Source organism: Callospermophilus lateralis, unplaced genomic scaffold (genome assembly GCF_048772815.1).
Source record: "Callospermophilus lateralis isolate mCalLat2 unplaced genomic scaffold, mCalLat2.hap1 Scaffold_386, whole genome shotgun sequence".
Lineage (NCBI taxonomy): Eukaryota > Metazoa > Chordata > Mammalia > Rodentia > Sciuridae > Callospermophilus > Callospermophilus lateralis.
Window position 1 is genome coordinate 461,937 of NW_027514285.1, and position 288,358 is coordinate 750,294.

At 42.3% G+C, this 288,358-nt stretch overlaps 2 protein-coding genes and 3 pseudogenes across 2 annotated transcripts; 3 read left to right on the forward strand and 2 right to left on the reverse strand.

The window, feature by feature from the left end:
• Positions 1–29,084: 29,084 nt before the first annotated feature.
• On the reverse strand, positions 29,085–33,775 carry LOC143389266 (formin-like protein 1 pseudogene; annotated as a pseudogene).
• Positions 33,776–58,655: 24,880 nt separating this feature from the next.
• LOC143388542 (fibronectin-like) lies at positions 58,656–139,255 on the forward strand. Its single transcript, XM_077108288.1, is given in 25 exon segments — positions 58,656–58,700; positions 63,271–63,447; positions 63,998–64,163; positions 117,732–117,821; positions 119,000–119,269; positions 120,044–120,160; positions 120,828–120,992; positions 121,631–121,786; positions 122,458–122,551; positions 122,553–122,569; positions 123,386–123,655; positions 124,829–125,019; positions 125,858–125,945; positions 126,834–127,010; positions 127,896–127,985; positions 128,205–128,384; positions 128,551–128,640; positions 129,616–130,070; positions 131,167–131,305; positions 133,296–133,304; positions 133,519–133,674; positions 135,613–135,738; positions 136,238–136,344; positions 138,733–138,846; positions 139,184–139,255. Coding segments are annotated over 25 exon segments (3,561 nt in total).
• A 1,929-nt stretch (positions 139,256–141,184) lies between these two features.
• Positions 141,185–157,094, reverse strand: LOC143388541 (bifunctional purine biosynthesis protein ATIC-like; annotated as a pseudogene).
• Positions 157,095–161,840: 4,746 nt separating this feature from the next.
• Positions 161,841–162,818, forward strand: LOC143388543 (lymphokine-activated killer T-cell-originated protein kinase pseudogene; annotated as a pseudogene).
• Positions 162,819–172,434: 9,616 nt separating this feature from the next.
• On the forward strand, positions 172,435–240,686 carry LOC143387394 (endothelin-converting enzyme 1-like). Its single transcript, XM_077108289.1, is given in 21 exon segments — positions 172,435–172,595; positions 184,274–184,425; positions 185,613–185,722; positions 203,285–203,360; positions 206,658–206,870; positions 215,579–215,599; positions 215,602–215,696; positions 216,719–216,865; positions 217,887–217,961; positions 218,904–219,095; positions 223,471–223,613; positions 225,045–225,159; positions 228,713–228,823; positions 230,793–230,891; positions 231,612–231,689; positions 233,250–233,353; positions 236,574–236,684; positions 237,305–237,372; positions 238,066–238,256; positions 239,622–239,717; positions 240,495–240,686. Coding segments are annotated over 21 exon segments (2,550 nt in total).
• Positions 240,687–288,358: the final 47,672 nt, after the last annotated feature.

Here is a 288,358-nt window from a genome sequence, read left to right on the forward strand (position 1 = left end):
TGGGAACCCTTCCAAACTCATTCTATAAAGCTAGTATCACCCTGATACCAAAAAGACACAGACAAAGACACATCAAGGAAAGAAAATTTCAGACCAACATCCTTCATGAACATAAATGCAATGATTCTTAATAAAATACTGGCAAATCACATACAAAAACTTGTTAAAATGATAGAGTAACATGATCAAGTGGGCTTCATCCCAGGGACACAAGGTTAATTCAACATACTGAAAAAAATAAACATCATTCGTCATATCGATAGACTTCAGAATTCACGATTATCTGAATAGATAAAGAAAAAGGATTTGACAAAATTCTGCATCAATTACTGCTCAAAATGATAGAAAAACTATGGATACTAGGAACTTACCTCAACATTGTAAAAGCTATAGCTTTGATACACTAAACCCAAGACAAGCATCATTCTAAATGGAGAAAAATTGAAAATATTTCTTTTAAAAACTGGAACAAGATAGGGATGCCCTCTTTCACCACTTTTATTCAACATAGTTCTTGAAACCCTAGCCAGAGCAATTAGACAAAAGAAAGAATTAAAGAGATATGAATAGACCTGCAGTTACCACCCAGTTAATCAACTTAAGAGAATTAATGCATTGACTACTTTAAGGCTCTTATAACCCAGTCATTTCACCTGTAAACTTTCTTACATTGTCTCACAATTGAGCTTTGGGTAAATTCTTCATATCTAAACCACAGACAGCATCAACCAACTTCAGCTCGGGAGGCTGAGGCAAGAAGATCACAAGTTCAAAGCTAGCCTCAGCCAAAGCAAGGCACTAAGAAACTCAGTGAGACCCTGTCTTTAAATAAAATGCAAAATAGGGCTGGGGATGTGGCTCAGTGGTTGGGTGCCCCTGAATTCGACCTTGGTACCAAAAAAGAAAGAAAGAAAGAAAAGAAAAAATATACAAAAAATTTATCTGTGTTGAACATGGAACAAAATTTTTATCATTTAGTAACTATTTACATAGCACTTATATTTTATTAGGTATGATAAGAAATCTGGAAATGATTTATATTATACAGAAGGATGCTCATAGGTTCATTGTAAATGCTATAACCTTTTACATTTTGAGTATTCATATTTTTGCCTCCTTCAGGTGTTTGGAAACCCATCATCTATGGATACCAGGGAAGAGTCTCATGGGAAGATATGGTGGGTAAAGGGAGTGCTTTAGCGGTTCCTAGCTGGAGGTGGCTAGGTACCAGAGCCATCATGGGAGTGGTGGGGAATGGTATATCAATGAGAAGGAACAGAATCTGCCAGTGCACAGATACAATCCTTCTGAGAAATTGAAGGAATTTGCTGGAGATGAATCAAATTCGGGACAGGATTGCTGGAAGGGTTCTTGCTCTCTCCTCCTGATTTATCTATTATTTTACTGAATTTTGTATATAGGCGATTTATGCACCACAATACCCCGATGGTATAAAAGAACATAAAATAAAGAATACGACCCTTTTTTCTCCTTGGAGCCCCCAGATGTCTTCTTCTGTTTCTAAGATGTAACCCCAGATGCCAGTTCCCTCCTTCATTCTTTCAGAAATAGTTTATTAATTTACAAGCATATAAATGTTTTGTGTTTCCCCAAAACTGGTAATCTCTATACCGTCATTATTTTTATTACTTAAACATGTATCTTTAATTTTATTACTTAACCACATTACTTCAATTTTTTCCCATTTTTAATAGCCAATTTGAGAGGTTAGAAAAAATAATACCCTGTAATTCTGTTTTTCTTATGATAAGCAAGATGAAGCTTCTTTTGGTATGTTTTCAGAGAATTTTCATTTTGTGTTCGGTGAACAGTTTGCTTATATATTTGGCATTTTTACTATTTACTTCTAGAAATTTTTATACGTGGGATAAATTGGCTCTTTGTGATGTGACCTACAAATATTCCAGCCCCCACCTCTCTACCCCTGCAATTTGACATTTTAAATTTGGTTTTCTATGTTTTTATTTCAATGTTTTGATATGCAGATATTCTTTTTCAACTTTGTGGTAGTCAAGTTTATTAATTATCTTTAATGGTTCTGGGTTGTCAGTAATGTTTTAAGAAAGATTTTATTTCTTTCTTTGGCCCCCCCTTTATTTTTTTGGCTGTATTCTTTCTAAGAAAAAACAGTCTTATGTTGTGTTTGAGTGTTTTTATGGGTTTATTTTATATATTTCATTTTATACTTATTGTAATTTGCTTCTATTATAAAATGTGAGTTAGAGATACAAAATTATTTTTTCCAGAAGGCTATCATTTTCCCAGGTTTTTATTTCTATATCTATAGATCACTGATTATTTATCCTTCTCCCCACTGATTTAAAGTGCTGCTTTTACCATATGCATGGGCTTATTTCTGGACTTTACAGTTGATTCCATTGTCTGTCTGTCCATACTTTTCCTGGCATTCCATGACTTCAATTTCTGTAACATATGCACATATGATATCTGGAAACCCCAGAATCATCTCTTTCAGAAATTTCCCACCTATTCTTGCTCTGTGGGAAACTTTGAGGAGCATGAATAACTAGGCATTGGACGAGTTTTTGCTGCATTCTCAGGTCCTGAGATCTAACTTTTCCCTTTGGCTCTTCGGACCCGTTGGCTGCTCTAAGTCAGGACTGGATTATGAGTAACGAACTGTCATTGAGCACAACATTCTGACCTGCTTTTGATCTGCCTTTTCCAACACCTTCATTGATCTTTCCTGGATTGAGGGAAGAGGAACTGGAGAGCTATAACTAGGAGCTGGGTTTTCCTGGCTCCAGTTTCCCCCTTGTCTACAACAGTGACCACTAGTATTATGACTAATCCTCCCACTGCTTCTATGAAAGTACAACGTTCCTGGCACGGTGCTAAGTATTTTAATAGATGGTTCATTTCATCTTTACACAGCACTCTGAGGAGGAGGTCCGTGTTTCTGTGTCCACACCTAGCTGCTGGTGTTCCCTGCTGTATGCATTGACCCTCAAACACATTCCCCTCGTTGGCCACCTTCCAGCTCCTGATGGGGGAGCAAGGGATACAGACTTCCTAGTGCTACAGCAGACAAATTGCTATAGGAGCGTGTTTTTATTTCCAAAGTTGTAAATGGCACCAAAATAGATTTTATACAGTTTACAACGTGTTGGACAAGAAAACAGTTTGTTGCTGCCAAATCTTGATTTTTTTATTGAAACTCTATTAGAGTCTGGGGGACAATAAATAGACCTACCCATGGGGGCATAAGGCAACAGTAGAGGCATTTGGGAGTGTCTCCTGGGAAGGCCAAAGGGCAAACAGCCTACAGTTTTCTGGATGCCTTTGCTTACTTGGGCTATTTTTGGAAATGTCTCTTACAGCGTCCTTGTTGGGGAGTTGATGTATTCACCCCTACCATTTCAATAGCAGTCAAATAACAAGGCAGTTTTGTTGAACCACAGGGAATGAGTTTGGGTTTGATTCGACATGAACTGGATTTGGTAATCCCTGGATTGCCTATGCCTTTTCTTCTCACGGGTGAGAAGTCTTTATGCACGTAAAGAGAGATATCTGCATCTTGTTGGGGTCTTGACTCAGTGGTGGCTTGTTAGGGAATGAGAATATTTGACATTTTCACAGATTGGATGAAAGAAGCCTTGCTGGGCAGATGTGGCCAGAATCTCTGGCCACTCTGCTAGTGAGTTGGCATCATGCACAGATGGACTTTGCTCCACAGCATATTCAGGTCCATAGGAGCTGAGGCTGCCAGGAATTCCCAGGGGATTGCACATGTTCCTGTGTCTTTAAGGATAAAGCACAGAGTTGTGTGCCTTGGATATTGAGAGGAAAGAGGGACAGTAGTGAACAGGAGACACAGCCTGAGTTGTGAGCCTGGAGAAAATCAGGGTGTGATCGGGGTCCCCAAAGGCTGGTGTGTGCAATACTGGTGGCCTGGAAATGTTCTCCATCTCTTTCACATGTACTTTATCTCATCTGATATTTCAAAAGTCCTGTAATCTGGAAGGAAGGAATAATTCCTTACTGATAAAGAGATGTTGACTTGCTCAGAGCTGTGGCTGACAGGGGAGGTGAGTCTACTGAGCCACTTTCTGATCTTCACCTTCAAATTTAATTCAAAGATAATCTTAAATGAAAAATGAAGAAATGGAGGTTTTTATAAACTTAGGTTTTGCTTTTTTTTTTAATACTAGGAATTGAACCTGGAGCCTTGTGCATGTTAAGTAAATGCTCTACCACTGAGCTATATTACAGCCCTTAGGTTTTGCTTTATAAAAATATCTGTTGCCCCAACCAAATGTCTCCCATGATTCCACAAAAATTTGCTGCTCTGTAGGATCACTAGAAGGGAATATTTGTACCTTTGAAACTATTCTACAATTTGGACAATGACTCGGTTTAACATCCACTAATTGGACTCTGCCAAAGTTTTTGTTGTAGGATAGGATGGCACAAAATGTGACCTATTTTTAAGATGTGCTATGTTGAAGACCTGTGTTAGTCAGTTTTCTGTTGTGACAAAAATACCTGAGAAAATCAACTTAGAGAAGGAAAGGTTTTTGTTTTTTGTTTTTTTTTTTTTTGGCTCATGCTTTTAGAGGGTTCAGTCCTTGGTTACTTGGCTCTGATGGTTCTGGGAGGTAAGGCTGAACATCATGGCAGAGAGGGTTTGGCAGAACAAAACTGCTCACTTTGTGGTAGCCTGGAAGCAGAGAGGAAGGGGCCAAGGACAAGATATGCTCCCTCAGGGCACATCTTCAAGGACCCACTCCTTTAGACTAGGTTTTACCTCCTCAGTTTCCATCACTCCCCAATAAACCCATTTAGCCCTGCATTCATTGGGTTAATCCACTGGTGAGGTTAGAGCTCTCATGACCCAATCACTTTCCCAAATTCTGATTTCTGAGCATTGCTGCATTCAGGTCCAAACCTTCAATATATGAGCCTTTGGAGGACATTCCAGATCTATACCATAACATGACTGTAAGAGTCAGCATAATAAAATATTCAGTAGAGCTGTCTTCCAATATTGTCCACATACTTAAAATGCTTTCCCCGGCAAGAAAACTACCCAAACTGTGAACTTTAGAGCCTGTTGTTTGTTTTTTGTTTTTTTTTTTTTTTTTAATAATCTCAATAACGACAGATTTTAATCTTTTCAGAATGGATTTGACTTTTGAAAGCTGGAAAAATCATTTAGAGATAATTCTGGTAAATAAAGTGGACAATGTGATTTCGTTGTTTTACAAAATGTTCTGATATAGAAGGTAATGGTGTTTTTGTGTATTTTTTGGGTATTTCTGAAGGTGATTCCTAATGTTTTGTCAGTGGGGAAAGATCAGCAAGTAGTGTGAAACTATGAAAATAGTCATTTAGAAAAAGAAGTTCTGGTGAGATTTTATGAAAAAGTCAATATCATTATTGTTACAATCATAGTTATGCTTTGAATTTAAAGACCCTTCTCCCCCAGCCTGTTATAAGGTATCTTCGTGTCACATAATAACAGCAAGTGTTTTCCATTTTCAGTTTTCCTCATGTGAGTAGTCAGCCTACATTTCTCATCATTTTTAGTTTATTACTGTGGATATTGAAAGTGCTGCCCAGAGTCACATAGGTGGTGAATCAACCTCAAGTCCCTGTTAAGCAATCCAAGGTCTTCTCTGAGGAAACTACTAAGTCACAGGATTTCAACTTGTTCTTTCTAATATAAATGTATGGTAAAATATCCAGGAATGGAAAGATACAATCAATGTTCCTTTAAGCTAAGGATAGAAAGAAACAATTCATAAAATTATGAGAATAGTTAAAAACTTTCATTGTAAGCCAATAGCTTACTCTATTCAAAGTGGAGACAAGAGGTGCTAATGGAATGAGGGATGACAAAGCATCCCATCATCATGGTAACCATAGCCTGGCAAACCTTACCCCTTAAGGAGAGTGGAGGAAGGGTTCAGGAGATTATCTTTTATTTGGGAGGCATGAAAAAAAGGTAAGTTATGATCAATCCCAGGAGAGCTGTGGAAGTACACGGTACTTTGATAGTGACAGTTGCATTTCTTTGAATTAGCAAACATTTATAGGGATTGTATCCCAGGTGTATGTATATCTATCTTGTTTCTTGCTACATTAATTGATGACCAAGAATCAACAGAAGAACTGGTTAGCTCTTTATTGGCAACTGCATTTGACATTTCTCTCAAAGAACTGGTCAGCTCTTCATTGGCAACTGCATTTGACATTTCTCCCATTCTTCTCAAACTCCAAAAATGAGGATAAAAAGACAAAGCATACAAGCATTGCACATCATAACAAGATGATGGTTTTGGTGTTTCAAAGTGAGACAGAAAATACTGGTTTGCAGGGGAAAGTGAAGTTTGATTTATTTTTAAAAGATTGTTTTGGCTACTATGTGGACATAGATGACCACATTCTGCTTATCTTTGTTCCAGTCTACATAACTTGCCTCTGTTTGTTTCTAAGATGTTCTCTTTAACCCTGACATTGTGAAAGTGGATGATAATGTGCCTTAGTGTCATTTTCTTCCTAGGCTCGTGCTTGGAGTTTGTTGAGCTGTTGGATCTATGGTTGGTCTATGTGGAAAAAATGATGGTATTTACAAAGAGTTTGACAAAAAAAGGAACCAGCAAAGGATTTTGAGTAATAGGACGAGTCCACCAGGAGAGTTTGGTGTCAGTAAATCCAAGGGAGAAGAATGTTTTGAGACATGGCAACGAAGATGCAGACATAGGAATGAAAAAAAGTGGGCTAAAAATAAGAGAGTATAAAGATGATATCTTGAGGTAAAATCAAGTAATTGTATAAGCATGAAGAAAAATTTACTATATTTACAATGACGGGGAAGGAGAAAACAGGCTGGTGATGTAGATCAAAGGAGATAATTAACATAGGAAGTGAGACAGGACAGAGACACAATCAGGAATATAATAAGAAGTGGGGGAAGTTTGACTTTGAGAAGTGGAAGGGACTTGCCATTCTCTGAATCTGGAGGTAGAATGTGTAGATTTGCTTTATAGATGGGGACAGAACATTGAGATTGGTGGTATAAAATTTCTTGGAGAAGTGGAAGACAAAGTTCTTAAGGTGAAAAGTATCTGTAGAGGTCCTGAGATAAATATAAAAGTTTTTCAGATTAATAATGGAAGTGGGAGACAAAGCTGCCTAAATGTGAATAGATGGTATATTGGATCATGGTGAATGTTTAGTGGAGCTGGGAGACTGGAAATAGCAAAGGTTATATATTTTTATAAAACAATGTTTAACTGCTTCAATTATGGAGGTGAGGAGGCAGATGGTGGGACTGTTGTTGTGTTGTACGGAAGAATAAGGAAACCTCAGGAGCTGTAGATGATGGTGAAAGAATATACTCTTTATATCCAAGTCCTTGTCTCATATTCTGCTTGTAGGGTGGCATAGTGTGGGGGACACCCAAACTACAATAGCCATTATTATTGTTATTATTTTTATCATTATCAATTATTTTTGCTATCTATTCTAGACATTTAAGAATTGATAAAAGAATCTTTCCAGGGCAGGGAAAATAAAAACCCTCTAAATACAGACATCTAAAAGGCTCACAAAGAATCAAGCAAAATTATTGAAGGAGACCAATACTTGGATATCTCCTTGTGAAGACCAAGAAAAAAAAATCCGGAAGTTATTTGGACAGAAAAGTATAGTGACCCCAAAGAACTGAAAATCTAACAACTTTCAGATTTCCTTTCCATGATGCTTAAAGGCAAGAGAAAAAAATTGACAGGGACAGAGTGTTGGGTGGGGAAAGGATTGCCTTCTAAGAAATGAGTATTCAGAAAACTCTCACGATTCTACATGTTCAACCCAGAGCTACCACCTGCCAAATGAAGCCCAGGAGACCTGGCTGAACTGATGGTGAATGAATCAAACTGCAGAGCCCCAGGGAGAAGAGTCATGGTGGTGACCAGCGAGATGAGGACCAATGAGTATGGTATTTATATATGATTATGAAACAAAATGAGAGTGTAAAACTCAACTCTTGGAAGAGGAGCCCATAGTGTAAAACTATGATCTAATTATAATAATTTGAGTCTATTGTATCACACAAAAATAAAAACTAAAAGATCCCAAAATGGTAGAAGAAAGCACGATGTCCTTATTATTCCCAAGGGGAATATTATTTGATTCTTGATAAAGATAACCGGAGAGAGAGCTATTATAGGATGTCATTTTTAAACCTCAAAATAAGATGCATATTTTCCATACAGGATGCTTACTTTCCATAGTACAAACAACAACAACAACAACAACAACAATAAAACAAAGGTAAAGAAAACAAATTTCATGTATCAAACATACTTTATTTAATACATTAAAGTTCTTGGTATCAGAGATTAAACTCAGGGGCACTTAATCACTGAGCCACATTCCCAGCCCTTCTTTATATTTTATTTTGAGACAGGGTCTCACTAAGAGGCTGGCTTTGAACTTGCAATCCTCCTGCCTCTGCCTCCTGAGTTGCTGGGATTACAGGCATGCACCATCACACCTGGTGAGGTTTTTGATCTTTCCTCTTTTAATTTCCAGGTAGTATGGGACTCTTCTCTACCACTTTTTGCATTACCTTTAATATCATTAGTACAGACCACCACATTTCTGACCACAACTTCCTCCTTTTCAATGACAATTCTAAAATAGTTCTTGATCTCATTTTGACTTCTAGCTCCTTTCCATCATCTTTCAGCCCTCTCCATCCTTCAGTTTTCTAACCATTCAGTAATAGATCTCATAATCCATTTGAGCAATACTAATGCCATACCCTACACTTCCTTGTGCCTTTGAGATTTTGTCAGGTCCCATCTAACTGAAATCCATTCTCAGAACAAGGTACTCTATACTTTCTCTCTTCCAAGATTAGAGCAATTGGAGAAAGTTTCAACAGGTAGAATTTATCATCATAAATCCATAATCATCTGTCTTGAATCAGCACAGTAACAACAGGCAATCCTACCAATCTCTCTGGTCAACTCGTATTCTGACATTCTACAATGGCAATTCCAAACCTTCTCCAGCTTCCTCATATGCTCAACTTCTCTGTAACCTCAAAGCAAATGCCTTCATCTCATATTTCACAAAGAAAATAGGCACTATCCCAGAAGAACCTCTCCCTGATTTAGCTGTCGAATCCACTTCCATATTTGAATCTGTGAGGTCTTTCTTCTTGCTTATCCCATAGAGAAGCTGTTTCTCTTCTGGACAGAGTCTGACTTCTTAAGTATGTTTTGGACCCTATCTTCTTTTTTCTTCTAAGGAATCTTATATACAAATTAAAAAAAAAAAATCCCCAAATTCCATCAATTGTTTCAACTTCAGAAACATAAAAGAAAAATATCTATATAATGTAAGAGTTGATCTTAAGATAGAAGGAAATTCTTTCATTTGGGATGCCATTGATGAACCTGGAGGACATTAGGCTGAGTGACATAAGGCAAATACAGAAAGACAAATACCAGATGATCTCACTACATGTGGAGTGCAAAAATGTTGAATTCTGAGAAGCAGAGAGTAGAATGGCGGTTCCCACTGGTTTATGGGTCATAGGGTTGGGGACATGTTGATCAACAAAGAAAAAAATTCAGTTAGTAGGAATAAATTCAAGAATTCTATTGTACCGCATGTTACTCTAGTTAATGAAAATATATCATCTTGAAAATTGCAGAGAGTAGGTTTTAAGTGTCCCATCACAAAAATAAATGTGAAATAATGCACATTACTCAGCTCCATTTAGCCATTTCATCATGCATATATGCTTCAAAAGAACACGTTGTATATAGCCTATGCAATTTTATTTGTCCATTAAAATAAATTAATAAATTAGAGAAGATTTAAGTACATGGAAAGAGATATTCTCTCAAAAATTCCACTCCATGAAAAGCACTATCAGATTCAATTCCCCTTCCCGTCATTAAGGGTTTTCTGAATTTATAAACTTGACTCTCCTCTCGTCCATTTCTCAGCCCTCTCCACCCTGGTCTGGTCCCATTCCTCCACCATGACAGCTCTAGGAAGGTCACTAGTGACTCCCAGAACATGAGAGCTCATGGGCAGTTGTTGATGCCCATTCTACTTCACTTCTTATGATGCATCAAATTCTTTTTTTGAAATGTTTTTTTTTCTCCATTGATTTCTCTGACCCTCTATTCTTTTTCCTTCCTATCTCTGTGTACATCTATTTAAAATTTTTATTTGTTCTTTTTAGATATACATGACAATAGAATGTATTTGGATATATCATGCATACGTGGAGTGTAACTTCCCATTTTTTGTGGGATGCATATCATGCATACATGGAGAATAACTTCCCATTTTGTGTACATGATGTGGAGCTGCACTGGTCGTGTATTTATATATGAACATAGGAAAGTTATGTCCAATTCATTCTACTGACTTTCTTATTCCCCTCCCTTCCCTGCATTCCCCTTTGTCTAATCCAGTGAACATCTATTCTTCCCTCCTTCTGCTTATTGTGAGCTAGCATCTGCATATCAGAGAGAACATTCGACCTTTGGTTTTTGGGGGATTGGCTTATTTCACTTAGCATGCTAGTCTTCAGTTCCATTCATTTACAGGCAAATGCCATAATTTCATTCTTCTTTAAGGCTGAGTAATATTCCATTATATTATATATATGTACCCCATTTTCTTTATCAATTCCTCTGTTGAAGGGCACCTATGTTGGTTTCATAGCTTAGCTATTTTGAATTGAGCTGCTATAAACATTGATGTGGCCATTTCACTGTAGTATGCTGATTTTAAGCCCTTTAGGTATAAATCAAGTAGGAAGACTGGAATCACCTTCCTCAATTTATGACCTAAACTTCTGATCTTTTCTTCTTTCCCTTGAACTTAGTCCACTCTAAGGGACTTAAGAATGACAATATTATACATCCATTTGCACATGCCTGAAACCTAAGAATTATCATCCCTTTCCCTCATCTTTCATATTTGATTCATTGCCAAATTATATTATTTTTCTTTCCTAAATATATCTCAATCTCATCCACCTTCTCTGATATTTACTGCTACCTTCCTAATTCTAATATATTGTCATTTCTTACCTGGACTACTACAATAAAATTTTATCTTAGTCCTGCCAACGATCAGGAAATTTACTTTCCCACCAACTTGTCCATCCTACAGCTGGTATATTTTTTAAGATATAAATTTTGCAAGCCCTCTCTTCAGCCTCCCCATATATAACCTAAATAATGACTTTGGGGCCATGGAAGTGTAACCCTTGCATTTTACTCATATTTGGATAGCTAAAAGAAGTGTGACAGGTGGGATTCAAACTCAAGTCTACCTAACTATAAATACAGAAATAAATTTTGAATACTTGAGGAGGTATCAGTTTCAAATGAGAGGAAACGTTGAATTTTCAGGACACACAAGGGAGGGATTCGGAGGCATGAAAACAATTGTTGGCAACAATTTCTTTCTGTCTCAGAGAAATCATTAAGAGTTTCCCTTACATTTATGCTGTTAATGTTTTGCCATTCTCAGAATGTGTCTATGCCTCCTGCTAATTATAGGCATGAAGTGGGTTAGTGGAGGTTTATGGAGGAGAAAGTTTAACTAATATTTGCTCTACAGTTATGATCTTCCACTTCACTGACCCCAAGTTCTTATTATCTTGGGAGACATCAATAAATGAACAGGCAGGCCATTGTCCTTGTTTTCAAGAAGTAGATTGAGTTTTACTGTTTTATCATTTGCATATCTTTCCCCAAGTCTTTCTACCTCAAGAAACTCTATGATTTTCCTTCTTTCTACTAAAATTTTTGCACAAGGCTCTATAGTCAACTGCTCTAAGTTAAAGGGGGAGAATCCAAGAATTTGTTTGAATCACATTCCAAATAAGGAGAAACCAATGACTTAAAAAAGTCTCAAAGAAATTTTGAGCCCTTTTTTATAAAAAAAACAACAAAGCACACTACAGAAATCAGATGCAATACTTCCTATTTGAAATCTGTCTCCCTGAATGGAAACACCAAAGGTTTATACCCTTGCCAAAAGGTGGGACATAAAAAATGCATAGGGTACACAAAAATAGGAGAACTCAGATCTAAGAAAGTGATCTCAAAATTTATATTTCATCTACCTTCTCCAATATTTACTGCTACCTTCCTAATTGGTAGAATGAGATAAAAGGATTTCATATAGGGTGTTTTTGATAATTCTATAAAAGGTGGCATTGCTATTATTTGGTGAATAGGAGTTTTCCATTTGGAGAACTTTGTCCCCTCGTCTTAAAAGGGGTGGGATTCCTTGTTATCATCTGGCAACAGGAATACTAGCATTCAGAAGCTTGGGTTCATTTCATCTTGCTACTCTCCACTCCCTTCCCAAAAGTTAGTCTTTTAAACTTGACTTCACACATAAAAAGGCTTCTTCAGCTGGGCTCTGGCCAGCTGCTGGTCATCCAGTGTCTGAAGTGAGGGATATGAGGAATTCAGAGCTTTCAGGGTTGGAAGAGTCCTTAGAGAAAACTGGATTTATAGGATTTGGTGTTTTGAAAGCAATAGAACCCTTTCTTCAGCTAAGATCATATATGTCAAAAGATGTATGTCAGGATTGTAAATATATAGATATGGGGAGGCAGAATCCCATCTTCTGGAGCCTTCCATCCCTGGGCTGCAATTGAAACACCACACAGGACTCCTGAGCTCTTTGGAGCACAATTTCACGACTACGGACTTAGTCTTACTCTCTATTTAAAATGAGGGAACAGAGGCTCAGAGACTTGTTCAAATGCCATCACTTGGACAGAGACACAACTGGGATAACCACATCCCATGATATGGTGAGTGGTCAAGTGCGCTCTCCCTGCGCTCTGATTATGATGCCTACTGACCTTCAGTTGGTCAAGAAAGTTCCTTTTGGGGAACAGGAGAGTGTTGAAGCATTTTTTTGGAGGGTAAAGGAAGGATCTACTTCAAATGCCTGATATGAGGGCATCTAGATTTGATACTCAATGATGGCTCTCAAAGAGAGAAGTCGAGGAAGTATGTTGGCTTAAAAATCAAAAGATATACAGGCCAGCATGTTGGGTTTTACAACTGATACTATCCTATAGATACCTCCCAGAAGATACAAGGCCTTTGCCTATTGGAAAGTCCTAGGATTCTGGCTGACGTTGTAAGCATTTCTATGAGACTCTGAGCTAGAGGCAAAGAAATGTCCTGACTTCAAATAACTCAAAGTCCCAGGCACATGCCCCCTTCAGCATCCTCTGGAGTCTTAGACACTCTGGGGTTCAAGCTGTTTCTACCATGTGCCACTTCTTGTTGTCTAGGGACTGAAATAGCCTCCTCCGGCTCTCAGGTAAATGGGCCATGAGCTCCTCAGAGGTGCATATCTCACCTATCCATCTTTGCCTCCCTTGCCCATTCACTCCTACACAGGTACTTGAGAAATGTCACATCCAGAGCTTGTGACATGATTTTGATAGGAAGAGGGGTTTCTCATTAAAACCACCAAGCAGGGTATTTGTCAGAAAACTGACCTGGCTAATCGTATTACTCTATCACTGACTTACAGTCCAATTTGGGGAAGATTATACTTGCTAGGCTTTGGTTTTCTTCGACTGTAAAATGAGGAAGACAGATGAGATCACTTCCAGGGTCTCTTCCAGTCCGACCCCTCATAGGTCACCCTTATTTTTTGTAATAATTATGGTAACTGTTCTATTTATGGAGTGTTCACTGAATATACCCTCTATCTACGTTTAACAACACCCAGCAGGGTCGGAAGAATGATGCCCCCTTGCAGACAAGGAAATGTAGAAGCAAAGAGATTGTAATTTGCACAAGTTCACAGGATAAGTCAAAGACAGAAATGGGAGTCAAAGTTAGATTTGCCGGACCCTGAATCTCCCTTCAGTATTCCATGTTCCCCCAAATGTAAGATGAGAAAGGAAAGGGATGGAGGGAGAGCAACCATGACATAAGGTTCTCATAAGCCATTCTTGTCCACTCTTTTTCCACCCGGCCTGGCTCAGGAGTGTGGATTACAAACCTTCAGCCTCTGCTTTGATCATTACCAGGAGCAGAAATCTCATCCTGCATCCCACGGCCAGTTCTAATTGTTGAAGTGCTCTTCCTCAAACTTCTCTTCTTTTCTCTTCTACTTCTGGGTCTTGGATCAGTTAATTAAAATGGAGAAAAACCATGAAGTCTATCAGACAAAACCAGCTAGGCCTCAGCAGTCACCTAAACATTACTTGCAAACTCTGGGCTGTTTCCTGTAAATGCCGATATACTAAGGAGAAACAGAACTTAAGTTCAACTGATCAGAAACCGCCAATAAACTCAACCTTTTGTAACTACAGACTTTCCAACAAAATAATCCAAAGAGGGTCATTATAGAAATATGACCAAATATTTTTTTGGCTTTACTTCTATGGCCATTCTACAAACGCATTCCCATCATGTTCTCTCAGTGGAGATTCTAAACCACTTCTGGTTCGGAACTGCCTCATCAAGAATCATTACTTCCTCAAATAAAAAAAAAAAAAACTTTAAATTTTGTGCCTCAGTTTAAACAGTCCTGCTCTCCTGGATCTCTTCTATCCCTCTGCCAGTGGAAGGATTTGAGTTTCACAGAAAGTCAGAATGTGAAAGGGCCTACGAGCTATGCCATGCTTTCTAGGCTACTTTTAAACAAGGAGTTTTTGGCATAAACCACATCATTCTGAAAAGGAAAGATTTCTGTCCATCTCTTGAGAGAGGCTACCTGGCACAGGGTGGTCCAACCTTCCTCAGTTTCTGTTTGTCTGCAATTGGCAAGGGAATTGCTGGTAGTGCCAAAGCGTGAAGCTTCTTAGTCTTTATGGAGACCCCTTTGGAATTGAACATCTCTCTGAAAGTGGAAGGTGTGGGGATGTCTGGTGGTGTTTACTTGGCATGATGACTGTAATTACTAAGGGGCACTGAGGTTAGAGTGGGTGCTGGTGAAAGACCGGGGAAGCTCACACCTTCCTGTGTCACGTGCATTTCAAAGTTGGTTTCCCGTTCTAGTTCCTGTGGTTGGCTTTATAAACTTTGTCTTGCCAGGAGAACCACGAGTTCAAAGCTAGCCTCAGAAACTTAGTGAGGTCCTAAAAGCAACTCAGCAAGACCCTTGCCTCTAAGTTAAATATTTTAAAAAAAGGGCTGAGAATATGGCTCACTGATTAAGCACCACTGGGTTCAATCCCTGGAATAAAAAAAAAAAAAGTTGAAAGGTATACATTTACTTGCAAGAGTCTATTGAATTTCTGTTATAATTTAAAAATTGGACCTCTAAAAGAATATAGAAAACAATGAAATTGGACCATTAGGAATCCTTTTGTCTAACTTTTTCAAATCTACATTATGACTTTGTTAACTATGGGTGTTACCCTATGGTGCAATAGAACATCAAAAGTTGTCCCTCCTATCCAATGGTAAGTTCATGTCCATTGTCTAATATCTCCCATTCCCCTGCTCCTCCCTGTCCTCCCCAGTCTCTGGGAACCACTGTTCTGTTCTTGCTTCATGAGGTGATAGATATGCAAATTACCCTGATTGCATCATTGCATAAAGGTTATATGTCTCAAAGTATTGGGTAGCCCAAAATATGTACAATTATTGTGTGCCGATTAAAAGGTTAACTGATTAACTAAAAAAGAAGAGTCAAAGCTATGTACTTTATAATGTTAAAAAAAAATCGATATTCAATTTTGTGAATGTCAGAGTCCAGGAGATTTGACTTCTATTTCTTCCTGTGGCTCTTCCAGTCTATGCCCAGGTTGGCCTACAGGGGTCCCGAGGAGCCCTTTCCCTTCCATCTTTCTTTCTGTCTTTCTTTTCACTGTTATCTCTGTTTTCCACCTTGTCTAATCTTGAATACATTTCAAGGGCATTTCCTCATTTTATCCTGTGTCCTCTGTCCCTCACTCTGACTCACAAGTCAAACAAGCCTCTCTTGCTAGCCCTGACCTCTTCTTGCAGCATAACTGAGATCCTCTGTTATTCTGGGAGCACTGTCCTTGAAGGTTTCAAGGGTGAAGGTGGGTGGGGTGAGGCAGGCAGACTGTCCCCTCTTGCCACACATGCATGGAGTATCCAAGAATAAAGGACAGTAGAAAAAAATCCCAAGGATGAAGGATAGGCCAGAATAAGGAAGTTCAGAGAAAATAAGATTCTGAAGGAAAACCTCAAAGTCAGAGTTCCTGGCTCAGAGACCAGACAGGGAAGAATAGAGGAGAATGCTCCACTGTGCCCACTGCGTACAGGGACTTCGCCTTCCCCAGGCTCCTGGTAGAAGAATCCAGAAGAACGGTATCACATCTGGCTCCCTATGAGAGTTCTGGCCACGGATGAAAACCATCTGTTCACTGTTTTGCTTTAACCAAGTCCATTTTTTCATGGCTCCTTTTGAAACCCCAGTGACCAAGTCTCCAAAGTCACTGTCTTACTTTTCCCTTTAGAGGACTCACTTTTTACTTCATGTAAAGGACAAGACCTTTGGGCTCTTGGTCCTTCAGAGATGTCCGCCTTCACCCAGGTAAATCTCCATTCACTGAAACTGGCTTCTCCTCTTTTTAGGAATCACAGGGATTGATTGCTTTTTCTAAACCTGAGCATGCCATCTGAACCCTCCAGCTAAACCCATTTCCAATCTTTAATTGCCCACTTCTCTCTTTCTAGAAGCTTCACTCTTTCTCTCCCTGGGTTTCCTTTTGTGGACCTTAAAGAAGTTCAGATCTCTTCTGATCTTTCTACCACTTTCTTTGCCATGTTCTATTCTGTCCTCTTCTTCCCCAGCCTTCTTCTCTTTGACCTGCTATAATCCATACCCCGCCTCATTATAGAAGCACCCTCCCACCGCAACCACTACTTTCTTTTAAATAGTCTAGGGCCCCTGCTCTCCCTGGGATTGAACCAGTGGTGCTTAACATCTGAGCCACATCCCCAGCCTTTTTATTTTGAGATAGAGTCTTGCTAAGTTTCTTCGAGCCTTGATAAGGTGCTGAAGTTGGCTTTGAATTTGTAATCCTCCTGCCTCAGCCTCCCAAGCTGCTGGGATAACAGGCATGTGCCACTGTGCCTGGATGTCTCTGTTTATACTTGATAAAGATTTGTGTATGTGTGTGGTTCTGGGGATCAGATGAAGGGCCTCATGTATGCTAAGCATATGCTCTACCACTGATCTATGCTCCCAGTTTAAGGATTTTTTTAATTAGTGAAAATAAAAATCATCCATAATTCCACCATTAGAAATAGCAATGATTAGCACAGAAGGCAGAAGGAAAACATTTTTTTACCTCCAATTCTGTTCTTTTCTATTGTACATGTTTAATTTTTATGGTGTTCATAGAATTTCTTCTCTTAATGTTTTTTTGAAATGTCTCTCTTGGTTGTCGATGAAATCCCACTTAATTTTCTGGCCCTTCTCTGTTCTCATTTTCTAAAATATATAATATGTAAAATATACATTATATAAAATGTGTATTATCATATAAATTACATATTGTATATTATACAAATAATTACATATTATATTTGTATTTGTAAAAATAAATAATAAATGGTTATATGTTATATTTGAAGGCATACATATTAGATCTGAGAGTATTTTTTTGTTAGCTGTGGAATTTTATTTCTCACGTACAGATAAACAGAAATCAAAATCAATTGACAAAAATCAGCAAGTATAAATGCATTTTGATCATTTTTTTCACAGGCTTAAAGCTGCATAAAACAATTTGCTAAATCTTGGTCTATGGTGACCATAGTAGATCTGTTATAATGTCTCCCTGAAAGGTGACCTTCTCAGCATCACATGCAAGGTGATGTCCTGTGACTAGACAAAGTTTTTTTCTCTTTTTTCTCTGATGTTGACTTTGGGTGGGGAGTGCCAGGATGGCAATATTGATTGTGACATAGGGAGGTCTAGGTGTATATCCCTATGAAAGAAAGCAAGTAGCTATAGAAAGAATCCAACAATTGCAACTCTTAATAACTTCCCAGCACATTACACAGAAAAGATTGGATAGAGGTCTTCTTCTCCCCGCCCCCCCTGGGATGAAGCCAGAATTGATTCCTCTGCAGGTTTATGTGAACTTGAACTGTGGATCAGAGAAGAATCTCATTTCCTTATAGGAGACTTTATTAATGCAGACTTACTGCAGATTGCTTATTTGAAGAAAACTGTGCTTCAGGAAATACATAAAAACAAAATTACACCTTACATGCTAAGCAGAAGTTGAGTGTTATAGACAATTCAATCACCTTGAACCTGGGTGTCAGGAGACTTGAATTTTAGCTCTAGCTCTGAACACGATGAGTGACCTTAACCCCATCGGATGGGTTCATATATTGATTTCTAGATTCTTTTCAGTTTAAGTTGGTGTTGGTATTATTATTATTAACTTCTACTTATTGACTCTTGATTATGTGCCAGGAGTCATGCTGGGTGCTCTGCAGAGTCATTTATTTGATTTTCATGTTAACCCTATGAGGAAGGACTGTTTTGTCAGCATTAGTGAGGTATCACTGACAAATAGAAATTGTGTATATTTAAAGGGAATGACATGATCTTTGATATATGTATATACTATGAAATGATTTCCATAATCAAGCTAGTTAACATAGCTATCGTCTTAATAGTTAACATGATGAGAAGACTTGAAATCTACTCTCCTAGCAAATTTCAAATATATAATACAGTACTGTTAAGGACAGTCACCAGGCTACACAGCAGATCTCCGGAAACTCATTTGTTCTGCATAAGTGAAAGTTGGTATGCTTTGACCATCGTCTTCCCCTCCCCCACCTCCAAGACCCTGACAACCACCATTCTACTCTTTGTTTGTACAAGTTTGACTTTTAAGATGCCAGATATAAGTGCAATCATATTGTAATGTCTTTCTGTGTCTGACTTATTTCGCTTAGCACCAGGTTCATCCACATGGCACCACCAAATGGTATTCTTATTATCCCTACTTGAGCAAAAAGGAAGTTTTATCTTAAAAGAAGTAACTTGCTCAGTGTCCCATAGCCCATGAAAATTGACTGCAGGATTCAAATCTAGGTCTCCTTGACTCCAGATCGCATGATCTAGACCCTGAATGGCTGCCACTTGAGTGTTAGTTAGAGGTGGGAAATCATGCTGAAGCCTGGGGCCATGGCAAACAGGAAGCTTGGTGAAAGATGCAGGGAAGAGATGAATCCTGAATAACAGCAGGATTTGAATTATCAAATAGGAGGAAAGCCTCAGAGGTGAGGACATTGCATAAGCAAAAAGAGATTGACATCTGGATTTGGTGTTCAAAAAGCTACTCTTTTGCATCTGACACACACTTGGTACCCCTAGATTACTTGGTGAATAAACAAGCCACATGAAGTGGTAAATAGAAAGGCATTTAAGGGCTGTAATATATTAACCTTGAATCTAGGCAGAAGCAGCCAGCACGTTTGCACAACTCAATCAGGCAATATTCAGTATTCAGATAGAAGTGAAACAGATTTTCACCTCCCAACATGCTGTGAGACTTTGTTCCAGTTATGGTGCCCATTCCAACTTGTCCATCTCAGATAATGCATCAGTTCCAGTGGAGTTTAGACCTGGATTCTCCCTTACCATGAATGCAGCTGTCTCCCTGCAGTATCAAATCCTTCTTTGTGACAATTAAAATGAATGACTGTGTGGGCAGGGGAGCATACCTCCACTCTGAGACAGTCCCTTCTTTCCAAGTAACCAGTTGGTATCCATCCACAGGACAATCCAAGTTCAAGTTGGGGGGGCCTCTGTACTTTTCCTTGGGGCACAGGTGTTTGCCAGACCTTGGCTTGTGATTTTTAGGGTGGAGATAGGGAGCTTTTGAAATGAGCAAAATCTACATCAGGCCTCAGAGAATGAAGGACAAGCTCCTTTCTTCCCAAGGATATCAGTGAAACATGTCCCATGCTCAGTTTCTTCAACACTGTGGTTCTCTCTCTCTCAGGATCACTTGTTACATACGGGTCATGCTAGTCAGCTGGTTTATGCTAGGAGGGTTCCAAGGGGGAAGACCATGAACACAGCATTTTGAGCATCCAGGTCTGAGGGAGTGGAAGCTGCCATTGTGTGGAACTTGGAATGCCATTGACATTGGCAGAGAGCTTCTGTTCTCCCTCTGTGCTATCTACATGAGCCCCCAGCTGAGATGGAACCAGGTGTGGGCCATATGAATGGCAATCACACTGGCCTGGCAGTGCAGTTTCTAAATCTAGATTTTTTTTTTTTTTTACTGATAAAGAACATAGGAGGACATTGGGAAGATTTTCAGGCTGAGACTTGTTATTTTCAGGGCTGCATGTTAAGGGAAGCAGGATTTTTTTTTAATCTATTATAACTTTTTTTTTCCTTCCAAGAATAATTTTAAAAATTCATTGCAGAAATTAAGGAATACATAAGTAAGTCAATGAACTGAAGGTATCTACACCCCCCACTGTAACAGTGGTCCACATTATGCTTTGAATGTAGCCCTTGCGGCTCTGCCCTTGTGACTTATTTTTTTTTTAATTTTTTTTATTAGCTACACATGACATTACAATGATCTTGGAAATTCATACATTTGAATCAATTGGGGTATAATTTGTCATTTTTCTGATCATACAGATTGCAGAATCACACTGGTCATAGAGTCACCTAGATACATACAGCAATCCTAATAATTTTTAAAATGGACAAGTTTCTTTCTCTTCCTCTCTCCCTGCTCCTCCCTAATCTCTCCCCCTCCCTAATCTCAGGGGAAATGGGATTATCTTTCTTCCCCCATCCTAGGCAGAGTTATCTGTCCTTGAGTCCACACCTACTATCAGAAACTTTTGGTAACACTACTACAGAGATATAATAATTTAAGAATATTTCATAACAGTAACATATACGTGTTGCCGAAAGCTTGGTCCTTGTCCCCCAATGCCAATTTAATAACAAGGACACCGTTTTGAGAAAAAGGAAAAAGAAGTTTTATTGCTTTGCTAGCAAAGGAGAAACACGGGGGACTCCTGTCCCAGGGGCTGTGATTTTTTTCTGCCCAGCAGTGGAACAGGGGGCTTTTAAAGAGGGATTCAAAGGCTACATTCCATTGTTCTGTCTGGAGTTGTAATTCACTTGTTAATTTGAGAGACTGTCATTTCTGAGATCTTCTGCTACCATCCTGAAAGTCTGTATTACATCCTTCCTATGTTGGGTATAATCCTATTTCCCCTGAGACTAGGGAAGAGGAGAGATTAAAGAGGAGCCGGGAGAGAGGAAGAGAAAGAAACATGTCCATTTTAAAAATAAGTCACAGTGGCAGAGCAGCAAGGGCTATATTCAAAGCATAACGTGGACCACTGTTACAAAAGAAGATACACACAAATATATACACATGTAAAGTCATATATTTATTCCATTTTTTTCAGCATTGGAACTGTATTGCATGTTTTTTCCATATTATTCTGTGAGCTTTTCCCCATACCATTAAACATTCTTCAGATTCCTAAGGATCAATAATTTTTTTATTATGATGATTATCATCATTATCATCATCATTATCATCATTTGAGGTATTGAGGATGAATTCGGGGATGTCATAACACTGAGCTACATGTCCAGTCCTTTTTTTTATTGATTTTAAAAAAATAAATATCCGTGAAATGCATTACAATTCTTATTACATATATACAGCACAATTTTCATATCTCTGTTTGTATATAAAGTATGTTGACACCCAATTCGTGTCTGCATACATGTACTTTGGATAATAATGTTCATCACATTCCACCATCTCTAATCCCCTGCCCACTCCCTTTCCCTCCCACCCCTCTTCCCTATCTAGAATTCATCTATTCCTCCCATGCTCCCCTCTCCCGACCCCAGTATGAGTCAGCCTCCTTATATCAGAGAAAACATTTGGCATTTGTTTTTTGGGATTGGTTGACTTCACTTAGCATTATCTTCTCCAATGCCATCCATTTACCTGCAAATGCCATGATTTTATTTTCTTTTATTGCTGAGTAAAATTCCATTGTATGTATATGCCACATTGTTTTTTATCCATTCATTCATTGAAGGGCATCTAGGTTGGCTCCACAGTTGAGCTATTGTAAATTGTGCAGCTATAAACATTGATGTGCCAGCCCTTTTTATTTTCTATTTTTAGACAGGGTCTCACGAAATTGCAAAGGCTGGCCTTGAACTGGTGATCTTTCTGTCTCAGCCTCCTGATTGCTGGGACTATAGGCATGTGCTGGATGTAGGATCAATGCTTTTAAATGGCTGTGATAAGTGGTATAAACATTATTATTTAAATGATGTATTAATACTTTACTAATGTATTAATAAGATATTATTTGATCATAAAATTATTTATCCATTTTCATACTGTTGGACATTTGGGATGCCTCTCGTGTTCTTCCATTGTAAATAATGGGGCCATGCTGTCCTGTACATTCATCTTCACACACATACTTTGTTTCCTGAAATATTCTCAGTCCCCAAAATCTTGTAATAGTGGGAAATATTTTCATCAAAGCTTAAGTACAGTTTGGGTCCTGGTTTTATTTTGGGGTCCTCATGCATATGGAGAGGAGATGAGAAAGATGCTTCATGGGTGAAAATAGGAAACTTTTCAGCGCTGGGGTAAAGTCTGGCTTTGGAACTTGTTCTTGAGCTGAATAGTCAGACTGACCTGTGGTTGTTTCTTCTGTCCTATGAGGAAGACAGAGTGCCACTTATCCTGTCCTGCACTTGGGGTCTGTCTCACAGCAACTCAGCGGAACCTCTAGACGAATGAGCTGTTGACGGAAATAATGGACCTGCACACTGTCTTGCCTCTTTCCTTCCTCCAACAGGAACTCTGAGACCACCCCACACCTCTGAGACTTCACCTCCTCTTGTCAAATGGTTGCTTAGGTTAAAAGGGGAGGGGGTTGCAGGTAAATGGATGGCGTTGGAAAAGATAATGCTAAGTGAAGTTAGCCAAGCCCATAAAAACAAATGCAGAATGTTTTCTCTGATATAAGGGGGGTGGCTCACAGTGGGGTAGGGAGGGGGAGCATGGGAAGAATTGATGAATTCTAGATAGGGAAGAGAAGTGGGAGGGGAAGGGAAGGGGAAGGGGATTAACAAGGATGGTAGAATGTGATAGTCATTCTTATACAAAATACATGTATAAATATTTGAATTTGGGGCCAACATAACTTATGTACAAACATAGATATGAAAAATGGTGGTATATATGTGTATTAAGAATTGTAATGCAAAAAAAATAGTACATGTATAATGGCATAAGGTGGCGTGAACATACTGTATGTATAGAGGTAGGAAAAATAGTGCTCTATGTGTGTAATAAGGATTGTAATGAAAATAAAATAAATAAAATTAAAAAATAATAAAAAATAAATAAAAGGGCAGGGGGCAGGGGAGGAAATTTCTGTTGAGACTGTGGCTTAGCTTATGACAGAAAACAAGCAATGTTGTTTTCCCTCTTTGCCAACCAGTGGGAGGCCCGACAATGGGGTCTCCGAGTTGTTCTGATGCAAGGAAAATCTCTAGGATCAAAAGATGGGGAAGGAGTGGCCAGGTGCTTCATTTCTGTGAGGTAGAATCTCACTAATCCAAACAGTCTCACAATCCAAAAATAACCTCCAGGAAGACAAGGCAATTCAACCACAGCATTACAATTCTTAATACACATATATACCACCGTTTTTCATATCATGAGAGCCCTTCCTGTTGGAAGACCCTGATCTCTTTTTCAGCTCTGGGAGATTTTCTTCTAATAGTTCTTTGGTAATATCCCTATTAAATTTTCTATCCTTTTTGTTCTGGGTTTGGAACCTCTTCAGTTAATCATCTTTGTCTCTTTTTCTTTCTTTCTTTCTTTCTTTTAAAAACCTTCTTTCCTTTTATCTCTATATTCTTCATGTCTTCCTCAATAAAGTGGAATTTTAAAATTTCCACTTTTATATTTGTACTGTGTAGGGCTTCTTTTCTGTTCTCTGATTCTTTTATATGTAGAGCATTCTAGTCCTGTTTTAATAATATAGTGTTAGGTGGGGAGGAAGCTTAGTGTTGTGTTGGAACATTTGCACAGCATGCACCAAACCTTGAATTTGAACTCTATCACCACCAAGTAAAGATGAAGAAGGAGGAGGAGGAGGAGGAAGAGGAGGAAGAAGAGGAGGAGGAAGAAGAGGAAGAGGAGGAGGAGGATGAGGAAGAAGAGGAGGAGGAAGAAGACGAAGAGGAGGAGGAGGAGGAGACAACAATGCTACCTCAACTTACCTAAGCAGACTCATTAAAGCATTTAAATTTTTTTTCTTCTATTTTAAAAAAATTATTTTTCCATTAGAGTCAGTTTTCTGTTTGTGCATCTATCATACTGGGGTGGGATTCCTCATTTCCTGGCAGATCTTTCTGTTTCTCTTCTGCCTGAAGAGTTGAGAGTGTGGCAGGCTGACCAGCGTCAATTTCACTAAATTGACCAGGCTTCAATTTAGTGAAAGTAAGCAAGAATCTGAGGTACTGTAAAGCCCAAAAAAGAGGACTCTTTTTTTTGTTGTTGTTCCTGGAAGGCCTCCAGAGGGGCTGGTATTCACTTTGTCCTCATTTCCTCCAGGGATTAACCTAATTTTTAGAAAATAATCTTGAAATAGTTAGCAAGTGCTTGAGTATTTGTTATTCTCCAGGGAAATGAAGAAGATGGTCCATGGGTTCTTGGTGAATGGCCATATGCCAGTCCGTTCCTCACTTGGGCCTTCCCCAGCCCCCTGGGGCTCCACCACCCACTGGGGCTGATGTCCCAGCTGCAGCCCCTCTGCCTGTATTGTGGGCTTCGGAGCTCTGTTTCATCCATTAGTACACCTCCATCTGCTTTGATTTAATTTTAATTTTTTATGATCATGGATGTTTTAAATACATGGAAATTATTAGGACACCCGGGTCCCCTTTGCCCAGATTTAACACATGTTAAACATGTTGCCATCTGAGCTTCAAATTCCATCTACTTTCCTTTGTTTAGGAATTGGTTCACATCTTTCATTTACTGATGAAACTTATTCTGTCTCCTTTTCTGTATGTGCTTGTGATTCAAACAAACGAACAAAACCCTCCATATTAGCAGATTTCAAGAGGGAAGAGAAGCAGATATATATATATATATATATATATATATATATATATATATATATATATATATATATAGTTATTTTGCCATCTTGAACTTGGAGGCTAGCCAGAGTTTTACTGCAATCATCTAAAAGTGATTGTTCTAGGCTGGTACTTGCCAATTCACGGGGTGGAATATAAAGTACAGTTGTCCCCTCTTATCCACAGCTTCCCTTTCTGTGATTGAAGTTATTCACAATCAACCCAGGTGGGAAAATATTGAATGGAAAATTCCAGAAATAAACAATTCAAAAGTTTTAAATTGCATGCTGTCTTGAGTAGAGTGATAAAAATCTTGATCCATCCTGCCTGGGATGTGACTCATTCTTTCGTCCAGTGCCTTCCACTCTGTATACACTATCTGATAGTAATGAATGGTAACTCTAATTCAACTGTCATAATATTGCAGTGCTTGTATTCAAAGAACCCTTCTTTTATTTAGGAATGACTCAAAACACAAGAGTGAGGATGTTGGCAAGTTCTCCACTTACAGAGAGGAAGAAAAAAAAAATCACATACTGACATTGCCAAGATCTATGGTAAGAATGAATATTTTATTTATGAAATTACCAAGAAAGAAAAAAAAATTTTGTTTGTTTTGTAGTCATACCTCCAACTGCAAAGGTAGAGCCCCAGTGTGTAAATATTTAACATATTTTACAATTAAGGGTTTGGTGCGTTACTGCAGAGGATAAGAGGGGATAGGAGTTATCAAGTTCTATAAATATTGAAGTTTTGTCCTTCCTTTAAGTCATTCAATTATATTAAGTCTCTACAATGTGCTTTGTAGCACATTGTAAAAACAATATCTTTGGAAGATACACAAAAGGAGCCAAAAGACAGGGCCTTTGTCAAACAGTTAAGGAAATAAAATTAACAGGCATGTTGATCTTTAAAAATTAGACTTGTAACTTCTGCTTGTATAATGTTTTAAAATTGCTTTCCCAGAGGTTTTTGTTTGATCTCTTAAATAGCTAAGCCAGGGAGACTCAGACCATGTAATTAGTCCCATTTCAGAGGGGAATGAAGCTGGTATTGGGCACAGACATGGGAAAGGCTTTGTCATGAGACAGGACTTAGGCTGGAATTTAATGTGTCTGTCCTGAGGGAGAAGGATAGATGAGTGTTCCTGACTCCTTGTCTTGATCATTGCTTCAAAATGTATATTCTTTATCCGTCTGTGGAAGACTGAAACTAGACCCTTATCTCTCACCCTGTACAAAAATCAATTCAAGATACATCAGAGACCTGAATATAAGACCCCAAACTCTGTAGCTACTAGAAGAAAACAACAGAAAGACTTCAAGACATTGGGACAGCCAATGATTTCCTGGAATGGGATTTAATAGCTCAGGAAACAAAAGCAAGCACAGGCAAATGAGATCCTATCATATTAAAAAGCTTTTGCATAGCAAAGGAAATGATCAACAGAATGAAGAGACAATCCACAGAATGAGAGCAAATATTGACCAACTATGTATCTGGCAGTGAGTTAATATCCAGAATATACAGGGAATTAAAAAAATTAACAATAAAAAACATGTGATACAATTTTTAAAAAATGGGCACATGGGGCTGGGGATGTGGCTTAAGTGATAGCGCACTCCCCGGCATGCGCGGGGCTCTGGGTTCGATCCTCAGCACCATATAAAAATAAAATAAAGATGTTGTGTCCACTGAAAACTAAAAAATAAATATTAAAAAATTCTCTCTCTCTCTCTTAAAAATAACATGATCTGAATAGACACTTTTCAAAAGAACAAATATACATAGCCAACAAATACGTGGGGGAAAAAATGCTCAACTTCATTAACCATCAGGGAAATAGAAATCAAAAATACAATGAGCTACCATCCTCTTGGAATGGCTTCCTTCAAAGTGAAAACGAACAACAATCAGTAATACATCTGATGACAATGTGGGGAAAAAAAGGAACTCTAATACACAGTTGGTAGGAATGAAAATTAGCACAGTCATTGTGGAGAATAGTGTTGCGGTTCCTCAAAAAAACTACCATAGTATCCAGCTTTTCTAGTTCTGGTATATAGCCAAAGAAAAGGAAAATAGTATACCTGCAAGTCCTTGTTTATTACACCATTCACAGTAGCTAAGATAGGGTATCAGCCTGGTGCCCATCATTAGTTGAATGGAAAGGAGATGGAATTCTGTGTTTTGCAGCAAAATGGATAGAAAAGGAGGATATTATGTTGACTGAAATAAAGCAGATGCAGAAAGGCAAGTACTGTGTTTTCTCTCTCATATGTTGAAACTAAATAAAGTTGACCTGAAAGTATAATAGTGATTATTAGAGATTGGGAAGTATGTGTGTGAGTGGGTAGAATAAAGGAGGTTGAGCTTTATCAGAGCATGCTGTGTGCACGTATGGAAATATCACAATGAATGCCATTAATATGCACAATTAATATGTGTTAATAAAAATTTAAAAAGAATGTTCTTTTTAAAAAAATTTTCATTCTAATTCATTGAATATGACAGTAGAATGTATTACAATTCATATTGCACATATACAGCACAATTTTTTCATATCTATGGTTGTATACAAAGTATATTCACACCATTTGTGTCTTCATACATGTACTTAGGGTAATGATGTCCATCTCATTCTACCATCTTTTCTACCCTCATGCCATCCCTTTGCCCTATCTAGAGTTCATCTAATCCTCCCATGCACTCCCCTTCCCAATTCCACTATGAATCAGCCTCCTTATTCCAGAGAAAACATTTGGCATTTGGTTTTGGGGGAATATCTTACTTCATTTAGCATTATATTCTCCAACTCCATCCATTTACCTGCAAATGCCATGATATTATTCTCTTTTATCACCGAGCAATATTCCATTGTGTGTATATACCACAGTTTCTTCATCCATTTATCTACTGAAGGGCATTTAGTTTGGTTCCATAGTTTAGCTAAAATTGTGAAATATGCTGCAATAAGCATTGATTTGGCTGTGACCCTGTAGCATGCTGTTTTTAAGTCCTTTGGGTATAGACTGAGGAGTGGGATAGCTGGGTCAAATGGTGGTTCCATTCCCAGTTTTCTCAGGACTCTCTGTACTGCTTTTCATATTGTCTGCACCATTTTGCAGTCCTAGCAGCAATGTATGAGTGTACCTTTTCCCCACATCCTCGCCAACACTTATTTTTGTTTATATTCTTAATAGCTGCCATTTTGACTTGAGTGAGATGAAATCTTAGAGTAGTTTTGATTTGCATTTCTCTAATTACTAGAGATGTTGAACATTTTTTCATATATTTGTTGATTGAAAAAATGTCATTTTTTTTAACATGGAAAGAGACTAAAATGAATGATTTTTCAAGAGGAAGTGGAATTTTTATAGGGTTCTTAATGGAAAATTATTTGCACTAAAAATAAAATTTTCTTTCTCAATTAAATTTTTATTAAAAATAATAAGTAAAAGTCATATTTTCATGCCCACTGCCCTTCTACCACACATGCTCCAAATTATCACACTGAAAGTTGACTAGATATTTATGGACTAAAAACACTGTATAATAACTAGGAAATGGAATTCTAGAATTTAAGGTGTTTCGTTTTTTCAAATATCTTTATTAATTTTGTATAAAAATAAGGCCCAAAGAGAGTCCTTGGGGCTGGAGGTCCATGGGGGAGGGCAAGGTGCACTTTATAAGTTACGGGCCAGGCTCCTGCTCAGGCTAAGCATGGCTATTTGGTGGTGGTGGTGGGGTGCTGCAAGCAGCATTTGGAGGTGAAACCCAGACTCTGCCCTCTGCTGCAGGAGGAGGCTGATGGGAGGAGGAGGAGCTGCCCAGAGTACCATCTTCCTTGAGTCCCACCCCCTACAGAATCCACCTGTAGAAATAGGCTACAGCGAGAGGTCTGAGATGACCTGCAGCGGGGTGTCCTGGAAGGTGCCAGTGTCTATTTCTGTACGGATGTAGGGCTGGTCCCACAGATCTGTGATCATGTCTACAGTGACCTCATCATGGTCACTCACATAGATGAGTGATTCTTTCCATTGCTTCTGTTTCAGCTCAGAGATGAGGTCTATCTGTTGTTACCAGGCCTTGGGTGGAGACTTGGGTACAGGGACTCCCCCTGCCCAAGGTATCCACATGTCCTGCTGAGCAGCTGCTTCTTTCTTCCATGGTTCCACCTCTTGCTTAGCTTTCTTGTAGGCCTTGATGAAACAGCTAAAGAGGAAAAAGAACATGGCGGGTGGAGGATGTGGTCTTAGGGTTTTCTGGGAAGTACTCCATCACAGACTCACAGACCTCCTGAGCAGTCTTGTTGTCTGCCAGCAACTTGTCCACGGTGGAAGAGTTCGCCCCCAGGAGCAACTTGAGCACCAGCTGGTCATCCTGCCATACAAACTCCTGATGGGTCAACTCCAGGCCTGACTGCAGGAAGCACATATCCTTGTGCCCCCCCACCCCCCAAGCTTTCCAAGGACACTGAGCCTTTCTTATTCAGAAAGTTCAAGTCACTGTGGACGCCTGTGAGCTCTGGATACTTCTCAGCAATGACCTTCACCGGGTAGTTCAGCAGAGTCTGCTTGAGGTCAGTGAACTTCATCTGCAGCAGCACATCCAGACGCTGGAGTCAGACATCGTAAGCTGCCTCATGCTTACTTCAGTTCGTGTAGTTGCCCAAGGCCAGGATGACATCCAGGATCTGGCAGAGTTTTTTGGAGACTTGATGGACATTGAGGCTGCAATGATGGCATTCAATTGTGGCATGAGCAGCTGGGACGCATCCGGGAGGTGACACAGGAAGGTGAGTGTGGCCATGCTCTCTGGTAGGAGAGCATGCGGTTGAAGTGCAGCATGAAGCGGTCTTCTTTTTTTTTTTTTTTTTTTTTTTTTAAAGAGAGAGTGAGAGAGGGAGAGACACAGAGAGAGAATTTTCAATATTTATTCTTCAGCTTTCGGCGGACACAACATCTTTGTTTGTATGTGGTGCTGAGGATCGAACCCGGGCCACACGCATGCCAGGCGAGCGCGCTACCGCTTGAGCCACATCCCCAGCCCCTGAAGCAGTCTTCTTTAGACAACTTCTCCATGGGATGATGCTCTGGCTCAAAGCAGGCAACAAGGCTGTCTGTGCTCATATTCTGTGGGCAGGAAGCAGGTCAAAAGCTCCAAGTCCAGGCTGAGAGCCTGCAGGTCCTAAGTTTCAGTGACCTGGCAGGTGTGGTCCCAGGCTGCCCTTGCACAGAGTGATAGCCAGGTTTTTGGTCCTGTTGGCTTCAATGAGTGTTGCTTTACTGGGTGCTTTGTGGGCTGCCATGCCCTTGAGAGCACTGAGGTCCAGCCTGGGGCCTTGGGACTTGGTCTTGAACTGTCCCCTGAAGTCACTCGTGTTCAGCTCCTGAAACACTTTCTCATGGTTGAGCTCTGTGAATGTGGTGCCTGTAATCTGGCTGGGTTTCAGGGCCACCCAGTTCAAGAATGGCATCTGGAACTTGGTCTGGATGGGTCTCTTGGCCTCCTAGTCTGGTCTTTGGTCTGGGCATTCCAAGGACATCAGAGGATCAGGATATAGTGGGGGTGGGGATGGAGGTGTAGGTCTCCTAGCAATGAGGACATGACCAGGGGCTCTGACTTTGGGAATTTTCGAAATTTCTCTTTTATTAAAGTATCTTTAGTAAATAAGACAGGTCTTTTTTAACTGATTTAAAAAGGATTTTTAAAAGCAATACATTCCTATTGCAAAAGCTACAGATAATATGAAATAGTAAAAAAGGAAGTAATGATCATCTCCCATGAAGGACTTCTATTTCCAGTAATGGTTCATGAAATCATTTGGATCAATTCTCTATCTGTGGACATCTACAAAAGGAAGACAAATGTGGAAACCATTGGAAAACCAACAAGGTAGTGAAAAATTACTGGCCAAGATCCAGGCATAAAACAGAAATCCCAGAGGTAAGATTGTCATGTGGGGCTGTTTCTCTCTTAGGGGGTATTGCTGGTTCTTGGCATTGCTGGGAGATGAGGAGTAAAGAACTTTTAACAGCGTTTCTGGTTAGAGAAACAAAAAATTGGAGTGTAGGGTTTGTTAAGGTAAAAGTATTCATTAATTGGGTTGAGAACACCAATCGCTGCCTTCTAGGAGAAAAGATGAGCCAAAAATAATTCTGTCCTCAGTCTCAAGTCATCTGAATGGCCCAATCATGACAGAAAGGATTTGAAAAGCATGATTAATAAAGATGACCTACTTGACATATATAGGAAATTGCATCTAACAACTGCTGATTGCACATCTATTTTAAGTTCACCTGGAACATTCACAAACTAAAAAGGAAATTTAAAACATAGGAACACATTTTTAAACTTACAGTGTGAACTTTTTTTGATGTCAGTTATGGACTTTGTGGTGTATTTTTTTAAGAAATAAAGGTACAGAATACAGGCAGGGGTAATGTAAAATGAGTCTTCAAGCTGCAGAGAGTCTCTTGCTAGTTAAAAGAAAAAATATTTTGTTGTTTGCGTGGCATAGTGTGAGGACGTTTTAGGTCACTGCATTTGCTAAAGAATTTGATCACTTGCTGTTCATTTCTCGTTCATTTAGCTCTTTTGGCTTATCTCTCCCAGGAGAGAAGAGAGATATCCTCTGGCCTTCTCTAAGAATCTTGAGTCCTATCCTAGCCAGAAGTTGGTTGGGATTGGAGGATGGTAGGAGAAAGGGGCTTGGGTTAAGGACACATCCCTCTTAATTTTGGAATTGTTGACTGAGTTTTGATTGCACCTAAGTATGGAAGGTCCTCAGCTTACATTAATTTGACTTAATTTTTTTAAACTTTATGATGGTGCAAAACTGATACACCTTTAGGATAAACATACTTCAGATTTTGAATTTTGATCTTTTTGGGGGGCTAGAGAAATGCAGAAAAACATTCTCTCACAGTGTTGGCATCTGCAGTGAGCTAAAGATTCCAATCAGCCGTGCAATAACTAGAATAAATGACGGATACCCTACAGTGTACTGTGTTGCTAAGAGAGGAGGGTCAGCTAGGGGGTTAAGATGCATTCTTGACCTATGATATTTTCAACTTACAATAAGTGTATTAGGTTGTGGCCTCACTGTAAGTACAGATGCATTTGTAGTAGGCACAGAGAAGAAGGTAACCATGATTTTTGGAATTAATTATTTAAAATCAATTCCTTTATTGGAGTAATATATGCATGTCATTCAAATATTAAAATGTTTAGAGGGCTTATAAATGAAAAAAAATAATTGTACCCTGTTCCATCTTTTGTGCTATGAAGTTCCTTTTCCTAGAGGCATTAACTTAGAACTTTTAAAGCTTTTTCTATAAATAATATGCTTATATTGAAGTATATAATATATTTTAAAAATGCGGATCTTGTATTTTGATGTTGGGCTATGATGGTGCAGATTCATCTCATCCACATTGTCACCCACATTCTTACCTTTGCTTTCTTATTCCCCTAATTTTAATATCCTCTCTTTTCTCCTCTATTCTTTTTTTTAAATTTTTTTAAGAGAGAGGGAAAGAGAGAGAGAATTTTAATATTTATTTTTTAGTTTTCAGCGAACACAACATCTTTGTTTGTATGTGGTGCTAAGGATCAAACCCGGGCCGCACGCATGCCAGGCGAGCACGCTATCGCTTGAGCCACATCCCCAGGCCTCTCCTCTATTCTTTACACTCATATTTGCATATTTGTTTATTGTTCCACCAATAATAGCATCTTGCAACTCTTCTCTGATTAAGATATTCTTAAGGACATCACTTTGGGACATAATATCCCAACCATTTTATGTTGGAGCATGAATTTATTTACATTTACATTTGATCACTGATTTGTCTTTATTGAAAATCATGTTTCCTTAGAAATTTGAAGATATTTCATAATTATTTTCTGACTTCTCATGGTGTTGATAAGCAATTTACTTTCAATCTGCTTCTCATTCTTGGTAGAGAAACTATTTTCTTTCTTTGAGGATTTTAAATGTTTACTTTAAGTCTTTTAAAATCATAAAGTAGGAAGGCGTGGCTATAAAAGTCCAGGACATTTTTCAGTCTTGAATATCATGCCACTCACCTCTGAAAAATATACTCCCACTATTTCTTTCATAATCTCAGTTCCTCTGCTTTATTTTTCAAAAATCTAATTAACAGGATGTCAAACTTCTTAGATTTATCCAACAGGTCTAATCTTTTGTATTTTTCATCTCTTATTGTTTCAGTCTTAATTTTCTTAATAATTTGTTGGACTTTATTTCAAAATTTTCTTTGGAAGTTTTAATCTTGGTTCTTATTTTTAAAGCTTATTGTTAATAAACCTTTGTTAACATATAAATATCCATATAAAAGAAAGAGTTGAGTGGAATTTATTTTTTTTATTTAATCAATTTATTTATTTGTTCTAATTTGTTATACATGACTGCCAAATGCATTTCAGTTTATAGTAAACAAATGGAGCATAATTTTTCATGTCTCTGATTGTACATAGAGTCACATCATTCTTGTCTTTATACATGTCCTTAGGGTAATGATATCCATTGCATCATTCTTCCTACCTCCATGCCCCCTTCCCTCCCCTCTCTCCCCTTTGCCCTATCCAAAGTTATTCCATTTCTCCCATGCTTCCCCCACCCCACACCTCTATTATGGATCAGAATCCATCTTTCAGAGAAAACATTCAGCCTTTTTTTGGGGGGGGGTGTGGATTGGCTTATTCACTTAGCATTATATTCTCCAACTCCATCCATTTACCTGAAAATGCCATGATTTTATTCTCTTTTAATGTTGAGTAATATTCCATTGTGTATATATACCACAATTTCTTTATCCATTCATCTATGGAAGGACATCTAGGTTGGTTCCACGATTTAGCTATTGTGAATTGTACTGCAATAAACACTGATGTGGCTGTGTCCCTGCAGTATGCTGTTTTTAAGTCCTTTGGGTATAGACCAAGGAGTTGGGCAGCTGGGTCAAATGGTGGTTGCATTCCAAGTTTTCTAATGGATCTCCATTCTGCTTTCCATATTGGTTACACCATTTTGCAGTCCCACCAACAGTATATGAGTGTGCCTTTTTCCCTACATCTTGGCCAACATTTACTGTTGCTTGTATTCTTAATAATTGCCACTCTGACTGGAGTGAGAGGAAATCTTAGAGTAGTTTTGATTTGCATTTCTCTAATTGCTAGAGATGTTGAACATTTTTTAATATATTTGATCAATTGTATATCTTCTCCTGAGAAGTGTTTATTCAGTTCCTTGGCCCTCTTATTGATTGTATTATTTGTTTTCTTGGTGTTAAGATTTTTTGAGTTCTTTATGTATCCTAGAGATTAGTGCTCTGATGTTTTGTGGTAAAAATGTGCTGCCATTCTGTAGGCTTTCTATTCACTTCACTTATTTTTTCTTTTGCTGAGAAGAAGCTTTTAAATTTGAATCCATCCCATTTATTGATTCTTGATTTTAATTCTTGAGATATAGGAGTCTTATTAAGGAAGTCAGAGCCTAATCCAAAATGATGTAGATTTGGGCATACGTATTCTTCAATTAGGTGTAGGGTCTCTGATCTAATTCATAGGCCCTTGATCCACTTTGAGTTGAGTTTTGTGCATGATGAGAGACAGATAATAGTTTCATTGTGCTGCATGTGGATTTCCAGGTTTCCCAGCACCATTTGTTGATGATGCTATCTTTTCTCCAATATACGTTTTTGGCACCTTTGTCTAATATAAGGTAACTGTAATTATGTGAGTTTGTCTCTATGTCCTCTATTCTATATCATTGGTCTCCAAGTCTATTTTAGTGCCAATACCATGCTGGTTTTGTTACTATAGCTCTGCAGTATAGTTTCAGGTCTGGTATAGTGATGCCGCCTGCTTCACTCTTCCTGCTAAGGATTGCTTTAGCTATTCTGTGCCGCAGTCTCTGGTTGGGCACAAATCACGAGTCTCCACACAGCTTGTAGATTCAAACAGCAATTCTTTATTCCCGAACACACACTGGCCGTCTACAAACACGTTCTGGGGAAATCCATGTTCTCTGCCCAAATCCAACACTCTGCCCAAATCCACTACTACTGGGCTTCTGTCTCCCAAAATATACTGTCTGATCCTAAGAACTCAAGAGGAACTCAGCAGCAGGATACGCCCTATTCTAAAGGGGGAACACCCTAATCTCCTATTATGCTAAACTGCCCTATTCTAAAGGGGGAACACCCTAATCTCCTATTATGCTAAACCGCCCTGGTCCTTGAGCAAGGTCACCTTTCAGAAGTCCTTCCACTAGACAGCATGGGAGTAAGCTGGCAAGGAGATTGTCATACCTACTTGGCTGATGGCTCCCAGCAATTCTGGGTCTCTTATTTTTCCAGATGAATTTCGTGACTGTTTTTTTCTATTTCTATGAGGAATGTCATTATGATTTTGATAGGAATTGCATTAAATCTGTATAGTGCTTTTGGTAGTATAATCACTTAGACGATATTAATTCTGCCTATCCAAGAACAAGGAAGATCCTCCCATCTTATAAGGTCTTCTTTAATTTCTTTCTTTAGTATTCTGCAGTTTTCATTGTGCAGGTCTTTCACTTCTTTTGTTGATTCCTTAGTATTTTTTTTTGAGGCTATTGTAAATGGGGTAGTTTCCCTCGTTTCTCTTTCAGAGGATTTGTCACTGATATTCAGAAATGCATTTGATTTATGGGTGTGGAATTTATATCCTGCTACTTTGCTGAATTTATTTATTTGTTCTAGAAGTGGATTTTTTTTTTTTGCGTCTTCTATGTATAGAATCATATCATTGGCAAAGAGTGCTAATTTGAGTTCTTCTTTTCCTATCCATATCCCTTTACTTTCTTTCATCTGATTGTACTTGCTAGTGTTTCAAGAACTATATTGAATAGACGTAGTGAAAGAGGGCATCCCTGTCTTGTTTCAGTTTTTAGAAGGAATGTTTTCAATTTTTCTCCATTTAGAATGATGTTGGCCGGGGCTTAGCATAGGTAGCTTTCACAATGTTGAGATATATTCCTGTTATTCCTAGTTTTTCTAGTGTTTTGAGCATGAAGGGTGCTGTATTTTCTCGAATGCTTTTTCTGCATCTATTGAGATGATTATCTGATTCTTATGTTTAAGTCTATCGATGTGATGAATTACATTTATTGATTTCCATATGTTGAACCAAACTTGCATCCCTGGGATGAATCCCATTTGATTACGGTGCACTATCTTTTTGATATGTTTTTGTATTTGATTTGCCAGAATTTTATTGAGAATTATTGCATCTATGTTCATTAGAGGTATTGGTCTGAAGTTTTCTTTCTTTAATGTGTATTTGCCTGGTTTTGGAATCAGGATGATATTGGCCTCATAGAATGAGTTTGGAAGTGATCCCTCTTCTTCTATTTCATGAAATAATTTGAGGAGTATTGGTATTTTGGATGTGAGGTGTCCAGCATAAGTTTTTATTAATGCCAGAATATTCAGAGGTCAGAGAAGTAGATTATGAGAGTTAAAACCCAATGAATTCATCCTAGTTTGAGTGAACTGACTGGTTAGTAATAGTAGGTGGTGGGACATGTTTGGAGGAGGTGAGTCACTGGGAGTTGGTCCTGGAGGTGTTCCTCCTGTGGCCCTTTCCTGTCTCAGTTTTCTGACCCCCATCTGTTGATACATTTCCTCCACTGGGCCCTCCCCACATGATGTACTGCTGCACTGAGGACCCAGAGCAAGGGAACCAGTTACCTATGACCTCTGAAAATGTAAGGCCCAAATGTACTTTCCCTTCTCTAATTTGTTCTTGTCATATACTTTGGTCACACTGACAGATAAAATGACTAAAGCAAGGGGATAGGTCCTTTGGTTTTCTATCCCCATTTTTCCTTCCACACTAGTGGCTCTCATGTGTTCCTCTGTTGCTACTGCAGCCAAGGTTCTCAGAACCCAGGCTTTTGACAGTTGCACTTCTCAGTTACTGGATTCAGTACCTGAAGGAGTTCTGGTGGCCTGTGTCTGCCTCAGGAGTTGGCAGCATCTCTTTCCCGCAGGAAGTAAATAGAGACAGGTGTGACAGAGTCTACAAGGTACGTGAGTATATGTGAGAGAGAGAAGAGGAGACTGAGAGAGAGAAAGAGAGAGAGGGAGAGAGAGATATCTCAAGGGAAAACTAATGTGTGTTTTCTCTTCCCCAATAACTTGCTGGAGCAACACAGGAAATGCTGGACCAAAGATGCATCAGATGATGTCAGGATGGGCATTTAAATAGTTGTATTCTTTCTTTTTTATTTTTAAATTTTATTTATTGGTTATTCAAAACATTACAAAGATTGCAGAATCACATCGGTTACACATCCACATTTTTACATAATGACATAATAGTAACTTGTATTCTGCTACCTTTCCTATCCTCTACTATCCCCCCTCCCCTCCCCTCCCATCTTCTCTCTCTTCCCCATCTACTGTAATTCATTTCTCTCCTTATTTTTCTCCCATTCCCCTCACAATAGTTGTATTCTTTCTAGAAAATAATTTAATATCAATTATCATGATTTTAAAATATTTGTAATCTTTGATCCAAACTCAATGATCCAAATTATAGTTCTATGTAAAGAAAGGCAAAAATGGGTGGATAAGAGTGTTTACTATCATTAATAAGATCATTGTTAATGGTCTTAATTATCTAAGGTTCATGGATCACCTATGTTGATGATTGTTAACAGGTGATCACCAAAGACAGTTAATGAGAAAGTGTTGAAGGATCACAGAATAGCCATATATGTGTTTCCTGTAGGTTGTGCCACAAAATTTAATAATCTCAGTTTCTTTGATGTGACATCCACATATGTGCACACATGTACAATCCATACATGTATGTAGATAAGAGGAAAAGAAGACTATAAAAGGAATGCATCAAACTCTTTCCCTGAGGATTGTCATTCCCCTTGGATGGTGGGATATGGGTATTTCTTTACATCTTTGACTTTCCTGTATCTTTCAAATGTATACAACTATCTTTTATGGCAGGCAGTTCTTCCCACTGTAGTGATAAGACAAAGCATGAGAGGTATCCAGTGGAGATGCTCAGTGCAGAGGGTCAATATTCAATAAAACAAGTTTTTAAAGAGAAAGAACTGCCTCTTGTGCCCTTGACTGGAGAGTGCAAATACAGGATGCACTTCTGCCTCAGTGGGATAGCTGGGAATGGATAAAGGAAAAGTACATGAGTCTCTTCCCCATATTACTTATTAATATTTTTCTTTTGAAATTTCCAGTGTCCAGGAGACTGGACATTTGAACCCTCGTCCTCCAGCACCAACTGTCCTGCTATGGAGCACAGCATTTCAGAATCCAAATCCAACCAGAGCCTCTCTGTAGTCCCTTTCCCCTCAGAGGACAGGCCTGACTGTGAGGCTGTCATACCCTGTGAAGACTTGACCTCTGAGGATCCTTCCTCCCTCCCTCCTGTCCAAGGGGCATGTGGGACCAGCACTGTAAGGGAACCCATGGGGAGAAGAAATGGAATTCAGGAGAAGCCAGAGGAGCTTGTTGAAGAAGACATGGATGAGCTCTTGAATGCCTACCTGTGCAGCCTCCACGAAGACTCAGTAGCTCAATGGGCTCAAAGTGACATGATGATGACGAGAGTATGAACAATTGGGAACAGGACACAATAACCCAGATTGTATGGGAAATGTATTATTTCTTGAAAACTATTAAGGTATCTCTGGACAGGCCAAAGAATGTCAAAGAAGATGACAACACTGTGCTCCCAGATTCTCCTCAGGAGGAGGATGTAGATGACTCTCTGCTCCCTGGTTCTCCTCAGGAGGAGGAGGATGTCCAGCCGTCCAGCAGTGTCTCTTCCCATGTGGATCAGGTCAGTCCTGAAGAACACAAGGCTTGTCAGGACTTGCCCAAGTGTCAACCAGCAGAAAATGGAGACACCAAGCAGTGTCCTGGGCTGGAGGAGGAAGAAATTGTTGTGGTGAGCACAGAGCTGCCCCCCTGCAGAGGAAGGGACAGGCCCAGTGGGGGTGCCAGTTGGGACAGCATGGAGTCCTTGTACCTGCTGTGAAGCAGAGGAGGACCCCAGTGTCTGGGCAGATGAGCAATGGGAGAAGGTCCTCAGCCAGGAAAGGGGTCAGGGAAGAGGTGCTGGGGAAATGCCAGGGAGCACTGAGAGAGGGAAGGGAGGACAGAGAGAAGCACTGTGCAGACCAGTGTGTGTGCCTGTGTGTGGCTTTAATGTGAGTGAGTCTGACACTTTGCATTGACAGTTGGCTTATTTAGGTAAAAAAGTAAATTGGAAATCCATAAATGAGTAATATTGGCCCCATTGCTGGTGACCCTGAATGTCTCTAAATCCTCCTCTTTGTCTTGGCAGATGGAAAGCCAGGAGCCTGGCACTGCAAAGAGCTCCCCAGTCTCAGCATTGCTGTCAGAGGAGGGGGACCTGCCTTCAGATAAAGAAGGCACTTCCTGCATGAATTTCCGGGGCTTTTTCCATTGGCTCAGGAAGCGATTGGTGTCCTCCCTGCCAGGGAGAAAGCGCCGCCGTGAGAAGGCCAAGAAGGTCTCATCCTGCTGGTGCTAAAGAGAAGACATTTGGTTGGAGGCCACAGACTTCAACCTCAAGGATCCCTCTAGTTAGGAACCCTAAGCACCCAGAATTTTAATTGATTCCCCAGCCCGTGTTGTAGAGTTAGCATGGTTTTGTGTTTTCCTAATAAAGATCTTGTTTTCCATGTCTTCCTCCTCTTCCATCATAACATCTGGGCCCAGGTTGAAAGTAGGTAGGTTGACCAGAAGACTGAGGTTGACCCTGAGGACAGCACAGGGAGTATCCTGCCTCCTAAACAGGTGTTCTTTTCTCTCTCCCTAGGCCCCTTCTTACTGTATCCCCCCTATTTATTTCTTATTTAGTGTATTTCAATATCTTTTATCATTAACTCCTATCTGCAGTGTCAGAGGCAGCAGGACCCTGTGACTCCCATGTGGCAGGATGGTTTGGGGGGAACTTCTGAATCTGGAGTGAGTGGCAGAGGGCAGTGAGTCACTGGGAAGGCCATGTCAGTCAGTAGTGTTAGACAGTCAGAGAGCTGTTCTGATGACCCTGGGGACCAGGTGGTTCTATCATGTTATTCTAAAATGTCCTGGCATGGTGGCTGGTTCTAGCAAATCTATTGGCATAAGGGGCAACATGGAGTGGGGGGAGGGTGGGGGCTGGGAATGCCACTTAACCACACTAAGCCTGGTGTCTTCATTCATAAGTTGAGGGAGATGTTCTTACAGACCTCACAGGGTTGTTCCAGAATAAATGAGATAAAGCAAGCCCTGATAAGTACTGTGGCTGCTGGTGGTGGCCATGTTCCTGAGGATCTTCTCAACACACTTCATTCAAGGGATATCTAAGAGAGCCACTTGGAGTCAACTCTCATGGAGCTATTTCCAGCACTGAAGCTATTTTACCAAATCTTAAAGTGCTCACCAGCTCTTGATTTAAGAAGTCCTCTCAAGCCAGTGCACTGTGCTCTCTGAAATTCCTTTGCAAGTGTCATTAAAATTATTCCTCCAGCTTAACTTCTTTGGGATGGCTGGACTTATCCATACAACTTGCTGACTCTTCCTGTTAACCAATTCACCTCCCAGGACTATTATCATCCTCCTCACTCATCCACAGGTTCTCTCAAAGGCATCTCTCCTCCTTTAACTACCACCCTGTGTGACTTTCATCGTTCACATTTTGAGAAGCCTGTGAGAGTTTAGTCTTAGAGTCTTTCTTTCCTCAGGTTCAACCTCTTTATTTCCCTCCTCCCTTCCACAGACATTGGGCACATAGAAAACTCACTAGCTTAACATACCAAAAAAGGTATCTGGATCTTTGTGGTCAAGGGGCTATTTGTTGAGGACTTTAAGCCAGGAAACATATGGCCATAAAGGCCTGTGGGTGAGAGTAGTCTGTAGCAGTGATACAAAGAGACAGTTGAATGTGGAAGTTTTCATAAAGTATCACAGAACGTCCATTTACATGGTATTTCCTCCTGTTTTTTAATTGTTAAAATACATATAAAGTAATACTAGTTTAACTGCTCTTATGCATACAACTCAGATGTTTTGAGTATATTCTACCTCCATATGTTTTATCCCCCAAATAAAGCAATATATTAATATGAAATAGCATTAAAACATGCATAAGGTAAACATGCAGTTGAGAATAGTGCTCATGAGGGAAGTAGGTGCAAACAGAACAGCCAAGGGGGAGATGAGGGGCCTAAGTCTTATCTATAATGTATTCTTTTGGGGGGATTCAGGAATTGAACTCAGGGACATTCAACCACTGAGTCAGTTCCCCAGCCCTATTTTGTTTTTTATTTAGAGACAGATTCTCATTTAGGTGATTAGCACCTTGCTTTGGGGAGGCTATCTTTGAACTTGTGGTCCTCCTGCCTCAGCCTCTGGAGCTGCTGGGATTATAGGCATGAATCCCCAGCCCAGCTATCATATATTTTTACTAGTAATTAATGAATCAAATATGGTAAAATGTCAAGGCCTGACAAACTTAGTTGTAATATATGGTGGTTGTTTTATCCTTTATCCTACTTTAATGTATTTGTCTTTGACCTTTTCATCTTGGCCTCAGTGCACACTTCCAGACAAGTTGCAAGCATACTGAAGGGCATCCATATGTCCCTTAGCCCACTGCTCCAAGGGTGACATCCTACACAGGTACCACAGTGAGCAGACTGCGGTGGGAACTTTGGTGCAGTACCATTGACTAGCACAGAGAGAGCCCTGGAGCTGCCCTAGTTCTTCCATTAAGGTCCTTATCCTATTCTTTCTTTGTTTGTTTAGGTACTGGGTGTTGAACCCAGAGGCACTTCTCCAGTGAGCAACACCCCCAGCCTTTTTCATGTTTTATTTAGAGACAGTCTCGCTGAGTTGCTTAGAGCCTTGCTAAGATGCCAAGGCTGGCTTAGAAATCATAATCCTCCTGCCTCAGGCTCCCAATCCACTGGGATTCCAGGCTTGCACCACACCATACCTGGCTTAGTGGAACAAATATTAATCTCATCCAGACACATCCTCACAGACACACCCAGGATGATGGTTAACCAAAAAGTATCTGGAAACCTGATAGTCCATCAAGTTGACACATAAAATCAACCATTATATTAGCTTAACTGATTAATGAGAAACTTCCTGTAGGTATTCAGGTTCCAAGACACATTGAACCAAATGGATTTCAGGAAGTGTCCCATCTCTTAATGTCACTCTCAGTACTGACTTTACATCTAAAGCATTGGTGCACAACATATTATCATTTTTTAATACCTGAAGAAGATTTGTTATAATCTTGCTTCATGAGAAGGTAGTTGATGCCATTTTAGAAAATGAAACTGTCATCTAAAAGAGCTAGGCCAGCGAGTCTGATTAAGGCCCTAGAAGGAGAGGAACACTGGAGGTATTGTGAAGGAGGACCCCAAGTCCCCTAATCTGTTAGGAGATGTAAAGATCAGTTTTCACTTGGAAGTGACTGCACTCCTCAGCATGGCCACCAAGGGGAATGTGTGTCATTGCTATTTCTCTGATGCTTTAGAAAAACAATATAAATAAATTAAGAAACATATTAAACTACAAAGAATCAGCATTGTTTTTTTTTCTGGGATAGGAAAGGGTGTGAGTGTCTAGGATATTCACTAGCTGAGCGGCACATTTCAAATGGGGACAAAAGTGTGTGTGCATGTTCTCTTTTGTCAGCACAGAGCAACACAAAAATGCATTTCAGAAAAATGGTAAAAGTAAACAAAAGTGCACATTTTTTTTTAGGTTCTCCCTGTGTTGTTTTTCTATTCTGGGTTTTATTTTCCCCTCTTAAGTAGCGTTACTGACATGCACTTCACATACCAAGGTCTGTACTGTACAGTTAAGTGGTTTCTTATATATTCACATGGTTGTGAAACCATCACCCCTGTGTAACTCTAGAACATTTTCATCACCCTAGAAAGAAACTTTGGACACAATAGAGGGGATCTGCATTTCCCCAGCAGCTCCTCACCCACTTTCTTTCTCTCTGTATTTGCATATTCTGAATGTTTCCTATTACAGGAAGCAGATGGTTTGTGATCTCTTGTGACTGACTTCTTTCACTGAGATCCTGTTTTCCAGGTTCAGAGATGTTGTGTCATGAATCAGTACTCCATTCCTTTTCATGAGTAATGTTTTATTGTGTAGATCTCCTCTACTGATGGACATTTGCGTTGATTCCACTTTGGGGCATTTATGAGTAACACTTCATTTAACATTCATGTCCAGGTTTCTGTGGAAACATAACTCTTCAATTCTCTAGAATGCAGGCTTAGGAGGGGTGTAGCTAGGTCATGCTGTTTGAAGAACTGCCAATCTGTCTTTGCATGTGGGTGCACCAATCTCTGTCCCCACTGGCATGCAACAAGGATTTGGTTTCTACACATCCTTGGGGTTTGAAGAGAATTTGTCAGTATCTCTCCTTCTGTGCAGCTGAAGTGAAGCTGTACATTGTATTGTCACCCATAATATGTAGCAATTTGATCAGAATATAAACACTTGAGAAGGAAAGAAGTTTTCCATCGTAGACCACTAAAATGCGGAGTGATCCTGAAGAGAAGGGAGTTTTAACAGGAGACAACCAAGGGAAGGGAGTGGAGATGGGATCAGGAATGTGGGTGGAACAAATCGGACCTAAGTATCCTATGTTCATATCAGAATCCACCCCTAGTGAAGTCACATCATGTACAACCACAAGAATGAGAACCTGAGGTATATTTCATTTGTATAAAGAGGTCAAAATACACTGTACTGTCATGTATATCTAAAACGAACAAATAAAAATATAAGAGTTAATTTAACAGCTAGTGTTGGGGCTAGTGGTTAATACTTGCTATTATTTATCCATTTCATGAGGCAATCCTAGTGGTTATAAGGTGGGATCTCATTACATCCTTTTCTTAAAAAATTTTATTAGTTATAGATGGACCCAATATCTTTCTTTCTTTATTTTTATGTAGCGCAGAGGATCAAATCCAGTCAGTGCCTCACATGGGCGAGACACGCGTTCTACAACTGACCTAGAGCCCCAGCCCCCTCATTCCATCCTTGATTTGCCTTTGATGGCTAATGATGTGGACCATCGTTTCATGGACTTGATGGCCCTTTGTGTATCTTCTTTGGAGAATTTTCTGTTCTAGATCTTAGCCCATTTTAAACCTGGTTGTCATTTTATTATTGAGTTTTAGGAATACTGATGGTGGTTTTTGCAGCAAAAGTTTTAATTTTGATGAAATCTAATTTATCTAGTTGTTTTGCTTGTGCTTCTGATGCTATATCTCAGAAGGCTTTCCTTAGATCTCCTATATATTGTTCACCCTTTCATCCACTGATGGACATTTGGGTTGATTCCACTTTGGGGCAATTATGAGTAACACTTCATTTAACATTCATGTCCAAGTTTCTGTGGAGACATAACTCTTCAGTTCTCTAGGGTACAGGCATAGGAGGGATTTGCAATTTGAGATTGCAAAGATTTACTTTGATGTTTCCTTCCGAGTGTCCTGGGGCTGTCCTTATTAGGGTCTGTGGGTCACAGAGTTCAATCTTGCTCATGTGTGTGAAGCACTTCACCTTCATCGTTTTGCATGTGGGTGTCCAGCTGCCCAGGTAACAGTTATTAAAAGGATTGTTGTTGTTGTTGTTGTTTAAATTTGCTTTTTTTAGGTATACATGATAGGAGAGTGTATTTGACATATTATCCATACATGGAAGATAACTTAGGGTCTCATTCATGTGGTTGTACATGATGTGAGCTTCACTGGGGTGTATTCCTATATGAACATAAAACCTTATGCCTGACTCATTCTACCTACTTTCCTGTTCCCCTCTCCTTTCTCTTCCCTTGGTTGTCTCCTTTTGAAGGTCCCTTGGCTTCAGGATCACTCTGTACTTCAGTGGTCTAGAGTGGAAATCCTTCTTTCCTTCTCAAGGGTTTATATTCTGGTCCAAAAGCCCCATTTCATGGGTGACAGTACAATGTACAGGTCCACTTCACCTGCACAGAAGGAGAGGTCGTGGTGAATTCTCTTCAAGGACACAGTGCTCTGGAAGGCAGGCTTAAAGTTTTCATCAAAAGCCAAAGCAGAGCATTTCAGATCTCCTTATGTCAAAGAGGAAGCTTAATACTTATTTCACGACTTCCCTTCCACCCTAGTCCATATGTGGACCCCATTGTTCAGGGCCAGCTCTATGGAACGTCTATTCCTATTGCTTGTCCCATGGAGCATCACGTTCTGCACAGGGGAGTTTCTACAGAGGAACAGCCTATGGGTTTGCCTGTGGACTGGGTCAGCTCTCCCTGCAGTCTTCCAGGAGGAAGTGGGTGCTCAGGTCCCTAGAGATGAGGGCATGTGGAGATTAAGGGGTGGGGGCTCTGAAGGCAGATTGCCTCTGAATCATGGTGCCTGGGATTATGACTTGGGAATGTGAGCCAGTTACCTGACTGTGCATGTTGCATGTTCTTCTGTGAAGCAGGCAACCAATGAGACTTAGCTCATAGGTTTCTTTGAGCCTAAAAGGAGCAAACACCCAGAAAGGGGGCATGTGCACATGAGCACAAGACCCTGCATATACTCAGGGAGGCCATGGTCACTCATGGCAGCCTGGGCAGCCTGGGGGCATTTGTCAGGCTGCATCTCTTGGAGAGTAGGTGTTTCTCGCCAACCCCAGCTCTGCCTATTCATTGCATCATGCCATCAAAACTCTGGAAGAGAGAACTTCTAAACTTCGAGAAGAGAAACTAGATATTTAAGTCCAGCTAATAGTAAAAAATGGAAGACAGTTATGGCACACTGTAAATACTACCTTATTGAATGGAAATAGAGACAAATATTTGGGACAGCTCTTATGAAATTGACAGAGCCCAATGAGTTGACGTTCTTTTAGGTCCAATAGCTATTTCTTAGCTTTGATGTACTATTACGTAAAGTGTGTGTGTGTGTGCGTGCGCCACACATGTGTGTTTTCTTCAGGTGTTCTTAAACCCATGTCTCTCTCTCTCTTTTTTTTTTGACAAATACATAAGGGGCCATGAAATTTCCACCAAGAATTCAAAGAAAGACCTGGAGGCCAGGCAAAATGTTGCTGGATCAAAGTCCCTGTAGGTGCCTCTGAGAGACCAATGCTTGAAGTTGTAGGTAAAGTGAAGCTGTGATGGAGACCCCAAATGAGTAGATTGTGAGAACTGAAACCTAATGAATTTATCCTAGTTTGAATGAACTTTGTGGTGAGAAATGGTAGGTGGTAGGACATGCTTGGAGGAGGTGAGCCATAGTGAGTTGGTCCTGAAGGTGTGGCCCTTTCCTGTCTCAGTTTTCTGACCCCCATCTGTTGATACATTTCCTCCACTGGGCCCTCCCCCCATGATGGGCTGGTGCACTAAGGACCCAGAGAAGGGAACCAGTGATCTATGACTTCTGAGAATGTGAGGTTCCAAAATACTTTCCTGACTGTCAATTGTTCTTGTCATATACTTTGGTCACATTGAAAGAAACAAATGACTAAAGCAAGGGGATGTGTCCTCTGGTTTTCTATCCCCATTTTTCCTTCTACACTTGTGACTCTCCTGTGTTCCTCTGTTGCCATGGCAGCCAAGGTTCTCAGAACAAAGGATTCTGACAGTTGCACTTCTCAGTTACTGGATTCAGTACCTGAAGGACTTCAGGTAGCCTGGGTCTGCCTCAGGAGTTTGCAGCATCGTTTTTCCGTAGGAATTCACTAGAGCCAGTTTTGACAGAGTCTACAGGTACGTGAATGTGTGTGTAAGAGAACAGAAGATAGAAATAGAGAGAGACAGAGATAGACAGATAGATAGAGAGAGATATCTCAAGGGAAAGCCAATGTTTGTTTTCTCTTCCCCAATGACTTGCTGAAGCATCACGGGAAATGCTGGACTAAAGATACCATCAGATGATGTCAGGATGGGCATTTAATTAGATGTCTTCTTTCTAGAAATTAATTTGATATCAATTATCATAATTTTATAATATTTGTAATTTTTGAGTCAATGATCCAACCTATAGGACTATGTAAAGAAAGACAAAAATGTGTGGATAAGGGAGTTTAATATCATTAATAAGACCATTGTTAATGGTCTTAATTATCTAAGGTTCATTGATCACCTATGTTGATGGTTGTTAATAGGTAATCACCAAAGAGAGTTAATGAGAAAGTGCTGAAGGATCACAGAATAGCCATATATGTGTTTCCTGTAGGTTGTGCCACAAAATTTAATAATCTCAGTTTTTTTGAAGTGACATCCACATATGTGCACACATGTACAATCCATACATGTATGTAGATAAGAGGGAAAGAAGACTATAAAGGAATCCACCAAACTCTTTCCCTGAGGATTCTCATTCCCCTTGGATGGTGGGATATATGGTATTTATTTACATCTTGGACTTTCCTGTAGCTTTCAAATGTATACAACTATCTTTTATGGCAGGCAGTTCTTCCCACTGTAGTGATAAGACAAAGCATGAGAGGTATCAGGTGGAGATGCTCAGGGCAGAGGGTCATTATTCAATAAAATGAGTTTTTAAAGAGAAAGAACTGCCTCTTGTGCCCTTGACTGGAGAGTGCAAATACAGGATGCACTTCTGCCTGAATGGGATAGCTGGGAATGGATAAAGGAAGGGGCATCATTTGGAAAAGTACATGAGTCCCTTCCCCCTATCATGAATTAATATTTTTTCTTTTGAAATTTCCAGTGTCCAGGGAGCCTGGGCTTTTGAGCCCTTGGCCCCTATGGCCGACTCATCCTCTGGCAGCAGCTGCCCTGACATGGAGCAATGTATTTTGGAATCCAAATCTAACCAGAGCCTCTCTATAGGCCACTTCCCCTCAGAGGACAGGCCTGACTGTGAGGCTGTCATACCCTGTGAAGACTTGACCTCTGAGGGTCCTTCCTCCCTCCCTCCTGTCCAAGGGGCATGTGGAACCAATGATGTAAAGGGACCCATGGGGAATGGAATTCAGGAGAAGCCAGAGGAGCCTGGTGAAGAAGACATGGATGAGCCCATAAATGGCGAGGAGTGCTGCGTCTTCGACTACTCACAAATGAAATGGTCTGAATGGGACGAAGATGATGAGGAGAGTGTGTACAATTGGGAAGAGGAGACAGGATGCCAGAGCGTCTTGGAACTGGTTTATTTATTGAAAGTTATTGCTGTATGTCTAGACAAGGATGAGGAAGATGACGACTCTCTGTTCTCTGATCCTCCTCTGGAGGAGGATGTAGACAACTCTATGCCCCCGGAGTCTCCTCAGGAGGAGGAGTATGTCCAACTGTCCAGCAGCGTCTCTTCCCATATGGATCAGGTCAGTCCTGAAGAACATGAGACTTGTCAGGACTCACCCACGTGTCAACCAGCAGAAAATGGAGACAGCAAGCAGAGCCCAGAAAAGCCTCCTGGGCTTGAGGAGGAAGAAATTGTTGAGGTGAGCACAGAGCTGCCCCCCTGCAGAGGAAGGGACAGGCCCAGTGGGGGTGCCAGGTGGGACAGCATGGAGTCCTTGTACCTGCTGTGAAGCAGAGGAGGACCCCAGTGTCTGGGCAGATGAGCAATGGGAGAAGGTCCTCAGCCAGGAAAGGGGTCAGGGAAGAGGTGTTGGGGAAATGCCAGGGAGCACTGAGAGAGAGACGGGGAGGACAGAGAGAAGCCCTGTGCAGACCAGTGTGTGTGCCTGTGTGTGGCTTTAATGTGAGTGAGTCTGAAACTTTGCATTGACAGTTGGCTTATTTAGGTAAAAAAGTAAATTGGAAATCCATAAATGAGTAATATTGGCCCCATTGCTGGTGACCCTGAATGTCTCTAAGTCCTCCTCTTTGTCTTGGCAGATGAAAAGCCAGGAGCCTGGCACTGCAAAGAGCTCCCCAGGGTCATCAGAGCAGTCAGAGGAGGGGGACCTGCCTTCAGATAAAGAACGCACTTCCTGCATGAATTTCCGGGGCTTATTTCACTGGCTCAGGAAGAGAGCGGTGTGCTCCCTGCCAGGGAGAAAGCGCCGTGAGAGGGCCAGCAAGGTGCCATTCTGCTGCCACTAAAGAGAAGACATTTGGTTGGAGGCCACAGGCTCCAACCTCAAGAATTCCTCTAGTTAGGAATCCTATGCACCCAGTATTTTAATTGATTCCCCAGCCCGTGTTGTAGAGTTAGCATGGTTTTCTGTTTCCCTAATAAAGTTCTTGTTTTCCCTGTCTTCCTCCTCTTCCATCATAACATCTCGGCCCAGGTTGAAAGTTGGTAGGTTGACCAGAAGACTGAGGTTGACTCTGAGGACAGCACAGGGAGTATCCTGCCTCCTAAACAGAAGGCCTTCATTTCTCTCTCCCTAGGCCCCTTCTTACTATATTTCCCCTATTTATTTCTTATTTAATGTATTTCAACATCTTTTATCATTAACTCCTATCTGCAGTGTCAGAGGCAGCAGGACCCCTGTGACTCCCATGTGGCAGGATGGTTTTGGGGGAAACTTCTGGGTCTGGAGTGAGTGGCAGAGGGCTGTGAGTCACTGGGAAGGCCATGTCAGTCAGTAGAGTTAGACAGTCAGAGAGCTGTTCTGATGACCCTGGGGACCAGGTGGTTCTAGCATGTTATTCTAAAATGTCCTGGCATGGTGGCTGGTTCTAGCAAGTCGGCTGGTGTAAGGGGCAACATGGCAGGGGAAGGTGGGGGCTGGGAATGCCACTTAACCACACTAAGCCTGGTGTCTTCATTCATAATTTGAGGGAAATTTTATTGTAGAATACACAATGTTGTTCCAGAATCAATGAGATAAAACAAGCCCTTGGTAGGTACTGTAGCTTCTGGTGATGACCATGTTCCTGAAGATCTTCTCATCACAAGACATCCACAGATGTCTAAGAGAGCCTCTTGGGGGTCAACTCTCATGGAGCTATTTTAACCCTGAAGCTATTTTACCAAAACTTAAAAAGTTTTCAGTAGATCTTAATTTAACCAAATCCTCTCAACCCATGTACTGTGCTCTCTGAATTTCCTCTGCAAGTGCCATTAAAATTGTCCCTACAGTTCTTCCTCTTTGAGGCTGGCTGGACTCATCCTTCTTGCTAACTCTTCCTATGTTTCCAGTTTATTTCCAGGGTCACCATCCTCCTCCTCACTCATCCACAGGTTCAGTCAAACATGTTTCTCCTCCTCCTTTTACTATCACCTTGTGTGACTTCCATTGTCCCCATGTTGAGAATCCTGTGTTTAGTCTTAGAGTCTTCCTTTCCTTAGTTTCAACCTTCTCCTTAGTTTCAACCTCCCTTCTACAGAAATTGAGCACACACACTTCTCACTAGTTTAATATGTCAAAAAGAGATGTTTGGATTTTGGGGGACCCGTGACTTCTCATTCAAGAGTTAAAGACACGTACACCTATGAACATAAAGGGTTGTGGGTGAGGTCATCTGTAGCAAGTTCATGAAGTGTACTAAAGAAAGAATACTGCAGCCTGAGATGGTTGAATGTGAAAGTTTTCATAAAAAGCATAACATAAAATCCATTTAAGTTGGTATTTTTTCCCTGCTTTTATTGTTAAAATATATATAAATTTTATCATTTAACCACTTCTTTTTTCATACAATTCAGATATATTGAGTATATTCCTCAGAGTAAAGCAATATATTAATATGAAAGAGCATTAAAACATGCCTAACAGAAACATCCAGATGAGAATGGTGCTTATGAGGGACGTGGGAGACAAATGGAACCACAAAGGAGGAGGTCAGGGGCCTATGTTTTATCTATAATATATTCATTTTTTGGGGGGTAAGTGGTACTAAGATTTAACCTCAGGAGCACTCAACCACTGAGCCACATGCTCAGCCCTATTTTGTATTTTATTTAGAGATGGGATCTCACCGAGTTGCTTAGTGCCTCACTTTTGCTATGGCTGGCTTTGAACTTGAGATCCTCCTGCCTCAGCCTTCTGAGCTGTTGGGATTACAGGTGTGCACCCTTGGACTGGCTATAATATATTCTTTTTTGTTTTTTTAATTTTTATTCAGTGCTAAGGATCAAACCCAGTACCTCATACAAGCCAGGCAAGCCCTCTTCCCCTGCCCCAGTGCTACAGATTCAGACCTATACATGGTATTATTGATAAAATATTCAAGGAAAGTAATAATAGGTATTGATATCAATTACCTTTTTAAAGAATTTTATTTATTCTAATGTGTTATAAATGACAGCAGAATGCATTTCAATTCATAGTACACATATGGAACACAATTTTTCATGTATCTGATTGTACACAAAATGCAGTCACATTATTTGTTTCTTCATACATGTACTTAGGGTAATGATATCCATCTCATTCCACTATCCTTCCTATCTCCATGCCCACTTTCCTCCCCTCTCTCCCCTTTTCCCTGTCTAATGTTCCTCTATTCCTCCCATGCTCCCCCCAACCCCCATTATATATCAGCATGCACATGTCAGAGAAAATATTTGTCCTTTGGCTTTTTGGGATTGACTTACTTCACTTAGCATAGTATTCTCCAACACTGTCCATTTATCTGCAAATGCCATGATTTTATTCTCTTGTAATGCTGAGTAATATTCCATTGTGTATTTATATACCACAGTTTCTAAAGAAACTTCATCTACTGAAGGGCATCTGGGTTGGTTCCACAATTTAGCTATTGTGAATTTTTCTGCTATAAACATTGATGTGGCTGTGTCCCTGAAGTATGCTATTTTTAAATCCTTTGGTTAGCTAGGTCAAAAGCTAGTTCCATTCCAAGTTTTCCAAGGACTCTCCATACTGCTTTCCATATTGGTCGCACCAATTTGCAGTCCCACCAGCAATGTAAGAGTGTGCCCTTCTCCCCACATCCTGGCCAACACTAATTGTTGTTTGTATTCTTAATAGCTGCCATTCTGACTAGAGTAAGATGAAATCTTAGTTTTGATTTGCATTTCTCTAATTGCTAGAGATGTTGAACATTTTTTTTCATATATTTGTTAATTGATTGTATATCATCTTCTGAGAAGTGTTTGCTCAGTTCCTTGGCCCATTTATTGTTTGGGTTGTTTGTTTTCTTGGTGTTAAGATTTTTGAGTTCTTTATATATTCTAGAGATTAGTGCTCTATCTGATGTGAGTGTGGTAAAAATTTGATCCCATTCTATAGGCATTCTATTCACCTCACCGATTGTTTCTTTTGCTAAGAAGCTTTTGAGTTTGAAACCATCTCATTTGTTGATTCTTGATTTTATTTCTTGTGCTATAGGAGTCTTGTTAAGGTAGTCGGGTAATCCAACATGATGAAGATTTGCACCTACATTTTTTTTTTCTATTAGGCGTAGGGTCTCTGGTTTAATTTCTAGATCCTTGACCCATTTTGAGTTGAGTTTTGTGCATGGTAAGAGATAGGGGATTAATTTCATTTTGCTGCATGTGGATTTCCAGTTTTTCCAGCACCATTTGTTGAAGAGGCTATCTTTTCTCCAATATATGTTTTTGGCACCTTTGTCTACTATAAGATAACTGGTATTATGTGAGTTTGTCCCTGTGTCCTCAATTATGTACCATTGCCAATAAAATGCTGTTTTTGTTACTGTAGCTCTGTATATAGTTCAAGGTCTAGTATAGTGATGTCTCCTACTTCTCTGTTCTTGCTAAGAATTCCTTTGGCCCTTCTGGTCTCTTATTTTTCCAGATGAAATTCATGATGGCTTTTTCTATTTCTATTTTGATTGCGATGGTATTCAATCTGTACAGCGCTTTTGGTAGTATGGTCATTTTGACAATCTTAATTCTGCCTATCCAAGAACAAGTGAGGTCTTCTTTAATTTCTTTCTTTAGCATTCTGTAGTTTTCATCGTATAGGTGTTTCACTTCTTTTGTTAAGTTGATTCCCAAGTATTTTATTCTTTTTTGAGGCTATTGCAAATGAAATAGTTTTCCTTGTTTCCCTTTCAGAGGATTTGTCACTGATATACAGAAATGCCTTTGATTTATGGGTGTTGATTTTGTATCCCAGTACTTTGCTGAATTCACTTATTCATTCTAGAAGTTTTCTGGTGGAATTTTTTGCATCTTCTATGCATAGAATCATATTGTCAGCAAATAGTGCTAATTTGAGTTCTTCTATTCCTATCCATATCCCTTTACTTTCTTTCATCTGTCTAATTGCTCTGGCCACTGTTTCAAGAACTATGTTAAATAGAAGTGGTGAAAGAGAGCATCCCTGTTTTGTTCCAGTTTTCTGAGGTAATGCTTTAAGTTTTTCTCCATTTAGAATGATGTTGGTCTGAGGCTTAGCATAGGTAATTTTTATAATGTTGATATATGTTCCTGTTATCCCTAGTTTTTCTAGTGTTTTCAACATGAAGGGGTATGTATTTTGTGTAATGTTTTTTTTTTCTCTGCATCTATTGAGATGATCATCTGATTCTTATGTTTAAGTCTATCAATGTGATGAATTACATGTATTAATTTCCATATGTTGAACCAACCTTGCATCCCTTGGATGAGACCCACATGATCGTGGTGCACTATCTTTTTGATATTTTTTTTATTTGTTTTGCAAGAATTTTAGCATCTATGTTCATTGGTGATACTGGTCTGAAGTTTTCTTTCTTTCATGTGTCTTTGTCTGGTTTTGGAATCAGGGTGATATTGGCTTCATAGAATGAGTTTGGAATTGTTTCTTCTTTTTCTATTTCATGGAATAATTTGAGGAGTGGTATTAGTTCTTCTTGGAAGGTCTTGTCGAACTCAGCTATGTATCCATCTGGTCCTGGGCTTTTCTTGCTTGGTAGGCTTCTGATGGTGTATTCTATTTCTTTGGTTGAAATTAATCTGTTTAATTTGTGTACATCATCTTGATTCCATTTAGGCAAATCATATGACTCTAGAAATTTGTTGATGACTTCAATATTTTGGATTTTGTTGAAGTACAAATTTTCAAAATAATTTCTAATTATCTTCTCTATTTCTGTAATGTCTGTCCTGATATTTACTTTTTCATCATGGATGTTAGTAATTTGAGTTTTCTCTCTCTCCCTCTTTTTGTTAGCATGGCTAAGGATTTATAAACCTTATTTATTTTTTTAAAGGACCAACTTTTTGTCTTGTCAATTTTTAAAAATATTTCTTTTGTTTCAATTTCATTGATTTCAGTTCTGATTTTAATTATTTCCTGTCTTCTACTGCTATTGGTATTGATTTTTTTGTTCTTTTTCTAGGGCTTTGAGGTGTGGTGTTAGGTAATTTATTTGTTGACTTTTTCTTCTTTTAAGGAATGAACTCCATGAAAGGAAATTTCCTCTTAGTACCACCTTCATAATGTCCCAGAGATTTTGATATGTTGTATCAGTGTTCTCATTTACCTCTAAGAATTTTTAATCTCCTCTTTAATGTCTTCTGTAATCCATTGTCCATTCAATAGCATAAAATTTAGTCTCCAGGTGTAGGAGTGGATTCTATTTCTTATTTTATCATTGATTTCTATTTCATTCCATTATGATCTGATAGGATGCAGGGTAGTATCTCTACTTTTTTATATTTGCTAAGAGTTGTTTCGTGGCATAGTATATGGTCTATTTTAGAGAAGGATCCATGTGCTGCTGAGAAGAAAATGTATTCTCTCATTAAAGGAATAAAATATTCTATATATGTCAGTTAAGTCTAAGTTACTGATTGTATTATTGAGTTCTATAGTTTCTTTGTTCAGCTTTTGTTTGGAAGATCTATCTAGTGGCGAAAGTCATCCAGTATTAGTGTGTTGTGGTCTCTTTGACTCTTGAACTTGAAAAGAGTTTGTTTGATGAATACAGATGCTCCATTTTGGGGGCCATACATATTTATAACTGTTATATCTTGTTGATATATGTCTTCCTTAAGTGGTATGAAATATCATTCTTTATCCATTTTCATTAACTTTGACTTGAGGTCTACTTTATTTGATATAAGGATGAAAATCCCTGATTGTTTCCATAGTCCATGTGAGTGGTATGTTTTTACCCAACCTTTTACCTTCGGTCTGTGGATGTCTCTTCCTATGAGATGAGTCTCTTGAAGGGAGCATATTGTTGAGTCTTTTTTTAATCCAATCTAACAGTCTATGTCTTTTGATTAATGATTTTAGGCCATTAACATTCAGGGTTATTATTGAGACATGATTTCTATTCCCCATCATTTTTGTTTTTTAACTTGACTTTGTTTTTTTTTTTTTTTTTTGCTTTCTAGTTGTAAATTATTTTAAGTTTTGTTTATCATGGAAGGATTTTATTTTTTCATTAAATCTAAAGCTTAATTTTGCTGGATATTAGATTCTTGGATGGCATCTATTTTCTTTCAGAACTTGGTATATGTTGTTCCAGGATCTTCTAGCTTTGAGGGTCTGGGCTGAGAAATCTGCAGAGATCCTCATTGGTTTCCCCCTTTATGTGATCTGATTCCTTTCTCTTGTGGCTTTTAATAACCTCTTATTATTCTGTATGTCAGGCTTTTTCATTATAATATGTTTTGGTGTGGATCTGTTATGATTTTGTACATTTGGCATCCTGTAAGCTTCTGATATTTGATTTTCCAATGCATTATTCATGTTTGAAAATTTTTCTGATATTATTTCATTAAATAGATTGTTCATTCATTTGGTTTATAACTATATGCCTTCCTCTATCCCAATAATTCTTAAATTTTGTTTTTTCATGTTACTCCATAATTCATGAATGTTCTGCTCATGTTTTCTTAGCATCTTCACTATGTGGTCAACTTTATTTTCGAGATTATATATTTTGTCTTCACTGTCTGAGGTTCTGTCTTCCAAGTGGTCCAGTCTGTTGGTTATACTTTCTATTGCATTTTTTATTTGGTTTATTGTTTCCTCCATTTCAAAGTTTTCTGTTTTTTTCTTTTTCTTTTCAGAATCTCAAATCTCCTATTGAAGTAATCCTTTGCTTCTTTTATTTTCTTACATAGCTCTTTATCAAAATGATTTTTTTGGTGCCTTATTTGTTCTCTTGTATCATCCTTTAATTCACAGACCATTTTAATCATGTACATCCTGAACTCCTTCTCTGATATTTTTCCTGCTGTGCTGGCCATGAATTCTAATAATGTAGTATCTTGATTTGTTTGGGGCACTTTGTTCCCTTGTTTTTTCATGTTGTTTGTGTGTCTTCCTGTCTAGCATTACAGATCTGAGGCATTACAAATTTTACCCTATAGGCTTATCTTGTCTCTGTGGGGTTTCAATACCTCTCCTTTAAGGAGGAGAGCAATATTAACACATCCCAATACAAACAATATACAGCCATCAACCAAATAGGTCCTATTAAGATGTTTATGGTTTTGTTGAAATATACAGAAATGGTGAGTTCACTTATATCTGTAATATAAACAGTAGGTTTGCAAAAGGGTCTATAGTATCTGACGGTAGACAAAGAGAAAACTTGGGGGTGGGTTCTTTCTTGGATTAGATATTAGGAATTGTGAAAGAAGTATCAAAAGAAGTTGGTGAGTAATAGGAGAAAAGAGAGAGAGTGATTTTGGGGAGACAAGTGGGAAGACTGTAGAGTACAACAAAGAAACAAACAGATATAAAAACTTAACAAAATAAAAAATGTAAAAATAGGAGATAAAAGAATGTTCAACACAACTGTAATATGCTATTCAGATATTCCATTCCACAGTAGCCTAATCCATGAAAAGTACTTGGTTTCACAAGTATTGGGGATGTGAGGGCAGGAGAAGAGATACAAAGAAAAGAAAAATGAAAAAAATCTCAAGGGAAAATTAAAGAGCTGTTTCTGTTGGAGTTCAGTACCTTTCCTGCTGCCCTTCTCATAAGATAGGTGGGGTTGTCTGTTGTTTGCTGGTATCTTCACCCTCAGAATGGTGCAAGTTATTAAGGTGGGAGGGTTAGTTTTGGGGGCAGAACTCCTGGAGGTGGGGTATAGCACTTGCTGGTCCCCATTGTGAGACTTCACCCCAAGGATCTTCTTTGAGGCCTGCTCATGTGATGTGGGTGCCTGATCTTATCTCCTTATCCTGCCTGTAGACTTCACAATTCCTGGCCTCTACTTTAGCCTCTAAACGCTATCTCACTAACCCCTTCCCTTTCTACTTCCCGATCAGGAACCATTCTCTCCTCTCCCTGAAGGTCTTGTGGGCTGCACTCTGGCACCTGATGTTTTGTTTCAGGCAGGTCAGGATCAGTCTTTGTGAGCTACAGCCTGGCCACATAGCTGCAAGCACTGTGCCAGGTTAGTTAAGGGTAGAGGGGGAAGGAGGGGGAAGTTGGGGGACTATAGGTATCTTGATATTGCTTCTAGGCCCCAGCTGGTGTCCTAAGCTGGGAGTTGCTCCAGCTAAAGATGAAAACAAATGTGTCCCAAATGGAGGCAGCTGCTTGCAGAGATGGGGTGTCAGGTTGGGCCGGCCAATGTGTTCAGAGATGCAGCTCTGAGGTGAGCAGTCGTGGCTGGTGGCTGTCTGCAGACCCTGTCCAATATCCCCAGGTGTAGGTGACTATGTAGATAGAGGTGACCCTGGGGAGCCCCACACTGGTAGATGGGGGCCTACACAGAAGCGGTGGCTGGGGGTCTTACCTGGATGCCAGGTAAGGCACAGCAACCGGATTATTGCTTGATAACTGCTTCCCAGTGTCCTCCAATAACTCACAGAGAAACAGTATTCCCACTGCTTGAATCCCAGGTCACAGAGCAACAAGGAATGCAGCCTCCTCTAGCCCGACATCTTGGATCTCCAGCTGAGTGGTATTTAAACCTTGTTAAGAAAACTCTCAGTCTCTTTCCCTCTTTTCCCTAATTTTTCCTCCACCAGTACTTTAAACAATTTTCTTTAAATTATATGCTCACATTCCTTCCTTCTCTTCCTCTTCTGACTCTTTTTCTTCTTCTTCCTCTTCTTCTGTTTTATTTTTAAGTTTTAGCCATTATTATAGACTCCTCCCCGCTTTTTTTCTAACAATAGACATTTTACTGTAGAAGATAAGGTTTTTAGCTCTTTTTCTTGCCTCTACCTCTACCTTCCTCGTCTCATCTCTCCTACATGACTTATCTCTGTTCACTCAATACTACATAATGACAGCCACAGCACCCCAATGGCGTAAATTATAAATCCTGATTTCTCTCTCAATTTCAGGTTTTTGATGAACTTGGTCAAGTGGCTCTACAGATCTAGACTAAGCTCCCCTGGTGTGTGGGAAGTGACCTGCCCTGGGTGATCTAGGCTGGATGCTGCTAAGCTGCAACAGAGTGACCTGGCTGTGCTCCACATGTCCCTCATCCCCCAACAGGCTACCTGTGGTCTGTTCTCATGGAGATGGTAGAGGAACCAGAGACAAAGCCCATTTAAAGCCTCTGCTAACCTCCTGATGGCCAAAGCCAGTCACATGATTGAGCCCAAGATCGAGAAGCAAGTAAGGGTACTCTTAACTATGACGTCACAGGGCAAAGGACATGGGTACAGAGAGGGTGAAGAATGGGGTCATCACTGCCAGTCCTTCTCTCTGAACATACCTACTTAAAACTTGTGTCTGAATTTTTGTGAATTTAACATTCTCTGTCTCTCTCTGTTTGGGAGTTAATCAATGTGTTTCTCTAGCTTTTTAAAAATATTTCAACTTTGCTCCTCAGATGTTGGATCAAAAATTTCAACAATTTTATCTTCCTGAACATACCTGGGGTGCTCCTGTCTGGATTGGTGGCCTTTATTCTGATAATGGTTGCCATCTTCAGCTTGATCTTCTCCACTCTCCTGGAAATTCCTTCTTTCCCGAGTGTAATCCTCTGCTTCCTAGATCTGTAACTTCTTTTGTCTTAGGTTAACCCTTTGTTTTAGAGGAACATGTCCTCTAATAGCTTCCTGAAGAGGAGTATATGGGAGACATATTTTTCTAGAACTGATATCTTTGAAAGGGCTTTATTTTACCTTCTAACTTTATAGAGTTTAGAGAGATAAACCCTCCTAAAACTTCCTGAGACCAGCATTTCCCAACATATATTACTGTGTTCTGGAAATGTTAATATGTGTTACCCTAAGACTATTTTGATGATAGGGCAGTTTGATAAGTGTTACATCAAAAACTGGTTTCTCTCCTAAGCGCTTCTCAGAGATTTTAATGAAACTTCAAATGTGCTCTGTGACTCCCTGTGAAGTGGGATGTATCATGTGTTCTTTTCAACCTTTGCATGATCATGGAACCTCTTATTTGTGTTGCATCATAAGGGAATAATATTCTTCAGAGCAAACATTTGGAAATGGTGTAGAAGAATTTTGAACTTGGGTACACTTGTGTAGGTACTACTACGAAGAGACTGATTCTACTCACCCCAACACCCTGTTCTTTAGCTCCTCCCCGGAAGCCTTTAAAAGGCTTTAAAATCCTTTTACTTTCTCCTGGTAGTGAGTTTCAGAATGAAGATATGTTCACTTAGGAAGGTAATAGCAAACTAAAGAGAGGGATATGAGGGGGAGAGAGAAAGAGAAAGAAAAAGCAGAATGGAAGAATATAGCATTTAAAAAATGTGTAAAGTGAACTATCTTAAATTGTCATAACCATAGTTCTTTCTGTAGTTTCTGGTATGGGATTCATTCCCCCATCAGTCTTCCTCTTTATCTTGAGATGGGATGATGGCACATTTAAAAATAAACCTGTCAAAATCCTTTTGGGGAAACATCCTTTCCCATTCTCAATTCCAGTGGTCCTGGGAAGACTCCCCTCATCCTCTGTCTCTGAAATGGTCATGGGACCTAGTTCTGTCTCATGAGATTCAGCTATGGGGTTTGGGCGAGAACTTTTGAGAAGGGTCAGATCAGTTTTTTGCTTAGATTAGTAGATGTTTGGATGATGCTAGGCTAGGGCTGCCTGTGGTCTTTGCATCCACTGTTTTCAGAGACTTTATCTGAAAATGGATCTAAATCAACACAGAGGGAAGCAGGATCAAGTCATCAAAGTCATCAAAAATTTCTAGAGTTTTCCTTCAGAAACCCACATCAGCCTTGCCTTGTTTATCAATTTTCTTTGGACTTTTCGGTTTCTAAAGAAATACATTTATTTATTTTTTTTTAGGTTTCAGTTCCTTTAAGTTGGATTTGTATCATTTTCAATGAAAAGAATCCAGATTAATAGAGTGTCTTTGCCTCCCTTAGCAGCACAGCCTCTAAGATGAAGTGCGAATGAAGATAGAGGTGTCTACTGCCCAGTTAGAACTCATCAACTGCAAGTTTCCATTCCCACATAGTTCTTTTCTTTTTCCTCAGAAGAGAGTATCCTAAAACATCACCATTCAATGAGACCAACTAAAGAGAACGGAAGAAATCCAGGTAACCCACATTCCACGACTCGGCATCTTAGACACCCAGATAAGAACTTAACACTGAAAAAAAAAATAGCCAAGCTGAGTGTCAGGGTGTCAAATGTGGGAGCTGAGCTCTAAATAGCATAATGATGTCTGTTCTAGAGACTTGTTGCAGAGAAAAAATTTTCCATGTACAAATTCTGGAAAATTCTCTGAGATGTCGCCAGCAAAAGGGAGCAGAAACCTTATAGAGGAAGAAGGCAGGCGGTTCTTTGGTGCTGCATATTGGCTATGTGTCTGTGCTTCTGTGTTCTTGACCTGTTATGAGCTCACCCATCTTTCTTTCTTCACTGGGGAGAAAGAAACTTAACCAGTGGGTTTTATGTGGAAGCTCCATTGACTCTTGTAGTATGTTACAAAGTCAAAGAACCTTCACTGGGGATCTGGGGTCTGGTTTGCCAGAGACATTCTCATAGACGTTGGCATTTCTTTGCCTTGGTTAACAGTTCCAATGAGAACCAACGTGTTTGTTTATTTTTGAAGATTAAAGATTAGGGGAAAAAAATGGATTAGGTTGTAGATTAGACAACAAAACAGCTACTACCAGAGTGCTTTCCTTACTACTTCCTCCACACATGTGGACATAAAATCACATGTGGACATGAATGAGCACTCATGTACTCATGCACACACACGTATGCACACATAGTCACTTGTGCATCCACATGTGTACTTACGTATGGATGCTCCCTCAAGACCAGGGCAAGAGCTTCCAAGTTTCACATATATTAATAGACTGTCTAACAATGCAGCCTGTAGTTCCTGCCTTGGTGGAAAGAGGTGGAGAGCAGGGAGTTGAAGTGGTTTATCCAGGTCTTCTCTGCAATCTCCCTCATTGTATGAAAACAATGGGCTTAGTGACTGGGGACCCAGCAGTAGAGCTTTGGTTTTGTCTCAGGAAGACGCCTGCCTCTCCCTGGGGTGTTGTCTGCTGTGTTTGCTTCTGGTTCATTTACTGGAAAGGAATTGTTTACACCAAGACATCAAAAGGGAGGACAATGGGAGAGGAGGAGAGTGCGTATTTGTATGTATAGTGGAGTGAGTTCAAGTTTGCCTGGACTCTGGAAGAATTTTCAGGGTCAGCATTTGACATTCATGAAGCAGCTGAGGCTGGTAGGAATGTCCTGAGTTCCTGGTCTCCTGGGTACACCTCCCATGGGAGCAATGTACTTCAGTATTCCCTGTTCTTTGTGGAGCTCTGAGTTCCAACTCTGTATGGCCTCCCTGAGTGCATGCATCCAGGATGTAAAACATCCCTGGATTCAACTGGATTCAACTCTTACTACCAAAAGAATGAGAGAGAGGGAGAGGGAGAGGGAGAGGAAGAGGGAGAGGGAGAGAGAGAGAGAGAGAGAGAGAGAGAGAGAGAGAGAGAGAACGTTTTATTATGGGTGAGATGGTTCTCTGTGTGTCTACTTGCTGAGGCTATGATGCCCAGCTGTTTGGTCAAACACCAGTGCAGATGCAGCTGTGAAGATATTATCTAGATGTGATTTGCATTTATACCAGTGCACCTTGAGTGAAGCAGAGTGCTCTTCACAATGTGTGTGTGTGTGTGTGTGTGTGTGTATGTATGTGTGGGCTGGGGGCTCATCCAGTCAGATGAGACCTTGAAAGTAATCGATTGAGGTTTCTAAAGAGAAAGGAGGGGTTTTCCTATTCACTGCAATGTAAAATCCTGTCTGAATTTTCAGTCTGCACTCTGAAATTCGAACCCCAAACCAACACCAACTTTAGGTGAATTTCCAGCCTGTTGGCCTTTGCTGGTACACACTCTCTCTCTCTCTCTCTTGATTTTGTTTCTCTAAAGAACTCTCACTACTACCCAGGGTCATAGTCATAATAATACACATTCTCAATACTGTATATTGTGTGATTTTATTTAAACTTCACTAAAACCCTGTAAAATAGGCATTGTTTATTATTATTCCTACTTACCTTACAATGTGAAAAGCAAGGTCCAAAGAGGTCAAGCAATTTAGCCAATATCACACAGCTGGCCAGTCATGGAGCCTGTACCCCAAACTGAGTGTGTCTGATGCTGGAGCATCACACAAAAATTTGAGCATCACTAAAATTGGGACCTGAATTAGAAATGGTTCTTGTCTGAGGGGCTCGGGAGGTATGACTAGAAATATTTGTTATTTATAGGGTAGAGGTTGATAAGACATAATATAAATCTTATGGAATTTCAGAGGTGAGAAAGACTAATTCTGGCTCCCGTGGGTCATGTGAAGCTTAGCGGATAATCAATTCAATCTGAGCTTTGCAGAGTGAAAGGGACTTGGACACATGGAGCCAGGAGAACAGTCATTCTAGATCAGCATTCTCAAGTAGAAATATATGAGCTATGTCTAAGAGCCACATACGGGATTTTAAAATATCTACTGTGGAATTAAGGAAATTCCTTGAAAGAAAAGAGGTAAAATTAAATTTGATAATATGCTTTATTCTGCCCAATACATCAGAAACATTATCATTTTCACATGTAAGCCACATAAAATTATTGTACTATATCTTCAGAATCTTATATTACATTGCAATTCAGCCTGCAATCAATATAAAAATTAGATATGAGATATTTCATATTCTCTTTGAGATCAGTTATGTATTTTTTCCCCCTAACAGCTCATCTCAGTTCAGCATAGTCACCTTTCAAGTGCTGGTCCCATTAGTTCCATGGAATGTGTGAGGCATGGTGGAGACACAGAGGCAGGAAGTACTGAGTATGTCTGGGGAATTGAGAAGAGAGGTCAGCTGGAGTGGACTGTGTCTTGGGAGAGTCGTGAGCAACATGGCAGAAAGGTAGGTGGGGCTGGATTACACACAGCAAGCGTTTAGATTGTAGTAACAGGAACCACCATGGGTCATCAGAGGAGGGAAGAATGCTCCATCTAAGTAGTGTCACCCTACAGGGTGAAGGGGTCATGGGATGGTTAACGGGAGGAAGAACAGCTAGAAAGCAATGGTGGTAGTTCCAAGCAGGGGTAATGAAATTAACTAAGGCTGGGATGTTGGGAATGGAGAGGGCAGAACATCTTCCTGGATATGGGTGGGCAGGCACTGGTGAAGTATGGGAGAAGCCTTGGGGGGTGGTGAGTGTTAAGAGGGAACTCCAAGCTTTCTATCCCAGGTGACTGGGCCACAGTGTGCAACGGGAAGCTGGAGAGCACTTCTACCAGTAGATTACAAGATATTCACTTTTTTTTCTTCACTTTGGGGATTCAGAATCAATTTCCCAGAACCTCTTTCCTCCTCCTCATTGGGGTAAAATACCTTGTTTGTTGGCATCTCTCCAGCAGAAAGGAGGATGGGCATACTGTCTAACTCTTAAGACCATCTCCGTGTTGTTCAGAGTTGGATCTATCCTTCATCCTGTCTGAGCCACATGACCCTGAGCATCCCATTGAACGTCTCTGGTTCTTGGAACTCCCAGAAGCATAGCTCCCCCACCCCAGAGGCATGGTTAGATAGCAACGGGACCCTGCTGTCTGATACGTCTAATGAACTGTTATTATATGGTCAGTGTGTCTCTAACTGCTCTAATGAGCTGGAAGTCTGGAGGAGGGATGGCAAGGATTTACAGCTTTTGCTTGGGAAACCTATGTCATGTCAAGGGAGGGCTTAGCTGGACCAGGCATGACTCTCCGCTCAGTGGCTGCTGATAACAAGCATCACGGACCATGAGAGCCTTTGTTGATTAGCACTGTGTGCTATGGTGGGGGCCTTCCTCACCATTGTTTATATTAGATTGTGGTCATCCAGGGAGCCTGCTTGGTGTGTGTCAGACATACTTAATAGAGAGATAACTTAGGAATTAGAATGTGCACGATGGTTATGGGGAGTGGAGTCATTCCCATGTTTGCTGGCTGCATATTTTGTTATCTAGGGAAAAGCTTCTGGAGACTTCTTGGAGATACCTCAACTTCAGGAACTCCCCCTCCCTTAAATCTTTCTGCAGTTTCTTCTTTAGTTCTGTTCTGAGTTTCTCCTCTCCAGGTCTCAGTATTGCCCCTTCGATGATGATTCATCTTAAACTTCCAGTTTTGATCTTTTTCTTCCCCAAGGTACTTCTTATCCCCCCACCTCACCCCCCACCCCACCCCGCCCTGCCAGCCCCTTTGTTCTCTCAACTCTTGTTCAGTTTCTTTCCTGTTTGGAATTTTTATTTGCTGTTCACATCTGTCTGCTGAGTCTCTTCATGTGAAATCTCCACCATTTTTATTTGCCTCACATTGATCCTTGTATTTTTTTCTTACATTTTTCTCCTGGCTCCATTCTTGTAAACTTTACAATATCTCCCCTCTCCCATTTTCCTTTTTCATTGTCCTTTGATAAGAAGAAGAAGAAGAAGAAGAAGAAGAAGAAGAAGAAGAAGAAGAAGAAGAAGAAGAAGAAGAAGAAGAGCAGGAGGAGGAGGAGAAAGTAAAAAGCACAGAAGAATTTTTGTAGTCCAGGAAAATTTCTACTAGATCATTACAAAAAAACAAACAAACAAACAAACAACAACAACAAAAAAACTGTCTTTTTAGAAGGCGAAGACCTTTAATAGGATTCAAACCATAAGACTCCAGGAGTTACTTAGCATACTCACTGGAAAACATGACACACTGAACCAATATATTTTGTATTTGTCTTTTTTTTTTTTAAATTAGATAGTTAGAAACAAATCAAGTCCAAAAGCCATAAGCCTCAAAATTAAGAATGCAAGAAAAGAAGGCCTATTATTTGGATTATATTGTTGACATTGGCCCTGTCATAATGGCAAAAACTTTTAATCATTCTCTAGGGGACTGTCTATCAAAGCCACAAAAGTTGTCCGCACAAGAGTATTGAAAACTCTGCCCTTGATTGGCTCATCTTAAGCCATCTGAGGATTAGTCTCTGAAGTTCCTTCTCTCAAAATCATCCCCAAACACAAGGGGGAAAAACTCTAATAGCCAAGCTTCCTTCTTAATAATCCAATTTGGATCAATTGACCATATCATCATTCAAAACCTTCTTTAACCTATTAATACACAACTCACACAGGCTCCTGGGATAATGAGTTCCATATGACACGAGGTGATTGAGTCCACCTTGATATTTTTAGAGGAATTCAGATGTATGCTACTCTAGCTGGGCAGGTGTCTTTCAGCCCCCAAGTGCCCTCCAGGGGTAATTGCCTAGGTGCCCTTTGTACAGTGTTCTTCCTCCAAAATCCCTTATCACCAGGAGATCTGTCCCAGACATGCAAGAAGGAGCATTTGTCTCCTAGGCCACTATAAAACTGAGCATTGTCCCAAAGCTGAGGTTGCTTCCACAGGGCTCTGCACCCCGACTGCATCCATCTGTTTTTAAAGGGAGCAGCACAAAACAGCACCAGATGTGCATTAAGTCCTCTTGTCACCAGTGTCTGCTCTGCTCTTTGCTGGCCCCAGAGCCTTAAGCAAATCACCTAAATCTTCTCAGCCTCCAGTTTCTCATCTGTAAAATGGATACTTTGGTACCCACCCAAATTACTTCTCGGAATATTTTGGAGGAGTGTATCAGATAGGGGGGAGTGTTTTGAATAAGGAAGTGAGCTGCAAACCCAAGTTGTTATCATCATCCTTTGATGGAGGTGGCTAGATCCTCCTTCGCAGGAGGGAATGTGAAGTGTTGAAAGATAGTCGTTCATTTTGGTGCCTGTCTGGGCCCTGGGCCCTGGGCATTTGGCCTCTCTTGCTTCTCTCTTCTTGGCTATTCAGTGGCCTCCTGTCTGCCTCTCCAACTTTGGAGAACTCTTTTTCTTAGTGTGGGCTGGAGTCGTCCAGTAGGCTGTGATACACGGCAGAGTGGAGATGGTCCCCATCCTGCACTGGACACATTTGAGCAATGGAAGTTGGGCTGAAACTGTGAAGGTAGATCCTGCAGATAACAGGGACTTAACCCAGAAGAAGGGTGGGGCTCATTTCCAGGGGAAGATTTTCAGAGGAGTCTAGAAATAAGGGCTGAAAGAGATGTCTTGGTGGGATCACAGAGTGCGAGAGAAAACTGGGATCCTGGTACCTTTCCTGGCTGTTGAATTCTTGATACGTGTTTCTTTCTTTTTTTCTTTAATGAAATGCCTTCTTTTTAGTTATGCCTTTTTAAATATTTCATATACTTTATGCACGTTAGCTCTTAGTCCTGTGAACAACCTTGCAAGCTTGGTGTTGATATGTTTCCCATTTTACAGATGAGGAAACTGAGGTTCAGAGAGATAAGCTGGGATTCCAACATGTCTTTGTCAATCTCCACTCTCTGCAGTTAACCAAAGGGAAGGGGAAAATCAGCCATGGAATTTCAAGTTTTTGATAGTGATCATAGCACATGCTCCTAATCTCTCTCATGGTTTTCTTAATTTACAAGAGAAATGACCAGGAAATATCACAAATAGAGAAAAGCCATACTCATGCTGGAAACTAAAGAACCTCTACAGATTCAGTCAAATTCATTATTTCTAGCAATTTCTCCCACCAATCGCCACCTTCCTGGCACTTGGTACCTTCTGAACCTTTCTGTAACTTGGTTGCGTCAATCACTCTTTTTATTTTTTAATTTTTTTTTATTTTCCCCCAAATCAACATGTTCCTCCAAAGGCAACAGAATAAAGTATTCACTGCTCTTTTAAATCAATTAAGATTTAAGATTTAAATCAGTTAAGATTTAAGATTTAAATCCCTCTGATTTCTATTTTCTATCTTCTAAGACCTATAGATTTTTTTTCTCATGTTGCCTTTCTTTCCAGCTTACTTTGTTCTGATGGGGTTGTACCTTTGTTTTGTTTTTTTTTTTTTTTTTAAAAAAAAAAAAAAAAAAAACAACCTCTTCTTCCATTAAACTGGGTTTCCAGAGGGAGTGGGGCTACACATATGAGTTCAATCCACATGTTGAGCCGCAGCCACTGTAGACCTATGCGGAGAACCCTGGGACCATGAAAGCCAGGAATGTGTTAGGAGAGGCTGACCTGCAGGTGGTTGCTTAGAGGTGTGAGTGAGGGAGGTGACTACAGCTAGGAGGCTGGCCAGGAAGTGTCTGCAGAATTTTGATGAGAGCCGATAAGTGAAACGTGTATGAATTTGGTTAGGTGTACATTGTTTCTGCAAGAAAACACATGCATCTGATTTGAAAAGGAAAACAGTGTCCCACTTGGAAGATGGATTCTACATTCAATTCTCTTTGCCTACATCTTTTCAGTATGCATTCTGTTGGCATATTTTGCCCATCATTTCTTCCTTTATTTTGCTGGAGGTCTAGGGTTAGTGTTTGTTTTTATTCAGCTGTCTTTTTGACCTATGGTTTTTTTTTTCCATATGCATAAGAATCACTTATGATTCTGACTTAGAGGGCTGAGCTGGGAACCTGAGATTCTGCATTTCTAACGGACTCCCAGGGAATGTAGATGTGATGGATCCATTGGGTTCTAGAAGGATGACAGAAGTCTTGGAAAGGCCATCCAGAGGTACCTTCCAGCCCTAACTCTGTTCCTTTCACTCTTATGCTTTTTTCCAGGCTTCTGCTGACTCAGGTTCAGCATGATTTCCTGCATTGCATCCTCCTGCTAAGCACAGCCTAACAAGAGAGTGGCTCCTTCAAGCCTTATCTCTGCCCTAGGACCATGCACAGCTTGTGGTAGATTCTGCAGCACCTACAGCATCTTTCTTCCCTGCTTCATGCTTTCTCACTTTTTTAGATAGTCCTGCTGCAGCCCCATTTCCAGCACAGAGTGAATTGGGCACATGGGTGGCAAGCGAGGGCTGGCTTTTGACTCTCAATGTTATTGCAGTTTACAATTTCAACATCCACAACTTAGGTGCATTTTCTGTAGGTTTCTATTGAGCCAGTAAACTAACAGCATTTAACCAGAAAACAGAGGAAACAAAAGAAGGATTTCCTTTGCTTTATTTACATAAAGAGAGGGAGAATCTAGCCAGAGTGACCTAATGTGAATTTTCAGAATTAGCATTCGCTGTTTTCATTTGCCTAATGTAATTCCGCTTCTGCTTATTCAATGGGGATTTCATTTGTCTGATGTGGTTTTCTAAGAAGCACTAGTGGTTGAAGGAGCAAAAGGAAAAATGAACTCGATCTTCATATCTTTTAAAAAATTTATTATGAAGATGATTAGTTTTTTTTTTTGAAGTATGATTTTTTTTTTAATTTCTCAAAAGCCTGAGATGACTTGTGACAATCTGGACATTATCTAGCCTGGATCAGTTTCCAGTAGATTTCTTTCTGGATGGTACAGTCAGGCTATATGTAGCTTCCCGTTCCTGGGGACAGATGCCTGTAGCATCCTGGATCCTTGCTTTGGAGTTATCTACGGGGTCACTACCTGAAACTTTGAGGATGATGTCTTATCAGGACGAGTGAATCACAGTAATGAGGTCTCAGTTTGGTTTGATATCATGCCCAACTTCCTGCCCAAACTCAAATAGGATATATAATCTCATCAGAAAAAAAAAAAACCAGCATGTGTATATTTTGAAGACTTCACCCTGGGGAATCCAAGTGAATCTCCCGATTATGTGATTCTCTCTAATTACTTATTCCATAGAGGTTAGGGCAAAGAGACCCGGAATGAAGAAACGGATGTATGATAATTGGCTTGCAGGTTTGCTTACTGTTATTTGGTACCATATTAACATCCCTTTATGTTTCTTGAGCATTTGCCTCACTGTTTTCTCAGCAGGGTAGATGGAAAGGCTGATGGGATCTTGCAGTGCCTGGCTGGACTTGGGGGTTAGAAGCAGTTATATATGGGGACATTTGCTTGGCTCACTGGCTAATGAGTGAAGGATCGCCAAGAGTAATAAGGGTGCAGTGGAATTTCCTTAATGATTGGCACAGTTCATTAAGAGAAGAAACAAAACTGTAGAGATACTGTTGGGGAGAGGCTGGGGATGGGAAGGCTCGATCATGTAAATAGGGGCTGTGGCTGCAAGGAATGTAGCTTTCACACAATTAGGTGTTTGAAGGAAGACAGAACCAGGACACAGTTGAATAATTTTGGCTAATTGAGATTTGCATGGGTCAAAGACCAGAGGTCTTGCTGCTGTTAAAACAGGATGGCATCCGTTATGGGATCCCTGGATGAACAGTGGCCCCTGTGTGCCCCACGATAATGGAAAGTGATTCCTTCCTGACAAAGAACAGTTTTCATGGATGATGCGCCTCCACCCCAGTCCCAGCTGCTTGTTCTCAGTGGTGAATCTGATGGCCTCAAATTTGTCTAGGTAGATTCGCATCCAATCTGTCTCCCTTACCTACCTTTTTCTAGGGGTGAGGACTAATGATGCATCTATAGCTCTTCTATCAGGGATACTGCTTTGGTAAGATGGGCCTCTCAGAGAGGCTGCTGTGGCAACCTTCACCATTCCATGCTTTGGATATGAGAAAGGCTGACCACTTTATTTTTTATTTTATTTTATTTTTTTGCTTTGGTACTGAGGATTGAACCTAGGGGTGCTCAATCACTGAGCCACATCCCCAGCACTATTTTGTATTTTATTTAGAGACAGGGTCTCACTGAGTTGCTTAGTGCCTCGCTGTTGCTGAGGCTGCCTTTGAACTTGTGATCCTCCTCTCTGCCTCCCGAGCCGCTGGGATTACAGGCATGCACCACCACACCTGGCAGGCTGATCACTTTAAATGTTTGGTAGAGAGCGGATAAATTTATGCTTCCAGATGGTATACAATAGGCATTCTGTTTCTTTTTTTCTCTTTAAAGAACCTCTGTCTGGGAGACCATCATCATGCTCTAGTGATATGAAATTCATCCACAGTCATCAGAAATGCTCTGCCAGACATGGGAGCAAGGCCACAGATGGGCAAGTACCTTCGAGGCCACGGTCAGTCCATATAGCACATGCGTGTATAGTGAAAAAGGGTGGCCTTTCTACTTTGTAGCTGCACATCTATGTCATGGTTCTGGTGAGTGCAGGCTGGATTTCAGTTATTGCTTGCCCCTGTGACCAGGCCTCCCCCCCCCACTCTGTACAGGGCTTGGTCCACACAGCTACCAGACCTGAAGTGGCATGAGACTATAGGCAGACCCCTGTTACAGACCCCTGTACCACCCAGGTGTTCCTTCTTAACCTTGGCTGCTTCCCCACCAGACTCAGGTCCAAGATTACACTTCTTCCCCTCCAGGGGCAAACTCAAATAACCGTTTCTCCTGTCTTGCTATAATCAATGGCATTCTCCTTCCCAGCTACTCAGGAGGTTTAGACAGGAGGATCACAAGTTTGAGGCCAACCTGGGCAATTTAGCAAGTCCCTGTCTCAAAATAATAATAATAATAATAATAATAATAATAATAATAATAATAATAATAATAAAATACTGAGGAAAATTAGTGGTAGAGTGCTTGTCTAGCATGCACGAGGTTCTGGGTACAATCCCCAGTAAAATATCACACACACACACACACACACACACACACACACCTGGTACTCTCCTTTCTCCCCACTTCCTGGGTGCTTAACGTATTCCCATCAGCAAGTTTAGCCCTTATAAAATGCAATAAGAACCGCAGTTCTAGATTTTCCACCTTCCCCAAATCCCCAAGGCAAGAAAAGACAATGTTCACTACCAACTAGAACTGGAAAGGCAGAAATACAGAGAAAGCAAACGATGGTTATGTAATAGTCTGAAGAACAATTCGAGGCTCTTGCAATAATTGGACAAGAACTGGTTCCCATTGGGTGGTGCAGACAGAGGGAGGAAGGTGGAGCTGCCCTTGAGTGACTGTGTGACCTTGGGAAGACTTCCTTGTAGAAGGCAGGAGGGGCCAGAATGGAATGATTTCTTAGTACATTTCACCATTGCTGTCTGTAAAAAAATGTTGTGAGCTAAACAAAAAGATTGGGAGAAGCAGAAGAATAAGGCAAGGGAAACATTTTCTCTACCTTTTTATTTCTTCCTTTTTTCCTCTTTATTCCTCTATCACCTCAGTTCATTCTATTTATCTTACTTTTTTGTTCTCACTCTTTCTTTCTTCCCTTTGGCTTTGTTCTTACTATTTTTGTTTCTCCTTCTTCTGTATTTATTTTTATTTATATTTACTGAAGAAAGTTTTGTAAGCTTGGACCTTAAATTTAGCCACATTGAATGTTTTATGTATCTATCTAAACTCAAGAAGAACACTGAAATCAGAATTTGAAATTGTAGCCAGATGCAGTGGCTCATGCCTGTAATCTCAGCAGCACAGGAGGCTGAGGCAGGAGGATCATGAGTTCAAAGCCAGCCTCAGCAAAAGCAAGGTGCTAAGCAATTCAGTGAAACCCTGTCTCTAAATAAAATACAAAATAGGGCTGGGGATGTGGCTCTGTGGCCAAGTGCCCCTGAGTTCAGTCCCCGGTATCCCTCCCCACCAAAAACAAAATTTGAAATTGATTTAACATGGGCGTGTAATCATCAAATTTGTTTTTTTCAGAGAACTTCATGAACAAAAATATATCTCCTCTTTTCACTAAAACTAGCTGATCTGAGAAATGATGTTGCCACATTGTTAACCTTGGAAATGGATGTTAATCAGGAGGTATTAGGCTGACAGAAGACAAGAATACTCTGTGGGAGATACCTCATTGCCTTCATCCTGAAGTGAGCTGCAATAAAGTGAATATGTGACGAAAATAATACTGGGTGGAACTGTCATAGTGATTACACATATGTTCGAGGGGAGATTAGAGTCAGCTCATGGTCATTATAACATTAGGCTGCTCTGGAAAATTAACTCTCAGAATTTCAGATCCAGCAGGTTAGTTCTCCGTAGGTCAATGCAAATGCTCAGATTGGCATGGAGCTTCCTTGACTCTTATGCTGGGGCTGTGACTTTGACAGTCAGTGAAAAACGCACGTCTGGAATAAAACCAGACTTTGCCCTTTTCAAACTTCTGCTCCTTGGTATTTAATGTTTATGACTTGAATGTGACTCAGGCTAAAGGCTTTATTTTTGGCAAAGATAAGAATTGCTCTAGATGCGTAAATCAGGAATGCTATTTAGCTTGTAAATTAGAGCATGTGACTAAATTTTATTTCTCAAATCTTGAATGAATATAACTGACACTTAGGAAAAACACATTTAGATATGTTAAGCAATGAATGCTCAAAGAGAAATATTGCAGACTCTTTTTCTTCAAGTTGCTAGGGTAGTCCTGTGATATTTTGGTAAGAGTGCTATTATTTTGCCTTGGGTTCAACTTGGAATTGTAGATTATAGGAATTATAGGGGACTGTAGCCATCATTCAATTCAATATTCATTAGGACAGAGGAGGAGGTGGTGGTCCACAGGGCTGAATTTGTGGGCTCAAATCACTCACTGAGGATTTTCAAAACTGGTCCTAGAAACTTCAAAGTTCTCCTGACACCATCTCCTTTCTACTACCAGCATCTCGTGAATATGGGATTTGTACAATTGCTGGTTCCTTCAATTATTTTAGATGGTGTGTGATTAGGTATTAAATAATGGAACCACATAAGGAGACATCCCTTTCAATTCTCATTCTTTCCTCTTGTTTACCTAAAGGAAAACAAACCTGTGTTTGAGATTAGTCCTTCACCCTAATACTTGCCAATTTACCCCCTTTAACCAATAGATAGCAGATCTTAGGCTCTGAGCCTTCACCCAGGGACTCATGTACAAGTAGAATTTAATAACATTGGATTTTTTCATTTTCTACTTATAGAAAGTATATTAATCATTTGTGAATATATAACAAAAATATCCCAAAACTTAGTGACCGAATGTTAACAGTATACACTTGTTGTCTGAGGTAGTTTCTGTCAGTCAGGAATTTACGAGTGTTTTAGATGGACATTTCTGACCTAGGTCTCATGAGCTTGTACTCATGAGGTCAGAGAGGGCTGAACTGATCTGACAACGTGGCTGGAGAGGATGATCTACTTCCAAAATGGCACACTTACATGGCTTTTCCTCCATATGTGAACCTTTTCACAGGAGAGCTTGACTGTCCTTAGGTCATATCAGCTGTTTTTTTTTTCCTAGAAGGAGCAATCTAAGAGAAAGAAAAATAGAGGTGACAATTTTTTTTTTGTACCAGTGATTGAACTTGGGGGCACTTGACCACTGAGCCAGATCCCCAGCCCTATTTTGTATTTTATTTAGAGACAGGGGCTCACTGAGTTGCTTAGCTCCTCACTTTTGCTGAGGCTGGCTTTGAACTCATGATCCTCCTGCCTCAACTTCCCAAGCTGCTGGCATTACAGGCATGTGCCACCATGCCTGGCAGAGGTGACAATTTTTTGATGACTAAATCTTAGAAGTCACCCTCTGCTTTTTCTAGAACATCCTCTTGGGTACACATGTCATTCCTCTTCAGCGTAGGAAGAGACAACACAGAAGCGTAAATACCACAGGACAGGAATTTGTGGGGGGCGGGGGCGGCTATTTTGGAGACCAGCTCCCACAGAACATGCTTAGTTTTCTCTTGATGAAAATGACATGAATTTACCTTTTAGATACTTGTATTTAAGTATGTAGATTTTATATGATTATCATAAATGTTCTAATAAAAATTTTAATACAGGAAATCCCCAGGTATCACAAAGATTGTGTAGGTGACATGCATATGACTTTCATTAGGAAACACCTTATCCCTCTGTAGCTCTCCAAACCGAGAGGTACAGAGGAAATAGCTAGTTTGCCAGTGTTGGTGAACAAGTGATCATGTGACTACTCAAAAGACTATGGTCACTGCAGTAGAGAGAGGTACACCTTGTTACACGTGGAGGAGAGCCATGCTAACAGCAATGGTCCCTTGACCCCTCCTCTGAAGGCATCTTCTTGTTTCTGATACACTTTGTGCGTCTACCTTGTGCATCAGAGGTGAGACTTAGATTTATGGCCTTCATTTCTCATTCTTGACTTTTCCTTGTTTACTGCCCCAGCCTCCCCGCTGTAGTGAGCCATCTATCCAAAACCAGATTCAACTTTACCATAGTGAGGTTTCTCAGAGCACAAAGTCCAAAAGATCTTCTAGACTTGTCCCCATGTTTGAAATAGCTTCAATGTATGGATTTTCTTGACCAAGCATCTTTGATGGTTACTTTATTGAACTAAACATTTTTTGTACCCCATAAATTTCTCCAGGCTTGAAAGAACAAACAAGGCTCGTCTTTGGAGAAAATGCCCATTTTTTGAGGAACAGCTCTGCATATTTATAAAGCCAGGGGTGGTTTCACAGTTATGACAGTTTAACAGTTGGCATGGGGTGCTTTCTGATTGGTGGGTAAGGATCATGTGAGCCATCAGGGCTCACCTTTGGATGGCTCTTCTCTTTGGAGCCGGGCCACTCCCAACAAGGCTGAGAAATAAGAATCCTTTTCTAGATATTATGTGCCCATGTTCAGGCCAAGCAGATAATACAGGCAGGCTCTACATTTCTGTTGCTGGTATTCATCTGCTCACTCATAAGCCTGTGCATTACTTGCCTGGTTTATTGGTGTTCATTGCTCATTTCCCTCATGCCTTCCAAAGGCTTCTTAGTAATTTTCTACCAAGTCAATTACCTCAGGAATTTATCTGCTCCAGTTTTTTTCCCCCCTCTTAGGTATGGTTCTCAATTTTTATTGTTCTTCTCTATCTGAATTGCTAGCTCTGACCTTGAGACTTCTCTCTACTGCAATTATTGGAGTTCATTTGTCTTTCTTCTGAGTTGAATTCCTTCCTGTTTGGATGCTGTTTTTGTTTGCTTATTCTTAGAGAAAGCATGTCCTCCAGGAATTATCCAAGTTGAGCCAATTACAGCAGAGCACGTGGCAATGACAGTCTTCAACACGCCCTTCTCTCAAGCTAGCCTCACGTGGACCAGTTACCACCTCGGTGTGATATGTGTGGATGTTACATGGGACCCTCCTTCCACACCATTCTGGAAATTTTGGTACCAGGGATTGAACCCGGGGGTGCTTAACATCCCCCATCCCTATTTTATTTTTTATTTTGAGACAGGGTCTCACTAAGTTGCTTATGGCCTCAATAAATTGCTGAGGCTGGCTTTGAATTCACAATCCTCCTGCCTCAGCCTCCTAAGCCTCTGGGATTACAGGCAGGTGCCATCGCAGCCAGCAGTACAAATCTAATTTTAACCCTGATCCTTTGAATGTGATCAACCCTTTTCTCTCTGGAAGCTTGTAATATCTTTCCTTTGTCATTTATATTCTGAAATTTCACCATGAGTTTCCTAGGGGAAAATCTAATTCTTCAAATGTATTTTTTCCATATGTACACATATTTTTCAGTTCATTTTATAGGATCCTATTAATACTATTGTTACTGACTTTGCTTTTATACTTCTCTTTTCTCTGCTATGTCTGAAACTCTAATTGTTTGGATGTTGAACTCCCTGGAACACTCTGCTAATCTGATCTTTCCTTTACTGTTTTCCTTTTCTTTGTTTCTTTTTAGGGAGATGACTACAACTTTCTCTTCCAAACTCTCTACTGAGTTTCTAATTTCTAACACCATGTTTCCTGAGACATATCTTTTGTTTTTCTTCCCTTTTTTTTGCAAATGTAGGATCCTGTTCCTAATGAGCAATACTTTTTTAAAGATCCTTAATTTATTTTTGTTTCAATTAAAGTCAGCATACTATAGAGGTACATGCATATCCATGTTTATTATAGCACAATTCACAGTAGCCAAGTTATGGACTTATCCTAGGTGTACATCAACAGATAAATGGATAAAAATGTGCCCCCCCTCACACAATGGAATAGTATTTAGCCACAAAGAAAAATGAAATCATGTCATTTGTAGGAAAAGTAATGGAAATTGAGGTGGTTGTGTTAAGTGAAATAAGCCAGACTCAGAAAAACAAGTTTTCTTCCCTGTGTGGAGTCTAGAGGGGAGAAAAGATAGAAGTAGAAGGGAGACTGTTAGAGAAAATGAATGTGTCAAGGGGAAGGGGGACAAGAAGAGAAGTGGGGAAAACAAGGAGCTGGGAAGGATCCACATATGCTAAATATAGGTGTGAATGCACCACAATGAAACCCATTATTCTGTATAATTAATATGCACTAATCAAATCACAGATAAATAAAATAAACCTAAAAATACTTCAAATAAATGGGAAGGCATTATTCAATGTGGTCATTACTGTGACCAAGGAGATCACAGAGTGTGACAGGGAGAACATGGATGGATATCTGACATAGGAAGAGGGGGACTTGTCTTCATGACTTGGAGTAGGAATTAGTCAAACTGGGGTGGAAAGAGCATTCCAGGTGCAGGGAACAGCACTCACTTATCTGCTCACTAAGTATATTTGTGTAGCAGGTGTTGCACGAGGGCTTTAATGATATGACTGACCGATATAGTTCCTACTTTCTTATCTTCAAAAGAGGAACACAAACAACAGAGCCATTAAAACATAAATTAAGCCAGCATGGTGGCAGATGCCTGTAATCCCAGCAGCTCAGGAGGCGGAGGCAGGAGGGTCGAAAGTTCAAAACCAGCTTCAGCAATTTAGTGAGACCCTATCTTAAAAATAAATAAATAAATCAATAACATTGCTGAGGATGTGGCTCCATGGTCAAGCACCCCTGAGTTTAACCCCCAATACTAAAAACAAAACAAAACAAACGACCTGTGTTACATTCTTGGAATTAGAAGTTTGCATGTGGGCTGGGGATGTTGCTCAGTGCACAATGGCCCTGGGTGGTTCAATCCCAGGTACCACAAAAAAAGAAAAAAAGAAGAAGAAGCTTGACTGCAGTCTCCCTTAAAAGATCCTATCAGAGAGGTAAGTAGCATTTCAGGCATCTTGTGAAATACGATTTTATGGACTAGCCTGAGAAAGGTCCCTACCACTTATCATTGCAATTTTCAAAGAAATATACTAATTTTCAAATACCCAGTCTGTACTAAATGCTCTGTAGGTATTAAAACTTCACTTAAAACTGCACTTTTTTTTGGAGCATAGCACTTTAAAGTTTTGGCACCACCTACACTTTTATGAATGGCAAAAGGCAGAGTTAAATTAGTACCAGATTTTTCTCTTGTTGCGGATGGTCTCTCCCTCAAAAGTCTTTGATCCTTCCAGCAATGAGGCTGACTGAGTTCAATATGTTTTTAGCACCGTGGCTTCGTATGTGTGTGTATTTGTATACATGTCTCTCTCTCTCTCTCTCTCTCTCTCTCTCTCTCTCTCTCTCTCTTAATGTGTAAAAAGAGGGGAATGGTTCTTTCCTGCTCATCTGGAATAGCAATGTACCTGCCCATCTGAAATATGATCAGAAACACCTTACTTATACTCACTGCTATAGAACCCCAAAGGGCGGTGAATGATTGCAGGAGACAAATTAATGAAGTAAGAGTTGAGAAATGGTTTTTCATTCTAGCTTTGTCAGCAATTAGGTGGGTGCCCCTTTCACTTTCTCTGCTGGTGGTTTTTCTTATTTGTAAAGGGGGTCAATAATCCATGACCTGCTCACTTCCCCCTTCACGGAGCAGATCAAAGGAGGCAATAGGTGAAGAGTTGAAAGGTGAGCTCGGATTCGAGACATTTGCAGGCGACGACCACATCGTGCAAGTGGAGATTATGCAGCCATGAGGGCTACAGAATTGTCCACCCCTCACCCCTATTCTGTGTTAGGACAGCAGAAAGAGATTGCTAAAGCAGGTTCAAACTCAAGGGCTGTCAGAGAATGTTCTTGAGCCCTGCCCTTACATCCTGTTTTGGCCTAGCTGGTGAAGGTCCCCAGTATCATCAGATAGATCCCAGGCTGTCTGTTTGGCCATTCTCCTGCCCCTCGTGGGGCTGATTGCTAATAGCTTGCTGCAGAGAACCTAGAGATTCTCAAGGTCCTCATTCACCTGCATCAGCAACACCTGGTGCCTTAGTCTGATACTGGTGCTGTAACACAATACCTAAGACTGGGTAATTTATATACAGAAGAAATATATTTCTTATAATTTTTTAGACTGGGAAGTCAAAGATCAAGGAGCCAGCAGGCTCAGTGTCTAGAAAGGGCCTGTTTCTCACAGTTGATGCCTTCTTCCTCCTCCTGAATCAGAAGGGCTTTCTCAACCCTCTTTATTAAGGCAATCATCCACTCATGAACATGGAATCATCATGACATAACTTTCTTCCAAAGTGCCCCTGCTCTTACTACCACCACCTTGGCAAATTAAGATTCAGCGTATGAATTCTTGGGTGGACACAGAAATTCAGACCATAATACCTGGTAACTTGTTGAAAATGCATAGTCTCAGACCTCACCACAGTCTCACTCCATCAGAAGCTTCAGGGTGGGGGAGAACAGCACTCCATATTGAACCTATGATCCAGGGGATTCTGAATCACACCCATGTGAGGATCAAGGCCACAGAGTCATTTTTCAAATTTAAATGTCCATTCAGGGGTTTTATTAAATATCAGAATCTGAGTCTAGAGTGAAGCTTAGAAAAAAAAATTCTGCATATCTTGCTGTTCCCAGGTGGTGCCAATGTCTCTAGACCTCAACTAAGCTTCGAGGAGCAATGTCACGGAGAAAACTGATTGGAGACAGCCAACCTGGTACTAGGGCTGGGCTAGCCAATAACTTCACAGTAACATGCAAGAGCTCTAAATGAGATCCGACCTTTCCTCTAAGTCCTCCCATCTCCAATACTGATCACATTTAGGCTGGGTTAAAATTAGCTATGATGTTTGGTAGGCTAGGTGTATTAAATACATTTTCCATTTCCATTTTCAGGTTATGGTGGGTGGGTTTATTGGGATGTAACCCCACTGTAAGCCAAGGAGCACCTGAAATTATTCTCAACTCTGAGGGCACCCATAATCTGGCTTCCTTTTCAGCCTCATCCCCAGTAGATCTGACCCCCACATGAACTGCCTTCTCAGCCAGAGGGGACAATATCTGTCTCTGTCTGTCTGTCTGTCCCTGTCTGTCTCTGAGCCTTTGCTTATGCCATTTCTCTTGGTGAAACAGGTATTTCGAAGGCCAACATCCCTAAAGTTGTTTCCCTGTGGTTTCCTTAGATTTAGAAGAGATGAGACACTTTAGTTGAGTGTCCAGTCCTGGTTTTCATTCCTCCCTTCCTGGTAAGCTTTAGAGAAATTATTTCCTGCTATTTTATGAATGCTTCAAATATCCAGCATTGTATTGCTTCTTTTCCATTTTTTCCCCTTGTCTTTCTTTTCCAATGACATTGCTGGCTGGGAAGCAGCCCCTGACTTCTTTAAATCACTGATTTCCTTTATGAGTAAGTGTTACATAGCACAGATAATGACAGTTTCCCTTATCCACACGTAAACAACCTTGCTGTTTGGCTCCTGAAAAAGCTAAACACAGAATCATCATGTGATCCAGCAATTCCGCTCCTGTGTACATAACACAAGGAAATGGAAGCAGGAATTCAAACAGACATTTATATACCCATGATCACAGCAGCACTATTCACAGTAGCCAAAAAGTGGAAACAATCCAAATGTCCATTGACTCATGAGCGCATACACTAAATTCAGTATCTCCATACAATGAAATAGTATTTGGCCATCTAAAGGAGCCAAGTACTGATACATGCTACAGTGAGGATGTACCTTGAAAATACACTTATATATATATAAAAAAGGACACAAAAGTCATGTGTTCTATAGTTATATAAAGCATTCAGAAGAATACCTCCATGGATGTAGAAAGTAAATTAGTGATTTTCAGGGGTTGGCAGAGGGAAGAGGAAGGGGAGGAGAAGGGATTGTTTAATGAATGTGGGGTTTCCTTTTGGGGTGACGAAAATATTTTGAAGTTAGATAGAGGTGACAGTTGGCAACATTGCACTAAAGGCCACTGACTTTTCACTTGAAATGGTTGATTTTATGTTAGGCAGGTTTCATCTCAGTATAAACAGAAAAGAACGGAACTATAGCTTGTTGCCATAGGAAGGAAAGATGGCAGTGGGTTTAGCATTAGGGACACTTGGGACTTGTTTTGGTGTCATCATGCACATGGGTCTTCTCAGTGTGTCATGTGAAGTGTTGGGAGAGAGGCCAGAGTAGGCAAATTTGGGGCTCATTGTTAAATGTTAGATTAACTGCACCAGCAGCCTAATTTTTGCTCCTCAAATGCATTTCATTGTAAATTTGGGAATGCTCTTTCAATGCTAAAAAATTAAAATAAAAAATCCATTTCCCATTTTCAGGTTTCTACAGTTTGAACATCATCTAAGTTTGTCCCACAAGAGTTCAAGGTTAGGAACTTGTTCCCCAGTGTGGTGATGTGAAGAGGTGGTGGGACCTTTAAAAGGTGGAGCCTCGTGGACATTTGTTAGGTGATGGTGGGTGCTGCCCTCAAAAGGGATTAGCATCATTCTTGTGGGACCTCAATCTCTTTTTCTGGTTTTCTGTCTCACTGTGTGACTCTCTCCCTCTTGCCAGTTCTCCTACCATTCTGCTGCCATCTGCCATGAGATCCTCACCAGGGGCCACCAGAAGCCTGCACATGTCTTTGAGCCTATAGAACTATGAGGTAAATAAACCTCTTTTCTTATAAAGAACCCAGGATCATATAAAGGTAAAGTGTGACTTTTTTTACTTGCTATGTGTAGACTTGTTTTCTGGCCAATTGCCTGGGGGGCCACATTCTGGCACTTGCTACAGAAAAACCTAACTACCAACCTTTCTGCCATGGTCTGATTCTGAAGTTTTGTTGTGTTCTTTCGTTTACCTTGAACCCTAGCTCCCTGCAACCCACTTCCCCCTCACATCAGCTATTGGTTTAACAGGCATTAACCTTGAAATGATTAATCAAACTACAAGAAGAAGGAGCTCCTGAGAGTCTGGGAAAACAAGCTTTCTGCTTTTTTGAAATTCAAATATGCAAGCTACAGACTCCTTTGTTAAGAAATTTGGAAGGGGGTTTCTCAGAAGGTCCGTTCCCTACACTTTTCTGCTTTCTTTCCTGGCTGAGTGTAGGATTCAAGGCAGTGTAGCTTGGTCAATTTTTAAAAGTCTAAACTAAAGATGTAATAAATTAAGTGAATATAAAACTTGGGATCCCTTTATGGAGCAGCAGAAGGGAGAATAAAGGTGGAGTGTGTGTTTTGCTCGATTCAAATTTTTTACTTCTAAAAATTTCCCTAAGATTATTCAAGAAACTTTTAGTGAGACCTACTGTGTGCCAGCTACTGTGATACATGATAAACATTTTATGATGGATAGATAAGATGCTTTTTCTGCTCTCAAAGAACTTAGATTTCTTTTTTTCTTCTTTTTTTTTTTTTGAATTCCAAAAAGATATTTTCAGTTCTGACAACTTGGAAGTCAAAGATTAAAGTGATTTTATTTTTCTCTCCAATGATAAAGAGACTCCCTCTCCCTCATTCTTCATTTTTAAATATAAACATTTATTTTCTTTCATGTGATTATCAATCCTTAGCAACTGAACTAGTTGTGGGGAGAAGGCAGGTTAATGGAAAAACTAGTGTTCCATCAATGAATTTGTTAGGCACCAAGTGTGGCCCACACCTTCAAAGTTGTTCTTTCTTTTTGTTTCAGCTAAAACTCTTTGAAGAGACAAACTAAAGTCACCAAGCCACTCTGCCATTCTTTAGGCAACCTGGAGTAAGCTTGGCATATTGCAATAGTGAACTGAGCATGCCCATAAACATTCATGTCGGCCATCTTTCTTTCTATTTTTTTTTTTTTTTTGGTACTAGGGATTGAATCCAGGGATGCTTTACCACTGAGCTACATCCCCAGTCCTTTTTATTTATAATTTTGAGACAGGGTCTCACTATATTCCAGAGGGCCTCCCTATTTTCTGAGGCTGAACTTGAACTTGAAATCTTCCTGCCTCAGCCTTCTGAGCCACAGAAATTATAAGCATCGACCACCACACCACCCCAATACCATGCCTCAGCTCTCCATCTTTCCTTTTTGAGCATGTACTCTATGACCTTAAACTGATCATGCTCAAAAATATGCATTCCCCTCCTTGTGTCTGTGTGAATAGGCATAGGGTCCCTGAATGAAATCCCCATGCTTCCTTTGAACATTGCTTTACAAACAACCCCAGTGCTCTTTTTATCTGCTGCAGGTAATAAATTTTTCTGTGCTCTTGTATCTCCTGGTTATACATTGTTTTTGGCTTCACACTCACCAAGGTGTGACTTTATTGCATTTGGTTAAACACTGGCCTTTCTAGCTTCAAAATCCTTGAAAGACCAATGTATGGACAGGCAATGGTGCTCCAGGTAACTGTACAGCTTAGCTTTACAATAGGCAGCCTCAGGATTCTTGGATTCTACCAGGGCTCACCATGTGTGAAGCTGAATGGCTCTGACCACAAGGGCTTTTTCTGATGTCTGCTGTGGAACAAAGCTCTGGTCCTTGAAAGGGAGTCCCCCTGAAGTTGGAACCAAGAACTGTTGTGCATATGCATGGCTTTGAAAATCTTCCAAGACCACAGTCTGTGTGTTTGCACAGCATGCTACTGCCATAGTCAATTTCAGAACAACCAGAACTCAGGCAAAGCTGCTCCTCCATCCTGGAAATGGCTCTTCTAAGACCTCAGAGAGACCTGAGATGAAGAAGAGCAACAAGTCAGCTAAATTACCCCTCTAGGGGGGTACCTTGATGTTATGTTATGGATATAGAATGTTCTCCAAAAGCTCATGTGTTGAAAGCTTGTTCCCTAAAACAGCAATATCCAAAGATAAGGCTTTTGGGAAGGGATCAGATATTAGGGATATGATTTATTAGTGAATTAATCCACAGACACCTAAGTGAATCACCAGGTGGTGAACTGTATGCAGGTGGAGCATGATTGAAGGAATTAGTTCACTGGGGATGTGCTCTTGGGGACTATATCTGTCCCTGGCCCCTTCCTCTCTCTTTCTCTGCTTCCTAATTGCCATGAACTGAACATCTTTCCTCAAAGCCAAATCAGATTGAGAGAACAAATTAAGAATTGTGTTGTGTGTGTGCGTGCTACATAATAGTTGTTGAGTGTCTTGATCTACTATTTGAAGTGTATAATAAAACACTCTTACCCTCTCATTTTCTATGAAGGCTCCACTCTGGGGGACTTACTGCATCTCCCTGTGGCTTTAGTTTAGCATTTCTCATAATGAATGCCCAGTGCAAGGAAATAGAGAACCTCTTTTCCTCATACCTCAGAGTTCCAGATGGAGGCTCACTTCTCTGAATTGTTCTGATTTAAACCTCTCCCAAGGGTCAGATGATTTGAAATGTGCTGGCTAGTTTAGTCTAGGTCCAGGGGTGGAAAACTATGTTATTTTTTGCAAATAAGGTTTTATTCAAACATAGGAAGCCATGCTCATTTGTTTGCATGTAGTCTATCGTTGTTTTGTGCTACAGTGGAAAATGTTAAGTGGTTGTGTCACAATTGTGTGACCTGCAAAGCCTGAAATGTCTACTATTTGGCAAAACTATTTGAGCAGACACTTTATAAAAAGGGAATATCCAAATGACAAGCAGAGCAAAGCTTGTCAACTGATTCTGGACTAGGGCATGTACTTTAATCTTGGAGAACAGGTTGAAGTCAACTTCTCCCAGAGCACATTGGCTGAGAGTGGTCAATGTTCTCCCAAAGGTTCCACCAAAGACCAATGGCCACCCAACAAGGAGATTAGATGACATGCTGGGCACTTGATGGAGAAGTGTCATGCTGGTATATATCAGAGGCAGGGATTTTGTGTGTGTGGTTGGCTAGAATTTTGTTGGGTTCCCTCTCTCTCTCTCTTTTAATTGGTTCATTATAATTATACATAATAATGAGATTCATTATCCCATTCACATATGCACATAATTGGATCAATCTCTTTCTCCAGTACCTTCCCTTTCCCTCTTCTCCCACTTCCTAATCTATTATTATTTTACGTGGTATATTATGATTATATATAAAAGTCATCATCATTCATAGTTGTAGCTTAATTAGGTAGATTTTTTCTTAGTACTTCCCTATGCCCTTTCTCCCTTGTCCCTCCCTCTCAATTCCCTTCCACTTACTCTGTTGGCCTGCCTTCTGCATATATATATATATATATATATATATATATATATATATATATATATTTTTTTTTTTTTTTTAAATTTATTTGTGGTTGTTGTTCTCCCTCTCTCTCTAGCTGTCTCACAGAAGAGAAAATATTTGACCCTGACTTTCTGAGACTGGATTATTTCACTTGGCATGACATTCTACATTTCCATCTGTCAGCAGATGACATCATTTTATTCTTTTTCATGGATGAATAAAACTCTACTGTGTGTATGTACCACATTTTCTCGGTCCATTTGTCTGACGATAAACTTCTAGGCTGGTTTTGTAACTTGGCTATTGTGAATTATGCTGCTGAAAACACTGGTACACGTGTATCACTATACTCTAGACTATGATTGGTGCAGTTTAAGTTTCCTTGGGAAATTTGCTTTCTGGATTGTGAGAATGATGTGTTATTCTGCTGGGCATTGTTTTGAATTTTAGGCTCTGATTTTGTGGAAGTATATTGGAGAACTAAAGGAGGTCTAAAAACAGATGACCACAGAGGTGGCATGAAAAACAGATCAAGAAGGAAACATGGCTGAATGATACACAGGTGATTCACAAATCCATCAGTGCTTACCTAAATGACATTCCTTAGTGGCTCAGCACAGGGAGACTGTCCAAGACCTGGTCTTCAACTTCTTCATTATTGCAAGTATTTTGGGTGAAAAAAGAAGATGCATGCTTATTTAAACCTGTCTAATCCAAGAAATGTATGGGAACATAACATGAAATTCTATAAATTTCTTAACCAGGGGAAATAATAGGTTGAAAAGAATAAGAGGAAATTTTGGGTGATGATGTCTATCCCATTCCACCATCCTTGCTAATTCCCTGCCCCCTCCCTTTCCCTCCCACCCCTCTGCCCTATCTAAAATTTATCTATTCCTCCCATACTCTCCCTCCCTACGCCACTATGAGTCAGCTTCCTTATAACAAAGAAAACATTTGGCATTTGTTTTTTGGGATTGGCTAACTTCACTTAGCATTATCTTCTCCAATGCCATCCATTTACCTACAAAAGCCATGATTTTATTCTCTTTTATTGCTGAGCAAAATTCCATTATATATATATGCCACATTTTTTTTAATCCATCCATCCACTGAAGGGCATCTAGGTTGGTTTCACAGTTTAGCTGTTGTGAATTGTGCTGCTATAAACATTGATGTGGCTGTGTCATCATACAAAGTACATGTATGAAGACACGAATTGGTGTCAACATACTTTATATACAACCAGAGATATGAAAAATTGTGCTGTATACATGTAATAAGGATTGTAATGCATTCCACTGTCATGTATTTTTTAAAAAAATATATATACCATAAAAAAATAACAAGAGCAAATTTATCAGAAATAAATGATGAGACCCATGTTTAGGTAAATCAAACAAACAAACAAATAAGCATGAATATAAAACGCATGCAGAGCATGTAGGATGGAAAGACCTGGTTGAACAGAGTCCATGTGAAAAGCATCTGTACTATATGGTTGGCCACAAATTCAGTGTGAGTCAGCAGAATGAAAATTAAAAAGAATAGTGAGGAAAGGGTGGTCTTTCAAAATATGGTGCTGAATCAATTGGGTAGCCATATGGAAGAAGAAAACTATCTTGACCCCTCACTCACACCATACACAAAATCAGTTCCAGATGGGTTGCAGATTTAAATGTGAAAGGTAAATCAATAAAGCTTTTAGGAAGCAGCAACTCAGGGGAACACTTTCATGACCTCAGAGTGGAGTGGTTTTCTTTCTTTTTATATTCCAGAATACAAAAGTGCTAACTGTAAAGGGAAAAAAATGGGTATTTTAAAAATTAAGAAAAATTTTAAAAATAGATGAATTAAGAACTTTTAAAGAAGAGATGATAAAAAAATGGTAGAAAGATAGCCAATAGAATGAGAGAAAATTCTTCATCTCTGCCCACCTGCCCCCTTCCTATCCACACCACAAAAGACTTAGCCAGAAAAAGAAAAGAAAACTCTCCAAATTATCAAGGGCAGAAAACCCAATAGAAAAATGGGCAAAGCTATTTGAGCAGACACTTTATAAAAAGGAAATATCCAAATGGTCACTAATTACCTGGAAAGGTGATCAACTTCATTCCTCAAAAGGGAAATGCAAATTAGCCATGATTGCACCCCCGTCCCCTCGCCCTCCAATCCTGCTAAAGTTAGAAGCTCTGGCCATTGGAGTATGCCTTCGAATGTGAGGTGGCACTGTTAATTGGGATGTAATTTGATCTGATACACCGCTTTGTGAAATGTTTCATGGAATCAACTGAAAGTTAACCACATGAGTACTAAGTGTGGCAGGACATGCCACTCCAAAATATCCTACTTTGGCATGAGGATTATATTGAACTAAATAAACTTGAGAAGCAGCAGGTGCCACAGAGGTGCCTTGACCTCCCCTTTTCTTCCTGAGTGCAAGAGATGAAAATCCCCCTTGTGAAAGAGGCCCTCCCTCCACCAAGAGGAAACCGACATTCTATCACCAGACCCTAGGGACTCGAGGCTGAGAATTCTGTACAAAAACAACTTGTTAAAATAACGCTTATCTTCCTTTGGTTTCCTTATATATTTCAGTTATGTTTCCACAATGACCTCTCTTTGTTCAACTCACCGTATAAGCACTCAGGTGTTTCCACTTCTGTGGATCTTCCTTTTCCATGTAAAAATTTGGAATGCTTTTCTCCTGTTAATCTGTTTTCTGTCAATAAAATTCTTAGGCCCAGATGGAGATGCTAAGAGGGTACAGTTTTGCTTCCCTTATACTCTATGACTAAGTGATTTTATTCCTAGGAATATACACAATAGGAATGCATGAATAGGTCCCCCAAAATATAAATTCTAGATTGTCCATAGTAACAGTGTTCATGATAATGAAAATCTGGAAAACTCCATGCCTATCTAGAATGGAGTGGATGCAGCAATTGAGGAATGTTTGCACGGTCAGAGACCATAGAGAAATAGGATCAGACACTCTGCAATTATGAGTGTGGACAAATATCTCAAACACATGTTTGTGAAGACACCAATCCTGCATGATCCTATTTATACAAAGTGCAATACAGGCAAAACTGACCTTGGTAAGAAAAAAAGTCATGATAGAGGCTTTCCTTTGTGGATAAGGGGGAGCCTCACAGGGAGGGTTCTCCAGGGGGGACACTGGAGTTGGGATAACTTCTGCTTTGTGATCTGGGTGCTGATTACGGGGTGTGGTCAGTTTGTGAAAACCAATGGAAGCACATTTATGTGACCAATCTGTGTGTGTCCATCAGTAAGAAGCTATGATTAATGAGCAAATAAATGTACCATGTAACAAAAAAGCTAATTCTACATAGTATATTATGAAATGGATAGTACTATATGTAGAATTAGCTTTGTTCCTATCATTTGTTGAGATAGGCTAGGACTTCCCATCCAAGCCCCACCACAATCCATCCCCAGGCCTGGCTGTGTTTCTTCTTCATTATTCGTAAAGAGCAAAAGTTGCCAACTGTCAACCCATGCATTCAACATTTTGTTTATACTTAGAGTTGCCCTTGCTCGGTGCTTTAATTTTTAAAAATAGGTCGCCATGTGATTTTTTCATAAAAATCAGATTTCTGTTTTTGATTGAAATATTGGAAGACCAAGCAATGACGGTCCTTTTCATCCTAACAGTGAGTTGCTGGAGATGAGAAGAGGCTGCGTCTTGGCTTAATGTTTGCTCTTCAGTTCTCCCTGGCTCTGTCACTCCCACCTCCTGCATCTCAGATTGCTTCATTCATTTGTGTTCCCTGCCTGACCCCTGCAGGCTCACTACCCCTGCTTTGGAGCTGCCCAAGTTGCTTTCAGAAAATTCTCTAGTTCTCCACCTTTGTGAACCAAATCCCTGATTTATGCTGTGTTTTGACTTCCCATCTCTTCCAATGCCAGGCCTTCAGCTGCTTTTCATTACTATAGCTCATTCGATGGGTACTGCTCCCCTCTATGCCAGCTATGTTCCTACATCAGCAACTTAATATTTGTAAATGCATTATTCATTAGTATATGCCAAAACAGAGTGTGAGTTGGGTTGGCAAGGGGCTATTAGTTTCATGTGTCCATGCATTGGACAGGTCTGTGTTTAAAACAATCATCCAACTGCCTGTTTTCTCTGTGCTCTGTAAAAGGCTTGATTCTTCTCCCAGTACTGTTGTATTCACAAATTCAACAAGTATTGGTTGAATGGAAGGTACTGTTGCAAGCAAAGAGATGTAGTAGTGAACAATTCAATGTCCTCGCCCATTCGGAATTTCAGCCTAGTGAAGGCGGGCAGGAAATACATGCACACACACACACACACACACACACACACACACACACATATACACATGCATACTGTCATGCGGTGAGCAGTGGCTATGAAGAAAATTAGGGTGTGAAGCAGTGTGAGAGAGGCAGATGGGTGGAGTGCATGACGTGGTACTTAGTCTGAAGGAAGGAAGTCCTGTAGGTAGTTGTGGAGCAAGAGATGGTATGGTGGAGTACATGGGGAAGAACAGGGTCTCATCTTGTAGTGACCTTGTTACTGCAGAACAGAGGCTCTGGAAGTTTTGCAAAGTATATTGGCATCCACTGGGGGATTCAAGATGGGAAATTATGTTCAGTTTTCTGTTTCTCATACTTTGCCCTCTCTTATTCTCCTCCTCCCTGTTTTTACTAGGATCAGCAAGGAATTATTGGGCTCCATTCAGAGCTCTCAAAAGATTACTGATTCCTTGAAGTTTTCACAGTTGAAAATGACAATCCCAAGGTCCATTGCAACTCAACAGACATCATTTGCAAAAGAGCAGTAATAACTGGGGACATTCACTCAACAGCTGAGAGCTTATTTTGTCATTTGTGCTATTGATTGAGGTAGGAAGAACCAACTTTGTGTTCTTTCAAATGAAGTGATGGCTGAGAAGACTTCTTTTTTTTTTTCCTTGAGCCATCCCAGGAGGCTGGAAAGGGGAGGTCCTTGGAGAGAGCATCCTGTCAGAATTTTCCAGATGCAGCTCCACCCGCCACACCCATTGATAGAGACTCTGCCTCAGAGGCTGTTGCTTGTCAATTTTGTCTTCTAATACTCTACGGTTTCCTGCTTTTCCCATTCCAAAAGGTATTTTAATCGGAATCTGGAAGCAATTTTAGACTAGAAGGCAGAAGTTTATTTCGAAAGAAATTTGTCCGTGGAATGTTAACTGAAGAGGTCCCATTAAGATCCAAGAATGCAATTTGTAGTTAAAGCGTGTAGGAATGAAGCCGCTGAGAGGAAGATGTCAGTTTAAGCCAGGGAGAAAAAAGACCATGAGATCAGACTAAGAACTAGGATGGAAAAAGGTTGATTTTTAACAGTAACGGGATATCTGTAGGCTAGTTAAGGAGATGCAACTGTAGCTAGGTTAATGAGAAATCAGAACATTAGCCACACATAATTTTATAATGGTTTTGATTGGTGTATCATAATTATAGATAAAAGTGGAACCATTGTGACATATTCATAAATGCAGATAATGTAATTGTATCAGTCTTAATCCCAAAACCCTCCCCTTTTGGGTTGCCAGAGGAGCATGGTGGGAAAAGTGACTTCACCATTGAACTGTGGGTAGAGAGCTTTGAGATTTGAGTGATGGTTCCAAATGGAAGGAGTGTGTGCTGCTGAGTAAGGAAATCACTGTATGTCAAAGGAGCAGTGAGTTTCAGAGATAAATGAATTCTCTGGATTGTATCTGTCACTGGGAGGGGGACGCAGGCAGGGGTCCCCAGCCTCGGAGTCTGAAGGATCCTGATTAGCCACCAGAGATTCTAAACACAAACCAATCCTCAAGTAATAGAAGTAAACCAAGTGCCTATGCGGTGACTAGATAACAGTTTTGTTGTAACGGTGAGAAACTCTCCCTCTTTAAATCTCTTTGATAAATATTTATGGAGTGTCTTTTAGTTTTGATAACGCTGGGCTGGGGTGTGTAAACTGATAATTAAAATAATTTTAGACTAATCTGATTACAATAGAGCTGTAAACAGAATACCTTGGAAGTGTTTACCTATAGAAGGATTTAATAATGACTTACGTTGACCCCTTATTTACACTTAGTTTCTTGTGAGCATACATGTAAAAGGTCATCTTTTTGTAAAACATCGAATCTATTTTCTTCAGTTCTATTGGTGCCTCTGTTTCAAATAAGATGGAAGGGGTTAGTGTGGTTAGTGAAAGTACTCCAGATGCCTAGCTCCTGCTGGCATCCAGAGTAATGAGGCAGGGGAGTGATATAGGATTTTTTTGGCCAGCAGTTTTATAAAAGCATGACCTTTTTATAGCAATGAAACAATTGACGCTGGCCATTGTGTGCTGGTGAGAGATGTGGCATTCCAACTACCTCCAGGATGGTTTTTATTTAATATATTTATTTATTTATGGATTGCAAGGGGAGGTAATGACTTTATAGAAAAATTTTCACATGTCTTGTTCATAAATTCTGGGTGGTGCTTTCTTTTATTTTTTCCTCCATGCTAATGCGTAGTACTACATTGTGTCTAAAATGCAGCTCAGAAATTGGGCAATAGGCCTCCATAGACATTTCTCAAAAGAAGATATACTGATGGCCAACAGGTAAATGAAAAAAAAAATGCTCACCGGCACTAATCCTCAGGGAAATGTCAATCAAAATCACAATGAGCTATCACCTCATCCTTGTAAGAATGGCTAATATCAAAAGGACTAAGGAAAATAAGTGTTTATGAGGGAGAAAAGGGAACCATTGCACACTGTGGGTGGGAATGTAAATTAGTATGGGCATTATGGAAAACAGTATGGAACTTCCTCAAACAAATTTAAAATAGAGCAACCATATGATCCAGTAATCCCACTCTTGGGTATATATCCAAAGGAAATGAAATTGGTATGTTGAAGAGACATATGCACTTCCATGATTACTGCAGCACTATTTGCAATAGTTAAGAAATGGAAGCAACTGAAGTGGCCATCAGCTGATAAATGGTTCAAGAAATTGTGGCACATACACACCATGGCATACTATTCATCTGTAAAGAAGAGTGCCATCCTGTCATTTTCAACAGCATGGATGGAACTGGAGATCTTTTCAAAAAAAAAGGAAAAATATCAGGCACAGAAAGATAAGTACCACATGATTTCACTCAAAAGTGGAATCTAAAAAAAGATGACCACATAGCAGTTGAAAGTAGAATGGTAGTTATCAGAGACTGGAGAATTAGGTTATGATGTTTGCATCAAATAATTCCAGAAAAGATTTTGGGAAAGAAAAGTGGCAATGTGTTTTACAAGTAGTTCATGGACACATTCTCCTTTTAAAAGATGAAAAAAAAAAAGTAAGCATTCAAGTCAAACAGCAAATTAGCTCGCTGTGATTGTCACGCAGGCCTGCATATGTTACTTGTATTGTTCTAGTTCATCAACATATTTCTTGTCTATTCTTATACATTTTCTCTTCCTCAGGAACTTTTAGAATGAGTTTGTTATACTCCATAAAATTCCATAGTGATTTAGATAAGGATTATTTGAATTTGTGTTAATTTGTTTAGAGTTTAAATCTTTATAACATGAAGTTTTCTTGTCCAATAAATGGTATATCTGTCCATTTATTTCATTCTTTTATGTCTTTTGGTACTACCTTATAGTTTTATGCATATGGGTCTTGTGCATCCATCCATTTAGATATTTTATGTTTCCTGTATTTTTTAGTCAATGGGATGTTGTTCTTTAAAACATTTTCTAGCAAATTAATGCTGGTATACAAAAAAATTGTTGCCTATTCATATTGTATTCATTTACTTTTCTGCAAACTTTTATTGGTCTAACAGTTTTTGTCTGATTCTCTTAAATTTGCCCAATAGATATTACCACTTACAAATGTTAAGAGTGTTTGTTCCCCCCTTCCTCAATATTTAGATTTTTGTTTTGACTTTTCTTAAACCATTGACTTGGCTGTGCACGGAGTTCATATAGTCTTGGATGATAGTGAGAAGTGGCATTCTAATTTTATTCTGATTTTTACGGATAAAGAAATTGAATTTGTTGTAGATTTCTGATGGTGACCCTTTATTAGATCAGGATGTTTTTGTTATGGTGCTAGGCTGATACATTTAACAGTCGGCCGCCATTCATCTTGAAAGTGACTACCAGGCAGTAACAACTATAAGCTGCTTAATAGATGAAAGTAGGTAGTGTTAGGCACTTTTAAAGTTTTAAATAATGATGTAATACTGGTAATTGAGATCTTTCCAAAATTATTATTGTTGAATATTCATGTAGAGATTAAATCTACTGAACAATTACCAAGATTCTAGTCGGAAAAACATCTGTCAATTTTCTAAAAGTTTCTCATTGCAGACATGTAACTGGAGGATATCTTCTCATGAAGCGACTATTAAATGTAACAGCCCAGCACCATAGGTTTACTTATTTATTTTCTACATTATTTTATTGGTGCATTATGGTTGTACGTAAAGATGGGATTTGTTGCATATTTGCACAACATGACAATATAATATGGCCAATATCAATCCTCAGCACTTCCCTCTCTCGTCCCCTTTTTTCCTATGGATCTCCCTTTGATTTTTATGAGCTCCCTGCCTCCCTACCTTTCTTTTTCCTTTTTCTTCTCTAGCTTCCACATATGAGAGAGAACATACAACTCTTGACCTTCTGCATTTGGTTTATTTCACATAACATAATTGTTCTCAGGTTCCATCCATTTTCCTGCAAACGACATAATTTCATTTTTTCTTTATGGCTGAATAAAACTCCATTGTGTATATAACACATTTTATTTATCCATTCCTTTGCTGATGGATGCCTAGGCTGCCACAGCTTGGCTGTTGTGAATTGTGCTGCTATAAACATGGGCATGCATGTATCACTGTAGTATGACGACGTTCATTCTACAGGGTAAATCCCAAGGAGTGGTAGAACTGATAAATCTCTTCTAATCATCTTGCGTCAAATGGTAAAGTTCTTGCCCCTGGAACTCGCAATTGTTCATATTTTGTTCAATTTTTTTTTTCTCCCTGACACTTATCACCTTTTAACATGTTGTACCTTTTACTTAATTGTTATATATATATATATATATATATATATATATATATATATATATATATATATATATATATATATACACACACACACACACACACACACACATATACATACACTGCTGGAATTAGGATATCCAGAATCTTTGAGTACTTTATTCACTCATGTCTCCCCAATCTCTTAAACAGTGTCTGAAACATAGTAGCCACTTAATAAATATTTCTCAAATCCACGAGTAAAATCTATCTTTCAATCTGTTAAGATAATGAATCATATTATCATAGAAGATTTTTCTTTCTGGAATAAACCCTGACAAACCACAAAGCATTGTTTTTCTCATTGTGGATTTGATACCAAGGTTTTCCCTGAGATATTCACATCTAGGTTTGTAAATTACCTTGGTCCATTGCCTTTTTGTCTTTGACTTTTTGATGCTTAATTTTGATGTCAGAGCAATGCTAATTTTGTAGAATTCAGTTGGGAAAATTTGCTTTTTGTATGTGCTATGAAATTCATATGGCTTAAGAATGGAAATATGCTAAAACCTGACAATACAATTATTTGAGTTCGGAGGCTTATCTAGGAGTATGTCTTTGAAATTTCCAATTTCATAAATGGCATTGGTCTATTATTTGATTGGTTTCCTTTGCCAATTTCTGGACATGAATATTCCTCCCCAAATCAGTAATTTTTGTTTTGAATTTCTAATCTTCTTTTGCCTAGAGCTGCATGGTACTCTTTCTTTCATACCTACCACTACCTCATCTTGCTGTGCCTCTTCTCAACATTCAGAACATCTGCTTTGGCTGTAAAAGAATTTGATGCCAATCTGATCCTCTTTCTTGTCAGGAACATTCCCCACTGTCCTTTTTGGAAGCATTTTTCCCTTTTTATTTTTTGTGTTCTAAAATTTTACTATGATAGGTGGGCATTTTTCATTTTTTTTCCTCAGCATTTGATTCATCCTATTTATCCTTAAAATCTGAAGTATTTTTCTTACGTATTTTCAACTATTAAAAAAGAAGAAAGAATATTTCCAGGCATGGTGGCGCATGCCTGTAATCCCAGTGATTGGGAGGCCGAGGCAGGAGGATCACAAGTTCAAGGCCAACCTCAGCAACTTAACAAGACCCTCAGCAACTTATTGAGGCCCTGTCTCAAAATAATAAAAATAAAAGGGCTGGGGATGCGGCTCAGTGGTTAAGTGCCTCTGGGTTCAATTCCTGGTACCAAAACAAACAAATAACACCACCCCCCCCCACCAAAAAAAAAAAACCAAAAACAACCAACCAACTAATAAAAAGTTAAACCAAGTATATGTGCAAACTTAATATTTCTCTAATACTTCCATTTTTAAAAAACTTTCATTCTTAGGCAATTCCTTGATCTTTCTGTTTTTATTTCAGCTGAAACTTTTCTGCTGTTTATCCCATTTGTGATGATCACAAAGTTTTTGATGAGTCAAATCCTCAACAACTGCTACTGATTATTATAGTTGCAATAGCATCTTGACTCCAAATCCATGAGCAACATTTGAAATATTCTAAGTACTTTAAAGTCTTCCATTTCCTTGCTTAATTCTGTTTTCTCAGATGATAGTCCCTGGGCTGAGTTTGTGCCCCTCTTGCACTTGTTTTCTAGGAGTGTTTGGGGGGCTTCTTTGTGTGCTCCTGGGTGTCTTCAAGTGGGGTTGACCTAAGACTGATGGTTCTGCTTACAGAGGTGACTTCCGCTGAGCCGGAGGAGTGGACGTATTTCTAGGATGGGTACTGATGGTTTGTCTTCAGGGTACAGGAATTCCCTGAGTCTGCTGGGGCCACTGCATTTTGGGGCTTTTTGCTGTTTTTTCTGTCCCTGACAACCTTCCCAGGACTACCTGTCTTGGTTGGCATGGAGAAGGGTTGAGGAAACCACTCCAGTATAGCTGTGGAAGCAGACACCCTGCTAAGCAGTGAAGGTTCTGTTCTCTTTTCTTATGAATGTTGGCTCTGGCCTCACAAACTTCAGAGTGGATTCTTTCCAACTGTCTTGATTTCTGTTCCTTCTTGTGCTATAAAGAGAGAGAGAGAGAGAGAGAGAGAGAGAGAGAGAGAGAGAGAGAGAGAGAGACTTCTCAAGGGCTGGGGATTGTTAACCTCTTCCTCTTTTTGTGTTGTTCATAAATCTGCCAGTTGAAGTGGCCCAAGACTGAAACCGGTTGAAATAACTCTCTGCTCCGTTATGTACAACCCTAATGCACCATAATGTAAAAATGTGGAAAAGAGAAAAGAAATTGAAAACAGCCATTACTCATGATAGCCCCAAACTGGAAATATCTCTGATGCTTATCAGCAATAGAATAAACTGTGAAGCAGCTCCAATGGACTACTCAGTGCAATGGAAAAGAATGAACGACTGTTTGATGCTGTAACATCCCCAGTATGTTGAATAAAAAAGCCAGACACAGAAAAATAAAATGAAACAAATAAATAAACAAACCCAAATGGCTTTTGCCATAGAAATTTTTATTTATTTATTGTTTTTTTTTTTTTTTTTTGGTTTGGGAAATTTGTTTACATGCATAAAAATACAGAAGCTGGGTCAATTTTATCTTCTACTACCAAGGATGCTAGGTCTCTCTAAATCTGCTTTCACCCCTGGATTTATTGTTGAATTTTGTTAAAGCTGGTTGATGGTCATGTATGTTATTACTTTCTTGTCTCTGCTTTTGTATGGGCTTACACTTTTCAAAGGAAAATGAAAATAACTTAGTGAGGAAGTCCCTTTGTCTCTCTTCTTATCCTCATTGTTTAAAAAGACAGGCTGCCTTTGCAGACTTTTCCTATTATTCACCTTGTATTTGAATCTCATTGCTGTGCTTAACATGAGAAGAGCCCTCCACACCCATCCTTCTGTGGTTGGATCCAAATTTCATGTATCTGAAAAAGTTTGCATATGGATCTGTGGTACTTCTTGTAACTTAAAGCATGCAATATTAGTTATTGGCACGTACACATTAATAAAAATTTCTGCTTACTGTTTTGGGCTTCTGGGTACAACTGGATTTGGGCAATTGTAGCAACAAGATAGATTTTCTCCTAAGTATTAAGGTACCAATGCCAGAGGAGAGAAATCTTGCCTTATGCCCCAGTGGTATTTCCTGAATCAGAGACATCAGTCCACATAATATGGTGACAGGGCCAGATGGTGGAATTTCTTGATCTTCAACTTATTAAATGCTCTTTTCACTTTGTGGAGTAATTAGAGTGCTAACTCTGCAGTATTTGCCAACGAAGTACTACAGAGAGTTAATAATTCCCTCCAACTTGTTTTCTAGTAATCCCACATGCTCTTAAACGATTCTCTCCCTTAACCATGATTCCTCTCTGGCCTGTTGCCATTTGTTAAAGAACCAATGCGTCAGAATAGGCTTCTGCTCTGATGAGTGAACGGTTGGTATTTCAGAACAGGAATATCCTTGCATAACAGGAGGACTCGATGAAGCTCAGATGATCCCATGCTCTGCAGTTCCCTGGGGCAGTTTTCTTCTTTGATACCTTAATTCCCATAGACTGTGTCCATCCCGAAAGCTAGCGTAAATAGTTTTGGGATTTCCCGAGGAAAGCTTAGAGAGTCCGTGAGCAATCTTGACTATCCGCCTCTGCCAGATGACCTCTTCATCTCTTTCTGGTCATCTCATGACTAGTGTCTTTTGGTAGTTTCCCCTTCCCAGTTGTGACAGCTTCCCTCCTCTGATTCCTCAGGACATAGCTAAAACCATTCGTCACATTAAATACAAATTCATCAAAGATTGTGGGCGTAGTCATAAACTCCTTGTTTTTTTTTCCCCAAATATCCATTCTTTCCTTTTGACTTTAACACTCCAACCACACGTTTTTAACTTGACACATGCTCAAGAGTTAGACTCTGTTTCCTAAGGCTCGCTTGCAGCTACATTCTGGTCAGAGGAATTAAAACAGAAGGGATGAAGTAGTGCATACAACATCAAGGCTGAATCCTCAGAAGATGTGCGATTTCTCTTCCTTCTTGACCCTTGGCTGCAACGGGGATCGTTGGCTGGTTCTGGAGCAGCCATGTTGGAAAACAAGATGGAAGCCATCCAGGAAAAGATGGCAGAACAGAAGGACTGAAGTTCTCCAAAATCCTGCAGTCATCATACAAGCAGGATTTTGGAGAACTTCAGTCCTACTTGAAAATGAGTGGACTGAGAGAGAAATAAACATCTGTTAGATTCAAGCTGCTGAGTTCTGGGCCTTTTTACAAAAGAGGAGTCTTAAACTCTGAGAACATGTAGGGAACTAACAGAAGGACATTTCAAGTTGGTTAATAACTTCCTGATAAGACAGAAAAGCATGGGGAAAAAAACGTGAGGTTTTGGATGAATGATCTTGAAAACTGAAGAGTAAAAGATTCAGGTACCAGGAATTCTAAGTCAAAAGGACACACTTCTGGATATCCTTCTATAACTTTGCCTTCATTAGGTTGGCGTGCAAACTGTAATGAGAGGTCATAAAACTGGTTATTTTTAAGCAAACATTCTAGAGTTTAAGCATTCAGATTGCTGAAGTATTGGCATTAACAGAAAGAACACTTTTGGAACGGCCTTAAAACCATATGTATAAGCCATAAAATAAAATCCACCTTACTAATTAAAAGTCACACCTCATTTTGACATATATATTAGATCACCCAACTTGATCCCCTTCCTAAATCATTGGGTTTTGCCCCAAATGAATTTTCGTTATTTCTAAAAAAAAAAAAAAATCAAATACCCCTGGATAGAGTTGTAAAGCTATTTGTATGATTGAGTCACAGATCTGAAAATAGTATCAAAGAGATTTTTAGAAGTTGTAAAGTGGCAACTTTGCCAAAAGGAAGTATTTCTCTTTCTCAAGGCAAGACAAGAAGGGACTCTGGGGTATTAAGACACAGGGATATTGAAGTACTTAATTCTCCTTTGTTTACCATCCTGATATCAGTGCTAAAACTCAGTGATACAATTGATCTCAAGTCTGTGTGTCCTTGGAAAGTTAGGTTCCAGCAGAAACTGCCAATGGACAGAGACATTTCACACCAAAACCTGAATCTGGCTATAACTCTGCCTTAGAAAGCAACTTGCCTATAAATATTTCACTCAGCGTCAGAGACAAGCGGCATGGATGTGAGGCCACTTCAGACAAAAAGCAGATAAATTCCTGCATAACGTGTACCTGATGCTTTATGATTTCTGCTCAAGTTCAGATGATTTCCTGGATCAAATGTTCCCAAGACCTGAGAGGTCAGGTGGTTTCAGAGACATAAGCTCAGCTTGGTGTCTATTACAGAGAAGCCATCTCATCCAGGTGCGACCACTCTGAAGGTAAGTGTTAATCCCAATATGATTTCATGTGTGTGCAACAACTGTTGGGAACATTAGCACTGCCATCTGTATCCAATGGAATGATTTCCTACCACTCGGCCTCATATGGCCCAAAAGTTAATTTAGTGCATATTGGGAAATTCCTGAAACAACATGAGACTTAACACCATTTTCCCATCAAATCCTTGGCGTTTTTGTTGATGTTTAGAGAGCCCTTTAGAGGTGTGAAACTGCAGGGCTGTGGAATGGAATGGTTTACTCATAAAATCTGGGACCCTTATTGGGGTTCCTTCTCCAGGGAAGATTCACATGATTTTCTGAGAATAAATCGAATGCCATACTTGGAATAAAACCGTCCCTGACATTAGGACTAAAATCTTGTGTTCGGATCCATGGTTGTCTTCTGGATGAAGGTGGTGACCCAGAATACCCAGCAGACATTTGCAGACTAATGATTTGCATATGGAAATCTGAAGGACAGATTTATAGTCAATGCTTTTGCTCATGGAAAGTAAACAATTCATGGAAATCTTGAATTAGAATTAGTGTTCTCTGACTTCTCCTAGAGCAGAGCCCATCTTCTCCTAAATTCTTTCCTTTGTTTCCCTAGATTCTTCATCTAATTCCTTTAATATAAAGAAAATATCTGTTGAGGGACTGGGGTTGCAGCTCAGTGGCAGAGCACTTGGCCAGGATGTGTAAGGTTCTGTAAGGTTCTGAACGGGGGGGGGGGGAGGGGGGAGGGAGGGAGGGAGGAGGGAGGGAGAGGAAGAGGAAAAAACAGAGAGATAGAAAGAAAGAAAGAAAAGAAAGAAAGAAAGAAAGAAAGGAAGGAAGGAAGGAAGGAAGAAAAGAAAGAGAAGAAATAAGAAAAATATCTGCCCAAATTGACTTATTCTCAAGTGTGAGTAAAGGGGAGCCAATCTAAGCAATAAGCCAAACTCAATATGGATTTGCATTTTAAAAGTGATGTTAGGTACTTAATCTGAACTTATCCAACCTGACTTGATCCTGCACTTCAAGTAGCAACTGAAATATTCATTCTTTGCAAAGGCTTTTCTAGGTGATTAGTACAGGATAGAACTGGTGACTTCTAAGATTTCCATGATCCTTCTTAATCTAGTTGTATCCATTTGAAATAGAACTGCTATTTGAGAAATAATCTTTTTAAAGATGCAAGCGATAATGTAGTCTATTCATGCATGATTCAGTTACATTTACAGCCCTTTGAGGAAATACAAAAAATCAAAATGCTATCAAGCACAGTGGGGCATATAGTCCTAGTCACTTGGGAGGCTGAGGCAGGAGGATCATAAAATTCGAGGTCAGCCTCAAGGACAATTTAACAAGACTCTCAGCAGCTTAGTGAAACCCTGTTTCAAAATAAAAAAATAAAAATAAAAAGGACTGAAGATGTAGCTCAGTGGTAGAGCACCCGTGGGCTCAATTCCCAGTGTTGCAATAAGTAAGTAAATAATAAAATGAAAAAATAAAAGTCAAAATATTTATTTGATCACCTACTACGTGATGAACAGGTTCGTGCCTGTACTTGTCTCATTTGTTGTGCAACTTTTCTGTAGAACTATGTGATATTAAATATCTACCCCAAATAGGATGTAGATGACGGAAAACCACTAACCTGTGTCTCCTATCTTTTACTCATTTCTCATTCTCATGAGCTCTACTTGGCCAGATCCTCCTCTTCTCATGGATATACAATATTTGTAGCTTCCTGATTGCTTTTCTGACTTCCGATCAGGGAATTCTGATTCAAGTTTGGGTTTTGGGCCCCTTTTTCTGAAAAATGCCCCCCCAATGCCATGATTTATACATGGATTAACATGAAACTTTCAAAACAGATGCAACCACAGAAAGCCCAAGAGGTAAGGATTGTGTCTTGTTTATCTCTGCATCCTTGGAGTCCAGCACAGTGCCTGGCATAGGCAGCCAATGAACATTCTGGGTCAACATATTTGTTTCCTTCTCACTGCAGTATTCATAAGCAAAGGGAACCCACAAACAGGGAAGCTCATTGGTATGACCTGCCAAAGTTAGCATATCAGGAAACCATGTGTCCAGTGGAACAATGTAGTACTAGGATTAGTTTCTCAGCAGAAGAATTTTTCCTACCTAAAGATAACTCAGAGCAAGACTAGATATGAAACATCAAAAAATGAAGACATCCTTTCTTTCTTAAGTTTTTTTGTGCCTCAGATATCTGCAGAAAGAAGGGATGCAGTGGAAAGGAACTGTCTTTTGTGCACAGAATAAGGACATAAAATCGAAATTCAAAGGCCTATCATTGTAGTGAAAACTTCTCACATTCTAGAATCTGTAGTATTATTTAAATACAAAGCCTCTTGCTTCAGAGTCTGTAAGGGAAAAACTGTCCATTCATTCATGCATTCACTCATATATTCAAGTATAATTATGGAATGGCCAGCATGAAACAGACACTGCATCTTTGGAATCTTTGAATTTGAACAACAGATGTATGTGCTTTTCTGGGATTCTGGTAAACATGAGTATGGTTGATGTCGTGTATCTATCACCATCTAATTAATAAAATACAAGATAGTGTGGCATAGGGCTATGGGCAGAGGCTCAGAAGTGGGAGCCTGTTTCTGTACTTTCCTTGACCCCTCTGCAGTCTCCTCACATACTAACTAGAATATTGGAACTCACCTTGAATGGTCGTTGTGAGAATTAATTTAGTAAACACATGTTATGTGCATAACAGTGCTTAACACAGGAAGTGCCGCCATTACGACAGAATTTAATATTAAAACAGTTCCTGCACTATGACCTTGAATAAATTGCCTAAATTCTCCAAGATTCAATTTCCTTATCTATAAAATGAGGTCAAAAACCTACCTACTTCATGGGAAATGTGATTCAAATGAGAATATATGTAGGAGCACATAAACCAGAGGGTCTTATATTCTTTCGAATTATTTTTATCATGTTAATCCCCTAAAAGAATTAAAACACAATCTATTTGTTCAACTCCCCAAGTTATACATTCTCATTAAAAACAGAGAAAGGAAAAGCAAAATCAAGAAATTCTTGATTATAATTCTTCTAAACTATCCGGTGGAGGAAAAGTGATTCGAAGAGATACTGATTGGTGATAGAAAGAAGCAATGATTTCTAGGCCACCAAAACACAAGGTCTTTATGATGAATGATGAGTGGTAGCCTGTGATCCAAGCAAGGCCAAGTGGATGCTCCTTAATTCTGGAGCAGGACAGAACAAGGACATTAACGTTGCTGGCATTCCATTCCTCTCAACACAGCTTCTGGCTACTCTGTCCTCTGCATGTAGATTCTGTAGTCTATGACATGTGGTCTTCGGAACTACTTTCTTCTTTACCATTTCCTAACTTGGTCTTTTGGCCTTTCATCGATTCTGTGCGCTTCTGACTTTTTCCAATAAATTACCATGGAATTTAATTTCTGTTGCTTGCACCAAAGGTGTCCTAATGCCTGCTTTAACCTATCCTATAGGTGTAGGTTTGGGAATCCTACACTGATGTTCCTTGAATGACAATGGGATTACATCCAGTAAGCCCATCATAAGGAGAAAATGTCGTAAGTTGTAAAGATGTGAATACACCAGACGTACTGTGTATCGTAGATTAGCACCGCAGCCTGCTGTATGGCACGTCAGTCATTCCCCTTCATGATCACGTGCCTAACAAAGCTGTGGCTTACCTCTGCCTCCTGGTATCACAAGAGAGTACTATATCACTAGCCCGGGAAAAGATCCAAATTCAAAACTGAAATATCATTTCTACTGAAAGCTTATTGCTTTTGTTTCATGGCAAAGTGAAAAAACATCATAGATCAAATCATCCTAACTTAGGGACTGTTCATATCTTCCTGTAGCTTCTTTCACGCACTGTGCTTTCTGCATCCTGTGGTATGTATGTGCTACTGGTGCACCAAAGACAGTTTTTTGTTGTTGTTGTTTGTTTGTTTTAAATCGCAGCAGTACTCTTAAAAAGTAATCACTCATCTGTTCATTTGACCAATATTGATTGGGTGTCCAGGAATGATTTCAGGTGCTGGGGGAATGCATCAGTAAACAAAATGAGCAAAATTCCATGTTCTCGTGAGTTTGTGTTTTAGTTGGGGAAGAAACAGTAAGCAAAATAAATAATTCTACAGGCAATTATTTGTTTTTACACACACACACACACACACACACACACACCATTTGCATACATATGTATACATGTATATGTAGTTATACGAGATTAGGTGGGGAAATGCCTCCTGAGAAAGAAAATGAATAGAGCCCAGGATGAGGGGGCAGTTTCAGTATCCAACTGAGCCATCAGGGGAAGATCATGGACAAGGGGGCATTCAATAGGGGGAGTGGTTAGATGAGCATTTCTGAAAGAGATGACAGAAAATGCAGAAGCACTGAGATGAGGATTTGCCTCCTAGGAACAAGAGGGCGGGTACAGCTAAAGTGGAAGAAGTGACTGGCAGGTCTTGGGCTCAGTGATATATTGGGGTGGGGGAGCTTGCATTGGGCCATTGTCAGGATTTTGGCTTTCACTCTGAGTTAAGAAGCCTTTGGATTGGGCTGGGGATGTGGCTCAAGCAGTAGCGCACTCACCTGGCATGCGTGAGGCCCGGGTTCAATCCTCAGCACCACATACAAACAAAGATGTTGTGTCCGCCGAAAACTAAAAAAAAAAAAAAAAAATTAAAAAAAATTCTCATTCTCTCTCTCTCTCTCTCTCTCTCTCTCTCTCTCTCTCTCTCTCTTAAAAAAGCCTTTGGAGGGCATTCATAAGCAAAATATGGCTCTCTCTATATATATAATATAGGTTGAAGGAGGCCATCATGGAAAAGTCATTGGAGTACATGAGGAGGCCAAAGGAAGACAAGAGTAATTTTAAGGTGTGAGTCTTGCTTTCTAGGATCTGGCTTCAAAGCTTTGGTTTTCTTCAGTCCAATTGGTCCCTTCCCTCTGACCTGAATGTTTCTTACATTTTACTTTTCCACTCCCCGATCCAAACCCCAGCAGCCACCAAGGGCCATTTCAGATCTCATCTCTTTCCTGAAGTTTTCTTCCTTTAGCCACAGCAATCTTGCCCCACTTCGGAAGCTCTAATGGACGTGCCTCTGTATTCCCCACTGAGATTTAGCGCACACCCTCTTGCATCCTGTTGGATATTTTCACGTATGCCTGCCTTGTCTACCTGAAAACTTTTCAGAACAAAAGCACCATGTCTTACCCTTTTTTTTCACCTGATGAAAAGAAGTTTCAGGTTACTTGAAACAATCTCCTGGGCTCTCCGCACATCTGGGTTGTGTTTCAAAGTTTACAATGGCCCCTTCTTTCCTGGGGGGGGGGGTGTCTTTGCAAAGTTACAAATGAATGTGTAACTACATGGTTTGGTCCAGTAACACCACAGAGGTACGGTGTAAGACCAATAATCACACTCCATTAAATCAGGGCCGGTCAGGGAAAGTGAAGCTTCAGACCTTGGTCGAGCAATCAAGGGACCCGAGGCTATGTGAGCCAGGTCCGGGGACCTTGTCCTGGCCCTGAGAACAAGATGCAATTGTCCCCTGTGACTTGGTAGACATGTGGCGAGGCATGGAAATGCGTTCTTTAGTTCTGCCGCTGAACGGCACACAGGGCCCTCTGGTCCCAGATCCCGTACAAGGTTAACTAGGCTTCTATAAACATTAACACCCATGGGAACAGCATGCCATAATTATGGAGGGATATACCCTGGCCCCTAAGTACTTGTCAGTTTACAGAACTCATTCTGGAGACCTGAGTGCAAATGCAATTTACGTGGCAATGTTTATAGCAGGCACAGTTCTGTAAACAGTCTGCCTGGGCTGAGGTCTCTGGGTTTCTGTATTTAATGGAAATGCACCTGTGGCAATGGGGTGGAGGAGTTCCCAGACCAACTCCTGGCCCCAGGAAACCTCCAGATCTTTTTTTTTTATTTATTACCTTCCCTCTATTACTCACATGAATTTGTGGCGTGCAAATGAACATGTCTGTGTTTTAGTGAAGAAAAAAAAAATCATGTTGCCTATCTCCATTTCTTAGGGCATTCCTCTAAAGTCTGTAACAGAATATATGCTGACTTACCCAATTCCTATCTTAATAGTTATGTGAGGCCAAGAACCCTGGGATTAGTTTCCTCTATGCCATTCAATAGTGGACCGTGCTAAACTTTTGGCATCTGAATGAAAGCAGAGGTTGGATGAGATCTTCCACGTCCCTTTCTGTTTTAACATACTATGACTGTTTCTTTGAGCTCCCAGGGACATGCCTGTCATATAAGTGAAGAGATGGAGTTTTTTGCTATGGTCTCTGGAGTGATAAAAGTACTTTCAAGATATTATAGTCATTTTTCCTTAGTGTCAAAGTAAGACACTGATACCTAGAGTCCGTGAATCATGTCACAAGACACACAGCTACTCAGAGGGCAAATTTTCAAGCCCTGGTAGGTCCATTGGCCTTCCATCCAAAGCCTTTCTGTTACACCTGGGTTTATCTCAAAGATTGGAGCAGATGCTCCACAAGAGAAGCCCTAAATGATCAATGAGAACATCATAAGGATCCTCAACATTATTAGACATCAGGGAACTGTAACTTAGCAACAACACAATGTACAATGTAAGCACAATAGGTCTATGGAAAAAAAAAACAAACCTAACAATACTAAGTATTGATAAGTATGTGGAGCAATCAGAATATTCTGCATTGCTTTTGAGAATGCAAAATGGTACAGCCACTCTGGACAACAATACCCATCAATTTCACTCTAGGTATTTTGAAACATAAAATTATAAACAAGAATGTCCATGACATCTTCATTCTATAACAGCCCCAAACTGAAGACAATCCAAACAACTACCAATGAGTAAAATGTCTAGCATTTCCATACCATGAAAAATTTCCATACCAAATCACCAGCAATGGGTAAAAATTCTGGCATATCCATAATTATAAAAAAGGAACCTAGCATTTAGATGAACAAGGATGAGCTCAAAAACTCAGACATGAGAGAGTATATAAATTATCTGATGCTATTTGCACAAAGGTTTAGCAAAGGCTGGAGCTAGAGTTGAGGTAATCCCCAAACGGGAAATTCCAGGGATCATGGGAGCATTTACAACTTGATTATGGTAGTGTTCACCCAGATGTATATTTGTTGAAACTCATCCAACTTAAAATGGGTATATTTCATTGTGTGTAAATTCAATCTAAATCAAGTTGGTAATATAAAATAAGGATTTGGCCCCAAATCCCTGCAGGTAACACGCAAGTACAGAATATATGATTTTTAGGTTTCCATCCAGAAAAGGGTCTCAGTTTGCTGATGCAGGGTTGCAGAGTGGGTGGGAATGGCAGGGCCTGATCCCTCCGGTGCCCTAGATGGCAAACACATCCTTCCAGACATGGCTCTGGCCAGACAGTCTGCATGTCTATGGGGGCAGAGTTGGTGCCAAGCCAGGGCTGATATGGAAAAGCCACTTTTGCCATTTTCATCTCGGATGTAAAGTCCTTGCTTGGCTCAACAGAGATGTGTTTATAAATCTGTGTTGGGGCATGGTTTCGATTTGTAACTGGGAAGGGGATGTGACTCCTTTTAAAGAAAACAGGCTCTTTATCCTGAAGACATCCCCAGAGGAGCTGTGAGCACTCTGTAGGTCTCTTCCAGGAGAGAACCCACTATATGTGAATGCAGGGCAGGGATCAGAAAGGAGGAAGAGACCCAGGATCCAGGTATGAAAATCCCTTAGAGGGGATGTGGGGAGGTGAAGGTGGGTGAAGACATTAACTGTAGGTCTTGGTGCCTCTAATACTACTTTGACCTTGAATTTCCTTTGGTTGCTGACTGTGAAAGAAAGAGCCTTTTTTTAATAAAAATGTAACTGATATGCTCCTAGGATCCAAATTTGTGAGTCAATGTGCCAGATGCTTGGGGATGCAAGATGAGTAAAAAAGGTTTATTTGAAGAAGTGTTCAGTCTAGTCCAAAGAAAGGTGTATATATATATATATATATATATATATATATATATATATATATATATATATATATATATATATATAATGATTTGGCCCTTCCCCGCGTGTTGTACGTCAAACTGGACCCCTGTGGAGCTCCATATGGCCAAGGTTTTAATGACAGGCACTCCTGCCTGCCGTAGTAACTTCTCACTCAGAATATCTTTGTACTGGCCAAGTTTGGCCAGTATCTTCTCACCCACAGTGAGCCTTGCACAATTCACCTGAGTTTTGAGTGAGCTGACCCTGTTTAATGGATGCTTGAGATATGCTTCAGGGATCCTCATCCACACAATGCATTTCTCCCAGATACTGACTTGGACCTTCCCCAGTCCCAAGGACACCTGATCAGACAAGTCGACCTCAGGCTTTGCTTTCTTCTTGCAGACAAGAGGAGTCGATGGTTGATAGGCAGGGGTTAGATAGCTCCAGTTTCCCAGTTGGAACTCTGGGAACACTGATGTAATGAAAGGGGTCCATTTTTAAACGTGGTCTCGGATTCATCATAGGTGCTCAATATGACCAAGAGATGAAAATTGGGTCAAGGAAACCCAAGACATACCTGAAATTGACATTAGCATCACATCCGTCACAACGGACTAAGTGCTTATATCCCAACAAAATTTATATGTTGAAATCCTAATCTTCCAGGTGAATCTCAGAAGGTGGATTTGGGGAGGGTGATTACATCATGAGAATGGCGTCCTGATAACTGGGATTCATATCTTTATAAAAAGAAGTCCAGAGAGCTAGTCCCTTCCACCATGTGAGGACCCGGTATGAACCAGGAAGACAGCCTTCACCAGACACTGAATCAGCTGCCAACCTGGCCCAAATATATCATACCCTCACCCACATGCAGGGAGAGTTGCTGAACTTGCCCCAAACTAATGCAGCTCTTCTTGCCTGGAAAGCTAATATAATTAGCCTTTGTGTTGGTAATTTGGTCTTTGGCTCCTCTGGTTTTAAAAATTCTCTAACACCTAACTTCACCCAAATGACCTGATAAACCAGTATTGTCCTATATGTTCCCTTTGTTGCTTTTGGCAAATGATAGGATGATAGCCTTTTGCTTAACTCTTTCTTGGCATTCCTTGTGGCCTAGCCTCCTCTGTATGCTGGAGACCCTGTGGGTACAAAGGTGGGGAGAGAGAAGCCCTGACTTCAAGGAGCTCATGGCAATCAGGAGAGAGATGTGAAAAGACAAAAACATCACGCCGTATCATGGCCATCAGGAAGGTACACAAGAAACCCTGAGTGCCTATGTCTTCCTGGCTCACTGTGACTCCCATGACTTGGTGCCCAGGGAGGTGCCCTCAAGTCTATTCACTGTTTCAAGGTCCAGTTCTTCTCCTCCATGGTGACATCTAGATCTTGCCTATCCCACTGTTGCTATAACAAAATACCTGAGACTGAGTACTTTATAAAGAAAAAAAATATTTCCTTAGTTCACAGTTTTGGAGCCTGAAAGTCCAAGATTGGAGAGGCCTATTGGTTCAGCCTCTGGTGAGGGACCCTGGACTGTCACAACATGGTGAAAAAGTGGTAAGGGAAATGCCTGCATGCAAAAGGGGACAAGCATGTAAAATAACCTCTCTTTATAACAATTCACTTTCTTAAGAACTAATTCCTACAAGAGCTATATTAATTCCTTCCAAGGGCAGTGCCCACCCCCTCCCCCGGACCTAATCACCTTACATGAGGCTCTAACTCTTAAAGGTTCCACTGTCTCTTAAGACCACCACTAAGGGGACCAAGTTTTCAATGCCTGAAGATTTAGGGGACACATTCAAGCTACATTCCAATCACAGCAAGGCTCTCTCCCTTTTCTAATTTGCTAATAAGGTTGAATGCTTAATTCTGACCTTCTTGTTTGTATTTTTGGCTTTTTCTCTGTATTGCTAGGGTTTGGGGGTCAAGCTTTATGTTTGTCCTCATCACTGTTCCCTACCTCTCTTTTCACCCCAAGCAGAGTGCTCATAAATACCTTTGGTTGATCCCCCGATGTCCTTTTAGTGTACACAGCATTCGTACCACTTTATGGAGATTCCCCAACATCTGCTCCCCAGTTTTAATCATTGCTCAGTGAGTCAAACTCTGGGAATGATGGTATTCAATGACAGTTAATTTGTTTCTCCTCACTGTGTTAAGATTCTTTTTCCAATGTGTGTGAGGAGCTTCCCATTTCTGGCAGGAAGAATGCAGGGACCACATTTTAAAGGGTGTTTTACGGCGAAACCGGTGTTGGCGCTACTTGATTCTTCTTCTGCCTTGGGTTTCCATAAATGTTATCACTGTGAAAATCCACTGTTTTGAAAAAGTCCATAGCTTGTTGCAAGTTCTGATTGTATCTCAGCATATCCTAGAAGTAGCTCATTAGCAAAATATCCATTGGACCCTGGGGTATACCAGTGGGAAGTCATATTCCCAAGAAGGGAAGGACACAGGACACATTAAAAGAACTTAGACCAATGGCTTATACTCGGGAGGTCAGAGATTGGATACAGATTGGCTATTTGAGAAACTGTAATCATCCTGGAACATTTAAATGAAAGGAGTGCTTCTAGAGCATTTACGTATACAATGTCTACTTCCGATACTTAGAATTCAATGTTTATCAGTTAATATGGTAATAACTGAATTATTTTAATAACTTTGATTTCTGATTTATTTAGAAAAGTGTCAAATAGGTGGAGGTAGGAAAAGTCCAAGTCAAGTTGATGGAACCTTTCATTTTCCAGGTTGTTGTGTTGTGTTGTTCTTCCTGTCTATGTACTGTCTTATCAAAGTTCACAGGCTCCGTGGGGACAGGGCTTTTGTCTTCCCATCTCTGAATTTACTGAGACCTTTAATAGACAGCCGGACCAAAGCAACCCAGTCACCAGTTGTTAGGAGAAAAGGCTAAGATGATTCCCTCTTATCTTTCTGGACATTGCCATTAATTAAGAGGGGCTTTTGTTAAGTCAAATTTATCCCATGTCCCCCATGGCATTGATCACACTGGTTCAATAAGACAAATAATTATTTGTTGCTTAATTAATCATAAAATAACTTCCTGCGCATGTATAATTCGATTCTTTATCTGCTAAAGACAAAAGCAAAATCATGCAGAAAACTTTTACCAGACTCTGTTGATTACGGTGTTATTTGTTTATATAAGCAAAAAATTAGGAAGGACCTTCATGTTCCAACAAAAAATAATCAGTTATGGACTGTCGGATAGAAAAATATTAGACACTATGGTATTGAAGGATGTCCAGAAATGATGGAATGCCAACAGATCCATGAAGGAAGGAAACAAATAATAAAATCCATATTTAATAGAATTCCAATTTTGAAAAAAATATATATACAACCAATATGAGTGATTATTGGCAACACTTTTAAAGAGTGTTTTATGGTGAAACCATTGACTACTTTTATTTTTCTTTTCCTGATTCTTAGTGTTTTTAGCATGCTATTTTATTTGATGCTATTATTTCCATATCAATTTTCCTTTTCTTTTGTATTCTTTTTCTTTTTTTTCCTGTTTTGTTGGTGATGGTGGTGGAGTTTGATGTCATTGCTTATTTGTTTGCTTGTTTTATTTCAACTTGTCTGGTATATTCTCCCATTCTTTTGTTTTAGTACTTCAGCTACCCTTTTTTTAAAAAAATAGGGGTGAGATGTTTATTGTAAACAGCATAAGACACATTTTTTATAGGGTCTCTGACTATACCATGTGAGCATTAAATCCACTCACACTTATTTGAATGATTTATATTTTTGTTTTGCATTTGCAATTAACATGCTTTGATTTGCTTTTGACAGTCTTTGCCTTCTGTCGAATTCAGAAAGCTTTTCAGTATTCCCCTTTTAAACTGTCTACTGACTTTAAAATCACACATTGCATTTATATGCTGTTAGCCTTCACTCTAACATTTCTAACATATTTACTGAACTTTCTTTTGCTAACAAAAATCTAAACTTGGTATCTCTCTCTTTCCTCTAGGCATGTTGAAAAAAGGCATGCTTTTGTTTTTCCCAACTCTTATCCTCTCCTCTTTCATAATTTTTTAATGCAATGTTTTACTTCTGCCTTTTTTTTCATATCAAAATTGATTAACAGCAGCACTTGACTTTTTTTTCATTACTGTCCATGGTTAGTAAAATTTTCATCATGATTCTATTTTTTCTGACCCCTGTGTCCTCTTGTATTTCACCCCTTCAAAAAAAAACTTAAAAAAAATTCATTGTGATGTATTAGCCAAGGTTTCTAGAAGGTTATAAGCTCCCTTAATATTTGAAGACCTGAAAATGTCTTTGTTGTCTTATTCTCTGAAATTATTTTGAATTATTATAAGTTAAAGATACAGAAAATCCTAAACAATAATATAAACTGAGTTTGAGTTAACATTTTTGCCATTTTGGTTCATACATTTAAGAAAATTAGGCATACATTGCACTAAAATCCCACTTCTCTCTCTCCAAACTCCTATACAAAATTGTATAATTTTGTATAATTTGTATAATTTTATGTAATATTAGTCTTTTTTGTATAATTTGTGTAATATTAATTTTACTTTTGTATAATATTAGACTTTTGTTAGTAAAAGGAAGTTCAGTAAATATGTTAGAAATGTTAGGGTGAAGGCTAAAAGCCTATAAATGCAATGTGCGATTTTAAAGTCAGTAGACAGTTCAAAAGGGGGATACTGAAAAGCTTTCTGAATTCGACAGAAGGCAAAGACTGTCAAAAGCAAATCAAAGCATGTTAATTGCAAATGCAAAACAAAAATAGCATTGTTTTGTATCATAATATACCTATCCTAGTTGCATTTATTTGTCACTTGGGCCGTGTTTTTGAAACTTATCCCCGTTGCCACATGCAGATCTAGTTGATTAATTTTATTTTTATATAATATCACATTGTCAATCAACCACAAAGTAAGTGTCCGCTCCCTCACCAAAGGGCAGTTGTTCTGTTGGCATATCTCAGCACTGCAGACAATATGGCAATGTATTTTATTGTCAATGTTTGTTACCTTGGACACACATGTGAGACCTTCTCTAAGGTAGATACTGGAAATAAATTGGTTGTGTCATAGGTTGCAGTCTTTAGCTAGATGTCAAAATTAATTGGTCCAAATTAGACTCCTTCTTGCACTGTATAAAAGTTGCTGTTTCCCCACACTTGATATTATCAATCTGATGGGTGAGTTGTGAAATCTAATTGCTGTTTTCAATTGAGTTTTCTTGATTGCCAGTAGTCCCAACATCTTTTAACATATTAATTAACCCTTTGGATCTTTTCAGGGAGTTGGCTGCGAATGGTTTTTGTTCCTTTTGTTCTTATTTACCTTTTATTATCTTTAGGAGTTCTTATATTGTAAGCACCAGAAACTTACCTGATACCATCTGTTTAAGTCAGCTTTTTCACTGCTGTGACTACAAGACCTGACAAGCACAATTAGAGGAGGAAAAGTTTATTTGGGGGCTCATAGTTTAGAGATCTCAGTCCATAGAGTGCTCCATTCCTCCGGGCTCAAGGTGAGGCAGAACATCTTGGTGGAAGAGTGACAGAGGGAAGTTGCTCAGACTTGGCATCAGGAAGCAGAGAGACTCCACTCACCAGATACAAAATAGGTACCTCAAGGACCCGCCTCCTCCAGCCCCAGCGTACCTGCCTGCAGTTACCTCTCAGTTATCCCCTATCAGGTGATCAATTCCCTGGTTGGGTTAAGGGTCTCATAACTCATCATTTCACCTCGGAATGTTCTTGCATTGTCTCACACATGAGCTTTCATGGGACAACTCAGATCCAAACCCTGCAAATACTGCCTCTGCCACATTCTTCCCATTTGTTCATCTGAAATTTCTATTAAATGAATGCTAGAATGTTTCCTTCTCTTACTTTCTTCTTTCTCCCTCTCTCCCTTCTTTCTTTCTTTTCCTTCTCCCTCCATCCCTTCCTCTATGTGTGTGTTTTATTTAGTTCTAGCTTCCCATTTACTTTCTTCTGCCATCTTTTTAGCCCATTTGTCTATTTATTCATTTTTCATGAAAATATTGGTTGCATATTATGTTCCGATAGTATTCTAAGTTCTGGGGCTTAAACAGTAAACAAAGAAGACAACAAACAAGTAAACAAAAAACCCCCAAACTCAAATTCAATCCAGGAATAAAATCTCCTGCCTCTGTTGACATTATATTCAATTAGGTAAAATTCGGTTCCGCTTTAAATTACATTGTCTCTATTTTTATTTGCAAGGTTTTTACTTGGTTCATTTAAAACTATTTTACTTTCTTTTTTCCTTTTTGGTCCTGGGGATTGAATAACAGGGGCATTTTACCACTGTGCTCCATCCTTAATCTTTTAAAAATTTTTCTGTTTGTGGCAGGGTCTCACTAAGTTGCTTTGGGTCTCACTGAACTGCTGAAGCTGGTCTTAAACTTGTGATCCTCCTGCCTCAGCTTCCCCACTCCCTGAAATTACAGGCCTGTTCCACTCCACTGGGCTTAAAACTATTTTTCATGTAATCAATTCTTATTACTTTATAGAAAATCCACTTCTTTATCTCTATTTCTTATATTTATTTTAACATGTTGACTTAATAGTCTGGATTTTTCCTAGATCCTTGGGTTTTTTGATTTCTCCTCAGCCAATTGTCCTTTAGAACAGTTCTAAAGAAGAACAGTTTTCTTTTCAATATTGTATGTCTTTCTTTCTTTTCTTTTTTTTTTTTTTTTGTACTGGGCATTGAACAGGGGTGCTTAACAACTGAGCCACATCCCCAGTCCCTTTTTATATTTTATTTAAAGACAAGGTCTCTCTGAGTTACTTTGGATCTTGCTAAATTGCTGAGGCTGGCTTTGAACTCATAATCCTAGTGCCTCAGCCTCCTGAGCCATTGAGATTACAGGCATGCACCATCGTATCCAGCAGTTTTATAAGTTTTGACTGTGAGTTCATCTTAGCAGAATTCCAGTCTGTGAACTAGATTACAAAGACATTCTGGGTTGGTGTGGTATAAAGTTTGTAAAGTTGTTTGTGATCCACTTTGTTTCAGTCATTGGATCCACAACTGTTTTTAAGTTATTTTTCCATATTGGGAAAGGTGCATAAAAGGCCTCCAGATCCTAATCTAGACATAGAAGAGCTCAGAGTTCCTGTTTGTTTCTTCTTCTGTTTCTCTGGTACTGGGGATTAAAGGGGTTCTTAACCATTGAACTATATCCCCAGACCTTTTTATATTTATTTATTTTTATTTTGAGATAGGGTCTTACTAAGTTTCTTAGGGCCTCACTAAGTTACTGAGGCTGGCTTTGAACTTGAGATCCTCCTGCCTCAGCCTTCCAAGTCACTGGGATTACAGGAGAGGGCCTCAGCCTTCCAAGTCACTGGGATTACAGGAGAGGGCTGCTACATCTGGTGAGTTTCCATTTCTCACAGTTTACTCTGCGTGAGGCATTGCTCAGTTTCAAATCCAGACTCTGTGTCAGTGGGTAGACATTTATCTCTTCTGCTTCTTGGGAGGAGGAATTTCTATTATATTTCTGCTAAGCACTATTGCTTTGGAGGCTGAGTATGTCTCCTCTTTGGTTTTAGATCCAAGAATTTCCATTTAAAATGTAAATATGTGTTCTGTTTTTTTGAGGGTGGGTAGTGGGGGATTGAACTCAGGTGCACGCAACTACTGAGCCACATCCCCAGCCCTATTTTGTATTTTATTTAGAGATAGGGTCTCACCGAGTTGCTTAGCACGTCACCCTTGCTGAGGCTGACTTTGAACCCAGGATCCTCTTACCTCAGCCTCCTGAGCCGCTGGTATCACAGTTGTGTTCCACCATGCCTGACAAAATATGTCTATTTTGATTAACATATTTTCAGTGAATGCATACATTTTGAATGGTGGAGTTGAATGAGGAGAAAGCTGAGCTTGCTCAGTCTTGCATCTTATCTGGAAGTGCAAAATTTTTTCTGCAATAAATGCAAGGTATTTTTATGATTCAGAAAATAATTATAAAAGTTCTGTGACGTCGTTGTGGAAAACTATGAGTTTGGGGGAGAAGGTAATTTAATAATGAGCCAAAGATTGGTTGACTGAAAAGAAAATCGTACAAGCAAGAGAAAGAGTGACCTCTCCAAAGTGACAAGTGGCCAGCTACATCACAAGTTTCAACTCTCAGGCTCTTTCCCCATACACAACAATACTAGGGTTTATGTGTGAGGGTTATGGGCTCACAAGGTTTATGGAGTCTGGGACCCTGAATGAGTCTTGGAGGAAAGCCATTCAATCAGTTACCTCTCATTGACTATGAATACAAAATACATTTTGTGGTGTAAATTCACTGAAAGATTAGGGATTATTTGTTTTAGCAGCTAATGTATCCTTAACTAATATTTTCATAAATCATAGAATGTCTTTGTAAAAATACTTTCTAAATTGCTTAGAGCAGTGCAGGAGGCTTCTGGTGAACTGACCTCTGCCTCTTTGTGATGCTGAATTTCTGATCCCTGGTCCTTCTTTCTAATGCTCATGCCAGCTGCCTGCAGGTAACCCCAAGCATGCCTCCACTGTCTGGACCCCACGCCTTTGCTCTATGGCTTTTTCTGGCTGGAATACACTTTCCTTCTTCTCCTTTTTATTTTCCCCCCAATGTAGGATTCAGTTTCCCATGTCTCTGCTCTTACTGACCAGAGTGGAAGACTTCAAGTAATGCTCACATTGTACAATTAATTTAATTTTCCCTCTGCTCATATTGTACAATTAATTTAATTTTCCCCCTTATTTAGTTCTCCGTTTAGCATATCAATAATTCATGGGTACTGTATCTTCTTGTTTAATATGAAATTTGAATAAAGAGATTTTCAAAATTTCTTTTTTGACCTGCTTCAATATCCTCTCACTACTATCAGCTAGGTAAAGGACTTTCCTATCATTTGCATTCATATAGGAACACAGGTAGAGATACATGATTTTGCTTCATGGTTTCTTTCTTAGGGAGCCAGAATGATTCCTTATAAGTTTTCCTACTATGTGCTTTTTTACCTTTTTTCAATATTTCTTAGATCTACTTCTGAATGCAAAGATATGGGCATACTTTATTTTTTAATAACTGTTGCAAAATATTTAATAGTGTATGAAATATTTACTGACTGATAAATATTTATATTTTCCCATTTTCCTTATAATGAATATTACTGAAATAAAAATCTTTATAGGACCTCTGCATGCACCTGAAGCTTTTTGAGATTAATATTTATAATTAGATTTCATAGTCACTACCAAAAGTCTAACAAAAACAAATCACCAAAATATACCTTGCACTTGGGATTTTATTAATTTGTTTATGTTTTCTCAATCTTATTATTAATAATATTGGTATTTTTTAACTGGCAAAAACTAGGATATTTTTTTATTTCTACTTCTATTTCTTGACAAATATTTATTTATTAATTTTTTATTTATCTTTTTAAAAATTTGTTCTTTGACTAATATTTATTGGTCATTTAACTCCCTGCTGGGGGTGCCCCTCTCCCTCACTCCCTCTTCCTCTCTCTCCCTCTCTTTCTCTCTGTCTCTCTCTCTCTTTTTCTCACTTGCTCGCTCGCTCTCTCCCCTCTTCCTCTTTATATAGATGAAACAACTGAGGTCCCCAGTTGTTAAGTTACATTGCCTCTGGCAACTAGGAAGGAAGATGTGAAGTTCCAGCATCTAACCCTCCCTTCTGGTCCTTTTCCAAACCTTGCAGGACCCTCTGCAGAAAGACTGAAGAGTCAACAGTATATAGGGGAATGAGGGTATAGTGAGCAAAAGTTCAAAGGTTGGAAAGCTTCCTCTGTACCCTTTGGCTATATCAAAATGGGAGAAAGGGTTACTCATGGATGTAGGCTAAACTTTTAAAATATATTTATATGGCTCAATTGATTGCTATCCCTTTATCATGTTACCTTTTTCCAATAAAGTTTCATTATTAAGACCATTGGTCCTGACCTGGGTCAATCGCTGAATGATCCTGGGCAAGTCATTTAAAAATGATCATTTCTGTTTGCCTCAGCTTTCTTCTTTGTAAAGTGGGGGGCGGTTGTCACCAACCAAACGTCCAGAGGTACTGGTTATATTTTTTTATGTTAAATGTAGTGAAGGTTCCGTAAGTTAAATATATGTCAAAACTTGTCAAACTACATATATTAATATTTGCAGTATATTGTGTCATTATAAAACTGCTTTAGAAAATAGTGAACCACCATGTAGAGTCTTGGGGAGGGCTCAGTGATCACCCATGATACCATAGCAGTTGTCTCCTGTGCTCCCAGTGGTCACACTGTCAGGTGCAGATAGAACTAAGTCATACAGAGGAAGAACTTAGGACAGGGTTTGGAGAGGACTCAGGGCAAGGTGACCCTTCATCATCACCTGCTTACAGACCGTCTCCAGGTATCCATGTTTACATAGTTGTAAGTAGTTTGCAGGACTGAAAGCTTGTATATGGTATAGGTTGAAATAGTCCCAGGAGTACTTTGGTTTTTCCTACCTTCAAGCACAAGTGTAAAATGAGTCTCACTTGCCTCTTCAGACCTCTTGCCTGGGACTGAATATTTAGTCAGTGTTTCCAGTGTCTATGAACACCACGAGAGCATACCTCTTAAAGGAAGACAGAAAACACGTGAGTCTTGGAGCAACATGCTTATCAAGTAGCTCTTGCCTACCGATTTTAAAAAACAAAATGAAACACTACTTCTAAATATACACCTTGTCTTTTGTGGTGATTATGGTGTGGGCAGCCTTGTCATTACTTTTTCTTCAGTGGTCTTAAAAATTAAAAGACATCTCACTCAACAATTAGTAATTTATAATTAGCAATTCAGTCAGTGACATTCTACTCCTGCTTCCACAGTGGACTGAAATTAGTTCAGAAACTTTGTTGTCTATGCTTTAAAAAAACAGAAAAACAAAAACAAAACAACAAAATAAAACTCCCAAGAAGAATATCTCATAAACTCTATTATTTTAGAGTTGCTGGACATTTCTTTTCATTATACAGTATGTTCTTTCTTAAATATGAATGCTTTTAATTGTTTTCCCTTAAAAAAGCCTATTTTAGTGTGTTTAGTCCAAAAAGGATTTCCCAAAAGGAAGTTGATATATCACAATTTTGTTTGAGTATATTATTAAATAGAATTAGTGAATATTTCAACTCAAATAAAAATTTGCTGGAAGTCCCAGAAGGGTTAAATAATTTGAATCTGGGTTAAATAAAATGAACACTGAATTCTTATTAATTTTCAAAAGTTCTCAATTCATAAAGGATTACCTGCATTGGATCTGTCCAGGATAATGTCTTCAGTTTTAGAAAATTTATGTCCAGCTTCATCACCACTAACTCTGTTGACAAATTAGTCTCTTCTTGGGCACAGAAAGCTTCTTCGGTATCTTCTTTAACTTGACAGTGGGCAGATCTTGTCTTACTTTGAGAGATACAGGATGGAACTGGACTATTTGAACATTGAAACACTTGAAAATATTACTTCCCACAGTATTTTAAACACTGGTCTTCAAATGTGATACAGAGACTACTGTAATGATGTGTATACATCACAGGGATTGCTTAGAAAAAGAAAAATGCATGAATTGGCTATTTTGAACTGCGAATATATGATTTTGAAATTCATCTGTGGCTTTGAATCAGTGCCTCATAACCTAAGATTCAGGGCACTTCACTACATTGATGAGAAATGATAAAAAGTTGGGTGGATGTAACTCCCTCCCACCTTCCTCACATGTTAAGCTCATGGTATCTTGTCTTTTTTCTTCCCCTCTTCCTTTCATGGGTGGAAAATATAGGTCTTGATTCCCCATCTGGCATTGACTTTTCTGACATCACTCCCAACTCTTTCACTGTCCACTGGATTGCTCCTCGAGCTGCCATCACTGGCTACTGGATTCGCCATCATCCTGAGCATAGTGCTGGGAGATCCCGAGAAGATAGAGTGCCCTCCTCTCGGAATTCCATCACCCTCACCAACCTCAATCCAGGCACAGAATATGTGGTCAGCATTGTTGCTCTTTATGGCAGAGAGGAGAGTTCCCCCTTGATTGGCCAACAGTCAACAGGTAACTTGTAGTCTGTTCTTCAGAGCAACCCAGGCTTTCCCATACAGTTGGTACAGTCTATGAAATAACTTAGCTTTATGTAGGCAGAGTCATCTTCTCCCCCCAAAATAGATCATGGTTAAAGACACAGAGAGGCCAGTGAGAGAATGTGTGGAGGAAAATCTTCCTCTTAGAATATAGTGAAGAAAATAATTTCTTTATCCCAAGAAATTTCTCACCTGATTTAGATATTTATATGTTTATAATTACTAAAGTTTTATTTAAAATACAGAAAACCATTTCAAAGTTCTCTTAAAAATATAATTTTAGTATAATAGTGTCATTATTCTTGGAAGATAGATGCTGAAGCACTTAGGGGAGAAGTGTCATCTTGATGTCTCTATCTTAGTCTGAAATGATGTTAATCATTTTAGGTTATTAATGTTAAGAGAAAAGCAAATGTTGCAAATGTTTCCAAACAGTAGACACTTAAGAGGAGGACAGGTGGCTATTCATTGTTATTATTTTTGTGACTTTTCTATGGTCTTACTAAAATAAAAAGTGGAAGGAACAAAATCCTTCAATAAACTTGAAACAATCATTTTATCACAATTTGAATAGTCTCTTAACCACTTTCCTTGAATTGTTCATAACTTTTAGTTCTACTAATTTCATACAGTATTTACATTTTTGTATGAAAGAAACCTAAAAATGATGACCTGGAAAATGAGCAACGAGAATCCAATTATCATTTGAAAGTTATGGATGTGAAGATTTGTCCCTCGTATTTTCTAGTTTCTGATGTCCCAAGGGACCTGGAAGTCATTGCCTCCACCCCCACCAGCGTACTGATCAGCTGGGAAGCCCCTGCTGTTACAGTGAGATATTATAGGATCACCTATGGAGAAACAGGTATGTTGGCTACTTGATGCTTCACATTCTTAAGCAGACCAAAATCTGCTGTGAAGAACCCAAAAGCTCAAAATGGACATAAAATTAAAGTAATTTTGGCAGCGCACTTGCAGACACTTGTCTATTCCATGAATACCTGGACTCTGCATATGATATAGTTGGTTATAAAATCAAGAGAAAAAGTTGATACAATACAACTAGAAGAGGAATAGCAGAACTGAGGAAAAAAAGATTGTCAGTTCACAAATATATTATCACTGGTCAAATATGATTATTAACTTTTTCTTCATTTTAATTTTCTGTATTCTCTAATTTTTAGCATAAAAACATTCCATGAAAAGACTTTAAAAGGATGAAGGACATGCAATCCTAGTTTGAGTGAGGGCTTACCTCTCCTCCCTTTTAATATTAATCTACAGCTTAGTAACATTTCAAAGTTAGAATGTTAAAATAACATTAATTGCAATTTTCTCCCTATTTTATATACTTATCAAGGTTTAGTATGTGTATAAATACACCTTCCTGTCCAGGATTTATTAATAACACTCTTTAAAGGGGAATAAGTAATAAAATGTGATTTACATACTGCTTTCAATATGTTAATTAATCAGTAATGCCCAAGTAACTCTAAGCCCCTCACATTATGGACTAATCCCTTTTCATACAGGAGGAACGAGCCCTGTTCAGGAGTTCACTGTCCCTGGGAGCAAGTCCACAGCTACCATCAGTGACCTTAAACCTGGAGTAGATTACACCATCACAGTGTATGCTGTCACTGGCCGTGGGGACAGCCCAGCCAGCAGCAAGCCAATTTCCATTGACTATCGAACAGGTACAAAGTTCTTTTCTGGAACAACACAGGATTATTTATTCAGAAAACTTTTACAATGTTTTCCCAATATATTTTCCTCACTGTGAACTTGATTTCCTTTCTTTCTTCTTTTTTTTTCCTATTCTTTTTTGCTGGGGATCAAAGTCAGTACCTTGTACATGCTAAAAAAGCACCCTACTACTGAGCTATAACCCCCAGTCCCGGTCTTTCTTTTTAATAAGACAAAATCATTAGTTAACATTATAAGGCAAATATACAAGGAACGACTTCAAGAGCACAGATTTTTTAAAATGTGTTGTTAATTGATATATCTCCTGTGCCTCCTGCAAGAAATAGGCAGAAAGATAATTATTCAATAAATATTTGTTGAGAAAGAAATGAATGTATTGATAAGTATAGGAAGACAAACACCTACCTGGGGTGTAGCTTCTTTGTGAATGAAGCCATCATCTTGAAAACATTTGTAATGAACACCCCACCCCTAAAAGCTATCTCTTTATTCTTGCAAAAGAAACACCTGGGAAAGGTTAATAGGAATAAGAGATCTTTGAATATGTACCAGAACCAAAGATAAGGACTCTTCTAGTCTTGTCCCCCAGGACTGGGCCTGCACTGGTTTCTTTTACTTTTATTTGTATAAATTGACAAGCCATCCCAGATGCAAGTGACTGATGTTAAGGACAACAGCATTAGTGTCAGGTGGCTGCCTTCAAGTTCTCCAATTACTGGTTACAGAGTGACCACCATTCCCAAAATGGGCAAAGGACCATCACAAACTAGAACTGCAGGTCCAGGTAAGAATAACCCTCTTGTCACATACAGCAGGATGAACAGAGTAGGACAACATAATTTTCCTTCTTTACTAGATGGCCACCTTGTCATGGGGACCACACATTTCATGCTACATGTCATGGTTGCCCATTCATGAGCTCAGGACTCAAGATCATTTCCAACTTACTTCACAGTAGCAGTTTTAGGATACACACATTTCTGGTTTTACATGCATGGTTCTGTTTAGTGACATGGGCCTCTTAAATTACCAGATCCATCTTTGTGGTTTTGTTGGTATGCACACCAAGAAGAATAACTGACTTTTTCAGATTCTTGTAGATCTGTTGTTTTTATTTTTATATAAAATATTTGTGAAAATAGGATCTCAAAGCAACCTCAAAATCAAGTTAATTTTCTTTCTTCCTTTTTCCAAGAGCACCATCATTCATTGTTGAGGGCATCGTATTAAGTTTTTGACCTTCTCCTTGAATGTGATTTTATTCCAACATGGGAAATTGTATTAGCAATAAACAGGTGTGTCCAAGAGGAAATTGATATCTAACTCCTTGATATTTTCATGACAATTCTGCAACTAAAAATTTGAGACCACACATGCTTATTGTCAAACTCCAGAAGTCACTTGGATGACTTTATAGTGCATAGATGCTACATTTGCTTTTCACTCCCCTTGTAGATCAAACAGAAATGACCATTGAAGGCTTGCAGCCCACAGTGGAGTATGTGGTTAGTGTTTATGCTCAGAATGGAAAAAGAGAAAGTCAGCCCGTTTCAAACTGCAGTAACCAGTACGTAACAAATGTGTGGTTTCCTTTTCTAAACTCAAATTTTATTCTTGGGTCTGAATGCCCTCTGCATGTCTTTTGCATTTTATACAGAGGTAGAACCAGCTTATTGTTTAGTTTGTATCTTGAGCTGAGTCCTTGGCAAACATTTTTCTTTCTTCCTGCCAAGTAGTGAACTTACAGGAAAGAAGTTGTGGAACTACCATAGTGAATTGCTGTGCTTTGAATTTCTTTTGCTCCAGTGGCCTCAGCAAAATCTTATTTGCCTATAGCAAATCTACAAAATATTTTGCTAGGACCTTCTTTTCTATGACTGGATGGGAAAGTTGAATAAAGTATACATTATGAAGTTACCATTTTTGGAGGACTGTGGCTGGAAAAACATTTCATATGAATACTTAATAAGAAAAAAAGAAAGAGTTTAAGAAAGCTTATAGCGATATGAATGTAACATTGAAAATCAACGTTACCACTTCCAAGGCATAGAAAATCCAGGTCTATGAGACTAACATCACATTGCAAAACAAATCTTAGTGGAACATCTTTAAATCAATGCAAGTATATCCCCAACGTGGGGACATTTGCAGAGTGCCTAGGCATCTCATGTACACCTATTTTGATAAGTTATGCAACATCAAATATTTTCTAAACCAAAACAATTTTAGGCAAGTGTCAAGTAATTTTCCATTGACTAGTGGGTTAATTGCAGTGTAATTCATCAAAGAAAATGGTATCTGCAAAACTGCTTTGCATGTTATAAAAATGCTTATTTCACAACTTGCTTTTCACATGACCTCTTACCATTAATTTGCCTAACAGACATTGATCGCCCTAAAGGACTGGCATTCACTGATGTGGATGTTGATTCCATCAAAATTGCTTGGGAAAGCCCACAGGGGCAAGTTTCCAGGTACAGGGTAACCTACTCGAGCCCTGAGGATGGAATCCATGAGTTATTCCCTGCACCTTATGGTGAAGAAGACACTGCAGAGCTGCAAGGCCTCAGGCCGGGTTCTGAGTACACAGTCAGTGTGGTTGCCTTGCACGATGATATGGAGAGCCAGCCCCTGATTGGAAACCAGTCCACAGGTATCTTGGTAATCGCACCACCAGGGTGCTCATGGGAGCAGTGGCTTTAAGCCTTGCTGAAAGTCTACTTTATGGGGCTATTCATTCCCATGTAAGGGGTAAATAAATAAATAAAATAAACAACCCTCTTTAGAAAAGACCCTCTTTAAAGAGGAAAGAGGAAAAACAATCAATTTTAGGTGGTATTAGGTAAATAAATCTGATGAAAAGAAATATTGGAGTAGCTTGGCTTATACATAAGGCCATGAAACCAGACATCTAAAGATGATACTAAAATTGTGGATATTTCCTATGCTATGACTCCCTGTGGTTACTCTCACACTATGTACAAAGGAAAGCAGTTTGGCATCCTAGAGTTTCCTCTAAAAAAAGATCCCAACTAGGACATTTTATAGCAGCATGATTCTGAGAGCACATGGGTAAGACCTTTCTCCCCTGGCAAGATAGCTTATGCTTGTGTATAATTTGCTTAAAGGATTCTGATTCAGACACACAGGAAACAGTCATTAAGGCAAATTCTTTCCATGATTCTTTATCCTCTTGTGCTTTATTGCTGAATCAGAGTGGAATGCTAAAAATTTGTCCTGGTGATGGTATAAACCTTAGCAGTGACAATCTGATTATTGCTCCTTGCTTCTCTTTTCTGCTTCTATTGTGATCTAATTTTCTTCTTATGTTGCACCACAGAAATACTTCAAATTTAGCAGTTTCATCTGCCTTGGGGTCTAAATAAAAAGAGACAATAAAAACATAATTCTATCTTTTTTTGGATGGCATACTCTGAATGCCATAAGAACATAATTTATATAGAAAAAGGGCCATTGTTATTTTCATACAAATACAAATGGAAAATCAATTGTAATGACCAATAAGCCAATATGATTCTTTTGTTTTTTTAAGGAAAAACAAATAACTTTGAAAACCCAAAGTTTCCTAGAGCTCAAGTATTTAAATTGTTTTCAGGATTTGAGAATTGGCAGATATAGAACACACATTTCAGAAAACTTTCTTCCTTTTGTATCCCTTCTTGTTATGCTCTCCTACTGAATCTTTTCTGGACCAGGGAATCCTCTAATCCAACAAGAGCTATCCCTTCTACTTCCTGGAATTCATTCTATGTTCCCTTCTCCCCACTTCCTGTAAGATAACCTTTGCCAATGACCATCCCAACAGCCATCCCTGCCCCAACCAACCTGAGGTTTACTCAGATTACACAGGGCTTTAGTGCCCAGTGGACACCACCCAATGTCCAGCTCACTGGATACCGAGTACAAGTGACCCCCAAAGACAAGAAGACCGGACCAATGAAAGAAATCAACCTTGCTCCTGACAGCACCTCTGTGGTTGTATCAGGACTGACTTCTGTCATTGGAATAAAGTAGAGCCTCTCTTACATAGTTTATTAGGTGGTAGAAACATAATCTCATGCTCAATCCAACTGATCTTTTCCTCTCCTGTCAAATAATTTTATTGTGATTTTTTGTATCAAGAGAATTGCTTTTTGTTGACCTAAGCTTTTCCAGATGACTATTGGAACAGAATTTTATAAATAGCTTTAGATTTTGTGCGGCTCTTTTGGAAGTATTCTATATATGTGGGGGCAATTTGCATATCAGTAGACTGAGTACATAAATTCATTTAGTTATACATTTTTTGAGTGATGTCATCTTGGCAAGAAATGTTCTCCAGATTGTACCAACCAACTTGACCCTACCCTCATTAAAAAATTTTTAAATCATTCTAGACTTATATATGGAAAACTAGCTAGAGTACCAGAGAATTAATATATATCTTAAGACCAGTTACAGGGAAACTACAGAAAAGGGTTTCAGAGACAGAAAAGAAAATTATCTTTGTCTGTGACCATAAAAATTCATGATTTACACCTGTCATATCATAAAAGAAAAAAAAACAGGCTATTACCCACTTTTCTTATTTTTTCATCACCAGTTTTACATGAAAATGTGAGTTATAGCTTACTTTGGCATAAGCCCATAAGAGCATTTTAAAATTCATTTAATTTCAGTCTGTTGCTGGTCATCTGTAGTGTAGAGATGAAATTAATCTAGGAATTGACAGTGTTGTGAGATTTGTTAGTTTATTTCTTTTTTACTAATAACCACTGAATTATCTAAGCCATGGTGAAACTCCCGGGGCTTCTTGCAATGACACTGCTAAAGCTCACCAAGCCCTTATTTCTAGGTGGCTACCAAATATGAAGTGAGTGTCTATGCTCTTAAGGACACACTGACCAGCAGACCAGCTCAGGGGATCATCACCACTCTCGAGAGTAAGTAATCCAATTTTCTAGTCTCAAAATTTTCTGTATAAACAAAGAATGATAAATGATCTCTCTGGTCACTAAGTTAAAAGTGGAATGAGTCCCAATGTGGAAATTGGTGGGATTCCCTATCTTTTTGACTGTTACCTTTTTTGCCCCTTCAGAAAGTATTCCACTAATACCTAAAATGAAATCCTTTCATAATGGTATAACATTGGTGTTAAAGATTAGGACTAACAGCTACTTTATGCTCCGCTTGTTAGAATTTGTTTTACTGGAGTTAGGTCTGGGGAGGACATGTTGACTTCTACTGTATTTTAACAGCACCATAAGTATGGGATCAAATTTGGCCCAGATTTTAGTTTCTGCTCCATCAATAACTTGCTGTGCGCTCTTTCAGCTGTCACATAAAGTGTCAAAAGTTCCATCATCAATAAAATAGAGATAAAATAGGAATCTTTTCTGTTGAGAGAAAAGATATGAAGCCCTATAAAAACGACAAAATACTAGCAATAATACTGGCTATATATACATATAATTGCTAGCTGGCCATGCTATTATAATTCCTACCACACACTTTTACAGTACAGTAAATTAATCATTTTAATACTTACTGAAGATTTGTAGGTACTATAAAGTCAGACCTGGGAACCACTGGTAGTATTTATAAAGCTTTTCAGTTCTTCAAAGAAAAAGGCACCCAATGTAACTATTTCCATATTTCCTAATTACTGTTGAACATTCTTTGAATGCCAAGGGAGATAATCTACAAATTATTTAATCAACGTATTTTCTGAAGAGGATGTATTTTTAAAACATAAAGAAATGTTTTAAAAGATCGAAATCTCACCTATATGAGCCAGGCAGGCACTAATCTCTAGCTATAATCCCATGCAGATGTCAGCCCTCCCAGAAGGGCTCGTGTAACAGATGCTACTGAGACCACCATCACCATTAACTGGCGAACCAAGACCGAGACGATCACTGGTTTCAAAGTTGATGCCGTCCCAGCCAATGGCCAGACCCCAGTTCAGAGAACCATCAGCCCAGATGTCAGAAGCTATACCATCACAGGTGAGGGGACCCACCACCTTCACCACAAGTGACAGTCAATCAACATTCACAATGTAAACCAGCTTCTTAGTTATTCTATGTCTTATATGATTCAACTTATTTCCAATTTTTTATGATAACACAGCTTGAAACAGTTATTCTCATACCATAATCAAAAATAGTTTTGTCCTTTGAATCTCTTATTTTGGTCTACTGTGTGGTCTCAGAGAAATGGCTTTTTATCAGATTTGTTCTTTCATCCCTATGCCCTTCCTTATTAAAAAAAAAAGTAAAATAATGTAAAACCAAAAGAAAGAGGGTCTGAGGATGTGGTTCAATGGTAAAGCACTTGGTGAAGCTCTGGCTTCCATCCCCAGAAGCACAAAAAAAATAAAAATAGAAAAGAAAAAAATGAAATGGTGGTGTATAGTTCTTAGCATTAATATAGATTTTTAAAAAGACTTAATTAATAAAGACAAACAACATTACTTAATAAAGGTCAAAGTTCAGAGGGAATTTGATAAAATAGATCAATTTAGGTCTTTTTGTGCTGTACAATTCTGATTCCAGGTACCAAATAATGACCACCTAATTACCCTATAGAGAAAGTACACTCAGTGGGCCACCCCTCATTCTCCAAGAGGACTGCTTCTAAAGTAGCATTTTTGCATTTAAAAATTTATTTTAGTTGGAGGTCCTTCTCTGCATTAGTGATTTGCTTTTAAGTATGCTCCACAATAACAGTTAATATCCACATCATGTTCTACTTTATTGTTCAAAGGTAGACCACTTCCATGATCTGTATAAACATGGGTGGGTAGATGAGCCAAGAAAATTGCAGGTGTGGGCTTGAAAACTTTCCTAGTAAAGAAGAACACATAAAAACCATCTCCTCTCACATCCCAGGTTTGCAACCCGGCACGGACTACAAGATCTACCTGTATACCCTGAACGACAATGCCCACAGCTCCCCCGTGGTCATTGATGCCTCCACTGGTAACTGCTTTGTGCTGAGGGACACCACTGGCTTGTAGTATAATCAGACACATGAACTTAAGAAACAAATGAAGGGTCTTTGTAATATGACTCCCTGTGAACCATGGGAAGAGCTTACAGAATTTCACTCTCTTAAGTCTGATTAAAAGGGCTGGGGGGGGAATATGGGAGCATTTTCTTGGCTTTTATTTTCTGAGACTTAGTTTTGCTTTCTTTTAGCCATTGATTCACCATCCAACCTGTGCTTCCTGACTACCACCCCCAACTCCTTGCTGGTAGCATGGCAACCGCCCCGTGCCAAGATCACTGGCTACATCATCAATTATGAGAAGCCTGGGTCCCCTCCCAGAGAAGTGGTCCCTCGGCCCCAACCTGGTGTCACAGAGGCCACTATTACTGGTATTGTGCTCCCTCCCTTTCCTCTTTACTCCCTCTGACAGTCTAAGTCTTGAAACTCCATCTGTATCTTTGATGCTATATCATGAGAAAGGGAAGCCCTGCACTTCAAAAGACATTCTCCACACAGTACCCTCCATATGACATGACGTTCTATTCTGCCCATCAGCCCTAGAACCTGGAACCGAGTACACAATCTACATCATTGCCCTGAAGAACAACCAGAAGAATGAGCCCCTGATTGGGAGGAAAAAGACAGGTAAAAAGCACTTTCCAGGTAATAAGAGGAACGTTAAGACTAAACTAATGAATGATGGATTTTGCATTGTGAAAAGGGTCTCTCCATGTTTTGATGCGTATCTCATGGATGCTTTTTCTAATGGCCCAGTGTATATTTTGTACTATCTGACAGGAGGAATAACTGAACATCCTCTGTAGAGTTCCATTTTATTTATTTATTTATTAAAAGGCCAGTCAATATAAAACCTTGTTATTACCTTTCAAAAATTCAAATCCGATATGAAATATAAAACCAAGTTGTTATTGCTATTCTTCTATACTTTGTGTTGACTATATTTTTTTAAAAAAGGAGGGATAGAAACCCCTCCCATTGTCTTATTATTTGATTTCTGAAACTTGGAACTAAATAATGTTTTACTTTGTCATTCGGTCTTAGTTCAATTTGGAGAAAATGCTGTACATATGGCAATAGGAAAGCTTTCAAAACAAATATGTGTTCTTACCTCTTTTTACCATTTCCAACCATGAAAACAATTGATTTAAACCTCTATAATGCTCATACTTCTGATTTAAACCTCTGTAATTCTCATACTTCTGATACTGACATGATCGCTGTGGATTCTAGTTCCTATGATTTGTTTCTCAGGTTTAAAGAGAGAAGAGAATGGGCTGGGGAGGCTCTACACATTGCAGTTTCATTAGGCTTAATTTGAACAGAGGCAGCTTCTGTGGTGCTCAATGGTTCAAAGCTTTGTGTCTCTAATAAATTCATGCTAACACTTTTTTTCTTTCTAAACTATAAAGAAACCTTTGAGAAAAATCATAAAGTTTTCTTTTTGGTAAAAAGTGGGGTTTTTTGTAATCTGAGAACTGCTGATTTTCCAGGGGCTTTGATCAGGTTGATAAACAATCTTCATTGCCTGAATTGATAATGGTTGCTACTTGCTGAAACTTAACGCGCTTTGCTTTTTTTGCTCTAACCTCTCTTGGCTAGATGAGCTTCCCCAACTGGTAACCCTTCCTCACCACAATCTTCAAGGACCAGAGATCTTGGATGTTCCCTCCACAGTTCCAAAGACCCCATTCATCACCAGCCCTGGGGTTGACAATGGAAACAGTATTCAGCTTCCTGGCACAAGCCATCGGCAGCCCAGTTTGGGGCAACAAATGGTCATTGAGAAACATGGTTTTAGGAGGACCACACCACCCACAGCGGTCACCCCCGTAAGGCATAGGCCAAGACCATACTCGCCAACTATAGATGAGATTCATGTCCCCAGGGGAGAAGTAGACTACCACCTCTATCCTCACATTATGGAGCTCAATCCAAATGCCTCTACAGGACAAGAAGTTCTCTCTCAGACAACTATCTCTTGGACTCCATTCCAGGACAGTTCTGCGTATATCATTTCATGTCAGCCCATTGGCATGACAGAAGAACCCTTACAGGTAATCAGCTCCCTCCCTGCCTGTGGCTGGGAAGCTCAGAAAGGAATAAATTAGAGGAAAGAAGTGACAAAGTTTTCCTTCTGGGAAAGTGTTTTGTAATCTGAGAATTGCTGATTTCCCCAGGGGCTTTGATCAGGTTGATAAATAGTCTTCATTGCCTGAATTGATAATGGTTATTAATTGGTAATGGTTATCAATTCCCATGGGCTTCTTACTAGTAGGATTAAGAGGCTCTGATGTAAAATGGCTACTTCTAGAACTTTTAGAGAGATGGCACATTTAAGCACTGATCATTTATTAAAAGTCCATATGGCTCTACTTGGGAGGATGTACCAGAGAGCGTCATTAGCTTTTATTCAGTAGAGAATGAAATCATTTTTATTATCTTCACACATTGGAGGCTCCATAGTAAGATGAACAAAGAGATGATCTTAGAAAAGAAGAAAGATATTCCACTGAATTTACATTTGTGCACCATTCTTAGTTTGTCCTTGAAGAATCCCATTATCTGTAGTATATACAAGGAAAAAGAATGTAAGAGGAGCTGTGCATGTCAGCTGTTAGAAGTAACGGATTCTCTTACTAAAACCCCATCCTTTAATTTGTCCCACTGGCACAGTTTTTTAAAATGACTATGTTGTGGGAGATTCCTGAGCTTAGAAACCTGAGTTTGAGGATGTGCCATTGTTTTAAGGACTCTGTATTGTGTTGTGGTCTACTGCCCACTGTGCATGGCCTGCCTGTCTCCACAGAGAGCAGTGTCTGTGCTTGATGTGAAAGGATCATGCAGGGCTTCCATGGGCTTCTACAGAGCCACATCTAGTAGGATTAAGAGGCGGCTAGTGTCGTTGAGGGCTCCTGCTAACTATGGAGCACATAGGCAGACTTTGGGTAGGAAAATCTGAGAGAAGTGACCATTCCATGCTCATTCCATTTCTCTCCTTGGCCAGTTGGGACTCCTATATACCCCTGGTCTTTATTAGTTTCCCTTTGATTTGTTTAAACAGTGAGGGTTAATGATAAGGGACCAGGGGAGCCCGCATCTGTTCTTTACTATAATGCTCTCTCCCCATTTTGGCTGTACCAATAATTGCAGTTCCGAGTTCCTGGAACTTCCACCAGTGCCACTCTGACAGGCCTTACCCGAGGGGCCACCGACACCATCCTAGTGGAGGCAATGAAAAACCTGAAGAGGCACAAGGTTCTGGAGGAGGTTGTGACTGTGGGCAACCCTGGTATGTAAATTCACATGTGGTTTAGGCACATGCTCCTTGTTGGACTGCACCAGAGAAGGCTTTTCCTAGTGACTGTTCCTTTGTTGCTTGTTTCCTTGCAACTGTGGGAAGTATGCGTACCATCAATATGAAGTACATGAGCCACCTTAAGTTCACTTAACTTTAAGTGTCCTCACCAACACACATGCAGTGTTAGGATGACAGGCCAGTTTTTTAGCCCAAAAGTATTGAATCTTTCCCAGTGTCTTGAGTTGATATGAGGCACTGGTTTCCTGGTATACTTTCCCGTACCCCTTCCTTCTCACCATGCTGTGGTCCCCTAGAGTGATTCTTAGTACCAATACTAATGGGAAGTTCTCCTCTGTAACCCATTTTTATCCAAAGAGCTTCCTAATTCTAAAGTTATTTCACTTTTTTTCTCCTGATGATATAGGTGTAAAACCATCATAAAGGTTAAATGACCATTGACTTTATTGTGGGGTGGGGAATGGGTATTGGGGATTGAACCCAGGGATGTGTAACTACTGAGTTACATCCCCTGCCTTTTTTTTTTATTTTGAGATAGGAGCTTGCTAAGTTGCTTAGGGCCTTGCTAAATTGCTGAAGCTGGCCTACCTTAGCCTCCTAAGTAGCTTGAGTTTCCTGGCATGTGCCACTGTGCCTGGCAACCACTCACTCTTCTTTGTAGCACTTTGCAAGTCCTTTCAAGCCAGTAGCATGCCACCTGGCTTTTACTTTGCAGCAGCTGATGTTATTCACCGAGGAACATGAGATAGGAAAAAATCAAAATCGTGAATCCTGAATCTTCCCATTGGAAGGGTCTCTCTCCACACCAAAAAGGAGTGGTAACTCCTGTCTATGCCATGTGACAGAATTCCATCCTAGGGTCCAGTTATATAATTTCAGCCTTATTCTTTATCTGACAAAAGACTACTATTTTATATGTGTAAACTTTGGTGAATTATAGCAGCTAATTGCTGGCAGGCTGGGGGGAGGTTCTTTTGTGTTTGTTATTAGGTATTGCATTTTGTCGCTTTAATGGCAAAATTGTTGTGTGAAAGGAATTTTTGAGAGCATAAAGGTTTTTGTGCTTTTCCACATCTTTTTATTTTCTTTAAATATTCCATCTCCATAACATTAGTTACGATAGAATTTTAACTCCTGAATATTTTTGGAATAATGAATCCCCATTTAACAGTCTTAAGTTCTTTCTGTTTTTCTTTCCTACTCCTTATTCCTGGCAGTGGTGTTCTTCATGATAGCCAGGGTCTCTTGACTTTGGCTATTGGTATCAGGGGCTGAACTCAGGGGCATTCAACCACTGAGCCACATCCCCAGTCCTTTTTAAAAGTTTTTATTTTGAGACAGGGCCTTGTTATTTTTCTGAGGCTGGCCATAAACTTTCAATCCTTCTACCTCAGCCTCTTGAGTCGCTGGGATTCCAGGTGTGTACCCAGCATGCCTGGCTTACACAAATTATTTTAAAACAAGTTTTTCTAAAACATAAAGAGACAAGATCTTCGGTCACATGATGAGACTGTTACTTAGTCCTAACTCATGTACTTCACATTTGATTTCTCCTATTTGAAACAGTTGGTTTTATTAATAAAATCAGTTTTACTATCATAATAACTATTTTGCAAAATCTAGGATTTCCAAACTATTATGCAAAAAAATGCAATAATAAAAGTGAAGACTGCATTATAACAGTATATAAAAATGCTAAGACCTTTGCATCATAAGCAGAAGGTAGCCTCTGATAATATTTCTTAGTTTAGTGAGAACTTTCTACAGGTTGGCAAAAGGACAATACATTGGCTTCTTGGCCTCATGAGAGAGATGTTAAATAATTAACTCAAGGTCACTCAGGTCCTGATGGAGAGGCATTGCTACCCTTGTTCTTACCTGGCTTAAATTGCCTCAAGGTCGATTCCATGTTCTATAAAGTAGATTTACCAGATTTGATCATTCTTACAATTGAAGACAAAAGTGAAAGATGGTCTCCTTTTCAGATGCTGGTGGCAAGTGTCCATTGGCTACACCTTTACATCATTTATGAGAATGGCTGATACATCCATGGAGCAGATGGAATTTTAGAGCTACCAGAATTTTTCTGTTAGATTAAGTCATTGTATATAATGTTCTGGTTTCTTCTTCTTCTTCCAAACCACCAATAATAGGTCTCTTTTGCTTTTTCTTCCTTTTGCTCATAGGCCCAAACCAACCTATTGATGACACCTGCTTTGACCCCTACTCGGCTTCCCATTATGACATTGGAGACGAATGGGAGCGAATATCTGAAACTGGTTTTAAAATCACGTGCCAGTGCTTGGGCTTTGGCAGTGGGCATTTCAGATGCGATTCATCTAGTGAGTAGCTTGCTCTGACCATCCACTCTTCCTCCATCTCCTCCAGTTCCATACATTCGCATTAACGTACCAAGGAGTCATTTGAGAAAACTGTTGGACTCCAAGTAACATTTTGCATCATTGAAAAATGATGGGAAATTTTACTTGTTGAATATTGCTTCATTTCAAGTCGTATGCTAATACAACTACTGATTAAAGCAAGTTGTTGGTGATGCTTTTGAAATTTTCTGTTAAGTCAAACTCAGTGGAGTCAGTTCTCATTGAGAATACCAGTCAGAGAAACCCCAATTCTCTTTTAATCTTTAGTGTTGAATGTGGTTCAAGGTGATGATTCATATTCATACTCATTTAGCACAAATCAAACATACACATGTACACACACACTCTCACATTATACACACACATCACAAATACACACATTGAATATGTGCACACACACACACACACACACACACACACACACACACACACACCAGCCACATAGTTTGAATATTGCTAGTAATGTAAAGGAAAATGTACAGATATACTACTTGTCCATAATTTAAAAGCCACTTCACCAAAATATATTTGATTTTCAAATTATAGAGATTTTAATGTTTCAAATTACAGTGATCCTAGGATTATCTATTGTGCTTTGAGAGTTACTATTAGAATTTATAACCTTTCACTTATCCTTCGATTTTAGGAGATATAATCATTATTGACCATTGGTTCATTTTTACAGGTGTTAACCATTATACCATATAAACAAGCCTTTTATCAACGTTTACACAAATCATATTCATGGAAGTAAAACAGAACAGATTTTTAATGATTTCTTAAAAGTATATTAGTTGACTTGTATACATGAAATGGCTTAATCCAGATTGAAATTCAAAAGCCAACTGATTTTTACAGTGTAGACTTCTGAGCTTGGCCACCTGAAAATGGTATATAAAATTGGGAGGCTGAGCAGAAGTATGGGCATGCACTGCGGTAGAGTTGGGTGTGCTAACATGTGGCAGCAATGAGGTGGTTGGTTTTAACTTCTGAAAATGAACTACTTTCTAAAAGTCTGCCTGTTTTTTTGCCTGCGTAAGTATTAGGTGCAATTGTGGGAGCAGAAGTTTAAGGTTGTTTATGAGTGTCTTTAGATCAACTTACATATTCTTTGCTTGAATGTCATAATTGTTTAATGCCTTTTCTTCCAATTTGAGAAGACTGAATTGTTGATTTTATAAATTAGAAGAAAAAATGCATTCTGATGTAAACTTCCTAAGTGTGTTCTATTTAGTATAAATCTCAGAGACTAAAAGTCATCTTTTACATATGGTAAAGGCATAGGACTTGTGGATCCTCTTCAGCACCAGGTCTCTGTTTGTAGGGATGATAGCCAGGGTTTATCATTGTTTTGTCATCTATGTTTATTCTTTCTTTCAACTTACATGCAAGAGGTCATGGCAGAAAGAAAATGCTGATCTGTTTCATTGCACTTCTTTGTATCTAAGGTCTCTGCAAATCCAAAACTGACTTTAAAATATATATATATATTTATATATATAAATATATAAATATTTATATATATAATATATATATATATATATATATATATATATATATATATATATATATATATATATATATATATTCCTAAAAGACTACTCTGATCCTGCTTTCATTCACCACAATTTTAAACCTTAATGAAAATCTAAATGGAAATCATTGACCAAGTGCTATGACATGATTACTGCGGAGTGCCTTAAAATGGCCTAGAAAATAATAAATAGCAGAAACTATATTTTTAAGTCCAACTGAAGAATCAGTTCACAGTAGGGATTGTGACCTTTAACTTGTCATTCTTTCCAGATATGTGGATTTTAAAATCCTATATCCCAGTGTGCTTTTCTCTTGAGAGTCAGAACACAAATAACTCTGCCTGTGATTTTCCCACCCACACAGAATGGTGCTACGACAATGGTGTGAACTACAAGATTGGGGAGAAGTGGACTCGCAGGGCAGACAACGGCGAGATGCTGAGCTGCACGTGTCTGGGCAATGGGAAAGGAGAATTCAAGTGCAATCCCGGTACATCATTGAGAATGGTTTCCGGAGCTCTATTGGCACACCCACTTCCATTAGGGGCTGTAACGCCCATTCACAGGATGGACTGGAGACCTTAGGTCCCCTTGAGGTTTGAAGAGAGGCTTTGTTCATCTTTTGATTTGGAAAAGTGGAGGTGAGCCTCAAAAAGGAGACATGATGGAATGTTATTACAGGCCACTTTAGCACTTTTCTGAGTATTTTGATCATTATCTGCAGTGAAAATGGTGGAAGAAGTCTCTATTGGTCTGTCAATTCAACTTTAAAAATATGATTTCCATTGAACCTATTAGATCTAGTTTGTGGAAATGCTGCCTTAAGATCTGAGGAGTAGTACCTCTCTTATGATGATTCATATAAATTTGAGTAATTTGGACTTTGATGATACAAATTTAGGATAAAATGCAACCCACCCTTGTACCAAGCTGAGTCTGCATTGCTGTTCTTGGTCTTACATGTGCTTCTGATTTGTGCCTACATGTAGATGGGACAACATGCTACGATGATGGGAAGGTTTACCAGGTGGGAGAATGGTGGCACAAGGAAATTTTAGGTGCCATTTGTTCCTGCACATGCTTTGGAGGCCAGCAGGTAAGATGGGATGTGCCAGGTTCCCTGCAATTTAGATATGACACAGGGGAGGCTCCTGTATTTACATGCTGTGTGCAAGGTGCCTCCATGCCTCTTATGAAGAGTTGATAAGACTCTGGAGCATCCTCCCTGAGAATGGCAGACAGCCCCTCCCCATGCCTGCTCTTCTCAGGCTGTTCTGTTCTTCAGCACTGGAAGTGTTACCTGCTATGGAGCACTGAGTAGCCAGCTCTATGCTGATGGACAATTTCCCTGTGGCCTTGTTGTGAAATATTTCAAATAATACTTTGGGTCTAAGAAAATTCCACTTTGTGCCCTCTCTTAGTCCAAATATATATCCTTGTACTAGCTCTACTAATATGCTAAGTAAATGGGACAAACAGGAAATGAGAAGTGGTCATGGCTCTTAGTTAATGATATAGTCAGAAATTAAATTAGTATGTATTTAAAATCAAGCTAATTAAGGAAGGTTTTTGAGTTGAGTCTGACAAATACAGTTCTGACTAGACTGGAGTCAGCAAGAAAGGGTTTATGGAAAAGAGAAGAATAAACTGGCTGGACTTGGGATGTCTCAGATTTGGTTGAGGGAGCAGAAAGACAGTAAACACACCCCCAGGGACAGGGTGAACTGGCCCAGGTAGGCTCCATGAACCAAACCTCTGCCTAAGTGTCTTGTTGTCAGAAATTAGATGGCAAAAAAATCCACTATTTAAGCCAGTACTCCTCAGCTATTTCTAATATATGCCCTCCTTCATTGTAACAACAGAATGCTGTGCCTTTCCCAAATAAGTAAAATTTCAAAGGGAAATGACTCTTGTAATGGAAAGTAATGGAAGGTCATCGTCCTTCGTTTTCAATGGAGACATGCCTTTCCTAACAACACTCCAAATTCTGATCCATGGGAAGGAAACATGCTTCCACCCCAGGCAAGGTCCACAGTATGATATATTTGGCATTAACCAGTTACAGATGCACAAGAAGAAAATGAGCGTGATGGAAAATGTACTTTGGGGAGATTCATCTGGCATCAGGGAAGCTTCTTCAGGGTTCTCTCTGCATCACCTTACCAAGGGACACAGTCCAAGGAAACTGATCTGATTCCATCCCTAGTGTGTGAAGTTGGTCTCTTTCTTTCAAACCCCCCCCTCTTTCTCTCATAAAGACCGATCATAGAACTCAGTCATCTTGGTATAAAAATGTGTAAAGGAGAATTTATTGGGAAGTAGACATTGGTCACACTTCAGTCTCTTTGTTACTTAATGAACGTGAAACCTTTCCCCTGTGACCCCTTTTCTGTTCCAAAGTGCTCAATGAACCACTTATGACAGGAGTAGGAACATTCCTGATTCTGTAGGTAGGCATTGACCTGTATTATGTTAGGTGTTATGGGAAGTAGGCTACAAAGTGGAAAATGTCTAGAATATATAAAAGATATGAAAGAATGTATAAAATATATTTTAAAAAAAAGAAAGAATATATTAGTGTTCTTTGGGTTGCAAGAGGAAAGTCCTGTTCAAGTTAAGTGGAAAAAATGGCTCCCATAACTGAGAAGTTCTGTATCTACCAGCTTGAGGGGCAGCTCCCACCATGGCATATGGAGTCTGTTGCTCTTGGGCTACCATTTCTTTTCTAGTAGATTCCCTGCTTATGGTAACATCCAAGATCAGCTTCAAATTTACCGTCTCCCAATTTAGGAACAGAGAAAGAGAACTCTCATTTCCTCACACTTCAGGCAAAAATCTGAGAGAGTTTTACTGGTGTAGTGTGGTCTGTTCCTATGCTCCACTCCATTGCTGGCCAGAGACAAGACTTCCATGTTACTGGCCAGGGTGGTTTAGGAAGGGAGTAGCCATACAATGCTGGAAAGACCATGGCTAGTGTCAACCCAAATCCATGTTGGCAGCCCCAAACCATGGCCCATTGTGTGACTTCCCTCTCCCTCCCAGCAAGCCACTCCTCTCCCCTGGATCTCTATTTCCTTTGCTGTATAATGAAGGTATGTGTCTATGTGGTCTCAAGTCTCTTTTAAAAGCTCTAAGATTCTTTGAAACAATCTTTTCCATCATCTAGTATTAAAAAAAAAACATTGCTGAGGATGTTGGGACTGCAATCAAACTTAGCAGACTGAGTGGGATTTAGATAGGAAGAGAAGAGAGGAAATTCCAGGAGAAAGACAAAGTGTATGCAGAGGCCAGTGTGAGCTTTGGTGATAAACCAAAATGTATTCCAAGAGTTGCAAATGCATGAGATTCTCATCAGTGCTTCTTTAGTGATTTACTGCTTATATTTGACCAATGCACAAGAGCTGAAATTCTTAACTCAAGCACTAATTATGATGCCCTTGGGATGTCTGTCCTAAGCTCCATTTGTTTCATCTCTCTCCTCCAGGGTTGGCTCTGTGACAACTGTTACAGACCAGGTGGTTCAACTGTTCCTGAAGGCCCCTCCTCTGGTCACTCCCCCAACCAGTATACACCGAGATATCATCAGACAACAAACACTGTAAGTCCATTTGCCCCTGCAGACTCTCCCTAAATGCAATTGGGTGCATGACAGGGAATCTCTTTCTGCAGATTCCTTTCTTCTGAATGAACCAAATATTTGTTGTTGTTGTTGTTGTTGTTGTTTTGAAGATCTCTTAAGTGACTTGTGTGGAATACTGTATTTTAAAGCATCATTGAATTTTTGAATATCTCTCATTGCTCAGTATATGGCTGGGCTCTTCAAACTAGAAAGTTTCTTTTCTATGAACAGTTGTCACAAGTCTTCCCTTCCAACCCACACCCCCATATACTTTATAGAGTATTTGCTACTGATTCTCTTCTTCTTCCATTAACAGAATGTTGATTGCCCAATCGAATGCTTCATGCCTTTAGATGTGCAGGCTGACAAAGAAGATTCCAGAGAGTAATATTTGCAACCCAACGGAACAAGCATCTGTGTCTGCTATGGTCTATCCGAAGTCGAGTGATGTTAGCAGATCCCATCTTTGAATGTTTGTTTCTTTCTTAGCCTTTTGCTCTGGAGACTCCAGCTTCAGCTAAACTCACGGCTTCTCCAAGCATCACACTGGGAAGTGTTTTGAGACTTTTCTCATAAATGAGGGCAGTATGTTGCCCATTCTGCTTCAGAATAGTCAGTACTGCTCAGTATTTTAAATGAAATGATTCTTGGTGTGATTTGGTTTGCATAATGTATTGAATTATGTTACCAAAATTTTAAATAGGAAAGTTGCCCAAACACTTCTGCTTTCATTTAATTGTCTGGCCCACAATACTATAGGAATGGCGTGTCCTTGCTACTGTGATATTTAAAATATCCACAGTATTCACTTCTCCAAATGATTCTAACAGTTGCTTAGAAGTGTCTTTCTCTTACCTGTTATTTATCAATTTTTCTCAGTATTTTTATACAGAAAAAAATTGTATTGAAGACACTTGGTATGCGGTTGACAAGAGAAATTTGGTATAATTATGGTTGGTAATTATTTTTTATACTGTATGTGCCAAAGCTTTACTACTGTGGAAAGACAACTGTTTTAATAAAATATTTACATTCCACAACTTGGAGGGCACTTCTTTTTATATCAGATATTTGGGGAGGAAATAATAATCACCATGAATGTTCTTTTTCTTTTCAATTCATCAAACATTTAGATAGCTCTGACATGCAAGGCTCTTTAATTCTTGGGTTACTTCTGTACAAGGCTTTCTGCTTTTTGCTGCAAAAACAGCTTCACTTTTGTCATTTCTCCACTCTTCAAGAGCAGAGAGATTTATGTTTTTTCCCTTAACAGATTTAAGTAGCCTCTCATCTTTATGAAACATGCCAGCTAGCACTTCAGAAGCATAATTGAAACAATCTTTAGTTGCTTTTTTCTAGGCATTATTATTCTTCCCTCCCTCCCTCCCTCCACCTCCTTTCCTTCCTTCATTGAATAAACATCTTTTCAAATAGATTACTTGTGAGGAAAATAAAAGGATAGCTGAGCTGTTAGTACTTCCCTGTACTATACTATTCAAGTAGCTTTGTCTTAGGGAATCCCCATGGTATAATAACCTCATCCAATCTGTCTTAATTCATGTCGACTGACACTTTAGCATGACTTGATAAACTACCATCTCAACAGTTGCCTTACTCATGGTCTGCAAAGATCATTTCCTTTTCAATTTCACCTTGGGGAAGCAACAAAACTCTGAGATTAAATATGACATTCAGGGGTGGGGGTATAGCTCAGCGGCAGAATGCTTGCCTAGATTGCATGAGTCCCTGAGTTTGATGCTTAGTACCATGAAAAAAAAAAGAAAGAAAAGAAAAGAAGCTGGGCATGCCTCCAATACCAGTGGCTTCAGAATCTGAGGCACAAAGATCAAGTTCAAGTCCAGCTTCAGAAATTTAGTGAGATTCTCTCTCAAAACAAAAGTGCTAGGTACTAGGGATGTAAAGTTTCATGGTAAAGCACCTCTGGGTTAAATCTCCAGGAGAGAGAGAGAGCGAGAGAGAGAGAGAGAGAGCAAGAGAGAGAGAGGGAAGGAAGGAGGGAGGGAGGAAGGGAGGAAGGGAGGGAGGGAGGGAGAAACCCTTTAAAAATCAATCTCACTTTCAGAATAGTAAATCATGGCATAGGAAATAGTTGATTAATAATTAATAAAAATTCAGGAAGCATGTTTTTATATACACATTTGAATTGATTTAGTTTATAAAATGCTTTGACATTTAGTATCTCATTTGGGGGAGATTTTATAGAGACTACAGGTCAGATGAGTTTTCCTTAGCAATATACAGACCCAGACTCCAGATATCTATTTAATATCACTAATCTTTCAGCTTCACCAGTCTATCAGTTACAGCCTAGCTGTTCCATGTCTATTAAAACAACACAAAAAACACAGATCAAAGTGATATTAAATGACTCTCAGACATAAGTGAGTCACCCCTGCTCATGGAAGAGAAGACTAGGACCTAGGACCAACCTACACAGTATAACAGTAGGTAATTCTATCAAAGACGCCTGCCCAAGAGAAAGCAAACCCTCATAGGTGAGGGACCAAGCAGCACCTCAGCTTAAGCTTAAAAGGTATTTATATCTGAAAACAAAGTCTACTGGATCTTCTCTGACATAACTTTCCTATGTTCACATTTAAATACACCATCAGTGAAACTCCACATCACGTACAACCACAAGAATGGGATCCTAATTAAAACAAGTAATACTCCATGTATGTATAATATGTCAAAATACACTCTACTGTCATGTATCTAAAAAGAATAAACAAATATAAATTATTTTAAAAACAATCTACTGGATTTTCAAAAGCAGTATAGTAAACTTATGAATTAAACTCAGAACAAATCAAGTAAATATAAATGCTCTGTTCTGTCTGGGAATTACAATGCAAGACATGTATAATAGTCTTTTTTTATTAACCATTTCTCGGCAAAATCATTCAAAATAAAAACTAAGTATTTCCAAAGATCTATTACAGTTTTTAATTGACTCATGTGACTGTTCCCACTGAGAATTCTCTAAGCAAGGCAGATCAAAAAGACGTAATTAAAAGACCGATCTGGATTTAGGCAACAAATGGGAAGAAAAACCAGGTGAAAGTAAAAGTAATAAATATTATCAGGCTTTAGAAAGAAAAATAAAGGTTTTTAAGTTTTACGGTGCCTTACTGTGCTTGATTTGTACTAAAATTTGTTGTGTATTAATATTGTTTTCAGATCTAATGACCTAAAAGAATTATGCAAATTACCTATGATAATATCACTGTGTATGTAAGGCACACTTTCTGGGGAGGTGAATAGAGAAATAATCAGGTGGATACTACAAGTTTAGGAAATGACTTTTTCTATTTAATTATATTTCCATTGAAAATTCTATTCCATTTCTAGTTGTATGAAACTCATTAACGTGATTAAGAAACATCACATCAGCACATTTAAGTGTTGAAATTGCTTCCTATTCAGTAAGTTCCCATTACTGTGGTAGGGAAAGTGGCAGGCTACAATTTTAAAAGTCTCATTTTCAGGGAATACAATGCTTTTTTTTAAAAAGTTTCCTGTTGGGACTCCTCATGTTTGGGGATATTTTAAGATCGTCACCAGGACGGCAAAGCAGAAGCACATACAGATGACCTTAGACTAAGAAAGTTCTTTTCAAGAGTGATGGCACTTAGGTTTGCAATGCGAATTGTTTTCATGATCATGTTGTCCCATTCCATAATCTCATCAAAATAAGATTCAATTTGAATTGCAAACAAAAATCTATATAAATTACAAATAAGGAGAAGAAAATGTCGTGTGTAATAAAAAAGGAAGAGAAATGGTGCTTCAGAAGCTAAAAGCCCCAAATGGAAAATTCCTTTTTTAACATTCCTCAGTAGAGCCGGATGTAGATATTAAAGTGTGTTTTACATTACCTTGAATTCTTTTTTTACTTACTCTTTAGAGACATAGGATTTTAAAAATTCTAGAAGCTAAGTTTATCTCTAAAACAGTTTTTATGTGGAGTCTCCCAAAGACTTTGAAATTAGCATTGGTTGGGGATGGCAGGAAGTCACAGGAAGCACTCTGCACTCCAGGGTTGGAGTCACCCGTCCTGTGTGCTGTGCACCACAGTGTGCTCCCTTAGGTCAAACAAATTGAAGATCAGGAATTCTTCCAAGGAGCTCATTGTATGACAGTACTTTGGAAATTGCCATTTCCTTCCAGAAAGGAGGCACTACCTTTGCCAGGTGACCACTAGTCAGGACTTTAAATGTAAACTGCCAGTCTCTGTCTCAGCGTTGGTTGCAAAATGCTCAACAACCAAATACTGTGTTATGGCTTGGCTAGGCGGTGTCCACCAAGAGCTTCTGTAGGGATCTTCAGATAAAACGATTATAGACTGTGAGAGCTGAAACCTAATCAGTGGATTAATCCATTTGGTGGATTAGTAATTTGAAAGGAATACTGTCCTGGGTGGTAACTGTGGGCAGGTGGGACATGGCTGGAGAAGTGGATCTCTATGGTGTGCCATTGAAGAGTTAATCTTCTCTGTGGCCCCTTGCCCCTTCTCCCTCTGCGTCCTGGCTGCCATGAACCAAGCAGGGCTTTTCTACCGTACCCTTCCACCATGACATTCTGCCTCACCTTGGGCCCAGAGAAATGGAGTCAGCCCTGGATGGACTGAATTCTTTGAAACCATGAACCAAAATAAACTTTTCCTCCCCTATCTGTTTAGGATAAAATATTGCTTTTTCTCCCCCCCAAAATAAAAAATCCTATTAGTCTCACCTCTTGCTATTGCATATGCAGTTGATATGGGTGTAAGGGTTTTATACATGTCATAGACCATGCAGACTTTGGCCTCATCTTCACTGAGTGGAATTCCAACCACAGCTCCTATAGCAAAAACCACAAAATAATCAATAAACTTAAAGCCTCAAGTTGCTAGTAGTCAACTGCTAAATCAAGACTCTTTTAAACGTCTAGTCTATGCAGCACATTTTTTACCACCTGTGCCAAATAAAATCCTACTTATCCACAAAATTGAACACCAAAAATAGAGTTGCTGAGGGAACCAAGGCAGCAGGAGGGTAGGGTTGGGACTTTAATCTCCTCTCTAGCTTCTGCAAACAGAGTCACTGAAACTTGATAGCACCCAGTGTGTAGGAAGCTGGGCTATTTCCTTATTGACTCTTTCTGTTTTGCTTGGTAACACACACCAATTATTTCTTCCCTGCTCCTATTGCTTTAACAAGTAATAAATACTGCGAAATAATTATATGTTGCACTGTCAACAAAGCTGGTGATATGTGTGTGTATCCATATGTATATTCTTAATTCTATAACATATGTGTGTGTGTGTGTGTGTGTGTGTGTGTGTGTGTGTGTATATATGAATTAGGGTTTAAATTCAGAAGCAAAAGGGTATCTCATACATGGCTATAAAAAGTTGTAGTAGTGCAGGCCTGTAATCCCAGCAATTTGTGAGACTAAGGCAGGAGGACTGCAAGTTCCAGGACAGCCTTAGCATCTTAGTGAGACTCTGTCTCAAAATAACATTTAAGTATAAGGGTTGGGGATGTAGCCCAGTGGTAGAGTGCCCCTGGGTTCAATCCCCAGTATTGGGGCAGGGGGGCGGGGGGAGCAACAGATGAAGTGTCATAAGAACAACTTCTTCATCTTTTATTAAGATTCATTTTTAAACATAGAAAAACATTTGACTGATAAAATCATGCTTACACAGCAAAAAAGGCCTGCTTTTCCTATCTCATAATACAGTCAAATAATTATATGTGTTATCGTATTTTATGATATTATTATATTGATACTATTATCACTAGACTCACTGAAACCTTCACAGAACACCTAGATTCACATTACAGCGTGTCAAGTATACAAAGGCATATTAAAGGATTTTAAAGGAAACACATGGTGAGCAGCTCCAGAGCATTCAGGAACACAGTGCTTTACCTGCTGGGCTAACGTGTTTGAAAGAGGCCGCAGCTGGAATGTCTAAAGCTTCTCTGAGTTCCTTCCCCAGCTGCCATGCAGTCAAAGCATCACACAGGTTTATGAATCCAGACGCTCTGTTGAGCACTGTATACAAACACACACACACACACACTTTACAGTCCTTAAAAAATAAAACTTATCAAGTCTACACAAATGTTTCAAGTAAAGTACAATTAAGAGCAAGGAGACACTAACATATAGGAACTTGACAAAGAAAAACAAAGCAGCTGAGCATGAACTCATACACAGGTGCTAGGCACACACACTGCTGGAGGACCAGATCCAGCCAGACTAGACATCAATCAACAATAGAGTTTCAGGTACAGGAGGAATTGGGACAAGACTGGAAATCAGTCAGAGATCCATGTAAATTCAGAATTGAGATAATTGTTGTAATTATAGATAAAGAGTACATATTGACAATTTTACAATTTGTCAATTGAAAAAATTATACTACAAGCTAAAGCAAGAGGTGCGGGTGGGAGGAAAGGAGAATTAGGAAGAGCCTGCAACTTCAGAGTCTAGCATTAACTATATTCCTATTTTTGGCATGAGCTAGTATCTCTCGTGAATAAACATAAGATGTGCATATAAGCAAACAGTGAGCCAGCACTAACTAAAAACAAATCTGCATGATTTCATTTCCCACATGTTATCTTGAATAGTAAAGACTTTTTGAAAAAAGTAAAAACCTTGCACAAAATGTTTGCTAACTGCCTACCACATTAGTGGCTGCTCAGGCACTTGGGATACATCAGTGAATAAAGGACCCCTTCTTACCTCTCCCCCATATCATTGTCTTCAGTAAGCTAATGAGGGAGGCAAAAAAACTAAGCAATGAAAGGAAACAGGCTATTAAGCCATGAAAAGACATGGATGAACTTAAATGCCCATGGCTGAGGGTGGTATTGGGGTTTAAAGTCAAGGGTCCTCCACCACTGAGTTACATCCTCAGCACTTTGAATTTTTGTTGATATCCTCCTGCCTCAGCCTCCTGAGTAGCTGACATTACAGGTGTGTACCACCTGTGTTTTATCTCAAGTACTTCTTCCCTGTAATTTATAGTCCTCATTTAGTTTCTGAGGCAAAAAATATCTCCATGTACTTTCAGTTCTAGTACTTTCCATTATCAAAAGCATTTTCACTAGTACGATATAAAAGTCTTGATTTATTGTTTCCTTATTTTAGTGTGTGGGGGTATGCATGTTTTTTTTTTTTCTTATGTTTTCTGGTAAATATGGCAGAGGTGGCTCTGGGCAAATAAACAATGATTTACTGTAAGAGACTCATTGAATTTCTCCCAAATATATGCTTATTTTCACAACAGAGGGGGCATCTTGCTTTATCATATGGTTTGAATGTTTTTGACAGTGATTTAATTACAAGGTAAATGCTTGTTTGTGTGTCTGGAAACAAAACTGAAGCAAGAGTAAAGATGCAATTGTGTGTATGATTGTAATGACTAGATTCTTACGACTAGAAATGAGACGATTTCTATTTATTTAGCTATTTACTAGATTCAGAACTTCTCTGCAGAACTTTCTGGCTGACCAATTATTAGTGTCTTTAAATATCTTGAAGGGTAACTGGTACTCAACTCTTGAGATGTTTCAAAAACCAATCATTCTCTCACTCGCGACACAGCTACTTTGTCTATGAAGCAAGGGAGATGAGGAGCTATACACAGGGTGCCTCACTTTATTATGAATTATTGTATGTCTTGTGAAATATTTTACTTTTACAATTCATTATTGTCTAATTTGTTTCTTCTGTCACTCACCTAAGTTCAAAGAGTACTATATATATATATATAAATGTATACTGTTATATATATATTTTTTTTTAAGAGAGAGAGAGAGAGAGAGAGAGAGAGAGAGAGAATTTTTAATATTTATTTTTTGGCGGACACAACATCTTTGTTTGTATGTTGTGTTGAAGATCGAGCCCAGGCTGCACGTATGCCAGGCGAGCACGCTACCACTTGAGCCACATCCCCAGCCCCTATATATATTAATATATGTAAACATACAAATACATATATATGTAGAATAAATATACATAAATATATAAATATGTATTAATTTATTATATATTTGTAATATATAAAATACATATTTATATACATATATTTACTATATATACTTATTGTATATGTAAGTATATATACACATATCTTTTAGGGAAGGAGGCTGAGGAGACTTTTAAGTATTTTTTAGGGAGCGGGGTGAGGGTGCTGCAGAGGAAATAGATCTGGGCAGGTGCTTGAAGAGGAAAGGCTGAAAGGGGTTTCAAGCAGGTGTGACATCATCTGCTGCACATTTTTAAGATTCTCTGTTGTTGAAACAAGAAGGCCAAGAAAGAAAGCAGAGATTAGTTAAGACAGTCGTGTCTGTTATGGAGTTAATGGGGACATGAGTATTGTTAGACACAAAATGTACCTGAGGTAGAATAAAAACAGATAGTGAAAGAATGTGAAGGGGAAGGAGAAGAGCATTTTAAGTTAACAGACATCTTATCCTGCTCCCCTTCACCTCTCCCCAAGCTGTTGAGGCCAACAAAGAAAGCTGACAGGAAGGCCTGCTTCTTCCCACCAGCAAAGATGCCAGCCTGTGGGCTCTGGGCGTGCCCTTGTATTGTGAACAAGGCTGCTCTTGCTCTATCAGTGCTTGGTCTCCAAAGCTGCCACACTTATAATTCTCTCTTCCTATTCTCCACTCTCCCTAACCAAGGACTTGTTCCAACAGTCCACATCAAGAACAAACACTGAAAACCCTCTTTTCACTCTAGAAACCAATGGAAATCCTAATTTGTTTGAAGAATTATGTATCATTATTTCCGAACCTCAAATTTGTGTTCTGGCCCACTTCAAATGGATTCTAAAGCTATCATTCCAAGGAAACTGCTCCTTGAATCACTCCCCAAAAGTCCTTCCTCTATTCTAAAGCATTCCACCTCATCGAAATGTGTAGGTTTTCCTCCACTGGTCCCTCCACTGCTTTGCTACCAAGTGGAGAAGCACCCCAAGGCTTGGTCTTGATCCTCCCCTGTGAAACCCAGGCATCCCATCCTATCCCACATCTTTACAAATATCCATCCACATACGAAGGACATTCTAATCTGTATCTCCAACTTGACCTCTTTGCCACCGCAGATTTCTTCAACATTTCACAAGTCCAACTGGTATCCCAATTTTGGATAGTTGCAAGAGGTATTATATAATTTATCTTATTTTCTAAATGTGACTCATATCAGTACAATGCAGAGAAAGTCACACAAGTATCCATACACAGCAAAGTCACACAACACTAGGCTTTACCTGTGATGGGAAGCCGGGGCTTCAGTGTGTAGAGCTGGGCAGGAGTCTGATGAGGGTTCATTCCATACCTCAAGGGCATCTGAGACACTCCTTTACTGTACTGCTTCCTGAAGTAATCTGAAATTGCTTCATCATATTGTGCTGTGTGAGTAAATGCCTACAAAAGGTGTAAGCTTTGTGAGACACTAGCAGCAGGGATAAGAGAGTTTTAGGCACACAGCAAACTGCATACCTGGTTCCTGTGCATGAGACAAACATGACACAAACAACAAATAACTCTACAAATGATCCCTTCCTGTTGTCTTTCATTCTTTTTGGTAGATTCTATTTTTAACAAAAGGATAGCAGTTCCAAACAAAGCCTTGTTAGGTGATATATCTAAGCAAGAACTGAATACATTTGGTTGGCAAACACTGCACTCGATAAACATCACTTTTTTTGGAGTATCAGAGATTGAACCAAGGGGTCTTAACCACTAAGTCATATCCTTAGCCCTGTTTATTTTCCATTTTGAGACAGGGTCTCACTAAGTTGCTTAGGGCCTCATTAAATTATTGAGGCTACCCTGGAACTTGCCATCAATCCTCCTGACTTAGCCTCCCAAGTCACTGGGATCACAGGCTTGCACCACCATGCCTGGCTCAGATGTAACTTTAGTGCATCCCCCACCTTCAAGGCCAACTTGCATCTCGTCTCCAAAGAGGTGTCCTTACTATCGGAGCTCTGCATCTCTGTGGACACTGTCACATAGTCCTCTGGTTCACACACAACTGTCACTCGAGCATGATTTTTGGCTGCGGCCCTCAGTAAGGTCACTCCACCTTTCAAGAACAACAACAAAAAAATATCTTTATAGTCACTGTACACAAAGTTCTCTTTAATTCTTGACTTAAAAAGGAAAACAAATAAGGAAAAAAAATACCTAAATAAAACTCCATACCACAAATAGAAAATAAAACAGAAAAGTTATAATTATCCCAGAAGATAATCTTGGAGAAGTAACTATCTTTGTTTCACTAATAATGGAAAGAAAATCTCATTAGAATTCAAATAATCCCCTACTCAGTCAGTCCACAAAATGGTTTCTCTAACTTACCAATATCAATTTGCTCAACAGCCTCCTCAACAGTTACATCTGGAGAAGCCACTGTCTTCACAAAGGGGTACAGATTACAGGCAACAACTCTAGAAAGGAGAGAAGCGAGCGTCACCGAAGAATCAGCTTATGTGGTTTACAGCTTATCTAGGAAGAGGTCAGTACTAGAAACGTGATCAAAGCCAAAAATATCCAAATTACAAACTGTGAGCCTGACATTCAGAGTTCTAAAAAGTTCTAAAAAGTTGTGCTAAAAGGTCTACTTGTCCAGCTGGTCACACAGTGGTCCCTCCAAGGAACCACTTGGGTAACCTCATCAGGCCAACAGAAACTTAAAACACTTCAACAGAAATGGAAAACACCAAACTACAAATAATACCCTCATTTTAGACTGTGATCACTTTTATCTAGGATGTTCAAATTTAGATTTACTTACCAATGGACTGTGCACGATGATGAAAAACAGTAGAACATTCTAAAGGTGAAATACTTGTTTTGCCTTCAGAGTGGTCACAAAAATGATGTTAACAGGAAGGCCAAAAGAATAACTTAAAATGCAGAAATAATTTTAAAATGACTAATGAAGTAGACTTCCACTCTCTGGACTTCAAATTCCTGTGGGCAGGCTCCTGAGTCAAACATGTTTAAGTAGTGAAAGTGATCAAAAACTCTGGGAAAATAGGAGATTGAATCCCCCAGTTCATTTTATTAAGTCTATTTCCTGATACCAAACCAGATAAACGTGTCCCAAGAAAACTACAGACCACTACCTCTTATGTATGTTGACACAAAAAAATCCTAACAAACTGAATCCACAAAAATAGAAAAAAATTATACATCATGGCAAGTTGAGTTTATCCCAATAATGTGGAGTTGGGGTAAGTATCAAAAAAAAAAAAAAGAGTTAAGGGCTGGCGCTGTAGCTCAGTGGTAGAGCACTTGCCTTACACTGTGAGGTACTGGGTTTGATCTTCAGCATCACATAAAAATAAATAAAGATATTGTGTCCAGCTACAACTAAAAAATATTCTTAAAACAGAAAAAAACAGTTAATATAATGCTAACAGAATTAAGAACAAAAAAAATCTGATCATCTCAATAGATGCACAAAAAAGCACCTGACAAGCCAGAAGCAGTGCGCATACCTGTAATCCCAGAAGCTCAGGAGGATGAGGCAGGAGAATTTAGAGTTCAAAGCCAATCTCAACAACTTAGCCAGAACTGTCTCAAAAAAAAATGACAAGGGGATGTGGCTCATTGGTTAAGTGCTCCTGAGCTCGAGCCCCAATACTTAAAAAGAAAAGCCTTTCTTATCACTAATATTCAACATTGTGCTAGAGGTTTCCATCAGGAAAACTCACCAAAAAATAAAAGGCATCCTCAGGATTAGAAAAAAAAAAAGTGAAGTTATCCCCACACACAGATGCCATGATGTTTTATATATACAGAAAATCCCAAGAAACTCACAAGAAAACCTACTAGCACCAATAAAAAAAATGCATGGAGGTTGCAGGATATATGATTAATAGACAAAAAGCAACTTTATACATTAGCAAGGACCAATCAGAAACTGAAATTCAAAAAACAAACCTACTTACAATAGCATCAAAAAGAATAAAAATATTTAAGAATAAATTTAACATATAAAACTTGTATACTGAAAGGTACAAAATAATGATGGAACAAAGTGAAGAAAAACTGAAATGAATGAAAAGACATCCCATGTTTATGGGTTGGAAGACTTAATACTCCTGAAATGGCAACATTTCCCAAATCACCTATTGATTGATTGAACACAATCCCACTACAACTACCTTTTTTTTTGTAGAAATGGACAAGTGTTCCTAAAAAGTATGTGGAAATGCAAGTGTCCCTGAATGGGCAATCATTTTTTTCTTTCTAGAACTGGGGATTGAACCTGCAAGTGCTCTAAACTGTATCTCTAGCCTGGTTTTATTTATTTATTTATTTATTTGAGACAGGAACTGGCTGAATTGCCCAAGGCTGGAGTGGAACTTGCAATCCTCTTCCCTTAGCATCTTGAGTCTCTGGGATTACAAGTGTGGGCCACTACACCGAGCCCAAAATAATCTTGAGAAAAAAAAACAAAGTTGGAAAACTCAGCTGCTGATTTCAAAACATAAGACAGAGCTACAGTAGTGAAGTAGTGTTGGCATAATGGAACATAGAAACACAGCAGATCAAGCCCACCCAATGACGATTTAAAAAAATCTATTAAACAAATAATGCAGGACAACTGGACAGTCACATGCAAAAAAGTAAAGCTGAACCACTACCTCACACCTATATATAAAAATTAATTTAAAATGAATCAATGACCTAAGTTTATACCTAAACTAAAAACCCTGTAAAGAAAATATACAGGGGCTGAAATGTGAAAAGTCAAAGGTTGAGTGAAGGGTTGTTTTCTCTCATATGTGAAAGGTTAAGAGGAAAAAGAAAAAGAAAGGTGAGGGGATCTCAGGAAAACTGAAGAGGTATTAGTAGAGGAAAGGAACCGGGGGAAGAGAGGAGGTGAGAGAAAGATGGACTCTGCAAGGGCTTACAGTGAAGGAAAAATAGAGTGAAGAACATCAGGTTTGGCATATTCTTTGTCTTTGTTTCTTGATGTGTTAAAAGTTCAACTTCAGATTTTTACCTTATAAGATTAAAATCAAGTCTGGCCATGTCAGCATTATCTTCTGGGATATTACGAGCCAGGATTCCTAATTTAAAAAAGTTAAAGAAAGATTAAGTTCAGAAAACAAGAAGGTACTTAATTTAATGAAGTCCCATCAATCAAGTTAAATCCTCTAATGCTCTTAATTATATAAATACAAAATGCAGTTTAAGAGTTATTGAGCAAAAAATAATAGTGAGTATATTTAAAAATCTCTTGGATCAGTACCTAATATACCATTCTTGAGTAACAAATGTAAAAATTGCAAAACAAATTTTATACCAATAGTGTCAAATCCATCACAGTCCAGGTGTTCCCTAAGTCAACGGCTTTTCTGATGATCATTAGCCTTCCAGTTTTTGTTTGCCCAATTTTACTGCAACTGACAAGGTAGCAATATACTATTTATTACCATTTTTGTTTATTTGCAATTAACTGTGTCAGGCAAATGAATAAAGCACTCCAAGAAATATCCTTTAAAAATCAGGTATTTTGGGGGCTGGGGTTTTAGCTCAGTGGTACAGCATTTGCCTAGCATGTGTGAAGCACTGGGTTCTATCCTCAACACCCGATAAGAATAAATAAATAAAATAAAGATCCATCTACAACTAAAAAAATATTTTTTTAAAAAAATCAGGTATCTTCTGATTTTAAAAGTCTATACTTTATACTATAAAAACTAAATATTTTCAGTAACTCCAATAGGAAATACAACACTCTAAATTAGTAGTTACTAAGACAAGAGTAAGAGCAAGCAAAAGTAAACAATCTGAATTAATCATGTAATAAGGTAAGGCAGATTTTAAACAGGTTCTAATGCAGTATGAAATTTGACAGTTGATGTGACAAAACCAATATAACCTAACAAGCAGTAATTTTTTTTTCAGCTTATGACTTGCTTTCTTTCTCCTTTGTTCTATAAAGTTTTAAAATATTCTTGTAAACCATTGATTGTTTTAAACTGAAAATATCACTTACCTGCATGGACTGCAGGATGCAAGGTTTTCACACGACCCCCCTAACATTTCAGGAAATCCAGTTATCTCAGAGACATCTCTGAAACACATAAACAGAATATTAGGACTATTTCTGAACTGTCAATAATCCAAACAGCTCCCATCAAGTCTACTGTTCTCATTTCAAGAGATTTTTTTTCACAGCCTGAATTGAACAAAAAAAATTATTCCAGTGTCCTAAGTTTCTCACAATATTCGACTTCTTATTTTTTGGTACCAAAGATTGATTCCAGAGGTGCTTAACCACTGAGCTATATTCCTAGTTCTCCCCAAACTTTTTAAAATTTTTAGACAGGGTCTCACTAATCTACTTAGGGTTTTGCTAAATTGCTGAGGCTGGCTTTGAACCTCTGATTCTCCTGCCTCAACCTCTGGAGTCACTGGGATTCCAGGAGTGCACCACCTTGGCCAGGTACATTTCATTTCTTACATAAAATTCTATTAACTTTCCAAATAAATGTTATTCTATTTTCTAACTGAAGTATGTTTGGGGAAAACCAGTATACTAAAGCACTAATTTTACATTTTTTTCAGGAATCCAGAAATTGAATCATAAACCATACTAATTAAATATTAAGAAATAGATTCAACCTGAGAAGCAATTTGGCAGTATCTAATAAGAAGCATTAAAAATATTCTTATCTCAGAAATTAACCAAGTAGAAATAAGAATTGAGTTTTATGATTAAAAAAGCATAAAAGTGGCATATCAAACAAGTGGAAAAAGAAACCTGTTCTGAAAAGTGAGGTAAGGCCTGACGTGGCAAGACATGCCCAAAATCCCAGCTACTCTGGAAACTGACACAAGAGGATCGCAAAGTCAAGGCCAGCCTCAGCAACTTATAGAGTTTTTCAGCAACTTAGTGAGACCCTATCTCAAAAAAAAAATTAAAATATGATAGGACTGGAATGAAGCTCAGGAATAGTGTACCTCTGGGTTCAACTCCTCATACCATAAAAAAGGGGAAAAAGAAGCAATGTGGGTGTTATACAAAACGTCATTAAATACTATGTAAATGTTAAAACTACATAGAAAAATGATAACAGAGATCACAAAATATAAAGGGCAATTTTAAAATATTAACCCACATAAGTCAAGCTGACCTCCAGAAAGCTACACACATAAACATTCTCTGGCAAAATTATAAGTTGTAATGATGTGGGAAAAGGCCCATAATATATATGAGCAAGGGGAAAAAAAAGCAAGAAGCAAAACTGTATCTTCTGTGTAAGCTATGAAGTAAAGTAAATGCTTATAAAAACACTGGAAGAAAGACATTAACATGTTGAGAATTATAAGCCCTTTTACTATCTTCTTTATAGATTTCCACACTTTAAAAAATTTTCTGCAATCAGCATATATGGCATTTGTAGGAAGAAAATAATAAAATTTTAGAACAGCAAATTCTGAAAATAGGATACAGATTTCCTGAGTACACTACACAGGAATAAATTTAGTAAATAAAATTCAGTTCTTCCAACTAAAGATTATCACTTAAAACAGAGATAGCAGATTTATTCCTAGAAATAAACATGTGGGGTTAAAAAGCTTGTTATTCCTTTGTACTCAAGAATTTGTCTGTAACACATGTAGTCTTCTCTATTTACTATTGTATACTCTGAAACCTCACCAGTTGACCACACAAGACAATAGTTACCTTTTTGGGAAAGATCCTGGCCTCTTTGCGTGCTACATAAACACTCTACCACTGACTTACATACCCAACCCCGTACAGATTTCTGTGTAACTCAGTTTTCTTAATTGCCTAATAGCGACAATATTACCCATAGAAAAAATGTTACTGGGAGGACTATATGAGTTAATATACATAAAACACCCCTCAGGTAGGGCATGGTGGGACATTCCTGTAATCCCAGTGGCTTGGAGGCAGAGGAAGGAGGACTACAAATTCAAAGCCAGCCTCAGCAATTTAGAGAGTCCCTAAGCAACTAAGTGAGACTCTAGAGCCCAAAATAAAAAAATAAAAAGGGTTGTGGATATGGCTGGGTAGCTAAGCACCCCTGGGTTCAATTCCTGGTACCAAAAAAAACAAACAACAAAACATACCCCTCTCACTTGTCTTACTCCATTCAGTGAAGTTTATTGTGCTGGGCTCTATGAAAACCATTCATGGAGAACATTCTCACCCTTTAACAGGATAGAAACATATCGATCTTCTCAATTTAAAAAAAAAGAAAAGCTATCATCATAATGGGGGTAAGTGAGGAGTAGGTAGAGACAGAAATAACAATAACACTGGAAAGTTGATGACTATTTAAACTCGATAGCACACACATAAGAGGTTATTATTATTTTACACATTATATTCATTATGCCTAGAATGTTTCCAAAACACAAGGTTTGAAGGAGAAAAAGGTGGGGGCAGATGAGAACTGACCCCAACTCAGCCCAATGGAAAGAAGATATATGGACTCCATAGTCTCATCCTGCTGCTCTTCAGAAAAATAGACCTGCCAGCTTTCTGTGATTCTCACATACCTCACATAAGAGAGGAAATGCTTATAAAAACACTGGAAGGAATACATCAACATGTTGAGAATCAGAAGCCACTTTTACTACCTCAGTGTTAAGATGTAAAAAGGATTTGAGAAGCTCCAGGGTGCAGAAGTACACATCTGTAACCCCAGTTACTTGGGAAGCTGAGGCAGGATGATTCCAAATTTGAGGCCAGCCTGGGAAACTTAGTGAGACTCTGTCTCAAAATTTCTTTTGTAAAAAGTGTGTGTGGTGGGGTAGGAGGTAGTAGGGAGCTGGGAAAGTAGCTCAGTGGTAGAACACCCTTGATTCAATTCCCAGTACTGGAAAAGGACAAAAAAAAATTTAGAGAAAGCATTTATTTAATAAAGCTTTCTCTTGGCATCTGAACTTGTACATCTAGGGAGGCTCTGCTCATGCACCACAGAATTACATGAAGAAAAATGTGGATAATCCACATCGACATGGTCTGGAGGGCCAGAAGTGAACTTTTCACACAGCAACAAAGGCAGTTTCATCCCTTTTCTAAAATCTCTCTGAGATTGATATGGCCTTCCTCTGAACTCTCACTACAGTTTATTATATCTGTCCTTTATCATTTTCCGCCTTTCAGTGGCCTTCCCTCCTCTCCAGCCATAATGCAAGTTTCTTGAGGTCTGGAATGGCCTTCTGCTTTATCTTCTGGACATCTCCTTCCACTGCCTAGTAAGGTAATAAATGAGCCAATGAATGACTTGTTCTTTCTTTCATTCTGTTAGGGGAGGTGCCAAGGGGAAGTAAATGTGATTCTTCAAAATGTAAACAGCTTTATTAAACAGTTAATCACGTGAACAGACGGAATTATAACTTTTGAGTTCATCGTGCATAATAGATGACCCACCTAAATTAATCTGGGGTTCTGAAACTACCTGGGTTCCAATCATACACCTTACTTGACTCTAGATCTATTAAGTTACTAAACTTTTGAGGCTCATTTTCCTCTTTCATGAAGTGGGTGAGGACTGCTCCAACCTTGTAGCGTTACTCAGTATAAGGAGTTTTATTCAGGGTTCCTGGATTACATTCTTTTCTGGATGGATCACTTTCTGCCTGGACTTACCTTAAAAACTAAATTGTGCCTTACCTGACTGCCAGGCCAGCATCTCTGAGAGCTTTTGCAGTTCCTCCGGAAGCAACCAGATTCAAACCAAGAGACGTTAGGTTTCTGGCAAATTCCACAAGGCCAGTTTTGTCAGAGACACTGAACAAGGCTGAAAGAGAAGGCATTTTTTGCTCACTATTTGCAGTATGTTACATTGCTTCTCCAAGGCCTGAGGGAGGAAACTCATGCGTGACAAGGCCAGCGTCTGGGCCTACAACAGGCAGGCCCTGCCCCGAAGCCACCTGGGTCGCAAGCTGGCGAGCCCGGAGAAGGAGACGCTGGGCGGGGACAAGCGGGCTCTGGGCACTGATCGCAGCCCACAGAGGGGTCCGCAGCCCAGCCCAGCCCGGCCGGCGGTGGCTGCCCGGCCACAGTCATGGTGGGACACCGAGCTGCAAAGCAAGCTCGCAGATAGCGCGGCTCGCGAGGGCCTCACCGAGCTGGCCAGGAGCCATGGCTGCAGCACCTAGTCCGGGAGAGCGCGGCGGCTGCGGGGACACCACGTTGGAAGGAGGAGGCTCCGCTGGGACTGTCCGGTGCAGGAAGCGGGAGGGCGGGAGGGACACAGTCCTGTCACATGACATAAGCCCCGCCCGGGTCCCGCCCAACCTCGGAAGTGCAATTGGAGCCTCGGGCTGAGACCCGAGCAGGGTGGGGCTCCGGATGGCGCTTCAAGATCCGGAATTTGAACTGGAAGGGTTCCCGCCTCGGATTCCAAAATAACCGGCCTGCGACAGGATCTGCCAGTGTCCCGGAGAATGCGGCCACTCCACAGCCTCTGGAGCAAACTCCTGGTGCCCAGGGTAGCCTGTCTCCGGAGGCTGGAACGTGGATTGAAGTGACAACGCATGATGCTGAACACAAGTAAAGGAACCTCAAGGGACAGTTCTTAAGAGTGGAAAAGTTCGAAAGGATTTTGGCAATCATCTAGCAACGCTCCTGTTTCAATAGGTTTGAAAAATGAAATCGAGGTCTACTTATTAAGTGACTGACTGGAGAGTGCCCAGATCAGAGCCCAGAAGAAGTGAAACGGACATCCATTTGAGTTGGCTTATTTCACTTATAAAAATTGCCCGAAATCTGCATAAATAAAGATGCTATGTTTCTTGCAAATCTGTAAGTGTTGTTTTGCCCCAAGCCTAGAGGAGAGGAATGATACTGGTTAAATGGGGAGGGAAAAGACCTTAATTCATTTAAAACAGGAAAAGCAAAATTGAACACATTTCGGTTTCTGTTTTTTGTTTTCTTTTTGAAATAACACATTTGCTTAAAATAAATACACAAGATAGGCTGTCCACACAAGCCTATTTTAGTATTCTTTAGAATTGTATTAAAAATAGTAACATGCCCTTTTGGGGAGTGGGGAAAAGTGTACTGGCGATTGAATCCAGGGAGATTTACCTCTGAGCAACATACCCAGCCCCCACTCTTTTTTCTTTTCTGTCCAGGTTAGCCTGGAATTTGCCATCCTGATTCTTCAAAATATAAACTATAATTTATTATATCTGTCCTTTTCACTTTCTGCCTTTCCTCCTACCTCCACCTCCCCAATCATTGGGATTACAAATGCATGACACTTCACCTGCAGCCTTTTATTCTTAGCCCTGAGGCTCACATTAGATGGAAAGGAGTCTATTTCTTTCCATTATTTCTCTTCCTCTAATGCTTCTGGCTGCTGCTTTGAATTCCCAAAATAAATACTTATTAGCTAGAATAAAGGTTTATTTATTTATTTAGCACTGGGGATTGAACTCAGGGACTTTTTACCACTGACCCATATCCCCTTCCCCAGTCCTTTATTTCATTTTTTAAATTTCTGAGGCTGGCCATGAATTTGTGATCCTCTTGCCTGAGCTTCCTAAGTCCCTGGGATTACATGCCTGCCTCACCATACCCAGCAAGAATTCTATTTTCGACCTCTAAATTTGTTTGACTCCTTATTCTGGATTTTCCAAACATTTCAAAGAGAAATGCAGTACCTTCAGAGTGTCTCAGAGTGTGGTATTTTTCCCCTTTCTTTTTGGTTTTTGTGTGCCAACTTTGAAATTTAAAAGTTGAGATTTGTCACCAAGGAATAGAACTATAGACAAATATTCCTGATGAACTGAGATGCAAAAATACTTAATAAAATATTAGCAGACAGATCGTGTTTGGCAACATATTAAGAAGATTATACACCATGAGCAAATTGGTTTATTCCAGAGGTGCAAGGATTGTTTAATATATGCAAATCAATAAATATAATCCATTAAATAAATAAAATTAAGAACAAAAATCACTTAGTTATCTCAATAGATCAGAGAAGGTCTTTGACAAAATACAGTACCCATTTATTATAAATAACACTGAAAAAACTAGGGATAGAAGGAACCTATCTCAACATCATAAAAGCTATAAATAAAAATCCAAAACCAAACTCAGGGTAAATGAGGAAAAACTGAAAGCATTTTCTTTAAAATCTGGGACAAAAAAAGGACAGCCACTCTCACCACTCCTGTTTAATAATATAGTACTAGAAATACTAGCCAGTGCAATTAGGTAAGAGAAGGAAATAAAAGGGATAGAAATAGGAAGGAAAGAAGTCAAATTATCATTGTTTACAGATGATATGATCCTATACCTAGAAGATCCAAAGAACTCCACTGAAAGACTACTAGAGCTAATATACAAATTTGGCAAAATAGCAGGTTACAAAATCAACATAAAAAATTAATAACTTCCCTATATACCAACAATGAATCTGCTGAGAAAAATATCATGAAAACAATTCCATTCCATTCACAGTAGCCTGGGGGAGGCAGGGGAACAACTAGAAATAAATCTAACCGAGGAGTTGAGAGACCTCTACAATGAAAAATATAGAACAAGAAGAAAGAAATTGAAGAAGCCCTCAGAAGATGGAAAGATCTCCCATGTTCATGGATAAGTAGAATTAATATTGCTAAAATGGCCACACTACCAAAAGCAATACACAGACTAAATACAATTCCCATCAAAATACCCATGACTCTCTTCACAGAACAAGAAAAAAAGAGTCCTAAATTCATTTGGAAGAATAAAAGGCCCATAATAGCCAAAGCAATTCTATGCCAAAAAAGCAATGCTGGACATCACAGTAGCTGACTTTAAATTATACTACAGAGTTACAGTAACAAAAATTGCATGGTAGTGGCATAAAAACAAGATACATATACCAGTGGTACAGGGTAGAAGACACAGATACAAACCCACACAGATATAGTCACTGATCCTTGACAAAAGTGCCAAAAGCATACACTGGAGAAAAAACAGCCATTTAATAAATGGTGCTGGGACAACTGGTTATCCATATGTAGAAGAATGAAACTAGACCTTTAGCTCTCACCTTGCACAAAAATCAACTCAAAATCGATCAGACATAGGAATTAGATCAGAAACTATACAACTCCTAGAAGAAAATATAGGGTCAACATTCTAGCATATAGGCACAGGAAATGACTTTCTCAATAGAACTCCTAAAGCTTGGGAAATAATGCCAAGAGTAGTAAATGGGATGACATCAAATTAAAAAGCTTATGCATAGCAAAGGAAACAAGAATGTGAAGGGAAACCAACAGAATGGAAGAAAATCTTTGTTAGCCTATTCTACTGACAGAGGATTAAGTTACAGAATATATAAAGAACTCAAAAAACTTTACACCAAAAAAAAAAAAAATCAAATAACCCAATTAATAAGTGGGCAAATGAATTAAATAGACACTTCTCAAAAGAAGAAATACAAATGGCCAACAAAGATATTCAAAAATGTTCAACATCATTAGCAATTAGGGAAATCCAAACCAAAACTATACTGAGATTTCATCTCACACCAGTCAGAATGGCAGTCATCAACAATACAAATAATAAAAATGCTGGAGAGGATGTGGAGAAAAAGGAACACTTTTACACTCTTGGTGGCATGTTAGATTGTACAACCAATATGAAAGAGAAGATGGGAGGGGAGGGGAGGGGGGATAGTAGAGGATAGGAAAGGTAGCAGAATACAACAGTTACTATTATGGTATTATGTAAAAATGTGGATGTATAACCGATGTGATTCTGAAATCTTTGTAATGTTTTGAATAAAAAAATTAATTAATTAATTAATTAATTAATTAAAAAAAAAAAGAAAATCAGTATGGAGTTTCCTTAAAAAGTTAGGCATGGAACCACCATATCACCCAGCTGTACCACTCCTCAGTATTTATCCTGAAGAACTGACGTCATCATGCTACAGTGATGTATGCATAACCAAGTTAATAGCAGCACAATTCACAATAGTCAATATAAATTACTAATATCAGAATTAAAGGGAAATAAAACTATATAGGTCCTACAGACACAAAAGAGAATAGAGAGATATTTTAAACAATTTTATACAGATAAATTTGACAAACTATGCAAAATAATTTTTAATAAAACCCAAGTTATCTAATTGATCAAAGGAAAATCATAAAATCGGAATCACTGTTGAACATATTAAATCTATAATTTATCCCCAAAGAAAATTTCAAGTCTGATGTCTTTCAGAAAGGTAATTTCATCAAAATATTTAAGAAATAAATAATTATCAGTCCTACCCAATTTCTTTTAAGGAATAAAGAGAACAATTTTTTTTCCTAGCTCATTTTGAAGCTATCATAACCCTGACACAAAAATATGACAAAGACATTCCAAGAAGAGAAAATTATAAGGCTTATGAACATATGTACAAAAATTAAAACAAAGTATTAGATAGTTAAATCCACAGAATAAATACAAAGAATAATATATTATGACCAAATTTGGCTTTTTTTCAGAAGTAAAAATTGGTTTAAACTTTGAAAGTTAATCAGTATTATTCATCTTATCAACATAATAAAGGTGAAAACCATAGGACCATCTCAACAAATACAAAAAGACCTCCAATTAAGTTAGCCACTAGTTCATAAGAAAACTCAGCAAATTGGGGATAGGAGAAAACTTTTTTATTTTTATTTTTTTTTAATTTTTTAGTAGATGGACACAATTTCCTTTATTTGATTTACTTATTTTTATGTGGTGCTGAGGATGGAACCCAGTGCTTCATGCATGCGAGGCTTTTCTTTTGTAGCTTCACCACTGAGTTAAGACTCCAGCCCCAGAAGAGGACTTCTTTAAGATGATAAAGGTTATATATAAAAATTCTAGGGCCGAAGGTGAGCAATGCTGGTGCGGATTGGAGAGCTACCTGACCTAGAGTGGTTGTTTCAATGGAAGGAACTGATAATTTCAAGACACCAAGCAAATTATCTGAAAAAAGGAAATCTGTGTTATGTTCAACTCCATATACAACTATCCTTGCCTCTCCATTTATGCAGAAGCTTGACTTTGGGACTGGGGTAAATGTTTACCTAATGAAAAGATTTCCAAGAGGTTTGTCTCATTCTCTTTGGGCTGTGAAAAAGATTAATCCCATCTGCAGTGATGATTATCGGAGTATATACCAAAAGAGACTGATTGATGAAGCTAAGATTTTGAAAAGCCTTCATCATCCAAACATTGTAGGTTATCATGCTTTTACTGAAGCCAGTGATGGCAGTCTGTGCCTTGCTATGGAGTATGGAGGTGAAAAGTCTCTAAATGATTTAACAGAGGAACAAAATAAAGACAGCCAGGATGCCTTTCCAGCAGCTGTAATTTTGAAAGTTGCTTTGAACATGGCAAGAGGGCTAAAGAATTTGCACCAAGAAAAGAAACTGCTTCATGGAGATATAAAGTCCTCAAATGTTGTAATTAAAGGTGATTTTTAAACAATTAAAATCTGTGATGTAGGAGTCTCTCTACCATTGGATGAAAATATGACTGTGACTGATCCTGAGGCCTGTTACATTGGTACTGAGCCATGAAAGCCCAAGGAAGCTTTGGAGGAAAATGGTATTATTACTGATAAGGCAGACATATTTGCATATGGCCTTACTCTGTGGGAAATGATGACTTTATCTATTCCACACTTTAATTTTTATGATGATGATGATGATGATGATGAAGATTAAGCTTTTGATGAAGGTGACTTCAATGATGAGGCATATTATACAGCTTTGGGAACCAGGCTACCTATTAATATGGAAGAACTGGATGAATCCTTCCAGAAAGTAATTGAACTATTCTCTGTATGCACTAATGAAGATCCTAAAGATCGTTCCTCTGCTGCACACATTGTTGAAGCTTTAGAACTAGATGGCCAGTGACCATGTTCATGACCACCTCACCATGTGTGGTTTGTGTCTATAACTGTTCTGTTTATTTGGATACATTTATATAGTCACTATGATGATCTACACAGTTACTAGTCTCTGAAAGAGGCCTATTGTAGGACCATAGTACTGTTAACATTTGAATTACTTCTTAAGGCTATTTTTTATATTTGCATGATAAGCACTCAGTATTATACTGGATTTTCTGTGAAGTTTAAAAAACTAGCTCTGCAGTTCCTTAAATGTTGCTTATATAGAGCTAAAACACTAGCAATAAATGTTGTAAACTGTCTAATATTAATTTGAATTGGATGACCATAACTTTTACTAATGATCCTTGTTACATATTTTCTTTTTATGAATCTATTAAAATTAGCACTTTATACAGTGCAAAAGCCTGCATTTGCTTCTAGTTTTTTGGCTGATGTACTTATTAAGTGGTCACTAGAACTTGAAGAAAAAAAATGACTCAATAGAAAACTCCTTGGGTAGTTTGATTCTTTGGCCTGTCTTGCTGTCTTGGATCTCCCCAGTCTTAGTTGTTTACTTTAATTTACTTAATGTATTTTCTGTACTGATCCCTTTTTTAGTTTTTATTTATTAATCAAGATTGTATAAAAATAATAGAACTCAAGTAGGGCAATACAAAATAAAGGATAGTTTTCATACTGAAAAAAAAATAAAAATAAAAATTCTACTGTTACATATCTAATGATTAAATGTCAAGTGCTTTCTCTGAGTTCAGAAATAATTCAAGTATATTTAATTACACTATTAATTATTGCCTCTGTAGGTTCTTGTGAGTGTAAGAAGGCAATAACAACAACAAAAATTGTAAGGTATAAGTAATGGAAAGAAGGATCTAAAGCTGTCATTCTGGATGACATGCTTTAAACATAAAAAAACTCAAAATAATATATACACAATTAGCATTAGTAAATTCACTTAGATCACTGAATATAAAACCTAAGGTATATATGTATTTGCAAAAAGAATTAATAAATAAAATAATATTTAAGCAATTAATTTCATTGGAAAACATCATGTTTCTAGAAAAAATCTGAGGAAAGACATGCAAGATCACAAAACTGAAAACTACAGAATATTTCAGGGAAAATTAAAGATCTAAATAGAAGACTAGATATACCATGCTCATGGATTTGCAGATTCAATATTGTAAAAATGCCAATTCTCTCTAAATTAACTTATTAATTCCATGCAATCTCAGCCAAGATCTCATTGTGTTTTTCTGTGGAAATTTATTAGGGGCATCTAAAATTTATAAGGGGATGCAAATGGCCTATAATAGTCAAGAAATCAAGAAAAAGACATTGCTGGAGAATTTACTACCATCATATAATAACATTTAACATAAAGTGATATTGGCCAAATTATATTGTGTGGATGAACTAATACGTAACAACAAATTCCACCATTATGTACAATTATAATGCACCAATAAAAAATGTGCTGGGAGAGCTAGATGTAGTGTCACATGCCTGTAATCCCAGGGTCTTGGGAAGCTGAGACAGGAGAATCGTGAGTTCAAATCCAGGCTCAGCAAATAGTGAGGTGATTATCAACTCAGTAAGACCCTGTCTCTAAATAAAATAGGGCTGGAGATGTGGCTCAGTGGTTGATTGCTCCTGAGTTCAATCTCTGATACCAAAAAAAAAAAATGTGGAGGAAAAAAATTTTAATTTGATTTTTAAAAATTCTTACTATAAAGCTACACTATTTAAGACAGAGGGGTATTTATGTGATAATATATAAATAGACCAGTAGAAGAGAAGGGCCTAGAAATAGGCCACACATATATAGTAACCTGATGCATAACAAAGATGCCATTGCAATTTTGTGGTGATAAGATTTCTTTTTTTTCTCAATAAATTGTGCTGAGGAGCAATTGGAAATTCATATGACAGAAACAGACTTTAACTCTACTGTCTTGATCCATCTTTTACTGCTATAACAGAATGCCAAATATTGGGTAATTAATAAAGAAAATAAATTTATTTCATTCACAGTTCTGGAGGCTTGGAAGTCCAAAATCAAGGGGATGCATCTGGTAAGGCTCTTCTTGATGCATTATAACAGCGCAGAAAGACCCACATAGTGGGAGAGTGTGCACAGGAGAGAGAGAGAGAGAGAGAGAGAGAGAGAGAGAGAGAGAGAGAGAGAGAGAGAGAGAGAGAAACTTTCTTTTACCAGAAACCCTCTCGCAAATGATGGCACTATTCCATTCATGGGAGCAAAGCCTATTTCACACCATTTACAAAAGTTAATTCCAATAGGATTGTAGGCCTAAATGTTAAAAAAATAACAGTAATATTCTACAAGAGGGGTTGTAGATAGTAAACATTTTCAGCTTTGTGGGCCCTAGGGTCTCCAACTGCAACTACTTGGCTCTGCTCTTAGTAAAAAGACCCCTAAGAATATGAATCATAAAAGAAAATATTAATAACGTTCTGAAGTTTTGTTTATCAAAAGACATTATTAAGAGAATGGAACAGCAAGACAAAATCTAGTAAAAGATTTGCTATATGTATCAGTAGGGATATGTACACATATAATATATGTTGCATATCTGTGATACCTAAAGAACGCTTAAAAATCAATAAGGAAAAGGCAAGTAAATCAACAAACAAAATGAGCAAAAAATTTGAGTTGGCATTTTACAAAAGAGAATATCAATATCGACATATGTCATGAAAAGATGTTCCACGTGATTATTTATCAGTAAACTACAAATAAGAATAAACCATAAAGAGGTATCAATATAAGCCCAACATAATGGCTAGCTAAAATGAAAAACACTAACAATATGAAGTGTGGAAAGGCCATGGAGCAGCTAGAATAGGAAGTTTTATATAATACAAATGAGAGTGTAAATTTGTACAACCAGTTTGAACTGCTGAGGTCTACTAAAACTTCCACTATGATCTAGAAATTCTAATACTAGGTATATAAGAGAGGGGTATAGATATGTAAAGCAAAAGGAATGTGTAGGACCATTCACAGCAGTTTTCTTTATGATAGCCATAAACTGGAAATAACTCAGATGTCTATCAACAGCAGAATTGATAAACTGCGGTACACTCATACAATAAAATACCATACAGCAATAAGAATTTTTTAACACTGATGAGTATACAAGACATGATACCAGAGAAAAGACAAGACATGAAATTGGAAAAAGCAGTATGGGTTCATCTCTACAAAATTCATGGTCAGAAATAATAATCTATGGTGATTAAAGTAAAAATAGTGATTACTTATGGTGTAGGCACAATGAAGCATTCTGGGTAGCAGAAATATTTTGTATCTTGGTGGTTACATGAGTAATACATATGTAAAACTTATTATAATTTGATAATTTATCATTTGTGCATGTTTTGTCTATCTTAATTTGCAACCAAAATTTTAAAAGTCAAAAACTTTACACAAACATATTTTCATTGAAAGATTCAAATAATACCAAAATACTGACAGTAAGACATTAATCTTGCCATTATTTCCTACTCTTTCTCACTTTTCTCCCTAGAGACTACAATTGTGAGCATAAGTCCTAATTATCTATGTGAATTTGTAATATAAGAAATTCATTTTTGCAAGCTGGGATTTTGGCTCAGTGGCAGAGCACTGGCCCGCAAGTATGAGGCACTGGGTTCGATCCTCAGCATCACATGAAAATAAATAAATAAAATAAAGATATTGTGTTCATCTACAACTAAAAAATTATTAAAAACATTTTTTTGCTTATAATTTAGTCTTACTTTTCAAAATACGTCTCTCAGCTCTTTGTATGTTTAGTGCACATCATCCTCATTTTTAAAAAGCTGCATAATGTTCCAAACTATAAAAGTCATATAATTTAATCATCTTGTTACTAATTGAAACTTCAATTATTTCTAATTTTTCACTATTTGAAACAATACTTCAAGAAGCATATGTCAATATTCTGAGAGCACACTACAATATATTGATTTGCACTATGCACAATTAATTTCTGTAGGCTAAAATTGTGGAAATAATATTGTTAACTGAAGGAAAATTATAGTGCAAAAATTTAGGTACATTTTGCCAAATTGTCTTGAAGTAGGTCTTACAGGTTATATTCTAATCAACTGTCCATAAAAATATCTAATTTCTCACATGTTTATAACTGAATGTATCAATCTTTTAAAATTTTGCCAGTAAGGGCAAAACAAACAAAAAACCCCTGAAACTCATTGTTATTTTAAGTTATATTTCTATGCATCATTTACATTTCTTGTGAAAGTGACTATATTTTTTGCCCCATGTTTTTACTAGTCTTCCTATTTTAATTGATTATTTTGGACTTTATTATGAATAATAAATATATTTTAATAAATATTGAAAATATTTTCTCTTAGTTTGCCACTTGTGAATTTTCTTTTTTTTTTTCACATGGCGTTATCTAGGTCTCTCACAATAATATTGAACAAGCTTTAGTGGGAAAACTTTTATTCATCATTAGATGTGAGGCTGGTATATGCATATAACACTCATTAAGATAAGAAAATTTCTCTGTAATTCTGTTGAACTAAAATGGTTTGCTTTCTTCTTAAAAATGCTAGTGTCACCACAGGTGGTGGTAAGTGCCTTTAATCCCAGGAACTCTGCAGGCTGAGGCAAGAAGATCACAAGTTTGAGGCCAGCCTGGGCAACTTAGCAAGTCACGCCTCAAGTTTTTAAAAAATAAAAATAAAAAGGGCTGTTGTTTACTGGTACAGTACCCCTGGATTTTCCCCAGTGCTGTAAAAATAAAATAAAACTAATATTATATAACATAAAAATACGAGTGTCCAGTTGCATCAAATATTTTTTGCTCTCCTTAAGATAATTATACTTTCTTTAATTTGAATATAATGATTTACATTAATATATGCTGAATTTCAAATCAGCCTTGGATACCTGAGATAAATCCTACTTATATTTTAAGAATGTATTCTGAGAAGTCAAAAGTCTAATGTTTTCTCTAATATGCAGAAGTTATGGCAAAACAAGAGAAATTAGAAAAGGGGGGACACCAGAAAATGGAAGGGACATCATTGTAATAGAGAAGAGACGTTGAGGGGGAAGTGGAGAGAGATGGGAAAGGGGAAGAACAGAAGAATGAGGTTGACCAAATTATGCTGTATGCATGTGTGAATGTACCACAGTGAATTCACCTTTGTCTATACCTATAAAATACCAATTTTTAAAAACAGCAAACAGAAGGGTGAAAGGCAAATGGAGTAGAGGAGGGGGAATCTGGGTGAGAGGGCAGGGGAGAAAGGAAGGGAAAGAAGAGGTACTGGGGACTGATAGGAAACAAATTATATTCCATGCATGTGTGATCATGTAAATATGAACCCTATTATTATGTATAACTACAATGTACTAATAAAAAAAATTTAAATAAAGTTAAAAAAAATCTGTGTTCATTTTGCTAATACTTAGAATTTCTATATCTGTGTTCATGAATGAATGTGTTTTCCTTATATAATTTTAATAGCCAGGCCATGTCAGCACCCACATAAGTGAATCAGCAAGCTTTCTATTTTTGCATATTTTGTGTTAATTAATATAGCCTAGGAATTACTTGTTCCCTACTTTTAGAACCATTTGTGTTTGATGACTGGCTATAGTCTGAATGTTTGTGTCTCCCCTGAACCCTCAACACAGTTGAAACTGAATCCCCAGTGCAATGCTATTATGAAGTGGGGCTTTCAGGGAGGTGGTTAAGCCATGAGGGCAAAGCACTCATTAATGTGATAAGTGCTCTTACAAAAGAGGCCTGAGGGTACTTATTTGTCTCTTCCACCACAGGAGGACACAACTAGAAGGAGGCATTAATGAAGCACAGAAACCTCTGGATTTCCCAGGCTCCAGAACTGTGAGCAATAACACTTTTGTTGTTTGTATGTTACACAGTCTACGACATTTTGTTATGGCAACCTGAATGGACTAAGACAGGGCCCTTTTATAGATTGATTTTTGATAACCTTTTCAAAATATTCCATGTGTTTTACATCATTGTTTGTTATTTTAAAGTGGATATTTCCTGTTGGATCTATTTTCTCAATTTTAATGATTTATATTTTATAAAAAATATTTTAATATATTTTTAAAAATTTACTAGCTTAAACTTCATATTCACCTTGGAGAAGTGGTGCACACCTGGAATCCCAGTAACTCCAGAGGCTGAGGCAGGAGAATTGCAAGTTCAAGGCCAGTCTCAGTAACTTAGTGAGACCCTGTCTCGAAACAAATTTAAAAAACAAGCTGAGGATGTAGCTCAGAGGTGGAGAGTACCCCTGGGTTAAATCCTTATAACCATTAAAAAAAAAAAAAGAAAACTACTCCATACTGTAATTTCTAATGCTGATATTCTTTCTCCCCACCCCCATTACATTCCAGACTTTTAACATTTTGGTTCTTTTCAAAGAGTAAACTTTTCAGCTTTTTTTCTGCAACCCACCCCTCCCCCATTTATTTCTGGGTTTTTCTTTAGTAATACACTTCCTTTCTTTTCCCTTATATTTTTTTGCGTTCCTGGTTAGCCATTTCTTCTGAGTATTGTGGATTTTAATTTGTGTTGTTTTCACCGTCATTCTTGTTGTAGTGGTTCAGTGTACTGGCTCTGGATCACACTATCTAGGTATAAATACCAACTCTGTTATTTATGGACTGTGTGCCCTGGGGCAGCTTATTTAACAAAGCTTTGTTTCAATCTCATCTGTGAAATGAGATGATAATGGAATTAAACTCTCAAGATTATTGTGAAAATAAAAAGACAATTTATGTAGATCACTTAGCATAATTCTGGTTTGCATAGTCATGTCCAACACTTTTTAGGAATTTTCATTTCTAAATAAGAGCATGTCAAATTTCTTTTTAATAAAGTTATTTAAAGAAGTGGCTTCTATCTCTAAGGTTATAATTTTTTACTAATTTGTTTATTGATTTCAAAATTTATTACAGTATGATCAAACATGATTTCTTATCTGGGAATTCATTAACAATTTATTTGTGTTTTTAGCAACTAGTTAATGTTTCATGTGTGTTTGAAGAAATTGTGCATTCACTCTTTATTGTGTACAAAGTCCTTTATTCTATCATTTCATTATTGTGTTATTCAAAGTCTCTCTACCCTTAATTTTTTTCTCCCTAATCTGTTACTTTCTGAGATATGTATTAAAGTCTTCCAAAATGGCTGTGCATTTTTCTTTTCTACTTACATTTTTACCAGTTTTTACTTAGAAGTTATATTTGTGACTTTTGATGTTATAATGTGAGATTTATGAAGGTTCATTATTAGCAAAGCTTCTTATGGAATGGTATTATTCCCAAATAGAAATTATCTTGTTGAATCCTTTCACATCAAATTCTTTCTTGTCCAGCATGGTTATCATGTTTCTTTTTAGTAGTAGTTGCCTGATTTATTTTTGCATGTTCTTTTATTTTCAACTTCCTTCTTAGATGTGCTTCTAAATAATTTATAATAGATGTTGTTTCACCAAATTTTGGGTTCTTTTTATTGAAGAAATTTCATCCATTTGTTGTATAATTACTGATGATTTGAATTTTTTCTTGCAAACTGATTGTGTATGTGAGTGTGTATCATGGTTTTAGAACTTCCCTCCTATCTGTTCAACATGGCTTATCCCTGTCATTTTTACGTTGCAATTATTAGAACAGGAGTTGTCCTCCTGCTCCTTCTTTTAGCAAATAAAATTTTATTAAAACACAGGCATGCCATTCATTTACATCTTGTCTATGGCTGCTTTCACACAACAGCAGCGGAGTTGAAGTTGTAACAAAAGACTGTACGGGCTACAAAACCAAAGTTATTAACTATCTGTCCCTTTACAGAAAAACTTTACCAATAACTGATCTAGATTTTAATTTTATGTTAATAATTTTAAACATATGCCATATCCAGACAACAAGTTAAATACTTTCTCCACTGATTCTTGAACTTCATATCTAAATACTTTTTTAAAAAATGTTTTTTAGTTGTTGATAGACCTTTGCTTATTTACAAGTGGTGCTGAGAACTGAACTCAGTGCCTCACACATGCTAGGCAAGTGCTCTACCCCTGAGCTACAACTCCAGCCCCTCTTCATACATCTTGAATTTATTATTTATTTTGTCGAAGTTCATCTGACAGTCATCCTTTCAAAGAGAATCTATTGCTGATACATACCTTCTCAATTTTTCATATCAAAAATCAAATTTTTTGGGGGGCTGGGGTTGTGGCTCAGTGGTAGAGTGCTTGCCTAGCACATGCAAAGCCCTGGATTCCATCGTCAGCACCACATAAAAATAAATATAATAAAGGTATTCTGTCCAACTACAATTAAAAAATAATAATTTTTAAAAATCAAGTTTTTAAGTTTTAATATCACTTTTGATTATTTTCATGGATATAGTATCTGAACTTCTCTGAGGCTAATTACTACATTGGTTATCCAAGAATGTATTTTTACATTCTTGCGGGGATATTGACCAATTTCACTTTAGTTGATTTGAAGATATCAAAAAAAAAAAAAAAAAAAGAATCCACGCTAAATATTATTCAATTTGGTTTCTCCTCCTCACGCAAGTTCTTTCTCTTGCCAGCACCTCCCCCAAGTTTTCCTGCTCCCCTCCACCGCTACGGCGCCCGGCGGTGCGGTCCCCAGGCCCACCGGCCCGCGCCCACCCTCCGCAGCCGCGTGCTCCGCGCCCGAGTGCCCCCCTCCCGGACCCCTGCCCCAAGCACCGCACACACTAGTCCACACCCCGCCCCCCAGCCCAGCGGTAGGTGTAGTGCAGTCTGCGCTGGGCCGCAGTGCGGCTGCGCGCACTGGGCTGCTCCGGAGCTGGCCGGGCAGCGGCGGGGGCGGGGCCTGGAGCGAGCGGCGGCGGCGGTGGCGTGGGGCCTGGCGTGGAGCGGAGCCTGGGGCTGCAGCAGCGTGGGGACCTCGGAGAAGAAAGCCCCGGGGACAAGGAAGGAAGGCCGGGCCACCAAGTCTCCGAGCGGCCGTTCTCCTCGGATCTGGCGGGAGCCTGCCCCAACACCTCGTCTTCAGACGTCCCCCTCCTCACCCCCCAGCCCCGGCCGCTGACGGGAGGAGGCGGCGGGGGGGCTGAGGGGCGCCGCCATGCCTCTGCCGCGGTGAAGCCCCCGGCTGTGAGGAGCCGGTTGGTCTCCCCGGTGATGTCCCCCAGGCCGCAGGCAAAACCGACTTACTGGAGCCCTGGGGTATAGGCCTAGCTTATCCAGCTTCCTTCCTCCTCCTCCTCCTCCACCCCTCCCCCCCTTTCGTCCTCCACTCCCCGTCTCTTCCCTCCCCCCTCCCCCTCCCCCTGTCCCCCTCCCCCTGTCCCCCTCCCCCTGTCCCCCTCCCCCCTGCCCCCTCCCCCCTGCCCCCTCCCCCTCCCCCTCCCCCTCCACCCTCCACCCCCGCCACCCCTACACCCCTCCCCCCTCCACCCCTCCCCCCTCCACCCCTCCCCCCTCCACCCCTCCCCCCTCCACCCCTCCCCGTCTCTTCCCTCACCCCTCCCGGCGCCGCCATCTTCCCTCCTTTCCTCTCCCCCACCCCTGCAGCAGCGATGGCAGAGGAACAACAACAGCCGCCGCCACAGCAGCCTGATGCCCATCAGCAGCTTCCCCCCAGCGCCCCCAACTCGGGGGTGGCTCTGCCAGCCCTTGTGCCCGGGCTGCCAGGGACAGAGGCCAACGCGCTGCAACACAAGGTCAAGAACTCCATCTGGTAAGAGGATCCTCCATCGCTGGGGTGAAAAAGCCCAGGCACATATAAATAAATATAGGTCTATCAATAACTGAAAAATATTAAAAAAGAAAAATCTTTCATGTCCCTTTCCAGCCAGTTCCTACCCATCCCAAGCAACCACTGATTTGATGGTTTTGCTATCTAAATCATATTTAGATTGGTTTTGCCACTTCTACAATGTTATAAAAGTAGAATGATACAGGATATCTTTTGTGTCTGGTTTCTTTTATCGAAAAGACCCACTAAGTTGTGTTTGTTAGTAGTTTTTCTTTTTGTAGCTAAATGGTAGTATTGCATTGTGCTGATAAACCATTTATTTATCCATTTAGGTATTTCTAGGCATTAAGATTATTTCATGGATTTGACTATTTTGAACAAAGCTCTATAAATAGTTCTGTGTAATTCTGTTTGTGTTCATTTCCTCTGGGTAAATACTGTGAGTAGAATTTCTAGGTCATATTATAGAAGTATGTTTAACTTCCTGAAAAAGTGCCAAAGAATTTTCCAAATATATGAGAGTTCTAGTTGCTCTACAGTCTAACATTTTGTACTCATTGGTGTGTTATATTTAGTTCCATCATAGTAATATTTTGGTACCTCTGTTCTTTTTGATTAATCAAATAGTTTTTGTATTCAGTTTTAATCCTTCTAATGGATTTTTAGTTATACTTGCTTTATTTTCAGGGATTTTGATAGGGATTATAATATATACTCTTATCACAGTGTACTCGGTGTTTATATTATGTCATTATTATAAAATTAAGAATCTAAACAGGTATTGTTCCATTAACTCTTTTATGTTCTTTGTCCTAAAAATACCATAAAGGTTTCAAAAGGATTTTATGATTTTCAATTTAAACAATCACATGCATTTTAAAGATGAAAGGAAATAGTCTTTTATCCTTACTCACATATTTGCTGTTCATATTTTTCTTTTCTTTGTGTGAATCCAAATTTCATCTCATATCATTTTCCTTCAGTCTAAAATCTTCAGTTGGTATATGTTGCAGTTTACATTTATGGTCTGTGATTCTGAGATGACTTTTGTTTTTCCTCCTCTCCCTTTAAGGGTGTCTGTCATCCTATTACCTTCTAGCCTTCGGTATTTCTGATGAGAAGTAGTGTTTCTTGGTATCATTTTCCCCTTACTGTAAATTGTCTTTTTTCTTTCTGATGAAATTTAGGATTTCTTTCTTTACACAAGTAGTTTAGCATTTTGACAATTGTGCAAATTGGTGAGATTTGCTTTATGGTTCCGCATAGAGATTGTTCAGCAAATTAGATCTGAAAGTTGATGTTTTTCACTGATTTTGGAGAAAGTTTTGACAGTTTATTCACTCCCATCTACTTCTGATACTCCATGTTTTGGACCTTTTAGCTGATGGTCTATTCATGTTTTGCAGTATTTTCTTCTTTCCTACTGAAAACTTTTTATTGAGATGTGTTCAGTTTCACTTATCATATTTTCTGTTCTAGTCCATTGTTAAGCTTACTCAGTGAAATTTTCAAGTATTGTATTTTTTGATTCTAGAATCCCATTTTTAAATAGTTTGCTGTACAGTGAGTTTCTGTTCATTTATTTTGTAACCATATTTTGCTTATAGTGTTTGAATATTTATAACTCTTTTAAAATTCTTTTCTTCTTATGTCAACATTGGTGTCATCTCTGTATGTTTGTATGGCATGCTTTATTCCTAATGGTTATATTTTTATTTCTCCATGTATCTAGTAATTTTTAATTTCATGTTGTAAATGTAGAAAATCTGTTGTAAAGTTTTGCTTTCTGTTAATTTCTGCAGAGTTTAGTTTCTGCTTTGATTAATAGTTTGGTAAATTTATTATTGAGGCTTTATTTACATAGATAATGGCCAAATTTTCCAACTAATTTTAACTTATTCTAAAATAAAATGAATTTTGGGATAGCTTATTGATAAAATTATTGACTTCTAAAGTGTGGACATTCTTAAAATACTTTACTTTTTTTAAGGTTTAGACTAAGTTCAAAATTTAGAAATCTGTTCACAGCAGCAATTTTTGCTTACAAGTTACAATAATACATATGCATGAGTGCTTTAATTTATTCCATAGAGCACTGTGCTAATGTCAGGGGTTCAGCTGAGTGCCTTTTGGTTTGTTTATTTTTGTTCTGATTCTTGGTCATCAGTTGTTTCCTTTATAAAGGCTGCCTTGCAAAATCAAGCTGTTTATCACGACTGGAATGAATGTAAGTAGGTTAAGTAAAAGTTTAAATCTGCTACTAGGAAACAAGTTTTTATATTGAGTAGCAGTGTCATTGTGTACATAAAAACTTTTTTATTGCTGCTTTTATGCGTTCAGTATTATAGGTGATAACAGTTTAAGAGCTGAAAGTGTGGTCTTTATTCTTAATTTGAGGCGACATATTATTTGGTGTTGATTCAAGAAACAATGTAACTTCCATTCCGTATGACACAGATTTATAAATATGATACTAGTATTAAGGTGAAGTTAGTAAGGTTAGGGAAGCTGAGCAAGTTGTACAAAAAATATGGAATTGAAGGTGAGCATTGTATTAGTGAGATTTGATTAAATGGACAAAAGGTAGAAACACTAAAGAACCATAAAATATTTATGACTGAAACCATGTAGGAGTATTAATCTGCCTTGTGATTACAGTTGGATGTAACCAAGAGTGTTTGAATGGTAAGGCACCAGAGTTCACTCCTTGAATGCAAGGTCTGTGATTCTTGTGCATCTCTGACCCTAGTGCCTATAATCCTCGCTAGATGATGACACTAACATGTGCCATTGTAAGAAAATTAATATATTTTTTTTTAGGGTTAGAAACACTGTTTACAATAAACACTTGTGGAACAGATTAGAATAAACATTCCTTTTCAGATTGAAGAATTTGAGATTCTGTTGACAGTGAAGTACTGAAAATGCTCATTTACCTCTTAAATCTGGGAGTAATGGGTTTTTGGAGAAGTATTTTAGGAAGATTACATTATAAGCAGGTGATGTATTATGAAATTGTGTTTTAGGATGATTAAGAGTGACTCTTGCTCAGGAGTTAAATAGATATGTCACAAAAGCCCAATGTAAAAAGTAACTCAGGAGATATAAGAAAAAAAATAATTATAAGGATGGTGGAGAAAGAAGCAAAGGGGAATCAAAGATGCTGCTAGTTTACAAATCTGGTTGACTTGGATGATTATAGTACTACTTGTGGTGTTAGAAATATTAATAAGGATTGATATTGTCCATAGGCATAGGAGGAATAAATGAAAGTTATTTGATGAATTTGGCTTTAGATATTGTGTATTTTAAGTGATGGCAAATTACTAAAAATAAATGCTTTCAGTAGAAATTTGGAGGCTCAGGATCCAAAATGCAGAATTGAATTTAAAACTGGGAATGTGCATTTGGAAATTTATTATCCATAGAGGACAAAATCACAAAACTAAACGAGCCATTCAGGGGTTACAACATAAAATCAGAGCACATAATGAAAGGCAGGTGCTTTCAGTTTTTAGGTTTTTTTTGGAAACAGAAGTGAAAGTATATAAAAGAGAGACCCAAAGTTTAAATCTGAGGGAGGCCAAGTGGTTCATAAGGTTTGATGCCTTAGTGCAGGGATGGGGGAAATATAGCCCATGGTTCATTGTCTATTTTCATAAATAAAACTTATTGAACACTGCCACTCCTACTTGTTTACATATTGTCTATGGTTGCTTTTGTGGTATAGTAGTAGAATTGAGGAGTTGGTATGGAGAGCAATTGAATTCTGATTGCCTAAAATATTTGCTGTGTGGTCCTTTACAGCAAAAGTTTGCTGACCTCTGCTATAGAAACGTAAGAAATGAAGAACAAGAGCATAGCCTTTATTTATATATATATATATATATATATATATATATATATATATATATATATATATATATAATGCTTTTGGTAACCGGAAATATTTATCCTGTGGACAAATATCCACTGAGAATGTGCTTTGTGTCTGACACTGGGTTTTGCTGGTATAATCTAGGAAGAGGCTGGGTAGCAGGAAATTAATTAACCAGTATGTAAATGGTCAAAAATGGAAATGGTGAATGTAGAATTTTATTTTATGAATCCAGAAATAAATGATTAGTAATTCAAAGTGTATATAAGGAAGAAATTTTTTTAAATGTAGGAAAAATATGAAAGGAATATTTTTACAGAGTTTCTCTGGAGAGGCAGAGTGTGTTGCCATTATAGGAATTAATGGTCTAAGACTTGAACACAGGGAGTACATGGGCCTCATTACAGGAAATGAATAGAATTGTTTGTGGAATTAAGTTAAGAATAGTGATTGCTTACACAGCTGTTTTTAAATAGCAAATTGTGTTAGGTAATCAGCAAAAATTCACTAAAATGTACTTGATAGTTATACAGAAACTGCTTTATTGGTACTGACTTATGGTCGTAATGGGTATTATAAAAACAAACAAAGAAACAAAAACCCTTTGTATGCAGTTTTCACACTGGTATAGCATTGTATCTTTTTTGTTTAATGTTTAAGTGCAATTGTAATATTTTCATCTTTTTTTCTAACCACCAAACCCAAATATAATTGCCTTGTTCAAGAAGAACAGCAGCAAGAACTTTATGAGCTCACAGAGCAATGAGGTGTACTCTTACTGAAAAGAGGAATATGTTTGATTGCTTTTCTGTCTTCCTTCTAGATAAAAATGGAATATTTTATTTGTGTGACTGGATTTAGGTCTTTCTAATTTATTTGTTTTTTGTTTGTTTCATGTAAGTGTATTTTGTTTGACTATATTTCCATCCTTTTTCTGACATTTGGATTTTCTTTGGACTCCATTTTAGGTTTTTTACTGACTTTTTAACAATGCCTCTGTCTTTTGTTTTGGTTAGCTTCTTTAGATTTTAAAATACATCATTAACTTTTCACAGACTATTGAGAGTTAATATTGTACAACTTCACATAAAATGCAGAAATCTTTTGACCTACGTGTCTGTTTACCTTATGGGTCCAGTTGCTCATCTCTATGCTGTTATTGCCTTGTGTATTATATTTAAAAGCATTGTGACTCCTATGAGATAATGTTATTTTCCCTTTAAACAGCTGTGTTTTAAAGACATTAAAAGGAGAAAGTCTTTTTACTTATTGATGCTTTTTTTTTCCTTACTCAAGATCCAGGTTTCCCTCCAATAACATTTTCTGTCAGCCTGAAGAACTTCTTTTAGTGTTTTTTGTACTGAAGTTAGTTGGGAATGAATTCTTAAGTATTCTTTTACTTGAAATTGTCATTATTTCACCTTTATTCTTGAAGGATACTTTTGCTCTCCCTGTTCTTCTGTCCATGCCCAACCCGATCTCCAAGCACTTTAAGGATGGTTTTGCCATATCTGTTAGCATCCACAGTTTCTGAAGACAAGTCTACAGTAATTTGAATTGTTCCTCTCTATGAAATATATCCCTTCCTAGTAATTTTTGAGTTTTCTCTTTAATTTTGGTTGTCAGCAATTTGATTATGATATGCCTGTGTTTGGTTTTCTTTGTATTTGACCTGTATGAGGTGGACTGAGTAGAGTCTTTAATGGGCAACTTTGTCACATTTGTAAATTTTCTGGGGGGTCATTATGAAAATATTTTTCCTACTCTGTTTTCTCTGTTCTGTCATTATTATCTTTGGCTAGCCTTTTAATATCTTCCCCTTAGGTCTCTGAAGCCCTGGTTATTTTAATCTTTTCTTCAGTTGAATAATTTCTGTTCATCTGTCATCAAATTCACTTATTCTTTTCCCTGTTGTGTCTCTTCTAGGAAATTTTATTTTAGATATTTAATTTGCTGTTTAAAAAATGTTTTTGTTTTCTTTTAGATTACTGTTCTTTTCATTCATTACCTTCCTGTGTCCTTTCCTCATTGAACACATTTATAGTATCTGTTTTTATGTCCTTGTTTAAAAATCTTAACCTATCATTTTGAACTTACCCTCTGTTGACTATCTTTTCCCTTGAGATTGAATCACATTTTTTACCAAGGAATTTTAAATATTATCAATGTTATTTGTGGAAATTTTGGTTTCTTTCAAAGGTTGTTTTCAAGGGTTTTTTTTTTATTTCTTTGTTTTAGTGAGCCTTTAATTTTGTTAAACTCAAATTCTAACTTGGCTGAGGATAGCACCTGCTCAGATCTCTGTCTATTTGTCTGTCCTCAGCTGCAAACTGGCTTGGGCCTGTCCTTTAATGTGGGCTTAAAGACTGGGGAAAATATATGCCAGAAATTTGGCTTTTTTTGGTGGGGGGTCTCTTTTTCCTTTTGGAATTCTGTCCTGACTTTTTGGTGATTGTGGCTGTCCTGGCTGGGTCCTCTTTTTCTTCAGGCCAGGAAGATAATGGATTTCCTGTTGTAATTGTAATAGCTTGGGGTTATGGATGCTTGCCTGCTGGACAAAGCTTTTGGAATGGGAAACTCACCTGTTCTGGTCTCTTAAGACCTATTAAAAAAAGGATTAACTGTGTTCCTCTCTTTCTCCCTCCTTCCCTCCTTCCCTCCCTCTCCCCCCTCCCTGCCCTCCAGGATTTATTGAAGCTATTTTTAGGAGCTTTCTGTACCATATTGAAAGCAGAGTTCTTCTCCTCACTTTTAGGATTTCCCCTACATCTTTGTAGTCTGTCCTTAAAGATAATACTCCTTTTAAAAATAATAATAATTATTTCACTCATTCTTGAAAATTTACTTAGATTGCTTGACATCATTGTTTTATTTTAGATATTTTGGGGGATGGGTAACAGGGATTGAATTTAGGGGCACCACTGAGCCACATCCCCTGACCGATTTTGTATTTTATTTAAAGACAGGATCTCACTAAGTTGCTTAGCGCCTTTCTGTTGCTGAGGCTGGCTTTGAACTCCCAATCCTTTTGTCTTCACTGCCCCAGCCTTTGGGATTACAGGTGTGCGCCACTGTGCCTGGCTGATTTCTTTTTTTTAAGCTTCCTTTTTTGTTTCTAAATTTTTATGACAGATTGTCATGTGAATGCACATCTGGCATTAGGTTGAAGCCCTGTCAGGAGACTTTCCTATTTTATTTTTTCATGTGTTTTTGGGCAAGTTTGGGGGAGGTTGCAAAATTTTAAATGAGAATTCCCCAAAGTCTGTGAACAACCAGTGGTTTTATGAGATATATTAAATAGTCTTGAACATAGTGTAAGAGAGATTTTCCTTTTAAATTCTCTTTAAAAAATGCAAATTTTTGTCCTCCTGAAATAATTACAGAACCACGGGAATTTGCAAAAAGATTTTGGGGAGAAGAATCGCGTACAGCCTTCACTCTCCCCCTTTAGCACTGACATTTTGCACAACTGTGGTACAATAACACAATTGAGACATTGGCGTTGGTACAAGCCATGGAGCATGATCTGACTTCATCAGCTGTGCGTGTGCCGGTGTGCCTGAGTGCAGTCCTGTGCAGGTTTGTGGAAAGACCACTGTCCCACCAAAGCACCCTTGTGCTGCTGCTTGGTAGCCGCATGTCCCTCACCCTGTTCCTAACTCCTGCAACCACTTATCTGTTTTCTTCTCTATAATTTTTTTGTTCTTAGACAATTAGATATATGGAATAATAAGTATGTAACTTTTGAAATAGCCTTTTTTTTAACATTCAACATAATTCTCTTTTATGCCTTCTGAATTGGAAAAATGGGTTTAGTCTGTAATCAGTATGGTGTTTGAGTTAGCTGAGGCCTTTTTAAAATTTGTTGAAGTGTAACATGTATACAGAAGATTATAGAAATCATATGGAATCGTCATAGAAATGAATTGTCGTAGACTCCACTTGCACACTGTGTGAATGAGCCATTAAACTATGGCTTAGAAGGAGGAGGAACCAGCAATACCTCTAGGGTCTCCCGCTGCCCCAGCTTGGCACTCCCCAGCTTCTCCTCAGAGATCCCCACAATTAGAGATGACCTGCCTGGGTGAACTTGGCAGTTTTCATCATATACTCTTGAACCAGACTCCTTTTGCTCAGCTTTGTGTTTTGGAGATTCGCCCTACTGTGGCGCATTGATTTACAGTATTCTCTTGCAAGACTGAGCTTGTCATTCATTTTCATATTGATGGACATTGGGGTTGTTTTCAGTGTCGGGCTATTACACGTGGTGCAGTCATGGTCATTCTTGTGCCCGCCTTCAGGTGCATGTGTGAATGCATTCAGTGGAATTGCTGGGTCCTAGGGTGTGAGTATTACCTTAAGTTAGTATTGCTAGAAATTTTTTTCTGATTGATTAGACCAGTTAACACTCCTACCAGCAGTGAATGAGAATCCAGTTGCTTCTTTTCTTTAGAGGCCCACCTTTGGCATTATCAGTTTTTAAGATTTTATTTGTACTGAGAGCTGTGTACTAGAGCTGTGTACTGCTATGCCACAGTGGTCTTAATTGGCATTTTCTTGATGACTTGCCATCAGGCTGACTTCTTTTGTGACTACTCATCCAAGTCTTTTGCTCATTTACTCATTTATAGGAGGGTTTTCTGTTTATTTGCTTTCCCTAAAAATGCTGCAGATATGAGTTCCTTGTTGGATATGTGCATTGCAAGTATCTTCTCCCACTCCTCGGCTTACCTTATCACTCCAGCAATGGCGTCTTTTAAATAAAAGATGTTCTTAAATTTAAAATGTGAATTTTAAATTTAAAAAATCATAAAGGTTTTATGATTAGTGCTTTTTTCTTTATTTAAGTATTTCTTGCCTCCCCCAACATCTTGAGGACTTTTCCTAAGTCACCTTCTGGTGATAAAATTTCCTTTTACATTCCTGTGTTTCCATTAACATTAAACAAAGACCAGCTCAGAGATTTCCCAACACCCTGAGAGGCCTATGCCATGCTGGAGTCAGTGGTGTCTGTCGAGCAGGAGCCACTCAAAGGACGTCCCACGCACCAGGAAGCTGCCTCCGTGCACCTCATTTGTCAAAGGGAATGTCAAGTTCAGAAAGGGGAAGGAAGGCATTCCATAAATCACAGCTCTTCCACTTATAGGCAACAATGGAAGCAAAAAGTTCAGGAGGGCTGGGAATTATAACTAGGCGCCTGTCCCTTGCCCCTAGAAATTCCCAGCTCCATTTCCAGCAGGCAGCCACCGCAGGCCACAAGGACAAGGACCCTGAGGTCCCCTCTGCCAATTTGGTGACAATTGTCTTAGCTCCAGTGCGCTTTTCCTGGTGTGACCCAACAACAACAAGCAATTAGCATTTGTAGTATAGTTTGGAGTTTTCAAGTCAAACAGGAGGCATAAGGCTATATGGGATCCGCGTTGCACTTGATTTTCAGGTTCTAACTCAGACACTTAGTAGCTGCTAAGCTCAGTTTAGTCTCCCTGAGTTTCCATTTGTTCCTGTGGGGAATGGAATGATATGCCCATGTCTTATGGTAATTATGAAGATTTATTCTTATGAATTAGTGAAGAAACTTCCAGAGGGCCTGGAGGTTGTTTGCACATTCCTAATGGCCTCCAAATCACTACCCTTTCAGCTATTTCTTATGACTCAACCTTCATATAACAGCTTTCCCTCCAACCTGTGTATACCCTAGCAGAGTTGGGATATTGGGAGTGGAGTGTTGGGACTGGTGCCCCTGATTCAGGACTCACATGCCATGTTCTGACTGTGCCCTGTAGCTTATGGGTCACAAAGACCTCTTTGGTATTAAAGATGATGCACACACGCAGTTGGCTCAAGGGCTGATGTACCCATGGGGTGATTTAGGTGGTAGTAGGGACCACTGCAAAGTGTCTGCAGTGCAGAGGGTGCTAGCAAGGGACAGACCTAATGAAGCATGGGGTGAACAGGGTGGGGTGAGGCAGGGGCCCATCTTCACCTCCCAAGGAACAGAGCCCAGGGCTGGGAGACAGCAGGCACCCTACTCAATAGAGGTGTTGGGAGACAGCCCCGCTTGCTTTAAGAGAAAGTATGTTCATCCTTGATGACTGTCACTCTCCTTTCTCCAAATTGTGACACATCTCAGATCTTAAATAATATATTCCTGAAATGTTTGTTCACACCTTTCTGCTCACCCACATGCTTCTCAGGATTAGAGCCTTTTTCTTCCTAGAAGCAATGGAAACGTAATTTGATGGTAAAATACATGACTTCTTCTTTTTCTAGATGGTGGGGGAGCTTGCCTGAGGAAGTGGATGGCACTGCTGGCCCAGATCCGCTGGGGAGCCGGGTCCTGGTGCCAGGGAAGGGGCTCTCCCTCAGCCTGGCTGGGAGCTTAGCAGAACACTGACGAGGGCTGAATTGCTGTGAATGAGACTCCCATTTATTTCAAGCATTCTTTAAGCACAACAATTCTCTCATGGCTTGACATAATAATAGAAATATGTTATAGTTCATCCAAGATTTGTCTTTTGCTTTCTGCTTATAGATGTTTAAATTGCCTTGAAACCCCTTTTTTCCTCCTTCATTCTGCTTGATCATTAATGCACCTGTCTTCCTCCACTTTGTGTCCTGAAGGTTGAAGGAAAGGCCTCCTTGTTGAAAGGCAGTGTTGTGATTGGCATGTCCTTGGCCAAGGACAGATGTTTCTTTGAGAATTTAAACTAAAGGAATTCTAAGTTCTTGTTCCAATTCTGTGTTGTGTTTGGAGTTCTTTGGCTGGCAGGGTCCTCACTTCTTGCTGTCCCCAGGGTTTATCTTCTTGTCCCTGGCACGTTATCCCAGCACACTATCTCAGGAAGGTCTATGCTTATGATGGGAGGGTCATTTTCCGAGTACTCATATGTTTAAAATGCCCTTAATTGTCTTGATTGTGGACTGGTAGTTTGTTGGTAATGGAGTCCAGATTCCAATTCATTTGTTTTCAAGCCTTCGATGCAGGAACTGCCAACGAGGAGTCTTGTTGGTTTGATGACTGCACTTTGTCCTCTCCAGGAGTCACAGGAGGACCAGCTGGGGATGCCGTTGGTCTCCCCTGTCCTCCTGGATTTCTGGTTCTGAGACATGGAGGTGTCCTTGGAGCCATTCATCCTTGCTGTGGATTTGGCGAGGCTGCTCTTGCTCCAGAGAAGCAGGCTTTGCAGCTGTGCTGTTAGCAGCTGTTACCCACTGTGTCTGGGGCCTGGGGTCCAGAGTGCAGCCCATCTTTGGCTTTGCTGTGTCTGGGCCTGAGGCAAGGCAGGGCATCTGGGTGGGAGGGTGTGTGGAGGAGGCTTTCCTCCTGGCTGCTTGGAAGAAAAGAGGGAGGAAGAATCAGGGGTCAGACATAATCCCCAAGGACATGCCTCCAAGGACCCACTTCCTTCCACCAGCTCTCACCTGAAGTTTGTGCCCCTCCTGGTAGTGCATATCAGCCTCTGGTGGTTCTGGGTACTTGCTGCATGGTCATCCCTTATTGCACAGCCTCTCTCTGGCTCACTGCATGGCTCCCATTTGCTGTGTGGCCCCATCCCGTGGCCCCTTCACTTCCTATATGCCTCTCTCCAGGCACATTGCAGGACCCCCGTTCACGTGTTGCCCCACTCACATCTCCCCCATTCCATCCCCCCTTGCTGCAGGATACTTTCAGAGAACCTCTTTAGAGCACCAGTGCTCACCGGAAGCTTCCCTGTCTTCTTGCAGTGCCCAGTAGGTGGACAGCCACACCTCACCTGCGAGCTCCTGCTCCTCATCATGGCAGGACCCTGTCCCTCTGCCTCCCACGCACAGTGCAGATGGCAAATGAACAGTTCCTGGTCCAGGATGCCTCCTCCCAGTGGGTGTCAGCAGGGCCAGGGAGCCGAGTGGCATCATGTGTCAGCCGGAGCTCTGAGGCCAGCAGGCTTGTCTCTGGTGAGCAGCCTCAGCTCTCAGGGCCTTGGTTTCCTTTTCTGAGAACTCAAGGAAGGCCTGGTGGTGTCTTGGGTCCTGGCCGGCAAGTGCCTACAGAAGGCCTGCTGGCTGTCCGCTTGCCAGTCCTGCAGCCCCCTGGGACCAGCAGGCTTTTCCCTGAGGGGAGTCATCCGGGATGTTCAGGTGCCCCACATCTCCTGGGGGCCCTGGGATCCTGGGACACCTTCTCAGTGGTGACCCACTTGACTATTTGCATTTACCCTATTACGTTTGGAGCTGTCTAACTTCTGGTAGGGATGGGTTGGTTCACTCCTACTTGGGAGTTTTGTGGGCTTCGCCAAGTCAGGTGCTAAGGTGGAGGTGCCACTGGAGACTTGGATTCCAGCACAGTGGCAGGTCTGCAGGTGAGCACACCAGGTGCAAGCAGTTGTGTGTGTCACAACTGGGCAGGAAGTGCCCTGGGATCTCAGGGCAGTCCAGGGGATGTGGGGCATCTGTATATCCAGGAGGAGTCCCATTGGAAAAGACCTGCTGGTCTCAGGGGGCTGGAGAGCCTGGCAAGATGACGGCCACCCAGTGCTCTATAGGTAAGAATGACAGCTCCAATGGGGGAGGCCTGTGGCTCAGCCCCGGCTGCTGTTAGTACTCCCATGTGTAGGGATGATGGGCTGAATTTGGAATCCTCAGGGTCTGCCTAAGCACTGGCGTTTTATTCCAGGGGCAAAGTGAACTAGTAGCTGTTTTCAAAGTTGTCAGAACAGACAACAATAGAGTCTTTCTATTTTAGCGTCCTCTTCATTAGCATGCACAATGCGGAGGCCAGAGTTACTGAAGCAAAATCAACAACTTCTGATTAATTTGCAGAGCTCAACCATGGGATCCTTCTGAAATTGTTACCCAGTGCTGCTGCCTGACTGAGTCACCTTGTGGAAGGGCCCTTAATTGGGAACAGGCTCACACAGCAGCAGGGACAGCTACAGAGAAGGAATACCAGGGCCGAAGCACCAGAAAGCAGGTGGCAGCAAGAGACGAGAGCACTGACAGTCACGGTGACCCTATCTGTCTAGAAACACGTGTGCCAGAGGCCAGGGCTCAGAGGGAAAGGAAAAGCACATGACCACCTTTAGAAAACCAGGAAGGTTTCTTGCAGCAGCTGGCCTTGTTTATAATGCGCCTTGCTCTTCCAGGTTGCCCGCCTCTTGGTCTGGAGACCCTAAAGATCACAGACTTCCAGCTCCATGCCTCCACGGTGAAGCGCTACGGCCTGGGAGCGCATCGAGGGAGACTCAACATCCAGGTACCAGCCCTTCTGGTGCATTCTGCTTGCAACTCCGATGGCTCCAGTCACAGATGCGGCCAGGGTTCACTGAGCTCGGGTTGGATGCCATGCATGGCATTTAAAATCTGTTGGTCCGGGCTCTCACGACAAATGTGGCATCGCTGCGTAAATCTCACTGTGCAGAGAGCATGCTGAGATGCCGAGAGGGCGTGTCTTCTTCAAAGATGGCCTTTGGTAGAAGTAAGGTCCCTGGCACCTAGACCAGGTGGGTCTGCCTCCCTCTTGAGCTTGTCCCTCCACAGGCCCTCTGTCTGGGAGGAGCTGGAGCAAAGCGAAACAGGCCTAGGGACCTGCTTGTGGCTGAGGCGTGGGACAGAGAGGTGGTGGCACTGCTCCTCCTTGGCTCCCTGCCAATCTTATTCTCTTCTCATCTCCACTGTGCCCACCTCCTCCAGGCTGTTCAGTGACCTCAAAGGTCCCTCGAGGTCGAATCCTTAGTGCTTTCTGGGGCTGGGTGCATCCCGCCTTTCTTTCTTCCCTGAGGCTCCGGGGCCACTGTGACCTTGGCCCTCCATACTGTCAAGTGTCCCTCTCAAGTGATGGCCCCACACACTCTACACACCACATGGTTCTTGACTCCACACCTTTCCTCAGGTGGGTTTCTCTGCGTGGAACCTCTTTGCCTCTCACAGTAGAAATCCCCGCTGATCCCTGCTGTCCCTGCTCCAACAACTCTTGTGGCCTCTTAAGTCAGCCCACATGTATTCCCTCACAGTGTGGCAGTTGGAGGTCTCACTGGGTGAGGTCAAGGTGTGGGTGGGCTGGTTCCTTCTGGAGGCTCCGGAGCATGTGTTTCCTTCCCTGTCCCAGCACCCCGAGGCCGACCTGCTCCTGATTTGCGGCCTTTCTTTCTTGGGAGTCTGCAGGGCGGGCCGAGTCCTTGGGAGCAGCTGTCTCTCTGCTTCTCTCTTCTATTCACTTTTGAGGACCTTGTCGATTATGCTGGGCCTGTCCAGATGCTCCAGGACCCTCTCCCTCCCCTTCTGCAACCCAGATCCTATCTGTAGTCTCCATTCCTCCTTGCCATGTAGCCTGACATGTGCACGGGACATGGGTCTCTTGGGGGACACGATTTTGCCCACCTCTCTCGGGTGCCGTTCCCCGACCCTGGCTCCGGCTGGTCAGTTCTTCTCAATGAAACGTCTGATCTGTCCTGCCCTGTGTTGCTCTCTCCTGTTCCACATTTCATTTCTTTTTCCCCATCCGCTCTGTAAAGCGGATGCAGGTTCCAAAGCCTTATGCACAAGTGCCATCTTGCTCAGGTCCTTCCAACCGTGCTACACTCAGGCTAGTGACTTCTAAGTGGCAGTGTGGACCCCTGCGGTCATTGTAAGTGTGCTGTGCCAGAGGCCCCTTCCCAGGGAGTGCAGGGGCTCAGGGTTTTCTAAGACTTGAGCCCATCCAGATTGGTTTAGAAATACTCCTTTAAAAAAAACTGTGAAGAAACATTTGGTTTTATACAACTGGAAACTACAGAAAAAAAATGAATAAAATAAAAATAAAAACAACAACAACAAAAAACTCCTGTATTTTACACAGGAACTCTGAAAGGAGTTTGACCAGAAGTTCCCGCTGTCAATCCCTGAGTGCCCCAGGCACCTGGGGGCCTCCAAAGGGGAACCAGAGTCAGACCCAAGGGGTTAGATCCACATGGGAGCGTGGGGCTGTTTTGTGCATCGACAAGGGGGGCTCATCTGATGCCTTCGATGCTTTCTCTACAAATGAAGTTATCCTTTAAATAAAGGAGCCTATATTTATTCATGCTGTCTGCCATCAATGGCAAGGCCCTGTTGACCCTAAACTTGTAGGGCCTGGAGTGAGAAGGTGGGGTGCTGACCTGGAAGGACTGTCCACCAGCAGGCTAGATGGGCAGAGCATAGCAGCAAGAGTGCCAGGGTCAGACATGCTATGTTTGAGCTTGTCTTGGAATGATCACCTCATGTCTCTGAGCCTCAGTTGCCTCATCAGAAAAATGAGCCTCCTGAGCGTCCACAGGGTTGATTGAGCAGGGACAACAATTCTGAAGCATTTGCTGGGTTACCTCGTTCCTCTGCTGAACACGCCTGGTGGCTCCCAGCTGTTCTTTGAACAAACCCCCAGTTAGTCCCTGGGTGCCCGAGCCCTCTCGGTCTCTGTGTGTGTACCTGTCTCTGAATGTTTCTTTATGGTGTTATCTGAGCCATCCTCCATGAGAGGGGCCTGGTCTTCAGCTCCTCTCTCCCCGGATGCCCCAAAATAGTCCCTGAAGCACACAGAGAATGTGGCCAGAGAACTGGCTGACGTGGACAGAGTGCTCATGGCCTGCCTCACTGGGCTGTGCAGCAGGCCCCTGGTGGATGTGTCTTGTGCTCACTTCCTGGCCATCTTACCTCCTCCTTTGTCCTTTACTCATGAGAGACAGAGTGCAGGGAGCAACCAGGCTCCCCACCATGAGTGAGTCAGCAGAGCCCACTCCCCTGCCCTCCGTCAGGGTGGATGGAAGTCACATTTGTCTTTATGGGGATTTTTCTCTTCAGTGGTAGATTCTTTGCCCTGATGTCCCCTCACAAGAACATCTTGAGACCTGCTCTTAGAGTGTGAATGTGCTGCTTTAATGGCCAGGGCGAGGCCACCCATCCCTCAGCCTCTGGACACCACCTGTGCTACCTGGTGTTGGCCCCAGAGTGTGGAGATGGGCCAGCAGCAGGCTCGATTCCAACCCCCACAGCAAGTAGACTAGGTCGGGCCCCCGCTGGGGTTTGTACCTCCCCGTCAGCTCCATAAGCTTCGTGATTCCGCTGCCGCAGGTGCACAATTAAAGTCAATCCAAAAATACTTCTCCCCACACATCACGGTTTCAAATGCAACTTAAAAATAACTACATCTTGTCTCACATATGAGTATTTTGTAGGCGTGTCAAGCTAATGGGATTTTAAGTGCGAGAAACAGCAAGGTGTCAGAATTAGAAGTCGTATTTTAAATACATATTCTGTAGCGCTCGTGGGACGTGAGCATGTTGAGTGAAGCCCTGCATGGGCTCAGGGCTCTCTGGGCACACAGTGGCCACAGTCCAGGCTGGAGCACACAGAGGCACAGGCTGGGAGGCTCCAGTTAGCTGAGTGGCTTTAGTGAGATGCCCACCTCCTTGGAGACTCAGTGTCACCATCAGGAAAGCACGGGTCCCACCTCTGACTCTGTCCTGGTAGTGTGAGGACAAAGAGGAGTAAAGAAGGAGATTTGTCCCTCCGAGGCCTTGTTCATACTCTCAGGGGACCTTGCAGAGTGCCTCCTCTGGCCAGGCACAGAAAGCTCCTGCTGACTGCCCACCTTCCAGAGGCTTTGATTGTGACAGGGAGACCCTGAGAGGTGTCCACACTGTGCTCAGTACCTTGCATATGTGGCTTCATTTATTTCTCAACAGGAGGGACAGGGTGCTCAAGTGACTCAGCTAGGATTTCCCAGGAGGGGTAGATTATGAATCCCAGCAGCTTGAAACCTCCATTTGTTGCCCAGCCAGTGCCATAAAGCTGCTTCCCACGGTGGCAGCTGGGGTGTTCCAGCTACAACATCTGGAATGATGGCTTGTCTGTGTTCCTCTCTTTTCTGACAGGGAGCACATGTAGATGTACTCATCTGTCCCCTGGCCAGGTGATGAGCCCCTTGCCAATCATGTGCATCCTGCTTTCTTGGGTCCTCCTGCACAGTGTCCATGCAGTGTCTGCACACGTGCTTCACACGGGCTTTGGGACAGTTGCTGCCATGCATATGGGTTCCATAGCGACAGTGGAGCTGTCCTGAAGGAGGGTCAGCTGTCATTGACACACTTTCTTCTATGTGATTGGCAGACGCAGGAATGATGTCATCATGACACACACAAGTAGCATTGGTTCATGTGTGATTTTTGCTACTATAGCCATCGTTTGATGTTGTGGGGGTTTGGTTCCAGCCCCCCACTCTTTGGATTCCAAAATCCATAGCTACTCAAGTCCCTTAAATAACGGCTGTGTTTGCATGCAACCCACCATATCCTCCCATATATTTTAAATCCTCTCTAGATGACTTGCAATACCCAATACAGTGTAAATGCAGGCTCCATGGTTGTTATTCTGCATTGTTTAAGGAGTAATGATAAGAAACATGTATGTGTTCAGCACAAACACAAATCCTGATTCGGAAGGGTTTTGATTCATGGTTGGTGGAATCGGCCGGAAGGCCCAGTGTGCAGTAATGTTGGTGGGACCAAGTCCCAGCCCCTGAGCATGGAGTGCACTAGCCTGGGCGAGTGCAGAGTCTGCAGAGAACAAGGTCCTGCAGGATCCTCTCACCTCTTGTTCCTCTGACCCAGAGTGGCCATGTGCTGCCTTGTGTTCTGATCCTTTGTAAGCATTGTCCTTGTCCCTGCAGCTCAGCAGCTCCACTCTGCCTTCTGCCCCTTCCCTCACCTGCCTGTGCTGTTTGTTTGCTTCTCTAAAGCCGAATCCTATCATGATTGCTGCATTCTACCTGTCTAAACTGTGCTAATATTGTTAGAATTGATTGTTTTTGAGTCTTCTGATTATGGAGCTGCGTGGATTTTTGGAAGGTCTGGCTATTACCTGGTTTTCTCCATGTACTTGGTTTTTGTGGTGCAAGATATTGCAGACTGTGACCTTTTACTGGAAAGCATCTGCCAAGGTGTAGCAGAAGCACCTCCCTCTTCTGCCCTCATTTTAAGCAGAGGACTTTGAAAGAATCCTCCTAGCTCAGCTTACAGCTTCCTTTTTTTCCAAGTAGACTTTTACTTGTGTTAATTTAATAATATAAGCTCAGAGAGGACACCAGGACAAGATAGATTTTCCAGGAATTTCAGGAGAGAGTCAGGCAGGCGGAAAGTGAAGGCTGTCCTCTCCCTATGATTACTCTTCCAGTGTGCACAGGACCGTCTATACTCAGTCCTGAGAGGAGGCTTGATCTCATGTAGAAAGCATCAGTGGGCTCTCCTGCTCTGGAAGCCGCAGATTGGAAATTGACATTCCGAGTCTCCAGGAGAGCACGTTGACAATTGCCTCTGAATTGCTTCCAGTCACTGTGCAGAGGTAGCCCGGTAGTTAGATGGGTTGTCTAATGGCAGCTCTTCACCTGTTCCCTTCCCAGAGCATCCTCTGAGGACCCACTTTCCATGCTTGTACTCTAAGGCAGGGGGTTCATAGGTAGCGCCCCCTGCTCAGTGAGGTGTCTCACAACTGCCAGGGTGCTGGGGCTTCCTTAGCTGGAGATTTCTGAGCTTCCTGCCTTGGCTGTTTTGAAGGGCTGGTTTCTATCTCCCTTGTAAGTCTTCAAGGTTATGGTTGGGAGAACCCAACCCAGGAGCAAAGGAACTCTGAACAAGTGCCCGGGGCAGGTATCCCTAGGTTCCTGCCTACAGCTGAGACTGTAAGAAAGCTGGTGCTCGGACCAGAGCTGGGAGGGAGGGGCCAGTGCTTAGAGTCCCGAGACGGAAGGTGGCACCACATTCACACCTCCCGCTGTCTCTGTGATGGTCTGGCTGCCATGTCGGACACTTGGTGGCCCCCATCTTGAGTTTTAGAGAACGCTCAGTTTGGCCTCACGTTGTTCCTTTTTCCTGAACTGTCTGGATATAATAGAACCTCTCTCTCCCTCCACCCTGGTATCAGCATGGCTTCTCTCTGGTCCTTTAAGGGACATCTCCAGAACACCTGGATGCTGGTGTTGGGACCCAATTCCAGCACTCTGATCTCTTTTCACCTGAAATGAAGGGTAAGCCTTGAATGTACCCCATGCCTGTGGCTTCCTGGGTGCCTTCTGTTCCTGACGACAGGAACTCAGCTTTAGAATAGGGAACCAACAGAGTTTTATCCTGCGGTTGGAGTTCATGTGCCTGGGCACAGCCCACACTTGGCCCGGCTGTACCTGGGGCCCCCTGGCCAAGGTGGCGACTATGCCTCATCTGGTGGGAAGAACCTGGAGTCATTTTCTCAGCTTTGCCCCTGCAGGTCCTGTGCCTGCCGACGCTGGACCCTCCACCAAGTCCTGGACCCTAAAGCCTGCCCGGACCTTCGACCTTCCTCACTCTCTAAGCTCAGCCTCCTTTTGGTTTCTGCCTGCACAGACCTCGCTGTGACTCAGCAAGTCCTTCTGAGGGGCTAGTAGGGGCAGGGCTGCGGAGGCAAAGCGGCGGCTGTCGTTTTTGAGTCTGGGAATGTTGCATCTTTTCTGATAAAGGGCCTTTGTTCTACATCTGGCTTCAAGCAACAGTCTAGGAGACAGTTTGGGTGCCAAAACCCTGGAATTTTTGATATTTGGATTTTTATGAAAATAGCAGCACCAAATGCTTAAAATTGGACTGCCCCAGAAAACTAAAAATGTGTGTTTACCGAAATGATGACAGTGTGCTGCTCTTGTTTCTTACAGTGGAGGTCCAAGGGCCCAGAGCCCGGAGCCTTGACCTGTGGTCATGGACTGTGAAGGAACCACAGGTACCTGGCCCAGGCGTAGCCCCTATTCTGCTTACCACGGGAGTTTTTCTTTAGTATGTCACTGAATGTCTTGAAATTAGTACTTCGTATAGCCTTCAATATCCCCAGAGGGAAAGCCCTGCTTTAGAGATGCGGAAGCCCAAGTCAGAGGCTGAGGAGCCGCCCTCTTCCACAGCCACTAAGCACAGAGCTGAGACTCAACACCAAGACCCCTGGGATGGAATGCAGTCCCTCTAGCTTCACATATTTATAACCAACTGATTTTTGAAAGAGCAAGAACGTATGTATTGAAGGAAAGCCTCTTTAGTAAGTGGTGCTGGGAAAGCGGGATATGCATATACAGAAGAAAGAAAGTAGACCTCTATCTTTTACCATATACAAAAATCAACCCAAAAGGCTCAAGAGCTTAAATGTGAGGCCTGGCACCGTGAAACCACTAGAAGGAAGGGGAAATATTTAAGGACACTAGTCTGGGCAGAGATGTTTTGGGCTATGACCCCCAATAGCATAGGCAACAAAAGCAAAAATTGACAAATGGGTTTATATCAAACTAAAAATCTTCTGTACAGGGATCCATCAAGAGGGAAGAGTTCATCTGCAGAATGGGAGAAAACAATTGCAAACTATTCATCCCAAACAGGATTGATTTCCAGAATATATAAGGATCTCAAGTAACTCAATAGCAAAACAAAAACAACAAACAACAAACAACCCCCACAAAAAAACAAATAACCCAATTAAAAATGGAGTGAATGGCCTCAATAGCTATTTCTCCAAAGAAGAGACATAAATGACCAGCACCATACATGAAACATGCTCAGTCAGCATCACTAATCAACAGGGAAATGCAAGTCAAAACTGCAAAGAGATACTATCTCACCTCAGTTAGAGGGGCTGTTATTCAAAAAGGTGAGCATTAACAGATGCTGGTGAGCTTGCAGAGAAGGGGAGTTCTCATCGCTGTTGGCAGGAATGTAAATTGGTGCAGGTGTTAAGGAAAATAGCATGGAGATTCCTCCAAAAACAACCACATGACCTAGCGGTCTTACTGCTGTATGTGCATGCCGAAGGCACCGAAGTCAGCACGTCTAAGAGATATTTGCGCTCTCCTGCTTATTGTGGCACTGTTTATCACAGCCAAGGAGATGGAATCAACCTGAGTGACCATCTACAGGTGAATGGATAAAGAAGTGTGGTATATACTCAGTGGAATATTATTCAGCCATAAAAGGATGTTGTTTCCAGAAACATGGATAGAACTGGAGGATGTGTGTTAAGTGAAATGAATCAGGCATTCATTTCAAATAGACAAATACTGAAGGAAAGCCTCTTTAATAAGTGGTGCTGGGAAAGTGGGATATGCATATACAGAAGACAGTAAGTAGACCTTTATCTTTTACCATGTACAAAAATCAACTGAAAAGGCTCAAAAGCTTAAATGTAAGGCCTGGCACTGTGAAACCACTCGAAGAAAATTCCACAGACACATACTGCATGGTCTTGGAAGCTAAAAAGTTGAGGTTGAAGAAGTAGAGAGTAGAATAGTGGTTACCAGAGGCTGGCAAGGGAGTGGGGAAGAGAGAGATGGAGCGAGGATGGTGAACGGGTGCAGGTGTGCTGTCGAATGGGAGAATCACTTCTGATGATCTGTAGCACTGAAAGATGCCTGTGGTTTTCAACAGTTAATTGATTATTTCAAAATAGCTTCTTGAGAGGATTTTAACGCTCCTGTTACAAAGAAATGGTATGTGAAGTTTTAGATTTGCCAATTACCATGATCTGATCCTTGTACATTGTATATAGATACTAACATGTCACTCTGGACCCCATAAATAGATGTATAATTACTACATTATACATATATCATAATTAAATTAAAAACCAGTCAATTAAAATTAAAAAGTATATAAAATGAATGTAAGAATAATGTAATAAATGAGGTGAGATGATGAAGGGGGTAAAGGAAGAGGCTACAGGAAGTAGAAATCACGATTTCACTGTCTGTAGTAAGAAGTTAAAAGAAAGTTTCTAAAAAAAATACAGAAATAACTATGCTACATAAAAGGCATGGCTACTAAATCAACCACTAAAAGATTAAACCTTTAAAATTTCCAGAGGCAATTTGCACATCGAGCAAAGAAAACATGTCAATTGCTAAAATAAAATAAAAGCTAAAATATCTATATATTATTTATACATAATATATAATATAATTATATGTATTTTAAAAAAACAAAAGCTAAAAGCAACAATAAAAATAGACAAGAAAAATTGATGACTTAGTGAATATCTGTCAGTGGACTAAATTCACCTAGTAATAGAAGGAAACTGATTTGTCATCAAATGAATGTGACCCCAGGCCACAGTAGAAGTGGACCTCAGAAAAGATGAATCGTGCCTGTACCCACAAGGGCTTCTATTTCTTGGGTGCTTATTCGTGCCAGGACTGTGAGAAGTTTTTACCTGTGATTGGTGTCTCCAGCCCAACGGTTCTATCATGTAGATTCCATTGCTGACCCTAGTTTAGGGACAGGTAAATGCAATGGGAGACACTCAGACGTGAACTGTTGAACCAGGACTTGAACTGGGACAGCATGGACGGCAAGGGGCATTCCATGTGGAGCCGCCTCCCTGGAGTGCAGGGAGCCTGGCCTTTCTTTCCATGAATTGCTGGGAAGTGAACCATTGATGGTTTGTTCTGAGAATTCAACTTATCCCACAGTTATCCAATCTTAATGGCCAAAGTGTTTCTCTGATTTTAGTTGAATTGAGTTAGAATGTTGATGTAAAAATATTCTTTAGTTTTTTTTTCAATTAGTATATTTCTGTCCTTATGTTTCCTTTTATAAAACAATTAACAAATGGTTTATGGTGTATTTAATAGATTTCGTTTTTCAGCATTTTTAATTTCCAGCTCTGGATCTATACTGGTTTTCTGGGCCAATGCAAGGAAATAATTAATATAATTGTTTTGAGGTTTAAAAAACATCTATAAAACCTGTAAGTATTTCTTTTTATCTGACTTGACTGATGATTGAGGTCTGAATTGGGACGAGGTGTTTTGCTAATTTGCAGAAGGATCAACTGATTTGTACCTGGTCAGTTTTATAGGTTTATCACAGAGATTTATGGAAGGCAGACAATTCAGATGGCATTATGGCCATTTGATGGCAGATTAGTTACTCAACTGTACTAATCAGATGTCACATCTAACTTTTTTAAGTAACCCTACCACCACCCCCCAAAGTGGTAGCTTGTCAGTAACCTGTAAAGTTTCAGCCATTGCTTCTAATTTTTTTTCTCAAAAATATTTTAAAATAAGCATCATTTTATTTTCTGTCTGGATAGCCCTGGGCTACATCTGCAGAGGAGCAGCTGTAAGTCAATTATCTTAGAACTGCTAAATAGTTACATTCACTTGGATATGACTTTTTAATTTGCTTCCAGATGTTTTTGCATTGCTTCTCATGAAAATGAGACAGGAACAGTGCAGACCAATGGCTTCACTGAAGCAGAGGATTTGGGAATGTACCATTTTCTGTACAGACAATACAGCAAAACACCTTGAGTAATGCCTAGCACACAGTAGGTTCTCTGTAGACACCTGGAACATCAAAGAAAAACAAAAGCCTTCCTGCCTGCCACTCTGGATAGCTACATATCCCTTCGTTTTGCTTTTTGAAGTTAAAAAGTATGTTTAACAGTTTTGTTAGAAAGTAGAAAATCCAAGTGTTGAAATGATTATAACAAAAAACTGGGTTCCTGTCCAATGCACTCCCCATTCCATACCACCAGTGACAGTCCTTAAGCTCTGTGGATGGGACAACTTCTTTAAACTTTTTATTTCTTTGGGAAATTTAATCTTTATTTTGAAATAATATGAGCAGAGTGACATGTAATCATTTGTGAATTTTTGACTATGTCTTTTGGATTCTTACCATGCAGAATGAGGCTGTCAGTTCATTTTTTAATCATTCTCTTGCCCCTCTTTAATGCTGCCAATCAAATTCTATCTTAGTATTTGAGTTGATCCACATTCAAGGTATTTATTATTATAACAGTATAAATATGACTTTTTTAACTTAATCAAGAAGTATCATACTTTTGAGCCTAGAAAAAGTCATTTCGTATTTCTAGACATTTTGTTTTCCTAGGACTACCTCAATTTTTTTAAAAAAAAATCTCTCCATACCTTTATAATGACTGGGTCCTGTAAACACCTGGCAATATAATTTTCTACAAGGTCAAAACTGTTGAATAATTTTTAGTTCTGCTTTTATTTTTTATGTTTCTGTAGACATCCCCCAAGGAGCCCTTGCCTGCTGCATTCTGAGCAGATTCCTCTTGGGTCTTCTGCATAGATAGCTACTGCCTTGGAACTTCCTTCACCATCATTCTGAGAACTCTCCTATGTTGAAGCTCTTGATTTCTGGATCCCATTGATTCCTCTTTCTTGTTTTCTGCCTTATTTTTGTGGAGTGCATCCTTGAGTAGCTTCATGGAAGTGGTGCATGAATCTATTTTACTATCACAACTGATTGGTTTTGCTGAACATAAAATTCTAGGGTGAAAAATCTTTTTGAGAATTCAGAATTTTGAAGGCCTGGTCTCTCTAATCTTGCAGCTTCAGATGCTGCTGTTGGGAATTCTGGTACCATCTTTATTCCTCTTTAGTTTTATATGCATTTGCTTTGCTACTTATTTCTTCTTTGGTAGCTTTTAAAATCTCCTCTTTATTTCTGATATTTTGAAGTTTCATAATGACATGCTGTGTTCTTTTGTTAGCATTTTGGAGATTTAAATCTTTCAGATATGGGAAATGATCTTATAGTTTTTTATTTGGCACATCCCCCCCCCCCCCAAGATTCTTCTTGATTTTTTTTCTCACTGCTTTTCTTTCTTTCCTATTGTCTATTTCTGTGCTTATGTTTTTGTGAGATTTTTCCAATTTTCTCTTTATGGCTTTTACAAATTTTAACCTTTCCAATCCTAATTTCCAAGACCCCTTCTTGTTCATTGCTTTTTCTTTCTCTGTTCTTGTTTTAGGCAGGCAAGATGTTCTTTCTGGAGACGTGAAGAACAGTTTATCTGACGTTTTCTTCTATCCTCTGTCATAGTTTTGTTTGTTTGTTTATTTTTGTTATAAGCATGACTGCATAGTTTTCTAGCTGAGTTGAGAGAGGGAGCTGGTGCATTTTACTCTCATTTTGCTGATAACCCCTGAGACCTTCACAGATTCCCTGCCTTCCCCTGTGCCTAGTACACCCAAATCCAGAGGCTCTTTGGTTTGCTTTTTATTAGAAAGATTAAAAAAGAATTTAAATTCTTTGTGGAGTGAGGGTAAGGATGTAGGGCTCTAATTGTTTTCTGACATGCATTAGAAAGCAATCCCCTGTTTCAGTCCCAGGTCACCTTCGAAAGACACCTTGAAATGTAAGTTCTGAGCTTTTCTAAAGTTTAGGTGGCTTGCTTCTCCATGTGCTGCTTAGAGGTTTGCATTCCTTCTCCTCTGGAGTCATCCAGGATTCTTCCATTTGATCTCAGATATTCATGTAGTGTAATTTAGGGATTATAAATGCCTTCTATTTTTTGCCAGAGTTTGAGGTTCTATTTCTATATCTTTTTTTCTTTGCGAGGAAAATCGAGAAAAGAACACGGAAAAAAAATAAGATATTTCCTCCATCCTCTCGAAGCGGAGAAATTCTATTTGGTTGATCTTAAATAGATAATGTCAGTTTTTCTCTTTGTTATAGTCTTAGTGACTGCCACATTTATCTTTCATAAAACTTACTCTGTTAGGTGCATTAATTCTTTAAGGTAAAGAAATGATGCACATAACTTCATCACCTTGAGAAAATTACATTAATCCTCAGTTAATTTGCTGCTATAGTAGAATGAATCTTACAGTGTTAAATCATACATTTAAGAATCAAACTTTTTATTTCAACAACTCTTAATTAAAATTTCTCCTAAATTTTTCAAGTATTTCCCTGTATTATTAACCAGAAAGGGACAAATGTGCTGTCTTCCTGGTTCCTCACAGGCATCTTATAAATATTGCATGTTGCAGTGTGGCACAATTTGGTGACATCTCTGAGGCTGGTACCTCCTCTTTCATTAATTCTATCAGGTGCTTGTCCTTTAAGTTCAGTAATTGATTTTAAGGAGGTGGCTGTCACCTTGCAATGAGTCATCTTCAGGCAGGGCTCTCCATTCCCCTGACACTGAACTGCATTTAATTGACTGGTGTCTTCAGAAAGAACTGAGATTGGCAGCGGAGGCAAAATCTCCTAGCTAACAAACCAGGAACCTTAAATTTAATTGCAAATTCTGTTCAGTAGATGTTGATTTAATAGCTGAGGATAGCTCTTCCATCCAGGCTTCTGGGATTCCATATTGTAAACATCTCAAGCCACAGGGCGGCTCTGTGCTAGTTGACTTTGCCTTAGGCCAGGATTATACAACCTTGGCCTCCTGGACATTTAGGCCAGGCTGTTTAGCATGGTGGCAGTTTTCCTGTGCACTGTAGGATGTGACTGTGGAATGTCCAACAAGCATCCCTGGCTTCTACCCAGTGGAGGCAGGGACACCCCCACTCCCAGTAGGGACAGTCAAAAATGATTCCAGACATTTCCAAACACCCCAGAGGGGCAGCATTGGACTCCTGTGAAGGACTTTAATGTTATGGGTCTCCTTTTTCTTCAAGTTCTGTATAATTCTGTTCTGGGTGTTTGAAGTTGTAGAAAATATGACAGAAGTTAACTGGAATTAGTTGCAGAATTCCCTGGAATTTTGTGAAACTTGAGAAAATTCATAAACCATCCACATTTCCACATTTTGCCAGGGCTAACTGAATTACACTGCTTTAAATATTTTGATAAGTAATGTTTATGGAGTACAAACTCTGAGCTCACCCTATGTGCCAGACCCAGTTGTAAACACAACCAACATCCTCAGGGAAAAATGATCATTGCTTCCATACCGACAGAGGGAGAAACCAAGGCTCAAGTTGGGGCCTACTGCATTTAAGTGGCCAAGTTAGGATTCCTGGCCGGCCAGGTAGGGGGACCTCAGAGCCAGAGCTCTGTGTGATGGCTAATTTGAAGATGGCAGTATGAGTAGACTAATTCATCTGCCAACCAGAGGACAGGGCTTCACACATTGTTCACTTTTATGTCCCTGTTCCCTGGACCAATATTTGACGTATGGCAGAGGCATAGTGAAGGTTTGCTTTGCTAAATGAATGGGACCATTCTAAACTGCAGTCTCGCCTGTGGTTGATGAGGAAAGGGGAGTCACAACAAACAGTAAGTGCATGTTAGGGCTTCATGAGAGGAGCTGAGTTGTGATATTGTAGGTCATTAATGTGTTGCAAATATCTGTCATTAGCAGGGTAATTACCTTCCAGTGCAGAAAGGAAGCAGGGGAATAATTACAGCCCTCCGGCTGGATTCTGGGCCTCCTTGCTGGATGGCGGGCTGGGAGCTGAGATGCTGTGCTGAGTAGAGGCCCCACCACTTCCTAAGAATTAGCATGTCACCAGTACATGGGAGCATTTGTGACACACACGTGATAAGAGCAGACTTTCTCTGACGGTTCTCAAAGGCAGAACCTGCAGCCCCTCGGGGTCCTCACAGACATCTCCAAGGCCATCTGGTTATGAAGAGTGTGGGTTTCTGTTGACAAGCAGCTTCTGACGCTGGCCCTCATGTGAGGCGTCAGTGCTGTGTTTGTACTCCAGCATTTGCCCTCAGAGTTCACGGAGGTGGGTGTCAGGGTGGCCTGGGACTGCGCAGGCCGCAGGGTGGTCCTGATACAAAGCCTCTGTTGGTTCATAGGAACCCTTGGCCGTGATGTCACTGTACGGTGAACTGCACCTTCCTGATGCCCATTAAAAGTCAGGCCCTGTGCAGAATTGGAGTCGAGGCAGGGAGCGTGAGCTGACCTGCCATTCTCTTTCCAGACATCTCATTCATTAGGTCCTTGAGAAACAGCCATGGAGAAGCAGAGTCATATAGCAGTGTTTTGTAACAATGGCACCAAGCGAGGGAAGGCCTTTCGCTCCAAGACGGAAGCCATGTCTCCATCAAGCACCGGGTGTCATCCGGACACAGGCCAGATCCAACTGAAGATGAGATCACAAGATTGCTCTCATTTACTGTGGTCATTGAGGTAGTGAACAATGGGCCAAAGAATTAACAGTTAATTATTTAATAGAAAAACATGTGCATCTGCTGTGAGAATTGAGCCTTTAAGCTGCATGAGTATACTGCCTTGTAAAGGGAGATCTGCTTGCTAGAGTTGATTGCTAGACGGGGTGACCACCCATCCCAATATCCTGGGACACAGGAAGTTTTCAATTTATCAACCAGGACAGCCCCAAGCAAACCAGCACATGGTGGCCTCTCTCTGGTTAGACCACATCTCAGTCAGCAGAATCAGGGGAACAGAGCATTTGGGGAGTTTGGTAAGGGGAGTCTGTTGGGAAGACAGCTTTAGGTACCAAGGTCTGGAGTTTGTCCCTGTAACTAGGGTGTCTCTGAAGAATCAGCTGTTTTTCAGCATATGGGATGTGCCCCGAAGGAGACAGGAGCCAAAGCTCCGTCTGAGACAGTCGGGCTTGTAGACTGAGGCAGCTGGGGCTTCAGATGGGAGCACGCTGTTCCAACTAGCTTAAGAGAAAAAAGTGGGCTGATGTCAAATCTTAGGAGCGGGTCTGATTTTGGCTTCAGGTTAGGGTAGGTCTACTGTCTCAGGGCCTTCTAGGTCAGGGCTCACTTGGTCTCTTGCAGACAGGCAGGTGGCCACTGATGACCAAAGTCATCCTCTCTTCAGAGAGATTCCAGTAGGAGAGACTCCTCAGCTCTGGGCTAAGAGACTTCTGGTGGCCCCGTGTGGATCCTGGGATCACTGGGCCCAGTGACTGTGGCCAGAACAAGTGTGTTAACTGGCTGGCCTGAGTCACATGGCAGGGCAGCTCCCTCAGAACTCACAGGGAAAGGGATTCTTTTGCCCACAGAGGGAATTTGGGGATGGACAACTGGGATGCCAATTGCTCTGTGTGCACTCATTACTTCAGTGCGTGGCTCCTAGTAGAGCCTCAATTAAAACCTTGGCCAGTCAGAAGAAATGGACAGGAAAGAAGAATTTTTTTCAGGATAGGGAGACTGAAAGTTGTGCAAACTCGCCGTGGCTTTGAGACAGTTCTGGAACTTGTACCTGAACCTTTCAGCAAACTGATTAGTCTTAAGGAAGGAAGAATATCCCAGACACAAAGTTCTTTTGTACTGGAGGCTCTCAGTTTTTCTTCACTCCTTTTCACAACCTTGAAGGCAGAACTTGTGTTGGAAAACAAAGGGGGCTTTCAAGTCCTTTGGAAAGAGGCCCCAGAGACTGGGGCAGGGTGTGGAATAGCTCTCAGCACACAGCTCTGGTTAGGTTCACTGTAGATGACTGGGTAGGTTTGGTGGAAATTAATGCAAAAAATACATGCTTCTCGTTTGCTTTGAAATCTTTGAAATCTACAGGTTTGGAATTCAAAGGGAAGGCAGAAGGACTTCTTGGAACCAGAAGGACCGGCATGTTCTCAACTGTGTGACCTGGACAGGCCACGTCACTTCCCAGAGCCTTCGTCTTCTCTACTTTAAATGGGTAAGCAGTGCCCGATTTGGAGATGGCTCTGAGGATGTACCTGGTGCCTGAGAGGACTTCCTCAGCTCAGTTCTGGGCACTGCTGTTGTTAGGACGTGGGACGGTTAGACAGGCTGCCACTGCCTGCTGTCCTCAGTCCCAACAGACTAGCAACAAAGGCTTCTGTTTACTGTACACCACCCGTGGGCCAAACGCCGGTCATTTAAGGCTGTCGCCTCCTGTCCTCCTCAGAGCACCCCTGCAAGGCGTGGTTGCTTTGGGTCCTTTTCCATAGGAGGAAATGGGCATAGACCAAGTAACTTGGCCAAGCTTACGCAGCCAGTGGGGGTCGAGTGGCAGGTTGAGTGGAGAAGTTTGCACAGGCTGCGGGTTCCTGAGGGCTCTGAGGCCCAGGCCCTGCCCACCTGCTTTGTAATCAGGATGCACTCCGGAGCACACCAGGACCCCAGAGGAGCTCAGCTCTGTGACTCAAGGCCTTCGCACCGCTCTGTAAGTGGGTGTGTCTGTTCCATCCCACATGGTGATGCCATGGGGCCTCTCAGGTCCTGCGGTCAGGGGTCCGAGGCTGGATCTCATGTCCAGCTGTGTAGATCCAGTCAGTGCCTCATTGCTCAGCCCTTATGCAACCCAATAGGGTAGATTCAGGTTATAACCAAAGCCAGGGTCCCACTCTCCTGTACCCCCACATCCTGCTTTCTGCTGGTCCACCTGGTGAGCAGCCCCAGGGGTTCCATCCACCAACTTGGTCACTCACTCCACCAGAGAGCTCATGGCTGTGTTGAGCCTTTGCCACTGTGAAGTTGCTGACCTGTGAGGGTTGCCATGTTGGGCTGGGGTGGGGAGGGCCCTTGGGGGCCTGAGGAGAGGGCAGAGACTTCATCTGAGTCACCCCTGCATCCCTCTTGTATGAGACCCATATCATTCATTCATTCCATAAACATGACGGGTGCTTAATCTGTGTACAGGCACTGAGCTAAGGACCTGTGTAATACTTAAGAAATAATCACTTGATTATTTAACTCTTTAATGGTTTATGGGCTTTTTACCAAATGTGCTTGGCCCAGCAGGTGCTTAATGCCTATTTGATTCATTAATTACTAATCTCCAGACTTTTAACCATATGTGCCTGGCATCGTGCCTGCATATCTTAACTGTGCAAGCAGTAAATTGAATAGACAAAATTTTCTTAGAGATCCTGCACCTAATCTCCATCATGTTGGCCTAGGAACTGGAAGTTGGAGTGAACCACAGAGTAGGAGGATTAAGCTGGGGACAGCGTTTCTCTGCCGAGTGTGCGTGTGTACCTGACTGTGCAGGTGTGAGTTGCGAGTGTGTGCATGCACCTCTCTGTCAACAGGGCACAAGCAGATCTTCCTCACCCTGAAGCTGCCACCTTACCTTGTCCTCACCGAAGTCAGTCCAGAACAACTGGCAAGTCAGTGTGGAGCTGGCCAGCCCCGTTGCTCAGCTCAAGGCCCAGGACACGGGGAGTGGGCAGATTCAGCAGCCAGTGTTGCCTTTGACCATCCCTAGGAGTTCCTGCCCAGGAAGTTTCTTCACTGGGAACCAAAAGGGAACCCCCAGGGTCAGCTCCTAGCAATCAAACCCAAAACACTTCTGCCAAGTGGGGCCCACGCGGAAGTATCCTGCTTCGGCCTTGAGTTCCTGGCTCTCAGGGCCTCAGATTTTCCCTGGCCTGGACCCGGGAGAGGAAAGAGCCTGGCAGAAGATCAGTGACCCTGGGCCACCTGAAAAAGCAGTGGCCACCTCGGATGTTGACAGTAACCTCGTTACACAGCAGTAGGTGCTGACATTGGCCACGAATGCGCAAACATCAGGCCAGTCAAGGCAGATCCTCTGGTGATTCTACAAGACCCGCCAGTGAGTGATGTCTGGCCAGTGAAGTGCATTCCCGTCCACCCTCCTGCTATGCCCTCCCTCCCAGAAACTTTCAGATGCTTTGCAAACAGCAGCCGCCAAACAAACAATAAGTTCTCCCAGGAAATATTTCAAAGCATCTTTGATGGCACTATCCAGATGAATGCTTTCAACGTGGGTCTGGTTCCTGCTTCTCAGCTGACCACACATCCTAAAGGGAAGAAATATGAGCCCTGCTGCAGGTGGCGACAGGCGCTGGGCAAGGCACTTTCATTCAGTCACTTGTTCGTTCCACAGACTTGTATTGAAGAGCTGCCGGATGCCAAGCACAGTGACAAGAAGAGGACATAGAGGAGCAGGGGAGATAGCAGACCCACCCTGAACCTCATATTCTAGTGCAGGAGGTGGACAGGGAGATACGGTCGTGACCCAGTGCAGCCCACGCTGAGATGGCAAACACCCAGGCAGCAAGGGACCCAGAGGGGAAGAGAGTCTGGAAAGGTTTCCCTAAGGAACGGAAGCCTTGGATGAGCAGGGTGGGAAACCATTAATTAACTAACCAAATTTACATTAAGCACCTGCTTGGCCAAGACTATTTGTTTAAAGATCGTCAACCCTAGAATAGTTAGATAACCCAACAGTCACTCCCCGGACCCAGCCAGGAACCCAGGGCAGTGTCTGCAGAGGAGGCACCCGCTGAAGATGCCACCTGCAGGACCGACTCTAGGTGCTGGTTTCTGCTTTTGTCTTCAACCCTGAGCCCCTCAGCACTCTGCCTTCTGGGTCTTTCCACCAGCCAGGATCATACCAAGCTTTACTTCCTGTAGTTTGGTTGTAACAACAATAGGTATTCTTTTTCTTTCCCAAATATGAAGTTTTATCATAATAGTGAATAGGCCTTGTCAAGGCACACACAAGTTCTCCTCCGCCTTCCCCCATAAAGAGTCCTGTCGTCGCTGTGGCTGGGGACGGGGACATGCAACTCTGAAACTCATGAGGAGCTCATCCGGAAATATTGAAAATGGCAGCTTCAGTCCTGCCGTAGAAGAGATGCTCTGGGTTCACGCACAGTAGCTCTGTCATTTTAAATTACTGCCTAATCTCAAAATTAAGTCACCCTGATTTTCTTGCTGTTGTGTGACTCCTCTGAGCCCTTCATCTACCTGAAGGACTTGGTGTTTGTGAGCTGAGGGGGATAAGACCCTGGGGGACCTGTTCAAGACCCCCAGCCCTGCTGGTATTGTTTCTGAGTGAGCTGAAGGCTGTGTCTTTCCTCCTCTCTAGAGATTAGTCTGGAATCTCAGACCTGTCTAATGTACCCTGTGTGATGGGATCATGGGAGGTCTTCCTGTCGTCACAGTGAAATGGACCCTGGAAAAACTGAGGCTCGGAGGTTTTGTTTTTGGTTTTCTTTGGCAGTGCTGGGGGTTGAACCCAGGGCCTTCGGTGGCAGAGTGCATACTGCCAAGCTGCGCCCCCAATCCAGGCTCTTAAAGGAGGTCTCTGCACCAGACCACACAGGCAGAAGCGGAAAGTTGAGATTTGAACCCAGATCTACCAGTCTCCAAATCTACCCAGCCTCACTGCCTCCCTGTGTGGTGAAGGAAACAATCCTGCCCGTCAGGCCACTCCAGCCCCTGCTGTGGCCACCAAAGAGGAGACGGACAGCAGGAAAACACGACCTTGGGGCTGCTGGGCCAGGACAGGGCAGCGTTGGCTCTCAGCTCTCCCGTGTGGCTGGATGAACTTGATCTGGTCGCTCTCTCAGAGCCTCAATTTCCTCAGGGATATTCCACCCATATCTGACGCTGGAGCGAGGGTTGGAAGACCGTGAACGTGGGTGGTGGTCCTGGTGCCCAGTCTGTTCAGGAAGCAGTCCCCCCTGTGGCCTGGGTGGCTCCTGTGGGAAGGCCATGAGGTGGGCAGGTTCATTCATCCTGTGGCCTCAAGGAGCCTCTGGGGACCTGCCAGGTTGGTCCCTTGCGAGAGCTCATCAGACAGCTTTGAGGCAGGGTCCGGCCTTTGCTCACGCCTTTGGCAAACCAGCCTCTCAGGTTGTTTCTGTTTATTTATTTATTGTTTTGGTTTAGGGTTGTTCAGCCACTGCCCCCCACCCTCAATTGGGACAACCAGCTCTCCTGCCTGGTGAGGGAATGGCTTCTCCCAGTCCTTTCCCTGTCCCTGAGTCCTGGTACCATATGTCCACATCACCCAGTTGACTCCTAGTCAAGGTTCAGTTTAGTTTTGTAAATAAGTGGCAGTTTCTCCTGGTGTTTTGACTTTGCTTATGTAACACGTGTGTCCCCAGCAGAAGGGTCGGCTCCTGAAGTGAAGGACAGCCTCCTGTCTCCCCGCCTCACACACACTCTGAACTCCGCAGAGGGCCCCAGTACTGATTCTGTGGAGTAGATGAGTGCGTGAGTGGATAAGTGTGTTGAGCATAGGGGAATAATAAGAAGTCAGAGAATCTTTGTGGAGGGAAGGGTTGATTAAGAGAAAACCACCCCTGGGTGTGCTGGTGCCCGCCTGTAATCCCAGATTACGTCGGAGGCTGAGGTAAAAGGATAGGACATTTGAAGTCACCCTCAGTTTAGCAAAACTGTCTCAAAGTAAAAAAGGCTGGGGATGTAGCCCCGGGGTGATGAGTTCCTGGATTCAATCCCTAGAAGGAGAAAAAAGCACCTGGGCTCCAGGTACTTTTAAGCCACAGAAGGGACTTTAGGCAACGGGCAGAAGTCTTATTTTACAAACAGAAGATCATGAAGCTACTAGAACCCTTTCTTGTTTGGGGTCTAGTGACCATCCAGTTCCAAATCTGTTCGGTCAGGGCAAGGGTGGAGCTCGTGCTGCACTGCCCTCCCCAACCCTCTTCCCTGCCCATCACTGACTTTTTTCCCTTACCCCTCCAGGAACACCCCCAGTGTGCCTGAGCGAGGCCTGCGTCTCGGTGACCAGCTCCATCTTGAACTCCATGGACCCCACGGTGGACCCCTGCCAGGACTTCTTCAGCTATGCCTGTGGGGGCTGGATCAAGGCCAACCCTGTGCCTGATGGCCACTCACGCTGGGGGACCTTCAGCAACCTCTGGGAACACAATCAAGCCATCATCAAGTACCTGCTGGGTAAGCACCAATGGGGACACTAAGGAATGGGCTGCAGGGGGCGCCACCTACTGCACCTGCCAGCTAGGCCTGGTCAGAGGAGGGGCATTGCCCTGTCACTTGCTGTGGGGCCCTGCTGTGTGAGTTATTCATCTCTAGTCTCAGTTTCTTTGTGAAACAGCATTAATAACATCCAAACCGTAGAGGTGCTGGGAATCAAACTCAGGGCCTTGCATATGTTAGGCAGGTGCTTTGTCAAAGTTTTGAAACAGGGTACTTGCAACATTGGCCAGGGTGGCTTCAAATTTGCAATCCTCCTGCCTCAGCCTCCAAAGGAGCTGAGATTACAATCAGGCACCATTGCGCTGAGCCCAAACTGCAGAGCTTTGAGCACTACAGAACACACTGTGATGCGTCAGCCCGTGTGTGACTTATACCAGGTACACAGGAGCTGGTAGCTGTGGTCAGTTTATGTTGTGGCTTCAGGATGCAGCATCATCCTTGGCTAGCATTGACTGAGTTTTGAAAGCTGTGAGCAAATGGAGACAAGGCAGGACATACCACATCAGACTTTAAGGCTACGGCCCAACGAAAGTTGTAACAGCTTATCGGAGAGTTAAGTTGTCCACGTAGGCAGGGGTCTTCCGTGACCTCACAGACTCTCCAAAGTACTTTTGACTTTGGGTTTGATGGTTTCATCCTCAGATTCCAATCCCCCGCCTGCCTTGTGTGCAGCTATATTTCTGGTTCATGTTTGTTGAATTCCCATCAGCCCCACGGAACCCAGAGGGAATTCCAGCGCCAGGCTGCACCCCAGTCCTGACTCAAACCCCTTGGCAGTAGGGACCTTTTCCTGCTGCCCCCTGCTGTCCCCTGTCCTGGGACCCTAAATGCTGGGAAGGGCCAGATTATGAAAAAAACAATCCATGCAACCATGCTGGACAGACCTTGGGTTTGACAATACTCATTAACTTTTTGAAAACCACTCAAGACACCCAATATAGGTAAAATGGAAGAAGCTACCTGAGAGGGGACAAATCTTCTCAAAAGGACAGTCATCTCCTTACGAGACAGGAAATGATTCTAATTTGACAATTATGAAATCAAGGCAGCTGGGGCTCTTGGTGAAGGTGGTGAAGGAGTCCTTGACTCGCTCGTTCCTCATGCTGGGGCACAGCTGCCACCAGGTAAACCTACCTGTCCTTTCTCCTTGACCCGGGCAGTTCCTGGGTGGGATGTCCCTCAGCACCCAGTGCAGTGACAGCCTCCTGCTGGTCCCCCAGGGATGGAGCAGGTGGTACGCGAACTGAGAGTAAAGGAATTCTGCAGGCCAAAACGGCCAAGCCCCAGCCTAAGAGGGCCCCCGGCCATCTGAGGCCACCAAAGGTGTCTTCCAAAGGGGGTGCTGCCTTTTGTTTCAGATCTGGAAGCTCAAGTAGCAAATATGTCTGTGGTTTCAAGGCTACAACTCAGGACAGTCCCTTCCCTAGAGCCCAGTGACACAGCCGGGGCCTTGGCAGGACCATAACGAAGCTGCGGGTGTCCAGACATGTAGCAAGGTGGGCTGGCCCCCTGCGGTAGCCGCAGGAGCTGGGTTCAGTGCCGACTCTCACTGAGGGGTCTGGGCCAGTCCTGGAGCCTGGTTGTTCATTGACACACTGGCAACTGCGCTCCTCCAAGTTGTAAAATTCAATGGGAAAATATATATAAAGAGCTCTTCTCAGTCTGCACATGATGGTTGCTCTTTGCAGTGGTAGTACTCTCATTTCTCACATTAATCCCCGCACAGGACTGTATGGTTCACAGAACGCTTTTGAACTGTCATCCCATTTTATCCTGTAGGGTGGGAGCTGGGGAGGTATCGTTCACCTCATTTGGTAGATGAAAAAACTGAGGTTCAGAGAGGTCCTCAAGATAGGCTCATAGTTGGCCTGATTCCTGGTCATGTGCCCTTTCCCCTGTCCCATGCCCTCTCCTCAGGTATGAGGGACAGACATAACTCCCTTGTCACTGCGTTGAAGGGAGCACAGAACACTGAGGGCTGGAGGAGAGTGGGAAGGACACTGGCATCTTTTGAGTGTCTATTATGTTTTATGCTGTTTATATCTACTGCCTCTTTAATTCTCATTAGCATCCTGGGACTTAGGGATTATCGTTCCCATTTTATAGATGAGGAAACTGAGGCTCAGAAATGTGAGATAATGGAGGGGGGCTCGTGCTCTGGGGGGCAGAGAGCATCGAGGGGGGGAGGAAGAAAGATGGACAATTAGGCCCAGAACCAGTCCTTTTGCTTTGTGGTCAAGGGGGCTGGCCTCCCACTGGCCTGGAGCTGATTCTTACTGGGAGGACCTTAGACCTGTGCCAAGACTGGATCCATCCTGTCCTGTTCCCTGTACGTTGGCAGGGCTCATGAGGAGTGGCCTCCAGGCCTGGGCTATAGCCTTACATCACCATGTCCCTGAGAGTCCCATTGGACATGGAAAGCTGCTCTGAGCCGGGCACAGAACAGCCGGCACCAGGCGATCAAACCCTTGACCCCAGGGCCAGGGGCTGATGGTATCAGGAGGCAGACCAGAGAGCTGCGAAGTCTGGTGGCCTTGGCATAAGCTTGGCCGCTGCCAAGTGACCTGCTTCTCTCCACCGGAGCTCCAGTCTCTGTGAAATGGAGGAGCCAGTGCCACCGAGAGTGAGGCTGCTGTGACACTGACTGGCACGTGTGGTTCAGAGGGCCACGCACAGGGCCTGGCACCCACCGAGGGCTCAGCAGGGCATAGGCGCCCTTCTTGGTGGGGTGGGTTCCACCCCACCTTCATCCTGACTTCATCCTGACAAGCTGTGTGACTGCAGAGAGCCACCAGCCTCTCAGGCCTCAGCTCTCCACCTGTAAAGTGGCGTCTAACTCACATGGTTAATAAGGATACTCTAAGGGAAAGGATCACTGCTTATTTTATTTCTCAGGGAAGCACTGACGCGGACCTGGTTCCAGAGCAGGCAGTACAGGCACTTCCGCGCCACCGAGGCTCTTGGGTTACTTCATTTTATTCCTGTGGTGCGTTCAAGTAGGCACCAGTATATTCCCATTTTACAGATGAGACTCACAAAGACAAAAGAAATGTATTTCCCAGGAAAAGGTGGAGCTGGGATCAGCTATGGGGCCTCAAAACTTCTGTCCTTTGTTTCCTGGCTCTCCTTGACAGGCCCCGAGTGTCGCTGCTCAAGAGATTGGCTAGGCAGCGCCTCTGGCCTCACGGCTCCCATCTGCAGTGGCTGCTTGGTCTAGCTTTGCAGGCCAGCCAAGCCCTGGCCTAGGCCTGACTCAGTACTGGGGTCACCTTCGCATCACACTGACCAGAGGCTTGGAAGGCACATCCTGGGGTCCCATCCCCATCAGGGTTACTCCTGGGGATTAGTCTACAACAGCCCCTCACCTGTGGGCCTCGATACCTGGGTGGACACTGGAACGAGAGAGTGCTCAGGTTCCTCTGAGGTCACCCAGAGCAGACTTCTTTCTAGATGGACAGAGGAAAAGGATATTTGCAGTGCCGGCAAGGACGGCGTCCACTGGTCCAGAGGACAGCAATTACCATCCATGTGCCAAGTGAGCTTGGGCAAGCTGTGCATTTCTTTCATGGGTGAATTCATCCCAGGCCCTCAGGAAATCCAGAGACCTGGAACAGGTGGGCTGAACTAGGATTGTGGGTGTCCTCCTTGCAGCCTGCTGGCTGGAGGGAGCGACCTCAGCTGTTCAGAACACAGGCGCCTCACTGCACTCTGCCACTCCCCCAAGAGACATACAAGCACTACCTTGTGGACTTAAGGGAGACAAGAGTGTGGCCTCACCAGGTACAGGGGCGCAGGCCTGTAATCCCAGCCACTTGGGAAACCAAAGCAGGAGGTTCACAAGTTCAAGGACAGCCTCAGCACCTTAGCGAGGCCCTAAGCGACTTAGTGAGACCTTGTCTCGAAATGAAAAAGAAAACGGGCTGTGGATGAGGCTCAGTGGTTAAGCGACCCTGGGTTCAGTCCCAGGTACCAAAAAAAAAAAAAAAGTGTGGCCTCACATCATCGGGGAAGCCAAGAGACAGGCCCCTCACTCCTTAGCCTGGCCCTTGCCTGAGGCTTTCCCACTGTGCTTGGATCAGATATTCCAGCCTCTAGAGTGCCCCCACCCAGCCCTTCAAGACCCCATCGACCCACTGCCTCTATTGTGTTTTCCAAGGGCTTCTTAGGGCTTGAGCTACACGTGCATCATGGTGCTGCCAGGTTTACTCTACAATATCATATATATATATATATATATATATATATATATATATATATATATATATATATATATATATATATATCATAAATCATAACAAAAAAAAACGTAATGCAAGCTTGTAACAATTCAAGCATTACCAGGACCATAAGGAAAAGTTTACAGCCTCCTTCCTTCTATCTCAAACACAATATACACATGCACGCTACTCCAGCAGCATGAGATGTGTCCATGTCACTGATCTGGCAATGAATCAGGTCACCCTATGTCATCGCTCATGGTTTTGTTTTTTTTATGTTTCCCACATTTGCTGTTTCATCTTCCTGCCCTCTGTGGACAGGCTGTGCCTCTGAAATGCTGGCTCTGTGCGGGGCACATTCTGAGGATGGGGTCACTCTGGGGTCCCAAGGGCATAGAAATTGTTTGGCAACCTGAGACCAGACCACAGAGTTTCCAACTGCCTGGATACTTCCTTCTTGGGGCCCTGAGTTCCAGAAACTTCCCCAGTCACTTCCCCAAAGTCCCGGAGAGGAAAGACAGCATCCCATTTAATCGGGCCACTTCTTCCTCTGGGAGTTTTTATTGGAACGCCCTTTCCCACATCACTCCTCAGGAGCCTGCGCGAGCCCAGGCAGGCAGAGCGGTGACCCAGGGGGGCAGGGCGGTGACCCGGGGGGTTGTGGGACAGGGAGGGGGGGAGCTGGGAATTCCATGGTCTCCCTGGCTGCAGCAGGACTGCCTGGTCAGGGACGTGTGGGGCCCCCACTTGGCCATCAGGGCAGGACCTGTGTTTGTTTTAGATAAAAACCACAGACTCACTTCCAACAGTCACAGGCCTCCGGAGCCCCATCCTGCTGGGGAAAGGGGGAGCTGATAAAGAAGGCGACTTGTTCTGCAGGAGAAAAAAAAAAATAAGGATACCATGTGTCATTGCCATTCCTGGTGCCTACTGCAGGCCAGGCCCTGCACCGAGATCTCATGGACACCCCATGGGGATTCAGCATCATCCTCGCATTTCAGAGACTGGGAGAAGGTTAGGCCCAGGGAGGGGAGGGGAGGCACCTGCCTCGGAGGGCAGAGCCCACAGCGGCTTGGGCTTGCTGGAATTTGGACTCAGGCCGTTTAGGCCTCTCTGGGGACTGGCAACCCCTGTGTGGGTGTGGCCATGTGTGTACATCCCATCCTAACAGTTCCCACTGCGGCTCTTACTAGTACCATACCCAATTTATAGGTGAGAGGTTGGGTAACTTACTGGAGGTCGCACGAGTCAGTGGAGTCAGTGGCTGAGGCCCAGGGCAGAGGTCCACTCGGGGGTCTGGTAGAGATCCCCAAGTGTCTGAACCTGAACTTCAGACCAACGCTCTTCACTTGCCACTGGTTCCCTGGGCTCCATATCCTGGTAAAGGCAGCTTCTTGCCCAGGCTGAGGAAGCCTGGCACCATTCCTGACACTCTCACCCCTCCTCTGCTGGCCCATGCCCCCATCTTGGCCCATCTGATCTACTCCAGTGGCCTCCACCTGGCCATCTTGCTTCAGCACTTGTCCCTGGAGCCCTTGAGTGAGGAAGGAGAGGAGGTGGGAGAATCCCGGGGGCTCCAGGAAGCAGAGGTGGGAAGAGGCACTTGAACTTCCACCAGGGCTCCTGCCCCAGCCAGAGCTGGAAGCAGGGTCCAGGTGTGGTACCCCTGGAGGGGGTGTAGCACAGCACACACCTGCATTTCCTCTCCATGCAAATCCTGGGTGGCACCAGCCCCTCACCCTCCTCCCCTGAGGTGACATCCTGCCTTGTTAAACACGGACACTGAGCTCTCTTCTTTGAGCACATGTTGCTGAAGGCCTACTTTGTGCCTGTTCAGGTTCTGGGGACACAGGGATGACTAAGACACAATGTGGGGCGAGGCAGCCCACGCAGCCCCACTCCTGCTCCACGTCAGCCTCCTCCTGCCCAAGCAGGGCTTCCTCTGGCCGCCTTCCCAGGCCTCTCCCACCATCCTCTCATGGCTTCCGGCACCTTCTCTTCACACTCCCCTGTGTGGAATCAGACACTCTTGTGACTTTAGTTGCCATCTGTTCACCACTGGGCTTCCAGCTTCCGCGGACGGGTCCATGCATCTCCATACCCAGCCTGGCAGCCACCAAACGCCAAAAACACACAGCTGTGGGAAAGTCAGTGAGCAGGACCCCAGGTTGCTTGAGGAACTTTGAGCTTGGTTGGGGAGCCTCTCAACAAAGGAGAGAGGGAGGCCATGCTTGAAGGTGGTGTCCTTGACCTCCAGGTGCTAGGGAAGGAAGGGCCAGGCAGCCTCAAGCTGGAACTCAGAATATGCTGTGATAGCACAGCCAGGCTGTTCCTGGTGAGCCTTCCACGGGCCTCTTATCTGGGTGGCCTTGGGCTCTGGAGGAGGGAGATGCCAGGCCCTCTAGCTGTGCACAGAGCACCTTCCCTAACAGTGGCCCTGGCATTCAGGGACATGACTGGAGCCAGATGTGGATGGTGAGGCGCAGCTTCTGGGCCTGGCAAATGATGACAGTTCTCCTGCTTGTCCTTCCAAGAGCCTAGCTGCTGGGAAGGGAGAAGTATTACCATAGAGCTGAGGCCCCTGGGGTGAGGGATTCCCCCCTGCCCCCCCATGCTCTGCTTCCTGAGTCTGGGGTGTGGCAGCAACCCTAGCTCCGCCCCCTTTCCCTCCTTTGTCCCCAGGAAGCCTCACACAGGTGTCTCCAGAGTCCAGCGGCAGCCCTTGGTCTCCAGGGCAGGGTTTGCCCCTCCCTGTTCAAGCCCCCAACCTCCGTCTCTCGCTCAGGGCCTTCTGGCTCTGATCTGCCTTCAGTCCAGCCCCTCGCATGCCCATCCCCTTTCCAGGGCTACCTTCCAGACCTCAGATAGAATGGGCTTGATGCCCTCTGACCAATGATAACCATGGTGCTATTTATGCCAGAATGGAGGGACGGGGAGCCTTCTGGGGTGAGGACTGGAGAAGCTTATTAGAGACTGGCCAGGAAGTGACTCGTGCCCTTGGCACCCAGCAAATGCCACACTCTTTCCTTTTCTTCCAGCAGCAAGCCCTTCCTGCTTCCTTCCTTGGCCCCACGCTGTCCACTCCCTCCACCCAGTGCCCTTTCCCCTTGTTTCTACCTGGAGACCGCCTTTGTTTCTCTTTGAGACCCAGCTCCAATAGAACCTCCTCTGGAGGCCCCCCCACCCCCAGGCAGAGCGGGGTGCTTCTATGTGTTCCAGAGCCTCTGCAGTGTTAAAGCACTTTTGTGTACTGTATTCCTTCCTTCGCACATCTATGTCCCCGTTAGACCGTAAGCTCTTTGGGGATAGAGAGCAGGTCTTAATTTTGTGCCCAGAGTGCTGAGAATGTTCTGGAAGGAGTATCATAGGAGAGGCTCTGGGTAAAAAAAAAAATAGTCTGAGAAAGGATGGAAGCAAGTGGGGTTTTAGCTGGGTCCCATGCCGAAGCCTCCTGGGGTTGAAGACATTGTTGTCTGGTCCCAGAGTACCCACAGTACCTGGCACAGAGCAGCCCTTTGATCTGATGGATGGATGGATGGGTTGATAGAGCCCCACGAGAAAGGTGCCTGTGGAGGAGGTGGGTTTGGAGAGATCTTGGGAGAAAGCAAAGGAAGAGGTTTAAGGTCAGAGAACAACTAATTTGAGAGAAGGACAAGTGGCCAGATGGATGCAGGGGCCAAGAATCTGGCATGGTCTGGAGTGGAGCTCTGAGACAGACATGCAGGCCCAGAAACCCCAGCACATAGTAGGTCCTGGGGACCTGAGTACTCAAACTCACCAGGTACAGATGGGGACCTTCTGTGCTGTGCTCACACAGGAGGGTGCCCTTCAGCAGGCGGCTCTGGACCAGGGACTAAGGAAAGGGAGGATGGGAAGGGAGTCTCTGGGTGGGTGGGTGGGTGGGGGTCTGAGAACCAAAGAGGATGAGGTGCTGCTTGCCTGAGCTGGGGAGGGACGGGGAAAAGAGCCCTTGGAGTCATCTGCAGGTCTGTTGACTGCACCTGGCCCCCCGAGGAGGAAGCGGAAAGTCAATTCACAGTGAATGAGGCATTTCAGGCTTCACTCAACCCCAGTGTTTCTCACAAGGAAGGTCAGCTGGGATCTGAAAGCCAAGACATGGCTCTGTCCCAGCACCAGGCAGGGGAATTCCTGCCCCGTGTTGGCTGGCAGGGATGCCAACTGTCCTGCTGGGTGGGCCTGGGCTGCCATGCCAGGGACAGGTCCTCAGGCCCAATCAGCAGATGGGCAGAGACAGGGCATGCCCTCCTGATCTGCACCCTGCTAGGATGGGGGCACTCATACCCACTGGGGCTGGCTGCTCCTGCCTGACAGCAGCTGCCCTGACGGCTTCACAGTGGGGAGCACTGAGGCTCCAAAAGAAACTTGCCTGGGGATCCCCAGCAGGTAAATGGGGGCTTATTCAATATCTGCTATCTCTTATCCTTCTAGAAAATTCCACAGCCAGCTCAAGTGAGAGAGGAAGGCCCAAGTATACTACCGCGCATGTATGAATGAAACCAGGATCGAGGAGCTCAGGGCCAAGCCCCTGATGGAGCTGATTGAGAAGGTGAGTCCCTGGGACACACTCTCGCCTCCTCCTCCTGCCGTGCCTCCTGCCAGCCCCTCTGGCTGCAGCTCTCAGGCCCACTGGTGCTCAGCCACCCCCACACCTCCAGCCTCCACACCCAGCTGGAACATGCAGCCTGTCTGTCTGCCACTGCGTGTACATGCACGTCTGTGTGTGGGGGGACTGTCTGTTGTAATGTGTGGGGTTGTGTGTCAGCATCTGTTGAGGACATCTAAGTGTCTCAGTGCATCTGCGTGGGTCTTGGGGACGGTATTCACTGGGAATCTCTTCCTCTGGATTGCCACTTCATTTTCTTCAGGAGGTGGGTGTGAGTGTGCAAGAGGTGTGTGTTGTTCCAGAGAAACCCACAGGGAGTCTTAGGCCAGCAACAGAGCCAGACCTGCTGGCTGGAGGCCTCACCTTGCTCCTGAGCCCAGGAGAAATCTTCCCTCCGGGCCAGGCTGCCTGGCACAGACGGAGATGGCTGTGGCTTTTCTGGCCACCCCTTGCTTGCTCAAGGGCTTGCCATCCTATCTCAGTTCGGGGAAGGTATTGCTGCAGGCATGGGGACTCTCCCAGTCCCTCCTCTCTGGCACAGGCCCCATGTGCCAGTGTGTGCCAATCCTGGAGGACCAAAGAGATTTTTTTTTAAATTCCAACTTGGAGAGAGACCAAGGTAGACCATAGCTTATCAGCCTTTTTAAAAATACAGAGCCTTATTTCCCGTAGTCACAATTGGATTTATGTCTTAATAGTAATCATGTTTGTGTGATTGATTGTCCAACAAATGAACAGCACATGGGGCAAAGTCTCTGGGATTCACAGCTCAGTTGTCAAGGATGAGTCTTTGCTCCCTCCGTGGGTCTCCAGGTCACAGGTCAGAAGCCCTTTAATTTGCCCTGGACGCTCCCAGAGGTCAGATGACTGCTCCAGGGTCACAGAGCAAGTCAGCTGCGGGACCAGAATTTGCATACAGTCTCCTTACCACCTTCCCCTCCCTATTCTGCTCTGCCTTCTCCCAGCTTGGAGGCTGGAATATCACAAGTCCCTGGGCCAAGGACAACTTCCAGGACACCCTGCAGGTGGTCACTGCCCACTACCGAACCTCACCCTTCTTCTCTGTCTACGTCAGTGCAGACTCTAAGAACTCCAACAGCAATGTGATCCAGGTGAGCAGGCCTGGGCCAAGGAAAGGGTGTGGCCTCCTGGGGTGGAGGGAGACCTGCCCTGGGCCGAGGCAGCAGGCTCTGGTTTCTAAGCCGGGCTTATTTCTTGCAGCCCCAAACAGTGAGATTTTTACAGGCAAGAGACTATGAGAGGGCAGACTACCCATCTTGGTGGGCAGCTCATCGTGGGCCTCAGAAGTGACGAGTGATATCAACTTCTGTGCACAGCTGTAGCCACCTCTTTGTCCCCTCCCTTAGCCTCTGGCTCTGTGGTGCTGCTTGGAATGCTTTTGGTCCATCTCTCCCACCAGAGCCTGCCCAAGGCTGAGGAACAGCACACCCAGCAGAGCCCCCAGATTAGGGGTCATAAAGGCTTAGTTCTCAGCCCCCAACTGTGCCACACACTCACTGTGTGACCTTAGCAAGAGGCTCAACCTCACTGAGCTACACTTCCCTTTTCACCCTAATGAACTATATAATAGCAGCTACCCAAGGTGCGTCAAGGTATAGCCAGAAGGTTCCAATGGTAGCCATCAGGAATTGACCCTCCTCTGCCTGCCCCACTCTCAGGAAACCCTGTACTGACACCGTCCTCTTGAATCCTCATTCCAGCTCCGAAGGTTAGGTATTATCTCCCTAACTTTCTGGGCAAGGAACCTGGGGATCAGAAAGGTTAAGTAACTTGGGTTAAGGTTAAGTCACCTGTGTTGGCTCCTCGCCACTTGGGAAGGGTTTACAGAAGTAGGGTGCATTGCTGAAGCCCAGGGTTGTTTAAAGAGGAAGGAGGCTCTGTCCAGCCCTCAGAAGGGCCCAGGTCCCTGCAGCTGACCCCACAGGTGGGCAGGAACGTGTCTGTCTTATCACCGAGTGATCCCATCTGTGACTTCGGCTACCAGCTTGTGCTCCTGCTGGAACGTGAGCTGGTCCTCGGTGCCTGGTGTGAGAAGTCCTGGGGCAGGCAGAGGCCGCAGGAGACACACAAGCCTGCAGCAGGGCCTTCCTCTCACTCTGCCTCCCTCTTTAGGTGGACCAGTCTGGCCTGGGCCTGCCCTCCAGAGATTACTGCCTGAACAAGACTGAAAACGGAGAAGGTGAGTGCGTCTTTGCGGTGGTTCTCCCACCGTGTCCTCCACAGCATACCTGGGCAGGTCTTAGAAGCTGGGGGAACACAGGGGTATCACTTTCCTGATGGGCAACAGGCAGCCCAGGCAGGGGAGGGATGCCCCCAGGCTCGCTAGTTCATATGCAGGCAGGGTGGGCACAAAGGGCAGGGGTTAGGTGTCATTTGTCCCCATTGTAGAGAGCTGGCAGTAGCAGCCCCCACCATTTGAGGGTCTCAGACCTTTTATATACCTCACCTCTAACCCTCCCAGTCACCCCAAAGTCACTCAGCTTCTCTGAACATCATTTTCTTCATCTGTCAAATGGATATTCATTTTACCTTGCCCTATACAGAGGAAGAAATAAGTCTCAGACACAGAAGTGACCTCTTCAAGGTCACACAGCCAGTAAGTGGGGAGATCCAGAGCCACAACCAGATCACCTCCAACCGCTCACAGCTCTCCCTTCCCCTGCCCGGCCCACTGAGGCTCACTCACCTGTCCACGGGGCTTGAGGTCCAGTAGGAGAGGGAGACATTACTTAACGGACCACCCAACTAGATGCCAACTGTATACATTGTGATCAGGGCAGAGGGAGCCGAGAAAGGACTTGATTCAGCTCTAGGGACGTGGTGGCAGAGGGTGGTTCAGAAAAGGTGCATTTCCAGAACAGGAAGATGGCTGAGGACGAGCCCTGAAGGCAGGGCCAGAGCAGCAGGGGCCAGCCTCAGGGAGCTGTGTGTGTGCAGAGGCGGTGGGCTTTACCAGGAGCGCCACGGACACCAGTGAAGACACACAGTGCCAGAATCCTCCCCAGAGCTATTTTCCAGCATGTTTCCTGGGCCCCATGCACAGGGCCGCAGCTGGGCCGGCCTCACCTGGCCCACTGGGTGGCAGGTGACAGCCACTGACAGACAGTTTGGGGGTGCTGGGCCCTACAGGTGCTGACTGGATACCTGAACTACATGGTCCAGCTGGGGAAGCTGCTGGGCGGCGGGGATGAGGACGCCATCCGGCCCCAGATGCAGCAGATCCTGGACTTTGAGACGGCGCTGGCCAATATCACCATTCCCCAGGAGAAGCGTCGGGACGAGGAGCTCATTTACCACAAAGTGACGGCCGCCAAGCTGCAGGTACCCTGTGCACCGGCTACTGCAGGTGCAGGGCCACTGGAGTCGGACAGGGCTCTTGGGGGGAGGGGTCATACCAACTTCATCATGACCATAAAGCCACCCTTGGGAGGAGGTGTTTATGCCCAGGTTACAGATAAACTGGGGCTCAGACAAGTAAGATTACCTGCTAGTGACCACAGAGTGCAAAGGGACTCCAGAGCCAGGCTTCTTCCCTCGCCGGGCTGCTTCGTGTGACAGCGTTTCCCTAGCAGCTCCATGGTTGTGGCGTAAGGCTCACACGGACAGGGGCATTCCCAGTCAGCCAGCAAGGAGCACTAAGTAAAGGTGGGGTGTGGATTCCTACGTTGCTTCTCCCTTTGCTGAACAGGAGATGGAGAGACATGGTCAGGCCCCGGAGGCTCCTGAGGGCAGGGGTGCTGGCCCTTGGACTCAGGCTTGGCTCAGCTCTTGACCATGTACCTAGGCAATATCCAGAAGCGTAACGGGGAGTCAGACCTGCACTTTCTGTGAAACTGTGTCACTCACCAGAGACCTGCTGTCCCCTCTGAAGGTCAGCCTTGCCGAGGCTGCCCCCTGGTGGCTGCTTAGGCCTCCAGGGCCTGGGGTGGATTTTCTACTGCTTCCTTCTTTCTGGTCCGTGTGCTGTTGCTGACCCGCTTGTCCTGGGCCCTGGTGGTCTCCGAGGAATGAGCAGAGTGGTCCCACGTATCTCCCAGTTCCTTGCCCTCAGTCAGGAGCACCTGGTGGCCCTTGCTGTTCTGCTGGGGCGGACCCTGCGCCTGCAGTGGGTTCCACTGGCCGGTCTTCTCCCCGCTCCTCACCCATCCATTCCTTCTTCCTTCGAGGAGGAAGTTCCTGCCCTTTTTTCCTCCTCCATCTGACAGATGTATCAGGAGCCACCTTGGGCCCCACTTTCCTGTGCTTCTGGTCTAGTGGGGACACTAAGAAACAATCCCAGTCTCCCTGCCTAGTGCTGTGGGCGAGAGAAGCAGGGCGCTGAGGCCCAGTGGAGAGGGGCTGGGGAAGCTGAGTGTACACCTGCCCCGCGGGGACCTTGGTGTGTGCAGGGCCTCGTAGGCTTCATTCCAGAAGTCATGCTTCCACTGGGTTTCCTGGGTGAAGTGTGTGTCCCTCTGGCCCCAGACAAAGGACTACAACCAGCCCTGCTCCACCCTGGCCTAGTGGACAGCAGTTTGGGAGTGTTGAGTCCCAGGGCTGACCGGATACCTGAACTACATGGTCCAGCGGGGAGGCTGCTGGGCCCCGGGGGTGAGGGCGCCACCTGGCCCCAGATGCAGCAGATCCTGGGCTTTCCCCACCTGATGCTTCACCCTGTGCCAGGATCCGCCACCTCAGTTCATGAAGCTCTCGTGAGCCCTGTAACTGGTGACATTCAGGAAACTAACCCACTTTCCCAGGTCTTTGCCCCAGGCCATGCAGTCAGGTGACCCTGATTGTTGACCCAGTTTGAAGGTCTCATCACACACCTCTGAATTCTGTGGCCACAGAAATGTAGAGATTGGCCTGAGAGTCTCCTGCTAGGGACAGGGGAGGCTCTGGGCCACAGCGGAGGCCAGGCAGAGAGGCCTACGGCAGTCAGCTCTGGGGGCAGGGTCGCTGACCCCATCTTAGGGAAAGGATAGACAGTGCCCAGAGCTGGTTCCTGCTGGGGACTCTGATCTAGGCCTCCTAATGCCCAGCTCATGTCACCAGCTCATGTCACAGCTGGGCGACAGGGCTGTGCTGGCGCTTGCTGGCTCAGGGCCCACTGTGCGCTTCTCTTCCCAGCCCTGTGGGGGTTTGCCATCAGTGTTGGTGGGAACATTCACCCAGGGATGACGCCAATCAGCCCCCTACTGAGACCTGGTCGATGACTTGTACCAGCACAATACCGCCTTTGGGAGCTGCCCCCGCTCCATCCCCAGCCTCATTTGTCCTTTGAGATCTTTGTTCCCCAATAGATAAGATGTCCACTTAAACCCAGGAGCAGGGGCTGGGGTTGTGGCTCAGTGGTGGAGCGCTTGCCTTGCACGTGTGAGGCACTGGGTTCAAGTCTCAGCACCACATATAAATAGATGAAGGTATTATGTCCATCTACAACCAAAAAAAATTAAAAAATAAAAATAAATAAACCTTGTCATGTATGTAAGAAATAATAATAAATAAAAATAAATGAATAAATAAACAAACAAACCCAGGAACAATGGCCTTGGGGTGGAGCCCAGTGGTAAAGCCTGTGCTTACCTGCTCAAGGCCCTGAGTTCAATCCCCAGCACCCCGCCAAATACACCCACAGTAAAGCCATATAACCTCAGGAAAGTCACCTTCCCTGATCAGCAAACTCAGCCTCTGTGAATTGGGGGTCTTGTGGCTGACTGCCTGTCCCAGCAGGCGGGGTGGATCTTAGGTGGCTTTATGGGTACGGTTTTCCTGTATGAAGGGAATGCATTTCTCACTTCCTGTTTTTGTCTTACATTTCACCCTTTCAAGAGAATAGAGAATGGGGTTTGAAATCTGCCAGGCCCAGGGTCACTTTTGGAGGGTCTTAAGTGATGATCGTAATTTCTGGGATTGCTAGCTAAGTCAGGTGCCCATCCAAGTGACTGACATATAGAGGCGTCTTTGCTAAAAGACGAGATATGCAGCCCAAAGCCTCATGTTCTGTAAAACTGCATACTAAAAATAACTGAGCGTGTGGGGAATACAGGGCCAGAGCAGACACATTGTGCAGCTCTGCTTGAGGAGGTGACACCAAGGGACACACGCCAGCATTGAAGCCCGAATCCTATGTGTTTGCACTTAAGTTGGGCCGCTTGGGCCGGCGTCAGACTCACAGAGACAGGTGGGGGTAGGAAGTGGAAAGCACAGAGTTCAAGTCTTGCAAAAGTCATCTGCAGCTGGGTGAGCCACATCCCCAGGCCTTTTTATTTTTCATTTTGAGACAGGGTCCCACTAGGTTGCTGAGGCTGGCCTTGAATTCGAGATCCTCCTGCCTCAGCCTCCTGGGTTTCTGGGATTATAAATGTGCAAGATATTTTACCACAATTTATTTTTAAAATGTTGTAGGACTTTATAACAAAAAGCTGCAACCTCAAGAGGGATAGCTCGCATGGCTGGAGGCTGCTGCTGCAGGAGATGCCGGCCGTGACGTGGAGGTGTTGGGGGAGACACCTCTGCGCAGGGCACCTTGGGGTGCCAAAGGGAAAGCGAGATCTGTTGGGAGCTGACAGTTATGAAAAGCCAAGTCTCTCTTTGGAAAGCCCTTGGGTACAGGGTTTTTTTTGGGTCACCTTAAAACAGAGCTGCTGGGGCTGAGGTTGTGGTTCAGTGGTGGAGCGCTCTCCTAACGTGGGTGAGGCACTGGGTTCAATCCTCAGCACCACATAAAGATACATAAATAAAAACAAAGGCATCCTGTCCACCCACAACTCAAAAAATACTTAAAAAAAAAAAAAAAAACAGAGCCGGCGCATGCTAGTGCATGCCTATAATCCCAGAAGCTTAGGAGGCTGAGGCAGGAGGATCAAGAGTTCAAGGCCAGCCTCAGCAACTTAGTGAGGCCCCAAGCAACTTAGCTGCCTCAAAATAAAAAGGGCTGGGGGTGTGGCTCAGTGGTAAAGTGGCCCTGAGTTCAGACCCCAATAACTCCCCAAAACAAACAAGTGCAAATAGCCGGGGGCCTGGTGTGTGCAGGGCTGAGCTGCAGGACTCTCCCTTCTTGTTGCAGTCATCACCAACTTTGCTGTCCCAGCTCCCCACTTGGCAGCCTCACTTGTGGACCACAATTTACCCCCGCAACGCTGGCCTTCCTGAATGTTGGATCCTCTGCAGCAGACTGCTGCTGCTGATACTCTTGTTGAGTGGGACAGTGCTGGCTTCTGTGTGTGACCCTCCCAGTTACCAGATACACGGGACTCATTATCATGATGATCCCTGTTTTTCATATGAGGTGCTGAGGCACAGAGGGGCACATTAACTTATTAAAGGTTGCACAGCTTATAAGCAAGGAAGCTAGACCAGGAGCCCAGTCCAGCTCCTGATTCTTAACTGTTAGGGGTCTGAGGCTCCATTCTTCCTCTGTAAATGGGGATAATTGTGGCCACTGCTTGGTCAGTTGGGCAGTGGCATATGCCACATGGGAAGGGCGTGGTGACGGTGGCGGCTGCTGTGCCTGCTACTGCTGCAGCCTCTCCTCCCACCCTGGTTCCGCTTCAGATGAGGTTTGCCTCTGGCTCCTGGGGACGCTGCCTCTGCCTGGAGCTCCATCAGCACCATGGTCCCAGGGAGAGGCACAATGACACCTTCTGAGGGACACCCAAAGACGGGGCTGAGGATAAGCCACCCTCCAGCCTCACGCTGTCCCCTTCCCTCGCAGACCTTGGCACCGGCCATCAACTGGCTGCCCTTCCTCAACGCCATCTTCCACCCCGTGGAGATCAACGCGTCCGAGCCCATCGTGGTCTATGACAAGGACTACCTGGAGCAGGTCTCCGCCCTCATCAACGCCACGGACAGATGGTGAGGCCGGCAGCCCTGTTGGGCAGGAGGGGCAGGAGGCGGCAGGGCGGCCGGACGCAGGGTGCTGCACCCTGGTGGGCTTCCCTGAGAGGCAGCAGAGGGTGCTGGTCCCCTGGGCAGCTTCAAATCCTGCTGCCTTCAGCCAGCTGTGTAGCTGTGGCATGTCCCTTGTCCTTTGTCGGGGTCATACTGTCACCCATAAGATGGGGATCAGATAGCACCTACCAAGCAGGGGATTCGTGAGAGTCACACAAAATGATTCATGTTTTAACACCGTGCCTGTCATGGAACAGGACTCCGCCAATACCACCCATAATTTTTGGTTAATACTTACGGGTTTTTTATTTTATTTTATTTTTTTATTTCAAAGGCTTATAAAAATGTTTAAAATTACAGAAAAATAGGAAAAATGTAAAATTATTCAAAATATTACTCTTGGTCATTTTGGGGGGTGTTTTTGTGTGTGTGCATATCAGAGAGAGAAGGTGTGAGGGAAGGGAGGTTTCCAATCCATAGCTCTTCTTTCTCCTTAATGTGACTAGATGGATAATCTACTTTTCCCTTGACTTTTCATTTTTATTTTAGTAGTAGGAGTACTGATGATTGAACCCAGGGGCACTTAACCACCGAGCCATATCCCCAAACTTTTTGTATTTTATTTAGAGACAGGGTCTCACTGAGTTGCTTAGGGCCTTGCTGTTGTTGAGGCTGGCTTTGAACTCACTGTCCTCCTGCCTTAGCCTCCTGAGCTACTGGGATTACAGGCATGTGCCATCGCTCCAAGCCTTGCCTTTACTTTCATTATGAATATTTCCCAGTGCCATCCCAAACCGTCTGTGAGGATCATTTTTATAGTTGCATAGTATTCCGTCAACTGTTCATACAATATTTGCCACACTCTCCCCATAGTCAGGCTTTTAGGGTGATTCCGGTTGAGGTTAGATGTTCAATATAGTGAACATCTTTGTACTAAGGTAACATCTTTGCAAACATGACTCAGCCACAGATAGGTTCCTGTGCCCTGTGGGTGGGGGACTTGGGAACGGTCATTCATGGAAACCTGGTGGCCAGAGCTTCCTTTCCTGCCCCTGATGCTCTAAGGCCTCTACTTCCTGTCTGGCCTTCAGCAGGGAATGGCAGCCTCCTCCCCACTGTAGCATACACCACCAGGCAAGTCTCTAGGCAGCAGCTTCACAGGTTCAGACACAAAGCAGCTAAGCAGCAGCATGTGTTGAGCACTGCTGGTATGCAAGTGATTGCACTGGACACTGGGGGGTTCTAGGTGGAGCGCCAGGCATTCCTCGGAGAGTTACATTCCATCTGCTTGGAAGGCAGCCGCCATCCGAGCACCCAGGTAGGCTAGGAAGGAGGCTGGGGTGAGGCTGTTCGGGAGCCCCGGGCATTTCTGAGCCAGCGGTCCTCTCGCCCCAGCCTGCTGAACAACTACATGATCTGGAACCTGGTGCGGAAAACAAGCTCCTTCCTCGACCAGCGCTTTTAGGACGCCGATGAGAAGTTCATGGAAGTCATGTACGGGACCAAGAAGGTGAGCTGTGACAGTGATTCCCAGGTTCATGCTGAGCACCTACTGTGTGCTCTGCCCTGGGCTGGGGGCTGGAAAGACCACTGTACCCTCAGGGCTGTGGCACTTACGAGGGCTGAGTCTAGGAGGAGAATGAAGAGGCCACTGAAGGGTCCATTTGGGGTCATGGGAACACTGATGGGGACTTAGGTGGCTTAGAGGCTTCTGGAAGGAGGTGGTTAAGCCAAGCACAAAGAGGAGTCTTAGCAACTCAGCTGGTTTGCAGAGAAGGTAGTCTCTGTTCTGACACTCCAGCTGTGGAGATGTCAGCACTCTCCTTATGTAACTGTGACTCTAAAGGTGGGGACTTCTTCCTCAGAAGCATCAAACACATCAAACACCTGCTCACGAGGGTTCCCTGATTCTTATCCTCCCTGTTTGTAGTCGGGGGAACCCCAGTCCAGATCCAGGCCTCGGGTTCTCTTCGGGGCAGGAGTCCCAGGCCCCAGACCCAGTAGGCTCCACCCATCTTGAGTGCCCCCAAACCTCTGCGGGTCCCTCTGTAGGAGGCCCCAGGCCTCCCTCCCTCCCGCCGGGGAAGCTTGCCTCCCATAGGAATTCTGATGCCAAGAATGAGGCTGTCACCTCTCATTTATGCATCCAGCAAACAGTTACTCCTGCACTGTCACATGGGCCAGGCCCCAAGCCCAGTGTGGGAATACCAAGATGGGTGGGGTGGGTCTGTGCCCAGGAGCCCTGCCTGCCTGGGAGGTGCCAGGGCTGACCTCCCTCATGTACCAAAGGCTCAGAGAATGGCTGGGAGTGCCCTGGCTGCAGAGCAGGGGAGGCTGGGCAGAGATTTGAATGGGAGGTTCTGCTTCTTACCACACAGCCTTGGGCGGGTCACTTAAATGGGGCAGGGACTCGGTCTTCCCATCTGTGAAAAGGGGTGACTGATCCCTGGGCTCCTTTTCCTCAGGCCGTAAAGTCAGTTCCAAAGGCGGAAGCTTCTGCTGGGCGCCTGGCCGGCTGTCCTCGTGCTACCTGCCTACAGTCTGCAGTTCTTGTTGGGAGGAGGGACCCCTCTCCACTCCCTGCTGGTGCTCCTCCGGTTACAGTGAAGAAGTTACAAGTCGCACAGCCTCTTCAGGGGCCTCTTGGCCCCTCCTTTTCTGCCTGGAGGTGGCCCCCACGTCAGATGAATGCTGCCTGACACTTTCTTCTTTCAAAGAGTTTTCTCCTCATTCCAAAACCTTTGTCGTAGCCAGTCAGAGTGGCCTTTTTGCGGGAAGTCACTGGAGCCAGACTCTCTGGGCTCAAGCCCACCACAGCCACTTGCTCCCTGAGTGCTCCTTTTGGGCTAGTGACTTAACCTCTCTGTGCTTCATTTCTCTTCCTTAGTCTCCCTGGAGCATTCTAGGCGTGGGGCCTGCACACCCTGGGCACTCAGGCGCTCAGTGCTGTCACGGCTGTTGACATCATTACTGCGCCTCTGTCTCCTGCTGGATGTTCTGGGCATTTCCACAGAGTCCTCAAGGGCAGGCCTGCGGTTGATTCAGCTCTAATTCCTGAGACCTGGCACAGTCCCTGAACAGGGGAGTCACTCAGGGGACAAATGCGTGTGTGTAAAGTGAATGGGCTTCTCCAGAGATACGGGCAGAAGATGAGTAAGAATCTGCCCGTGATCCAGCCGTCAGAGCCTCTGCCCATCCTCAAAGTTGGAGGCTCCCTAGCTGTGACCCACTATGTGCTCGGCCTCAGCATATCCAGGCCAAGTCTGTGTCCAGCTGTGGGCTGCCCAGTGACTGGCAGGGCAGCGGGCAGGAGGGAGAGGGGAGCAGAAAGCAGCCATTGGAAACGGACACAGGTTGGGACAGCTAAGCAGAATCCAGGGGCTACACTTAGACTAGAATGGCCTTCCCTTCCTTCTTGACTAGAAAAAAAAAATTAAGTCATAATTTACATACAATAGAGTATTCAATATACCTGGCCATGGTGGCACACTCTGTAATTCCAGGGAGACCCTGTCTCAAAATAAAAATTTGAAATATAGACCAGTTTAGTGTGATGCTAGGGTGGCCCTGGGTTCCATCCATAGCACCCCATTAAGAAAACAAGAAAGAAAGCCCGCCTAGCATGTGTGAAGCCCTGGGTTCAACCCCCAGCGCTTAAAAACAATATGCACACACATATGCATAGAGTGTGGGTGAAGGATACAGTTGGTTGATTTGTGACAATGAAGTCGTGTGTGTGACCACCAGCCCAGTCAGGACAGAGAAGGTTTCCATGGCCCAGTTACCCGGCATGCCCTCGGGCCCCTCCCTGCGTCTCCCCGAGGTGCTGCAGATGGGCAGCCGAGTCCTACGCTGCCTGCCTGGCCGCCTGGCTCAGTGAGTCTGTGGAATTCGTCATGTTGTGGCATCTCTGAGTAGCTGGTTCCTCCGTGCTGCCAAGTGGTATGTCGCTGTAGAAAAACACCACATTTTGTTTATCCATCTGTCTGCCGATGGGCATTTGGGTTGTTCGCAGTAGGGCTGGTGTAAAGCAGGCTGCCCCAAGCTGGTTGTCACGCCTGTTCCTCAGGGTTAAGAGGACCCTGAAGCTGGACCAGTTTCCATAAGCAGGGTCATCACACCTGGTCATTCACACTCTCCATGGGGGGATGGCCAGGCAGGGGGCCAGTATGCTGAAACCCTCCCAGTGCTCTTTATCAGCTCTTTATCTGGGGAGCTGCAGCCCAAGACCATTTCTGGTTCATACTGAGGCATCCTGTGGGCTAGCACTGCTTGTGGGTGAGACTGAGGAAGAACCAATTTAAGCCCCGTGCAGTGACACACCTGTGGTCCAAGCTGCTGGGGAGGCTGAGGCAGGAGGATTGCAAATTCAAGGCCAGTCTGGGCAGTGAGCATTGAGAGACCCTGTCTCAAAATAAAATATAAGGAAAGAGCTGGGGTTGGGGTGGGCGTGCGGCTCAGTGGTGAGGCACTGCCTGGCATCCTTAGCACATTAAAAAAAAAAAAGCCGACACTGAAGTTTTGCGATGTCACTGTGGCCTTCTGTCTCTAGGAGGCTATAAATGGGGCTGGGCCCCTGGCCTTCTAGGAAGGTTCCCATTGCTCAGGTGGATGGGCAGCTTCCCGAGGTTCTGTGCCTCCAAGATTCCTTGTGTCCTCCAGGAAGCAGGACCAGGTGGAGTTGGCGGGAGCTCTGGATGGAGGGCCAGGCATGTCAGAGTTCCCATCCCTGTGGCACCCCTGTCACCTACTGTCACCTGCTGGACCAGTGACTGCCCTTACTAAATTTCTGCTTCCCGTCTATCCAGTGGCTCATCCCTGCCCGCTAGGGGTGCTCAGTGGCAGACCTTCATGAAGTGCCAATCATGGAGACTGGCACTCAGGAGACAGTAGGTGGTGACCATGAGGGGTGTCTGTGGCCTAAAGTAACTTCTGCGGTCAGAAGAGGTCTGTCTCCCTGGAGTTCTGGGGGGAAGCACAGGCCCCCGATGGCGCCACCTCCCAGGCAGGCCTTGGGAGAAGGAGGACTGGGCTCAGTGACCCTCTGCGCTCGTGTTTTCCAGACCTGCCTTCCTCACTGGAAGTTTTGCGTGAGTGACTCGGAAAACAACCTGGGCTTTGCCCTGGGCCCCATGTTTGTCAAAGCGACCTTCACCGAGGACAGCAAGAACATAGTAAGTACCTCCCCTGTGGACAGAGTGGGCATCGCATCTACTGGGCGCCCCCCACCCCAGCCTGACAGCCCACACTCTGCTCTGCCCTGGTCCTTTCCTGCTCCAGGCCACAGGATCCCGGGGCCTTCTTTAACTCACAGGCCATTTCCTCAGGCTGCAGGGCGTGACTTGCTAAATGACTTCCGTGGTTGAGGCCAGGCCAGTTGTTTGTGTTATTTAATTTGATCTTCCCAGCGACCCCATGAGGCTACCACAGCCATCTCCACCTCCTGGGGCTGCGAAGGACCCCACCAGGTAATGTTGACCTGGAAGTGACATTTTTCTTACTCTGAGGGTGACAGAATTATTCAAGCAGGTAGAGGATCATCATGGCTGAGTGCTAGGGAGACAGCCAGCCCCCAGCTCAGATTCTGGCTCTGTCACTTGGCTGGGTGACTTGAGCGGTGTTCTCCCCTCACCTGGGACATGAAAGTGGGGCTGTCCCTTCTGCAGAGGGGTGTTAAGGTGAGACAGCAATAAACCACCAAGTCGATCTTAAAGCAAGAGACGGAACCTTTATTCACCAGTTGATGTCTGGATCCACCAGCTGGCGGGCCAAGGGCCAGGCTGCTAGTCCACACCCTTCGACCCCTCCCAGGGTTCGAGCACACCTTTTGTAGTCCAAAACCATATTAACACATAAGTGGCTGTTGCTATGATTCAGATCCATAAGCAAACATCATAAGATCTAAAATCATAAGCAGTAAAGAGGGTGGGCCAAAACGTCCCTAGTTGAGAACAAGTTAAAGAATGGCTACTAACATCTACACCTCTGACAGGGTAGATTGTCCAAGAAAAATGGGAACTGAAGAGGGGACACTTTTACGTTGTATAAGAATTGCCATCTGTGTCGCCTAACATGCCGTGCTAGGCAACCGCTCACTGATGGGTGCAGAGACGGGGCTTTCCCACGGGAGAAGCTTTTCTTACATGATGTGGGGTCTCAGGGCAAAATGGAGTCTGTGTGGTCATTGCCCACACAGCCTGGCCATAACAAAATGAGATGCTACACATAAAGAACACCTGGCCCAAAATAAGCTACAGTCAATGGCAGCGATAGTTTATCACTAATGGTATTGTTTGCGTAATTAGTGTCTATAGTCAAGGGGCAGCACTGCACTTCCAGTCTGCTGAGGCAGGGGCTGGGGTGGTGGCTCAGCGGTAGAGCCCTCGCCTAGCACATGCAAGGCCCTGGGTTCAATCCTCAGCACCACATAAAAATAAGTAAAATAAAAGTATTGTGTCCAACTACAACTTATATATAATATATATATATATATATATATATATATATATATATATTTTTTTTTTTGTTTGTTTGTTTGTTTGTTTGTTTGTTTGTTTTGTTTTGTTTTTTTAATCTGTTGAGGCAGAATCTGAGTCCAGGTCTGTCTGGCCCCAGCCCCACGGCTCTTGCCTTCCCCTTCCCTAGAATCTTCCATCTTCTATCTTTGGCCCCCGGGTCTGCCCTGCATCGTCACCCTCAACAGCTGCCATTTGTGCCCTGAGACCTTTCTGAGTGCCTCTCAGATCAAGTTCTCTGGGTGTTAAAGCTCTATTCCATCAAAAAGGATCCCATCAGCCTGGGAGAGGCCATATCTTCTGGACGGCTCCAAAAGAGCACTCCACCACTGTAAAGGCTCCGAAAAGTCCTGCTGCGGACCTTTCCGCTTCCCCAAGGCACGTCCAAGCTCATTCGGCCACAGAGACCAGTGCATGGAAGGCCCGTCTCGTCTCGAGGGATGTCTGTCCATGTTAGGAACATGGTCTGGAAGCACAGCCATGGCCACCCTCTTAGCCCGCTCTGCAGAACCCGAGGCCTTGAGCCAACCTCAGTTTGACCTCGGGTCCAGTGTCATCCTGCCTGGGGCACTGGTTGCATCCAGGGGGCCAGTGCCCAGAGCTCAGGGTGCAACATCTGTCTCCTCAGGCCAGCAAGATAATCCTGGAGATCAAGAAGGCCTTTGAGGAGAGCCTGAGCATGCTGAAGTGGATGGATGAGGACACCCGGAAATCAGCCAAGGAGAAGGTGAGGCCGCCCGGGAGCTCGGGCCACCCAGGCTTCCTGCACCGGGCAAGAGCAGCAGAGAGAGAGCAGGGCTAGGAGAGGCCAGCCTGTCCCCTGGGCACGCATGGATGCTGTCCTGCCTTGTGACCAGTCTAGCAGGCTGGGGGGACAGCCTGAAGCCCAGTGTCACACATCTCTTGGCTGAAGGTGGACAGGCAGGAGAGCACGCACAAGAGAGGTGGACCAAGCTACTGTGGTGCTTGCTCCCTCCACAGCTCCCAGTCCCCCAGCAGTAGGGGACAGAGCCTCAGAATCTCAGAAGCTCATCACTTCCCAAAGGTTCCAACACTTGAACTTTGGGGACACATTTGGACCATAGCAGCTTCCCTTGGGGAAGCAACATTTAATCAGAAACCCAAAAGATTAACTGGGGGCTGGGGTGGTGGCTCAGCCGTAGAGCGTTCGCCTAGCCTATGTGAGGCACTGGGTTTGATCCTCAGCACCACATAAAAGTAAAAAAAAAAAAAAAAGATATTGTGTCCACCTATAACTAAAAAATAAATATTAAAAAAAAAGATAAGTTAGGCAAGGGGGGAATGTTTCCAAAAAGATGTGAAAGCCCTAAGTGGGGAGGAGCCTGATCCCCCGCCCCTTGACGTGACCCTGAGCCCAGAGCCCACAAAGCTGGGGCCAGCTGGTCAGCATCGCGGGTGCTCAGTCCTCTGTGTCCCTCCCATCCAGGTGGACGCCATCTACAACATGATAGGCTACCCCAACTTCATTATGGACCCCAAGGAACTGGACAAATTGTTCAACGATGTGAGTGGCTTACACCCTGCTATCCCAAGTGCCCACTTGGGGAGGGTCCAAGGTGGGCAGGGCGCCCAGGGCTTCTGGAGGCAGGGAGGCTGACCTGGCATCATGACAGCCATCAGGGGATTAGCTCAGCGGGAGAGCACTGGCCTCACATCATGACTCCAACTGGGTTCAACCCAAGCACTGCATAAAATGGGGGGGGAGAGGTAGCGGGGCTGAGGTTGGCTCAGTGGCAAAGCGCTTGCCTCACACACATGAGGCCCTGGGTTCAATCCTCAGAACCACATTAAATAAATAAAAAAAATAAAGATATTGTGTCCATCTACAACTAAGAAATTAAAAAAAAATAAAAGACTTGGGGAAGCAGATCCTAAAAGGTGCAGCACCTGACCCTGAGCCCAGAGCCCACAGGGCTGGGGTCAGCTGGCCAGCATCGCAGCCCTAAAACACCATGGTGGTGGGGGGAGAAAGTGAAGCCCCTCACACCCCCACTCCTGCCCCAGAACGGCCACCTGTCTTCAGGGTCGTACCCCAACCTCCTCAGAGAAAACTTGGACCTCAAATTTTGACCTTGAGATGGGGATGGGAAAGAGGAGGCAGCCATCCCAAATGCACAGTGAAGCTCCACTGAGGTGGAGGGGGATTACTGCCTCCCTGCTGCCAGAACCTTCGGCACATCACCCCTTTAAGTGGGTTGTGATTTTGCCCCAAATGATAGTTTGCTATCTTCTCATGAGTGAAATTCAGGCATTTTTGAAATCATAATAACCTCTCATCATGGTTCTATTTAAAACCTAAGACTATTAAAATTACTTCTGAGAATAGGAGACTCATTCCGCAGCCATGTTTCTTGAGAATACTTTCAGACACCCCAGGGTCATCCTGATGCGAGACCCAGAGTCTCCTGGAGACGGCTCAGGCAGGGCCCACAGACAGGGGTCTGCCCCTGAGGGCCCAGTGTTTTACCACAGCCCTTGGGTACGCCATAAAGATCTGGAGTTGACCTGAGGGAGGGCTTTGCACCTGGTAGGAGCTGAGAGGCCCGGCCCAGGTGTGGGGGGTGTGATAACGCCTGTCCCCTGACATTTCAGAGCCAGATTCCAGTGTGGTTCATTAAATCTGTGCTGTCCAATTTGTTAGCTACCAGCCATGGGGGGCTATTTAATTAATCAAAACTTAAGTTAATTAAAATTTAATTACACTATCACATTTGAGATGCTCAGTAGCCACCTGTCACCAGAGTCTACCATATTGGCCAGTGTAGGTGGAGATCACACGGAGAACACACCCATCATCACAGTCCTGTAGGACAGTGATGGAGATACTTCTTGCCCAAGGGAACCACTGATGGGGCATCCTGCAGCACTGTGACACTGTCAGGTGCCTGAAGGAGACAGTTGTTGCTGGGCCCAGCAGGTTAGAAGCCTCAGAGGGGTGGAGCCTGCAGCTCCGAGCCCACACTCTGGCCCTAGGCCTGCCTACCCATCCCTTCACCTCGTGGGGTCTGAGTTTCTGACTTTCCTCTAGGGTTGCTCCCATCTGTGTCTCTGCTTCTTTCCTCAGTACACGGCAGTTCCAGACCTCTACTTCGAGAACGCCATGCGATTTTTCAACTTCTCATGGAGGGTCACCGCTGACCAGCTCAGGAAAACCCCCAACAGAGACCAGTGAGTCCCCCAGGCCCGGCCAGGAAGGCCTTGGTTCCCCACCATAGGGATGCACACCACTGAGCTTGCCTTCCTCACCCACTGTCAGGTGCCAGGTGTGACTGTCACAGAGGCCCTCTTTTCAAATTAAGAAACCAAAAGCCGCTGGGTGTGGTGGCACATGCCTGTAATCCCAGCAGCTCAAGAGGCTGAGGCAAGGGGATTGCAAGGTCAAAGACAGCCTCAGCAAAGGCGAGACACTAAGCAACTCAGTGAGACCCTGTTTCTAAATAAAATACAAAAGAGGATTGGGGATGTGGCCCAGTGGTCCAGTGCCTCTGAGTTCAATCCCCAGAATCCTCTGCAAAAAAAGCCAAAGTAGAGCCCATCCTGGCCCCAGTCTGGGTGCCGCAGTGCCCAGCCTGTTGGCAGAGTGAACCTGGCCTCTGAGGCCGAGGGGGCCTGGCACCACATCCCAGCTTCATGGCCTCAGCATTCAGAGCCTTCATTTCATTATCTTCGAAGTAGCAGGGAAGGGAACTGGTTCTTGGGTCATTGAAGCAATCCAGTGTGGGAACTGGGGAGAGCCAGGCCCTGACAGGAGGCCCTCCGCATGGGTGAGTGTCCCATAACTCCTCACAAACAGGAGCAGTGGTTTCTCCCACTGTCCCACTGGGGCTGGGAAAGGTTCTAGATGGGCGCTGATGACCCAGCACTTTAACACACTGCAAATCCCACTGTGCATCAGTGTCCCCCGGAGAGCTGTTTCAAAAATAGTCTCCAAGGATGAGGGTGTAGCTCCGCGGTAGAGTACATGCCTAGTACTTGAGACCCTGGGTTCCCTCCCCAGCACTGCCAAAAATGTGAGGGGGGGGTGTGTGGGGGTTGCCTCCTGACGTTTTTTTGTTGTAGTTTTTGGTTGTGGGGGCTTTTGCAGCAGGGGGTAGGGAGTTCCTGGGGATTGAACCCAGGAGTGCTTTATCACTGGGCTAAATTCCCAGCCCTTTTTAATTTTTTATCTTGAGACAGGGTTTGACTAAGTTGCTGAGAGCCTCACTAGGTTGCTGAAGCTGGCCTTGAACATGTGATCCTCCTGCCTCTACCTCCCAAATTTGCTGGGATTACAGTTGTGCACCACTGCACCTAGCCATAGCCTAACTTCTACCCCAGATCTTAAGTCAGAATAATCTGGAGAAAGACCCTTCTTTTTAAAATGGTCTCCCCAGGAAAGTTAGGTGTAGTCAGCCCGGTACTAGTCCCTCCACTCCTGAAACAGGATAAATCTTACCAAGTCAGAACGAATCCTCTTTGCCTCTGGCGCCCTCTTGTGGGCAATGGAGGTTCAAACATCTTTTTCCTCCAAGTTTTCCATTGTCAACGAGGGTCCCCCTAACAAACAAGAAGGTAGGTGGACCTTCACCTTCAGAATATGGCACAGACACTACTGCCAATTTACCTGGCTTCTTAAGTTTTAGATTAAAAGTTTTCACTTAAACTTGTCTTCTAGCCAGACACAGCAGTATTCATCTGCAACCCAAGCTACCCAGGTGGCTGAGGCAGAAGGAGCCAAAGTTCAAGGCCAGCCTCCGCAATTTAGCAAAGTAAAAAATAAGGGCAAGGGATGAAGCCCAGTGATAAAGCACCCCTGGGTTCAGTCCCCAAGGAAGGAAAGATTAATGCATTTTGGAAAATCTTAACCAGTCGTGGTGGTGCACACCTCTAATCCCAGTAGCTCAGGAGGCATGGGCAGAAGTTCAAAGCCAGCCTCAGCAAAAGTGAGGTACTAAGCAACTCAGTGAGACCCTGTCTCTAAATACATACAATATAGGGCTGGGGCTGGGGCTTAGTAGTCAAGTGCCCCTGAGTTCAATCCCCATTAACCTCCTTGCCCTCCCCCCAAAAAATATAATATGAAAAATCTGAAAACTTATTCATGAACTTTTCATACCCTGTACACTAAAATCATTGATCTGTCTTGCACTTTTTGGATTTTTTACATAATTTTTTACATAATGGCTCATGCATTGGTCCTTTGGAAAATAGTGTTTTGCCAGGCATGGTAGCACATGCCTGCAATCGCAGCAGCTGAGGAGGCTGAGGCAGGAGGATCATGAGTTCAAAGCCAGCCTCAGCAATTTAGCAAGACCCTAAGCAACTCAGCAAGACCCTGTCACTAAATACTATATAAAAAAGGGCTGGGGATGGGGCTCAGTGGTTACACACCCCTGGGTTCAGTCCCCAGTACAAAAAAAAAAAAGACAGAAAAGAAAAAAAATTGTGGTTCCACTAAGATTTACAGATTTTCCGCTCTCATATACTGCAGCCAAAAAAAAAAAAATCCACATTAGTTAACATCATAGTTGGCCTCCTGAGAAAAATCTTAAAGTACTGGGAAGCTATCAAATTCATGATGGTCAATACAAGTTTTCCAAAATTTTAATATTTCTTTGAAACTTCATTTTTCTTGAAACCTCAGATTTTTATCATTGGTAATAAATGACAAAATGTGAATTAGTTCCCCTGAGGTGCTAAGCTTCCTTTTTCATTTTCAAGAACATGTCTGCCTTGTTGCCCAAGTCCAAAATTCCATGGCTGGTCGGTCATCCGAAGAGGATGAGAGAGACCTGAAGCACCACGTGGGTATTCCCCATTGGTCAAACAGGATATTGAAAAGACTGGTACTTGGGGGTCGAGATTTAATGGAATTAATGATTAGGCTACTTTTTCCTGGGTGTTGTCAATGAAAATGACCCGCTGGCTTGTTTTGGTTGGAGCACCTGCTAGGAAAGGAGCAGGTGGCCACTAGGACTTGCCCGGCCCCCTGCCCAGGCGGCAGCAGTGTCATTCAAGGTTGCTTTTGTACCATGATACAGATCTCAACATGTGGCAGAGACAGAGTGTCTCAATGTTATAATGAAAATAGTTTTGACATCATAAACCAGAGGATCTTGGGGACTGTCACTTTAGACCACACCTTAGAACGGCTGCTAGACACATTTCAAGCCTCAAAAATAACCTCAGTTCAATATCTGATGGTCCCTCTTGCTGTCTGTGAGCGCCTCGGTGTGGCACCCTCTGAGGTGACATCACTGATTTATAGGTATTCAGGTGTTTTCTAGCTTCCCCCTCAGAAACAGTGCTGCCCGATGTCCTTGTGCTGACCTGGTCCTGGGGTCAAGGAGTACCCACTGGAGTTCCGTTCCGCCCACCGCCTGGGCTCTCACGCACCTGTTGCTTGCAGGTGGAGCATGACCCCGCCCATGGTGAACGCTTACTACTCGCCCACCAAGAACGAGATCGTGTTTCCAGCTGGGATCCTGCAGGCGCCCTTCTACACCCGCTCCTCGCCCAAGTAGGCCATCTCTGGTGCTGGTGCCCCGACGGGTCCCCTGTCCCTCAGCTAGCCCTGTGTCTGCAGCTGACCCTGACAGCCATCTCACTGAGCCATCTGTGCCCGGGTGGCCCAGGTGGCCTAGGATTGCAGCGTCGTGGGTACAGAGCGCAGCAGCCCCTGTCCCCTGCCTTCCCTCCAAGGGTCTCTGGGGCCGAAAGCTCCTGCAATCGAGAAACGTGGCACAGTCGTGCAGTCAAGAGCCCCATGTGGGAAATACTGCTGTGACGGTGGCTTAGAGCAGTTGCAGCCAGGGAGTTGGCGTGGTGAGGGCGCTGTCCTAGAAGCTGGACTCCCAGGATGACTGTGTGGAGCTTGGGAAGAGCCACTGGCCCATTCCCAGGCTTCGTTTGCTTTAAAGATCAACTGCTAGTCTGTGGGAGGGGACAGTGATCCTCTAGAGTGTCCAGCACGTGCATGTCACCCACAGGGCACAGCTGGCTCCCTTAGACTGCCCAGCCTCCCACTGTCTCCAGGGCTGTGTCCCACAGAGCCCCTGCTACATCTCAGGCCCAACAAGTGAGGGCCACATGGCAGGGCAGGAGCCAGAGGCCTTGCTCTCACTTTGTGACTCCCTCCAGGGTCTTAAACTTTGGTGGCATTGGTGTCGTCGTGGGCCATGAGCTGACTCACGCTTTTGATGATCAAGGTACAGGTTCCTTGGGGTCCCTCCAGACATAGCCCATCAGCTTCTTAGCCCCACTGCCTCTGCTCCCTGGGACTTAGCTTTGGAGAGAAGGACCAGAGTCTAAACCCTGGCTCGGCCGCTTGCCAAATGCTCTCACCTCGGCAAGTCACATCATTCTCCAAGCCTCCGTCTCCTTATCTGCAAAATGGGTGCAACAGGTCCAGGTGGGGGTGGGGAGGATTGTGTGAAGGCTATAGTGAGCACTTTCTGCAGGGTGCTGGGTGCTCGGTGCTCAGTAGGAGTCAGGAGTCAGAGACGTGGAAGTCACACCCTCCTCAGCAGCTAGTGTCCAGGGTCTTCCTCAACTGCCCCCTGCTCGGGGACAAGAAGAAAGTGGCAGAGACCCTAGAAACCAGGCCTGTCATGTGCTCCTGATTCTGCCAACTCCACTGGCCCCTTGCTGGACTCCATTCCTTGGGATCCGAGGCCCTTGGCCAGTGGAGATCCACCCTGCACCTCAAACCTTTGTACAGCCACATGGCCGCCTGCCTGGCCACTTTTCCCCACCCTCTCCCACTCGGTCTGGCCCGTCCTCTGGCCCTCTGATGGGCATCCTGTCCCTGTACAGGCTGGAGGGTGGGGTCAGACAGGGGAACCCACTTCCCACTGGGAGGGAAGAAGAGCGATAGTGCCACTCCTGCGCTCTGACCACAGGGCGGGAGTATGACAAGGATGGGAACCTCCGGCCCTGGTGAAAGAACTCCTCAGTGGAGGCCTTCAAACAGCAGACGGAGTGCATGGTGGAGCAGTACAGCAGCTACAGCGTGAACGGGGAGCCCGTGAACGGCCGCCACACCCTCGGGGAGAACATCGCAGACAACGGGGGCCTCAAGGTGGCCTATCGGGTGGGTCTGCTCCTCCTGTGCACCTGTCCAGGTCCACATCTGTCCAGATGCCTCATCAGTAGGTCAGCATAGAAACGCCTGGCAAGCTGCAGGAGTGCTGTGCCTCGGCTTCCTCGTCTTTCGGTGGGGGTGGGGAGGACGTGAGCACTGACTGTGGACGCAGCACCTTCTGCTTGGAGACCACCTGCTTGAGAGTCCCAGGAGAGAGCCAGGGCAGGGTCCACCTGCAGAGCCGGCCCCTTCTTGCCTTTGCGGGGGAACCCACTGCCAGGTAGGGCAGCAGGGCCCAGGAGGACACTGAGCACAGAGCCAGTTCTGGGTTCCAATCCTAGTCTGGAGTAAGTCGCTACCATCTGAGCCCATTGGCTTGTCTCTGAGCCCCTGACCTGCACCCTCAGGTGGCCGGAGGTGAATCCAAGTGACTCAGACACAGGTCCCGGCCTGAGAGGCAGCCTGGCGACTCACCAAGGGAAAAGGGCCAGAGGCAGGGGGTAGTGGAAGGAGTCAGGAGCAAGGGCCTCTGTCACTGAGAAAGGAGCTTGGTTCTATTCTGGCGACAGTGAGAACCACTACAGGGTCAAACAGGAGATATCATCTAATTCCTTCTTTAAGGCAGGTCTGCAAGCCGGCAGCCCATGGGCAAATCCAGCCCCAGCCTGTCCCCGTAGGTTTGGGGGACCTGGCCACACTGTATCCACAGGTTGCCTGTGGCTACTTTTGCACTCTGAGCACAGAGGAGGATAGTTCAACAGGGACCGGTAGCCCCAAATCTGGAACATCTACTCCGGCCCTCACAGAGGAGGTCTGCCAACACTCGCCCTAGACGGTTCGCTCGAGTTGCCACATGAGGAGGGGACCAGGCTTGTGTCCTCGGTTCCTCTGAATTAGGGAGACCCGTTGGAAGCTGTTGTGAGGTTACCCAGGCTAGAGGGGAAAGGGTGAGGAAGGTCAGTTTTGGGGTGTTTGGCTTGGCTGGAAGAGTTGGGGGGAACTCTGAGCCTGAGTAACTAGGAGGGTGGTGGTGCCATCCTATGGTGGCAGGTTTGGTGAGGGTTCATGTAAATGACTTCTTCCTTCTATGCCATGCTGAGTTGGATGTGATCTTGGGTGTCCAGCTAAGGCAGTTGAATATCCAGATCAGGGAAGAGGCTGGTGCCAAAGTGCACATTGGAGAGCCATCAGCATTGTGTGGCGTTTTAGGCCATGGGGTCGATTGCACTCCCCTTTAGGGAGGGAGCAGAGAAAGAGGAGGGATCCTCCAGGCTGAGCCAAGGCCCAGAACCCAGAAACCAGCCTTGGCCTGCACACTAGCCCCTCACCCCTGTGTCCTGGCTGCCCTCAACCTCTGGCCTTCTCTCCTCCCAGGCTTACCAGAACTGGGTAAAGAAGAACGGGGAGGAGCAGACCTTGCCCACGCTGGGTCTCACCAATGACCAGCTCTTCTTCCTGGGGTTTGCACAGGTGAGTTCATTAGGGGAACAGGTAAGGTCCCCTCCAATCACCAGCTCCCTAACTCATCAGACCGTCTTCAGGTCATTAGCCTGTGAGGAGGTGAGCTTCCTGTCATTAGAGAGATTCAAGGAAGGGCCAAGAAAGAATACTAGTATCCTGTATGTGGTGGAGGAGGCCCCTCCTAGTTCTGGGGTTCTAGAAACTTCTTAACATAGCCAGACATGGTAATGCATGCCTATTATCCCAGCTCCTTGGGAAGCTGAGACAGGAGGATCACCAGTTCGAGCTCAGCCTCAGCAACTTAACAAGACTCTGTCTCAAAATAGAAAATGGAAAGGGCTGGGGATGTAGCTCAGTGAGAGAGCAGCCCTGGATTCAGTCCCCAGAACCGGGGGAGAAAGAAATCAAGACCCACCAGGTTGGCACTTGAGTTGGCCTTCAGTTGATTCCCAGAGCTGCCTCTCGAGAGAGTGTCCTACCCAGAAAATATGAAATCTGGACTAAATCCAAGATTTGTAAAGTGGAGTTTAGGCAGAATCCCAGCCTGGTACGTTGGTATCAGACAGAGAACTGGCTCTGGCTGAAGAGACACAGCTTGGTGACACCTGCGTCAGAGAGGGGCATAGGCGCACTCCAGCCTCCCCTTTGACCCACCCACGGGCCTTCCTGAGTCCTTGGGGTGTGAGCACCAGGCGAGGGCTCATTCCACCCCTGCAGTGGTGGGACCAGTCTGGCGGCCTCAGGGCCCCACAGTGACCCCAGCTTCTCCCCCTTGTTCCCTCAAAGGTCTGGTGCTCTGTCCGAACGCCCAAGAGCTCTCACGAAGGCCTCATCACCAACCCCCACAGCCCCTCTCGCTTCAGGGTCATCGGCTCCCTCTCCAATTCCAAAGAGTTCTCAGAACACTTCCACTGCCCCCTTGGGTCACCCATGAACCCTCATCGCAAAGAGCCAAGACGGAAGAGAGGAAGGGGCTGAGGATGAGCCCCCAGGGGAGGCTGCCAAGTCTGCCCCTTCTTCCAACCCCTTGGCCGCCCAGGGCCCCTTCCCCGAACTGGAGAGTTTGCAGCCGGCACTGGGCCGGGTGGGGGTCCTCTGCATACCCGAGTTGCTCCCCTGTGCAGACCGGCGTCCCAGCGAGCACCAGCTCCAGTGGGCATTCGGGTATCGGGCTGGTGGCTCACCAGGCCTGGGCCCCACAGCGACAAGGGCCGGGGGACACAGCCCCCTCGCCCACATCCAGCACCACATAGACCACAATTACCACTGTGTCAAATGCTTTAAGATCTATTTTTGGGGAAACTATTTTTTAAACATTGTGGAATACACTGGAAATCTTCAGGGAAAAATGCATTTAAAACACTTTTTTTTTTTGAGGGAAGGATTGTTATATTTATTATGTTTTCTTTTTTTTTCCTAAATAACCTGTGGACAAAGGAAGCCCCACTGATTTACCCCCTCACTGCAAGGCTGGGCTGAGTTAGGAACACACACACACACACACCTGCCCCAGGCCACTAAGCAAATCCTCTGACTGTGGTTACTACTGCATGGTCACCCACAGACAGGAAATGGGGGAGCCAGGCAGAGGCCCAGTTCATGGCCAGCTGCTCTCAGCTTGCTGCCCCTGTCCCCGGAGCTCAACCATGGAAACCCCAGCAAGGAAGATTTCATCCCCACAGTCACAGCAGGGGACTGATGGCTATGGCAGATGAAGCCAGGTCTGAGGGCACCCCAGCTGGAGCACAGGGCCCTCCAAGCACCAGATGCTCGCAGCTGACCATAGACCTTCTCTTTTGGTCCTTTCTCTTCGGGTCACCCCCAGGACCTGTTGCTTCTCTGTAGCAACCCCCCCACCCCAGCCATTCTGGGCTCTGCCTTGCAGGATCCCTCTCCCCCAAGGGAAGGAGGAAAGAGAATGCCGCTCTTGTCTGCAGCAGGGTCCAGATCCTCCCCTGAGCTCCATCCTCAGCCCCCAGCCTGGTCAGCTTCCAGACCAGTTCTCTAGTGCCTTATCTTAGGCTGCGGCCTGGGCTGTGCTGAGGAGATGACCCCTGCCCCAGCGGCCCCTGGCCTCCTCAGTGGAGCCCCCAAGTGTCCTGATTGGAACCCAAGGCCATACTCCCACTCCTGATGCTCACAGGGCCACCCCTCAGCCCCCAGGAGCTCTGGCCTGCAGGGCTGTGACTCTGGGTAGTAGAAGTTAGATGCCGCTGCCCTCGCCCTGGGCTCTAGCCATCAAGGCCCCCTGGTTTAGATCAGGATGGCCCTTGCAGCTGGACAGGCTCCCCTCCTTAGACAGGAGGCTAAGGGAAGTGTTCCTCAGCCCAGTCTAGCCCATGGAGTCAAGAGACCAAGAAGGTCACCCCTTCTAGAGGCCACAGCTCCTCCCAACAGCAGATGCTCAGGCTCCACCAGGTAGGTGGACCTGACTGCAGCCGCACAGCAGCCCCCGTGAGAGATTAGGCCCTGCCCCATGGCGTGCCCCTTACCAAGGAAGCCTTGTCCAAGAGGCGCAGACAGCTCAGCCTTGCCCTGTGAGCTCGGGTCAGCAGGAGGCTTGCAAGTAGGCTCCAGGTGAGGCCCCTGTTACTCACAAACAAGTTCAAGTCCTGGGAGCTCTTTGGGAGAAAGATAAGAAGGAACCAGGGAAGGAGCTAGAGCCAGCCACCTGGGAGGTGGGCCTTTCCCATCCCTGCGCCTCCCTGTGCCTCCGATGCCCCACCCTCCTGCCTTCCCCAGGGAAGGGTGGTCCTGGAAACTGTCACACCACCAGCCAGAAGCAAGTGTCTTGGGCTGGAGTCTAGCCAGAGGGAATGGAGATGGCACTCCCTGTCAGGATGTGCGGGGGGGGGGGGGGGGGGGGGGGGGCAGGGGGAGAAGCCCAGGCCCACGCAGAGGCAGGGTCCCCACTCCCATTGCCCCTCCACAGTGTCAAGGCCAAGGGGAGATGGGCAGTGCACTCCCAAGACCAGGGGAGCCACAGGACTTGCTTCTCTGTGGGCACATGGGTGTGGGGTTTGGAGGTGGGAATCTATTTTTTGTATTATGTTTTGTGCTACTGTAGTTTTGTGTGGAAATATTGTAATTAAAATAAAGTACTTATATCGAGAGCCACTTGTGTCCGAGTGTCCTTCCAGGTTGCTGTGCATCCTTTGGAACCACAAGAAAGCCCCAGCCAGCCCAGAATGGCCCACCCTAGCCTCACTAGGAAGAGGCTTTGGACCCTGAGGAACAGCTGGGGCTTCCTCCTGCCTGCGCCCACCTAGCCAACCCCCACCTAGCCAGCCGGGCTTCGTGGGCAGGCTTGTGTGCGCCCCCTACCCGTGAGAGTGATGTGTCTCATGGCCTGGGCCCAAGGGGCTCCCTGGTCAACGTCATGTTTCCATTATCTCAGAGCCAAAGAGCTTCTGGATCTCAGATACTTGGGCAGGGCAGGCAGGAAATTCAAAGAGGTCCAAAAAACAGCCTCCCCTGGCTTTTACATATGTACTTCCCGCTGCCTGGAATGTTCTGACTTCCCCACCTGGTGAACTCCTACCACCCTTCAGTGCCCCACTCACCATCACCTCCTCTAGGAAGCTTCAGGTCTGCATGGGGGGGGGGGGCTCACAAGGCTTTCCTTTCCTTCCAGAGGGTATTAGTTTACTAGGGCTGTTGTAACTAAGTACCACAAACATGGTGGCCTACAGGACAGATTGAGGTGTTGGCCTCCCAAGTCTCTGGGGTTACGGGTGTGGGTCACCAAGCCCGGCCTGACTCTACCTGTCTTTAATAGGAGTAGGTCATTTCTCTTGGACTCTGTTTCTCTGGCTATAAGACCTACAATGTACTCTCTTCTACTGTCTTGGTAACCATCAGATATGGGCGACAGTAAGGATGCCAGAGCTCAGATGCTTGAGCTCAGACTGTCCCCACGAGGTGCGAAGGAGCCTGCAAGGCCCATAGGCCCCAGTGTCTCTCCCCCGGGCAGCTGGGAGAGCCCCCTCCCCTCCAGCTCTTGTCCTCAGGAGAGCAGCCTGTTTAAGGAGAAGGTCCCTCCCTGTCACTGGCTCCCACCTCTTGTGTTTGACCCTGTTGTGTCCTGTTTGCTTTGTCTGGGGCAGTGCCAGGGATTAACCAGGCCTCAGGCTGCAAGCGCCACCACTGAGCCACACCCCAGGCCTCCAGCTTCTTTCTGGAGCCCAAACAGGCCAAGCCCTTTCCCACTAAGGCTCTGGGTCCCTTTTGTCCTTCAGGCTGGAATGTTCTCTGCCCAGAGGGCACACCCCTCCCCAGCAGGATGGATGAGTGAATTCTGTTTAGACCCGCCATGAGTCACGTGCCTATTGGAGTGCAGCCATGGGCAAGAGTTCTCACCCCGCCTCCCCTGAAGCTCACAGTTTGTGGGACAGAGAATTTCTCAGCTCTGATGCTCAGAGGAGGTGTCATTCAGGGACACTGGGTTGCAGGCAGGAAGTGGCTGAGCTGGGTTCTGAACCCAGGCCACTCGATTGGAAAACATGAGAAGCCGCTAGAAACAGAAAGCCCCAGGGATGCCACATGTGCAGAACACGCATGTGCGTACACACACACACACACACACACACACATGCATGAAGGCACAGGATGGAGGAGCTGGCTGCTGCCCACCCTTTTCCCAAGAAGGGAGACCTAGCTTTTAGCCACCCTTCCCCCAGCCCTGGGCCTGCAGATGCCCTCCCTCCAGACAGGCCACCTCCCAGGGACGAAGAACAGGCTCCTTCCTCCCCAGGCTGGGGTCCCAGTGCCCTTGCCCGCCCCCATCCTCCTAGATCCTTGCCCAACCTTGTTCCCCTCCCAAGCAGGACTGGAAACCCCAGCCTGGCCTTCAGACTTCACCCAACACATGTGGAAACACACAGGATGTAACTTGGGAACAGCTGGAAAAAGTAAGCAATCTGTAACAATCGTGTAAGCAGAAGGGCCTGCAGAGGCCTCTGAAAGGGTGAGGGAGCAGGGGGTTAGGACAGACTTTAAACTTGTAAAGAATTTGGTCCACTGTAGAGCCCAACCAGAACTTGGAAAACCTTAGAAGAGAAAACTGGAAACTTTACCAAAGGCCGTCAGAGAATGCCCTTGAGCACCCTGCCGGTGGGCGGAAAAGTCCAGTGTAATTTCAATGCCAGCTCTCCCCAAATTAATGTATGATTTCAGCGTACTCTCAGCCAAAATCCCCAGATAATTTTGCATAGAATTTGACGAGCTGATTCACATGAAAGGGAAAAAGCACAATCAGGACAATTCTGAAAAAACATTGAAACAACGAAGGAGCTATATTCCATATGTAAATATTTATAAAGCAATGGTAAGTGAGAGCTGCTGTAGGTTAGGAACAGGTATCAAACTGGAATAGACCAGAAGCCAGAGACAACCTTGCTCATATATAGGAATTAGTGTAAGATAGAGGAAGCACTTCCTGAGTGGAGAAATGAACCAGCGCCCTCTGGTCCTCTTCTGTATATGGCCTGTTGCCCACCAGGACCTCCTTCTCAACCTGGTGGTCTCAGGAGGGCTGAGCTTCCTACATGACAGTGGCTCCCAAGGGGCAGGAAGCACAGCCTGCCAGGTGTGTTAGGCTCCTCCCCAGGGCCCAGGTTGACATCCTCCTGCATATTGTATTCCTCGAGCAGGGCTGTAGCGCAGTGGTAAAGTGCCCGGCTCAATCCCTTATACCAGGCTCAAAATTAAAAGATAAAAGGAGGGCTGAGTGTGGTGGCACACGCCTGTGATCCCAGTGACCCAGGAGGCCGACACAGGAGTATCTCAAGTTCAAGGACAGCCTCAGCAATTAGTCAGACCCAGTCTCCCAATAAAAGCAAAAGGGCTGGGGATGTGGCTCAGTGGTAGAGACTCCCTGGGTTCAATCCCCAGTACCAAAAAGAAAAAAAAAATATTCTGTGGATACCAGGGGACCGCTGAAAATCTTCCTGCCCGTCCCACCCAGAGCTCTTAGTCTGGGTCTCACTGGGCACATGGCTTCTTTTGTGAGCAACAGTGTGTCTGAGCGAAGAATGACCAGTTGGTCCAGTCTGGCATGGAGATTTGAAAACTGTATGGAAACTACTTGGCACACGCTAGGAGCTCACCGGGTCACCAGGTCATCAGGAGCCTGATTCTCCATCCTCTCCAAGGCTGGGAACACCCCAGGACACATCTGTAGTCAATTTCCTTGAAGAAGCCCAGGGTAGTGCAGAGTCCAGGGCCCTGCCCCCACTCCAGGTGGACTTTAACACTGGGCCCAGGGACCCTGCTGCCTTGCCACCCAAGGCTAAGTGTGCTCTTACAGAATGCCAGCTCATTGCTGATTATTGGTGGCCAGTCCCTCCCTCCCCCAGGAAATTCAGCCACTCACTTCCAATGGTTAGAAATACTCAGACATAACCTGCACCACCTTGTGGGCCAGCAGGGGGAGGTGCTGGAGATGGATCCTGGCCTCCTGCAAAAAAAAAAAAAAAAAGTCAGGTCTGCACCTGAGCTACACCTGCAGCCCAGAGCCTCCCTCTGTTATTTGCTGGTTCTATTCTAATTTGTCTTGTGTCAATGTTCCTTTCCTTTCCTTTTGAAGGGCTGGGGCTCAGATCCATGGCCTCATGCCTGCTGGGTGGGAGCTCTGCCCCTAGGCCACACCCCAGGGGACCTTGTTTCCATTTCCAGGCTGAACAATGCAAGCTCCTTGGCATTTGCTCTCTTCTGCTTTTATTTATTTTTAAACTTGGGGGCCTGGAATGACCCCAGAGTCTTGCGAGTGCCAAATGCGTGCTCCACCTCGGAGCTACATCTGTCTGCTGTTTTCGTGTTTTCCAGTAGTTGCCGAAGTCTGGCTGGGCACAAAATCACGAGCCACTCACAGCTTTGTAGATTCAAACAGCAATTCTTTATTCCCGAACTTACACCGGCCCTCTCCAAACACATTCTGGGGAAATCCACGTTCTCTGCCTCCCAAAAACTCTCTGAATCCCGGGAGAACACAAGGGGAACTCAGGCAGCAGGATACACCCTATTCCCAGCAGGAATACTCTTAAACCTGGAACCGCCCTAAACCCGGATTGTCCTAAACCAGGAACGCCCTAAATCCGAGGAGAGCCTAAAACCCTGATCCACCCTAAACCCGGATCCGCCCTGGTCCTTGAGCAAGGTCACTTTACATGCAATGTCACTGCAAAATGTCTAAGGCAAGTCCTATTTCCACGAGTCCTTCCACTAAGCAACATGGGGTATGCTGGCAAGGAAATTGTCATTCCAAGTGACTAATGGCTCTCAGCAAGTAGTAAAAATCTGCCCGTTCATTCTATTGGGACCTGCTTGGGAAGGGACACACTGGGCAGTGCCTGGGGCCGGGCCTGGCCTGGGCTCGGCTGCTGGCTCTGTGAAAAATGAAGGATCGCAGGGCTGGCATGAGGCAGTGGGAGCCAGGACGGCAGCGCCAATCTGTCTTTGGTTATACATAGTTGTCCAGCAGAAGGTTATGTCATTCACTAATCAGAGTGAGATGGGACACAGATGGGCCTCTCCATGGCAGGAAGCACATCTTCTCACTATTAGAAGTGCTCTAGTCTGATGCGGCACACGCCTGTAATCCCAGCCACTCAGGAGGCTGAGGCAGTTCCTCGCAAGTTCGAGGCTAGCCTCATCAATTTGGTGAGCCCCTGTCTCAAAAATATAAAAGTAAAAAGGATTGGGGATGTGGCTTAATGTAGCACCCCAAGATTTAGTCCTCAGTACATCTCCAAAAGGAAAAAAGAAATGAACTGTTCTAGGGAATCAGCACAAGGGCTCTGGAGTCGGAAGTCCTGGGTTCAGGTCTTGCCTCTGCCCTCATTTACTGCATAACTGCTGATGGCTATTTTGACTGGAGTGGATTTGTTGGAGAGTGAAGCTTCGGAGAAAATGCAGTTGAGGTGGTAAATCCCAGTTCCTGTAAACAACAAAATAAATTGTCGCCATTATGAGAGAGGGATTCCCCTTTGGGTCAATAGGGTACACGGAATGGAGTAAACCTGAACTTAACACTCATATTAAGTGGTAATGGGAATGCACAAACCTGCAGATTTTTTTCAACAAATGTAAATTGTGAACCAAGTGATCAGCATCCTCAAAATCAGAATGCCGTGTTCTCTTGAGTGTCCTGCTGGAGGAACCTGTGGTCCCAAATTGTAGTTTATGTTAAGGTCAAATTCAGGATCCAGGGAGTTGCCACATTTTAATTCTAAAACACAAGGAGACAAACTGATTTTTATGAGTGTAGGCAAATGACTACTTGAGGCAGTCTGCATGGTTGAGAGTGGATCGATGAGTGGTGGCTGGATGCATGAGTCTAGAGGTCGGTCAAACCAAAGCTTGCAGAGGGAGATTGCAAAGGGTTGAGCGAAGAGGAAGACCATTGGGTTTCAGGGCTGTCCTGGATCTCTGCAAAGCCTCTTGTGGAGGTCATGGGTTTCCTCTGTGGGGTGCTCCTCTGCTTAAAGCACCTGGAGGGTGCAGAGCCCCCTGGCCGCTCTCCAGTCTGCATTAGACAACATCAAGACCCTAATGTCCACCTCAGCAAGACGCAGGGCTCTAGTGTCAGATGTCATATCAGCTATGTCAGCCTCTGAACAGAAGGAAAAGAAGCCACCAGCAGCACACCTGTCACCCAGGACAGCTGATGGCCAGGTCACATCCCAGATGTGACATCCGCCCCCAGGATGAGGTGTGGCTTTCTGCAAGAGTCACAGAAGCAGTCCTGCAGGAGGGCTTACCTCTGGGGCTTGCTGGGTTCAGAGAAGGGTGCCTCCAAGACACGGTGGGGTTTTTGGCATGTCAGGCTCATGACCTAGGAGAAAGCTGGTGGCTTCTGCCCACCCAAGCACCAGGAGCCCCCGGAGTTCCCTGATCTATGTGAAGAGGAGGCTGCAAAAGGGATTGGGTTCTTGTCCACCCCCACCTTGAAATGCCCTTATCTATCTCAGGAAAGTAGGCTGGAGGTCGCTGCCCCTGGACAGATGTCCCTTCCAAGATAGTGTCCCTGGGGCTCATTCAGATTCTAAAGAGGATGTAGCCCAGTGGTCAGACCTACTGGGTTCCATCCCCAGCATGCGTACACACACACACACACACACACACACACACACTCACACACAATTCTGGAACTATTCATTACCCAAATAATCATTTATATGCCCTCAAAGTTGCCAATATTCTACATTCTCTTCCTGCTATATAGAAAAAGTGACATATAAGTTTGGCCAGGCACAGGGGTGCACACCTATAATCCCAGTATCATGGGAGGCTGAGGCAGGAGGATTGTGAGTTCAAAGCCAACCTCAGCAAAAGCAAGACACTAAGCCACTCAGTGAGACCTTGTCTCTAAATAAAATATGAAATATGGGGCTGGGGATGTGGCTCAAGTGGTAGCGTGCTCGCCTGGCATGCGTGCAGCCCAGGTTTAATCCTCAGCACCACATACAAACAAAGATGTTGTGCCTGCCGAAAAACTAAAAAAATAAATATTAAAAAATTCTCTCTCACTCTCTCTCTCTCTCTCCACTCTCTGTTTAAAAAAAATATGAAATAGGGCTGGGGATGTGGCCCAGTGGTTGAGTGCCCCTGAGTTTAATCCCTGGTACCAAAAAAAAAAAAAAAAAACTAGCAGTTTTTCCACAGGGCCTGTGGCACACACATGTAATTCCAGTTACCCAAGAGGCTGAGGCAGAAGCATCACAAGTTCATGGCCGGCCTTAGTAATTTAGGAAGACTCTGTCTCAAAATAAATTAAAAGGCCTGGAGATGGGGCTCAGTGGTAGAGTACCCCTAGGTTCAATCCCTGGTACCAAAATTTTTTTTTAAATAGCAGGGGTTTTTTGGTTTTTTTGATCACCCAGTAAATGGGTCAGAGCAACACATCCAAATGAAGAATACGATATCTTTCAAGTGCAGAGGTGCCCAATAGGTACCAGGTTGCTTTCTTGGACGCAGGGGTACCAGATGGAGCAACTGTAGAAGGGTATCTCAGCATACCCACGCTGCTGGACCCCTAGATATTTTGCTGAGGTAGAAGGCTCTGAATTCTAGCTGGATTTACTCCTCCCACCCCTCACATGCACCTGGATCACCGAGTGTAGGACAATCACCACTTCAGCGTGACGACATCCATGTAATGGGGCAGTGTGGTATCTTGTGGAAGAGGAAGGTCATAGAGATCTCTGTGAACTAAATTGGGACGTTGGGCTAGAGAGTTGATACACTCCTGAGGCAGGACAGTGAAGGTGTCTTGCTCTCCTTTTTAGATCTAAGAAAGTCACTTGTGATGGCCGTGATGGACAGGGAAGGGGAAGGAAGGCAAGTTCCAGATCAGTAGCTGAGTGCCAGAATTGGGGATTGGAGTGTGTCACTTGATGGTGTGGGATGGAGGTGAGCATGTCACATGGTGGCTTACGATGGGTGTGAGTGTGTCACATGATGGTTTGGGACCGTGGGACCAGGTATTGACACCGTATCTAGATGGTGGCTGCAATAGAGTCACTAACCTTATAATAACCCACACTCATCCCCCTGAACCTTCTGCACAGACCAAACAGACGGGTTGGAATGTGGTGGGAATCACCACTCCTGTGTCTTTCAAGTCCTGATGGTGTCAGAGACCTCTGAAATCCCTCTGGAAATGCAGTGTGCTTTTGGTTTGTGAATTTTTTAAGATAGAGTTGTTCTAGTGGCTTCCACTTGGCCTTTCCTGGAAGGAAATGACCGTTCTATGTCTCGGGTCAGAAAACCATGGCCGGGATTGTGCCAGTGGCGCGTCCATCCCTTCCACGCGCATTCCAGAACTAGGGAAATCACCACAGGTGGATCCGAGCACCCGCTGGGCTGGCCAGCAGAGGAGCGCAGTCACTGTCACCTGACCTCCACGGCCCTGGCACGGGTGGTGGAGCACAGTGGCTTTGAGGGTTAGTTCAGAGCTGGCTTCCAGGAGCCCCTGGGGAGTCTGATGGTTTCCTTTTCCCCAATACACAGTCCTAGGTCCCTGGGGAGAAACCAAGAGAAAGATGAAGGGTGTAAGTGTCAGGCAACATAGCAGAGTCCTTCCTGGGGGACCTACCCTCTCCTTCCTTCGGGGGCTGCTGGGTCTCTGAGTCTGTAACTGGCCCCAGCCTGGGAATGACTCAGAGGCCATGGCTCCCCGTTCTGCCAAGTCAAGTTAGACCTGTGTTCACTCGGCCTAGAACTCTCCTGCCCATACAGGTCAAGTAAGAAGTTGGCCGACTGTCTTCTCTGGGGACGCTGCAGCCAGCCGGCCAGTGCTGGAGCTCTGAAGGCCAACCATTCTGATCTCAGCCTCACCTCTGCTGTCCTTTACAGTCTCTGTGTGTTCCTCATCTTTGCAAGTCAAGGGCTACTGCTTGACCCCTGCCAGCCAATGATTCCACAGTCTTACTGGCTTTAGGGATCACAGCTCCATGAAAATCCAGGAATTCCCCCTGTAAATTCCGAACTACAGAGAAGAGCCAGGGCTCCGGGAAGCTGCCGGGACTCCTTTCACAGATGTATTCATCCCAGGTCTGGAAGGTGGGTCCTCCAACCTGGCCTGGTCGCGGAGTCCGTCTTTTATGATCAAGCCACCATTCAACGCTCAGCCTCCGGGTCTCTTCCTCGGCTGTATTGCCAGTACCAAAAACAAACAAACAAACAAAAAATTGTTTTTGTTTGAGTTGGCCATGGTTGGAGCACACCTGTAATCCCAGCTACTCAGGAGGCTGAGGAAGAAGGACCACACATTCAAGGTCAGCTTAGGGAACTTAGTAAGACCCTATCTCAAAATATTTTTTTAAATATTTTTTTTAGTTGTAGACCGGCACAATATATTTATATTTATTTATTTATTTTATACGGTGCTGAGGATCGAACCCAGGGCCTCATGCGTGCAAGGCAAGCACTCTACCACTGAGCTACAACCTCAGCCCTCAAAATAAAATTCTAAAAGCAAAAAAAAAGGGCTAAGGATAGAGCTCAGTGGTAGAATGATTAACTAGTATGTCCAAGGCCATGACTCAATAATAATACATTTACTTTATTTTCATTTTATTTTTAGAATTGGGTACTGGGGATTGAACCCAGGGACACTCTACCACTGACCCACATTCCCAGCCATTTTCATTTTTAATTTTGAGACAGGGTCTTGCTAAGTTGCTCAGGCTGGTCTCAAACTTGCAACCTTCCCACCTGAGCCTCCCCATTTGATGGAATTCCAGGTGCATGCCACCCATGCCCAGTTTTAAAAAAAATTAAACTTGTCTTTTAGATTTGCTTCATTTTAGCCATTTCTGTGAATCATTGTTGTGGTAGATACAAGGGCCTGTTGGCTATCATTCCTCCACCTGAAGAACTTCCTTTAAGATCTCATATAGGGGGCTGGGGATGTGGCTCAAGCGGTAGCGCGCTCGCCTGGCATGCGTGTGGCCCAGGTTTGATTCTCAGCACCACATACAAACGAAGATGTTGTGTCTGCTGAGAACTAAAAAATAAATATTAAAATTCTTTCTCTCTCTCTCTCACTCTCTCTTTAAAAAAAAAAAAAGATTTCATATAGGGGCTGGGGTTGTGGCTCAGCGGTAGAGCGCTTGCTTGAGTAAGGCACTGGGTTCAATCCTCAGCACCACATAAAAATAAATAAAACAAAGGTATTGTGTCCATCTACAATTAAAAATTTTTTTAAAAGAAGATTTCATATAGTACAGTTCTGGTAGTAATGAATTCTCTCAGCTTTTGTTAATCTGAAGAAGTCTTTGTTTGACCACATTTTTAAAAATTTATGTATGATAATATTGACTTTTTGTATGTATAGTTTAATGAGTTTTGAGACGTGTATAGAATCATGTAACCACAATCAGGATACAGAAAAATGCTTTCATTTTATATAATCCTTATTTTACAATAATTATAGTGTGCATGTATGAACGTGTAACAATGAATCCCACAATTATGTATGATTATAATGCACTAATAAACAAATTTAAAAAAATAAAATAATCATAGACTGACAGGAAGTTGCAGAAACTTGCATAAAGATTCCTATGTACCTTTCACCTATCCTGCATAAATATAGCCAATGTCAAAACTGGATATAATCACCTCAAAAAACTGTACCAGTATAATACTGTTAAGCAGAATACAGACATTATTCAGATGTCACTAGTTTTTGTATGCATTCTTTTTTTTAATAGCCTTATAGTAAGGTTTTTGTTTTTATTTATTTATTTTGTTAAGTACTAGGAATTGAACCCAGGAACACTTAACCACTGAGCAACATCCCCAGCCCTTTTTTCATTTTTTTATTTTGAGACGGGGTCTTGCTAAGTGGCTTAGGGACCTGTTAAATTGCTGAGGCTGGCTTTAAACTTTTGATCCTCCTATCTCAGCCTCTCATGACACTGGGATTATATGCATGATCCACCATGCCCAGCAATGGATGCATTATGGATTTTTGTTGTTGTTGTTTGTTGGTTTGTTTTCGTACCAGGGTTGGGATTGAACCAAGGGGCGCTTAACCACTGAGTCATGTCCCCAACCTTTTTTATGTTTTATGTTGAGACAAGGTCTTGCTAAATTGCTTAAGGCCTCAATAAATTGCTGAGACTGGCTTTGAACTTGCAATCCTCCTGCCTCAACTTCCCAAATTGCTGTGAATACTGGCGTGTGCCACAGTGCCTGGTCAGGCTCAAATGATCCTCCTGCCTCAATCCTCTGAGTGGCTAGAACTACAGGGACGAACGTGTCACTATGCCCCACCAGTTTAAATTTTCAGAGTCTGTTTCTGCACCTGTAAGATGAAGCTAATAATGGCCATGTCATAGCTCATGTGAGGTAATGGTTATAAGGGCTTTTCTTTCGACACAGTGGCTTGTGCCTGTAATCCCAGTGACTCAGGAGGCTGAGGCAGAGGATCACTTGTTCAAAACCAGCCTGAGAAACTTAGAGACCCTGACTCAAAGAAAAGGGGGAGTTCTGGGGATGCAGGTCAGTGGTAGAGCACCCCTGGGTTCATTCCCCAGTTGTGCACATGCATATACACACATACACACACACACATAATTTAGAGTACTTTGTGGCATATAGAGCTTACTAAGTATCAGGTTTTTCCTTTGCTTCATTTTAATCCATTCATTCATTAACAAATATTGAGAAGCTACATGTCTAGGAATTGTGCCTGGTGCTGGGAGTGCCCCATTGAGTGAGATGGGGTTTTTGTTAACTACAATAAAGGCAGTCATTGCACAAGTAACTGCAAGTCTAAAGAGCACTCTGGGAGTGGCATTGCAGGGGAATACAAAAGTGCGTTCTTGGGCTGGGGGTGCAGCTCAGGGTAGAGTACTTGCCTAGCAAGGGTCAGGCCTAGGTTCAAAACAGTGCATCTCTGAGGCAGTCATCTTTCAGCTTCACAAGCAGGAACTTAAGAATTTTCCAGGTACTGGGTAGGGAATTGGCTAGGTGTGGGGCTGTGTGTGTAAAGGCTGACTTAGGAAGTGGCTCGGACAGACACAAGCAATTGGAAGAAGACAAGCGAGGCTAAAGATCAGGGAGAGACAGGATGGAGGCTGGGAGAGAGAGAGGTGGGGACTGTTGACTGTGTCCTGCAGGCCATAAGAGGATGGACTTCATCCTCAGAAAATGGACACTAGAGAGAGCATAGGGGCTGAGGATATAGCTGGTTGGTAGAGTGCTTGCCTTGCATGCACTAGGTCGTGAGTTCAATCCCCAGCACCACCACCAAAAAAAAAAAAAAACAAAAAAAAAAAAACCAAAAAAAAACCCACTATGGGGAGTATAAGCAGGGAATGGAGTGAATAACATGGTCCATTTTGGGTTTTTAAAGCTGGCTGGTTATGCAGAGAACAGACTGGAGGAGGTCTGGAATGGAGTCAGGGAGGCCAGTCAGGAAGCTGAGGAGAAAAGGGGAATGTGGCACGTCCAGGGCAGCAAGGAGCCTACACTTGGACCTAAGCACCAGTTCTATTTTATTCCAGAGAACTAGGGCAAACACCTGGTTCCCAAGAGGGCTTGGGCTGGTTCACTGGAGTTAGGTCTGATGCAGTTTTAAGATATTACCACTAGGCGGCGCAAGAACCCAAAGAGACGCTTAGAATCAGCAGAGTCCTTGGGGGAACTGAGTCCTGGGAGGCAAAGACAGCCAGAGGGGGTCCCCTTCCTTTGCTCAATTAGATGGCTGACTCTCAAAAGCAGGAAGGAAACTGGAGGGAATCCTGGACTACATATTCGAAAATATGAGTTCAAGTCCTTCCTCTACAGCTTCCTGTCTTAGGCGAGTTATTTTATCCCTGGAGCCCTCAACATCTGCAGGAAGGCAGCTAATTATCCTTGGCAGTGGAATTAGAGAGAGGTCCTGAAAAGAGAGGCTCAAATCTTGGTATCTGAGTGTCCTGAGTTTAATTTCCCCCTTCCTTCGACCGCATACTGACTCTATAACTTAGGTCAAGTGATGTCACCTCTCGGATAAACAGTTTCCATCTCTGTTAAACGAGCTTTTTTTTTTTTTTTTGGTACCAGGGATTGGACCCAAGGGCACTTTTACTATTGAGCCACATCCCCAGCCCCTTTGTATTTTATTTAGATAAAGGGTCTGCTAAGTTGCTAAGATTGGCTTTTGGCTTTGAACTCCTGGTCCCTTTGCCTCAGCCTCCTGAGCTGCTGGGATTATAGGCATGCACCACCACCCCTGGATTCAATGGGAATTTTAACATATCCCTTGTGTGGGTGCAAATTTTAAATGAGATACTATCTGCATGTAGTTAATGCAGGGCTAACAGATAATAATTGTTCAATACATGTGTATTATTATAGAAATTTAACTCATATTTATTAAGTATTTAATGAATTTCTAGGCCTGGGTCTATGCTACTATCCTCTGCCAATAATTCTGTTGGGGCAGAAAAAAGGAAGAATCCTTCTTTTCTGAGCCTCAGTTTCTCCAACAGAGACACAGGGAGTAAGATGGGATTGGATTCTTAGTAGGACCCTTTCCAGCCCTGATATTCCAGGCTTTTCTTCTTCCTCCCTCCTTCCTTTTCTTTTCTTTTCTTCCATTTATCCATCATTTATTCATTCCTTCAACAATCATTTATTGACAATCTACTATATTCCAGGTGCAGGAACCAAAACAGACCCACATTAAAACGGTTGGGCATCACTGGGAGCCAGTCCATTGGAAAAATGTTGGTTCAAAAAGCTTTGTTCTCCCTTCCAGCCATCAATCTTTGCAAGTTATTTTGTGTTTGGAATAGAAAAAAATCATGCCAAGAGTTTATTTCCGTGCCTCTCTGTGTGGCTATGTACACACACAGGAGCGCACAGACTCATTTATATAGAACATTTGCAGCACGTTGTCATGGGAACCATATTTTTCAGTGTCTCTGGGCATGAGGGCTGCCTGTGAGTAGAGGAGCTTTTATGAAACACCCCCTGCATGCACTTTTGTGTGGTGTGAGATCCTGCTGCGAGAGCTGCCTCCAGAGCCAGTGTGGGCCCTTTTGATCATTGCTGCCCGTTTCCCTTATTGATCTTGTCAGATATGAGTGAATTTGACCGAGGGAACTGAATGTCTAACTCAGTGACTAGTGGTCAAGATCCTCTGGGGCATTTGCCAACTTGGTGGCACACAGAGGTCAGAGTTTGAGGGGTGTTTTTTTTTTTTGTGTGTGTGTGTATGTGTGTTTTGAAACCCCCAATTTGAGATTGTTGAAGGATTTGGGAAAGACTTGGATGAAAAGACAGAAAGCAGCCAGGGAATATATTTTCAGAAACGACAGCTGCAGCAGCCACTTTTAAACTCAGTGGGCAGTGCCAGAGCCAGGAAGGGGCAGAGCACCAGCCCAGAAGGCGGGGCAGGGAACCACTCTCCCCTGAGCTTCCACTCCGGGGCCTGGCTCCTTTGTCAGGGCTTTGCATGTGGGATCCTCTGTAATCCTCAAATCAGCTCTGTGAAAGGGACATTGTCCTTCCTAGTGGGAAACTGGGATCTGGAGGGTAAAGGAGCCAGGAAGAGGTGGAACAGATTCAGACCTAGTTTGAGCCTGACCTCACAGTCCACTGTCCTGGTCCATTTTCTATTGCTGCAACTGAGTGCCACCGACTGGGTAATTTATAAGAAAAATAAATTTATTTCTTATAGTCCAAGAGCCTGGTACTGGCATCTGATGAGGGCCTCCTGCTGCAGGAGAACATGGCGGAGTGCCTTACACAGTAAGGCAGAGCAAGCAGGCTAACTCCGGTCTCTGTTCCTCTTTTAATAAAGCCACTACTGCCATCCTTGGGGCCCAACCCTTGTGACCTCATCTAATTCTAATCATTGCAAGGCAAGGGATCTCCATCTATTGATCTCCACCTCTAATTACCATTATCAAGATTTCTGGAGATGAGATTTCCAGAACATTGGAGGCTTATTTAAACCATGGTACCCAGTATACTGAGCCACCTCTGCAGTCAGTTTTCTCCTCACCTCCAGGCCAGGAGTGGAGTGAGGGTCAGCAAGGTATGGTAATCCAGAGATTCTAGTCCTTGCAGACCTCAAGTCATGGTGGCAGGTCCTGTCACGGGGCAACTACGAGGCTGACCAGACCAAGTCTAGCAGGAGACTTCTTCAACACAAGAGCTGGCTTGCATTCTGGTTTCTTGAGAGCTTCCTATCTATCGGGAGCTCTGATTTATTTTGGTGCTGGGGATGGAACCCAGGGCCTCATGCAGTCCTAGCACGCTCTACCACTGACCTTCACTCCCAATGGGTGCTTTCCACATTTTCATTTATAAAGTCTTAGAAGATCAAGGCTGGCATCATCATGACTACACTACAGATAGAAACTGAAGTTCAGATCACACGGCTAGTAAGCTGAGATGGGAACCCAAGTAACCTGGCCCTGAGGCTGGGGCTCTTAACCGCCCTTCTGGCCCATGATTTAGAGCTCTGTGCTGCTACCAAAGAGCCATGTGGCATTTCCCCTCCCCAAAGAGCTTCAGCTGGATCAGAGTAAGAAACAGCTGAAGGGGGAGGGGGATCCCCATTGATTGACAGTCTCCTGTGTGTCCAGAACTGTGCTGGATCTTTCCACCTTGCAACTTTGTAGGAACATTGGAACTATCATCATGCCCTACGCACAGAGGAGAGGAATTGAGATCCAGAGGGTGAAGCAATTCAACTAAGTTCTCAGAACTGGGATTTGCGCCAAGATCTATTGTGTTCCAAACCCCATGCCCAAGCCGCAGAAGTAGGACAGCACTGAGTCCTCCGCCCACATTTCTCAGTTACAGTGTCAGGGAGAAGGACCCAATTTCCCCTAGGATCAGGAAAGGCCACTCTGAAACTCCTGGGTGGACTGGCATGGTGGGGCAAGACTAGAATCCCAGCAGCTCTGGAGGCTGAGGCTGATTGTAAATTCAAAGCCAGCCTCAGCAACTTAGCAAGACCCTGTCTCTAAGTAAAAAATAAACAGGACTGGTGATGTGACTCAGTGGTTAAGCACCCCTGGGTTTAATCCCTGGTACCAAAACAAACAAATAAAATGAAATTTAGGTGGCAGAGGGCTCCCACTTACCCCGGCAGATGGTAGTTCCCAAATCTGACAGGGTAGAGGAACATTCAAAGACTCAATCAACCTCCCTCCTTAACTGTTTACGGAGCATCCATCTCCCATGTGCCAGGCTCTGTGCTGCCCACACAGCAGTGCAGGTGAAAGTCACAGTCTCTGTCCCTGAAAGAAAGAAATCCTCTGTGTTAAGGCATAAAATGAAAAAGTTTTTTTTTTTTTAATGTTCAAAAAGCAAGTTGTGCTATTATCCCCAAGCTATTTAAAAATCCAGCTTCACAGAAGAGAAAAATATATTTTGTTTGATTTTATGGGGCTGGGGATCGAACCCAGGGCCCTCCCACACACTAGGCAAGTGTACTGAGCTCTACCTCCCGCCCAGGAGAAATAAGTATTGAATATTTCCCCTGTGCCATATACTAGGCTACACAAGCCCTTTAATATAGTGCAATGAAATCACAAGAAAATAATGTCCTACCACAGGGGATGGAACAATTAATTCTGTTTAGGGCAGGGAGAGGGAACCAAGGAAAGTTTGTCTCACAGATGATACCTGAGCCGGGTTTGGAAGGGCAAATAGGAGCTTCCAGGCAACCCAGGAGATCCTCCAGGGGGAGTGTGGGCCACTGTATGGAAAAACCCTGGAGACATCAGAGCGTGTGGGTGTCCGGGGTGCGTGTCAGAGGGCCGCGGGGCGAGGACTGAGATGGATAAGTACCAGATGTGATGGGCCACAGGTACCCATCTGAGGAACTGGACCGTAGTCCATACCCACTCACCCAGCATAACGGGCGAGAGCCAGCAGCTGCTCCAGTGCGTCTATTCTAGCGCAGGGAAAGGCAGGCGATGAGGGTGGAGAAAAGAGCTGATTGCCAAATTTGGGAAAATGAAAAATGTTCATCTGCAGAATTAATCCTGAACCACTTCTATTTTCATTCTCCCGCTAGTGGGAAAAGGCAGAGCTGAGCCATGCTGAGGCCTTCTTCCAGGTGTCTGGAGCGAGGGCAGCCAGGCGGGGCTGGCTCCCACGGAGATCACAGGAGCCAGCCTTGGAAGGCGCCAGCTGTGGGCATCTGGAAATCCAGCTTTCTCCTCTAGTCACTAGATATGGGGTAAATCAGAGTCCAGGATTTTCCCAAGGCAGCTAGCTTGGCAGGATACTTAAATGGCCTCAGACTCAACAAGAGCCAGGGGAAGGCTGGGCCACCCAGGGTAGAGGGATGTGGTTTCTAGACTCCGGAGGGGTGTGTGGGTGATTGAGTGAAGTCCCTGGGCTTGCACAGGGCTAGAGGCACTAGTAGGTAGTAGAGGCCTTTCACTGGGCCGGGCAGGCTGGTCTCAGTAATGGGGCAGCTCAGTGGCTTTGGTGCGTTTGAGGGTCCTTGAATAAAGCCTGGTCCCCAGGACCCAGATAAGGGAGGAAGGGCTTTGCTCTGTATCATCTCCTACATGCAGTCACTATTAATCCTCAGAACCCAATTAAATGAATTAATGCATGTCAAGAATTTTGCCTAATTCTTGGTGCATAGTTAGGCTCAGTATATGTTGTTAGATACCCAAACGGTTTTTTTTTTTCTTACTAGTTTATTTAATCCCAACAGCTCTAGGAAGTAGAAATCCACCATTTAAAAAATTGTTTTACAGTTGAGGAAACTGAAGCACTTGGCTCAAGGACACACAGTTAAAAGTGACAGAGCTGGAAAGAATGTCTACAGCTCAACAATGATAACAAAATTAATAACCCAGCTGGGCCCAGTGGTGCACACCTATAATCCCAGTAGCTCAGGAGGCTGAGGCAGGAGGATCTTGAGTTCAAAGCCAGCTCCAGCAATTTAGTGAGGTCCTAAGCAACTCAGTGAGATTTGTTTCAAAATAAAATATTACAAAAGGGCTGGGGATTTGGCTTTGTGGGAAAGCACCCTGAGTTCTGTCCCTGGTACTGAACCAAAACAAAGAGCTTGGGGGCATGGCTTAGTAGGGGAGTGCTTGTCTAGCACATATGGGAGGCCCTGGGTTCCATCCCCAGCACTGCAAAAGTAAATATATAAAAAATACATAAATATTTAAAAATAGGCAAAAGACTCTAGTAGAGATTTCTCTGAAGACACACAAATGGTGAATAGTGAGCATGAGAAGACGCTCAGCAACACTAATAATTAGGGAAAAGCCAGGTGCAGTGCCACCCACCTGTAATCCCAGCAAATTGTGAGGCTGAGGCAGGAGGATCACAAGTTTGAGGCCAGCCTCAGCAACTTCAAGAGGCCCTAAGCAATTTAGTGAGTCCCTGTCTCTAAATAAAATATAAAAGGGGGGCTGGGGATATGGTTCCATGGTTAAACGCCCCTGAGTTCAATCCCTGGTACAAAAAAAAAAGGAAATGCAAATCAAAATCAAAACCACAACAAGAAGCCAGGTGCAGTGAAGCACGCCTGTAATCCCAGCGGCTTGGGAGGCTGGGGCAGGAGGATTGCAAGTTCAAAGCCAGCCTCAGCAATTGTCCAAGGCACTAAGCAACTCAGTGAGGCCCTGTCTCTAATAAAATACAAAATAGGGCTGGGGATGTGGCTCAGTGGTGGAGTGCCCCTAAGTTCAATCTCTGGTACCGCCCCCCGCAAAAAAAATCAAAATGAGAAAGGGACTTCATACCCATTAAGGTAGATCCCACAAAAAGAAAAAAGAAAAAGTGTAAATATACCTGTGGAAAAACTAGAACCCCATCCCTTGCTGATGGAGTGACAAAAAATGGTGCAACCAGTGTGAAAAAAAAGCAGGGCTGTTCCTCAAAGGTTAAACAGAGAATTATAATGTGACCCAGCAGTTCCACATCCACGTACATGTCCCAAAGAACTGAAAGCAGGAGCTCAAGCAGACACCTTCAAACAGATGCATTTTTATTAGTAGTTGCATTATTCACAGTAGCCAAAAGGTAGAAATGACTCCAATGTCTGGAGACATCTGAATGGATGAACTGAACCCAAGCCAGCCCCACACAGTGGAATAGTTCTCAGTCCTAGAAAGGAATGAATTCTGATCCATGCTGCAGCATGGATGCATCTTGAAAACATGCCAAGTGAAATAATTGACTCACCAAAGGACAAATGCCACATGATTCCACTCACAGGAGGTACCTCAAATAGTCAGAGTCACAGAAGCAGAAAATAGTGCTGCGGTTGACGGGGACTAAGAGGAGGCCACGTGGGGAGCTGTTGTGTAGTGGGTATGGACCTCCAGTCTGGGATGATGAGAACATTCCAGAGATGGATGGTGATGACAGTTACAGAGCAATGTGAGTGTACTTTTTAATGCCACCGAACTGCACGATGTGTAAAGTGGTAAATTTTATGTTGTGTGTATATTGTTACCATCACCACCACAGCAAAGCAACAAAGCTGGAAGATGTAGGTCTGGCTGTCCCCAGAGCTCTGGGGGAGGGTTTCCTGGATCCACTTTCTCCTTCCCAGGAAAAGGAAACTTAGCGGCAGAGCAGGCGATCGGAGGCTGGCACCAGGTGTCCCAGGACTTGGCTTGGTGTGAGTTATCATGCGAACCTTCCTTAAAGTGGACTTCTGCAGGAGAATTTTCGAGTGACCTATTTCTCTCTGCAACTAGACATGACTTCCTGGGCTCCCTAGGGGCCCAGCACAGTGCCCTGCACATAGTTGTCTCTCAACAGTGCTTGTCTGGTGAATTCTGGAATTCCCTCCTGAGGCACATGGGGAGCTGCAGCCTGTGCTTCAGGTGGCAAAAGCCCTGTGGGGTGGCAGGATACGATCAGATGGTGAGAGACACCTTGGTCTGGAAGCCAAGAGAGGCCGTGAGCTTGTTTCCTGGCTCTGCTGCTTGCTTGCTATAACCTTGAGAAAATGCTTTCCCATCTGCTCCATCCCTAAATCCTGGAGTTTGGGAAAGGTAACCCCTGGAGGGCATCCTCAGCCCTGAATAGACTCCACAGAATAACTTTTTAAAAACTGTGGTAACATACACATGAAATCAAGCCTCTCAACCATTCCATAATAATACTTTTTGCTCCTGTTGCACCCTGGTGAAGCTGGACTATCAGCAGCCCTAGAGGCTGGCTGTAGTCACCTCCAGGAGCAGCTAAGTACTGGAAGCCATTACGCAGACTGTGGGCACAGTGTGGGGCAGCCAGCTCCGGGAAGGCTGAGGGACAGCAAATCAGAGAAGCTGCAAGTGCCCGAGGGAAGAAGCTAATGTTGTGGAGGTGCTTCCTCTACCCAGGTTTTGTTAATGGTCTCTGCAGACAGGGTCCTCTCGTGGTTACAGGCAGAGCTCTCTGTCTTTATTTTTGGTACTAGGAATTGAACCCAGGCGCGCTTTACCACTGAGCTACATCCCAGCCCTTTTAATTTTTATGTTGAGACAAGATCTCCCTAAGTGGGCCAGGCTGGCCTCAAACTTGCGATCCTCCAGTCCCAGCCCTCTGAGTTGCTGGGATCACAGGCGTGGCCACCACACTGGCTAGAGGCAGACCTCATGTCTTCAGTGGGCAAATGGCCCACAGAAGTTAGGAAACTTGCTTACGCGGTGGACCCACTAGGCTGTGAGGTTAGAGTCCAGACCTGTCTTCAAGTTTTTGACTCTTGGGGCTGGGGTGTAGCTCAGGGATGGAGTGTGTACTCCACGAGGCCCTGGGTTCAATCCCCAGCACGCTATGAAAAAGTTTATATCCTTGGAAGGGAACTGCCACCCCCACATGCTACCCTCCCATGGCCCTGAGACACGTAGAAGGGCCTGCTGGACTCTTTCCTGGGACAGCATTTGGGGCTCACGATGGGCATGAGCACCGCACAGGAGGAGCAAACATTTACTTCCCCACTAGGGTGTCTTTCCTTCCATTCACATCCCCTGACATTCATAGGAACCCTGACTCTCCTCCCTTCCTTTGGGCCTCCCATCTCTACACCTTAATGTCAAGGTTTTAGATCTTGGGCTACCAAGGTCTGTAAGGACTCCACTGTTGGCAGGCGTTGGTAGAGCGGAGCACCTACTGAGACACAAACCCTTTGTGGCTAATAATGATGATTTCTTCTGAGAATCCCATGGGCTTACACTGAAAACAGCCGAGAATAAGATGTTCCCTGAGGGCACTGGGCCCATGGACCTGGGTGAGGCAGGAGGCAGAACTGGACTCTTTTTTTTTTTTTTTTTTGTATTAGGGATTGAACTCAGGGGCACTCCACCACTGAGCCACATCCCCAGCCCTACTTTGTATTTTATTTAGAGACAGAATCTCATTGAGTTGCTTAGCGCCTTACTGGTGGTGAGGCTGACTTTGGATTCATGATCCTCCTGCCTCAGCCTCTCGAGCCACTGGGAGGACTCTTTTATTAAACATTTTTTTTGTAGTTGTAAATAGACAGAATGCCTTTATTTTATTTGTTTGTTTTTATGTGCTGCTGAGGATCAAACTCAGTGCCTCAGACATGCTAGGCAAGTGCTCTGCTACTGAGCCTCAGCCCCAGCTCAGGACTGGATTCCTGATAGACAGGGCTGTGAGTGCAAAGACATTCCATGCAGACTTTTTAAAAATATTTTTTAGTTGCTTAAGTATCTTTATTTTTTATTTATTTATATGTGGTGCTGAGGATGGAACCCAGTGCTCACACATGCTAGGCAAGTGCTCTGCCACTGAGCCACAATCCCAGCCCCCCATGCAAACTTTTTTTTAATATATATATTTTTTTAGTTTTAGGTGGACACAATATCTTTATTTTATTTTTATGTGGTGCTGAGGATCGAACCCATGCCTCACGCATGCCAGGTGAGTGCGCTACCACTTGAGCCACATCCCCAGCCCAGCCCCATGCAAACTTTTAAAATGACTATGAAGAGTTGGGCATAGTGGCACATGCTTATAACCTTGCAATTTAGGAGGCTGAGGAAGGAGGATTGCAAGTTCAACGTCAGCCTTAGCAACTTAGTGAGGCCCTGTTTCAAAATAAAAAAATAAAAAGGGCTGGATCTGTAACTCAGTGGTTGAGTGCCCCCTGAGTTTCATTCCCAGTACAAAAAAAAAAAAAAGACATTAGGAGTCTAGACGTGGCGGTACATGCTTGTAGTCTCAGCTACTGTTTGAGCCCAACCAGGGCAAAATAATTAAGACCCTGTCTTAAAAAAGGAGAGGGAGAAGAATGAGGAGAGGAAGGAGAAGGAGAGGAGAAAAAGAAAAAGAAATTAAGGCTCTTCCCATCTTAAGCCTGATTCCAGTTCACCCAGAGAAAAAGAGCAATGATCCCACATGCCAACAAGTCACTGGGTCATGAGAAGTTTCTTAAGTTTCCCTCACCTGTCTCGGGATCTAGAAACAGCAGAGGGCTGGCTGCTCAAGACTCAATACTCCTTCTTTCTCCTGATGCAGTGAGGCCTGGGCACTGTTGCCTAGGACTTTTCCAGGATAATACCAAATCTTCTGGCAACTCACTCAGCAAATATCACATCCTATTTATTGAGTGCTAGCTCTAAGGGACACTTTATTTTTTTTTATTTTTTATTATTATTTTTTTTTTACTTCTAGTTGATTCTATCCAGTATGGTTAACATACTATTTTGGGAGAGAAGTACTGAATGAAGTAAATTGCCATCACCAGAATTCTATAATTGTGTCTTAAATTTATTGTGACATAATAGATTTTTTTCTTTTTGGTGGGGAGGGTACTAGAAATAGAACTCAGGGGCACTTATCCACTAGCCTCATTTTGTATTTTATTAGAGACAAGGTCTCACTGAGTTGCTTAGTGCTTTACTAAATTGCTGAGGCTGGCTTTGACCTTGAAATCCTTCTTCCTCAGCCTCCTGAGATGCTGGGATTACAGGCATGCACCAAAGCACCCAGCTGCCATAATAGACTTTTGAGAAGAGTTTTTAAAATTCTAAGAATTGTGACATGGTACATTTACTGAATTGTTCCTATCTCACCTATTATAAAACACATGTAATAGGTAGTGTGGTATGCATTACACTGAAATTTTTCTTTAAGTAACAACAGAATATTTTAATATAGTAAACTAAAATTTTAGTCATTTAGTCTGGGTGAGAATTAAGTGATCAGAATACCCTCCTCAATTTCTACAGAGATTCAGAATTACAATTTGTTTTGAATTTTAAAAATCAGCTACAGTGTTCAAGTCAAGTAATGCAGACATTCAACTTGATTGAAAAAATTCATTTAAACATAAATAGGCACAAGCACACACCTCAATCAGGTATGCATTTTGAAATTTCAGAGTTTGAATTCAGACTTTGTGACTATTTGGCAAGTAAAGACAACACTCAGAAGACTAGGATAGTGTATGTAAAATGAGAAAAAGAAAACTTGATTCATAGAAGGTGCTCTGTGTTATCCACTGAAAAATAGAGCAATTTCTGGGTCACACTAAGAATTTAATAAATGATACATAACTCATTCCTAAATCATAGTAAACAGTTAAACTTGAATTATTTCCAGCCATAAGAATGATTTTTATATAATTGTGATCATATAACAATATATAAACACTTTTTGATGTAATGCAGAGCATGTTAGCAGCATAAAATAAATAGATCTTATACTATCTCTCACTTATGATAGTACATGCAAGAAAATAAAGTATAAACAAGTATATTCACTCACATACATTTAGTCTCATGAAACTGAGATATAATGTAAGTTTAGAGCAGAAGATTATAAATGGACTTAATAAGGGACACTTTAAATGACCAAGAAATGACCCCACATAAATGAATAATAGGTAAAATGTATTAAAAAATGACCATGAGGGCTGGGGATATAGCTCCATTGGTAGAGTGCTTGCCTTGCATGCACAAGGCCCTGGGTTCAATCCCCAGCATCAAAAAATTAAAAAATAAAAATAAAATAAAAATAAAATGTGACTATGAGCCAGGGAATGGGCTTTGTATTTGTTTTATTTCTCATGATAACTCCAGACTTCGAGGGCGTTACCATTGTTCTTTGGGGCTGGGCCTCAGGAGAGGGCTCTCGCCTGCCAGACCTCGCCTTTGGTCTCTCCCTCCGCCCTGCACTCCGCCGCTGGGAGCCTGAGAAGCCCCCTAGCCGACCTTTCCGGAGGAAGGCAGTCAGTCCTAGAGCGCTCCCGAACGGAGACCGGAGACCGAAGACGCGCCAGAACGCTTCAGAAGAATCCCCACCGCTGTCTGTCTCCGGAAAGAGCCGAAGGTGCTTCCCATCCTCGGCCTACCGAGTCGGCCTACCGAGTCATTCCGAAAATACCCGAAGATTTCCGAGCGGTCCTGCCGGACTGCTGGAGGCGGCCGCAGCGCCATGTTGGATGCTCTGCTCCTTGAGTGAAGAAAATCCGCCGCCATCGCCTGAGCCCCGCTACCAAGAAGGGCGCCGCTTCCCTGGGGAGGGGGATAAAGACCCCCGCTGCCAGCCCATGAGGATATTGCCGTGAAAGGTCAGGTCTCTCCGCCTCCTGCCCCCGCCGGGTCCGGCCCCCCCCCTTGGGGTCGCGTTGTCATGGAGACTGGCAGCCTGTGGTGCTGGCCCGCTGGGCGGCTGCTGCTGCCCCCGGCAGCTGCGGCGGCCCCGGGGGGCGTGTGTGACCGGCCCCTGCCCTCTCCTCCTCCTCCTCCCAGCCTCCCCCCGCCCCCGCTCCCGCCGCCTCCCCGGGTCAGCCCCCAACCCGCCCCCCCCCCCCGCTGCCCCCAGCCCCTGCACCCCGGAGCACCCGGTCCCGCTCTGGGGGTGTTGGTGGCTTCGCTTTGCCATGAGTTTACCGCAGAAACCGGCTCTGAAATCAGGCTCAGCGCTGCAGCAGGAATCGGACCCGGCAACGGGGGGGGGGGGGGGGGGGGGGGGAAGGGGGGGGGCGGCGGCGGCGGTGGCGGCGGCGCCAGCAGCAGCGGTACGGCCTCCTCACCCGGCAGCGGCGGCGGCGGCGGCGGCAGCAGCAGCAGCAGCAGCAGCAGCGGTAAGGCCTCCTCACCCGGCGGCGGCGGTGGCGGCGGTGGTGGCGGTGGCGGCGGTGGCGGCGGCAGCAGCAGCAGCAGCAGCAGCAGCAACAGCGGTACGGCCTCCTCACCCGGCGGCGGCGGCGGCGGCGGCGGCGGCGGCGGCGGCGGCGGCGGCGGCGGCGGCAGCAGCAACACCGGTACGGCCTCCTCACCTGGCGGCGTCGGCGGTAGCAGTGGCAGCAGCAGCAGCAGCAGCAGGCGCCCCAACAGTATCCTTTTCACCTTCCTGCCGGCCCTTCGGCTCTCGTTGCCGCAGCCCGGGGGGTACCCCTCAGTCCGGGGGGACCTTCTTGCCCGCCGCCACCCTCCAGCCAGGAAGGGGATTGCCGCTCAAGCCCAGGCACCGGGCTTGGCAGGAGCTTTTGGGGTTTCTCGGCAGCAGCACTGCGGGGCGCACTGGGACCCTCCGCAGTACGGTGAAAACTAGCTCCACTGGGCCATGCTTCTGTAGCCCTTCCCTTTTAGATCTGGGGAACCTTCTCTCTTGTCGCTGCCTCCTCTTCCTCCTGTGGCCCCCCCTCCCCTTTATTGGGCAGAATTTGCTGGTGCCTGGGATTGACCCTGCAGGCAAGGCTTTCCTCTGGTTGTTGTGAGGATACACACCCTCCTACTCCTCCTCTCCCTTCAGCTCCCTTTGCAGCGGGCCTTGGTGGGCTCCCCGAATCATTATTAATACATAATAAACTTTATTGGTAAATTTCCTGTTTGAAACCAATCAGCTCGTTCCCAAGGTAAGTTACATTTTTCAGTCTACGGTGAAACGTACAAAAAAGCATTCCCTCTGGCTAATGTTTTTTAACGATTGGGGGAGTTGTGATGTGGTTTGTGGTGGAGCACGATCTAAGGAGGAAATGTTACACCTGACGCTTCCCTGTCTTTGACCTTTTTAAAGGAAGAGGAAGTTAACTGACATTACCCATCACCCCCAAAAGACTCACTGCTTGGAAGGCTTGTGTTAGGAGGAATATTTCTAAAGGGCTTTAATTTGCTCTTCGTAGGCCTGATGTTTTACAGGGTAGCGGGGCTCCTGGAGGAAACGCTAGTATTGTGTCTTACGTTATTTGCATTATTTGTGGAATTTTGGACAGCTTTGATTGAAAAGTCTTGGTGATGAGGTGTTTTAGTCAAAAACTAGCTGAGTAAGGTAGAACATTTTATTAATGAATTCCATAGAGGTATAGAAAGGTGTTAACTACCGAGGGTAGCATTTCATGCACCTCCTCCTTCTCTCATCCCTTGTATTTCTGTTAATCAATAATAATTGGATGTGTTTTGGGGTTTGTATCATGTTGAATTTGATTTTTAGAGATAGTAGGATATTTGAGTAAATAACTCCTCCGAGGGCCACAGTTTATTTCACAATCTAGTTTGATTCTTGTCTGTATCAATTACTTTGAGAAGGAAAAGGCATCTCCCTTCCAGAGTCATTTCAGGTCATTGGTTTTTGTCAAGTGTCATTTTCTCTGTTCTTTAAATATTGTTAGTCCACATTTTTCAATGCAGGCATTGTGGCGCAGAGGAAAGATAAGTTCCATTCCAGTGTGATGTGTGTACTGATTTCACAATGTTTTTATCCTGCATGATTCTGTTCAATTAAGAATTGTTTACCTATGAGAATATTGAGTGTTGCTCCTGGAAAACCTGGTTAGTTTTGATTAATATCCCTAATTGTTTTACTGTGAGAGAAGGTTGATTGGCTTGCCTACTTCAAGGTAGAGGTCAGTGCTGGATTTCCTAAGTACTTCTATCTTCCATAGTACTTTGTGAGTTTAAGTTTTTTTCTAATTTCATTTTTCCCCCTTATTTTCCATACTCTTGAGTAAGACTGGAAGTTTCTGTATTGTGTCACCAAGTGCATTATTCATTATCTGCATCTTTGAGATGTTTTGGCAATTAAATGGAAGTAATAAGTAGGACTGCATTGCTGACTATGACAGTGCTTGGTGAATTGGGTAACTTCCTAGACACAGAGACTGTGATTTGAGTGTTTTTTAAGTTTGTTTTTCTCAGTGGTTTTTTGGGAAGAGAGGACTTCTAAAAGCTCTGAGTTGGTTGTAACAGAAGTAGTTACTAGTTCTGCAACTTAATTTTCCTTTGAATAAAAGAAACAGTTGTTAAAGATAAATTTAAGATATTATTTTCAGTGGGGATCAGTTTTAAACTTATCTAGTATATTAGATACTTTTATGTAACTTCAAGGTTTAATTTTGTCTCATGTCATTGAATCTAAAATTAATTTTCCTCTTGATGTATATTCTTCAACTCCTTACCTTCCTTTCCCTTTGCTTTATGTACTGAAAGGTTACAATTGCTAAAATATAAACACATTATATAAATAGTAAATGAGTTAGAGGTTACAGATTTCATCAGAACACTCTAGTGGGGAAATGATATCAACTGGTAATGGAAACTGGTTAAAAATGGATTGAAACAGAGCAGTTCTGTTTTTCTAACCTGAGAGGGAATGTGGGAATTTGTATTTAACACAGTGGTCATTATGTGATTAGTTGATAACATTGAAGCATCCAGGCTGGAGTGCAGAACTAGAATTGCTTTTTCCATAGCTTGAATAGATCAGTTCCTCAAAATATATGGGTACATCTGTTTGCATCAAATTAAGGAGGTCAGACATTTTTAATATATATAAATAGAGCGAGAGAGTCATATGGCAAGGTGTCCTTCATTTGTACTTAGTGTTCAAGTGACAAAGCATAAAACGAAGGGAAATGTTAGCAATAATGAATTTGAATGTAAACTGGAACCTGCTTAAGTAGGCATCAGTTTTGCATGGCGGGACCCATAAAACCATTTCAAGTAGAAATGACCTCTTTGACTGCGAAGAGGCAGAACATGGGGCTTGGTAGATAGTAGGGGCTGGAAGAAGAAAACTCTGATATGAAAAATGCTAAAAGCAAGGGAGAAATATGCTTAGAATTTTGATAACATAAGCCGACATGGAACTTAGAGTTTTTATTAAATTGTCACTTCAAAATATTTGCATTGAAGTCAGACACAGTGGTACATGCCTGTAATACTAGCTGCTTGGAAAGCTGAGGCAGGATTGCAAGTTCAAAGCCAGCCTGGGCAACTTAGGGAGACTCTCTCAAATTTAAAAGGGCCAAGGGATGTAGCTTAGTGGTAGAGTGCCTGCCCAGCATTTGTGAGATCTAGGATTCTATCCCTAGTTCTGAGGGAAAAAAACTGCTGTGAGATCTGCTTACCCCAACCTATTAAGAGGTTGAGGGCTGGGCCGTGCACACCTATAATCCCAGTGGCTTAGGAGGCTGAGACAGGAAGATCCTAAGTTGAAAGCCTCAGCAAGTTACTGAGGCCCAAAGCAACTCAGTGAGAGCCTGTGTCTAAATAAAATTCAAAATAGGACTGGGCATGTGGCTCAGTGGTAGAGTTCACCCTGCCCCAAAGAAAAAGAGGTTGAGAGAGGCTGTGTTGAGAATATTTAACATTTTTTTGGGGGGGGGGGAGTGGTGATTTAACCACTTTGACTTTTTTTTTTTTTTTTTTTTTTGGTGCTGGGAATGGAAGCCAGGGCCTAGCACATGCTACATGCTAGGCAAGTGCTCTACCAATGAACTAAACCCCTAATCCTTTAATTTTTTTTTTTTTTGGTACCAGGGATTGAATCCAGGGGTGCTTACCCACTGAGGCTGTCTTTGAACTGTAGGTCCTCCTGCCTCAGCCGTTCAAGCCTCTGGGATTACAGGTGCATGTAACTGGCTTAATTTTGTTTTGAGGCTGGGTCTCCTCAGTTGCTCAGGCTGGCCTCAAACTTGGGATCGATTTGGGAATTGATTGAATTTGTTATCCTTTTGCCTCAGTGTCTGGAATAGCTGGGATTATAAGCATGTACCATTGCACTTGGCTCAACTTTTACATTTTGATGAAAGCTGCTTTGACCTTTTCCACAGAAAATTGTCCATACACAGATTTAGATTTTTAGATTTTTATTTTTAGATTTTTTTTTTCAGATTTTTAGATTTAGATTTTTAGATTTTTATTTTTAGATTTTTTTTTAGATTTTTAGATTTAGATTTTTAGATTTTTCAGGGCATTCTTGGGTCCCTGTTAAAAGTCTAACTCTTTAGATTGAAACTGGTCATCCTTCAGATTATCAAGACAAATGAGTTTGAATTCAGGTGTCCAAATAGTTTTTACTTAAACAGAACAGTTTTATAGTCTGTTATGAACACAAAGCTTTTTTCTTTGTATGAAAAGATTTCAGAGTGTAATATCTCTCAGGGCTGTAGACATTTCTGGGGAGTCTAATTGCTGTTTTGGGGCAGCCAGGTTGATGAAGAAAATTAGGCTGGGTAAGGTGGTGCACACCTGTAATCCCAGAGGCTCAGGAGGCTGAGACAGGAGGATTATGAGTTCAAAGCTAGCCTCGGCAATTTAGCAAGGTCCTAAGCAAATCCGTGAGATCCTGTCTGTAAATAAAATACAAAATAGGGCTGGGGATGTGGCTCCATAGTTGAGAGCCCCTGAGTTCAATCCCTGGTAGCCCTCTCCCCAAGAAAAAAGAAAATCAGTGCGTTCTTTGAAGGAACTAAATTTGTAAAAGACCTGTGTCAACCAGAAAATGGCTGTGTCCTCAGCTGTTTTGTGATAGATATATGATATTATTATTTTGTACTGGCAATAGAACCCATGGGCACTTTACCACAGACTGTATATTCCAATCCTTTTTATTTTGAAACAGGGTCTTGCTCAGTTGCTTAGGGTCTCACTAAGTTGCTGGGGCTGGCCTCAAACTTACCATCAACCTCCTCAGTTCCTGGGATTATAACAAGTACGTGCTAACTCTGTTATGCATCTAGTCTGGGAAGAAGGAATTAGGGATTCCTAGAAGAAGCTGAAATCTGAACTAAATTAAGTGCAGTGTGCCACTACACCTGGCTGATATATGTGATGAAAAACCAATATTCTTGTTGCTGTTTTTTTTTTCTTTTGTATTATAGTTTTCCTTTTTTTAAAAAAAATGTTTTTAGTTGTAGATGGACACAATACTTTTATTTTGTTTGTTTAATTTTTTTATGTGACGCTGGGAATTGAACCCAGTGTGTCATGTGTGCTAGGCAAGTATACTACCACTGAGCCACAACCCCAGCCCTCTAGTTTTTCTTTTTTTTTTTTTCACCCTCTATTGATTTTCAGTTTTATCTTACAGGTTGAAGCCAGTAATATTTGCTGTATTCTTTTTTCCTCTTTGCCAAAGCTAGATCTAAAAAAAATAACATTAGTAGCAATAATAATAATATCCATTTATTGAGTGCCTACTATCTGGGAACCATACATACATGATTTTATTTATTTCTCCAAGAATTTTAATAAGGTAGATATTGTTGCTGTTTTATGGATAAGGAAACTGGAGTGCAGAGTAGTTAATAATGTTGCCAGGGTTATCTGCCCAGTAAAGTGTGGTCTGTGATTTGCACTGCTATGACTGACTCCAAGCCCATAATTGCCCTTTTTATTATGCTGTGCTATTTCTTATGCAACCTGCATGTAAGAATGAGAGGAAGAATACTCTCCTATATTTGAGAGCCGGGGAAAGTCTATATACAGAAAAGAAGCTCTGTGGAGTAATCTAGAACACAGTGATACTGTACCATAAGTAATTAGTTCATAGCTACAAACTGCTAGACAAGTAGGTTATCTTTATCTCACTGATCTTTAAGCAGAGATTCTTTACATTAGACTCAATTCGTGTTTCTCTTTGTTCAGAAGTCAAGAAGGCCTCCAGCAAAATATGATGATAACTAGAACCAGGCCCTTGAGCATGCTGCTAGGCAACTGCTCTACCACGAAGCCAAGTCCACAGCCCCAAAAGGTCTGTCTGCTAAAAATGGTTTGAAAACCATGCTAAAACTCTATCTATTTGTCATTGTTAAAATGAAGAGGACTTCCATTTGGGTCAATTATATTGGAGCTTTGGAATAAGTGGTAAAGTTGGGCTGGGGTTGTGGCTCAGTGGTAGAGCACTTGCCTAGTGTGTATGAGGCACTGGGTTCGATTCTCAGCACCACATATAAAACAACTAAATAAAGTCCATCAATAACTAATAAAAATATTTAATAAAAGTGGTAAGTTGAATTCATTTGTTCACTTATTCAGCACCTTCTGTGTGCCAGACTGGTGCTAGGTCTGGGGTTGAGGACTCAAAGAACTTGGTTTAGACAGGTAAACAGATAAAATATCATGAGACAAGTACAGTGCTAACTCTATTATGCATCTAGTCTGGGAAGAAGGAATTAGGGATTCCTAGAAGTTGACATCTGAACTAAATCAGAAGGATGAGTGTTACCTCAGGCTTAACTAGCTTCTCTTCTGCCACCTACTTTTCCTAATTCCATTGCTGTTGTTGATGCAAGGAATTTTAATAAAGTGCATTTCAATCATGTTTTGAGTTTTTTTTTTTTTTAATTTTATTTATTTGTTTGTTGGAGCCGGGAAGCTAGTGAAGGTGCCATAGAAAGCAGTGGTAAAGGGGCTGGGGATGTGACTCAAGCGGTAGCGCGCTCGCCTGGCATGCATGTGGCCTGGGTTCGATCCTCAGCACCACATACAAACAAAGATATTGTGTCCGCCGAGAACTAGAAAATAAATTAAAAAAAAAGAAAGCAGTGGTAAAAACACTTATTGCTATAGATTCAAAGTATCTTCTGCACTATAACCTCAGAAATTAATGTATGAAGAGAAATGCAACTAATCTTTGCTAGTTTTCCCTCTTTATTATATAATAACCCTCCCCTTTTGATATTAAATACTCGCTTACAAATGGTACCTGCTGGCCTTAAAATATATGATTTAGTTTGGTATATTCAGCAGTGCCTCTGACATGCAGTAGAAAAATCTGGGTTTGAGTTTGGTCTTCCATTTTAATAAATGTGTTGTATTACAGTAGTCACATTAACTGCTTCTGGTGTCAAGTTTTTCCTTCTCTAAAATATAGAGGTTATCTTGGAAGGCTGAGGCAGGAGAATTGCAAGTTTGAGATGAACTTGGGCAACTTGTGAGACCTCAGCAATTTAGGGAAACTGTGTCAAAAATTAAAAACTAAAAATTAAAGGCACATGCCTGTAATTTGAGCAAATTGGAGACTGAGGTAGGAGGACGGATTGCCCTTTGGAGGCCAGCCTCAGCAATTTTGTGAGACCCTGTCTCAAAGTTAAAAATTCAAAGGCCTGGGGGGAGCTGGCATTGTAGTTCAGTGATAGAGTGCTTGCCTAGCATGTGTGAAAGAAAACAAGAGTATTTGTGACATTTATAACTAAGAGGAAAAAAATGCTCAGGCATGTAGCTCAGTTGTAAAGTGCTTCTGAGTTCAATCCCAAGATCCCAACCCCCAAGATCCCAAAGAGTCATTTATCTAGTGACCTTGATTTATATATAATTGGTTGTGATTCTGAAGATTATGCTTTGAGGTTTGTTTTATTCTTCCATGTTTAGGGGAAGGATTTATAGGGACTAGTTGATGATATTTGTCTTATGACATTTTTCTAGAACAACTTATTATTTTTTTAAGTCTTTTTAAAGTTGTTGATAGACCTTTATTAATTGATATGCGGTGCTGAGAATCCAACCCAGTGCCTTACACATGCCAGGCAAGTGAGGTACCACTGGGCCTCTAGTTTTTGTCTTATTATTGGGTTTAGCCAAAGAGATTAAAGTGCCCCAATCCTGTTAGCTATTATCAGTTGTGGGATGTTTTGAGACCAAAGAGTCTTATTTAGTGTCTGGCTCACTGAGTTGGTTCATTATGAAGTATGAGGGAAAAAGTAAGTTCTGGAATAAACTCCTGTGATAAGACATAATCTATTTTTACTTTAAGAATAATATGTTGGGGCTGGGATTGTGGCTCAGCTATAGAGCGGTCACCTAGCATGGGCCGGACCCGGTTCGATCCTCAGCACCACATAAAAATAAAGGCATTGTGTTGTGTCCATCTACACCTAAAAAAAATAAATATTTTTTTAAAAAAGAATAATACATTAACCTAAGATATTAAGAAACTATTATTTTTCCTGATTTTTAGCCGTGCATATGACTTCAAGCCGTGAATAAACTGCAGCTGAGATTTACATGGATGAAATACTGCAGGATCTCAAGCTATTTCTGAATTCTCAAATGGCTTCTAGTTCCTTGGCTTGCTGCCAACCAGGAGGCGTTTTTCAATCTCCTGAAGCCTCAGCTGAAATTTGAGACAGTTTAAGCTATTTTAAGTGTATGTGAAGTTTGTCAGTTTTTATGACCTGTATTAACTAGTAGTTGTTTTTTACTTTTTTTGAGCCCGGTGTGTGCTGGCTGAGTGTTGTCAATAGAATGTAAACTCCATGAAAGCAGATTTTTGTCCTTTTTATTCACTGTGGATGTGTCAGCACGTATAATAGTGCTTGGCAGACAGTAGGCAATTGGTAAATATTTATCACATAAAATGTTGAGTAAGTTGGAGTCTGGGGATCAATTTCAGGTAAGTTTTAGGGTAAAAATAGATGGTATCACAACTCAATTTTAGCATTCAGGAGTGCCCTAAAATTGTTTTGCCCTGATATGTAATTAAATTGAAAGTGGTTCTGTAATTTCCTTTGAGATGGGGTATCATTGACCCAGTTTATAAAACTAAAGGGGCAGACTTGGATTTGAAGCATATTATTGAGGTTTAGGGTTGATATAAAGGCCAAAGAGGAACATCTATAGTCAAATGTTAGTGTTCAAAAACTTGTTTTGTGATTACATGAAGCAGGAAATTTAAAAAATAGCGAAAAAACAGGAAGTAAGAATCATCTATAATCTTGTTATATAGGGGTCACCACTATTAATATTTAATATTTTTCTTTCCTGTTCTTTTTTTTTGTATGGAAATTATTTTTGCTGGGGACTGAACCCAGGACCACCTGTGCACTGAACATGTGCCCACTATGGATTTTAATTTGTTGAACTTAAAATTTTGTCCTTTTTTTGTAATATAACTTTTTTTTGTGGTCCTGAGGATTGAACCCAGAGCCTTGTGCATGCAAGGCAAGCATTCTACCAACTGAGCTATATCTCTAGCCCCTGTTTTTAATATAACTTAAGGTCAAATTCTGTACAGTTTGCATCTTTTGAAGTTTTTTTTCTCTTTCTTATGGCACTGGAGATTGAATTTGGGGCCTTGTACATGTTAGGCAAGTTCTTTACCACTGAGCTACACCCAGCTTTTGCATCTTTGTTATTTTGTTACTTGACTGTATCTTTTATCAAAAAATACCAGCTGGGTGCGGTGGTACACGCCTATAATACCAGCTGCCTGAGGTAGGAGGATTGTGAGTTCAAAGCCACCCTCAGCAAAAGTGAGGTACTATATAACTCAGCGAGACCCTGTCTCTAAATAAAATACAAAAATAGGGCTGGGGATGTGACTCAGTGGTTGAGTGACTGAGTTCAATCCCCAGTACAAAAAAAAAAAAGAGTCCCCCAAAAAATTCAAAAAAATTTTTATTGGTGCATTATAATTATACATAAGTGTGAGATTCACTGGAAATATTCACTTTTGAATAGTCAGTTTAGAATATAAATGATATAAATGAACTTTTGGTTTTCAAAGATGGTCTTTTTACCGTTGGTGTGTAGCTCAGAAGTTATGACTGCTCATTAGAAAAAGGAGAGCTCAGGGGCTGGAGATATATAGCCTAGTTGGTAGAGTGCTTGCCTTGCATGCCCAAGGCCCTGGGTTCAATCCCCAGTACCACAAATAAAACAAAACAAAACAAACTCTCAAACCTTTATCAGTAAGTCAAACATTTTTCAGTTATTGTGTCTGTAATAATTTACAATGCTAAAACTCAAATGCAACATCACATTTCCCCCCCATGATTATTTACATTTATTTATTCTTTAGAAACCACTGTAATCCATATATTCATACTAAATTTTGAAAAAAGCTAGTGGCCAGAGTGGTGTTTGTATACATATATAGTCTTCCCTACCCTCCTCTTTTCTCTTTTTCTTTCATTGATGGAACAGAGGATTGAACCCAGGGGTGCTGTACCATTGAGCTATATCCCCAGCCCTTTTAGTTTTTTTTTGGTTTTGAGGTGAGATCTCCCTCAGTTGCCCAGGCTGGTCTTGAACTTGCTCCACCCTCCCCCCTCCCATCTCAGCCTCCTGACTTTTGGGGATTATGGGCATCACCACCATGCCCAGTTTATTTCCTTGATTTTTTTTTCTTGGTTTTCAGGAAGTGTTAATATTAACTAGGGAGTGATTAAAGGAAGGAGGAAAAGACCATAAAGGTTTCAGGTGGAGTTAGGAAAGCAGGCTTGAAGTGTGGGAACAAACAGAATTTTGGAATGACAAGAAAAGTAAGCAGAGAAGAAGAATGAGTACAGCCAGTTTTGAATCAGAATATATCAGAATATAATTTTTTAAGGAGAATGGAAAGGATTGAACCCTGAAGGTAGAAAAAAGGAATGTAAGAAAGGATAAATTGGATGACTCCTGACTTTTTTTTAAGTAGGCCCTAGGAAATAGTACATAACCATATAAGTTGCCCCCAGTTCTCCCTGCCCTAGGCAAGTACTAGTTTAAGTATAGAAGTCTGAGACCCTAGTTTTAATACTTGGCACTGCAACAATAAACAAACGAAGACAATACAAAAAACTTGAGAGATCAGTTAAAAAGAAAGAAAAGAACTTAAGACCACTGTAGGCAGGGTTTGGATGGGAAGAGGGGATATGTATTATGAGCAGGTGACCAGCATGAACAAAGATTTGGGCTTGGAATAAGCATGGTGTATGTCGCATTTTCAGGGACCTGATCCATGGGCTTGGAGTGGAGGATTCTGGTGGCAGAATATGCAAGATAATGAATCTAGGTTCTAGGGGTTTGGGGATGAATAGAAGAAGTTAGACTTTTTATATATGTGAATTCTTTTTTTTTCTTTTTGTTACTAGGGATTGAATGCAGGATCTTGGAAATACAATATTTATCTGTGTATTGTTGAGCTGTGAGTTATTTTGGGCTGGGATGTAGCTCAGCATCAAAGCGTCTGCATTGCATTTGCAAAGCCCTGAGTTTGACCCTAGTTTTAAAAAAAAGGACAAGAGTTATCTTTATATTCTGAGTATAGACCCTTTGTCAGAGTCAGGATTTTCAAACTTTCCCTGAGTCAGTCTTTTCATTTTCTTGAAGATGTCTCTTGAGGGGTGAAAGTTTTTTAAATTTTATTTGTTTTTTTGTGGTATTAGGGATTGAACCCAGGGGTATTTTACCACTGAGCTTTGCCCCCCAACTCTTTTAAATTTTGAAACAGTGAGAATAGTGTCTTGTTAAGTTGCCCAGGCTGGCCTTGAACCTTATGGTCCTCGTGCCCCAGTCTCTTGAGTATAGTGGGATTGTCAGTAGGAGCTGCTGTGCCTAGCTTAAACCAAATTTTTGAAGATTTAGTCCTTTTTTTTCCCCTAAGAGTTTTATAATATTAGGTCTTTGATCCATTTCAAATTATTTTCTGTGTACAATGTAAAGTGGAGGTCCAACTTTATTATTTTGTATGCAGATATTTGTTGTCTCAGTACCATTTCTTGAAAAGACAGTTTTTTGCCTAGTGAGTTATCTTGGTGCCTTGTCAAAAGTCATTTGTATTTATTTTCTCTCTTCTTTTGTGGTACTAGGGATTGAACCCAGGGCCTCCCACATGCTAGGCAAGCACTGTACCCACAGGCTACATCCCTAGCCCTGTATTTCTTTTCTTTTCTTTTTTTTTTTTGTTGTTGTTGAGAAACCGACATTGAAACTTTGTTTTTGTGCAAATTAAAATCGGAAGTGGGAAGATTAGGAGAATAGAAATGGCATCACAACTACAACTAGTTTTTTGTTGTTGTTGTTGTTTTTAGTACTGGGGATTGTACCCAAGGTACTTAACCACTTAGCCACATCCCCAGCTCTTTTTATTTTGGGACTGGATCTTGCTGAATTGCTTAGGGCCTTGCTAAGTTGCTGAGATTGGTCTCAAACTTGAGATCCTCCTGTCTCAGCCTCCCGAGCTGCTGGGATTACGGACTTGTGCCACTGCACCTGGCACATGTAAGGTTTTATAATCAAGCATTTAAAATTTAATGAGAGATGTGCTGTTCATAAAATATGACCTACTGAATAACTGAACTTCTACCATTTCTAACTTTCTTATAAAACAGAAAAACTAATGAAATATTCTGGCTGCTTTTATTCTTAAGGTAAATTCCCACTAGGCAAGGATAGCCTTGTAAAAAATAAAAGTATAGGCAGTTGACTACTGTTCTGGGGCAGACTTGGAATTGTGTATGAAGTTACAGATTCTTGGGTTATTGTATTTCACATTAAATGTTAGTTCTGTCCCAGAATATTTAAGTAATTTTAAATTTGATTTTTGATTTACAAGGTTATATCCTCAGGCTATTCTAATATATACATTATTATTTAATTTTTTTTAAAGTTGTTGATGGATCTTTATTTTATTTAATTGTATGTGGTGCTGAGAATCGAACTCAGCGCTTCATGCGTGCCACACAAGCATGCTACCACTAAGCCACAACCCCCAGCCCCATATGCATTATTTTAAAGAAACAGAATTTGGTAAATAGTATTAGCCTCTGTCAAACAGAATTCTTTTTGCTATTTAGAAAAAGATCACATGAAAGGAGAGGCATTTTATAATTTTGCAGGTCTAATAAAAACGATGGTTATTGGTTTTGGATAGAATTTTCCACTAGAAAAATCTCTTGAGGGACTTAAAATTGAAGTATTATAGTGAGGGAATGGGATTACTGATTTTGTAAGATTATACCTACTTTTTAAGTTCTGTCAATTTGGGAGGCTGAGATGGTAGGATCATGAGTTCAAAGCAGCTTCAACAATTTAGCAAGGTCCTAACTTGGTGCGATCCAGTCTCAAAATAAAAAATAACAGGGGCTGAGGATGTGGCTCAGTGGGTTCAATCCCTGGTACCAAACAAAAACAAAAACCATTAAGGGAAGTGGGTCTTAATCTATATAGAATTTTAATGACATAACTGATTAATATTTTTGAATCTTTGAGGCTAATATTGTCAACTGATACTTGCAATTGTTGATCTTTTTCAGAAGTATTAGAATTTGGAACCAGTCCAACTTCCTGAGGTAACTGCAGTTCCAAAGGCAGACAGCAGAGTACTTGACCTTAACACACACCCCCTTGCATGTTGTGGTGACTGAGTGTGTGTACTTGAATTTTAGGCAAGGCAGTGAAAGCTAAATGCCTCTTTAGAAAGTAACTCCTATAGAGTTACTTTTTTCCCCTTCATAATTGATAAGTAGCTTGTGGGAGATACTTCAAGACTGTAAATAACATTTCTTCTCCTGGTGGATTTTGTCTGCAGCAGTGACTTCATTCCTGTCCTCTTTTTTTTTTTTAAATTTTTTTTAGTTGTAGGTGGCCACAGTATCTTTATTTATCTATTTTTTTATGTGGTGCAGAGGAACAAACCCAGTGCCTCACAAGTGTGAGGCAGGCGCTCTAGCACTGAGCTATAGTCTCAGCCCTCCTGTCCTTCTTTTAAAAAATCACAATTAAGGGATCCCCAAATTAATATGCATTAGCTTATTTTCCCCTTATACATAGTAGACTCTTTTAATATGTCAAAAGATGTGTTTGAAGAATGTTACCATGAATCATTGATTATTCTAAGTTGTAGGGGAGTTTTGCATCCTCTGGTTCAACTTTCTGTCCCTAGTACCTTTGCTCCAGAGGCTGAGGGGGGAGGTCTGAGTATCTTTCATAAAAATAAAGTTTGTGCCAACTAAGAGTGATTTGAGATCTTCAGTGACATTGACCACTGACCTAATAGGATGACCAAAGTTCTCTTTTTTCCTGTAAAGGGCCTAATTTGAATGGTAAATTATATGATTACCCCATCTAGTAACTGTTTCAGAGCTTAGAAAATTATGAGTCTTCTATGCTATTTCTAGATGTATTACTGATAATTTTGAGACGGCATTTTACATTCTTTTAACAATTTGTGTTTAATCTTTTTTAAATTGTAAAGCTCTTTAACATTAGTATGTGAACCTAAATAGGAGCAAATTATTGTTAGCCCCATTTTTTAAAAAAGAAAAATTGTATTTTGAACTAATTTTTGACTTATAGAATATTAATATATTCCATACCATAGTACAGTTTTCAAGAATAGGAAATTTACACTGGCACAATCTCATTCAACCTTTATATCCCTCATTCACCTTTTACCAATTTTCCCATTATATCCTGTTACTGTTCCAGAATCCTAATAGCATTTTAAATTTTTTCCCCTTTTTTTCTCTCTTTCTCTTGTGGTATTGGTGATTGAAACCAGTGTCCTTCATGTTAGGCAAGTGTGCTACCACTGAGCTATAATCCCTACTTGTTATTTCTTTTCAGTCTTCTCTAGTCTATAAATGTCCTCACCTTCTCTTTCATGACCTTGACACTTGTGTGTGTTACTAAGGTTGAACCCAGGGCATGGCACATGTTAAATACCTGTTCTACCTCTGAGATACACCTCAACCCTGAACTTGACACTTGAAAAGATTCCTGATCAGATATTTTATAAGATGGCCCTCAGTTTGAATTTATTGAGTGTTTTCTCATGAAAAGAATGAGGTTATATGTTCTTTCTCAGTGTGTCAGGAGTGATGTGTCAGTGATGATTAGTTTATTAAGCTGGTGTCTGCTGGTATTTCTCGTATAGAGTTTTTTCCCTTCAAATTGATAAGTAGCTTGTGGGAGATACTTCAAGACTACAAATAAATGTTTTTTCTCCTGGTGGATCTTGTCTGCAGTATTTACATTTGGAATTGCCTAATTGTGATTTTCTCTTTTTCTTTCTGCATTTATTGATTGTACTTCTATGTGGAAAAACTTTTTCTTCTTATTTATTTATTTGTATCATCATGTACTCACAGGTACGTATTTTATTCTGTGAGTTAATCCATAATTATTTTTTTGTTTTGTCATTCAAATTGTTCTGGCTTTGGCCTTCTGGGGTTCCTTCAGGTTAACTCCTGAGTTCTCTGAATAAGCCACTACCTTTAAAAAGAAAAAAAAATTCTTTGCTTTCTGGTATACAAGGTATTCCAGCCTCATGTTGTATTTTCCCTGTCTCTGTCTAGGGATCAACCAGTTCTCCAAGTACTCCCCCCTCCTTGGGGTGTTTTATCACTGAGCTACATGCCTAGCCCTTGTTATTGAGACAGGTCTCATTAAGTTGACAAAGCTGACCCTCAAATCTGGAATCCTCCTGCCTCAGTTTCTTGAGTAGCGAGCGCGCTACCGCTTGAGCAACATCCCCAGCCCCCCAGCCCTTTTTTATATTTTATTTAGGGACAGGGTCTCTCTGAGTTGCTGAGGCTGGCTTTGAATTCTTGATTTTCCTGCCTCGGCCTCCTGAGCTACTGGGATTATAGGTGTGCACCACCACACCCAGCTATTCATTTTCTTATGTCCATTCTTACATGAAGATAGCATACTATAGATAATTTGGGGTCTTTTTTTTCCAATTAAAATTATACCCTTGGGGTTGAAGGTATAGATCAGTGATAAAGCACTTTTGAGGTCCTGGGTTTGGTGCCTAGCACCACAAGGGAAAAGTATATGCTAGAAATCACTGTTTCTGTTCAGAAGATCTTCCTATTCTCTTTTATAGCTGCAGAGTATCATATTGTGTGGGTGTACCAAGTGTCTTCAACCACCCATATTTGGTGTTTAGGTTGTTTCAAATATTTTAAAAGTTACAGAGATGTTGCAGTGAATAACCATATGCTTATGTATTTTGTATTATTGAAGGATTCTCTTCAATAATGTATCTTTCTGATACATTAAATAGCTTTTTACATTTTTAATTATTGAGTGTGTTTTTTTTTTTTTGTGAAGGGCGTTTGATCGAACCCAGGGCCTTGAACATCTAGGCAAAATACCACTGAGTGTTATCCCCAGCTCCAGTCTGTAACAATAGAGAATAGTTGACTCAGTAGTGTCTGGGTTACTGGATATTTGAATTTTATTGTTTTTATTACTTCACTGTGAGAGTGTTGTTAAGCTTTGAGCATTAGATGGGAACTTGGATTAACTGAATTCTTATCCTGAAAATTTTGAGAGTATAAAATAGTTTGTTTTGTTCTTTAGAGTGTTTTCCTTGGTCTGCATTTTCAAAATATTAATTCAGAAGCATGATATTGTTACAGTTCTTTTTTTTTTTTCTATTTTGCAAATTGAACCCAGGACCTCGTTAGGTGGCAAGCACTCTATCATTGAAGATTTGGGTAGACTTGACATTAAGGGGAAGGACATGTATAGTTGAGGGAAGTGGTGTGAACAAAGTCTTAGTTCAGAAATGGTGAATGGTGTGTTTACAGTCAGAAGACCCACTTGGAAGAAATAGAATGCAGTGAATGTGTTGTGTGGGGGACAGTTTTGGAGAATCATCCCATTGCAAGGGGAGGTTTTTGAAGACCTTGTTATTAGAGAAAGGTGAAAGATTGTGCTGGATGGATTGAGATGGACAGGAAGCATGGATATTACATAGTAGGCTATTGAAGGTTTTCTGAGGTTGTGCTGATGCACATTCAGCCTAGAGGAAAATGAAATGGAAAGGATGATCACATCTTGAAGCTGTCATAAAGGAATAAAGCTTAGGGCTTGAATATCGTTGATGAAGAGAAAGCATTAAAACTCGCTCTAAGGTTTGTTTTGTTTAGTATTGTGGTAATGGGCATCAAACCCTGGGCTGCCTTGTTGTATGCTAGGGAACACTGAGCCATGTCCCCACCTCTTTTTTTTTAATTGAGAATAGGGTTTTGCTAGGCTGGTCTTGAATCTGGGTTTCTCCTACATCAGCCTCCCGAGTGGCTGGGTTTATAGGCAGCTCTAATATTTAAAGAATAAAATATGATGTTGTCATTGATGGAGTAAGAAAAACCTAGGGTTTAATTTCCTACATCATTTTGAGAGTGGACAGATAAGTTCAGTTTAGGACAAGTTGGGTTTTAAATGAATGGAGCACTCCATTTAACAAATGAAGATAACTAACAATGTTTAAATAGGGAAGATGGAAGCAGAAAGGATTGGCAAAACAAGTCCATGATAATATAAGCAAAATGGAGAGTGAAGAGAAAAACAAAAGATTTTTAGTAGTCTGTGCAGTGGCTGGTTATTTGAGGAAGCTACAAAAAGAGGAAGGAGCTGCTTAGAGGAAGTAGAGAACCAAGGAAACACCATTGTCAAGCTTTCCAGAATAGGTTCCTGCTGAGCTTTGTTTATGTAGTTAAAGAAGTGACATTTAATACTTAACAAGAACATTTGAATTATGTGTAAGTCATTGTTTTTACATATAAGGAAGATTGGGGACTAAAGAGGAGGTTTTTTTTGCTTAATTTGGTCCTTAAAGAACTTGTTTTAATAGTTTTGTATAAGTCCATACTTTCACTTATTTTATTTGATCATGTAGTTTATAATTAAAAAACTTGAAATTAATTACTTTATTTATAGGGCTGGGGATGTGGCTCAAGTGTAGCGCGCTCACCTTGCATGCATGAAGCACTGGGTTTGATTCTCAGCACCACATAAAAATAAAAATAAAGATTTAAAAAAACAGTTAAGATGGTAAATTAAAAAAAATACTTTATATATGTATTTAGTTGCAGAACAAAACACCTCTATTTATTTACCTATCTAATTATTTATGTATTAATTATGTGGTGCTGAGGGTCGGACCCAGTGCTTCATGTGTGCAAGGCAAGTGCTTTACCACTTAACCACAATCCCAGCCCTGAAATTAATACTTTAAACTGCTATCTCTCTTGCTTACTCCTAGACTGCTATTGGGATTCTGGGCAGTAATTACTGTGAAACCATTAATTTGAATCTCTTTTTTTTCTTTTTTTCCTCTATATATGCTAATCAATAATTGAGCATAGCATGATAGGGTAAACACCCTTAATATCCACCCCTACTAACTCTATGCTGTACTTCTAATCCCAACACCATTAATTGACAAATTTTGAATAGAAGAAAAGGAACTATTTTAGTTAGCTGATCTTTGCCTCCATATTATGAATTGATGTATAATTTCTTAGACTTTTTTCCTTTTTTTGTTTTGAGACTGTGGTCTTACTTATGTTATCCAGGCTATCCTGGAATTCCTGGATTCAAGTAATCTTTTTGCCTTAGCCTCCTGAGTAGCACGGGCTATAGGTGTGTACTTATGCCAATCTTAAGCTTTTTTTTTTTTTTTAAATCTGCGGATTGAACTCAGGGGCACTTTAGCACTGAGCCATATCCCCAGCCCAATTTTGTTATTAGAGACAGGGTCTCACTAAGATGCTTAGCGTCTCCTCACTTTTGCTGAGGCTGGCTTTGAACTCACAATCCTCCTGTCTCAGCCACCCAAGCCACTGGGATTACAGGGATTCCGCGCCCCCCCCCCCCGCCTGCCAGCCCTATTTTAAGCTTTTTGAAATAATGAAAATGACTTGTGGATGATGAATGTGTGGTCCTAAGGTGTCTAGCTTATAGGTTGGAAATTGATTTATTGTTGGTTATTCACATTAACTAGGAGCTGGTGGTTTGGCAGTCTGTTTTGTATGAAACAGGACAAAGCAGAGTTGGGATACTTGCTCCAAAGGTTCTAAAGAAAAATCTGGGGGGCTGGGGTTGTGGCTCAAGTGGTAGAACACTCGCCTAGCATGTGTGAGGCACTGGGTTCGATCCTCAGCACCCATAAAAATAAAATAAAGATATTGTATCCACCTAAAAAACTAAAACTAAATAAATAAAAAGAAATATCTGGTCTGGGGTTGTAGATCAGTGGTAGAGCAACTCATCTAGCATCTGTGAGGTCTTGGGTTCAATCCTCAGCAACCATATAAAAATAAATAAAGGTATTGTGTCCAACTACACCTAAAAAATAAAGATTTTTCTTTTTTTTTAATATTATGTATTTTGATTGAATCATTCAGTACATTCTGGGCTAAGCACTAAGGATATAGAAATTATGTATAGTTTCTACTTTCAGGAAACTTATAGTTTAGAAAGCAAGTAAGAAGGAAAACAGGAATCTTTGAGCATAGGGTCTAATGGGACCTCTGAAGGACGATCATTGAACTTGAGAGGCAGAGGTGAATGGGAAAAAATTGGGAAGAATGATGGAATTCAAAAGCTTCCTAGAGAAGGGGATACTTCTGGATTGAATCTGGAAGAACAGATGAGCCATGTGAGGAACAGCAGAGGGATGAATATTCCAGTTAGTAATCAGCATGTCAAACCAGGATACTGAAAAATGACATTCATCTTGTTAGAGCCAGGGTTTGCAGGGGAGGAGTGGACAGAGACCACAGGAAGGACTCTATAAGCCATGCTAAAGAGTTTGAAATTTACCCAGATGACTGTAGAAAGCCATTAGAACTATAGGGTAGGTGATGATAAGGGCAATTTGTGTTTTATAAGATTCCCTCAGAATCTGGCAAGGTGGCACATGCCTATAGTGCCAGCTCCAGGGAGGCTGAGGCAGGAGGATCACAAATTTGAGGTCACCCTGGGCATTAGTGATACACTAAATAAAAAAAAAGGGCTGGGGATGTAGCTCAGAGGAAGCTCCTGGGTTCAATCCCAGTACTATAAAAATTTAAAAAAAAAGATTAAAAAACAAGGAGGAGGTTCTTAAGAGGAGGAGGAGGTACTGGGTATATATAGAGGGATATCACATCAGTGTTTCTGTAGCTCCTTGATAGTTCATTTAGGAATGTTGAAATATTAGGTTGATTTGGCTGCTTTTCCCCTCTTAAGTCAGCATGTTATTATTTTGCCCAGGTTGATCTGAACTCTTGGGCTCAACTATATTTCTTCTTCTGTCCCAGAAAACTGGGATTACCTATGCATACCACCACCTGGCTTTGGGTACCTTTGAAATAGAAAAGGAAGTTAGTTGTGTTCAGAGTGTAATACCTAGATAAATCATTGGGTATGAAACCAGTAAGCAGTTAAGAGGAATTTTTCAGTCCAGTCCTTTATTGGAAATCAAAACTTTGAAAAAAACTGGGCAGACTGGTAGTTGCTAGGAATGCTGAGGCAGGAGGATCACAAGTTTGAGATAGCCTGGGAAACTTAGCCAGACCCTGTCTCAGAATAAAAAGGGCTCAGGCTGGGGTTGTACTTTCGTGGTAGAGTGCTTGCCTAGCACATTCGAGGCGCTGGGTTCGAACCTCAGTGCTGCATAAAAATATTAAATAAAATAAAGGTATTGTTTCCAACTACAACTAAAAAATAAATAATAAATAAAGGTATTGTGTTCATCCACAACTACCAAAAAAAAAAGGAAGGAAGGAAGGAAGGAAAGGAAAGGAAAGGAAAGGGGAGGGGAGGGGAGGGGAGGGGAGGGGAGGGGAGGGGAGGGGAGGGGCTGGTCGGGACCTAGCTCAGTAATATAGCAGTTGTGTTGTAGATGTGCCACAGTTTTAAATGTGTACTGTCCTGGGTTTGTTCCTTGGCACTGAAACCAAGTCAAAACAACCCACCAAAATTTTGAAAAAAATATTTAGAGAAAGGGAATCCTTCTTATGACATAATGATTCTTAAAGATGAAACTTTTTGACTCTTGAGAAGTGAAGCTGAGTTGAAAATGCTCAAAACCACAACCAGAGATCTTCTATTGAGTATTGGAGGTTTCTGTGCCTTTCTGGCCCTCAAAAGATTAGCAGTTTGTTTTATCTACTCCCTCCACCCCCATTCTTCTCTCTGTACTTTAAGTAGCATTGTGTGATCTAAAAAAAAAGCCTTTGGCCTATTATTTTGGTTATTGGAAGTACTTTTGTGTGTGTGTCTGAGCATGTATAACATTAGTAGTTATGTAGAGACCTAGGTTATTTGGATCAGGCACATTCCAAGTGGTCAGAATGATTTTTGAGTGGTCAGTTGTCTGTGTTCTGGTTCATACATCTTAAGAAATGAACTAAATGCCATTTAACCAGTAATACTGATTTTGTGGATAAAGACTTACATTAGTTCTGCTTTGAGAAACAAAGTTGTTCATTG